The sequence below is a fragment of the Ochotona curzoniae genome, unplaced genomic scaffold (genome assembly GCF_017591425.1).
Source record: "Ochotona curzoniae isolate NIBS_2020 unplaced genomic scaffold, NIBS_Ocur_1.0 contig_2699, whole genome shotgun sequence".
In the NCBI taxonomy this organism is placed as follows: domain Eukaryota; kingdom Metazoa; phylum Chordata; class Mammalia; order Lagomorpha; family Ochotonidae; genus Ochotona; species Ochotona curzoniae.
The window spans coordinates 6574110-6852919 of NW_024465561.1; the positions used below are offsets into that span (position 1 = coordinate 6574110).

Here is a 278810-nt window from a genome sequence, read left to right on the forward strand (position 1 = left end):
AAAGGGTGGGGGATAAGGCGCTATTTTTTTCTTGGGACTAACAAGCAACTTTAGAAATGTTACGTGGCTGTTTGGGCAGTCACAGGATGTCAGCTTATATGCCAAAAAGTCCGGTTGAGGGTGTGGGGGACAAGAGACCCCCAGGGTCCAGCTATACCAGAAACAAAACACACCCCCGTCTCTTCACTCATCAACAGTGGATGACGTGCTATCTGACGGCTTCGTGAGATGCCTTGTGTTTCTTGCGTGCTATGAAAATGCCTTGAGTGATAACAGACACACTTGTGCATTTCAGCAGCTTGCAGCCTGCTCAGAAGAGCATTTCCCGCAGCCATGAATCTGCCAGGCTTTTGCCAACTCAGTCTTGGTGAGGACTCAGTTGAAGAACCCAGCAGATGGTGTCCGCGGCTGCCGGGTGAGGAGGAACGCAGACACAAACGACCTGTGCACATGGTGCCTGTCAATCCTCAGCAGAAACTGAAGGCACAGCTCTAAGAAGGGATTCGGTGAAAGCAGCTCTGCGGGACAGCGGCACGAGGCAACACTGCTGTAGAACTTCCTGGCAACTAGAATCGAAACAGATGAAGGAGGTTTGGAGAATACATGTGAATGGTTAGCTTGTCTCCTGCACAGCTTCTTGTGAATGACAATTTTCCAGGTTGCATTTTTTTTTTAAGATACATGTATTTAAAGAGAGGCAGGAAAGGGAGAGAGAAAGGGGGAGACAGAGACAGAAAGAGACCTTCCTTTCTCTGGTTCACTGTCTAAGTGGCTACAATGGTTGGGGCTGGACGCAGCTGAAGCCAGCAGCCCAGAACTACATCCAGATATTCAACATAGAAGATATATAAGCCTGGGCCATCTTCTGTTGCTTCCTCAGGTGCCTCAGTGGAGAGCTGGGCCAGAAGAGTAGCTGGGACTCAAACTGATGCTTTGATATGGGATGGCGGTTTTGCAAGCTCTGCTGAGCCACAGTGCTGTCTCCTCCTAACTGTATTTGTGACAAAAACAAATGGGAGATACTTTGTAGATTTTTTTTTTAACTGATGAAGAAGATAATATAAGCACATTAAGAAGCATTTGGAAATTGGAGGAGAAATGTGTTATAATCCCACAACCTCATTAAAAGCCTTGACAATAGTGATCACCCTGAGACCATAGTGTCAGTCCTTGCTGTGGTCCATGAGCCTATGGGGTGCGTCCAGTATCCCTTCCTTAGTGGGCCAAGAGCCTCAGCCTGGGCTCAGAGCTGAGGATGAGAGGGCAGAGAGGAACACTGAGGTCAGGCCAACTGAGTGGAGTCCTGTCATCTTCACTCTGAGCCTTAGCTTCTTGATCTGTAAAATGGGGGTGACAATGGTTTCCATCCCATGGGTGTGTTGTGAGGCTGAGAGAGAGTTAAACAAGTACTGGTCCTCTTCTCACCTTCCCGCCTTAGCCACTGCCTAAGCACAAGCCTCGGTCCTTTCTCCGGTCCTCACAACCCAAATCCTCCAGGGGTGGAATGGCCATCACTGGCACGAGGCAGCTTTTCCGTGTGAAGGGCACGTAGCCAACAGGGTTCTGTGTGGCACGTCCACCCTCTCTGTGCACTTTATGATGGGTTTGTGATCTCTTCCTATGTCTTGTGAACGTATCTTCATCTCCTCCTGATGTTACCCAGCAGCTGTCCAGGAAACATGAGAGAGGCTGGAGGAAGTGATTTGCATGCAACCATCGGGCGGGGGGTACAAGTCACCCACCACCCCAGGAAATGTCCCCAAGCACAACCTGTTGGGGACATCTATTCCCAGACACATCAGCCTCTGCGCAAGCACTTGGCTATTCAGCACCATGTGGGGTACCAAGCTCCCTGAGACAGACACGGCTCCTGCCGTGAGCTCCCACTTGGAGTCCCAGAGACAGATTTGCAAGAGGGGTTAAGGCACCATCCCTGCCCACCCCCATGGGGGATGCCTGCTTGCAGATCATATTGAGGGTTGGGGGAAGGGAGCCAGACAGAAACTAGGCCTCCTGATGCCGAGGGAGTCTTGCTCTTTGGGGAGGAGGAGTCTGCTAGGTGTCGTTGGAAGGGGAAAGTAGGACCACCTGCAGCCTCTGCGTGTGACTCCATTTGGAATTAGAGCCTTTGCTGACACAATGAATTGAATCAAATATCTCCAGATGACATCATCCTGGGCTAGGGTGGATGCTAAATCTAATGATGAGTGTCCTTAGAAAGGACAGCAAAGGGGCAGATGTCTGGGAGACTGTCACAGGGAGACGAAGGCAGGGATGCTCCTAAGACTGGGACAGATGGGGCATGGGCCCCTCCCACTCCAAAGGGAGTCAATGCTGCTGATCTTTGACTTCTAACCTCCAGGAACCATGAGAGGACAAGTGTCTGCTGTTGAAGCCACCAGCACGTGGCCCTCAGTCACTGGGAGGACCTTGAAAGTTAGCACACACCTGGGGCGTAGTCCCTGCTGGTGACCCTTGCACTGCTCCTGCCTGCTGGTCTTGGTCATGTGCAATGCTAGGGCAGTGGCTGGGACAGGGCAGGGGCAGGGCGGGGGCAGGGCAGGGGCAGGGCGGGGGCAGAGCGGGGGTGCTCAGCAGCTCCTATGAGAGGTAGCACAGAGACCACTCCCATCCTGCTTGTCTTCCAAGCTCTCATTCGCTAGCAGAGGATGGCAGAGACACAAAGCCAATGCTAGCTCAAGGCGGTGGAGACAGTGCGAATACTGCAGCAGGATAAGGAGAACTGGAGAGAGAACTGAGCTGGACTCGATTCCATGCAGAGGTGGTGGGGTCTTTTGAAGGGAAGATGGGGAGGGTGGAACCATGAGGACCTAAGCAAGGAAAGAGAAATGCCCTTCAAAGGGGAATCCACACTTGGTGAACATGGGCTCCTATTGTCCCAGAGGGACTGGGAGATCGCAAGGCTGCATTCTGGGGTGGGTTGGAACACAGTGTGTGCTTCTACATCTAACAGCCTTGAGCATCCCAGGCAGGTTGTTAGGATGCTAGACGGAAACTTGGGGGTGGGGGATGGGACTGAGTCGTCACAAGGCCACGGCCTTGAGCTGATGAAAGCTGTGTTTATTCAAGAGGCTGAGTGTGTTGGGAGAGGCAGGGTGCCACAGGTGGTGGAGGAGGCTTTGTGTTGAGGGTCTACTGGGGTCAAAGCCAAGGCTGAACGAAGCCTCAGTGGGAACTGGGCTCAGAGAGGCTGAGGGAGACCCAGGAATGAGTCTGGGGAGGATATGGATGTCGCCGCGTCTTGCCTTCCCCTTGAGGGGGCAGTTAGCTTGTGAGTTTGTGGACATGGCAAAACAGTACGTATTGAAAAGTGCACATACCCTACGTGTTCAGCTCCACGCATTTTCACTAATGTAAATGCCTAGGTGGCCACCCAGAGGGGTTAAGCCCCCAGCCCCCAGGAGTCCCTCCCTTGTCCGGCTTGCAGTCACTGTGCACAAACGGGAGTCATTGTTCTGAATGCTCCCATTTCTTTTTCCCCCTGTGTTCTTTACATCCCTTTCTCAGTTACTTGAGAGGCTGAGAAATGCAGTTGAAGAGAGAGGAAGCGCTCCGCTCTGCTGGCTCACCCTCCAATGTCCTATCCTACAGCTGGGGCTAGCAACCCAGGTGTCCCACCCCAGGGGCAGGGAGGGAGCCAACACCGCTGCCTTGCAGGGTCTGCCTTAGCAGGAAGCCGTGTCAAGAGGCAAAACTGGGAATGGAACCCCAGCACTGGGACAGGGGACTCAGGTGTCTTCATGCCCGTCCCTGAGGCCTGGGCTCTGGATTCTGAGAAATTCTTCACTCAGTGCTTCGCTGCTGAGACGCCTCCCTGTCGGGGTGCAGATTCCATTCTAGGACAACCCGGGTCCAGTGTGTCCAATCTACATCAATGGGCATTTCAGTGGCTTCCCGCTGGGGGATCCCAGCACCCAGGACCTCTGCAGCCTGCTCAGCCATCCTAGCCCCAGGCTCTAACTCTGCTTCTACCACAGCAACCATGATACCTGGCAGTGACCTGGACAGAATGGGCCTGTACACCAAGAGCCCTCCCCTTGATAAAGGGTATTGGGATGTTGGATGGCCATAGCACAAGCCAGGGACCCCAGTGGTGCCAGAGAAGGTGTGATATTCCTGTGTGTCCCCTGTTCTGGAAGGATCTGCTCACCCGGGCAGGATGGGTTCCTCTTGAATGGGACAGTCACCTGTCCCACCTTCTTTCCCATGTAGCCAGTGTTAACTTGATCCCCAGAAACAGGGGACCCATGTGGTGTCTCAGCAGGCTGGTGTCCCAACCCCATGACATCCTGAGCCACTTTGCCGAGCTGTGATTAGGGTTCACCAAGTGTAACAGCCTGGTCTGGTCTCAGGACCATGGATAGAAGAAGGCTTGAGAAGAGGGACCCAGCTGAGGGGGTGAGAACACCTGTTAAGGTTTTCAGGATGGAGCCCCCACCCCCAGGGCCATCCTGAAGGAGGGTGAGGTCCATGAGGCTCCATGGGATCCCCCAGCAAGCCCCTCTTGGAACCCCTCTGCTTCTGGAGTGTCTGGGAGGGATAGGTGGGCCTGTGGGGGCCTGTGCTGTGGCAGCTTCCCTTCCTGGTCCTCCCCCTGAAGCTGGTTGGGCCATTCCCTTAGCTTCCCTCCTCCTTACCCCAGCCCCGCCCCTTCTTTCAGGGCTCAGGTGCTGGGCTCAAATCTCTGAATCCATGGAAACCGCAAAGGAGGCTGGAAACCCGGCAGGAGGAGCGGGGCTATGTGGAGCCTGGGGAGGGGGAGGGGAACAGCCCCTTCCTGGTTGAGTAAAAGCCTGAAATATCTTCCTTTCTCTCTCTCTCTCTCGCTGGGCAGGCAGCCACCCCACCAAAGGATTAGTTCCCATTTGTCTCCAGGGCTGTGAAAATGAGTCAGGGAATGGAAGGGGGTCTGTTTGCCTAGGAGGAGCTGGCAGGCCCTAGGTGGGGGAAACAACGGTTAGGATAGCAGGGCAGGAGGGGGAACTGAAGGTCAGGGGCTTGGCTGCAGTGATGCGGGCGTCAGTCGTGAGAGAGGTCATGGTTGGGAGGTGAGGTCATGGTTGGGAGGTGAGGCCAAGTGGAGGGCAGATAAGGGTGCAGGTAGGGCCTGGGAGGGAGGAGAGGTAGGCTTGGGGACCCTGAGTCCGGAGTCCGTCAGCCAGACCTCCCTACCCACTATTCCAGTGGGAATGCCACTGACTTCTAGGTACTAGTGCTGGAGAGCGCCTTGGTCTTGCAAACAAGAGCCATACTTTCCCTTCCATGCACACCCGACCAGCCTTCCGTCCAGAGGCAGAGGTGGACACACAATTCTGAGGCCAGTAGCTGGATTCGAGCAAAGTCCACCGTGTGCGGCAAGGGAGTCCCTGCAGGCTCATAGGCATCTCTGGAACATTTCCTTGTTTGCAGTCTATTTATTTCTAATTATACAAAGGCATAAAGATACATTCCTTAAAACCCATCAGTCTGAGTCCCCTTCCTCGACCCCTGAAGACAGCTATTTTGGTTTCTTTTCTTCAGGGCCTTTCCAGGATTTTCACACACATCAACATGCATCCATGGAGACCCAGAGAACCGTCTCCTGCTTTTAAGAGTTTTGGCATCCTGAGTCATGGAACACAGCCTGCACCCTCATTAGCTTTTTGCTCGACAATAAGCTGCTGAGATGACACCTGTGGATCTAGAACATTCCTTTGAACCCGTTGCACAGCATTCGAGCATGTAAGGAGACAAGAATTCATTTAGTAATGAACACTCCCATGGCTTCCCATTTTTCACTTTCACCGACAAGGCTGCAGCGAGCGCCCTGGGACCCCTCGCCTAGGGTTTGCGTGGCAGAATTTCTTGAGGGTGGATAATGAGAATTGCAAATGCAATGACAAATTCAGAAGGTGTCGTTTTCATTTGTTTAAAAAAGATAGTATGATATGAAAGGCAGACACAGACACTGAGAGACCTTCTGTCCTCCTCTGTCTGCCACAGCTGGGGTTGGTTCAGGTCAAAGCCAGACGCCTGGAATGCCCGATGTGCAACAGCAACCCAAGTCATCCCCTGTTGCCTCCCAGAGTGCACCTCCTGGGGAAGCAGAGCTGGAACTCAAACCCAGGCCCTTCAACAGCAGGCACAGACATGCAATGGACATCAGAGTCTGCTGTGCCCAGTGCCCACCCCTTGTTGTTCTGTTTTGTTTGGTTTGAATGACTATTTCCAAGGTACCCTCCCAAGTAGCTGTTTGTTGACTTCCTCAAGGCCACACAGCATCTGATCTGAGCAAGATTTTACTGCCTCTCTGGGCAGTGGGGAGGATAGAAGGAGCAGAGTTCTCACGGTCTGGGGCAAAGGGAGGGAATAACACGGGTAACAGATGCAGCATTGATGCCCAGAGACCCTCTTTCATCTGGAACAGTCTGTCCACAGGGCCGGCATAGTAACATGTGTGTGGCTCAAGGCATGAGGCAAGCTGAGTTTCCTTAAGTGGCCGCCCAGGTAGTGAGCCCCAAACCTGGCCACAACCACAGGAAGTGGGAGTACTGGTTAGAAGTCTAGCTGTCTGGCCATGCAGAGGACCTGGATGGAGGTCCAGGCTTCTGGCTCTGTCTTGCATCAGCCCCTGTCGTTTTAGTCATTTGAGAAGGGAACCAGCAGATAAAATAACTCGTTCTCTTGTTTTCTCTCTGCCTTTCAAATAAGTAAAATTTCTTCAATATAAAGGAAAGAAATCCAAGTGAATGGATCTTAGCCATGTCCACCAAGTCAGGCTCATCCAGGCTGGGGGTGAGTGGCTGTACATGTATCCCCTCTCCAGTAACGCGCATGGGCTGGTCCCTCTGCTGCAAGGCCCTTCCTTGGGGGAACTTGGGCTCCCTGAAAACAAAGGAGGCCCTTCCCATAAGAATTGTCCCCAGTGCCGGAGGGAAGAGGAACAAAGCCTGTGGCCTTGGTGCCACCTCTACATCTAAAACTAAGTTTCTGGGCAGCCTGGTGGTTGGGGACCACCCACATCGTCTGTCTTCACCTTCAAGCAGAGGAGTTGCTCTGGAAAGGCAGGTCCCTTTTGCCACTGGACCCTGGTGACAAAAAACTGGACAGTCTACCTCGCCTGGAAAGGGAGGTTCAGAGAAGCCTCGTGCTGGGCAGTCAGCTGGCCCTGCGGGCGGATTTGCTGTCTGCCTGCCGGGATGAGACACCGCTCGGGAGGAGTTGCACATGTGCCCAAACACCTGCACCCAAACACTCTGGCGCTACCACTGTGAACTGATTTTCAGTCCATTTCCCCTCCAGCCCTAAATGCATGTGATATTGATCTCTGAGATCTGGAAACAAAATTGTGATTCTCTCAAGGGTAGTCTGACCAGCGTGTCCAGGAAGGATGTGGACGACAACAGAGACTCCTGTTGGCTCAAGCTCGGCTCATCGTGCTCCTTGCGTGTAGGAGTCCAGTTCAGAAGTGGAGCTTCTGTGGGCACCAGGCATGGCCATGGCAACTTACTGGGCACCTGTGACTCTTCTTACAAGATGTTAAGACTGGGCCTGGTACGATAGCATAGTGGTTAAAGTCCTCGCCTTGAACGTGCCAGGATCTCAAATGGTCGCCGGTTCTAATCCCAGCCGACCTGCTTCTGATCCAGCTCACTGCCTGTGGCCTGGGAAAGCAGTCCAGGATGGCCCAAAGCCTTGGGAACCTACACCCATGTGGGAGACCTGGAGGAGATTCCTGGCTCCTGGCTTTGGATTGTCTCAGTTCCAGCTGTTGTGGCCACTTGGGGAAGTGAACCATCAGACGGAAGATCTTCCTCTCTGTCTCTCCTCCTCTCTGTTTATCTGACTTTCCAAATAAAAATAAATAAGTCTTTAAAAAAAAAAACATGTTAAGACTGAGGGCTGGTACTATGGTTCAACAGCATTCCACATCAGTGCTGGTTTATGTCCCAGCTGCTCTGCTTCCCATCCAGCTCCCTGCTTGGAGCCTGGGAAAGTAGTTGAGGATGGCCCAAAGCCTTGGGACCCTGCATCCATGTGGGAGACCCAAAAGAATCTCCTGGCTTCAGATTGGCTCAGCTCCAGCCATGGTAGCCACTTGGGAATGAACCAGCAGATGAAAGAGCTTTCTCTAGTCTCTTCTCTCTATATGTAAAAATGTACCTTTCAAAAAGAAAGAAAGAGGGGCCCAGCAGCATGGCCCAGCGGCTAAAGTCCTCGCCTTGAACATGCTGGGATCCCATATGGTCGTCGGTTCTAATCCCAGCAGCTCCGCTTCCCATCCAGCTCCCTGCTTGTGGCCTGGGAAAGCAGTCAAGGACAGCCCAAAGCCTTGGGACCCTGCACCCACGTGGGAGACCAGGAAGAGGTTCCCGGTTCCCGGCTTCAGATCGGCGCAGTACCAGCTGTCGTGTTCACTTGGGGAGTGAACCATCGGACGGAATATCTTCCTCTATGTCTCTCCTCCTCTCTGTATATCTGACTTTGTAATAAAAATAAATAAATCTTTAAAAAAAAAAGAAAGAAAAATTATTTGAATAGCAGAGTGACAGAGAAAGAAAGAAAGCTCTTCCATCTGCTGATTTGTTCCTCAAATGACTCGCAATGGTTACAGCCTGTCCAAGCCAAGAGCTTGGAGCTCCATCAGGTGTTGCATACAGGTGAAGGGGCCCAAGTACTAGGGCCAGCCTCTGCTGCTTTTCCAGGCATGTTAGCTGGGAGCTGGATCAGAAGCAGAGCAGCCAGGACTCCTGAACCAGTGCTCTGACATAGGCGATCGGTGTTGCAGGTGGCACTTAGCCCATTGCTGGCCCCAGGTGATCCAGTCTTGATGGTGGCACCAACAGAAGGAGAGGAGGCTGCTGGGTACACAGTCTGTGGGTGCTCTCATGAAGGTCTGGAATTGTGCTTCTTAAATGCCACTCTGACAGGAGTCCCTGAAAGGGAACGCCAGAAGAGACCTAGTGTCCTAGCCAAGTCATTTCATGACTTGGGGCACAGGGACAGCTTCCTGGGGAGTTGCCCTCCAGAACACAAGCTACAGATCCTAACCCTTTCCTCCCTGCCCTGGCACTTGAAATGGAGTAGTGAAGCTACACTTATGAACGGTCTGGTTCAGTGCTGCTAATGCAATAGAGATGAGAGCAAGAAACAGGTGGTACTGCCAGCCATTGTGTACTGAGTGTGGCTTAGTAAGAAATACAAGTAATTATCACCTAGCCGACCCCGCCGGCCAGCTCCACGTGTGCGGAAGAAAGCCGTTTCGGGACTTTATATCCTATATTGAATGTCGATAATTGAATGCATTTGTAAGTCTCGCTGGAAGAAAACAGCTTGTGATTTCAAGATGAGAAAACAGCCTTCCAAACGGCGGAGAGACAATATATCCCCCATCTTCACACACCCAGAAGGAGCTGTTTCTCTTGACGCTTTGAAGAGGCTGTTGGAATGATTTGCCTTTCCAAAGCCACCATTGCATTTCTCCTCTTGAATTGCCACCTAGACTCTGGTGAAGGACTCATTAGGGACCACGTTGTCAATGGGGGGGGCGGGTGCCTTCCAGGGAAGGCCCCTGTGCTGCCTGCACACAGCCTCTTCCCCTGTAGGGGACAGACGTCCAGGTTGGCAGGGGTAGTGAGGGTCAGAGTAGACCACTAAGGGAGCAGGGTTGGGGCCCTGCTGCATGACAAGCAGTGACAGCCGAGGTGAGGCACTGCAGGAAGGCACAGGCTGCACCAGGCTCAGGACTGGAGGAGCTATGGCAGCTGCTGCTGCATTGCAGAGGTGGGGGGCTGGAGTCTGCCGGCAGCATGGAGGAAACACAGGCTCTGGGCTGGAACGTGTCACCCCGTCACACGTCGCCTTAGCCTTTCTTCCCAGTCCTTTTGCTGTTGGCTTTCTGAGATCAGCTTCAGCAGGCCATTACACTAAACCCAGAAGCCATCTTGTATGAGGACTGGCTGTTACGGATCCCGCTACTCCCATCCCATACCCTCTCCCTACAGTCCACTCATCAACGCACCCGAGCTCCTGTCTGTGATCTGGGTTCTGACCCCACTGTCTCCCAGCTCAGAATCCCAAAACCACACAGTGTGGGAAGCTGGCAGCTCTCAGACCTTCTCTGTAGCCTTCCAACATGGTCACACCTCAGGGGGTCCCTTTACCCAGGGCAGACTGGGCTGTGGCTTTCAGGGCATGGCCAGCTGCTGCATAGCTCAGCAGCTGGGGCACAGCCAGCACTCACTGTGGCCCAACAGTCTCTGCAAACCAGAGAGTAGAAGAGGAACAGGGCTCATGGCATGGCTCTCCCAGGGGACATGCAGGCGTAGCCTCTACATGACTCCTGGGTCAGAGTCTGGCTGGGTTGCCCCCGTAGACAGTCAGGCAGCTGGCAGCACTGTCCATGGGACAGTGGCAGCTGGGGTGCCAGGGAGGGCAGAGAGGGGATTTGTGGGGGGGGTCTCAATAGGATGCGGCTGCTCTTATAGGTGCTTGGCTGGGAGGAGCAGGGGAGCACTGGTGGGGGTTGAGGATGCTGGTGCCCCCACCCTCAGACACTCTCTGCATCTTGTAGGGGAGATGGTTCTGGCCAGGGGCCCATGACCTAGGAGGGGATGCCGTGGCAGACTGCCTGGCGCTCTCCCTCTGTTGATTTACACACTCCTATTCTAACTCTCTAAAATCAATCTTTCCTCAATTGCCTCCTGGCTCCAGCAGCGCGTCCAGGGTCTGCCCTGCATGAGCAACTACAGTCTTCTCCCAACTGATGGAGAGGAGAGGAAGAGCAAGAGGGAGAGGGTGGAAGTGGCCCTGCTGGACTCCCTGATGGGCCTGGGGCATGGTGGTGCCCCTCTGTGCCCAGCTTATGGAATCGCTGGCAGAGCAGGTGCTGCCTAGAGACCTCTGCCCAGACAGGCCTGGGTGGGCAATAGTCTAGGCAATACCCCTCCCACCTCACCCCCCCACCCCAACTCCTGCATCACCACCATTATGACTGCCCACAGACAAGGCTCTGCTCAGTTGGTGGGCGGTCCTTCCTATTGTTTTGTAAACATTTGGGATAATTAATATGGAAAAGATATGAATAAGTGCTGAGAGCTGGCAGCTGGCTTAGTTTGGAATTATCTGTTTTCAAAGGGAGGGGAGAAGGGCAGGGAATAGTTGGAGGCTGGGATACCCTGCTACAATCAGTGCTACCCCTATAGCCCCTTCCCTGCGGGGCTGAAGGGCAGGTGGTTTTTTGAGAGAGAGGGCAGAGCTGCTGCCAAGTTCTCTAGGACAGGGGTGGAGAGGGGAGGTGGAGTCTGCAGCAGGTACCTCTGGAAGCTGCTAAGAGGTGGGCATGGACAGACCCTGGAAGTCAGAGAACCACGGATAGGTCCACACCAGAGGGGAGAGGGGGCTGTGTGGAGGGACCACCCAGCCCAACAGCTCTGACGCTGTGCCACAGGCTAACTACGTTGGTGACAGCCTGGAGCAGGTGGCCCCAGGGACTCCCAGTTGCCTGATAGATGAGATCAGGTTGGCCCTGGGACTCCAAGAGCCACACGCCAGATGCCTTTCACCCCCACTGCCCCACCTGCCCTGCATAAAGGGACTGTTATTCTCTGGTCTAGAAGGGACAGAGCCCTTAGCTTGCACCAGCCTGGCCATGGTGACGCACATCCCAGTTTCAAACATACAGACACAAAGCAGGCACCACTCCCTTGTCCCCACCTCCAGCTGGGGCCAAGAGCAGGAGCCCTGGAGGTACCTGTGGAATCCTGTCTACACATATCTGTAACACACTTGGGTGGCCCAGGACCCCAGGTACACCCTCCCCCACCAGCCCTGGACCTGCCTCTTCTTTTCACTGAGCTGGCCTCCTGCATGCGAGATCAGCCATGTGACTGATTGCTGTGGGCCTCAGCCTTCTCGTCAGTGATATGGCACGAAGGACAGTGCCTACCCAGGGGTTGCTGCTGTAAGAGTTTTGTGAGCTAACATTGCAAAGTGCTGGCAGCTGGAGGGCAATTTCTGCGTCATGAATCACCCTCTTCCCTTGCCCCACTGGGCAGAGGAGCAAACCCCCCAACATAGCTTTTTCCTCCTGAAAAAAACAATGTGTTTTTGCCACGGACCCTGCCTACAGCAGCGGCCCCAACCAAGCCCCTCCAACACGCTTCAGCGTCTATAAGGTTCCGCCCCGCTCCTCCGCAGGTTGATGCTGGAGGGGGCGTGACGAACGACAGGCCCCGCCCACAGGAAAGCCACGCCCAACCATGGACCCGCCCCGGGACCCGCCCCCACAATGGAACTTGGCTGCGCTCAGCTGACGCCGCACTTCACGTGACGTTCGTGCGCAGTGAACATGGCGGCCACCAGCGGGTGAGTGCTACTTTGCTCCCGGCTCCTGCCCGCCGGCTCCGAGAGGGGACCACAGTGCTCCTGCTAGGACGGTGGACGAAGTGCCCCGGGCCCAGGCAGGTCGGGCTCGCGCTTCTTCCTGCGGGCCTGGCGTTCGAAAGCAGGGCGGCAAGCGGCGACGTGCCCGGGGTCGGGGTGGGTGCTGGAGCCCGCGGCTGCGCTTGAACCTTCCTGCTGCGTGGCCGCCCCACGCGCGTTGGCCGCCGGGTGCCAGGTGCCAGGTGCCCAGCCGGGGGCTTCTCGGAGGAGGCCGTGTTTGAGCCGAGTGCTTCCTCGCTTCATTCAGGGTTCACCTCCTTGGAGAAGCTTTCCCGGCCGCCCCTAGCGCTTGTGTTTGTAAGCTTTATCCTTCGTGGTCTCCTGCAGAGACTACGAACTTGAAGTTAATTGTCTCTTCCCAACTTCTGGGGAATTCTGGGACCTGAGCTTGCACCCAAGCTCCGGGTCAGTGCTTCAGGTGGGAGTCAGTGTGGACGGCTGTGGTGGCTGGAGAGTTGCAGGGAACTGTCCCAGAGGGAACGCACAGGCGATCAAAGGTGAATAGACAGAGGTTGACTGTGGAGAAGATTCCAGGGAAGAGGAGGGTGCATTCCTCGTATGCCCTCGTATGGTTGCCCTCCTCCCCTCTCCAGACTATTCTTCAAGGGTTGAAAGGGTTTTAATTCAGTTTCTGTCTGCTTTTTTTTTTCTTTTTTAAGATTTCTGTATTTTAATTGTAAAAGCAGATTTAAAGAGAAGGAGAGACAGAGAAAGATCTTCCATCTACTGGTTCACTCCCCAAATGACCATAACAGCCAGATCTGGAGCCTGGAGCTTCTTCTAAGTGTCCTGTGTGGGTACAGGTCCCGAGGCCATGGGTCATCTTCCACTGCTTTCCCAGACTACAAGCAGGGAGCTGAATGGGAGGTGGAGCAGCCAGGAAAGGAACTGGTGCCAATATGGGGTGCTGGCCTTTGCAGTTGTAGGATTAACCCGTTGAGCTATCGGGCTGGCCCCTTCAGTCGGCTTGCTCCCCTGGGATGGATGTGAGTTGGGTGGGAAGGTATATGGGCTCCATGGTGCATGGGGGCTAGATAGTAGGGTAAGAGGAGATAGGAGAGATTCCAGGAGGGGAGCTGAGATTGGAATGGGGGAGCTGGTAGACGGCATGTATCTTCCATTTGGGAAGGCAGGGAGAATTGCATCTGAGAAAGAAGATTCTCTGTTGGTCCCGATGCGAGCTGGGAACACACACATACTGCTCATTCAGTGGGCGCCTGCTGTATTCCAGGAGGAGCACTGGGCCTGCCTGCCCTGAGATGCTCACAGGCCCCTGGGGCAGCAAATCGACTTATGGGACTGCCTTCCACTTTGCCTGCCTCTCTACTTGCTGTGTGCCGAGGAAGGGTGAAGGCTCTGAGCTCAGAGGGGAGTATGAATAGGTGTTACTGTCTGGATGACCTTTGTGCTACTTAATAAACCATGAGACACACTTTCGGTGGAGAACTCTGTGTGGGAAGTCCAAAGTGGGTGTAAGGAACTCTGGGCCAGACTCTTGAACCCAGCCGATGCCCCTGTCTTGAAGAATACAAGGGATAGGTGCATGCTGGTGCTCAGCTCTGAGTCTGTTAGACCTCTGTCTTCTAGCCACAGCTCCAGGGACTGCATTTGGGGTCAGGATTCCAAGTTGGTCTGAGGCTTGCAGAGGGGCCACGTTGGTGGCTGAAGGGCAGGGAGCAAGGATCTGGCTGGATCCTGGGAGGATGGCTATTAAAGCACCTGACTCTTCAGGCCGTGGCACAGAATGGGTGTCTTGGAGGAGCGTGCTATAGGAGGGGATACATGACAGCTGCTATGGAAAGTGACACCTGTGGTGCTGTGGGGCTGCGCTGTCCCTGATTTGAGCCAAATTCCTTCAGGAGAGGAACTCCATGTGTTTCTGGCAGTGGTCTGCTCCCACCTGTAGCCCTGAGACCCATCATACTATTAGGCGTTGTGAGCCATCACACTCATCAGGTTATGGCTCCGGGCTCCCTGGGACTTGCACTAGGGTTGTCTGTGGAGTTGTTCCAGGGCCTGAAATAGGGCAGTCCCTTGGATTTCTGGGTGACTGGTATCTTCAAAACTCAACATGCTCTTCTTAGGGAGCCTTTTGGGTTGGTCTTGCTGGAAAGGGGCTTCCAATTTGAACAGAGGGGTCCCACAGCCTCCACAGGGTATGCTGTGAGGTCAACGTCTTCCCATTCCCTGCACCTAGTGAGATGTAGCTCACCTTTTCTGGAGCCTTGCTGTTCACAGACGGGGGTGAGACAGCTCCAGACAGACTTGCCTGCAGCTACTCTCATTGTGCCTTTTGTGTTCAACTTTCCTCTTCTCTTTGTCCACTCACCTGTTGGCTGTGGCATAGCCTTGCCCTCTAAAATGATTACATAAAATGCTCCCAAAGTGTTTAGGTCTTCTCTGCATCTTGCTCAGCACACCAGAAAATCGCTGTCTTCCCTTTGGGCAGACACTTAAAAAATTATTTTAATATTACAAAAGTGAGAGGGTTGTAGACCCACGTGGGTGTCTAATTAGGATGGAGAGGGTGGGCACCTGTGTTTACTTCAGAGATAGTCGGGGAGGGGAGAGGCAACATGTAGCTCCTGGCTATTGCCCCACATCAGCAGCAGGGGTGGAGATAGTGGGTATTTTATGTAATTTTTGAGGTCCTGATGTGGGGAAGAATGTTCCAAGGGTGTTACTTGGGTAGTCTTGATTGTTCTGAAGGGTTGTCGACTTTGTTACACCAGAATCTACCTCAGTGTGCCTGAGATCTAGGTGCCTGTTGTAGAGCCTGGCCTGGGCTGTTGTTCAACCTGCCCTTCCTTCCATCTTTTGAAGAGGTACTTGAAGTCTTCTGTTGGCTTAGATGAGCTGGCTGTCTTGTATTTTGTGTTCATCTGGGTAGTCATTCTCTCTTGCATGAGGGACAGCAACTTAGGTGGCCCAATTGGGTACCATATGCTTCAGGGTTAAACTACCTGTCTATGTGAGGTTGGGGATTGAACCACCTGTCTGTCTGAGGTTGGGGATTGAGCACAGTTGTGTAGTTGGGCAGCCCCTTAAGAAACCTCACCTGGAAGGTTCTGAGACCTTGTGCTCAAGTGTGCCAGCTGGTGTAGAGTTGGGCTCAGCCTGCCCCACTGTGCCAACCAGTGCGCATACCAGCGGGTACAGCTGCCTGGTCAGTCCTGCCTCTAACCCTGGCACTCACACAAACTGCTGGGTGCTACAGCCTAGCCCATCCCAGCCCATCTCTAGGCCCAAATCTGGTGCACACCATCAGTTGCTGCAGCCTGGTGGGAGTGATCCTGAAGAAGCCCAACCTGGCCTTCTCCCAGCCCCAGTTCTCGCATGTACTGGCGGGTGCTTGGGCAGAACACTTTTCCATTAAGTAGTGTGTTTTCCTCATAGCAGGGCAAGTTTGCTTCCTTTCTTGCCTCTTCTCTTGGAACCCAGGGCCAGTTCAGTTTGTATCTGCATGGCCAGCCTTTGGCTGCCTTGATGGGTGCTTGGTGCTGTGTGAGTGAAAGGGGATATTACTCCCTTTTCTGCCTGGAGGGTGCAGTGATGGAGGACAGGGGGACAGAATTCAGAGGAGTGGATGAAGAAGTAACTTCATTTCCTTCTCTGGTCGGCCCCCAGGGAGCTGTCGTCTGGACAGGGGCTCCCATGTGCTGTGAGGTCAGCCTGCTCCCATCCTCCTGTGGAGAGGGGCCCCATCAGCTGTGCCTGACAGAGGAGCTGTGGCAGAGCCAGTGAGCCGCAGCAGGTGGGGCACCCTGGGTGTGTACCTGTTGGTTCTAGAATCTGCTGTAGTCAGCACTTCTGGAGAAAGTATCTGGAGGAGTCAGCTTCAGGGTCAAAAGCCCGTCTCCACCCAGATGGGAACTTTGGGCTCCTAGGCAGAGTCCTCAGGCTGGGCCTGGGAACTGCCATTAGGGATAGATGTGTGATGGCCCTTGAGTGACCCCTTTGCCCACCCTGGCTCTTCCCCAGCCTTGTCCTAATTCCACCCGGTGTCCTCTTGGTCCCTATCCCCTGTGTGCTCTTGCCTTCCTGTCACCCCCTGGAGAATCCCCTACCCTCAACCCCCTCAGGAGAAAGGGAGCAGCCGGGTCTTGAACCGGCACCCACATAAGATGCTGGCACTGAAGGCAGAGGCTTAACCCACAGGCCACAGCACTGGCCCCAAAGAGCAATGTTTTAAAAACATTTTATTTATTTGTTTTCACTTTACTTGAAAGGCAGAGAGACACAGAGATGTTCTGTACTCTGGGTCCCTCACTCCCCAGGTCCCCACGACAATCAGGCCTGGGCCATGTCCAAGCCAGGAGCCTGGAACCCCATCATCGTCTCCTCCATGGGTGGCACAGACCCAGGGACTTGAGCCAACACCTGCTATCTCCTAAGAAGTCCATTGGCAGAAAACTGGTTCATAAGTAGAGCCAGGACTTCAGGCACTCTGACATGGGAGCAGGCATCCCAGATCTTAACCACTGAGCCAAACACCCAATGTTTAAGATGCATGAAATGCATATAGAGGATGACAAGGAGAACCAATTATATAGAAACACAGTTAATCAGCATATTAATTCAATTTGTGATGGAGTTGCCTGTGCCTCTTTATGAATGCATGAAGGAAGAAAAGTGAGCTGCACATCCAACAGCCACCTTCATTTTGAAGTAGATATGAGCATTTTGAGATACTCTGCCAGAACTGATGTGACACGGAGATGCCCGTGATTTCTGTGGATGACAGATTTCACGCATGTTGCCACTTCCGGCACCGCCTGGCTAGCTGCTTTGGTGAGTAATTGAAGGAAGCCTAAGTTGAATTAAACATTAGATAAAAAAGTAAATGAGGTTTTTTTTTTCCTCCATCCAGTGAGCCCAAGCCTCTCAATTCTTTGTATAGCTCTGGTGGGGGAAGGGGTGTTGGTGAGCCCTAGGTAAGGAGGCTGTGGAGAGTGAGCTCAGGGCTGATACAGAGGCACACACAGGCTGTGTGCGACAGGGACAGCCATGGGGGTGATGGCATGACACCCTCCTTGGTGGTGTGGCCTGGGCCTGGACCTTGTGGGTGTGCCTTCTTTTACGCTGGGACTTGGGCAGGATGTGGCCTTTGCCTTTTAAATTCCAGGTGCCAGTTAAGAAAAGCCCTGGTGAAGATGAGTTGGGAATATTTTATGGGAGCCATTTTTGCTGACTGTGGGGAAGTCACCTGTGTTGGCTCCGGGCCCAGCACTCTCTCTTGGGATGCTGTGTGTGCAGTGAGAAATCAAAGGGCAGGTCTCTACCCACCTTTATTTGGGGCTGTCTTGCGGTGAGTAATGACCGCAGCGTGCCGCGCTGCCTGCTGCTTGGACTGAGCTGCCCTTTGCGGACCTGCAACCTGTTGTTGTCACGGCAAGTGGGGGAGATGGAGTGGAGGAGATCTACATTGCCAGGGGTTCCGGGAAATTGTTCCGGAAACCCCACCCCACCCGCCCACCTGTGGATGCTGAAATCCCTGATATAAAATGGTGTAGTATTTCCATAGGACCCGTGCCCATCATTGTGTCTATCTTGTTTAACTTTATGTCAGAGACAGAGACACTCAGGCATACAGAAATGTCATCTGCCAGTTCCCTCCCTAAATGCTTCCAATGATCATTTGGCTGGCCCATGGCCGCGAACCCAGAACTCCAGCCAATGTCACAGGTGGCAGGGACCAAACCACTTCCAGCATCTACATTGGCAGGGAGCTGGAGCTGGGCAGAGCTGGAACTGGAAATCAAGCCCCAAGTACTAGGATATGGGACACAGTCATCTTGACTGGCATGTTCACAGCAAGGCCAAAGTGACCCGTCTCCTGTAAACTTGACTTATTTAAGTGAAAGAATTAGGGAGAGGGAGAGACAGATCTTTTATTTACCTGTCTGAATGGCTGTGACATCAGGGTAGGGTTGAGCCAAAGCCAGAAGCTTCCAGTGGGTCTCCCATGTGGTGGCAGGGGTACCTACATTTAGACCGTCTTCTTGGTTTTTCCAGGGAGCTGGATGAGAAATGAAGCAGATGGGACACGAACCAGCATGCATGCTGGTGTCACAGGTAGCAGTGTTACCTGCTATGCCACAGCATCAGTGTCCTTCCTGTATGCTTTGTCATCTGTAGATTGCTTACAGCATAGAATGCAGTGCACACCCTGTCAGTGGTTGTTCACACCCTACTGTGTAGGAAAGGGTGACAAAAAAGAAGCCTGTGCGTGTTTAGGACAGTGCAGTTCATTTCTCCAAATGTAGAGTCTGAGGGTAGGTGTTCGTTTACTCTTGTTGCCGACTGCCCAGTGAGAAGTGGCTCATCAGGTTTGCACTCCTGATGTGTTCCTTGGGATGGTTGGGCCCTAGAGTTTGTGTTCAGCTCTCTGGAAAGCCCTCTGTGCAGGGGCATGGCTTCAGGCTGGGTGGAGGCAGCCCCTGGTGTATGTAAGCATGGTAGAGTGGAGGGAGGTGAGGGGTGGGGCTGGGCTCTGCTGGGCTAAAAGGCCTGGGGTGGGGGTGGGGTGGAGTTGGGCATTCAGCCCGGGCTGTTGCTGGGGCATGAGCTGAGCGAGGCTGTCTATAGCAGTGCCCTAGGGTTGTGCCTGTGTGCTGTTGGGGAGCCTGGAGACAGGATTTCTTCCTCCCCCTGCTTGCACTCACCCCTCTGCTGAGCGAGGGGCTCCCCCAGTGAGAGGAAAGGGCCAGGGAGGCCACATGGGATCCCGGGCACAAGTGCTAGTGGCTGCACTTTCAGTTCCTGGTGGGGACAGCTGAAAGGCCATTGTGTTTCCTAGCTGTCACCATGTTCATCCTGGGGGCTGAGCATGGCAGATTGGCAACTCTGGATGAGGGGAGCCCTGGTATTCACCCCAATCCCCCATCCCCAAGAGGAGAAGACGAGCACATGCTGGGGAGGGTATTCAGCAGATGTGAAGGGTTCCTGACCATTCTCCCTTCCTGACCAGTCTCTGCAGTCAGCAGAGGTCTGCTACAGTCTCCCCTCCGCCTGGTGCTGTTGTGGCTGGGAAGTGTGTGGCTGTGTGGGTTAGTTGTAACATCGTCTACACAGCAGATATTTCTTGAGCACATGCTGTGTGGTAAGCAAGTTGCTGGGCACGGAGATGTGACAATGCTCAGGGTGGCCCCAGTTTTGCCTGAGTGGGTAGGGCACCCAAATATCACACCTGTCTTTCTGTTCCAAGGTGGATGGGTCCGTGGCCCTGGCTGAAGCCAGTAGTGCCCTCAAGGGGCTGACTGGAGAGGTGAATGCAGGCACACTTAGCACAACTGTGGGCAAGGGAAAGGGGAATCCGGGAAAGAAGAGGAGGGAAGTGGTCAGGAGCCCAGCGAGGAAGAACCAAGTCCTGAAGAATGGATGAAGAGAGAACCACCTGTACTGTGACCCAGGGCAGCTAGGCTGGAGCCGTGCCCATGGGTGGAGAGAGGTTGAGTGCCTGCTGGAATGTGCGTAATTTAAAGGGCCTTTCTGGGGTGGGTGCCGACTGAATTGTAGGGGAAAATGGGACCAAGAGGGCCATTGTCCACATGGACACTAGACTGAGCCTCTCTGGGCAGGTGGCCCTGGGCCCTGGGAGAAGGGATTTAGTTCTGAGCTTGTATTGGCGGTAGAACTGATGGCTTTGCTAAAGTATCAGGGGACAGGTGACAGCAGGGAGATAGCTTTGAGGTCTTGCTATGCACCTTAGTTGGGGTGAATGGTGTCTGATAGGTGGGGATGCCTGGTGGGGGGCTCCAGTGGCATGTGTGGATCTGGTGGAGGTGCCATTGGGATTTAGAACCCACAGGCAGGGTGAGCTCAGCTGGTGTAAGAGAGGCAGAGGACCAGGATTTGGTCAGGCCAGGAGGCAGGGTGATTGAGGATGGCACTGGGCAGAGCTGGTGTTGGGTAAAGAGCCCAGTCTCCAGTATTGTGGGCCCGAGAAGCCTGGCAAGGACTAGAGGTGTGGTGGGGTCATTGTGGCCTGATGGGGTGCATGACAACATGTGGAGGTATAGGGGGATGGCTAGGCAGAGCCTTGCAGGGGCAGAGACCAGGTGACTCTGGGGAGAGAGACATGTTTACTGCTGGGGGTGCAGTGTGTGTGTCTCAAGAGCAGCATTTTCCAGTGTTTCACCATGAAAGTAACATGGCTGGACTGGGTGGTGCTGTGGCTCACAGGCTAATCCTCCACCCTGTGGTGCCAGCATCCTATATGGGTGCTGGTTTATGTCCTGCCTGCTCCCATCCAGCTCTCTGCCTATGACCTGGGAAAGTAGTGGAGGATGGCTCGGGTCCTTGGGCCCTTGTACCCACATGGGAAACCTGGAAGAAGCTCCTGGCCTTTGGGTTAGCTCAATTCTGACCATTGTGGTCATTTGGGAGTGAACCAGCAGATGGAGGATCTCCCTCTGTCTCTCCTTCTCTCTGTAACTGTGCCTTTTCAATAAAAAAAAATCTTAAAAAGAGAGAGATGGTTGGACTGCCCACATGTGGGTGCTGAGGATGGTCCTGAGGCTGGAACAGTTCTGTCACTGGTGTGGGGGTGGCATGGGTGTGAGGTTGGAGAGAAGCCTCCAGTGGAGCAGTTACATGTGTGTGGAGGTTCCGGGGCAGATGGGGAAGCCTATGTGGGGTGGGTGGGGCATCTCCCTGCTCTGCTGGGCTGGCTGGGTGAGTCCATCTACAGCATCCACTGTTCCTGGTTGGCCCTCACTGTGTGCCAAGTCGGGAAGGGTGTGGCCAACAAGGTCCTGAGGTCTCCTGGCAGCCCAGGGAACACTGCATGTGGCTCACAGGCAGGCTTGCTGCATGCTGGTTGCGGGTAGGGTGGGCACACTTCTGTGCTGACAGTATCCTGTGTTTGTGTTTCTTTGCAGACCTAACTTCTGGCTGGGGAACGAGACCCTGAAGGTGCCGCTGGCACTCTTTGCCCTGAACCGGCAGCGCCTGTGCGAGCGGCTACGGAAGAATAAGGCTGTGCAGGCGGGCTCCCTGGTGGTGCTGCAGGGCGGCGAGGAGACCCAGCGCTACTGCACCGACACTGGGGTGCTCTTCCGCCAGGTAAGGCCCTTGCCCCACGCTCCCGCTTCTCCCAGGGCTTGCCTTCCGTGCCTGCTGGGCACTGGGCAGCTCTACTTTGTATGGACTCTGGAGACGGTACAGGACCAGAGAGCCCAGGCAGCCCGTTTCCATGGCTGAATACAGTTGGCACCAGGCAGGCCTGGCTCTGTGAGGTCAAGGTACAGAAAGAGGATAGTCTCAGGGGAGCAAACCGGCGAGGCTTTGCGGAGAAGGTGGCATTTGGGGTGGGCCCTGTAGGTCAGGCTGAGCTCAGACAGGTGGGAGGAGAGTGGGCACAAGTGGACAAGCCCAAGATGGGGTGGGAATGGGCAGCTTTCCACAAGCCAGGGAGCTATAGACGGGTAAGGTCCTGGAGGGGAGGGCTGAGTTCTGACCGCAGTTTAGGGATGGGGTGTGTGTGAGTGAGTGAGTGTGAGAGAGAGAGAGAGAGAGAGAGAGAGAGAGTGCGCTATGGGGTGGCTTGTCTGTGTGGGCAGGGTCCTGGTCTGTGTTGACCCAGTGACCCACACTGGATCTCACTGTCCTCTCCTGAGAAGTGGTCCAGGGGCTCCCTGAAGGTTCTGGAGGTGACATAGGGCTGCATGTGGTGGCCTCAGCTGTGAATCAGTCAGCAGGACCAGGAGTGAAGGCACCTGAGGAAGGAGGATGCCTGTCAGAGAGCAGGCAGGCTTTAGCCGGATGCCATTCCTGCGAAGCCTAGCATTGCACCTGTTAGGTTCAGGGGTGATTGAGAGAGAGAAGAAAAACTTCTAGTTTCAGGCAGAGTTTTATTAGTCAGGGGAGAAATCACTTCTCGGCCCTTTGGCTAAGATCAAATATAGTCAGAGGAGAGAATCTGACGGAGTGCTCCCTGGTGAGAGACGGTCCAGGACCGCTTACACATGGCGGGGGTGACTACATGAGCGAAATGGCCACCCAGGGTATGGAGCACTGGGCTTTTACACATCTTAAGCACAGGGGAATGGGAGAAGGCAGCAGTTCCTTGATTTTTACGTGCAAGTGACATGTAGTGAGTGATTTGTAAAACGGGGTACTAATGGTGGTAGGCTGAGAAGAGGCTGAGTGGTTCCTGTGGGGGCATTCCAGGCATTCCCGAGGAGATGAGGCCTGGATGATCCATCATGGATGCACTCTGCTCAACCCAACAGCACCCATTTTACAGATGGAGACATTAAGACTCAGGGGGGACTTGACTTGCTAAGAGGTAGAGCTGGGATCAGAACTCCATCTGCCGAGCCCAAGATGAGGTTCCTTTCCTCCTCATTGCCAGGCCTGGGGCTTGGGTGTCTGGGCCCAGTGGGCATGCCAGAACCGCCCTGGAGATGGTTGGAGCTCAGGGGGCGTGCCTGTCTTGTTTCTAGGCTCTGATGGTGGAGTAGGGGTGGGGGATGCAAAGCTGGGCCAGGGGACAAGGTGGCAGGCATGGCCTCCCCAGCCAGCCACAGGCTAGCTGACGATGGAGGCCAAGAGTGGGTGGCGAGGGGGATTTTCCGGAAAGCACTGCCAGCCCGAAGGTCCCCTCCCTCTGCGGCCGCACGCCTGCAGCACCACACAGGGCTAAATACGGCTTCTCTGACGCTTCTTGAGGTTCGCAGATTCTGCGATTTAAAAACCAATTTCCTAAATTCGGCTGTTGGCTCCCCTGCGGATGTTATGCGAGGTTAAATTTGGATGAGATCCTCCTCCACCTCGTACCTTTCTAACGTTGCCGGAGCTCAGTGTTTATCGCTCAACACTGCAGTCAGCTGCCCTGGGGATTGGGAGAGGGAATTGTGACCTCCTAAATGGAGGAGTGCAGCTTGGCTGAGTGTGGGCATCCAGGCCCGTAGGGTGGCAGGAAGCACGGGGCAGGTGTGTGCTGCTGGGTGGGTGTGTTCCAGCAGGTCTCAGGGGGTCTCAGGGGGTCTCGGGTGTAGCTGTCAAGGTGAGGCACGGGTGTGAATCTGCATCATCAGACGGGGTTAGAGGCAGGGTTGCAGGGCCCAGGGGGCTGCCCGCGCCAAAGCATGGCAGGATGACGCATTAGAGCCTGCAGCTGGAGCAGGGACCTGAGCAATGTGTGACAGGCCTGTGGGAGGCTGCGGGGCACTTTCCAAGGGAAGAGGGCGTCCCCCTTGCCCTGCTTGCTGAGTAACCCACCTCCTTGTTCCCATCACAGGAGTCCTTCTTCCACTGGGCTTTCGGTGTTACTGAGCCAGACTGCTATGGCACCATTGATGTTGATACTGGAAAGTCGACCCTGTTTGTGCCCAGGCTTCCTGCCAGCCATGCCACCTGGATGGGAAAGTAAGGAGCATGCTATGTCTCATCACCAGGAACTGACGGGGTTGGGAGTCCAGGGACGGGCCCGTGCGTGGTGACGAGGGGCTGAGTAGCAGGTGGCAGTCAGGCTCTTCAGCGGCAGCTGCTCTGAGCTGGAGGCCAGCACTGGGTGGGGGCAACAGAACTGGCATCACAGACCAGTAGGCGGTGTTGGCTTCGAGGTAGGCTGCTCAATCTGAGCGTTCTGGATTCCAAGCTGTGTGGAATGCCTGACACTTTGACCCCAGCGGGCACCCACTTGCTTGTGATCTATGTGGCTCTGCGGCTGGTGGTGAGGGTTTGTGTGGGGCAGCGGGAGGAGCACCCTCTGAGGCACCTGATGCCTGCGTCTGGCCTCCTGTGGTTCCTCTGTGAGGCCTTAGGGCCAGATCTGGGACCAGAAAGGTAACTGTGCCCCAGCCTCCATGGCAGCCAGCCACGCCAGGGCCCCTGCGGAACCACTCCTGCCTGCTCTCAGATACTGTGCTTAACCAGGGATGTGCAAGGTGATCGGAGGGTCCCGCGCAATGCCGCCTGCCTCCCAGCCTGTCATTTCTGCCTGGAGAGCGATTATCCTGGGCTAATGTATAAATTGCAGCTTTCATTGCCTAGTGCCCCAGAACTCTCATTACCAGGCGGACAGGCGCGGCTGTGGCTGGTCTGAGTGGCAAGGGCTTTGGCTGCTGCAGTGCTAGGCTGCTTGTGGGGGCAGGGGAGGAGAGTTCTCTAATTCCTCTGCTTCCTACCCTGCCCCACCCCTCACTGTCCCCTCTCCTGCACATACTCCTGTCCTCCCCCACCAGCAAGTACAAACCCAGCAGCCTCCCTTGTTGGCCCTGCCGTGTGGCTGTTGTGCTGCAGGCTCACATACTGGTGACAGTTCTGCATGGAGGTTACCTGGCAGGATCCCAGCCTGGCCCTGGGCCTGTGGAGACTCCGCTGTTGGCAGAACTGGCAGAAGAGGAGCCAGCTCTGTTTTTCCTGGAGGTGTTTTCCTGGCTAGGCCCTTGCAAGGGCAGGTAGCTAGTGGATCCGTCCTGTCCAGGCAGCTTCAGGGGTCCTCCCTAGCCACACTTACCCCCACTGATCATCGTTATCCCACACCTGGTTGAGTCCTCACTGCTGCCCTGCTACAGAGGACGTTGGGTGCAATATGTGGTGGGAGCCGTGCACGTCCTATGGCTTGGCCCAGCTCAGCTCAGCTGCGACCGGAAGCGACCCAGTGTTCTTGGTCCAGGTCTGGTTACCAACTGGGGGCTCCAGTTCCTTCCCTGTGAAGAAGCAGTGATGCTCTTCGTTGCCCCACCCATGTCAACTTCTGCTGTCATTTCAGTGGTTGATGGTCCTTCTGGGGATGGTTACACTTGTGACATGGTGGGAGGCTGTGATGATGTCAGGACACATTGATTGGCTTGTCCAGAAATGGCCCCAGGGAGCAACATTTCTAGGTGGGATCTCTTGTTCCTTCTGCTTGGCCCCAGTCATAACTGGTTCAGTGTGTGGAAGGCTGAGAGACCAGACTCCCAAGGTACATTGTGCCTGCCACCTGGACTCCCCCTTGGGATGTTCACCCTGCGGACTGGCACTGGGAAGCAGGGCAGACTCACCCACTTGGTGAGACCTGTCTGGCAGCCAGCTTCGTCCTGAAGCCTTCCCAGCCTGGGGTGGGGAATTGCCTGTTGGGGTCCTGGGAGACCCCAAGCTTCAGAGTTCATTAACATGATCCGTGGGTTTCCACACACTGTCTGGGTCGTCTGTTACCCAAACCCTGCCTCTGAGATCTGTCTCTGCAAGACAATTCTCCCAGAGTCCTCTCTGCGCCCCGAGGTAGAGCAGATGGAAGTGGAGCTGTGGCCTTAATGCTTCCCATGAGGGGCCCATCTCAGGAGCAGCTGGTCCCCTGTGCAGCTGGGGCTTTGGCTCTACTTTACCTGGCTTCTTCCTAACCCACCCTACACCATGGCCTTTCTTCCTGGCTCAGAGCCCATTGAGTTGTCCCACCGGTCCACCCGTGAGGGATAGGCGGTGATGGAGGAAGACAGGTCCAGCAAGGGCTTGATCTGGGCCCCTGTGGACTTGTCAGCTCAGGATGTTGGGGGCTCTGAGTATGTCTCCTTGTGTTTACTTTGGACCCTCACACAGGAGAGTCAGGAGGTGTCTGTCCATGGGCCGGGCATGCACATCCTCTGAGCTGTGATGGAGAGGCTGTTCCTGCCCCCAGAGACCCTGCCTTCCACTGGCTGACCCTGGGTGAATCTCACCGTGCCTCCCTGCAGCTTCTATCTGGCAGCCAAATGGCACTTGACTTGAGGGTTTTAAACCCCAGGATCTGATTGGTCAGGGAACAGCTGTTAGCAGTTGGCTTTTCAGGAGCGTAATCTCCCCTAATACAAGAATAATGTCCTGCATCTTGGCCACAGCTGGGCTTCTGAGTGGCTGTTAGCAGTTCGCCTGTGGTCCAGCCCTGCTTTGCTGAGCCAGCTCATTGTCTAGGGCTGACAGAGGGGATTGAGTGACCTTGAGGGTTGCAAATGGGTCTGCAGGGACAGAATCCCCTGTCGGAAAAGGCTCCGTGTGCACAGACTGGGCAGGCTTGGGGAATCCCAAGGGAGGATTCTTGCCCCACAACAGATGCTGCATTCTGCATTTTGGACTCCTGGCTACAGCCACCCCGTAACTGGCTTTTCCTTTCCTCTGCTCTGGGGTGACTGCCTCCCCCCGCCCCCATGTTCCAGCTCTAGGGAGTTGTAACGTGTAGTAGGGCTGGGAAATGGCGGGGTCCGCCTGTAATCAGCAAAGTGCTGGGAGCTGGGCTGGAGGGATTACCTGGCCTTTGAGATCAGAACCTGCCAGAGCGAGCATTTGACCTTCAGCTCCCTGGCTTCCTCTGCAGTCTCTATCTGATGGCTTTTGAAAATCCACCCGGCAGATCCTGCCATTCAGTGTCGCCTGGGGAAACCTTGTGTGAGATCTGTCGCTTGCTGTGCTGAGTGTCCAACTGTCATGGGCTTTCTGATGCTGGCCTGTGTCTCTCCCCACCCCCACGCTTTTGTGTGTGTGTTAGGGGATGGGCGAGCTTCTAGTTTATTATTATTTGGTGTCTTTGCTGATAGAGGTATGGTGCTATTTGGACAAGAGAGCGATTCCCATTGTTTTCCATCAGAATGAGGCTTAACCAATGGCAGCTTTGCCTATGGCATCTGGTAGCCTCTGAGCAGATGGAAAATTGCCTCTATGATTCATCACCCTGGGTAGCTTGGGATCCCAGAGAGAGCAAGCAGCTTTGGATCAGGTCGGGGACCTCCTGTGCTTTGCAGCTTGGCCTGGACTGTGGGAGGAAGTGCTCTGCATGCCAGGGGCCGTGGCCAGAGGGACTTTGTCTAGGGCTCTGGGAGGTGCTCCTTTTGCTCTAGGAGCTGCTATGGCATGTGTGCGTGGGAGGGGTAGTGATTTGGTATTTGTAATGCATTCACAGTGTGGGGCATGTGTGGTTATTGGATGTGGTTGTTGATGGCACTGCCACCTTCCCACACATACACCTTGTATCCCAGGGACCAAAGACTTACTCAGCCTCTGTGGTCTCCCTCTCGCTCCCACTTAGATCAGGATAGGGAGCTCTCTGAGGGGCACTGGCCTTCCTGGGAAACTGATCCTGGGCCGCTTGTAACAGACACCCCAACACCAAGGCATTGCAGTCCCCTGCCAAGCGCCAGCTTCTCCTGCAGTAGCTGCAGTCCCGCTGCTTGGCTGGGGATGCTCACCCCGACAGAGAGAGCTGTGCTTTTCTCTGTGACAACCTAACGAGATCTTGAGATGGTTGCTGACTTGCTGAAAGGAGCCAGGGCCACTGCCTGTGTGGTACTGTGCACGGGATGCAGGGCAGTGGTACTGTCTGGAGCTGAAGGTGGCCCCAGCCGTGGAAATGGATGGTGACTGCTGTAATTTGGCCCTATTACTTATTCATTAGCCTCAGGCAGGTGGTCAGCTAGCCGCTGGGACCTGCTCTTTGGAATTTCATTTTCCGGAGGGCTCCTCAGCGTCTGCACTGTGTGCCATTAATTTAATAGCTCTTTCCTGCCAAGGCCCAGTCGGGGATTGGCGCTCACTGCAGAGTGAGTAGGCATCAGTTCTGAACCGGGCACCCAGCCATTGGCAGAGCAGTACTGCATGGGCCTCGGGCCCTGGGGCGTGAGAGTCCCTTTGAGCAGGGGACGCCTTTCCTTCTTGTTTCCCTTGGCACTCGGAGGGAGAGTTATCTGGTGTCTGGCTACTTGTATTCGGAGCTCCTGGATGACGGGGCGAGGTATGAGCAATGGTGGCATCTGGGCTCCAGGTAGGGTGGAGTGCAGGCCTTCTTTGTGGCCGCCTCTGGCCCTGACCAGCCTGGCCTCTCAATGACCTCTCCATCCAGCTTCTCAGAGCGACTGGCCATTCTCTTTCCCATCAGTGCCACCAAAGCATGGCTGACGAGCCCTCCAAGGCTGGCATGATATGACATTCTGCCTTCTGTATCCCTTAAGATGGCATTTCAGTGATTTTCATTAATTTTTTAAACTGTAGTTAGTCCCAAAACTTGAAAAATAAGTACCACTTGACTTCTCTCTGCTCAACCTAAAAGAACAAACTGCACAGTGCCAGGAGAGATGCTCCCAGCTTTCCACATGTCACCTGTGGAATGGGTGCTCCTTCTGAGAGCCTGTCAGGAGCTGGGCAGGTGCGTCTCTGTCCTGGAGTCCCAGCTCACACTCCGGCCGGACTAGGGCAGCCTGCTGCCCCAATCAGGGCGAGTGGCATTTGTTGGTGCTGACACCTAACTCACTTCCTCCCAACACTAGGAGGCACAGCAGCAGGTGCTCCCAGGTCAGCAGCCATTAGAGTGGCTTGAGACTGTTGGGCAACGAATGGAGAGGTGAGCCATAGCCCAGGGCCACCCCCAGTCACCTCTGTGCTGCTCACCACTGCTGGTTCTGTGTTGTGGGGTCCTTGACCTCAGCTTACTGCATGAAACAGTTCCCAGGCCTCCAGTCTGCTGTCTCTGATAAGGCCTCATTGTGACAGAGAGGGGAGAACCATGATTCCTGGTGGTGTCCCCTGGCAAGGTGATGTGGGTCAGCTGGGAGGTTCCAGTCCTCCAGAGGAGTGGAGGCAAAAAGATCAGGTGCCCCCGCTGACGGCCAAGCTGCCCCTAGGGAGGCACTGAGGCTGGCCTCAAAGCAGGGCCTTCGTATTTCCCAAGATCCTTTGGGGAGTTTGCCATTCTATTCCTAGCACAGCTGGAGGTGGCAACCCTGAGGATGGACCAACTGAGGACTGTTGTGGTGTTGGAACTGAAGCTGGGTAGGACATGTCCAGTGGTGTGTCTGCGGGTGGCCCTGCTCTGACCCTTTTCTGGTTTGTGCATTTGTACCCAGCTGCAGGGTCCACTGGGTGCTGAGGCTGTGCCCACTGCCCTTGAACCAGCTGCACCTTAGCCAGTCCCGCCGCTGGGACCTCCAGGGTCCAGGCGAGCCACCTGCCATCCGTTCCCATCCTGGAGCAGCGTGAGGCTGTGCTCCTGGAGGGATTTCATCTTGGTTAGCTCAATTCTGGGCCCTGTCCAACATGGAAGCCAGCATGATTACATCAGGCACATTTCATTCATGGCAGGAGCTTAAGGCTTGGTGAGCATTTGGGAGAACCCAAAATGGAGAAGAAACCAGGGGTATTCTTGTGGCAGTAAGACCAGAGTCTCCTCACACTGCATTCTGCTCATTGCATGAGACCATGAGCCCCCTGGTTGGCCTTCAGGACCCTGATGGAGGTGCTCACCCTTCAAGGGGATGGTTGTCTTTGAGGCCCCAGGTGCCTTCCTGTCCCACTGCACCTGCATCTCTCTCCCTGGGCACCCCTGTCTCTTCTCACCGTGCAAGAGCCCAGGAACCACAAGCCCAGAACCATCTGCTGCCTTCTGACGGAGGCTTCCTGCGGATCCAGAGTTATGGGATCACAGCAGTGTGGGTGTGCCCTGACGGACGGGCTCCCCCTACCCATGACGCATTGGTGCCCAGGGGTGGGGGAAAGATGGCATGTACATGCGTCACTGGTCTTGGCTGGCCACAGCCCACAGTGCAGTCCCTCTTCCTCTGCATGTGGGCTCTGTTTCTAGGCGCTGACTCATCTGCCCACCAGAAGCCTGGGGTGGGGGCTGCTGGACCCAGGTTGGGGGTCAGCCTATTGCAGTCTCAACTAGGGGCCTATCCCCAGTGGGCAAGGGTTGATCAGCCGCGTCAGCCCTGGGTCTTCTCACCAGCTAATTCCTTCAGGGGTGGTGAGTAAGCAGGTGTTTTCTCATCACACTGAGTCAGGCTTGCACTAATATGTTAGCTTTGCTTTAACAATGTTCCATTCCAGCCTCATTTCCTGTGCCTAAGGGTGAGCTCTCACTGGCCAGTGGGGAATGAAAGACCTGAGTGGTGTTAGCAGCTGCTGACTGCAGGTGGGCAGCGTCATAGAGAACTGAGCTGGGGAGGCAGGTGCAGCTCAATGGTCACTGTGGCCTGGCACTCCGTGTTCTCCATGTTTGTGATGGGCAGACTCATCTCGCGCTGGCCAGGACTGGGAAGGGCTAGGCTGGGCCTTTCCAGCTGAATTTGGCAGTCGGAAAGGTGGATGAGCAGGGCCATTGCCAAGCCTTGACTATGGCACTCCCTGTGCTTGCCTTTGAGGATCCATTCCAAGGAGCACTTCAAGGAGAAATACGCCGTGGATGAAGTCCAGTACTCTGATGAGGTGAGTGGCTGATGCTTCTTCTCTCCTAGCTGCTTTGGATTTCCAGGAATCCTGCACCTGCTCTCCCTGCCACCAGCTTGGCTGAATGTCAGTGACACCGGAGACCCCAAAGGACACATGCACAGCCTTGGAGGAAGTGTTCTGGCATAGTGGAGGGAAATACGATGTGGCCGTGTTGTGGCTGCTCGGATGCACTGGGATGGAGACCTGGAGGCTGGCCAGCTTGCCTGCAGCAGGGAGCCTGGTCTGACCTACATCACCCCCTGACCTTGACTTGGGTCTTCCTGTGTCAGGAGCCCTCCCCACAGGTTTCCGTTGATTGAAGTTGCTGGTGTCAGCAGAAATCCAGGTCACAAAGGTCTGTGGCAGAGGGGAGTTGGTCACCACCCCTTGGCTGGAATCTGTTTCTTGCATGGCATTTTGTGGCCTGGAAGACATGTAAGACTCTCCTCCTGGGGTTTTGAATTTGTCCTGAGCCCTAGTAGGTGGAAAGGGCTGCTCTAACAGGGCAGGGGTTGGCAGAGGTGAAAGCAGAGTTAGGAACCCTGTGGTGTAAGTGATCAAGTGACAAGGCCCTTGCTGCTGCAGCTTTAGCCTGGCACACTCACTGCTGTGCCTCTGAGTCCCATCACAACCCCATGTTCTGCTCAGATCATGCTGTGTAGAAGGTGGACTATGCAGGGGCCAGGAGGTCTAGCCCAGGCCTGGAAGGATCAATGGATGGGGCATGCATGGCTGTGTGTTCCCAGAAGGTCAAGTGTGGGCATCCTTGATTCAGGGCAGTTGTAGAGAAGTGACCAGGCCCCTGTCCCCTTGGCAGTACTCATTGGTAGTGCTGGTGACAGGAAGGTTCCCAGGCATCCTGACCAGACACATGGCACTGTGAGCAATGGTCTGCCCCAGCATCAGGGACCTAGGCTAGCCTGCTCTGGGCAAGCAGCTCATTTTAATCCCCCAGGTGGGCACACAAGCAATCATAGTCCTGCCCCGAGCTGTGCTGTCTTGGGATGCTATTTCAATCCCTCCCCATCCTTCAAGGCCTAGCACCTGTCTAGACATCCCTTGCGCTACCCATCCTGTGAACACGGTAGAGGTTGAGTTCTCATCAAGGCCCTGCTGTAGTTGTTTTCTCCCTGCCCAGGCCTAGGGCAGAGGTGAGTGAGACCGAGGCTAACCTAAATAGCCCAGTCCAGGAGGGAGTGTGGGGGTGAGCAGTACTGCCCCAGGAGCCTCGTGCAGGGGCACAGCTCCCCATCATGGGCCGATTTCTTCAATGCCTCTTTCCTGTAAGGATGCTAGAGTAGGAGGGGCCTCTGCTGAGCCTCTCCATGTTGTGATTTCAATACCAAGGAGCCTGTCAGTGCCTGCCTCATGTTAGGCAGAGAGAACAGAGATATCTTCTATCCACTGGCCAGAACAGCCATGAGTCAGCCAGGCTGAAGCCAGGAACTCCATTCCAATCTCTCAAAGGCTGGAGCAGTCAAGTGGTCGTCTGCTGCTAGTTTCCCAGGTACATTATCAAGGAGCTGGATCAGAAAATGAGCAGCTGGGACTCAAACCAGTGATCCTACAGGGTGCCAGCAATGCAGGTGGCTGTGCCACAACACCGGCCCTCCTCTCCCCAAATGAACTTCGGGTGCCATCTTCCAAGAGCTGTCTGAAGTGCCTCTGTTTCTCCCGTTTGCTGAACCTGCTGCTTAACATTGTCATCCCCTGCACCTTGACCCTCCAGGGCTCAGGGGAGAGCAGCCAGCAGAGACCCTAGTGTTAAGAACCTAAGGACCTGCCTTAACCCAGAGCTGGGCTGGGCTAACCGCTGGGTTACCACCACTGAGCTGGGTTAACCCAGCTGGTGCCTGGTGTGATTTTTGGTCTTATATCTGGGTTGGGGGAGATGCAGCTGTGTCAAGACTGATTTCTGGGGAGAAGAACTGGGCTTGGTGTGGGAGATGGAGGAGTCCTCATTATCAGGGATGTCCTCCACGATGCCATGAAGTGACAGCCCCACAGACCTGCCCTTGTAAATCCTGAATGCAGCCTGCAAGGGACAGGAGCTGTCTAGGGCTCTGGGGCGTTCTTAGGCACTCCTTCGCCATCGTCCTCACCGTCATCCCGGTTGATGAGTTTTCCCGTCACAGTGGCTGCAGCTGTTCTTGCTGGCAGTGAGGCTGTGTTGACGTGGTGGGACAGGTGCTCCCTAGAAAGCACGTGCGGACTCTGGTGACACTGACGGCTCACACGAGTCCTCTCGTCGCCCTGTGCTGCATCTGCAGCTCCTACTTGCAGGCAGGAAGGCCAAGGCCACAGCCTTGCAGGGATCTGTTCATGCTCTCTTGCCCCTCACCTGGGGAGCAGAGGGAGCGGAGCCCCTGCCTTCCAGGCCCCACTTGCTCTGTCAGAAGTGGGGGGCGGGGCTGCTGCGGGACCCTTCTGTGAAGGTGAGCTGTGCTCCGACACATCTTTGAATTTCTGTAGCTCGAAATGGAGCTAGCCAAAATGTGCCCATAGTGGGCTGGAAGATGTCCCTGGCTCCTGAAGGTGTCCAGGGACTACTCCAGTATGAAGGTCAACAAGGAGCCCCTGATTTGGGGAAGGGCTTCCTAGGCCAGCTGTATTTATTTAAGATTTTATTTGTTAAGGCAGTTATTGAGGGTGGGGGTGCGGGGAGAAGGAGAGAGAGTGCCATCCTCTGGTTTACTCCCCAAATGGCCACAAAGGCTGGGGCTGGGCCAGGCTGAAATCAGGAGCCAGGAGCTTCATAGAGGTCTTGAATGTGGGTACAGGGACCCAAGACCTGGCCATCTTCTCTGCTTTCCCAGGTGCATTAGCTGGATCCGAAGTGGAGCTGTGGGGCACCAGCCAGCACCTGTTTGTGATGCCTGTGCTACAGGTGATGGCTTAACTTGCAATGTCACTGCACTGGGTCCTGTAGGCCAGTTGTATGATTCTCAACCTCATCTACTTTCAGGCAACCTTGAGCATCTCTGACAAGCCATGGAAAGCTTATGGTAGACACCTGTCTCCCCAGAAGGAGGACCAGGAGCCCCACAGGCTGTGTGGTCACTTGATAGCACACAAAGTGTAGGTGTTTGATGGCTTGGCCAGCCTAGCTAGGCAACTCCTCCCTTCCCCTAGAGGACCTTGAGGTTATTTACATAGAAGGGGGCCTCTCAGAAACCCTCCCTGAGAGGGGCATCCAGGTGTTGATGGCAGAGACCAATGCAGAGGGCCGGTGTCTGTACCACTGGGGACTGGTCAGCTGCATGTCGTTGCCTTGTTCTCACTCTACATTATGGCACCAGGGAGATAGTAGGAAGGCCTGGGGGGGAGCAGATGTGGGAGAAACCCCTAGGACCTGGCTTTCATGGTCTTGATGTGGAGAGAGGAATCAGGGAGTGGTGGGGTCTGTGTGGGAACAGGGAGGCCTCCTCTTCTCTGATAGGGCAGCTGCTGGGCAGGGCTGCTGACCCCAGGTGCTCCAAAAGTAGCTGCGCATCCAGATCGGGATGTTTCCCAACAATTCTATTTCCGGAACACGCTCAGAATTCCAAGGGCCCTGCCAAGCAGCTGCCTGCTTATGTGCGCTACAGTTTCAGGAGGCATCCCTGGAACATGGGCTGTTGGTGGGAGCTTTATTGCTTACGGGACTGGGGGAAGCCCAGAGGCCCCCTGCATGATGCGGACATGGCTCTGTCTTTGGACCAGTGCCCTGTGAAGAGTGGCCCTGTTATGAGGGCATGGCCAGGGTCTGTGGGAAGTCTTGGATGGGCCCCAGTAGTGACTCCACACCCCACCTTTCTGCTGGCTCCTGTCCACCCTTACCTGCCAGATGGTCTCGGCTGCCTGGGCAATTGATGCTGGCTGTGACCTGGAACAAGGCAGGGGCATTTAACAGCCCTAGTTTGTGAGAGCTGATGGGTCCCTCATGACCAGGCTCCAGGGAAGGCCCTAGCATGACAGCGCCATGCTTGTGTGTGTGTGTGTGTGTGTGTGTGTGTGTGTGTGTGTGTGTGTGTGTGTGTGTGTGTGTGTGTGTGTGTGTGTGCAGGGGGGATTGTGTTTCATGCCTGTGATACACAGCCACGTTCTGTACTCCTTGTTATTGAGACCCACAATCAGGGGTGCGCTGAGAGCCTAGTGCTAATGGGTCTCCATGGGGAAAGGGCGGGAGCAGCTGCCATCCTTGGAGGTGATGGGGACCACTCAGGCAGCCGCGATCCATCAAAGACGTTGCCCTGCCAGGACTCACCGGCGCACCCTCTGCCATCGGTCTGCACATCAGGCGGCGCGACGAGGGCTGCCTTCCCCTCCATTATTCCTAACCAGCACGTCGAGAGAGTCGTTGCGGGGAGAAAAACCATCAGCTCACACATTTGTTATCCTGCTCCTCTCTCCCAAGGACAATAGCAGATGCAATCCCCAAGTGCCTTCTCACTCTCTGATTCTGCTGCCGTAATTGACAGAATCGTTCCGTGCTGATGAATGCAGACCTTCACGTCTGTGTAACAACGCACCCAGGGCCCCCTCAGGTGTAGCTATGCTCCCCCTAATGAGCCTCCCCCTCCTGCAGGAGGGGTTGTGGGAGGGGAAGGGACTCAGCCTTGGCATGCGGGACGGAGGCTGAAGGACAGCAGCCACAGGAAACACTGTGACACATGCCTGCGGGGTGTTTCACTGTGGCCCCTGCAAGGCTTGACCAGCTGTGTGGCTTTTGAATTGGCAGTTCACCTGGGATGAATTGGAATTTTTATTTAAAAAAAAAAAATTAGCGAGAGGGTCATTCACACTTCATTTATTTCCTCTTTTTTTTTTTTTTAACAGACGGATTTATTATTGATTTTAGATGCACAGTTAGAGAGACCTTCCATCTGCTGGTTCACTCTCCAAATGACCACAGTGGCAGGAGCTGAGCCAATCCAAGGCCAGGAGCCAGGAGCTTCTTCCGAGTCTCCCACATGGGTGCAGGGCCCCAAGGCTTTGGACCATCCTCAAATGCTTTCCCAGGCCACAAGCAGGGAACTGGATGGGAACAGCCGGGAGGACTTGAACTGGTGTCAGTATGGGATACCTGTGCGGCAGATATAGGCTTAACCTACTACGGCAGTTTTGGCCCTTGGAATTTTTTTTTTTAAGGAATTTAAGGAAATCAGAGGGTACCTCAGAGTTTATGGGAGCATGGAATTAAGAGACAAGCTTATTTCAGTGCCCCCCAAGTTTTGAAATCCATGCTTAGTTTTTTTTTCCCACCATCTACATTTCTATAAATTTATTCATTTGAGAGGGAGAGCAAACATATGCTCCATTCACAGGTTCATCTCCCACAGACCTGTGATGGTCAGAATTGGGTCTAGAGCTGAGAACCCAATCCAGGTCTCCACGGATGGCGGAGACGCAACCAGGCTGCCTCCCAGCATCCACGTGAGCAGGACCCTGGAGTCAGGAGTTGGAGCTGGAACTTGAACCCTACCCAGCACTCCAACACAGGACACAGGCCTGGCAACCCCTCAGCCCAACACCCACCCTTTCCTGAACTTGTTAAAAACCTCTAGTCAAACCTGGATGTGCCACATGTTCCTCCAGCATCATGATACTTGCCAGTGATAGGAAACGTGTCCAGTAGAGGAATGACTAAATTGATTTCTATCCCCGAAGGTTCAAGTCCAGGCTTTAACCACGCTTTACACTGAAAACCTGGGCGCATTATGACCCTAAAGACTCCCTCCTCTGGGAGCATGGGTGTTGGTGACTGCATCTGCATGGGTGACCAAGGGGGTGACGCGTGTAAGGTGAGCGGCACTGGCCACAATCAGAGTCTCGGTGGACGGTTACTGTCCTTGCTGTTAGTGACTGCTAAAATGTGTGTTTGAAGAATATTTAATGACAGGAAATAAGTGAAGCATATAATTTCCTCTGATCCAAATGTCATTACAGATTTCAGTTTTTATGGGCAGAGATAAAAAGTCTCTGGGGACAGGACTGCAGGTGCATTTTATCTTTTTATAGTTTTCAGTGTATTCCAGCTTTTCTCTTGGAGTATCTTTGCGTTATAAGAAAAGGGCTTATATGCATATGTCAAAACTAATCAAAATGTTCACGTTAAGTATGTGTTGGGCAGAGCATGTCAGTGATTGCTCAGTCAAGCTGTGAAAACAATGCCACCTCCTTTCTCGCTCTGCCTGTGTGGTGTCCATAGTGTGAGAGTGTAGGGTTGGGGAATGAGGGATGGTGGAGGGGGGTGGAGGTTGGTCAGAGACCAAAGGGTCTGAGGAACCACAACAGGGCAGATTGATGGATCGTGGGCTTGCAAGGGGGTCAAGGCTCATGTGGTACTTTGCCAGTAGATTGATAACCACTGATGTGGCAGGCCAGGAGGAAGGGAACAAACCTGCTGGAGGAGTGGGCCTGGGACTTTCCACCCTGAGAATAAGTGGACAGAATGACCATGATGGTGGAGGCCGGGTTTGGAGTGGGAAGGCTGGAGCCTGTGGGAGGCATGGGTGGAGGGCGGGGAGTAAGGAGGGTGGTGTTAGCCCTGGGAATGGGAAGCAGACCTAAGGGGTTTGTGTGTTGGAGGGAGGGGGCTGTATCCCATCCTCCTGAAGTGTCTTCCTGGTGGCCTGGAGACAGGTAGAATGGTGGAAAGCATGCCAGGTTGAGGTGAGGATCCCTCCCCTATGTAAGCCCTGGTCTCCTATCTGTAGGGTGGGGACCCACAGTCAACAGGGCCCACTGGATTCAGTGGGCACTGTTGTTCTGAGGTAGTGGAGGGAGGTCACGGCCGTCCAAGTTCACAGTGGCTCTAAAGCAGATTTTCCCTTCTGACCTTCCAGATCGCCAGCATCCTGACATCACGGAACCCCTCCGTCCTCCTCACTTTGGTAAGTGGCTGCGGCCCAGAAGCTGGCCGCCAGGGTTTGCTCATGGGAAGAGTTCTGAGAAGCCGCCTCCCCTTGGCAAGGCTGTAGCCAGAAAGGAGAGGATGAAGGAGGTGAGAAGAATGGCCGTCTGTAGTCAGTGGCCACTCCCTGGGATGTGCCGTGTCGCCTGACAAGGTCAAGGTGGACAAGACCCTGCGTCCAGGCCAGGGTTCAGAAGCGTGTTTTGCACTGGGCTGAGCTCCTGAACATTGGTGTGCTCCCACCTGGTGTCTCCTGTTGTGGTAGTTTGAAAAACACACCCTTGGTGCCTGCCCCTGAGGTGGCCAGGCCGCAGGGGCTGTGCTCTGGGGCTGTGCTGGGCGCGTCTCGGTGAAGCAGCCTGTTGTCCTTGTGTGACCTTGGCAGTTTCATGTATGTTGGGTGTGCACACAGCATTGCTTCCTGCCAAAGCGATCCTTCTCGCCTCTTAATTGATTTTACGGAAATAGTTATTTTTTTTAAAGCTCCTTTTTTCCTGTCTGCACTTCAATGGCTGGGAGGGAAGGCCACATTAGGTGATCTGGGTTAGACAATAGATGACCCGGGTGCTTTATTTGGGTGTACGCTGGCCACTGGCCTGCAGTTCTGGGGACAGAAGCAGTGGTGATTTAAAACACCTGCCTCCCTGGGGTGCCAGAGCTCCCTGTCTCATCTCCATTCCTGTGTGTGTTCCCCGTGGCTCCTCCTCACAAAAAAAGGAGTGGGTGGAGGCCAGCTTTCTACAATCCTGCCAGTCCTGGATCCCCCCTCCCCATCCATTCTGAATTCCTAGAAGGGCTGGCTTTGACCACAGTCTCCCCTTGGAGAGAGGAGGCTGTTTCCAGGGACCCCCAAGGATTCCACAGTTCCTGTACAGTGGTGTATTGTCTGCCTGTGACTTGTGCACACCCTCCTGCATGCTGTAAATCACCTGCAGGTTGCTTATGATGCCCAGTGCGATGTAAATGCGATGTAAATGGTTGTCACGCTGTATTGTTTCGGGAATAATGACAAGGAACAAAGGTCTGTACGTGTTCGCTACTGATAAGATTTTTCTCTCGGAATGTTTTCCACTGTAGTTGGTTGTATCACAGAACCAATGGTCTGGAAGGCCAGCTCCGGCCTTTGGGGCCCTTGTGCTGCTCTCAGGGAACGTGGGTGTGGCAGAGAAGACTGGGAGGGCCAGCACAGCAGTGGCAGTGGCTCAGGGTCCAGGTACCAGCACCTGCGGGACCTGGCTGGTAGCAGCCAAGTGTCCCAGGAGGAGGCCTTACATGCCCGGAGTATTGTGCAGCACAAGGAGTGGGTGTGCCAGGTTGGGGTAGGGTGGTGATCCTGTTGGCTCCCACCCTGAGCCTGACTGCAGAAGACAGGCTGTCCTGCGCAGGTGGGGAGACCGCCCCCTCGCCCTCTCCGCCCCGTTCCACGGCCCCTGAGTGACACGGCCTCTGTGTTCTTGCATCTTTCCTCTCTCCCCAGCGTGGTGTCAACACGGACAGTGGCCACACCTGCAGGGAGGCCTCTTTCGAGGGCATTAGCAGGTGAGTCCTGGGAGCCCGGGGACCATCTTCCTCGCCTGCCTCACCACAAGATGTGAGACATGCTGACAGGATTCCACAGGGGAGTTTGATGGGGCGTTGGGAGGATGTGTTTAGAAAAATAATTCTCTCTCTTTTTTCCCCCAAAATCTATTATTTATTTATGTGAAAGGCGAAGTGACAGAGAGGGAGAAGAACAATAAAAAAGGACCTTCCACTTGCTGGTTCACTTCCCAAATGGCTGAATCAGACAGGATTGAGCCAGGCTGAAGCCAGGGGCTCTGGGATCTCCCATGGGACGGTAGGAGCCCAAGCGGCTGGGCCAGCTTCCTGGCCTTTCCAGGCATATAGGCAGGGAGCTCGATTGGGAACGGAGCAGCCAGGACTCGAACCAGCACTGTCAGGTGCCAGTGACATGAGCAGCTGTGTAGCTCACCGTGCCACAGTGCTGGTGCTCACAGAATACTAAAGAGCAGCATCTCTCCCTCCTCTTTACCTCACCCCACTGGCCCCCAGAGGTCTGCCTGTTTCTGTGGGCACATCCCTGGGGGTTGGCTGGACACTGTCTCTGGGTCACTGCCACTTGGGCCTGCGTGGCTGGGCTGATGCTGCAGAGGGGAGACCCTTGCTCCTTGAGTGTGCGCGGAAAGGGGGCAGGGGACACCCTCGGGCCCCGCCCCTCCCCCACCACGGCATCTCCGCAACCGCAGCGTCCTCTGTTGTCCTTTGATGGCCTGGGCGGTAATGGAGGAAGCACCTGATGATTATGTATGAGCTGAGCCGCAGGACTTGTGCGCACATGTGATGCGGTGGGTGATGAGGGAGGATTACGAGCTCATCAATATGTATCAGCCCCCCGCCCTGCCCCAGCAGGGAGAGCCTCAGTGGGGCCGGGGGTGGGGGACGCCACCAGCTTGGCGTCTTTTCATCGCTCAGATCCCCGTGTCCCCTCCAGAGATTTCCTCAAGCAGCCCTGCCTCCCGCTCCCCACAGCCATCAGTCCAGCTTGTTGAGATGCTGGTCGTGGAGCCGCCATCTCTTCCCAGGCCCTTAGAAGGGGGATGGAGGCACAGCAGCTGTTCCCTCGGTCAAGCCTTCCTATATGCCCCCAGCCCTGCAATGCTGGCATTCACCTGCCTCGACCACCACCACAGGACATCTCTGCCACAGCCTCTGGGTCTCTGCCTTGTGGGCCCCCTTGCTCTGTGAACTTGGCATTTGGCTTGCCCTCTGAGCATATGTCACATCTTGTCGTGAGGGTCTCAGGTCCCATTCAGCCAAAGCCTGGCACGGGGCTGGTGCTCCCAGTCGAGTCCCAAGGCCCTGCTGGCCTATGTGTCTACATCTGTGCGGTAGGCTGGGTGGACTTGAGGATTACTTATTTTTAAATACCAGTGGGCTGTGGGGGTAGGTGGGGTATGTTGTTGGGGCAGGGCACGTCCTTGCTTCCTGCCACCCTTTCCCCCTCACATAGGCCTGGGTCCTGTGGGTAGTGTGTTGATGGATGTGGTTCTGGGTGAGGGGTGCTGGCTATCCTGGCAGGGTAGGTATCCTTCAGGGTGCCCCAAGAGGGGCAGATGGGGACCCTGAAACTGTGTCAATGTCTGGTGGCCAGGAACAGACGGCTGGAGGGATTCCCTGCTGTGAAGGCCTCCCCTGCCCTGCCCTCCCACCAACCAACAGATCCCAGCCTGTTGTTTCCCTGAGTCCCTGCAGCACCCCGCCCAGAGCCCAGAGTAGATGCCTCTGCAGTCCCCACTTTCCTATCCCATCCTCTGCCATTACCGCCCATTTGGCCTTCCGGGACTTCAGAAGCAGAGGCTCTGCCACACAGTGCACTAACTCTCCAGGTGCCAGGTTGGTCCACCCTATGGTCTATGCCAGGGCCTCCATCTCAGGGCCTGGGACAAGGGCTCACTCTATGTCCTGTGCCTGTGGGCTGGGTGGCTGGCCAAGGCCTCTGACCGGGCTCATGTGCTGCAGATGAAAGCCTTGACCGTACGTCTCTGTTGTGGGGTCCCCTGGCCTAACGGCCCTCTCTCTCCTCATCCCCCCATGTCCTTCCTCTGGACCTCACCTCTCACTGTGTTCCTTCTCCTGTAACTCCTCCATTGGGGTTTGCTGCTCCAGGCACTGCCCTGGGCCCAGTCTCTGCCTCCATCTGCTCCTTGGAAAGGTTCGTAGCTGTATTTCTGGGTACTGTGTGCAGCTGAGATGCCTGCCTCCCAGCCACCTGCCCAGGCTGCCAGCACCTGTGCCCTGTCATCTCTTGGCATCCAGTCAGGACACTGGGAGGCCTTGTTCTCGAGGGCTACTGAGGCTCAGTCACCACTCTCCCCTGCCTACCAAGTGCGTCTCCAGCTGTTTGCTGGGGATAATAATAGCCTGTTTTCCAAGCAACATGATCCTTGCTGTTCTACTTTCCAATACTCAGCTGCTCTGTCCCCAGTCGCCTCTCACTTCCCTGACGAAGCTCCCGATTCTGGAAGGTGTCACTTTTGATCCTTTAATAAAACACCTCTGAAATAACTTCCTGCCAGATCTCTGACTGACCTCTCTCTCCCTGTGACAAAAGCTCTTCCTGGCTTGTCCTGGAGGGGCTGTCCCAGACCTGCTTAATCCCTTGGCTTGTGGGGAAGAGGAACTGTTATAGAATAGCAGCCTCACCTGGCCACCCATCCCAGACCTTCTGGGCCCTGGTCCAGCTGCTCTGTGATGTTCTCTGTCAATGTCATTTCTTGGGTTTGTCTCCTGCTCTGTCACATGTGGGTTTGGCCATGGCCTTCAACCTCCCTAGACCTCCCCAGATCAGAGCCAGGCCGGCAGGGAGCATCCTGGATCTTGCAGCTGTGAGACTGATGCAGGTTAGGGACAGAGGGAACAGAGGTGAGCTGCGCTGGTAGACACGCAGGAGGCATGGGGCTGCTGAAGTCAGCGAGGAGCAGGTTCAGTGTGATTGTGCTTGGAGTCTGGCTTGGGCCATGACTGCCAGTATGGCTGGTATGAGCACTAGGAAGGGGAGGGAAGGAGAGGCTGAGATGGACACCAGGGACCACAAGCACCCAGGCTGCCTGGAACACTAGGCCCCTGCAGGCCAGGCACAGAGTCAGACATGGTAGGTGTCTGTAGCATCTGCATTGCCGGATGGCTTTTCCTGAGGCAGGACAACTGACCATGGCTAAAGAAAGAGATGGCCGTGGGTGGCCACGTGGCCTGATGGGAGGCTGTCTCCATGTGTCAGGGGTGCAGAGGTGAATGGGGGTACCCTCCTAGTGTGAGATGGGCAGAATGTGTGGCTGGGAGCCTTGGGCGGGGACAAGGAGTGACAGAGGACTCTCTCGCCATTGTCTGGGAAAGAGGGTCGATATTTTACATCAGCCGGCTCTTCAGGAAAAGCATATTTCTTATCTTTTGGCATTGACTTAAATTGCCTTGCAGAGTCGAAGACAATTGGTTACAAATTAATTCCATTTAAATAAGCAGTTAAATATGAAATGCTGAATCTGGGGGTTGTTAATGCAGGAATATTAATATTCGAAGATGGGAGTTTTAAAGCCCGGGAAGTAGAGGGACATTATTAAAACTTGACAATCACAGCAGAATGCCAATTTGTGGTTTGGGGATAATTTCTGGTGACTGTTAACTTACATATCAAGTTAATATTTAGGACTGGCTCTCTCCTTTGGCCCATGGAAGTCTCCATGAGGTGAGGGACTAAGAGGAGCTGAGAGTTTGACCTGGCCCCCTTGCAGGGGCAGCTCTGGGAGTTGGAGACTGCCTCTCCTTATTCCATGGAGAAGGCAGAGGCCATGAGCAGGATTGTTGTTTTTTTTAAGATTGATTTATTGAAAAGGCGGAGCTTCAAAGACACATCCTTTCCAACTATTGGTTTATTCCCCAAGTGAGTATAACAGCCAGACCAAAACCAAGAGCCAGGAATGCTATCATGATCTCCCACGTGCATAACAGGGACCCAAGCACTTTGGCTATCCTGCCCTCCACTGCCTTCCCAGGTATCTTAACAGTGTGCTGAACGGGAAACAGAGCAGCCAGGGCTTGAACCAGTGTTCCAAAATGGAACACCAGCACCACCAATGGTGGCTTAATGTGCTGTGCCACAGCACCGGCCCTACACTGCTCACTCTTTCTTTGTCTGCCCCCAATTTAGAACCCCCCAGGAAATTTTCCTCTGCTTCCAGCACCGCCTCCCACCCTTATAGGTACTGGTGGGGTTTTGTAGTAATTTTTACACAATTAATATATGTTTGCTGTAATAAGCATCAGGCCACACACACACACACACACACACACACACACACACACACACACAACAAGATCCATACAACTTTCGCTTACCCAAATTTACCTAAATTTCTCAACGCCCAGAATCAAAGCTTTCTACTGCCTTGCACCTGGTACAAGGCAGGGGGTGAGTGGTAGGTCTTGTGTATATGTATTGGTCTGACATGTCTAGCTGTGTGTGGATCTTTGTGAATTTTGGCATACACCGATGCACGTGTGTGTGCCTCTGCGTGTGCACCGGGGTGTGTCTGCCTGTGTGGTGTGCGTACAGAAACCTCTTAGCTTCCGTTCCATCCTCTGCAGTTTGTCGTTACCCATAGTCGGTGCTGCGGTTTGAATGGGATCAGGCTCCTGAACTTTTGCAGGAAGTTAAATCCAACAGTGATGGCATGTAAGCAAGTGTGGAAACTTAACACAGTTATGGCGACAGATCAGGCAGGGCTGGGAGGAGGTCCTTAGATCACTGGTGTCCTTGGGCTGTATTTGGATAAGGTTGACTGTAAAAGTTAAACTGGGGGCCCGGCGTGCTGGCGCAAGTGGTTAAAGGTCCTCGCCTTGCACACCCGGGATCCCATATGGGCGCCTGTTCTAATCCCGGCAGCCCCGCTTCCCTTCCAGCTCCCTGCCTGTGGCCTGGGAAAGCAGTCGAGGACGGCCCAGAGCTTTGGGAACCTGCACCCGCGTGGGAGACCCGGGAGAGGCTCCTGGCTTCGGATCGGCATAGTATCGGCCCGTTGCGCTCACTTGGGGAGTGAATCATCGGACGAAAGATCTTCCTCTCTGTCTCTCCTCTCTGTATATCCGCCTTTCCAATGAAAAAGTGATGAAAATAAATCTTTAAAAAAAAAAAAAAAAGTTAAGCTGGGCCCAGCCGCTATCTGTGTTCTGGCATGCCAGGTCCTCTGCATACACTCCATCATTGCCCTGCTCTGCCCTCATCTGACCCACCTACCAGCCAGTGGGTCTTACCTAATCTTGGACTGTGAGCCTCCAAAAGCTGTGAGCCTGGATAACCTCCCTTCTTCCAGGATCACTTCTCAGGAGGTTATTTTAGTGAGGAAAAGTCATGGTTTGTAAAATAACAGGAATAATCAATTCATACATTTTGCATTGCAGGCCATTCTGAATAGTAAGATGAAATCTTTGTGGTCCCATTCCCTGTTGCTCTGGGTACGAATCATCTCTTTGTCTTGTACTGTGACCATGGCCTGCTTAGCCACCTCCACTGCTGTGGTAGTGCAGTCCTTGGGTGCCAGTGGCTCTTGGTCTGCTTGCTGGTCCTGAGGACAGTGTTGCAGGGAGAGCACCTGGGCACCTGTCAGGGGAAGCACAGGCGGATGCTGCGGCAGTGCTGCTGGCCAGGCAGAGGAAGAAGGGACTTGAGGGGAGCCTGGGCACCTGCATGGGCCTGTGTGTGTTTCTGAGCATCTGCTGCTTTGTGCCAGGACACTCCACAGCATGTGTGTGTACAATCTCATGTTGTGTAATGTTAAGCTGCACTCCTGTGTGTGTCTGGAAGATAGACTGTCACTCCTCCTAGCGTCAGTGTGACATTTGGCAAAAAAGGAGGTGGCACCTGTGTTGTCGTCTTGATTTATGTTGTCTGCTGCTCTGTACTTCATCCCAAACCACTTAGCTGTGTGGAGTCTCAGATACTTCACAAGCAGGGCTTTGATTCTGTGGCACCTTATTTGGCTTGGAATCAAGTAGTCCTGTTTTGCGTAGATCTGGAATCTTCTGTGTTGTCCATGCCCCTTGTCCAGGAGTCAGGAGCCTACTAGCCTCACACGATGGCATTAGGCGGGCATCTTCAGATGCAGAGATGAGGCAGCCCTGGAGTCCCCGTGCTTGTGTGTGGTGTCCTGGAATGCAGGGGCTGGGAAGCCTGTCAAGGCCTCTGCCGAGACCTATACCCTGTGCTCAGCCATGTCTCATTCCCAGCTTGGGCTCTGGGTCACACATAAATCTCTCATGCCAGAGACATACCCTGTGCCCTCAGACCTCACCCTTTTGTCTCCTGGGGCCACTTTTTCAATTACATCCATTGTATCAAAGAATTGCTGTACCTTTGTGGATTTTTCTTGATGTTTTTTGTTTCATTGCTTTCTGCTCGTTTTACATATCCTCCTAATTTTAGCAGGTTTTATTTATTCTTCCTCCAGCTTTTTGAGGAGGAATAAAGTGTTGATCTTGGGATGGCAGCTAGACTATTGATTTTCAGTGTTGATTGCTACTAGCTCATATGCATTTAGAACTACACATTTTCCTCTGAGCCCTGCTTTAGCTGGATTTTATAGGTAATGATATTTAAATTTTCTAATTTCACTGTGATTTTTATCTTTGATTAATGGGTTTGAATGGAAGTCTGTGACTTAATTTCTAAACAGTTTGTGATTTGTATGGCTTCCTTTTTGTTACTGATTTCTGGCCTAATTTGGGGGGATCAACGAATACTGTCTAGAATCTGTGGAAATATAAACATTGTTCTGTGTACTGCTGCCAAGGGCGTATACTCTGCACCTGTTAACTGTAGTGTTATGTTGAGTAAAGGGATTATATATAGTTCATATCTTCCACGTCTTCCCCAACTTCTCTGTTTGCTTGTTCTTATTATGGCAAGACAGAGATTTGTGGAAATCTCAAATTCTGCTGGAGGATTCATCCTTTTTTAAAATTTTTTAAACAAGATTTATTTTGATTTGAAAGACAGATTTAGAGGGAGAAAAAGAGAGCGAGATGGATCTTCCATCCACTGGCTCATTCCCCATATGGCCGCAGTGACCGAAGCTGAACTGACGTGAAGTAGGAAGCCTAGAACTTCCAACTATTTGGGCCATCTTCCCTGTTTTCCCAGGCACATTAGCAGGGAGCTGGACCAGAACTGGAAAAGCCAGGAGGTGAATTGATGTCCCTATGGAATGCCAGTACTGAAGGCAGGAGATGGGCTTATGGTACTGCCACACTGACCCTACAGTTTACCCACTTAAAACAGTTAGTTGAATGATTTCTATAAATGGACAGAGTTGTGCTATTTCATTGCAGTCAATTGTAAAATGTTTTCATCGTTCAGATATAACCCTTGTACTCATTTACACGCCGTCTCCATTCCCCTGGACCCTGAAACTAATAATCTACTTGCTGTCTCTATGGATTTGTGAGTAAACTCTGACAGTTTATATAAATGGAGCTTTTCAATCTGTGGTCTTGTAATCTGGCTTCTTTCACTTTGCATGTTTTCCTATTTTTTCAAAGATTATTTCATTTATTTGAAGGGCAGAGGGAGACACAAATCAAAAAGAGAGACAGGGAGATCTTCCAAACAATGGTTCGTTCCCCAAGTGGGTGCTGAAACTGTGAGCCTGGAACTCCATCTGGGTTTCCCACAGGGACAGAAGCACTGGGGTCAGCTTCCACTGCTTTGCCAGGTGCATTAGCAGGGAGCTGGATTGGGTTGGAGCAGTTGAGATACAAACTGGCACTCAGATGGGATGCCAAGGTTGCAGGTGGTGGTTTAACCTCCTGCACCCCAGTGTGGTCCCCTCACATGTTTGCTTTTTAAAGATCTGTTTATTTATTTGAAATGTAGGGTGACAGAGACAGAGCTTCCATTTACTGGTTCTCTCTGCAAATGGCCACAACAGCTGGGGCTGGACCAGGCCAGTGGCAGGAGTCAGGAACTCCATGTGGCTCTCCCACCTCCGTGGCAGAAATCCAGTACTTGGGCCATCGTCTGCTGCCCTCCAAGGCACGTTAACAGGAAGCTAGATTGGAAGCAGAGGAACTGGGACTCAAGCTGGCACTCAGATGGGATGCTGGCATCTCCAGGGGTGGTTTAACCGGCAGCATCATCTCATTAGCATGTTAACGGCATGAATCAGTGCTTGGTTCACTTTTCTGACTGAAAAATGTCCTTCCTGTGGATATGTATCACCTTTTAGTTGTCCCTGCACCAACCGATTGGCGCTTGAGTTGTGTCCTGCTTTTGGTTGATGTGAATGTTGCTGCTGTGGACATTAATCTACATGTTTTTGTGTGGGAATGTGCTTTTGGTTTATACCTAGGAGTGCAATCCCTGTGTCATGTGGTAGCTCTTTATCCTTTTTGAAGAACTACCAGAGTTATTCTCAAAGTGGTTGCATCCATTCACATTCTTCCCAACAGTCCTCCACATCCTTGCCAGTGCTTAGGTGATTATTTTATTACAGCTACTCAGGTGGCTGCGAGGTTTTTATCTGCAGTCTCCAGAAGTCCGATGTTGTTGAGCATCTGTTCTCTGGAGAAGTTTCTAGCCGGGTGAGCTGCCCATTTCGGAATTGAGTTATTTACCTTTTCATTGTTGTGTTGTCAGAGTTAGGTGTTTTGGATTCTAGACTTTCATGACTTGCAAATATTTTCTCCCATTGTGTGAGTTGTCTTTTCATCTTCTTGATATTGTCTCCCAAACAGGAATGTCTTAAGTTTTGGTGAAAGCCGGTTTACCTATTTTTCTTCTGTTGCTTATGCTTTAAGTGTCATAGCTAAGAAATGATTGCCTAGTCCAAGGCCATACAGATACAGACTGATTTATTTACTTGGAACAGCTATCCTCCTTCCACGGTTCACTCCCCAAATGTGCCCAACAGCCGGGGCTGAGCCAGGCTGACGTCAGGAGCCAGGAACTCAACCTTGGGTCTCTCACATGGGTGGTAAGACCCCAAGTACCTGAGCCATCGTCTCCTGCCTCCTGGGATGCTCGTTAACAGGAAGCTGAAGCAGAAGCAAAGCTGAGACCCAAACCCTTAATAAATGGTACAGGTGTTCAGTCAGCCTCCTGACTGCTGCATGAGACACTCACTTCTGTACAGTTAAGTCAGGGAGAAGGGCGGGAGTTACAAGCAAAAAGCATGCTTCCGCTGTCTTCATCGTTTCCTCTATGCCACCTTTACTCATGCCTTCTCCCTTCAGGTGGATTCCAGTCATTCCACAATGCTCTTCCTTTCAGTCTGAAGGATTCCCTTTAGTATATCCTAGTGTAGGTCCACCAACAGTGAATTGTCTGTTTTCACTTCTCTGAAATGTTTTAATTCTCTTTGAAGCATGGCTTTACTGCCTGCAGAATTTTTTTAAGCTTGATTTTACTGGAAACCAGATTTACAGAGAGAAGGACAGAGAGAAAGATCTTCCATCCACTGATTCACTTCCCAAACACTGCATTGGTTAGAGCTGATCCAATCCTGAAGCCAGGAACCAAGAACCTCTTCTGGGTCTCCTGTGTGGGTGCAAGGTTCCAAGGACTTGAACCATCCTCCACTGCTTTCCCAGGCTATAAGCAGGGAGTTGGATGGGAAATGATGCAACTGGGACATGAACTGGCACCATAAAGGAATCTGACACTTGTGGGTGGAGGTTTAGACAGTTGAGCCACTACGGCAATGGCCCCACCCACTCCTCTTCTCCACCTGTAAAATTCTTGAGCTGACTTTATTTCCAACACTCTGTGTCATTCCACTGCCTGGTGGTCTTCATGGTTTCTGATGAGGAATTAGCTGTTAATCTCATTAGACACTCCTTGGGGCCTGTGATGAGTCAGTTACCTTTCTGTTTCTGCTTTCAAGAGATTCTTTCAGCTGCTGATCCTGCTTGGGCTTGATTGATTTTTGTGGGTGTGCAAGCTAGTGCTTTTCATCAAGTTGTCCAAGTTCAGCCCCTTCTGCTTTGTCCTGTGTCTCTGGTACTCCTATTATGTTTACATTGGTATATCTGACGGTGGAGCTAATGCTGCAACCCAGCCACTTTGCTGTCCAACCAGCCACACCTGAAGACATGGCCCAGGCTGCCAAGCCTCCCAAAGGAAGTGAGCAGCAGACCTGCTGCAGACTGGGGGTTTAGGAAGGGACTGTTTGGGGCTCTGCCTGGGTTCTGATGTATATGTCTTGCAGGAAGCATTTCTTACTGGTATATGATCTGCTACTGAGCTGATGACTTATTTTCTGTCCACAGGTTCAATGTCAACAACACCATTCTTCACCCAGAGATTGTTGAGTGGTAAGTATGGTCTGCAGCTACCCAGGCTACTCAGGTGCTACATGGGGAAGGGATTTCCAGTTGTATCTGCACACCCCATCTAGCCTCCCTCCTCCCTGCCAGGAACCCAGTTCCCAGAACTTTCTCCCTCAACCTCTTCTGTTTGTTTGCTTTTTGTCATTGGCTGATTTCTTTCCCCCATAAAAGATGTGAGTCACTCAAATATCAATTACATTTCTCTTACCAATTCCTTTTTAAAATCTACTTAAAACCCCTCCTGCAAGTAAGCCAAGATTCCGCAGCTCAGATAGAAGATAGATAATGAAGATGGATAAAGAGAAGCACCATACCTGATCTCCTTACCAGAAAGGTGGTCATTCAGATGTGTGTCGACAGCTGTGGCATCCTGGTGTGCTTGTTTGTTTTGTTACCTCCCTTCCTCCCTTGTTGATACCAGCAGCCCTTAATGGTGACACAGCTGCAGGGCCAGCCTGACAGGTTGCCTATGGCTTCTGTGGGCCCTGGACATGGCCTCCAACTCTAATGTGCTACCATTTTCTTCCCAAGCCATGAGAGGCCCTTTGGGAACAGTAAAACTTGCTCCCTGTTTTCTGGCTATGCTTACTGCAGATGAAGAAGAGGAATACCACAGGGCATTTGTCACCTTGTCACTGTGCTGGGAGATGGACCCCAAGTCCACAGGGTCACATTTACCCGTCTGGGTGAGAGATCTGGCTCCCCCAGTATCAGAGCTTTGGAACTGTGTGAAGGATGAGCAGGAAGTGACCACGTTCAGGGGTGGGGCAAAGGCAGTGGTCATCCAGGCTGAGGGGCCATCGTCCATAGAATCAAGGGGAAGGGGAGTCTGAGGGCAGTCAGAGCGGTAGGCGGGGCCAGGCCAGCTTTGGTGTTTGTCTTGAGAGGAATGGGTCTCCTTTTAGCAGGAAACCCTTGAAGGGTTTAGACAGGAGAATGATAAAGAGCAAGGTTGCATTTGTACAAATCATTTTGGCCTCGGCTATAGGAGCAGAGTGGGAACAGGTTACCAGTGAGGCTGTGGCAGGGGTCCATGTGACTCTAAAGGGGATGGCGGTGTGACGGATTTGCCAGCTTTGGAGGAAAGCCAGGAGGAACCAGCAGTGAAAGTGACCCTGGGTCTTTGTCATGAGCAGTTGGGTGGTGTGACAACTGAGATGGGGATGACTGGTGGGGGTGGATGCCCTGGCAGACCTGGAATCTGTGAGGGGAGTCTGGAGTCTAAGGCAGGTGCTGTTGGGTGAGAGGGCTGGGCTGCAGAAATCTAAGGGTTGTTGGCAGTTGTGGGTCCCAAACTTGGGGGTCCTAACCCTACTGGCAGCCTTGGCCCAGAGCCCAGCTCCATTTTGATTTCAAGTTCATGATTGCCTCTTCTTGTTGGATAAAGTAGCAAATGCCAGTCCCTTTGCTGCCCTTCCCCACCTCCCGGTTGGCCAAAGAGTAAATCCCAGACGGGCAGAATGGCCCACATCCACCCAGACTGTCTCACGAATGACTTCCCATCAGGGTACTTCTCACTGTCTCGCTGCCTGGGAGACCATGGCTGGGTTATGGGCTCCAGTCCCTTGTAAGAGAAAAACCATTAGATCATCACTTCTGGAAAGCACACCTGAATCCCAGTGACATTTCCCAGGCGCCAAGGCAGATTCTGCGTTTATCAGGACACCTGCCGACTTTATTAAAGCAAGCAGCAGAAAGGACTTATGTGGCATTTGATGGCAGTAGGACTACTGTGGAAATGTCACATCGTCCTTACTGCCTCAGGGGTGTATTTTAATAGCCTAGGATCTTAGCAGTGCAGTCGCTCTCAGATCTGTTGTGACCGATGCCCTCCCTGAGTGATGAGTGACAGAAGGAAGGGCCCCGGCTGGATCAGTGACAGGTCCTCCATGGACAAGGTTTGGGGGGGAGGCTTTTCCAGGACATATTACAACCCAGAGTTGAGTCTTTGGGCCTCCACCCTCAACACTTTCATCACTCTCTTTTCCCCAGGCTTCGTGGAGAGCAGCTGCTGCCCCATGGGTCATGGGATACCATGAGTCAGGCCTCCACTCAGAAGTCACTGGCCTTTCCTTGTTGAGCCTCAGCCACTTCCTGTGTAAAATGGGGACATGGACATGGCCACCCAGTTTGTGTGGACTCGATAGGTCGCCCAGCCTTGGCACTGGTGTTTGGGTGCAACTTGAGTTTGCTCCATGAGGATTCTTATGTTAGAAGCTGAGGCCTCAGCCCCTGATGTGACTTGGTGGTTTGGTGAGGAGTAGTTAGGTTCCACGGGGCGCTGCCCTCAGCAGGACTGGGTGGAGTTCTCCTGGGAGCCTGCTTGGTTCTCGCAAGAGGGCTGCAAGGGCAGAGCGAGCTCCAGCACCCCTTCTCTGGCTTCCTGTGCTCCAGATGAATCAGGTGTGCCCGTGCTCCCACTGCTGTGATGTCATCTGTCAGGAGGTCCTCGCCAGAGCCAGGCTGTGACCGTGATGACCCAAAACTGGACGCTAAAGGAACCCCTTTTCGAGACATCACCCAGTGTTGGGTATGCTGCTTAGTAGAGGGCAGCAGACTGGCAGGGCGAGTGTATGCTCAAGGGTGGCATGAGGGCAGGAGCTGTGTGCTGACACATCCAGATGTACTGATGGTGACCTGCTGCTGAGCCCTCAACATGGGTCTCCTTATTTAAAGAAGCTTCTTATGTGTGTTTTGTCAGGTGCTGTAGGGTTGTTTTGTTTTTGTTGTTTCCTTTTAAGGTTCTTACATTTATTTGAAAGGCAGTTATAGACAAAGGGGAGGAGAGACAGAAAAAGAGATCTTGTGTTTGCTGGTTCCCTCCGCAAGTGGCCCCAACAGTCAGGGTTGTGGCAGGCTGAAGCAGGGAGCCTGCATCTTCTAGGTCTCCCATGTAGGGGTAGAGCCTCATACACTTTGGCCATCTTCTGCTGCTTTTCCAGGTGGATTAGCAGGAAGCTGGATTGAAAGTGGAGCAGCCTGCACTCAAACTAGTGCTCAAATGGGACACCGGTCTAGCAGAGATGTAACCCACTGCACCATAGTGTGGGCTCCAGCTAGGTGCTGTAGCTCTCCCCTGCTACAGATGAGGAAACTGAGGCACAGGGAGGCTAGTGACCTGCCCTAAGATGTTGGTTGAGTGCGGGGTTGTGCCCTGGAAGGTGGGGCCTGCTTGTCAATCTCAGCCTCAGTTCCCTGAGCCCCACCTGACTTAATCAGGAGCTCAGGGCTAGGCCAGATGTTGTGCCAAGGCCAAGTGCAGGGAGCTAGAGGTGTGCAGCTTCCTCAGCGTGCACACACACACACACCCAGTTCCCAGGTGGCGGCTCGGCTGGGGGCACCGGGTTCCAATCAGGAGGCAGCGAGCAGTGTCTGCCTGCACGGGCTGCTTGGCTTCTCATTTCTGACTAGGCGTCATTTGTTTCCTTTGTGTGACTGTTTTATTGTTTTCCATTCTCCCAAGCAGCGCCTTTTTGATTTTCTGTAAATTCCTCTATAATCATACTCTTCCCCACCACACATGAGATCATAACGGATCGTTGCTGTTCGGGCACCGGGTATCGCAGTTTGAATGTGAAGGTCAAAAGTTGAAATTTAATAAGAGCAGACGTCTGACTCCCTCCATTTAGGCTGCGGTTCTGCTTTCCCGTTTTGCCGATGATTAAATTGATCCGGAGGTAGAGTAGGGAATAAAAGGTGACGTTTTCATGCCGTCTAATAGCTTGGTGCCTTGGGTTCCGGCTAAGTACCTCTAGAAGCATCCCAGAAGAGCAAGCGTGTCAGCAATCGCCGAGCGCCTCCATGGGTTTCAAGTGAGACTGAGTCAAATTGAGTCACACGCCGGTTATAGAACTGTTAATAACATGGAGGGGAGGTGTCCCGCCTGCATTAAGCAGGCCATGAGTAACGTGTCTATTTCTGCTCCCCTGGCTTGCTGCATGCAGGGGACATGGTAAACTTGGGGGTGTCAGAGGCTTATGGGCCCCAGGGAACCTGCATCCTGGGCAGCATGTTCCAAACTGGAGCGGGCGTGTGAATGACGCCCTAGATTCTTGGTCACGTGCAGAGAACATTCCAGAGGGGTTGCACATCTTCATCTCTTAATGAGCAAGCATTGCAACTGGCGTTAACGAGAAAGCCACATGGGAGGTGGGGTTCCAAGGGCAGTGGCAGCTTCTGAACTTCTCTGCATCAGAAGGCAAGAGCTGGGATGCTCCAGCATCAGGGGCAGAGGGGAAGGCCCCGGGCAGTCCCTGGTGCAGGGCTGAGCCATTGGTGTCTCACGGCCTTGGGCCTAGGAGAGGGCTTGCCCGTGGAGCCTCCTGAGCATGTGTGGTCCCAACTGATAGTTCGTCCTGTCTATCTTGTTCTGGGATTTGATGGCTGGGTTCCAGGCTGTAGAAGGGATGATCATGAGGTCCCTGTGATATGGAACCCCCACCCCCACCCCCACCCCAGGGCCCTTCTGCCTGGCCCCATCTTCTCCTGAAGGGGAGGTCTCCCTGACCCTCACGGTGATTTTTTGCTGAATACATGGTGCTTTGGTGCCAAGAGGCTGGCTTTGGAAATGCTTCATTCTCTCTGGTTGCTGTGTTAACCATCAGAGCATTCAGACCTAAGTTAATTGATGTCTTAATCCTGGTTTTAATGCCCCAAGGCAGTTTTGTGACCCGTGAATATTTAAGGTGAAAACAAATTGCTGAAATCACTCTCTGCCCAGTCCGGCTTTGGTCATTTCTGGCTTCTGGCAGGGGACACTGGCTAGGGCCAGAAGTGGAGTAGCCACCTTGGCTGCCTCAACCTCCCCGCTTAGGTGCTGCCGCCTCTCTGTCAGCATGCCCCTAACTCTCCAGGTGTGGTGATGCCCACAGGCACAGCTGGAAGCCAGGGTCCCTGCAGGAGATCAGGCAATGCCTAGGGCTGCTGGCTCACGGCAGTGCCTAGGGCTGCTGGCCAGCACGTTTTGTCCTGGCCAAGGGGCCTTGGCTGCCCTCTCTCCCCTCCAGTCCTGAGCTGTGGTGGTCCCCTGTTGCTTCCTGGAGGAGAGGTGGCTTTGTCCTCTTGTGCCACTGTCCAGCCTTGTAGGTCACCCATCAAGCAACCTCCCCACATGGCTTGGACTGAGTGTGAGCTCCCCTTCCTCCAGGGCCTGGTGCCTGTAGAGGAGGCCTGAGAATCCTCTCTGCCCATGGGCAGCAGACACAGCCTCACCTGGTCCATCAGGCTGAGACCCTTGAGATGAGCAGAAACCATACAGGATGCTGGAGAGTCCTGTTCTCTGTATTGATCTTAGAACTAGCACCTCATCCTTGGGTCTTGGAGATAACCAGGCTAGATAAGGGCACGTCCTTCTCTACCAGGTGCCCAGGCAAGGTTTCAGGTCCAGAGCACTAGAGGGATCTTTGGTTAAATTAATGCTCAGTGGATGTCTCTTTAAGTCGGCATTAAAATGGGCCAGGCCAGAGCCAGCATGATTTGCCCTGGTTCACTTTTTTTATTGTTGTTTATTTTTAATGTGATAAAAAAAAAATTCAGTGGTGGGCTAATCAGCTAGAAGCCCAGGTCATCACTTTCCCAAGGTGAGATTAGACAGGGAGTCCAGGACCCTGGATTGCCTCTTCCTCCTTTTGTGGGAGCCACAAAGGTTGGTGCTACAGAGGCCCAGGGAAGCCACCGCCCCACCCTGCCCAGCACTGCAGGGTAAGCAGCATCTCGTGGCCACCTGCTGGATGGAGCTGGCCTGGAAGAGGCCGCTGTGGGCTCGGCTGCTGTTTCCAGTTCTGGAGCACTGCCTAAGGAGTACTCACCAGTACTCCTTAGTACCATCTTTCCTTTTTAAAAGGGGCTTGAATTGCAAGTTTGAGTGCTGGCCCAGGATTCCTGGAGACTGTCCTGGTGACACAGAGGCAGGGATCTAGCCTGCTTTAGGGACTGGGGGAGCTGAGGGAAGACCCTCCCTGACCTTGAGAAAGGTGGATTTCCTGTAGGAATTGGAAGCTGCATGGTGAGGTGAAGGGACTAGGGTGCTGGAGGGAGGAGGCAGCAGGGGCGGGGCCGGGAGTGTGAGGACAGTTCTCTCTTCCCTCTGAGGACACCTAGAGGCCTCTAAGAGGCCGTGGTGACGGGAGGCATGCAGCACCAGGGTGGCCTAGAGCCCTGAGTGACTGAGCTGCTGTCAGAGAGCAGGCGGGGCTTGAGACCCGGGACAGGCTGGAGAGGGATGAGTGTGCTCAGAGAGGTGGTGGAGTGGGCACTGTACCCCTGGGCCCCAGGCTGGACGTGGGGAGCGATGGCCGGAAGAGGAGGAAGTGTCTTGGGCAAAGCCCGGATCCTTGCCCTCAGAGAGCTGTGCAGAGGATGTCATGGCAGTTCTCACACCAGACTGCAGATGCCCAGGGACCCCCAGTGGCACCCCAAAGGCTGAGTGTGGGCCCGGCGAGCCTATGGTTGCAGGGAGGGGAGTGGAGGGCCGGGCATTGGCAGAGGCTGAGAGGAGTAGAGAGGAGGTGGAACAGAGGCTGAAGTCAAATGCAGAGACTGCTGCCCTCCGTCCATGAGGCTTCCTGTCTGTCTGATTGAGACGGGGAGGAGCTAAGTGAGGTCAGAGAAGGAGGAGGCAGCCAGGAAGGAGCTCTGGCCGTGTCAGTGTCAATGTTCCTGGGGCTGCAGGGATGAGGGCGTGGAAGGGAGGAAGATAAATGTGCATATGTGTGTGCATATGTGTATGTGTGCACATGCATGCCTGTGGAGGGGACATCTGTCACTTCCTGTGGAAGGGGAGGGAGGGGAAGGCTTGGACATCCCTGTGGTGGGGAGAGGCACAGCGAGGCCTCTCTGGCTGCTGTCCCCTGTGAAGGAGAGTTCACTTGTTTGTGGAGGGAAGACAAGACAGGCAGAGCAAGTGGGGAGGAGACCTCCCCATTCTCCTCTGGCACCGGGTGACCTGGAGCTCACAGGGCTGGCAGGCTTACCATGTAACATGCCCGGAGCAGGGAAGGGCTGAGTCCTGTGAGGGGGTGGGCAAGATGGTGGCTGAGGGATGGCAGAGGAAGAGAAGCAGAGAAGGGGTGCCTGTCCAGGAGCAGGTGGAGGTGGTAGGAATTGAGAAACCCAGGGCTGGGAATAGCTTGTGGTCCCTCAGGTTTCACAGCCTTTTGAGTCTCAAGAGACCAAGGGTGAGGTACAGGTGGCTGCTACTTGTGCCACAGGAGCCAGAGCTGCCCAACTGAGCCCTGCCATGTCTTGGGACCCCTCACCCTCCAGGGAACCAGCATGGGGCTGTGGCAGGGGAGGTACCCTGTGATAGAACAGCAGTGTCACCTGCAGGAAGAACAGCTCTCCCTGGGCTCCGGGCTGGGTTTTTTTTTTTTTTTTTCCTCACTGTGTCCAGAAGATCTCTCAGTCTGCCGAAGGCGCCGCACGTGGCAAGAACCTGTCCTCATTTTGTGGTGACAAATGACTGGTGGTCCCAGCTGGGTTGGCGTCATTAAGACGCTGTGAAGTCAGTGGCTGGCGGCAGCTGGGATGGTCCCCCAGGACTCAAGGGTTCACTGCTGCTGCTGCTGCTGCTGCTGCTGCTGCTGTTGCTGGGCTGGGAAGACCTGTGTCCTTGCCTGCCTGGCTGAGGTCAGACTGCGCCCCTGGGGCTGGGGCAGCTGATTTGCCCCCAGCAAGCACTGGGCTTTGCCATCTCCAGGGTGCTCACGGGCATTCCCTCTGCAAGGAGGAAGGTGGTTGGGCAGGAGCATGGTAGAGATGAGCCCCTCTGATTGAGGGGTACAGAGCTGGCCCTTCCTTGAAGCCCTGGGACCCTCCTTCTGCAGTAGCGGACCTTGTGCAGAGGGGTCAGCGGGGGCTGCTCTGCCTCAAGTTTCCAGATCTCGGCATTACAGGCTCCTACACAGCCTTGCCCTGCCCTCTTCCTGGAGCAGCCCCCCTGCCACCTTGTGTCTGGGTCTACCCTTCACCATTTGGTACTTGTCCCTTCTCGGTCTCCGAGACCCATGACAAAGGCTGCTTTGCATTGTTTTGTCATCTGTATCCAGGGCCCTTACCTAGCCGTAATGTGAAGTGAAAGAGGGGACATTGGCCATGTTGCACAGCACGTGGGGAAAGCTTTGGGAGTGTTGTCAAAGCACGCTGTGCACTTGAGTCAAACAATCCTCCGAGACAGAATGGTCCACGGAAAACAGATTCACATCAAAGCACCGACTCATGCCTTCTGGAGCTGTACGTGGTGTTTAGCCTGTTCCTTTGAAAGAGTGAGTAAGAGAGAGAGAGAGAGAGAGAGAGAGAGAGAGACCATCCATCTGTTGGCTCGCTCCCTACGGGATCCCAATAGCCAGGCCTGGCCTGGAACTCCTTTGTGACTTCCCATGAGAGTGCCAGGAGCTGAAATACTTGAGCTGTCTCCTGCTGCGTTAGCAAGAAGCTGGTTATAAGCAAAGCAGCTGGAACTCCAAATGGCTCTCTAGTGTGGGATGCAAGGGTGGCAGGCAGTGACTCAATCTGCTATACCACAAACCAATCCTTGACCTTTACTTTAAGGATACTTCTGGATCAACTCCACTTTTTAAAAGTATTCCATTATTTTATTTCATTCTGTCTTTGGTTTTCTCTCTCCTACCACCCCAGGGTACATCCCTAAAGATTTTCTCCATTTCTCAGTTTTTTAGTATCTGAAAAGAACTGTTTTTTTCCTTTTGTATTTGATTAATAGTTTGTCTCAGTGTGTATTTTTATATTTGCACAGGATGTAAGGAAAAGGAATCAAGGGTAGCTGAGTAGACCATGTATCCTTTGATATTATTTTAGCTAAGACTCAGTTTTTCCCCATCTGTAAAATGGGTACGATAATTCACTTTTCCAGATTGCTCAGAGATACATGGGCAGGATATGAACTAAAGCATTCTCTTGGGGGTGAGTGCATAGGATGGAGTGAGGGAACAGGCTAGCAGCCACAAGAGCAGTTCAGGTCATCCCCAGGGGAGCTCCAGAGCTGGACTCATCCGTCATGAACATTCCCAGCTGAAGCAAGGGGCTTGGACCTTGGTTGCATTCTTTGGAGGCCAGTATAGGGGTGTGGCCATAGGGAATATAGTTTTGCAGAGGACTGGTCGATTCCCTGTAGCACGTGTGACGAGGACTTTGGTCCTGCAGGTGGACAGGGCAGCCAGCATCCACAGCACCTACACGGAGCGGGCCCAAGTCAGTGATAATATAAAAAGAAGGGAGGCTCTGTTTGTTTTCTGAGAGTCATCTAGCTTTGTGGGCCTGAGGTAACTGTTTGGAAAATATAGTCAGTGCTACATTCCATAGGTCCCACCCACTGCAAGGCAAAAATGGTAACAACTCTAGAAAGTTCCAAAGAGCACCATTGGAATTTGCCACATGCCTAACGCTCCAGTGAATCCATGCGAAGGAAGTGCTGTCCATGTTGGGATGCGCTGTCGTCGCCCCTGCCAGTCACAGGACTCTGAGTGTCGTTTGCCTCAGGTCTCCTTCTTGACCAGTGTGATTTACGCCTAGGAGGACTGCCTCTGATCTGAATGCATAGCCACCATTCCCTGAGCCGCACAGTGTAACAGCTGTTTACATAGCATTTGCCGTCTGCCAGGTGTGGCAAATAATCCAGAGATATCTTAAAGTATACAGGAGGATCTACATAGGCTAAATGCAAATAGTATCCCATTTTATTTTATTTATTCTCCAATTGGCCACAGTATCCAGGTCTGGACTAGGCCAAAGCCAGAAGCCAGAAGCTTCTTCCAGGTCTCCAGCCTGCGTGGCAGGAGCCTAAGCACTTGGACCGTCGTCCACTGCCTCCCTGAGTGCGCTAGCAGGGAGCTGGATCGGAAGTAGAGCAGCCAGGGCTCGCACACAGGATGTCAACATCACAGGCACAGCTTAAGCCACAAGGCTGCTCCTGTACCATTTCACTTGAGGTACATGAGTGGCTGTGGATTTAGGTGTCCCTGTGAAGGCATGGAAATACAACAGTGAGAATCAGGGCGGTTTGTGAGGGGCGGCAGGGATCTGTGTGGCTTCAGCACAGGCAATGAGCCCGAGGCAGTTATCCATGGAGTCTGTGTAGCACTGACCCAATGCCAGGTCCTGCTCTCAGTGCTTTGAGACATCAAACCTTCATTCTCAGAGCAACCCAGCATGACATCATTTGTGACTGTCTCTCATTTTACTATTGAGGAAACTGAGGCGCCAAGTAAGGGTCCCATCCACACAGCTGGGAAGCGGAGTGGGGAGCAGTGACTGGGAGCCCAGAGTCCCTCTCCAAGGCCTCGCCTTGGGGTCTCTGCACTCTACCATTGAAATGCCCTGGCCTGGGCTCAGACGTTTGAGACGGGCAGAGGCAGACCCACATTTACTTAGCTCCGCTGTGTGAATCTTGCTCGGGAGGAGACTGAGTGCAAGATCAGAAACTGAATCACGCGTGCGCCCCTTGGCCAGAGCTTGTTGTGAGGACCCTGTCGTGCCGCGGGGGGTCAGGTGCAGGAAGTGGACAGTGATGACTCTTCCCCATTCCCTGAGGACATAGGGCACATGAGCCCTCACCCCAGTCTCACCTAACCTGTGAGTCTCATTGATCCCCACGCATGTCTGCACTCTCTTTCCTGACTGCTCTGCCCTGCTCATCTGTCCAGGTCTCCTGCTTCTCTGCCCGCAACCAGCTCCTACCACTCATTGGCCTGCACACCCCCCCGCCCTGGCCCGTCTCAGGCAGTGGCCTGTGTCACATGGTGTTCCATACTGCCCTGTGAGTCAGGCTGGGAGTAAGGGAGACCAAGTGGTACCATCCTATGGCAGGAAATAGCCAGTGTGCCCATGGCTGGTCTGCAAGTGGGATGGACAGCTGCTGTGTCCTCTACCGCAACCCACACATATCCAGGGGCTGTCTTCTGTACTACTTATTGCAGCTGATTCTCCCTGGGGTGGGGGGTGCTCCCCGCTCCCGGCCTGTACAGCTCCTGGCAGGCTTGGCACAGTGCTCTACCCAGGCCATACTGGGTGTGTTGGGCCCCAAGAGCTTTCTGGAGGGATCATCTGGTCAGCCGTGCTGGAAGTCACCAAATTGCCACCTTCTCTTCCCTCTCTGAAGTCGAGTGTTCAAGACCGACATGGAGCTAGAGGTCCTGCGCTACACCAATCGGATCTCCAGCGAGGCTCACCGGGAGGTGAGGTGGCTGCCTGCTTGGTTGGGTGGGCATCATTGCTTGTTCTGCATGTATGAGAGGTGTGGGGACCCCTAGTCCCCAAGGGCTGCTTGAAAGGGAGGACGTTTGCATGACGATCCCTCTTTACTATGTCCTGGTGGACTCGGGACAGAGATGGCGAAGCCCTGCTCTCGTCCCCACCCTACTGAGGCTCTGTGTGTGTGTGTGTGTGTGTGTGTGTGTGTGTGTGTGTGTGTGTGTGTGTGTGTGTGTGTGTCTTGAGGGACACCCAGCGTGGCTGGGATAGCCCAGTGTCTGTCATGAGACAGTCATGTTACAAGGCAGGGTGACTGATGGGCAACGTCATCTATACAGACCAGTTTTTCCTTTATGTAAAATGGTGCCTTTCAAAAGAGAGTGCTCCCATGACAGGACTGGTCCATAGCCATACCTGGGAGCTAGGAACTCCATCCAGGTCTCTCATGTGGATGATCAGAAATTGAATCATGGTTGAGCCCACCCTGCTGCCCCCCAGGGTCTGTGTTAGCAGGAAGCTGAGTCAGGAGCTGACATATCAAACCCAGGGAACTGTCGAGTGGTTTGCAGGCCTCTGTCTTAACTACCAAGCTAGATGCCTGCCGCAGCATTCTCTGTTTTATGAACAGTAAAGCAAAGCCAAGTGCTTAGTGGTAGTCAGTATGGCTATCCTCTGCCCTGTAGCTTGGCACTCAACATTTGCCTGCTTTCAAAAATGAAAATGCTCCACGGTGGTTTAAATAAACAGAATGGCTCTAGGAGCCTTAGAAAGTTCCAGTTTGTCGCCCATTCACGTGACCAGGCGCACCTGTTGTTCCTTCCCTTCTGTAGAGAAGGGGCTTGTTTGAAGCAGCCCTGCGTTATTCATAATACCATGTTACTTATCTGCTTAACACAAATGGCTTTGCTTACTGTCCTTCCTTTAGGTCATGAAGGCTGTCAAAGTGGGAATGAAAGAATATGAGATGGAAAGGTAAGCCGTGTCTCTCTTGGTAAAGATGGAAATAAAAATAATAATTTCAAAAAATGATTTATATTCTGCAAGCAAGTAACAGATGAGTTGCTGCGGCCGCCATGGGGACGGCGAGCAGCGCTCGGGATGGTGGGCTGGACTGGTTTTTCTCCCGCCAGCAGCCCTTGACCGAGTGTTGGGTGGTAATGGCCTCTGATTACTTTCCGAGGTGGTTTAGTGCCCAGCACTCCACTCTTGGACTTCTGTAGTTTGCAGTGAACTTGACCAAATAGCGGCTATTGTGTGTGTGAAGGCTGCCAGTGAAGCAGCTTGTTGTCTGTGTGTAAACACTGCTATTATGTCTGCTGTGTGTAGAGTGCTGGGTCGAAGAATGTTTAAATGACTCTTAAAGTGCTCTGGAGGGCTCCGGTTAGGCCTGTAGTGAGCAGTTCACCCAGGGTGTCTACTGGGGCTGCCCAGCCCTGCTCTAGGTCCCAGGGGCTGGCACACTGCTACCTGGGGGCCAGCAGGGAGCCACTGGGGTCAGGTCCAGACCACCTACGTCTTCCTTCCCACCCACAATCCAGGGTCTCCCACCAGCCACTGTCCTGTCAGCAAGCTCTAGAAAGGGGACACTGAAAATGCTGCCACTGTGTATACCCCACCCTGGCCTCCCCTAGGCCACCTGGCCTTGCAAGTTGTCTGCCATTGCACCTTGTAGGGCCCAAGTTCACCTGAGGCTGCCCAGGGCAAAACCCCAGCTGCATATTGCACCACCAACTCCTCTGGTCCACCTATGTTGTGTTAGCACAGGGTACAGGGCCAAGGGGCAGTTAGGGTCTGCAAGGGGCAGCGTGGACCCTTTCTTTCACCATTACCATGGCTTTGGGCCCCATGTGCTTTTCCAGGTGCAACCTGGACAGGGTAGACCCTGAAAGGGGAAGGTGAAAACTCTTGCCTAGTGTTCGGTTCTCCCAACAGAGGGTGGACAGCCAAGGTTCACCTCGGAGAGTACAACACGGCAGAGTGTTCAGGGCTCTGGACCCTCACGGCAGAGCAGTGTCTGTGGTCTCCCCCAGCCCTCTGCCCTCAGAGCCTCCAGCGCAGGAAAAGCACTGTGGGGGCTACCCCCAGGAGGCGGGCTAGGCAGTGGCTCCCTTAGGTGGCCACTGCCCTAAAAACTGTCTACGCATCGTTGGGCCAGAGTTAGGCCTGAAAATAAAAATAACCAAGAAACAAGAGCAGGATGAGCTCAGCGTGGCGCGGAGCCCTGCCATGCATCCACTGCAGGCTGGTGGCCTGTGCCTGGGAGGACGCTGAGCCATCCATCCCTGGCATCCCAGAGCACAACCCTGCTCCTGCTGGTGAGGCTTCATGGAGCTGCATGGGTCCCAGAATGCTTCCTCCCCAGCTCTCAGCCTCCAGCCCGGGTAATGGAAGACGTTTTGTTTTTAATTTAAAAGGGAAATTTCAAATGGAGTAGAATAGTACAATGAACCCCAAAGTCCCCATCAGCGTTTTGTTTAATTGCGCTCATTTGTCTTGCTGGAATACTTTAAAGTTGGATCTCAGAATCTCAGTCATTTCACTGGTAAACACTTTGTAGGTGTCTCAGAGTTTTTCTTCCCTTCCTATGGTCACCATGTGTATATTGCATCGCATTTACCAAGCTGATGGTGCCCTTGGGCCTCCATATCTGTGGCTCCCACTCCTGCACATCCAACCCATCGCAGATTAGAAATACTCCACTTAGAAAAGTCACGTTGTCACCACCCGAATGGACGTTTTTCCCTTGTCCTTATTCCCGCTGCAGTACAGTGTAGCACCTATTTGTACAGCATTCACGTTGTGTTGGGTATTACAAGCAATCTGGAGATGATTTAAAGTATACCGGAGATGGTGCGGAGGTTTTATGCAAACATTACAGAAAGCACTTGAGCGTCCTTGGATTCTGTTGTCCTCAGGGGTGTCCTGGAGCCGCGAGTCCCTCCCTGGTCCCCAAGGATTGACTGTGTTACTGTGATCCCTTCAGGTCACCCCTGCCTAGTCTGTACTGCTGGAAAGATATCTTATTGTAAAAGTTGCTGTGTTGGAGTTTGCATTCCTGCACTGTCTCCGTGCTGCATTTGGCCAAGGCTCAGCTCTGGGGAGAGCTCCCTTTTTGCCCTACAGACTGCTAAGCCTTCCACCTATACTACCATGCACAGGCTGGCCCCACTGCTGTCTGCCTTCCCTATGTACCAGGCAGCCTGAAGTTGGAGGCCTTGGCCAAGGGCTCCTGTCGAGCAGCAGCTCTGCAGAGGGTGCTGACTGCTGTCAATTCAGCGGGCTGGGCCAGGTGTTTGCATCATTGTACTCCTGCTGTGTTCCACGCCCACCCGTAGCTGCTCATGGGTGCTGCTGATAGAGGCAGCGTCTGCCATCAGACCCACGGACGCCATGTGCCATTTGGGTGTCTAAGAACATTGGGCTGGGCAGGTGGGGTTGGGACTGGGAAACTGCTCTGTAGAAAATGGACAGACGACAAAAGAGTTGGAGTCTGTCCCAGGGGTGTCACCACTGCCTGAAGAAGGTTGTCCAGGGTGTGTCATCCATCTGGAAGTGTCCCTAGCTGGACTCAAGAGCGTCCCCTGGCTCCTGGGGACATCTGACTCTTCTCAGCCTACCACTACTCGGGTTGTCTTGTGTCCTGTGTCCTAGAAGGCTGTGTCTCATTGTTGGGATAGCATCTGAGAGCCCAGAACTGCCTGGGGTCATTAGAAGGATGGACATGGACTGGAGGAGAAAGGTCCTAAGCTTTTCTGCTGTTCCCTACGCCACTGGGGATTTCTGAAATTTCCTTAAGTCACTACAGAAATACGAATCTGCCAGAGCACCTGTTAGTGGCTCAGGAGACCCTGTGAACCCCTGGATGACTGCCCAGGAAGGTCAGGGGCAGCCAGGCAGCCAGGTGGAGCAGAAAGTGAGCAAACACAGCAAGCCCAGCTGGGATCCCTGAAATCTGCCGAATCATGCATCGGGCACCTGGCCAGCCTAGCCTCCCATGGGGACCTTGCACATGAAGTGCCTGATGTCCCATGGCAGGGCTGCAGGCTGTCAGAAACTGGCCAGGAGGCCAAGCTTCATCTCACAGTGTAGCTTTGCTGTCAAGAACTTGTAAAATCTGGAAGGCAGTGTTTAAAAAAAAAAGAAGCAGCAAGCGGATAGTGTTTGCGCAGGCACCATTTCCCCCTCCCTGTGCTTGTGGGTGAGGTTGCTGAGGAAGTGAAAATCATTTTCCACCATTGAGGTGTAGTAAAATTGTGCTAAACCAACAGGCAGGTCACGTGTGAGTACATTGGGCTCGGACAGCATCCCGGTTCAGGCCCAAGCAAGCAGTCCATTTTATCGCCTCATATTATTTAACGCGAGGAGCATAACCAGCTTGTAGCAGGCTGGCACGGGTTGGCAGCCAAATCAATTACCTGCGAACACTAATTTAGAGCATGCCCAATTGGCTGTGTAAGCAGGGCCTGCTTCACATTTGCCACCAGGAGATTAATAACTTGATGTTTTTGACAGCCTGAGACCTTAATTGGCATTACTGTGTCTCTTCTGACTGAGTGGGGCATTTGGGCCCTTTGATGACTGCCCCCGTTGAGGTCATGGGATTCATTTTAAAAGACAGAGGGTCTGTGGGGCCCATGGGTTAAGTTGCTGCCTGTGATGCTGGCATCTCATATGAGCACCAGTTCAAGTCCCAGATGCCTCACTTCTAATCTGGTCCCTGCTAGTGCACCTGGGAAAGCAGCAGAAGATGGCCCAAGTGCTTGGGCCCCTGATACCAATGTCAGGGACTGGGATAGTGTCCTGGCTCCAATCTGGCCCAGCCCAACCTTGCAGCCATTTGGGGAGTGACTCAGTAAATGGAACATCTCACACTCTCTCTCTCCCCCACTCCCTCCCTCTCTTGATCCCTTTCTTTTACACTTCCTTTGAAATAAAGAAAAGAAATATTTAAAAATCATGTATTGGTATGGCAGGGATGGCTAATATTGTCCTCCCTCCCTGGCTGGGCTTCTTGGTGCCTATCTGAAGATCTCTCTCTAGACTCCTGGCCAAGGCTGGGTCATCCTGGAGCAGCGCACAGGAATAGCCTCTTGTTCACACCCTATCCCCTGCTGCTGAAGCACTTGGCGGCTGGGCTGCTTTCACCAAAGGTCTTGTTGCTTTGGACAAAGGGAGGGGGCATGGTCCTGTGCTCTGTGGGGCCAGCTTTGGGTGACAGTAGGGGGACTCAGTCTGAGAGTCTCTTTCTACCATTAAACACAGACACACATACACACCACCTGCACACACTTAGCACATGTCACCTCACACACACCCACACAGCATATACCACACATACACTTATGCCATGTAGCCACATATCCCTACATACCAGAGACACGCACACCACAGACCATATGTGCACACCTAGCACACCACATATTCCACATCATACATACACCTGCACACACACATACACCAAAGCACAATGCATAAAACCTGTCATACACACAAACACCACATGTCTACACACCAGAAACGTGGCACACATCACACACATACATCGCCACAGACCACTTTGCATGCATTCACATGTTCCTCATACTGCACATAGACACAACTGCACACTGCACGCATGCTCACACCACACACATGCTCCACCAGGTGTGGGGTACCGGGGCAGGGGGTTGCTCTGTGAACTTGTGCAGCCCAGGGAGCAGGTGGTGCAGCCCCAGCTGGTTCTTAGTAAGCAGGCAGCTGTGTTTTTCTGGACAGGGGACTTTAGCTGCAGTGAGGGTAGTTGGCAGGGTTGAGGAGGGGGGGAGTTGATGCCCCGTATTGCTACTGAGCCTAGCTGGAGTGTGGACCACACCAAGAGCATGGACAGACTCACACACCCCTTCATGTACCCACCTCTGCTGCCCCTGCTGTGCTCCCTGCCAAGGGACCCTGCTTCTCTACCAGCCCTGCGGGGAGCTGTGTTCCCGTCTCCAGGGCCAGGAACTGCTTCTGGTCAGTGCCCGAGGGCTGGCCATGCTGGCATGTGCTCAGCCACAACCTTGCCTGTCTCCTTCTAGGGTAAGGTGCCCCCTCAGGTTACACCCAGGTCTTGCCAGGAAATCCCTCTTCCCTTCCTTTTGGGAGCTTCTGGAGATGGTGGGTTTCCAGTTGTTCTGGGCCTGGTGTGACCTGATCCAGTCCCAGCCCTGGGCAAGCCTGGATACTGGGAAGCAGTCCTCGTTCACCTGTCGTCCTTGAAGAGTCCCTAGGTCTGGTTTGGGGTCCTTCGAGGCAGTTTGGGTCCAGGCAGCCTTACCTGAAACCCCAGGTAGGAATGTGTGAGGGGCCCCTCCCTGTGAGCTGGGGCCTTTTGGATGCAGACCCGGTGTGCAGACTCTTCCTCCTTGGCCACGGTAGCGGCCACGGTAGCTGCCACGGGTTCCTGCCAGCACTGCCCTGGCTGATGGCCTTGGGGCTCTGTCACATCCCCAGAGAGGCAGTCCCGCCTGCCCCTGGCCAGCCACACTGTCTCCATGGAGTTAACTTCATCCCAGGACACTCTGTACTGTACTAACAGGATTGGTCCTGGGTGCCCACCCACCCACCCGGCTCTCTGCACACCACCAGCTCTCTGCACACCACCCAACATCAGCAAAGGGGCACGCTGTAGGGAAATTTGCCCACATGGCTCGGCATTGCCAAGTGTCTGAGAATGTGCCTGGGTCCCTTCCTGTTCTCTTTGGGTTAAGCCGTGGAGCACTTGTGTCGCCTCTGAAAAGCCCTGAGAAATGGGCCATCCTGCCAGTCTGTAGGCTGGTAATACAGGCAGGCCTGCCCGAGCTTAGGAGGGCCAACGACAGCTGCAGTAGGCCCTGTCTGTCCAGGGTCATTGTCGGCAACTGCGGTACCCAGTACGCACCTTGACAGAGCTGTCTCTGGCCTCTCACCACAAAACCATGCTCACTGTTGATTTCAGATAATTAGTTATCACAGTGTAAAGGAGTAGTGTTTTCTTCCTGACTGACAAGGAGTTTCTTTTTTTTTTTTTTTTATCAGGAAAGAGTGCCTAGTTTTATCAGCTGCTCACTTGGCTTCTCCCTTGGCCTCATGCATGCATGAGTGCATGTGTTTTAACCTTTTTATTTTAAGACAGTTTCAGCTCACTGAAAAGTGATGGGAAAGCCAGAGACTTCCCGTGCACCCTGCACTCGTCTCTCCCTGCTGTAGACATTGTGTCTCATGAGTGATGTCACCACAGCATTGCCCGAGTCCCCCCACCCCGCCTCCCGGGCATTGCATGTAGTCGTCCGTCTCTCTGGATGCCTCTCAGCTGTGCTCTCACTCCTGGTCGTTTCGATGAGCCCTGCTCAGGTCATTGGAGGCCTGCCTTTCTGTCGTAACCTTCTCGTGGTTACACTGGGGTTGCCTAGAAGAAGCTCACAGAATGAAGTTCCAGCACATCAGACTGGGGTCAGGCTGTGGGTGTGTCCTGGCCCTGCTGGCATAGGCCTCACTCCCCTGGCTGGGGCAGCGTTCCCTGCCACACAGCCTGCATAGGCGGGCCACCTCCTGGAGGCTGGAGCGCCTGCATGCATTATTCATGACTCTCCTGTTTCCACGTTCGTTGTTTATCCAGCCATTTACTGCTATTTACTCCTGTCTGTATAGACTTGTGGATATTTATCTTATACTTTGGGTTGTAATCCAGTATTGCATTATTTATCTTGTTGCTCCAATCACTCCTGCTATGGGCATCAAAGTGCTCTCATTTGGCACTAGGTCCCTCTGAGATATACCCCCATCCTTCCACCAACCACCACCCCCCAACTTGCTTTTTGAGCTTTGCTGTGTTCCTGACCCAGCAAGCTGTTCCAAGCGTGTCCTCTGCGCTCCCCATGCTGACTCTAGGGGTGCCCTGGTACCTTTCATTGGAGAATGAATGGGCTCTGGGAATGCACTGGTGCATGCAGAGAACCTGCCATGATTATGCCCAGGTGTGCTCTGGCTGAGGCCCCCAGAGGTGCACCACGGAGCTGCACGCAGCGCTGGGGACAACTAGTTGGACCATCAGCCTGGCGGCTCTGCCTCAGGCCCAAAGCAGTGACTGCTCACACATGAGCAGGAACCTCCCACCCCCTGTGTTTCCTGTCTGTCACCCCATCCGCCTTTCCCCAGGGGCAGGTGCACCTGCTCCAGGTTATGTACTCAAGAGACCTGTGATGTCATATCACCCTGGACCAATTCTACTTTCCAGTTCCCTGCAGCTTCTTTCTCAGTTACAAACTGAAACATGATGGCTCACAGGGATCCAGGCCACACACACACATGCAGCTGGGGTTGTCCTGGTAAGCCTAGCACCTGCTTCTTGAGCCCAGCCGGCAAAGCCTGTCATCACATCAGGCCTCCCTCGGTGTTCCTGTCACCAGCTCTGAGCTGTCTTTTTCTCTCAGCATTCCCACGTCTGTGTCCCCTCAGAGAATTTTCAAGCTGGTTTGCCCTGTTGCTCCCTGCAACCCCCATGTCGCAGTTCATTGCATTTTTGTAGCGAGACCCCCTTCCCACTTGGGCTGGTCCCCTCATGGGTGGCTGTGACTGAACTCGGATGTACTGTCTTCATGGGTCCTGAAAAGTTGTGGGCTGGAGGCACTCTCTGAATATCCCATTTCCCATAGGAAGACTTGCCAGGCCCCCACCTGCCGCTCTGACCTGGAGGTCCCGGGTGGAGGGGGAGGGGAAGCTGTAGATGGCCAGAGGAGCTAGAAACACTGTGCCGGGCAGGGGAGGCTATCCAGGCAGTGCCGAGCCGCCGTGGAGATCAGAGCAGCATCCTGACCATGGGCTGGGAGCCTGTGCCCCAGAGAGTAGCCTGGAGTCCCCCCAAAGGGCCTCCTAGGTTCTCTGTCAAGTCAGGATTCTGGTATCCCCTTCCCCGACCCCCTCATCTCTCTCTCCCCAGGAGGAATTTCCAGCGCTTGCGAGCTGGTAGCCTCTAGGCTGGGCTCGGTGCTCAGGTGGTGTCAGTGGGATGTTTGGCTGGTTTGGGCTCATTTCAGTGACTCAGAGATTGGAGCTGGGATTGTGGTACGGTGGGTAAAGCTGCCACTCGTGATGACGGCATCCCATATCAGAGCTCTGGTTCAAGTCTCAGCTGCTCCACTCCCAGTCCAGCTCTCTGCCGATGCATTCTAGGTCCCAGCAGATGATGGCCCGAGTCCCTGGGTCCCTGCCACCTGCCTGGAAGAGCCGGCTGGAGTTCCAGGCTGCTGGCCTTGCCTTGCCCAGCCCTGAGTTGCTGTGGTCATTTGGGGAGTGAGTTGGTAGATGGAAGGGTGATTTCTTTGCTTATGCTCACTCTTGGTCTCCCTCCCTAACTTCCATTTTCTCTCTCTCTTTTTCTCTTTTCTTTTTTTCCCTGACTTGTGTTGGAAAATCAGACGAGCTGGCAACTTGGGCTGGAATCCCCCCGGCGCCGCAGCCTAGGGCATGCCCCACTGACCCAACTTCTTGTTGCCTCCCCCCACCACTCCTTCATCCCCCCTCCCGCCATGCCCAGCCCTTTTCATCTCTCTCACACTGTTGGTTCTCACAATTGAAAAGGATTTCTCCTATCGATGTCTCTATCACAAGAGGTGAAGATAAAAGAGTCAAAAGGATCATGTATTTCAAGAAAAATGGGAGTGCTGTTGGGGACAAGACTGCCTTGTGCGTTTTGCATAGAAAGACGGTGAGCTGCACTCCCACCAGGGGCCTTGGGTGCCTGAGCTGATCTTGGTCTTCAACCCCCCACCTCAGAGGCCCCTCTCTTGGTTTCTTTACACGGCTCTGGAGGAGACTCCGGAGGGCACGAGGATGGCTAAGGCCCCCTTGGTGGAGGTTGCCATGCTTGGCTGTGGTCACAGAATAGGTTTGCTCCTTGACCCAGAGCATCCAACGAGGAGTTCCTCTATAACCGCAGTTCCTCCGCCTCGGCTCCCGGGGCAGGCAGACAGCTGTGATGATGCTGCAAGGGGTTGGTGCTAGCTTTTAGAACTTTCTCAGCCAGATCCATTACGTGCCGGCGCGCACAGGCACTCCCTGTGGGAGCAATTATCTCAGGCCGTGAGTTTTTTGCCTCCTAGCTCTGGCTTCTGTGGCTGGCATGACAGGTTTAATCCAGGAACGCTGAACGGCGTTTCCATGTCTGCCAGTAGGAGCGTCTGCTCTTGAAGCCCGAAGGTAATGTATGATTGCTCTACCAAGGTGGGCGGGCTTGTGGAGTTGGGGAGGGGGCACTCACTGCTGGAAGGCCCCAACTGTAGGTTCCTGTCCCCTGGCAGGGCAGCTGTTTTGTGTAGGTGCAGACATCAGAGGCCAGGCTCTCCTGCCTGCTGTGCTGTGTGTCAGCCTCCACTTGGTGTGGGCCGTGGAGCGCCTTCCAGTGGTCGTCCCCGGGCAGTGCCAGTGCTGGCTGCAGCTTTCCTGCAGGCCTGCCTCTGAGCAGGGTGAGAAAGAACGCCCAGCCAGGGAGCCAGCACAGCTCTGCCCACTTAGCTGTCATCCTTACAGCCTTCATGCTGGACTTGGAGACTCAGAGGAGCCAGGCTGTGGCAGCTGGAGTGATCCTGGTGCTGGGGACGGCTAGCATGTTTCTTCCCTGCCTGCGGTGATAGTGTTGTCCTTGTCAGGTGGCCCGACGCCTGCAGCATCATGGCAGGGAGACTGCCGGGAGGGGCTGGGATCATTGCTCTCTGCTCGCAGACCCAGCCAACTGCCTGCATGTGCGTTTTCTCTTGTAAAAAAGCCCAATCTGGGGAGACAGAGTCCCAGGGATCCTGTGTTGGTGCTACCATGTGGTCCCCAGGGTGCACACACACACACACACACACACACACACACACACACACACATTTACACACGTGTGTGTCATGGCACCTCCTGGGGATGTACTTTTGTTTTTACTCCTAAAAAAATTTTTTTTGGGAGGGTTGATATTCATTTATTAGAAGGAGTTACAGAAAGAGATGAAGAGCCTCACCCTTCAAATGGCCAGAATCAAGAGCCTTGAGCTCCATCTGGGTGTCCCAGGTGCTTGAACCATGTTCCACAGCCGCCCCAGGTTCATTAGCGAGGAGCTGGATCGAAGGCTGAGCAGCCAGGATTGGAGCGGCGATGTGGGATGCCTGTATCCTCGTCTGTGGCTTCACCTGCCATGCCACAGTACCAACCCTGGTGAATACACTTGCGATGACTGGGCTGCCTCTCTGTCTGGGCTTATTCTCATGCCGTGGCTTTTAGAAGCGACACGGTGGCCTGCTCAGGTGTCTCATGAGAGTCCCAGCTGGGACCAAATACACTGTGGTTCCTGTAGCCAAGCTGGTGGGACTTGTTAGTGGAGAGCCCTGATGGTCCCGTGTCCAGCCCAACCCTCTGTCCCTCCCCACCCCATGGTAGATGGGGGCCTGGTTAGAGCTGAGCCTGACTGGCCTCTGTTCCTGCTGTTACTCATCAAGGAAGGACAGCCAGAACACTTCTGACACCTTCCTGGAGCTGGCAGGTGGCTGTTGGCGACACAACTGGAGGCCCAGCTGAAGACTGGTCCTAGACCTATGTATGCAAGGGTGGGGGAAAATTTTTTTAAATAAGCCTTTCTACCCAGTGCAGCAATAAGCACTGGATCCTCTACCCGACCCTTGTATAAGCACCCATGGCCATGTCAAGCTCTTGTAGGGGTAGGAGCTCAGGATGGTTTCAGCAGGAAGGCTAAGCAATCAGACCACCTTGCTCACTCCCCTCAGACACAGCCGGCTGGAGGGCCTTCGCCATGGCTGAGCACCTGGTGCTGGCCAAAGCTGGACAGCTGTCCTGCGGGTACAGAGGTTCTGGAGAGAGCATGCAGGTACCCAGATGAGCCTGGGGCCAGCAGCCAGCCAACCTGCCTGGCCCATGAGACACAGTGCTTGCCATCCTAGCTCAGTGCTGCAGAAGCTTCAGGCAGCCTGTGCACCTTCAGCCTGAGTTGGAGTCTTTGAATCATTTATCTTGGCAGCTCTTCTTAAAGCTGGGGAAAGGTGGAAATTCATCTAAGTGCTACGAAAGGAGCCTGGAAGAAGAAAAAAAATGAAAAGAAAAAAAAAAAGGTGTGTGGTGGCTGCCGTGATGGGTGGCGTGCCTGCAGATAGTGCTGGTGGCTCGGAGATCAAACAGCTGAGAAATGGTCTCCCAGGAAGAACCCAGGGAATTCTAAGTAGGTAATGAGTAGTGACTTTCTTTTGATTTACGGCAAGGCTTAGCAATCAATCTATAATGCTTTGAAGAGGAGAGAAATGAATCTTAACAGGCTGCCGAGTTGGGATGGGGGAGCCAGCACTCCTTTCCTTGGTGGTGGGGTGAGAGGAGGGGGGAAGGTGTGGGTTGGTGTTTCCCACGAGAACCCAGGATCCCCCCCGGCAGGCAGCAGGTTGGAGGGGACAGGCTGCTCACGTCTTTTCTCGCTGGTTCAGAGCTGAGATCACGGCAAGGGATGACGGGATGTCACCCCATCTCGGTTTGTCGCCCCCAGGCCTAGGGCTGCATAGCAAAGACCACAGAACCGGCAGCTGAGACAGCAGACACACTTGTTAAGTTCTGGGGGTGGAAGGTCAAGATCAAGGTGCCAGCAGGGTTGTTTTCTCCTAAGGCCACCTTCCCTGGCTTACGGACGGTCACCTGCTCCTCTCTGCACGACTCCCCTGCATCCTGCTCTCCTAGGGGCAGTCCTGGGAGCTGGGATTCCTTCCAGCAAGACTAAGGACCCGCGCCGACAGCCTCAGTGCATCTTTGTCACCGCTGCTTCAGGGGGGGCAGGAGCCAACCCAAAGCAAATTCTTTGCTGTCTGAGGGAGCCAGGCCTACTTCAGACCTTGTAGGCTCAGCTTTCTGAATGGCTGGGGCTGGGCGGAGGCCAACCTCTCAAGAGAAACACAGGCAGGTAGGGAAAGGGGGTGACCTGAGAGAGGAGGCGGAAGTAGGCACAGAACTCAGCATCCACCATGTGGTGCTGTCTTAGGAAGGAGGGTGCAGAGGTGGATCTGGTGGGTCAGAGCGGAATGGGCAGCTGGGCCAGGCCCTGGGGAGTCAGCAAGTGCCTGGAACAGCCTGAACTGTGGCTCTGAGTGACACGCGCATGGAGGAGCAACCCAGGGAGGCTGGTGCGGGGGCCAAGTACCGAGATCTGGAAGTGGGCCAGCGTGGGAGCTCCTTGCATCGGCCTGGGGGCTGGGGTCCTGCTGGGCTGTGGCTATCTCTGCCGGATACAGGAACGCTGCCGCCTCTGACTCACCAGCCATCAATGCCCCAGAAAGACACAGTTGACTTTTGAGGAACTTGTCATTTAAAAACACCTTTTTATATATAAGGACAAATGACTGAGACATTGTGAATCATGATGGCTTATGAGCTGGGATCAGGGTGGAATCTGACCAACTCACTAGGTAAGGAAGTAGAAAGAGACCGCCGAAGCAGGGGCAGGGTCTGGACTTCCCACCAAGCCCTGGGTTAAGGTTGGCGTTGGCCAGGAAACCCGGGGCCACCCCCTCTCTCAGTCCCTGGTGCTGGTCTCTCCCTTCACAGACAGCAGGGCCAGAGCAAAGGGCTGGGCTGCTCAGGGGGGAGGCCTGGGGAAGCGGAGAGTGCAGAGGGGTGGAGGGTGGACAGGGGTGCGCCAGGTCCCAGGAGGAGTACCGTCCCCTCTCACCCCAGGCTGCAGAGAGGAGAGTGAGAACAGCACCAGCAGGTGCTCGGTACATGTTCCGGAGTGAAGGATACAGGTGGACAGTGAGGACCTGGTAGGTTCAGTCAGTGTTTGGCCTGGCTAGGGCATGGGGGTCACACTGGTCAAAGCCAGGCAGTGGTCACGAGGGCTGTGCCCTCTCCCAGGCAGCCGTGCTTCCTGGGGATGTGGTCCCTGACCCTGGCGAGCCCGATGGCCCCCGTGGTTTTCAAGGAGTCAGGTCCACACCGCTGGGCCAGCAGATAAGGGGAGTATGTCAGTGTTGCAATGAGAACTGTGTGGCAATCACATCCAGGTGGCCACAGAGCCCGGCCAGGGGCTGGCCTCCCCCCAAGAGGATATCAGATGCCCAGTGGCTCTGCAGATACCATCTAAGGAGGTGGCAGGGAGCCAGGGCATTGCTCTAGGCTGGACGGCACAGCATGGCAAGACTCACCAGGATCACCTGGTGTCACAGGTGTGGCCACATCCATCTGGGAAGGAATGGCCATGCCTGGAGGTAGGGGTGGGGGGTCAGTGGAGGGGAAAAGGGTGTCTGTTGCAGAGAGCTCTGACGTCACCACCAGGCTTTCCCCTTGACTCTAGGCCTGAGTGCATCCAAGCTGGCTGATGGGTGGTGCCATCACGTACCACCTATCCTTGGCAGGTATATTATGTGTGGGCACACTGGGCCAGGGGATGGTGGCATGTTCATGGCCTGCCCATGCCAGGCCAAAACAGGCAGGTATTAGCAGCTCTTCTGGAAAACCTGTCCAGGAGCTGTTAGGGTGGGAATAAACATCATAAACTCCATGCACGTGGTTGGTCCAGCATATGCACGCGTTTCAGAATTCTGCAGCAAAATAAACTCTTGCATGCCCTCTTCCACAAACTTACAAAATTACTATTGCATGCCCTTGTGCCCAATGGTGACAAATATCACCAAAAAAGTGAGAGTGGGAAGGGTGGTGCAGGCAGTGTTGGTACAGGCAATGACATTCAGGTCACTCTGAGGAGGTGTGGTGTGCTGGGCATCAGAAAAGATCAGCAAGGGGACCCTAGGAGACCAGAAGTTAAGGGGGGATGCAGCCTGATGGTGAGCAGAGGAGCCTGCCATGTGCAGGACAAAGGCCGGGGGTCAAGGGCAGACTCAGGGAGCCAGTGATGGGCTCCTGCAGGGGCCACAGGTGCCAGGGCCCCGGGGCCAGAGAGGAGAATCAGGCAGGAGCCTGATGTTTCGAATGCACCAGAGTGGCTGTGGGGCAGAGTGTGTTGTTTGAGATCAGGGTGAGAACCCCTAGGTGCCCTGGAAGGAAGCAGGTGCTGTTGAGGAAGGGGAAGAGCCTGGGCCACCTGTGCGGGGGACACTGCAGCAGCAGCAGCAGCAGCAGGGGGGGAAGGGCTGCTCTGTCACTCGGGAGTTTTATAAATGATTCGTGCGTGTGCTTGAGGAACAGCTCTTGTGAGATCATTATTTAGGAGCGTTTCCTGCAGCCCCGACTCCTGGTTTGGCATTTGCTCCTGGGAGCTTAGGGGAGGCATTAATCAAGGCCTAAGGGTGGCAGTACCTTTGAGGTTGTGACATGATTTAATCCTGGGCTGCTCTGGTCTCGGGATGTGATGGGGGTGCAGTTGGCGGGGGCGGCGGGGTGCAGCCTGATCAGGATGCTGTGGCCGTTTGACCTGATATCCCAAGAGGCATCCCTCATGGCTATGCCTCAGCTGGATCCCAGGAAGTGGAAACAAATGACCTTGGCCCTCGCAGCCTGAGCTGCCATGAGGTGGCACAGCAGGACACCTGGCCCCTCCAGGAGAGTGTCTAGAGGGGCTGCTGCTCCTTCCAAGGTTCCCCTTGGTTTAGCTAAGTGTTCAGGCCAGAGTGAGGTAGGGTGCTGGGAGGCATGGGACCCAGGTCCAGCAGGTGCAAGGGAGATGTGCCCAGGTGATGAGAGCCCTGGCCATATCCTGTACTTCCCTCTTGGAGGAGAGAATGAGAAGGGAGCACTCCTCAGCCCCACAGCAGCCCCTGCTTGTCACTGAGTCAGTTCTGATCCAGGGACTTCCACCACCAGGGCTGAGGTGTTGTCCGCGGGCAGAACCCTGCTGTCCCCACCTCCTGTACACAGTGGCCACCGCGGTCCTGGCTAGCCGGAGGGAGCCTGGGAGCCCGGTGTTGGCCTTGGTCTTCAAACGACAGAGCTGGCATTGGTGAAAGCCTTTCACCCATTCTGTTCCTGACAATCCTGCAAGCTCCGCCTCCTGGCAGCGAGCATCAGCACAACCATGCTGTGGTGTGGGGGCCCGGAGCTGCTGGACCTGTAGACAGATGTGCATGCCAGAACCCCAGCACCTCACAGCCTGTCCTCACAGCTCCCTCCCTTAGCTCCCAGGTGGCCCTCCAGTCTTGCTGGTTGGTGACCTCTTTGGGGCTTGATTCTGGGCAGCGGGCCAGTCGGGCGCCTTTGGCAGCTCATTTCTGGGAAAATAAGGCACCAGTCTCATGTTGTGGTTGGATGCTGTGCCGTGTTACTCCTCCTGCACTGTGTATTTTTTTGTTTCTGATCTTGTCTTTGTGTAGCGACTTGGTGGTTGTGGGGACCACCTGCAGGTGAGACCCAGGGGTTGGGACTTGGATTCTGCACAATAAGACACAGCAGAAAATGTCAAAAGTCCACCAGAAAACAAAGCCTGAACCTGAGGGTCCTTGCATCTTCAGAAGTCTCTGTTCAAGTATACCGCCCCCATAGAGACCCCCCCACACCCCTCCCCAGTGTGGCCACCTGCTTCCCAATGATTTATCCTGATGGGCCATGTGCACTTAGCCATTGGGAAGGATATTTGTCATCCTGCTATACCACATCAAACACCGGGTGACCTAAACGAGTGTGACAGCCAAGAGTTCAGCCACGGTGTAAAATTTCAGCGTTATTTATGATGCTCAGCCGTCCGGAGCCTCCAGGATCTCCTTAATCCCGTCTGGATCTGGAGCGCTGTCTCCCGGGCCTGCCCCCGGGTCTCCCTCGGCTGTTAATAACCACTCCTCCGGGCGTCCTGTGTGCCGACAGAAAATCCATCGGAAGCTTTTGCATCTCCTGTGGCTGCTACAAATTGACGTCCCTTTATTGATGTAACTGGTGCCTGCCAGATACTTGGGGACAAATAAAAGTGGCTGGGCGCCAAGACAGCAGAGACTGCTGTTTGTTCATGAACGCTGATGGTCACGCATGGAATCCTTTAAAAGAACGTCAAGAGGAAGGAGTTGGCGGAAGATGATGGCATTGCGTGCCATGCCGGGACTGCCCCTCCCACCACCTTCTCTGCTGCTACTCTTCTCACCCACCCCTTTCTCTCCAGCTCTGGATGTCTTGCACTTTCCTCTGCCAAAGATGTCACCTCCTCCGGGAAGTCTTCCTGTGACCCTGCTCTGCCAGCCCCTGACTTCTACTTTGTCCAAGGCACCACAGTTAACCAGGAGATGCTTGTCTGTGATCTAGGGGCCGGGTCTACCTCGCTTCTCCTATGACTGTGCAGGAACGCCGTGGTGCAGCTGGGTGGCTTCCTCCAATGGACTCCCTTCCGGGTCCTCCTGGGATGCAGGTGGACACCGCTGGAGATGCCAGCCTGTACCTAGTCTGTGCCCCATGGAGTGATTACAGCAGCAGCAGGTGTGGGAAGATGGAGGCGGTGGTGGCATTGATTTTTCCATAAAGTTGTGATCTGTGGTGCAGGAGGCCTTCTGGCAGTCCTTCAGCCACCTTCTTGGAGGAGCCCTGGGCTGCCCCTGGGTACTCTCCAGGGAGGCCAGCCTCGTCGGTGTGTCTTTTTGACTGTGGCAGGACTGTGGCTACCTTAGTCCAGCAGGAGCTCCCAGCTGTGGGCATCAGGAGACAGAGGAAGGCTCAGGCTTGCCTTCCGGTGAGGTGCCAGGGCCTGTGGGGGAGGCTGCACACTGAGCCACGCTCCCTCTAGTGCTTCCCGCCAGGCTGCCCTCCCCGCATCCCATCCCCATCCAGCCTCCTCCCTCCCTGCTCTCTCCTCCCCTCTCTCTGTACTCCATACTTCCTCCCCGTTTCCCTGCCCTGCTCTTGTGGGCCAAGAGTAGCAGCGCACATACCAAGGTGAGGGACAGAGCAGGCAGAGGGAGCCCCAGGTCTGTTTAACCTTAACTCCACGTTCTCCCAGCCCACCTGCTTCCCCCTCAGTGCTCCCTGGAGCCTGGCCTTCCCCCCCTGCACTGCCCCGTCCCCTGCAACGTTGGCGGGGGCTGGGGGACTCCGTGTCTAGGGAGTCACAGACATCAGGTGGCACAGGGCGGAGGGATCACAGACACGCAAACCAACCTGGAATGGCAGGAGCTCCATGCAGAGTAATGCCAGTGAGCTAGCTGGGGACACTGAGACCTTGTGGCTGCTGCCTTTGGGGGCCACTTTCTCTCACCCCACCCCAAGACTGCCATGTGAGTGAGAGGTCAGGGTCACACTGGGCACAGCTGACAGCCACACAGCACTTGGGCAATGGTGTCCTCTAGGCTCATTGTCCCATTCTACAGGCAGGATCAGTGAGGCCACAGAGGCATGATGCACAGGTATAGGAACCCCACACCAGGGCTTCTAGGGGTCCGGGCTCTTGACTGTGTTTTATCCTCGGCTGACCGAGGCGAGGGCCACCTGTCCTCATGGTCTTCAGGGGCTGGGCAGCAGCAGTGTCAGGAGAGGTGACCGGAGCTGGCTGAGGGGCACACCCAACCCAGGCCTCTGATTGCTTGCCTGCCAGGATCTGTTTTCCATCCTGGTATTGACATTTATTATTCACAAGCGGCTAAAACGGGCATGTGGGGCCAGCCCCGCGGGCTGTCACAGCTGAGGTTCCACTGTGTTGGGACCTCACCGGGGGTCCCCTGTGGTTTGAATTGGAATCAGAGGCCGGCATGGCCCAGGGGTCTATGAGCTTGGATGCGAAAACAAAGGCATCCTGGCACTTGGTGGCTTCTGGCAGCCCCAGGCATGCATGGGCAGCCGCTGTTCCTAGACTGTGCCCTGCCTGGAAATTCTGCAGTGGTCGCATCGTCATCTCACGGCCTCCCTGGCCTCTCCAGTGCCCCAGGCTCCCCGCAGCAGCCTGGTGCCACCCGTCCCTTAGCTCCCCAATCCCGCAGGCGCCTTTGATCCCTGCTGGTCTTTGGACCTGGACCTACACCCTGTCCTCAAATGTGTGTGACAGCCCTGAGGGCTGCGCCTCCTGGTCCCCTGCTGGCCCTGCCCGAGGGCCAGAGACCACTCCAAAGGCCCAGCTCAATACAGTGGGGAGAGGAGGTGATTCTTTTACTCACTTCCCTACCCTCGTCTGTGATAAAGTTTCCACTTCTGCAAGGTCGAAGTTCTGATGTCACCGCGCCAGTGCCAGCTGTCCATCGTGCCCTGAAACCAGGGTGATCACAACACGGACACTGGTCACTGGCTTCCCCTGCGCAGGTGCCTCCCATGCCTCACGCTCAGGCTTGCACCTCCAGACCCTCACACGGATGGGTTTGAAGGTTTCTTCCCCGCCAAGGGAGACAAATTGAACAGAACACAGCCCCCTCCCAGCCCCACAGCCATCCCATGGAGCAAATGGAGCAGGGAAGCCACAGCATGTGTGTGGGATGCTGGAAACCAACAGCTGGCTGCTGTGTGTGGGAACATGGCAGCTCTCAGGAGGGTGACCCCAAGTGCCCTGTCACCTGCTCTGTGCAAGTTCCCCAAGAGGCAGGCTGCCTCTTACACTGGAAGAGTAGGCACCCCTCAGCCCGAGGAGGAAGAGGGTGGTTCTGGAGCCAGCTGGAAACTGGATATGTCCCAAAGCTCTGTCTCCGGGATGCTACTGCAACCGTGCAGCCACGTGGATACCCACAAGGCGTGCACCTCCCTGAATGTAGTAGATTACAGTTCAGTGAACCTGGTTATAGAAAAAGACAAAGCAGACTGCGTGCAGAGCAAGTTGGCGGGAACACTGCCGTGGTTGGCTGTGGTCCTGGCGAATCCCACCTCCACAGCCCCCTCTCCTCACACCAGAAACTGCAGCTGACACCCTGAAGTGGCCGGCTGTAGGCTATCGGAATTCTCCTGGTGGGCGATGACAAAAAGAAAATGCAATTTTCAGTGCAATTTAGGGACTTGCCACCTGTGCCATGCATCAAGGCCGGGACCTGAATAGTGAGTCTATTAGAAGCAATTATAAGAGGGACAGCGCACCTTAATGTTGGGCATTTGACAAGAAGGTTTTTAAATATGGGACATTAGTTAATAAAAAGTCCCCAGAAGCCCATTATAATATATTGCCTCTTTGCTAGCAGCGCACGGCCACTGCAATAGGTAAAAAGTGAATATAAAATTAATATATAGTTATTATTAAAATTGCCTCTTAAATGAGTTAAATGCCCTGGAGGTGCAGAGTGGGTGGTCTTATTCCGAGAGCGTCTCAAGGGCTTCAGGGTGCCCTGTGGGGGGGGCGGCGCCCAGCACTGCGGTTTAAGGGTGGGGACTCGCCCACCATCCCGTCCCAGCACAGTGCGAGACTGGACCCTGCGGCCCAGCCGGAAGACACAACTCCCTAAAGCAGCTTCGTCCTCAGCTGCTCAAGTTCCTAGGACACCAGAAGTTTCACACCAGTTCAAACCAGTTAGGGGCATCCTGCAAGGGTTTCTGGGAACCGCTGGCTGATTCCAGGAATGAAGTGTTTCCTCCCCACCAGGAGCTCCCAGCCCGGTGAAGGAGACCCCGCCAGGCCACTGTGCCTATTCTAAGGGGCTTTCGAGGCCGTGACCGGAAGTCCTCTGGGATCTGAACTGTTGGCTGAAGCGCAGCGTGATGGTTGCTATGCTGCAGCCCCTCTCCCCTCATACCTGCTGCATGTGCCCACAGTGGACGCTCGGTCCCCCAGGTGGCACGGTCCTGAGCAGGGTGGCTGCCTCCTTCCCCAAGAGAGGTTGGTAACCGTGCTTTCCCAGGCGACCACTCGGGGGCATGGAGCAAATCCCTTGCAGTGGAGGCAAGAGCTGGTGGTGATTTTGAGGGGTATGGCAAGTATCCATGCGAACGCCAGTAAGGATGTTTTCCAGCCCACCCGTCACTCCTCCCATGCCCAGGTGGGTGTAAAGGGAGTCCAGGAAGAGGTGAGGGGTCTCTGTGGATGTGGCCCCTCCTGGGAAGGACTTGTGGTAGAAGGGAGGCGGGGCCATCACAGCTAGAATCACAAATGCTTTGTGTGGTTCTCTCCCACTCCCTTCTCTGAGGCATTCTTGGAGTCTAGTAGCTTTCACATTGAGGGTGATCTCACCCCCTCGGGGAGTGTCCCGACCTGGAGGCAGGAAGGTTTTGGGCTGCTTCGCTTAACATTTCACCCACACTGGAGTATAGAAAATAGAGATGCAACTGCGGTGGGTCCCTAAAGCCAGGCTTGGGGCTTTTCAAGGAGGGTGGTGGATGGTGTGCGCTTGCGACCCCTTGTGGCGGCTTTGTAGAGTCGTCCTGGGCACTCAGCTGTAGTGGGTGTGGGGCGGTGGGGCAAGGCCAGGTTGAGGGAGATGACCTCTAACGGGTACCTTTTATCTCTTAGCCCCCAAACTATTTTCCCAACATAAATAGCTTGGCTGTGATAGGAAAATAATTCCTTTTGGCCAGTAGGAAGCTCACTCAGTACAGAACACTATAAAAAATGACAAGACCATGTGGTGTCCAAGCCCTCTCCACCGGCTGCTTCATACCTTTTCAGGGGCACGGGTGTGTGGACTTTGATCTGAGGCACACACCAGGGGTTCCCATCTGTGTTGTGGGAGCCTAGGCACCACTCAGCCAGTCCTACACCAGGAGCCATGCGTATGAGCCTCGAGTGTGGGCCAGGCCCCAGGCCAGCTCTTGGGGGCCAGTTCCTGCAGGTGGAATGGCCGGAGGGATTGTCCAGCCATCCTGCCGGGGAAGGTGCCTGCTCTTTCCCGCAGTGCTGGCGTCCGTGTCTGGTAAGCAGGTGGTGCGTGCTTCCCGGAATCCCACCAGCTGGGGCAGCGTACCCCCCACTTACAGGACACAGGCCAGGATTGGGCTTTGGGAGGATTGGAGGAAAACCAGTCAGTGACCCCTCCCCCACAGAGGGCTCCTGTGCCCCCTGAGGCCTTGGGGCAAATTGTGTCCTTCTTCATAGTCCCCCTGCCAGCCTGGTAAGGGAAGACCTTCTCTCCGTTGATTCACTTCCCAAGCATCCACAACAGCCAGAGCTGCGCCGATCCAAAGCCAGGAGCCTGGAGCCTCTTCTGGGTCTCCCACGCAGGTGCAGGGTCCCAAGGCTTTGGGCCATCCTTGACTGCTTTCCCAGACCACAAGCAGGTGCTGGATGGGAAGCGGGGCTGCTGGGATTAGAACTTGCACCCATATGGGATCCTGGTGCATGCGATGCGAGGACTTCAGGCACTAGGCTACCGTGCCAGGCCCATCGTTCATCTCCGTGACTGCACGCTCCCTGGGTGACTCAGTAAAGTTCAACGTCCGTCCCAGGCATTCTGGGGGCTTGCCTTTGCGGCTGCTGCTTGGGACCTGCTGGAACCGCGTTGCACGTTCCCGGAAGCATCTTGTCTTTGGGAATCTTCGTGTGGTATCCTGTTGTCAAAGACACGTTCTCCGTGTGACTGACAGGAGCCTGGAGCGTAAAGTGGAACTGATGCTTCCTGGTGTGCTGTATGTCTGCGTAGTCGCCTCAGTACGACTCCGCTGTTTGCACTCATTGACTTCCGTGTCTACGATTTTACCGTTTCCCTTGAAGACCACTGTGTTTGCACTTATGAGCCACTTTGATCACCAGCAGAGACGCACAGCCGTGTATCCGCACGGTTTTATCTGTTGTACTTAACTCCTCCTTGAAGATGGATTTCGCAGTCATGTGAAAGCAAGGATTCTGATTTTCCTACTCCCACAAAAAAAGGACTGCTCAGCCTGCTCTCTTTGGAATTCGGTGTCCCTGCCCCCTGATTTAAAATTCTGCCCCGACCTTGTTTGAAATCTCCACCTGTGTGCAGCAGCATACAGCAGCGTTTGCCGCTGTAACATCCGAACTCCCGATCTCCGTGGCTCAGCCCAGTGAGGGCTGTTTGTCACTCGCGCGTGTGGCTTCTGAGGCTGCCCCAGGTCTGCTTCCTCTGCCCGAGTCTTCCCGCTCTAAGAAGGAAAAAGAGTGGAGAGAACTGCTTTCCAAAGCAACATCCTGGGGGTAGGCATGCAGCACAGCGTGGGACTCGAGGCACCTGCACCCCGTGTCTCAGCTCTGCCCCTGATCCCGGCTTCCTGTGCATACAGCACCCAGAGAGGTGGCCCGTGATGGCTCAAGGCCGTGGCTCCCACACATGGACTCCCAGGCTCCTGCTTTGGGCTTGTTGCAACCCTCACTGTTGGGGGCATTTGAGGAGTGAGCCCGTGGATGGGAGATCTCTGTGTGTCTGTCCCTCTGCTTCTCAAATAACTGTGTTTGCCACAGCCTGGAAGCACAATGTCACGTGTCTTTATGTTCCTACTGGGGAACAGGGGCTTGGGTGGATCCAGCCGACAGGAGGCTGAGAGAAGAGGTGTGGAGGGAGCGTACCCAGGACCCGCGGACCACGGCCACCTCTGGGCAACTGCGGTTAGGTTGCGTGTGCACGCACGCGTGTGTGCTTTCATCCCCGCCAGGCATATTCCCACCAGCTATTCCTGCCCTCCATTCTCCCCACCTGCATTGCCCTGAGGACCTACCTACCGTGTGCTCATCGCTGCGGACTGGGTCACGAGAGCCTGTATTGAGGGCTTCCCTTAGGGAACTTAGGTGGGGAAGGGTGGTCAGGTGAAGGCCAGGCTCAAAGGGAGGCCTGTCCCCCAGGGCTCTCCTAGGTGAGAGCTGGGAACCCAGAGAGGATTCCTGGAGGGGGCAGCAGGCCCGGCGTGTGGTTGACACCGCATGAGGGAAGGTGGCCGGCACCAGCAGGAAGTGAAGCGTGTGCTGGGGGCCCCTGGCGCCACTTTCCCATTGGGTGGGGGGATACCTGGTTAGAGGTGCTCAGGTACGTGGGGAGAGGGGGAGGTGAGGAGAGGTGGCAGTTCTGGGAAGAGGGCAGATGTTGGCAGAGTGGGATGACTGTGTGTGCTCAGGCTCCCGGTGGGCACCCAGCAAAGCACCTGGAAAAACAGGATGCCATGGGGTGGCTGTCTCACCAGCACCCTGGATCCCCTAAGCTTTAATGGGTGATGGTGTGGCTCTTGGGGGCCCTGCTTTACAGGTTCAGTGAGCTGCTGTGGTGTGTGTGTGTGTGCGAGCAGGGAGTGGGGAGGCTTGGGGCCTCCTGCCTCCTATCGGGACAGACCCCCGTTCTGGACCAGCCACTCCCATAATGCAGCGGGACTCAGGCCAGAGGCCATAAGGACCCTTCCCAGAGTGGGTGGGAGTCCTCAGACCAGGGCATGTGGCTGAGGTGGGATTGGCCCCTGGGGGCACCTGCTGGGTGTCTGCTGGCCTCAGCGAGCAGTGTCCGTGGCTGCAAGAAAGGCTCCTTAACTTAGCATCATAGGCAGAGGATAATTAAAATATAATTAAAAGCATGCATTCTTCTAATTATTGGCTTTGTATAATGTGTGTTTAAAAACAAGACATCTGTTATGGCTTCCTCTTGAATATATCCAGAAACCAAGAGAAGGTGGCATTTTAATTAAAAATGGATTATTTCAAAAACAGTTTAATCATCCTGTCATCAGAGTATTCTGTCCCTATTAATTGGCCTTTGTCAAGTAAGTTACTCAATGTGGAAGTGGATGGGGCTTGTTTCTGGATCGCCTTAGGTGAGGTACGAAGAGGGGTACTTTGTGGAGCCCCCACCCCGTTTTCTCCCACTCACATCTTCGCAGTGTTGGCAGGAGAAGGGTTCAGGGCAGGTGGGTACTGGGTTAATCCCCTTCCCTGGCCTCTGAGTCGGGAACAGATGGGGCGGGCATGTGTCTTCTCCCTGCCCCCTCTCCCTCCTGGGCTCCTCCTCTAGGGCACACAGATGCAGAACACTCTGGAAGTGTCCCCCAGCAGCCATGCTAGGCCCTGGCCCCCCCCCCCCGTGGCTCTCTGCTCGGGGCACCCCCCACCCTTCAACAGCACCTCCTTTTCTTAGAGCAGTCTCTTTGTAGGGGTAGCCCCAGTGCAACCCCATTTATTATTTGCAGTGGATAAAGACTCTGTGTGATGAATGGCACTACTGGGGCTCCTACAAGAAGGGGTTCTGGGCTGCTCCCACTTTGCACCCTACCTGCAGCAGGTGGGAAAGGGCTGGGTGCACTCAGCACCCTCCCGGGCCAGGCCCAGCCCTGTGGTGTCTCGGCCTCTTACGTGTGCCTTTGGCTTGGTGTTGGACGTGGTGGTGCCTACATGCAGGAAAAACCTTTGGGAATAGGACACATCTTACCCTCGTCATCTGGAATCCCACCTTCTGGCTGGGCATCCAGGTTCTTGCTGCGTGCAGGTGGCCAAGGGTCCTTTCAGCCTCCTGCTGTGTATTGACCATATCCCTGAGCTGCCGCTCCCAGGCACGGCACCTGCTGCTTCTCCCACTGCCCGCCCCCTGCCAACACACACACACACACACACGCACACACACACTTCAGTGGGGTCAGCTTGTTGCAGTAGTGGGGGAGCTGGTGGAGTGTTGGCTCTGGAGCTCAAAGAGATCAGAGTGCCCCAGGGCCCAGCGGCAGGGGCTGCCGGGGCTGCTCAGAGCCAGGGCTTGGGCACTGACGCCCAGACAGCACCTCCCACTGCTGCTGGGAGAGAAACAGCGCTTTCCAAAGAAAGTTCTATCTGAAGTAGCATGTTTGCGAAATAACTTAGAACTGTAACCCTGAGAAAGAAATTTGACGTGTAGGGCCCGGGGACGTGGCCTAGCAGCTACAGTCCTTGCCTTGAACCCACTGGGATCCCATATGGGCGCCAGTTCTAATCCCGGCAGCTCCACTTCCCATCCAGCTCCCTGCTTGTGGCCTGGGAAAGCAGTCGAGGACAGCCCAGAGCCAAGAAATTTGACATATAGAGATAAATAAAGTAGGTCTGGGTGCTTCTGAAGTCCATCCATGTGCCTTCTAGAAGGAGGACCATGTCTGGGTGGGGGAGTGTGGCTCCTCTCCCCCGGAGTTGTTCCTGGAATGCAGAGGAGTCAAGGCCGGGGACACCATCAGGTGGAGAAGGAATGCTGGGCAGGAGTCGGGGCAATACCCTGAGGAGGCCTCAGCCCGTGACCAGACCCTGCAGTAGTGCTGACGTGGCCAACTGGGGGCCTGGGCCTTGCTTGCAGGTGGAGTGGGGCGTCTCCCGAGAGCTGGACACTGCTTGTTCAGAGCCCTCAGTGGCACACTTCCTGGAGATGGTTGCATCCCCCGAGACCTCTGGGTACCCCATATGGTTGTCAGGGAACATCATTAGCTTGGTGTGCCCAGAAAAATGCCAAGTATATGCCATCAGTGTGTCCAGTAAACGCCTTGTTCTGTCATTGCGGGGACTGTCACTGTTCCTGCCCCGAGCCCCTCCTCTGGGAATCTCCCTGTGTGATGCAGACTCTCTTCCTGGGGAGGGTGGTGACTGGGGGGGGGCAGCACGTGTCCCTGGGAGAAAAGATAGCCTCTGGGCTGTGTCGTGCAAGATGGATCAGCCCCTTTAGGCCTGGGGCTGTGGCTTGTTGGTCCCTGGCTGGCTCCCACATTGCCTGGCCCAAGTTGAGAGAGGAGAGTTTCTTTTCTGGACAGAGAATGGTGTTGCGGTGGAAGTCATGGCAGTCGGTGGGAGGAGTGAGTTGGGGTCAGATGTGCACAGACCGGCATCTCGGGGCAGGGCAGAGGGCAGGCCTGAGGGATCCATAAGGAAGAGTGGACCATTCGTTTCTTTACAGAAGGAACAAGCCACCCAAAAAGGAAGAGATAAGAGAATAGACACGGGAACCTGCACACACCTGTCCCTCATCAAGGAGGGAAACACACTGTGTGGTCCCGCCCCCAGATTCCCAGTCCTGCAGGCATGTGGGCCACAGGGTGCACTGCATGGGACCCTTGAAGACCTCTGCAAGCCTTGTGGGGTTCAGTCGGCGGAATGTGCTTGAGACTCAGTGCTCAATGTTGAGGTGGCTGGCATCCCATGGAGAGGCGGGGCAACATCTACACTCGGCCGTGCCAGCTTGGCCAGCCATAGGCTGCAGTCTCCCTGCACAGCTGTTTACCCATTCCACTCTGACACCAGGAACGGACTAGCGGGTGCTGCTGCATCCAGTAGAGCCCCGCCAGCCCAGCCAGGCGCTAGTGTGCCTGCATCCTGTGCAAGAGAACGTGGGGTGCGGCTCTGGCTGCTGACTGCAGCCTCTTGCCAAGGCGCACCCTGGTCTGCAGCAGGGATGGCTCAAGGGACTGGTCCCCGCTGTGTTCCTAGCCCCCGGTTTCAGTCTGGCCTCGTCCCAGCCACTGTGGGCATTTGGGGAGTGAACCAGCAGAGTTCTCTCTGTACACCTGCTTCTTGGACCTTGTCCATATCTACATTTATGAATATAAACACACATGGACAGCCTGATGGGAGGCAAGAGTTGGCATGGCTCAAGAGAAGAGCAGCAGGACCCGGCGTGATAGCGCAGTGGTTAAAGTCCTCGCCTTTCACATGCCGGAATCCCATATGGACGCCAGTTCTAATCCCAGCAGCTCCACTTCCCATCCAGCTCCCTGCCTGTGGCCTGGGAAAGCAGTCGAGGACAGCCCAAAGCCTTGGGACCCTGCACCTGTGTGGGAGACCTGGAAGAGCTCCTGGCTCCTGGCTTCAGATTGACTCGGCCCCAGCTCCAGCTGAGTGAATCCAAATCATCGGATGGAAGATCTTCCTCTCTGTCTCTCCTCCTCTCTGTATATCTGCCTTTCCAATAAAAATAAATAAATAGATCTTTAAAAAGAGAGAGAGAAGAGCAGCAGATGAGGTGGTGAGGGTTGGAGCAGGCGGGGTAGGGGGGCAGCCCACAGCAGGGACTCGGGTCGCTCTCTGAGTGGGAGACTTTTGGGAGAGAGACCTGGCTGTGAGATGAGAGGGTGAGAGGAGGTGAGGTGCGGACACAGGGGTGGGTTTCAGCAGTGTCTCTCTGGGTATACTCTGCTGGGGCCAGAGCAGGCAGGACCCTAGATCGCCTTGGCCATCAGGCTAGCGGGAGAAGTGGGCAGCAGAGAGGGAGCTGTGGCAGGGCCGAGCAGCCATAGTGACAGCTCCTGGAAACCAAGCGAGTGTGGACCTATAGATCGGGACCATGTCCTCGCTGCAGACACCGAGGGCCCCTCTCTCTGGGCCTGGGTGGGACTGCTATTCTTCTGAGCCCCATCTGGGTGGAGTGGGGGCGGGGGGTATGTCCTGGGGAGTCGGTGAGGGAGTTACCACGCAGTGAGAGCATGGATCTGTCTCCTGGGGAAAACTCCTGGCTCCTGGACTCTGGCTGCTAAAGCCGAAGCCGTACACAATCCCATGCCATGGTATTTCTGCTCCCGGCTGTTTGCTCAGTGAAGACGTGGGCGCCACACAGCAGCGCCACGTGCTATTCGCAGTAACTATGCCCTGGGATCGAGGTGCTCCCCAGCAGGAGGCAGAGGGGATGAAGGAGGCTGGTGTGTGTGTGTGTGTGTGTGTGTGTGTGTGTGTGTGTGTGTGTGTGTGTGTGTGTGTGTGTGTGTGTGTGTTTTTTTCCTGGGGCCTTTCTTGCCTGGGCAGCAGATTGCAACAGAAACGTGGCTCTGTAAGAAAAATGGACAGCAAATTGTTGTGTAAAGAAAAAGAAACACCTACATTTGCACAGTAAAACAAGCCCTGAAGACTGGCCAGCACCTCCTAGGGGGAGACTTTCCCTGGGCAGCAAGTTAAGGGCTTTTTATTTTTGTCCTCTGGGTCACTTCTAAGGACTTGCCAGGGTGGCGGAGTTCTCTGCACACGTGTGGCGGCCAGCACTGCGGGGCGTCAGTGGCTAGGGCGGAGGTCCATTTGTTCCGGTCCCCAGAACCCAGGAGCTCAGAAATTCAACTTAATCAGGCATGGCAAGAATAAAGGGGGAGATTTGTTAATTGAATGTCATGTTATGTCCTCAGTTATGCTTAATACAAGATAGGCAATTTAGAATTCCCAATTATCCAATTAAAATGCTAATTATCTCATACCTTGATAAGGGCGCTCTTAGGGGGAGAGAGAGGGTGAGCCACTTCCCTCCGGCTCCCTGCCTCCCCACCTCCCCGCCATGCACGCAGCAGTCTTTGCTGCTGCCCTTGTCCACAGTGGCTAGGGCCTCCGCTTCTGGGGTCTCCAGGTCCAGACCCCCTGTTCCTGCTTTCCACCAGCCGGCCACCTTCTCCTGGCCTGGGTGGAATTGTTAATTTTTTGCTGGCTTCTCTCAGCTCAGCTGGGCCTCCTGGGTTGGGGAGGGTTTAACCTTGGCCTTGTTCGTCCCCAGTATTGATGTAGCTCGCAGCCTCTCCCTGCCTGGGCCTCCTTGGTTCCCACAGCGACCCCTAAGCAGCTCAGCCTTCGCCTACATGAGCCTCCTTGGTTCCCGCAGCAACTCCCAAGCAGGTATACTTCCAGCCTCCTGGGACTCTCAGAGCTAAGGCTCAGGTGGTGTCCAATTCCAGATCCTAAGCTGGCAATCAAGAACCCCTCATGGACCCCCCCACCATGCCCCCACCATCGCCACAGGTCTCCCCGCTTCCCCGAATATCACACTTCTGCTCTGAGCTGCCATTCACTTGCTTGCCTCTGAAGCAGGACAGAAAGCTGCTGGTCTCTTGCAGCACTGTTATGTACAGGTGGCAGGCCAGGGGCCTCAGGAGGGGCTGGCCACATAAAGGCAGTGGGCTGCAGTGGCCTGGCCTGGCCTTCGGGAGGGGCTGCTGAGAAGTCTCACTGCCCCTGTTGAAGCAGTCTTGGGGTGAGGGTCAGGAACAAGGATGAGAATGGTGGAAGGAGGGAGGGAGGAAGCCATGAACGCTGCAGGCCGGGATGCCTCCCCTGCGGCTGCGGCCAAGCGCCTGTGTCCTCGGGGCTGCTGCACCTGGCAGGCTGTGCCATGCCGCTGAGCAGCCTGCCCCCTCACACCAGTCCTACCCAGCACATGTCTCTTTAGTTCGAGCCATTCAGTGTAGGTGACCACTGTGGGACTGCTCCTGCCCCATTGTCCTCGGTGGTGGTTTGGCCAGCTTTGTCTGGGGCTGTCTTCACCCTGATCTCTGGAGGCAGGGGGCACCCAGGGCACAGGTGAGCACCACAGCATGGGCCAGTAGGAGTTGGCTCCCTCTGGGAGTTGGCCAGACCCCTACACAGTTTGCTGGATTCACCTGGGCAGCTACTACAAGAGTGGATGGAAGGCCCAGTGCGATGGCCTAGCGACTAATGTCCTAGAGTTGAACCCACCGGGATCCCATATGGGCGCTGGTTTTAATCCCATCCGCTTCCCATCCAGTTCCCTGCTTGTGGCTTGGGAAAGCAGTTGAGGATGGCCCAAGGCTTTGGGACCCTGCACCCACATGGGAGACCTGGAAGAGGCTTCTGGCTTCAGATTGGCTCAGCTCCAGCCGTTGGGGCCGCTTGGGGAGTGAATCATCAGATGGAAGATCTTCCTCTTTGTCTCTCCTCCTCCTCTCTGTATATCTGACTTTCCAATGAGATTTATTTATTTAAAAGTCAGAGTTCACATACAGAAAGAGGGATATACATATATATATATATAGAGAGAGAGAGATCTTCCATCTGTTGGTTCACTCCCCAAATGGCCAAAGCTGCTGGAGCTAGGTGGGTATGAAGCCTGGAGCCAGAAGCTTCTTCCAGGCCTCCATGGGGGCACAAGGGCCCAAGCACCTGAGCCAGCCTCTACTGCTTTTCCAAGGACATCAGCAAGGATCTGGATGGAAAGTGGAGCAGCCAAGACCCAAATCTGCACCTATACTGGCACCACAGGTAGCGGCTTTACCCGCTATGCCATGGTGCCATCACCCCTGTCCCTTCTTCTGTTTCTACCCCCAGTACACCCCTGAGCAGGTGAGACCCCAGGACTGGCTTCTAAGAGGGCAGAGCAGCCACATGGAGGGATGGTGGGGGATGTACAAACAGGAAGTATGTGTGTCCCGGGAGCTGGAGTGGGGGCCCTGCGTGTGCACCCTCCCCACAAACCACCTGGAAATGCTGCTTGCACGCCAGCCTGTGTGGGTAAGGGAGGGTGTGGACTCCCACGGGGCACCCTGGCTGCTGGAATGGGCCCGGGAGCTCTGTGTCCTCTTTGGTTTTAAAGGAGTAGCCCAAAGCCCTCGACTTCCTGCCCTGCCTGAGGTCCCCATCCTGTGGTTCCCTACGGGACCTCTAATGATGACGTCTGTGGCAAGTACCCACTGACCACGGTGTCCCTGGGTGCCAGGCACTGCTGTGTGAGCTGCACACATTTCACTGGCACAGCAGTCCCAGGGCAGAGAAACCCTTAAAATCCCCACTTGACAGGTAGGGCAGACAAGGCCCAGGGAGGCTAGGGAACTGGTCAGCGAGCAGAGATTTGGCTTTAGAGTCTGTATCAAGTGGAGTCCCACAAGGCTAGACAGGTGGGGTCAGAGAGAACTACAGGACAGGGAGTGTACACGTACACACACACGCGCGCGCGCGTGCCACATGTCCCCCTACCCCAGCCCTCCAAGATGAGCTCACAGCCCAAAATGACAAGACCTAAGCCAGTGGTCCACGGGAGCTGGCAGACAATGCCAGCAGGGCCTGCCCTAGCTAAGGGTGTGGCTGCCCAGCTTGGCTTTTTGTTGGCTCCTGCCGAGAGCTGCAGGCATCGTCACATCTATGGACAAATGTTTTGTTCTCTTCCTGGCCTGAGGGTTGCCGTTCACACAGGTCGTGCGCATTTGAACCCGAGATGTGATGGACAGACCTGTGTGCTATGGACGCCAAGGGACTATACTTGGCCTTCACCTGGAGCCTGTGTATGCTTCCCTCCTGCCTGCCTGCTCTGTTACCCGCCACCCAAGTCCACCCTCTCACTGCAGGTGCCTTGCCTCCCGGGTTCCTGGTTTACGTGGGGATGGGATCTCACTTCCAGGTCCCTAAGACCACGTGGCCCCTTGTCCTTTCTGACCCCTTACTCCCCATCTGTGTTCAGCTCTGCTTCCCATGTGCTGTGCACGCCCCGTGAGTGTCAGAGGCGAGATGGCTTCCGGCTGACCGCTCAGCCTTATGGCTCACAAGGTGCTGACTGTTGGCCTGCAGCCACAATTGGCTGGATACTTGGCTCGCCCCTCAGTTGCTGTGTCTTCCATACAGAGGCATCTGTGTGCATTGTCCTGCCATGATCATGTGGTGTTTGAACCATCAGTGGAAAGGCCAGCTGGGCCTACCCTGTCTCCGCTCTCCCTAGCCGCACCTGCTAAGCTCAGAGCCAACTGTGCGTGGCCTGCAGCTCAGACATGTGGCCCCAGGTGGGGACACCCACAGCTGAATCCTCTAACCCTTCAGGATCAGACACATGTCAGACTCCCAGAATCACCACCTCGCCCCCATAACGTACACATTTTTTGTGCAGTCACAGACCAGGCACGAAGTCTACAGAAAAGTGAGGGCCTGTTGTGTCCAGGTGCTGTTGCCACCATGTCCCCAGGGACCAGCCACAGACAGGCGCTGACATTCAGGGCAAGGACCGTTGGAGATTGTGTTTCTGCTTCTGGCGTTTCTCCTCCTCTTTCCAGTTCCTGTCTTGCATGCCCACGACTGTCCAGGGTGGGAGCCAAAGCAGCCAGCGTGGGCTGGGTGAAAACTGGGGCCACCTTCCCTTCCTGAGCGTCTCCCCTAAGCTGTGCCTTTTGCTTAAAAGGATTGCTTTCTCTACCTCTTGGGACTGATGCAGAAACTGACTCCAGCTCCTGGATGCTGAGCTTGGGAATAGCTGAGGAGGGGCCTGTCCCATCCTCTCTCCTTGGTGAGGTTCCCAAAGCCCTCGCCCCTTCTCCCCCAGAGATCTGCAGAGCCACCCATGCATCACAGTCACTTAATGCCCCAGTTGGGACAATCCTGTGGCATTTGTGTTTAAGCTCCTTTATGCTGCATTCTCTGCCAAAAGGCCTATACCCCGGCTGCACCTGTGCCAGGTGGGCAGGGTGGGGGCCTCCTCAGCCTGCCTCTCACCATTTCTCCACGCCCAAAGGTCAGGCAGCTACAGCTCAGACTTTGCAAAGGAAGTGGGGCCAGCTCCCCACAGTGCCCCTTCTACTGCTGGTTTCTGCTGATGCCAGGTGCTTGCTATGCCTGAAAGACCAGGTGGTACTGGGGCAGCCCAGAGGCTCAAGGCAGATGGGAGGAAGAGGACTCTGAAGTCCTGGGGCATATGGAAGGGGAGCAGGGTGAAGACAAGATCCGACTCAATGCAGTGTCCACACGTCCATCTCCAGGATCTGCTCCAGGTTGACCTATTGCTGCCCCTGGGAACAGCCAGGGCACCTGTTCCCACTGCCAGTCCTTGCAGTGGCTGAGTCAAGGGCAGGGCTGGCAGGCTTCTGCAGAAGTCTGCTCTCCTGGAGGCCTCTCTGGCCTCAGTCCATGAGCTCCGCCTCTGTCCTTCCCCTCCAGGCAGGGCTGCTAGTCACACTGCTCAGGGTGGGAGTGTGTCAGAGGACCTACACAGTTTGCTGCTTGTCCCAGTGGAGACTATCCCGCTCTGCCAAGGGACCCTGCATCTGTAGTGGCCCACCCCTTGCCCCTGTACACCCAGCATTCTCACTGTCCCTTCCCTGGGGCCCTCACAGGACAGTGCTGGGGCCAGAGAGACCCTGTGGCTGTGCGGCCAGCCCCTCCTGGAAGGGTGGACAATACCCCTGGACACAGAGTCATGGAGAGACTCCCAGGCTGGGGCTCCTGCAGGCATCATGCGAAGTAGGGGGCCTCCTCCCCTCCTGCCTCCATCAGCAGGTGCTCTGCAGTCCTGTGGCCGGCCTGGACTCCAGGGCAGCTTGGGCCTTAGACTGAGAGTTTGCACAGAGTGGTCAGGGCTAGGTGGGTGGGCCTCCGCTCCCTGCAGTGACTCTGTCCCCTGACCAATACTTTCTCTGCAGCCTCTTCGAGCACTACTGCTATTCCCGAGGTGGCATGCGTCACAGCTCCTACACCTGCATCTGTGGCAGGTAAGTGCATCCTGGCCGTCCTCAGGCCGGTACAGGAGGCTCCACCTTCCTCCCCAGCCAGGACATGTCCACAATGGTGCCCAGCAGCCCAAGCTCCCATGTCACGCTGCCCCCCTATCACCAGCACCACCAAGGCTCTGGCTCCAGGCCTGTCTCGCCCTCTACAAAGACACACACACAGTGCATGAGGCCTAAGCTGTGTCTTCAGGGAAGGACATGGAGAGGGCTGTGTGGGTGCTGGGGATGGGGCCAGTGGTCCGTGGGTCTGTGTGGGTGGGCATGTGTGTGCATGAGTGCGTGTGGAGCTGGGCTGTGCAGGAGATCTGCAGATGACCCACTGTGGCTGGGGAGGGGGCTGCTGCAGGTGAGCTGAGTGTGGCTAGGAATTCTCGGAGGACACACATGGCAGAAGCTTCCACACTGATGTGGGCTGTGGGGTGCACCCAGCCACAGGGCCATGTGTGTCACTGCCGGTGTCCATGGCAGGGCACTTCCTGCTGCAGGCGGACCCCTTCATCTCTGGGCTCCCCCCATGTACTGCCTGGGCCCTAGGCCGGCCAGGACAGAGCTAGACGGCTCTGCTAGCGCACGCTGCCTCCACATGAATAATACATGTGAGCATCGCGGTCCTTGGAAATGTTCTTCTCTGGTGGGTAGAGAGAAAAATCATTATTTCTACTTTTATGATTCCTGAGACTCCCGAACATGGCCATAAATATTACACCCAGGTGGGATTTTTTTTTTCCCTTTTCTGCGGACAGACTTAAAAGTTTGGTTGGGTTTTTTTTTTCCCCCTCTTAAAGGCATCACTCATACACAGAGTTCATTCACTCTCTCTCTCTCTCAGCGCTGCCTTCCTGGCCCTCCAGCGGTGGCCTGGACCCCCTGGGAGGCCCTTCCCATTGAGCAGCTCCCTTGGGTCCCTTCTTCTGGCCCACAGCTGCTCCCTGCTGCACTTCTGGTCCTTTCTGGGCCCTGCCCACAGCCTGAGCCCACGTGGCAGGTGCCCAGGTGGCACGCACAACTGGGAAGATCATAGGCAGTGCCACTCTCACCAGTGCCAGCCATGTGGCCCTAGCGGAGGGGGCAGGTGACCCTGTTCCCACCCCCACTGCAGGCCTCTGCCAGGAGATGGCCCTGCTTCCAGGCGGGGGACATGGTGCCAGCCCCATGCCTGCCAGGCAAGGCTGGCTGCCCGACTCCCCTTCTTGCTCTTTGCAGCGGGGAGAACTCTGCCGTGCTGCACTATGGACACGCTGGAGCCCCCAATGACCGCACAATCCAGGATGGAGACATGTGGTGAGTAAGGCCGGCCTGGAGCCCTGCTACCTGCCCTTATGCGGGAGCTGCTGGGCCAAGGTCGGACTCGGTGTCAAGATCAACCAGGAGCCTCCTGGTCCTAGGAGGGCCAGCCACAGCAAGATCCCCAGACCTGCGCTTAGCTCAGACCCTCTGCTGGGGTGCCATCCTGCACAGTGTCCTCTGAAAGACGAGAGCTGGCAACCTTCCCGGAGGCACTAAGGGAAGGGGCCCCTGTAGCTCCCTGAGGGTGCTGGCATGGGCTCCAAAGAGGGCCTGAGGCACACCACCCACACCTGCCGTCCAGCCCATCCGGCCTCCTCCGCCCTCAGAGCTTGGGGCCTGGATGGCCCTTGGGATGGTGGGGCCCTCCATTTGCGGTAGCAAAGCCCAGGACAGGACCAGGGGCAAAGCTGCCTCAGCTCCACCCCCAGGGACAGGGGTGAGGCCACCATAGGTGTTCCCACATCCTCTACCCTTCTGGGAGCAGTTGTGGTCCTGTTCCTGGACCCCTGCCACATGGGAAGCCAGTGCGATCTGGGAGGGGACGGCACTGGCCGCTTCAGACTGGACTCAGCTGCCGATGGCCAAAAGCGGGTATGAGCTCCACCGCTGCAACTGCGAGTGAGCTGTGCAGCTGGTATCTGCAGGGACCCCCTGGAGTCTTTCCTGATGCCCTTTGACCCTGGAGCCCAGCCCAGTTTGGTCGGGGTGGGGTGGGGCAGATTCTGGGATCCCAGTCCCAGGCAGAAAGCAGAAAGCTCCAGCAACACCAGCAGTTCCCAGGGTCCTGGGGCAGCTCTGGCCTGGGGGAGGGTCCCAAACCCAAGCCTGTATGCCCATGAGTCTGCTGGGAACGGAGCAGCTGTGGCTGCTTCTCCCAGGGCCCAGCTGGAGATCCGTGCACTGTGCCCAGGCCCCCAGCCTTACTGGGCTGCAAGTGGCACCTGTGTCCTCCGTCGCAGCTGCAGAGATGGGAAGCTCCAAGGAAGCCCACGGACAGGAATGCCAAGTGCAGATGGGTGATGTTGTTCTCCTAGTGCCAACTTTGAAACGTAGCCAGTAGAATAATTATGAGTTTATTACAGTCAATTTATTATGCGGCATTTAGAACAACATGTTTTGTTGATTACTGCTACTGCCAGATTGCCGGCGGCATTTATAATCCATTGTTTTATTGAAATTGATCTGCCGCGCACCCACTGCGTTCGGTAAATAATAAATCACTCTGTTATCCTCCACATAAAAGCCACGCCACTCCACCAGAAGGTGTGAAGCCAAAACAGGGGCAAACAACAGGGCTCCCCCGAAGCTGAGGGCCTCCCCAAGTAGCTGACGCACTGGGAGCACTGGACAAGACTCCCCAGAGCTATTCCATGTGGGGCCAGAAGGGGATGCCTGTTGCACCCATCTCTTCTCACTCCTCAGGACGGATGTCCCCAACTCCAGGCCACGCACCCTCAGGGAGCTCAGCGGGTCCCCAGATCAAGCCCTGGCCTCTCTTGTCCTGGTTGAGCTGGACAGCCCTGGGGAGAGGTGGGGTCAGAAGCGCGGAGCGTGGAGCACGGAGTGAGAGCACGCAGGCTGCAGGGGGCATCGACACACATCCTTTCTGTTCTCTGTGTGCAGCCCCGCCGTCATCCCACGGGGCACAGGTGCCACGAAGGACTTGCCCTTGACCGGGGCCTGGGAGGGTTGCTGCTCCAGGACAGGGTCAAGAGTCAAGACTCAACATCAGGCACCCGTGTCTCTAGCTCCACCCTGCCCTGCCAGCCCTGTAGGGGTCCTGCGCTTAGGGATTCTGGAGTGAGGGGGACCAGGCTGTGATGTAGTGGGACTCCCTGAGACTTGATGTTGGTTGCCAAGAGGCTTCCTGTAGCTACCTGAACCCTTTGCCACTGGCCTTGGGGTGCCCTGTGAATCCTACCCTTGGCAGCTTGCTGTTCTGGGAGCAGCCAGTAGCTACCTTCGTTTTTCTTTCTAAAACCAACAAGCTCACCTCTAAAATAAATTTTTATAAGATTTATTTATTTGAAAGTCAGATAAAGAAAACAAGGTGAAGGCAGAAAGAGAGAAACTGCATCATTGGTTCACTCCCCCAAATGGCCACAACAGCTGAGGGTGGGCCAGCTGAAGTCACGAGCCTGAGCCAGGTCTCCTGCCAGGGTGCCAGGGGTCCAAGCACTTGGGCCATCTTCTGCTGCTTTCCAAAGCACAGGGAGCTGCATCAGAACTGGAAAAGCCTGGACTTGAACTGGTACTCATATGGAATGTCCAAGATGGTGGTGGTGACTTAACCCGCTGTGCCACTCCACTGGTCCCCAAGGCACGCCCCCTGAAACAGGGCTGCAGAAGTGGGCACAGTTGGCCAACCCTTATCCAGGTCACTGGGTACCCTTTCTAATTGGGCAGCCCAAAAGGACCCTCACTGATTCTAGCCCCAGTTGTGGGCACAGCTGTGGATGGGACTTGCCACTCTTCCCTGGTCGAACTCTGCCCCACCTGAGCTCTGTATGGAGTTACCAGAACCCATTGAAGGCAAGAACATGGCTGGGGCCCTGAGTGGGGCACCGGGTTGGGGAGGAGCCCAGCATATGCCCACTGTGGGCTCTGATTTGGAAAGCAGCCGAGATATCCTTCCTCTCCTGACAAATTAGCTAACAAGAGGGTCACACACTGGCCCCTTTGAGTACCTTCTGGGGCAAAATCCAAAGATGCTGCACTGGTGTGTTAACACAGCTCTGTGGAAAGCATGATTGGCGCGCCTTCCAGCACTTGCCAGAAGAGGGCAGTGTTGTCTCAGGACGTGTGGGCCCAGCCTCACCCCTGCTGGGTGGTGGTCTTGCACTAAGACTCCTGTGCATGGGAGCCTAGGGCTGGCTCAGCTAAGGAGGAGGGAGGCCTGTCCCAGTGCCAACTCAGCAGCTTGCCCCTGTCTGTCTTCCCTGTCCCAGTCTGACTAGCCCCCCACCCTGGCTACCAGTTCCACCCAAAGAGGGGCTTAGAGATGCCCTGGACTATGGCTGCCACGTGTCCTTGCTCCCACTGCCTGAGCCACAGCCCCGACCTATGGGCCTCCCCTTGCCACAGGTGTTTCTACTGCAGTCCCTCACCCTATAGGCTAGGGTGCCCACCACCCAGGGTTTCAGGGCCCCCTTGGCATCACTGGCCCCTCAAGCAGGGATGGGATGATTCAGGTCACAGATTGTCTTGAGTCTGCACAGTGGGCCCCATTAGGGTGTGGCTCTGGGCCCCAAGTCCCTTCCCCAGCTGCAAGGAGTGCAAGAACCTCCCAGCCCCACTTCCCCACTGTAGCCCGATGCCTGGGGATGCGGTGGAGCACATATGTTCCCCCAGGGCCCGCACCCCGCCCAGAACCTCCTGACCTTGACCTTGCAGCCTCTCTAAACCCTCCTGATGGCCCCCAGGCAGCTCCCTTCTGAGAACATGCCCAGTTCTTGCAGCCCATCCCCACCAGCTGGGCATGGCCTTCAGCTGGTCCTTAAACGTGTGGACACACCGTTACTCTGGCCAGACACCCTTGCCATGTGCTTCTGTGTGTCTGTGGAGGCCTGCAGTTGCACCCACTCAGCTGACGTCACAGCCCAGGCAGCCGAATGCACAGGCCTCATGAGACCCCGGTGGCCAGAGTGGCAGAACGAGGCATGTGCTGTGTGCATGACTCTGCTCTCTCCCCTCCCCTGCCCACTTCCCAGGGAGCTGCCCTTCACCTTGGCCTTGGCCATCATTGCTATACATGCAGCAGGTCCCACTACCAACCCAAGGCAAGGGGCCTTGTGACTTCTGGGGGTCTTGGCCCCCCTGTCGGTTCCCCATCCCCTGTGAAGTGTCAGCAGGTGAGTGGGAGGGCTCCAGCCCCACATGGCTGCCTAGTCATCATGTGCAGCAAGGATGGCTGGCTACTGTGGTGCCTGGAGACCCAATACTGTTGCCAGTGTGGACCATTCACTTGGGCAACCCCTGGCTGCCAGGCCCCCAGAAGCCACTGTCTTTTGGCAGGGTCAAGGTGGGCAGAAGTGCCCAAGAACATGTTGGGAGAGGGCCCCACGAGTCATGGCTTTTGCCCCCTGCCCACCACACCTGCAGACTGGTACTTCAGGAAGACCCGGCCAGGAGCTGGGCCTGGCAGTGTGCAGGGGCTGCCCGCTGCAGCCACTGAGAGGAAAAGCGAGCCGGGGCGCCTTCCTCTGTAACTCATGCTGAGGTCTGGAGGGAAGCGAGAGTTCCCACTGCTCAGAAATCCCCTGGCGTGGCCTGGTTGGCTTGGCCTGGGACACAGACTGGGGCAGTCGCACGTTGGGGTCTGCAGAGTCCCAACCACGGGTGTTGGGAGAAACAAGGGGCCATGCCACCACCCAGACACAGGTCACAATCAGAGGACAGAGTGGCCCCCTGGTAGACACTGCAGCATGTGCCCTGGAGCATGCCCCACAGGGAGCCTGTGTAAGGGGGGGTCCCATGGTGGCAGGTAGCCCAGGCCTTGGAGCCGCCCAGGAAGCAGGCAGCAGGAGGCCTCCCCCCTCTACCACGGCAACGCCAGCGTATTGCTTGGAGATGTGTCCTGTGTCCCCAGATGTCTTTGATTATCACACAGAGCCACTGGGCCAAAGATGGTAGTGTCCCCGGTGGGTGTCCCCAGGCAGCCAGGAGTCGGGGAGCCAAGTATGAGCAAATTGTCCACCGTGAGCCTGCACGGAGCGGCGGCAAGGAGGGGCCACGGTTGATTTATACGAGCCATGGCTCCGCTCCCTGGATTCCGGAGTGGCTTCAATCTGCAGCACTTGGGCATGTAGAAGCTCGAGGGAGGGGGAGGAGGAAAAAAAAAGACAGAAAAAGATAGGGAACTGAGAACACGAAAATACACGAAAATAGACCTCAGCCCCGTGCCTGGGCCTGGCTGGGCAGCGTGGAGCTGGCCGGCTGGGTGTACACTTCCTTCCCCGCAAAGCGGCTGATCATAAGACATGAAGAAATACAGTTGAAGGCTTCTCGAATTGGGAAGATAAGGCCAGGCTCGCTGCAGAAATGCAGGCAGCTGCTGCCCTACCCTGTTGTAGGTGATCCTGCTGTTTGCTGTGTCTGAGAGTTTCCTAGTTTTTTCATGCAGTTTAGTTTCTTTTTCTTTTAGATCAGTATCATGCATAGCAGCTTTCTGCCAGGGCTGGGGGGACAGAGGGCGGGGGCTCCCCAGGAATCTGTGTCTCTCTCCGCTCTCCCGTCCACTATGCCACTCCTGGCCCTGTCCCATCTGCCCGAGCCATTCTTGGATGTCTTCAACCAGCAAACCACAAATCATTTTCCTGCATCAGCTCTAGGGAGCCCAAAAGAATATGCTTTCCCAGGGTAGATCTGGGGTCCCTACCCCCCCACCCTGGCTCCACTCGGGTCGGCCCCATGGGGACCTGGTGCGTTAAGGCCCCCGCTGTGTTTGTCATGCTCTGTTTTTCTCACCACGTCTGAGAGATGGAGTACCCATCCTTTTGGCCTGCGGCAGCCAAGGCTGAGCAGAGAGAAGCCAGAGGCAGGAGCCCGGAACCCCAGCTGGGTCTCCCGTGGGGGAGGGGGACACAAGGCCAGCCCATTACTTTTTGAACCGTCACTGCTGCCTCACAGGGCCTACATTTGGGGGAGGCTGGAGCCCAGTGGCCAAGAACTGGAGTCAGGTCCTCCGAGAGCTACAGCCACTGAAGCTGACTGCATTGCCCATCCCCATTTTAGAGATGAGGAATACTGAGACCCTGAAGGCAGAGTCAGAGCAGGGGAGCTGCAGGGCTCTGAGGGAGTTACTGCTCCCCAGACTCTGGGCTTTGCTGCTCGCAGCACTCAGCGCCCCCATTTCCCTGTGGGTGTCAAGCTCAGAGCTGCCCCACCCTCCTGGCCAACCACAGCAGCTGCTGGCCTCAACACCCAGCCCTGCAGTCAGGGCCTCCCGGGGAGCTGACGCCGGGTGGGGCCGTGCGCAGGACCGCCCTGTGTCATTGTCTGCACACAGTGGGGCTGGGCTGCACCACCCCTTCCCTGCCCCACCCCAGCCTCCGACTGGCTGCCTGGCTGATGGGCACTCCTCCCCCTGCTGGGGGGGGGGGAGTCACTTGAGGTGTCATCAGGTGCACTGTTGACATTGTTTATGGTGTCTGGCTGGCAGAAGTACGCAGCCAGGGACTTAGGATTCCTAACGAAGCATCAGGTACCCTGCATCTGCCAGTGCTGCCCGGCAGACCACGTGGCTGGACTGCTAGTCCCAACACATGGCCAGGGTCCCACGCCCTGCTCTGTCCTTTGGATTAGGTCTCCTTCCCCCTGCCAACCACCCCCCCACACACACACACACCCCAGCCAGCACACAAACAGCTTCTGGAATGTTCAGCGGCTGCGGTTAGCGCGCAAGTTGGATTGGGGTGAGAGGCCCTTGTAAAGGGAGCCGCGGCTGTGCCCCTGGGCCCAGCTTTGGCAGGACCCATGCAACTGCACATGCCCCTTCCCCCGCCACCCCCTGCCCAGGAAGCCCAGCACGGAGCCAGACCCTTAGCAAAGCTGGGCTCATAGCCAGGCCCAGAGGAGGAGGGCAGCCCTGTTACCTAAGGCCCTGCTGGCTCTGCCGTTACCTGGTCCTGGGGATCTCAGACCTGGGGCTAGTAGGGCTTGGTCCCCCAGGCTCACTGCCACACCCCTGGTCTGTTATCACAACCACATGGGAGACCCTTTCACATAAGGGCTGCCTCCTCCATGCAGTCCTGGGAGTGAGCAGGGCAGACTCTTATGTGCCCTGGAACAGACAGGTAGGTGCCCATCACCAGAAGTCCAGGAGGCGGACCCAGTCACTGTCCTGACTCAGCACGCCTGGCCCGCTGTCCCCCCAGTGCCCCGCCTGCACTGGCTCACTGTTCCTGGAACCCTGGCCTTTCCTGCCCTCCCCTTCATGCTACACCCTGTGTATGTCACCCAAGGATACAGGATGGCAGCTCCAGCAGACAAGGCCCCAGGAAAGCCCTGGTGGCCCCGGGGCTGTCCTCAGGCACTCCCTCCTGCTCCTTGCCTGCCTCAGGCCCAGCCAGGACAAGCCCATCCTACCCCCGTGCAGAGGAGGATGGTGTCAGACAAGCTTTTATGGCCAAAGGACCCCAGAGCAGAGAAGGAGGTGGCAGCTGCTGGCTGGTTCCCACGCCGACACCACCGGGGCCAGGTGCCCTTCCGGATCCATCCAGCACGTCTATCCGCAGGCCCCTGCCGCCTCTCCTTCGCATGCGCCTCAGCCTGTGCGGGATGCAGGGCACACCTGGGATAGATGTTAGGATGCTTATGTGGTAGCCATGGCCCTGGGACGTGTCTGTCTCCCCCTTTGCCAATCACTCCAGAACAGGGCTGGTGGGTAGCCCCATCCCTCTCTGGCTGAGCTCCGTGTCCCAGGCTTGTTTGGGGGACTGAGGTCCTCAGGCCCTTAAGGTGGAGTGGCCCCCCAGCAGTCACTCCAAGAGACGGGGTGCTGACTTGAGCCCCCTGATCCACCCAGGGCTGAGGAAGAGAGTGGTGTCCCCCACATGGCTGCAGCCTCACACTGGCCTCTCTCTGCAGCCTGTTTGACATGGGTGGTGAATATTACTGCTTTGCTTCCGACATCACCTGCTCCTTTCCTGCCAACGGCAAGTTCACCACAGACCAGAGGGCCATCTATGAGGCTGTACTGCGCAGCTGCCGCGCCGTCATGAACGCCATGAAGCCAGGTAAGCTGGGGGCTGGTGGGGGGACACAGCGGGGAGCAGGTACCTGCAGGTGTACTCTGTGACTTGAACCTGCCGCCCCAGCCCACCCCAGCTGTCAGTTCCCCAAGGTTGCTCCCAGGAAGGGGACTGACCACCATGTGGGGGCAGCCACGAGTTGGGGGGCACAAGACTGCAGGTCAGGCTGACCTCTGCCCACGCCAGCTGCTGCATCATCAACTTGAGCCCTGCCCCAAAGCAGAAGCCACTCCCTGCAGCCAGTCTTGGTTCATATATCTTGCTGCTGCCCCCACTCCTGTGGCCCATGCAGGCCCTGCCAGTCTAACCCTCAGCATCCTATACACAGTGGTCTTTTTTTGTTGTTGTTGTTAAAGATTTATTTTTATTATTTTCTTATTGGAAAGACGGATATACAGAGAGGAGAGACAGAGAGGAAGATCCTCTGTCCAATGATTCACTCCCCAAGTGAGCGCAACGGCCGATACTATGCCGATCCGAAGCCAGGAGCCTCTTCCGGGTCTCCCACGCGGGTGCAGGGTCCCAAGGCTCTGGGCCGTCCTCGACTGCTTTCCCAGGCCACAGGCAGGGAACTGGAAGGGAAGCGGGGCTGCCGGGATTAGAACCGGCGCCCATATGGGATCCCGGGAATGCAAGGCGAGGACCTTTAACCACTTGCGCCACCACACCAGGCCCACACAGTGGTCTTGAGCTGTGGAAGTCTTATGAACCCCTGGCCAGGCCAGCTAGCATTAGGACACTTTCTATCCACTGCCCCATTGCCAAGCTCCCTACCCTCCCCCAGTCCCATGCTGGCCCAACACAATGAGTCTGGTAAACAAATACAAGCCCAGGCAGAGGCCAGGCAGGTCCCAGTCCCAAGAGGAAGAGGGGTGATGGAGCCCTATTTGCAGCTGTGGAGGAAAAGCATGTCATGGACTGATGTGTCTGTTACACGGCGGCACAGCTGGGTGGGGTTCGTGGGTCCACAGAGGAGGTATAGGAGGATGACGGGGTGGGGGAGAGCGCCGAGTCCCTTCTGGCCTGCAAATCCTGCGCTGCCTCGCTGTTAGCTGCTGCATGTCTACCTTCCCTTCTTCACACCAGGGAGGAAAAGTGTGGCTTCAGTTTGCAATCCTGCCAATCACTTAAACGATTGCAGATCATTTCAACGTAGCTTGAGCTGGGGTGGCCCCTGCAGCCTCTGCAGTGGCCCGTGGTTTCCATGCCAACCCAGTGTGTACAAAGCTGTCCTCGTTATGCTCCCAGCTATTGGCCACTCCGCAGCTCTGCCCTGGTGGGCCGTGTCACTGTGACACCTATGTTGACCATGAGTGAGGCCTGCAAGCATCCCCCAGCAACTCCTACCCACCCAGGCAGAGCTCTGCTGCCCCCCAGGGCCTGGGGACCCTCACGCACCTGTGCGCCGTACCCAGGGCCACATCCAGGGGTCCGGACAGGAGCAATGGAAGAGAGCTGCGCTGCAGCAGACTGCACATTAGGCAGGGAGAGAAACTAAGAAAGAAAGCTTCAGCCATCAGCACCTTCCCCAAAGCCAGAGCCAGAACTCAGTCTTGGTTTCTCACGTTTCCAGCAGACACAAGTGCTGGATCCGGGAATCAAACCCCAGGTCATCCGATGTGAGGACATGGACATCAGTAACCATGAGGTTCCATGCCCACCCAAGGGCTGGGGATCATCTGAAGAAGGGACAGCAAGGCTGTACCTCTCAGGGGGACCACTGGCAGGATGGGCAGGAGGTTGGGGGAGGTGTGAAAAAATGTCATCACCCCCGGAGCTCCAGGCCACCTGCACGGTGTGGCTGAGCCCTGGCTGCAGGAACTCCTGCTGGTGGCACCTCCAGTTGATGTTCTGGCCACTTAGGGCCAGGCAGGTGTCCCTCTCATTCTGTCTAGAGAGTGACAAGGTCCACAGGCTGCAGAAGACCTCTGGCTTGCCCGGGGATGACTAGAGCCACTAGGCCAAGCTCAGCTGACCTGCAGACCCTAAGGGAGGGCCTCACTCAGGCCCACACACTTGCCTTCTGCTGGAGATGAGGGAACCCATGCAAGGGTCTGGAGGACCCTTTTGAGGAGGAGGTGAAGCCAAGTCCTGGCAGTACTGCCCACCCCACCCCACTAAGTTGGACTCTATCTGGGTCATGCTCAGTCTGGGAGAGGGGCAGGAGGCCATGCCCACAGAGGTGCTCTGCTGATTAGGGTGGAAGGCGGGTCACCTCCCCCACAGCACCACAGAGGCCACGGCCAGGCCAGCCCCCCTGGGATGCATCCCAGAGGAGGAAAGCCCCTGGTTTGTGGATCCAGCTCCTGTGCCAAGACAAATACCCCAGTGAGACTGCTGGGCTGCTTCCTGAAACCTTCCAGGGAAGAGTCAATAAAGACAAGCAGGAAATCCCACAACGATGCCCAGAGGAGAGGCAGAAATTAATGATCAGAACACAGGACGGCTCCCGGCTGATGCCGCCCCAGAGAATTGAAGAACGCTGGCCTGGCACCTCATCCCGGGGCCCAAGGAGCTGTTTCCTCTGCCGCTCAGAGGCTGCAAGGCAAGGAGGGTAGCAGTGGGGGCGCAGCAGGCCCACTGAAATCCAGGTTCGCTGTGGCCTCCTGTTACTGGGAGCCAGGTGTCTGAGCTGGCCACCGGCACAAGTTCTTTCGGTCTCACCCACTCACTGCCAGGCCTTGCTTCCTGTAAATACCCAGCGCCCCACCTCCCAGCACCCCAGGCCTCTGTGCCCATGAGAGCCTCATTGCTGCCCATGCCACATGAGTGACATTCCTGTGCATGGCTCCTGTAGCTGTCTGCACTGTACCTGACTCCTGGCTCTGGGTCCTGGCCACTTTTGAGGGGCAGGGAGGACTACCCAGGGGAATCCAGAGGAGTGGGTCCCAGTGTGCCCTCAGCATGAGCAAGGAGGAGCACCTAGCTGTGGGTTGTACACATGTGTGAGTGCAAGTGGACGCCCACAGATGTGCCCTGAGGGCCCTGGGCCAGCGCTGCCACCCTCCCAGATGGACAGTGCCGGAGTAGCTGGACTCCCCCCTTCAGGGCCTTCTCTTTAAAGATGGCACAGACAGTGCTACAGGGAGCACATGGCATTCCAGCCCTGAACCCTCTCTGCATCAGGGGCTGGGACAAACAGGCTCCGTTTGCATCCCCACAGCTGGCTGGGGGCTGGTTGGCAGGTTCCGCCCACCACCACCTTTGTGTGCTCCCCAGGCGCCCTGCTGCACTGTGGACTTCCAATGGGAACAGGAAAATGCACTCCATCTGCATCTGGGCACCTCGGGCATGGTGCAGAGCCAGTGGACCTCTAAGGTCCCGGAGTTGGATGGGGTCCTCTTCCCACAGCTTCTGCCAGGCAATTATTGGCCACCCCCAGGGCCTGCCCTGGGACCCCAGCCCTGAGCCCTATCTCCTGTACCCCCTCAGAGTGTGGCTCACCCAGCCCATATCACACCCCCTCCATGCTCCCCCACCTATGGGTCACTGCAGATGAAGAGGACTGCACATGGGGGGCCCTCTGCGGCCCTCCCAGCTTGGCTCAGCCCTGGGATCACCCTGGGCTGGGAGGCTGAGCTGCAGACCCAGCAGGAGAAGGTGCTGACGATCCCCCAGAGCTGCCCTGTACTCATCCTGGGGCATTGTGTCCCTGAACTGAGGGTCTCCTGAGGTAGGACAGACAGACAGACCCAGAGGCTCCACTGGGCACCCTGGGAGGGGGCAGGGCACCCCTGGATCCTGGGCCCTCATGATGTGCCATGCCCAGAACAGGTCTCGGGGTCTTAGGGTCCCAGGGCCATCACCAGATCCCAGCTGTCCTCATGTGCCTTGCTAGTGTAGAAGACCTCTGGCTGCATCAGAGAAGGCTTTCTGGAAGAAAAGCCCCAATCAGAGGCCCACAGGAGGAAATGGGGCCTGAGGGGCAGTCCCATCTAAGGGACCATGTGGGCAGAGCACACAGAGTGCCCGCTCTCAGGCCCACTGGTCTGGGTCTAGCTGCCCCGGTCAGCAGTGGCTGAGGGACATGGGTCGGGTGGCTGGGGTGTCCAGATAGGGTGTGGGTGACAGCAGATGAAGGGGATAGTGAGGCCCGGGCAGAAATGAGGGGCCAGGTTAGAGAAACCCTTCAGGTAGCCAGAACAAGCTGTCATGCTCTGTGACATCCCTGGTACAAGCGGGCTTGGGGCCAGGGGCTCCGGTGTAGGAGCCCTTGGGAGGCTGGCCTTGCCCCAGGGCTGGCAGGGAGGCCCCCACTGCTTGTGCCCGGCCCAAGGACAGTAACCTTCACACACTTGAGGGGCCCCGCCTCAGCCCTGAGTGTCGTAACCACCATCCGGGCCAGACACTGGGGCCAAGTTGCTGGGGGTTTAATCACTGTCACAGCCCTAACCACACACAGGCAGAAACTCCATGGCCCGGCCAAGAGAGCTGTGTGCAAGGCCTTCCCTGAGGGCCCTGGCGAAGCCGACCAGAGGCGCCGCGGGGCCGCCTGGGCCTACACGTCCAGGCAGGCGCCGGGCCGTCCCCAGGAGGGGCCCCCACGAAGCATGATTTATACCTGCTTCCCACCCTTGCTGAGGCCAGGCCAAGACCACAGCCTGTGGTGGAGGCTGGCCGGGTTTGAAGGCTGCGCTTCTCAGAGCCCCCCACGGCCGTGGCCAACAGCCCAGGGAAGCGAGTTGGGGGTAGGGTGGGAGTGCCAGCAGAGCTGGAGCTTGCTCTGCCCAGCGCGGGGGCTGGCTGGCTCCACCCCTGGAGCAGCTCTTCCTGCGGGCAGCAAGCTGGCAGGTGTGAGTAGGGGACAGCTGCTCATCTGAGGTGCAAGAACCCTTGGCAGGATCCCCACAAGGGTTCTCAGGGAGGGGCCAGCTTTTATGCTGTGACACCTCTCCCACAACAGAAGGATTCAGGAACAAGGCCAGCACAGAGAGCATGGGCAGGTGTTAAGACACTTCTGGATTGCAGGGGGGGTGGGGCTGCATGTGGGACAGGTCGGGCCTATGCCCCCAAGACTCCAAGTGTGAAGCTGGCACATGGCAGGATGTCACGATGTACACCTAGAAGCAAATACCACTATCTGGGGTGTGGTGTGCTGCCCTCCGCCCAAGCAGACACCAGAGACTGCATGCCAGCTTTCTAGGGTCCACGGCCTTCAGTGGTGGTGACCTCTGAGGTTTAGGGAGGTCACACAGGAAGGCTGGCCATCAGGGACATTTCCAGCCCGCAGGAGTGCTGCTCAGGCCAGCCAAGGTGTCATTCACACACATGCCTGCCTGGGACCCCAGAGTGGCTGTCCCCAACCCTGTTCCTCCTGTGCAAGGGGCCCTGGTATCTCTTACCTCCAGCACAGCCAAGAATATCGCCACGGGGCATCCAGCAGTGGCAGGGAAAGGGCCCCACGGTGTCTGGGGGGCCTCCTTTGCCGCCCCGCCCACTGAACCTTGGGGACCTTGGAGTTGCATCCATCCCAGCCCCCAGCAGCAGCCATCACCCACACCAGGGCAAAGTGAAGGGCGAGGCTGCCTCCGAGCCAAACTTGTATGGCCCTAGAGAGGGCCTTTGCCAGGCGTCTGCTGTAGCAGCCACACTGGCTGCCCCCTCTGGCCAGTGCCCCCAGACAGGGATCTGGGCCCTCACTCTGCCCACCTGGACTCTGTCTCACCCAGCACTTGGCTGGCTGAGGGTCAGGGCAGGAGGCTGGCTCAGGTTCCTTGCCAGAGTCCAGAAGTGGGGCTGGAGCCCCTCTGGGTGGGGGGTGGAGGATGGCTGAGCACTGTAGAAGGGAACTCTCCTTGGGTGCCCTATGGCACTAGGGCCTCCTTCCCAGAGGGCTGGGCAGAGCTGAGGACTCTGCTGCTGAGATTCAGTGACCTTGGCCCCAGAAACTCCAGGGCAAAGATTCATTTGATTGGTAGCCTGGGCTACAGGACCCTCTTCCACTCACCCACCCACACAGCCTCTGCTAGTAAACAGTGAGGCTGGGGCAGCAGCACCTGCAAGTATGAATCAGTCCCACTCTTAGGATGTGTGCAGGGTGCCCCCTCCTGTAGCCCAAGCCACAGACCTGGGCGCACGGCCCATGGAGGCTGCCCTGCGGCTGCTGTGGCTGCTGGGGGAGAAGCTCGTGCCCCTCCTCCTGCTGCCCAGCCATCTGGCTGTGCTGCCCAGGCCCCCAGGCGTTGGTGTGACACAGGCTAGGGAATAAGCCTGGATAAGCCTGGGCTGGCTGGCTCCTGGGGTCAGAAGGGTCTTGATGTGCAGAACTCAGAGGGCCTCCCCAGCTCACTGCTTCTCCTCCTGAGCCACAGGTGTATGGTGGCCCGACATGCACCGCCTGGCCGACCGCATCCACCTGGAGGAGCTGAGCCGCATCGGCGTGCTGAGCGGCAACGTGGATGCCATGGTCCAGGCCCACCTGGGGGCTGTGTTCATGCCTCATGGGCTAGGCCACTTCCTGGGCATTGATGTGCACGACGTGGGAGGCTACCCCGAGGTCAGTAGGAAGCTGTCTACTGAGCATGGCTCTGGGACACAGCTGGTGGGATGGGGGTTGGCCCCAGGAAAGGCCCTGGTCCAGACAAGGCAGATGCGTGGGTGTTCCTCCTCTGGCTGCCTGCAGGGGCACTGGAATGGGTTCCCCTGGGCACTGGGTGTGCAGAGTCCTGTCCAGTGTACGAGGCTTTGGTGATAGCGCCACCCTGAATCCCTGAAAACTTCCTGTATGTAGCTGTGTGAAGACGCATGCCCCGGGCCCACTCACTCTTCCTGCCCAGGTACCTTTGGGATGCTTGTGGCCCCACCCACCCCTCCTAGGACCACCCAAAGAGGAGGCCCTCTCAGGCAGGTGGCTGTGGCTTCTCTAGGCCCGGCAGGATGGGGGAAGCCTGGCTCCGTGCCCACAGCGCAGGGACTGATTAGGCAATGGGAGCACGCCCTGGGTTCCGCCAGCCAGTGGGCCAAGACCAGGCTTGGCCTGGTGGCTGTGGGGTATTTTGAAAGCACCAAGAATGATTTTTTTTGGGGGGGGGGGGTATAGTATTGCTCAAGAGAAGCATTATTATTCAATTATTTTTTTCCTCAAGTGTAAACAGTTAAATTTAGAGAAACAAAATCAGTTTTAATTTCCTAATTTCTCCCATCCCATTGTGTGCAGCGAGCCAAGAGCAGGGCCTTCCAGACATTGTTAGCCGAGCTTCGTTATTCATTCGTTGCCAGGGCACTTTTTTTTTTCCACCAGAGAAAATTGGCAGCAACCAGTTTTCATCTTTTCCAGTAAGCAGCCCTTTGTGCTCACAGAGTCTATTCTTCTGACAGATAAACACTGTGGAAAAATATGGCTTTTCCTATAAAAGTCATTTGTTTTAGTTCAGGCCTATACACACATCTGGGGCTCCTTTGCTCAGAGCCCTCGTCCCTGGGCAGAGGCAGGCATGGGCCCCGTGGGTGCAGGCCCCTGCACGCCCCCAACAGGGTAGGTGGCCAGGGTCACGGGGATTGGCCCCTTCACAGGAGGCCAGCTCTTGGTCCAGTGCTACCTCCCCTTTGGCCTCCCTGGCATGCTCAGGCCTGTGCCCTATCCCTGGTAGACCCCCAGCCACCCTCTGAAGAGGCAGCCTCAAACCAGTCAGCTGGGGAGGCACAACCTTTGCCCTCACCCCTGGAGGGGATTCTTTCCATTCAGTTTGGCAATCCTAAAACCTTCTGGCCAGAGGGAAGTGTACCCCCACTGCACCCCATGGGGCAGCTTTGCATGGGTCCCCAGGGATGGTGGGGCAAGGCCTGGCTTCCAGCTACAGGGAAGAGAGGACACGCACTTGAGGTGTGCATGAAGGGTCTGGTGGCTGAAGCTGGAGAGTCATGCCAGTGGGCAGGGAGGAGGGGGACCAGGCACTGGCTTCAGGTGGCAGGAGCAGGACAATTCTGGAATAGAGACCCTGGGACCTTCAGCTCTGACAAGCCCCAGCCCTGCCCCCTAGCGCCTCTCAGCTGAGCATGGGGACCTTGTTCCAATGGGAACTGCTAGCTGAGCAGGACCCTGCCTCCCAGCATCCCCCTCTCCTCCAGGTCAGTGGCCAGAGGAAGGTACTGTGGGGCTCGGACCTCAGCAGTGGGCACATGTGCTTAGAGCATGGTCACGGTGGCTGTTCCCAGTCTCATGCAGTCTCGGGGCCGGCCTTCCCTGCTGTGCCTTGCCCCGGAGGCTGGGCCAGCCTGGTGCTGGTTACCTTACGTGAACCACTAATTGAAGTCTGATGTTCTTGGTCCCCAAACAGTCAGAATTGACAGCTCCATCTCCAGCAGCTGGGTTTCCTGAGGGGAACCACAAGCAGGACCGGCTCGGATCCTGACCAGAAAGCAAGCTGGCCATCCGCTCACTCAAGAGGCCCTGGCCACAGGCCACATGTGCACCCCAGGACCTAGACAAGACTTCTACCAGTACCCTGGGTGCCATCTGCCCCAGGCTAAGGTCTTGTCTGCACAAGGAGGTGCACATGCTAGGGGACCCATCCTGATGCCAGCACTTGTCCCTCTTCCTGAGTGGGCATGTGGTAGACCTGGCCTGGCAGGGAGGCCGCACAGGTACTTTGGGGGCTAATTTGCACTCGAGCCACCTGGAAGCAGAGATGCAGCCCCCGGGAGGCCTCACAACCTTCCTTAAGAGCTTTTTTGGCTTCCCTGGTCTGACTGCTATCTTCCCCCCTGGCCAGAAGAGGGGCTCCGATGACGGCAGCCAGATACCCGGCCAGCCCCATGGGCCCACCCAGGCAGCCTGCCCTGGCTGTGTGCACACTGCTCTCCCTGGGGCTCTGGAAGTCAGTTCTGACGGTGTCCAGCGCCAGGGATGTTCAAAACACAGAGTCAGAGAGAGCTACCCGTGGCCAGCGTGCAGCAGTGGCGAGTCTGGGCTGGAGGCCCCCAGGTCAGAAAGCCCCAAGGACAGTGACCAGCCCTGGAGCTGCCGGCTGGGTCCTCCAGTCCCTCCCATTTCCACAGGGTGTGGAGCGCATTGACGAGCCGGGCCTACGCAGCCTGCGTACCGCACGGCATCTGGAACCTCGCATGGTGCTCACAGTGGAACCAGGTATCTACTTCATCGACCACCTCCTGGACGAGGCTCTGGCTGACCCAGCCCGTGCCTGCTTCTTCAACCGCGAGGTCCTGCAGCGATTCCGTGGCTTTGGTGGGGTGAGTGCCCATGGGTCCCACACTCCTGCCCCCAACCCCTCCCAGCCCCCTGACCCCCTGCCCATGCCGGGGGCTCCAGCACCCTGGCAGGGACAGGATGAGGAGGTGCTATGAGCAGCCAGTTGACCTGCAGAGCCCTGGAGGCCAGCCCCTCCCACCCGGGGTCCTCAGAAAGCTCCTCGGTCCACTGATGGCGCGCACCTGTCCCTCTGGCCCAGGTCCGCATTGAGGAGGACGTCGCGGTGACCGACACTGGCGTGGAGCTGCTGACCTGCGTGCCCCGCACTGTGGAGGAGATCGAAGCATGCATGTCAGGCTCTGACAAGGCCTTCACCCCTTTCTCTGGTCCAAAGTAGGGTCCACCAGGCATGCCCAGCAGGACTGGGGCCTGCCCCTCTCTGTGGTGGGGAGCCTGCTGATTGACCCCCACCACACACACTTCTGATCAGATAGTGCTTCCAGGCCACAAAACCCATTTGTATTAACCTGCTTAAATGACAGTGACTTAAAATGTTGCCTGATAAACCAGTGCCTCAGTAGCAACTAAAATCCCAGCTCACTGCCGCCGATTTATATTCTGTTTCTCAGGAGAGGCCTTCCCAGGGTTTCTTCTCAGACAATCACTGTGCAGAATGGAATTTGCAATAAAAGGTTTCCAAAAATGGTCTGCTGCATGCCACCCTCTTTACATTCAGCCCTTTCCAGTCAGGCACTCGGGACCCATGGCCTCTGGGAACAAGTGCTAGTGCTGAGTTGAAGCTCAGGAAACTCAGGGCTGGGTACACAGGCCTTCTGGCCTCTGCTGCTGCCTCAGCCTGGCCACACAAGGGCAGTGACCTGGCCCCAGGAGCCTGCTTTGAGTACTGGAGTCCCTGCCAGGCTTCGCTGTTGCTCTGTCACTTGTTACAAACTTCCCAAGACTAACAGGAGTCAGAACCACAGGGCTCTGAGTCAGAGATCCCCAGGACCCACATGAAAGCAGGACTTCTGCATCTCAGTTGCTAGGGGTGATGCAGGGAGGCTCTTTAACAAGCACTCACGAGGGCTCTTCTACCAAGCTTCAACCTTTTCAGTACCCAGTGGGGGGCTGTGTACAGCAAGCCCTAGACCCTCGGGTCAGTCCATCTGGTGGACCCAGCCTACACATCCCATCTCTGCACAGGCTCAAAGGCAGGATGGTTGTGATACGGGCACTGCCACAAAGTGAGTTACAAACAAAGCAGAATTACAAAAGAACCTGAGGTGCAGGGATTTTCTCATTTTCACATTGGACACTCATGAGGGTCTCTGTCCCTGATGCCTGTGCACGTGGTATACACCTGCCAGACACTGCCACTTACCACAGCATTGTGACAAGGCAGAGCTTGCTTGTTTCCTGTACCCAGCCCCCGCCCCACCCCTAGGAGCCAGCTTCTAGAATTCTGTACCCCTCCTAGGTTTGTCTCCACAGTGCTCTCACCTGGGCATTTCTGAGCCAAGGGAAAGTGCCAGTGAGAACAAGATGAAACCACAATTGGAGTAGGGGAGTCGGTAAGCAGGGCTAGACTCCCAGTCATCAAGGGAAGGATTTTCTCCTGTGGCAACATCAATGTATCTTGTGGCTACATTAGAAGGTCTAGGGTCCAATGCAATGGCTCAAATGGCTAATCTTCACCTTCCTTGCAAGCACTAGGATCCTATAAGGGTGCCAGCACATGTCCCAGCTGCTCCACTCCCCATCTAGCTCTCTGCTTGTGACCTAGGAAAGGAGTGGCTTCAGATCAGCTCAGCTCCAGCCATTGTGGCCATTTGGGGAATGAACCAGCAGACAGAAGAGCTCTCTCCTTTTCTCTGTAAATCTGCCAATCCAACAGATAACTCTTAAAAAAGAAAAAAAAAAAGTCTGTCTGATTTCCTCGCCCTTGATCTTACCTGCTCCTTAGGTGTGAAAGCTTTCTCTCCGAGTCATCTGCCTGTGATACTGAGCAGCGTGAGGAGCGTCAGGAAGCTCAGGGCTGCCCAAGTCCTCTCCATGCCACTGCCCTGTGACACTGTGTCCCCATGGGGTTGGAGTTCCTCTTGGTTAGGCTGAGAAAACCAGGTGAATGCCTCACACATCTTTCGCCTTCTTCTCCTACCCAAAGCACCCACCCCACATAGACCAAACAGAGCAAGCGGACCTCTCAGAGCCACCTTGTCCGAAGGACACTGGGGACAGAGACACAGCTTCTGCAGTCCAGTTCAACAGGTCAAAGGGTTTCTAGGTGGCTGGCACTCGCCACCTTCTCTGTGCTATGTTCCTGAGGCTGTAACCAGGGTGTCAGTCTCCTACCTTTGCAGAAACTGGTACATCTTCAAAACTAGAGACCCTTCCAGAAAGCTGTGTGGAGCAGCCTCCTCTGGCATTCCAGAAGTCTCTAAGTGCTGCCAACCTCTGCTCTCAGAGCAGCCAACACAGCTTCAGCTCCAACATACATGCCTAAAACACTGTGAGAAGCCCCATGAGAGTTCCAGTGGGCCAACAGGGGACCTCTCAGGAAGGGTCTGAGTGAAAGGCAAGAGAGGCACATTCCAAAGAACTGGCTCAGGAAGGAGGCGGTGCTATTCCTCAAAGCTCAGGAAAGCAGTGAGGCAGACACAATGGAGGATGCCGGGACTGCTGTGCAAGGAGTCAGCCAGGCTCAAGACAAGAGGTGAGGGGAGGTGACGCGGACTCAAAGGTGGTGATGACATGGAGAGACACCCGATCATGGTGAGAACTTGCACAGGGGCCACGGAGAAGCGTAAGGTGTGACAGCTAAGGCCAGGGCCAACACTGCAGCACCTGTCACTTGGTGGCTGCAGGAGCCAGGATGCTGCTGTGAGCAACAGCCCCTGGGGACTGGTGGTCCCCTCCGAGAAGCTGGTGAGGGTCGCAGATATGCCAGGGCCCAGAGAGGGCAGGCCAAAAGACCTTGCACCTTCACACTGCAAAGCATCTCTCAAACTCCCTGTGACAAGTTACCGGAGTCTAAATTACAACAAATCTATGAAAGTGAAATGGGAACACTATCCACAGAAATAATTACTGTCATTTTCATTGAGATACTTACAATTAGAAATGCATTTCCCAAGACATGAAAGACAGGAAAGATCCTGAAAGAAAAGTCTCCAAATGGCATCATCGTCGGGACATGCAAGTCAGTCTCTTGGAATCATGAGCAAGTTCCCCTCTAAAGACGCTCTTCCGCATCACACACGTCAAGGTGACAGGTAACATGTCCTATGAAGCTGTGCCCTTCCTGCTCTGTAAATGGAAACTATGCAAGATATGAAGTGATTAAACAGGAAATCATTTTATTGCCTTCAGTTTGAGAACAGACCAATTGTCTAAATGTACAACTTAAAGATTCATTCCAGGTCCAAATAAAGCTACCACCCTACCCATGCAGAGAAACTGAGCAGAAGTGGTGCCTGCCGCCGGCTCCCCACTGCCGGCCCTCCACCGCCGGCCCCTCACCGCCCCCTCCACCAGGCTGGACACAGGGGAGCCCACAGCAGAACCACTTAGCTGGCCTGACTGCTGGGATCCGATATAAAGAAACCCACAAGGAAATACAGTCGTCCTTTCAAAGTTTTTTTTTTATTTTAAATTCATTGAAAGAAATAAAATTATGTTTTAAAAAAATAGAGCAATCTCACAAACTGAGGAAAGCCAGGAACAAAAAGAACTAGTATTTTTTTTTTCCTGAGAGGCAGATCTAATTGCTGTAGATGGACTTTCTCCTTCCTAGCTTTTGTCAAACAAGAAATGTTTTTCTCCTATATCTAAGGCATCAAAAAGCACTGAGTGCTAAATGGGTTTTTCCCGATACCAGGTTTCAAGCCCTCTAATAGGGATTAAGAAACATCAAAAGCTGCTACAACCTCCTTCTGTTCAATAGTAACTTAAATTACACACACTGCTACTGTTTAAATGTAAGCTTCAGAATTTTCACACTCAAGACCTGCATTTCAAAAATCTGGTCCTATTTTATGAAAACCTCAGTACTGCTCAGTAAGAATGTCCACGTCTGAGCTGGCGTCCCAGTCCATGAAAGCAGCCAGACAGCAGCGGGGCTGGGCGGCTCAGACCTCGCCCTCTGCAGCCAGAACCAGAGGACAAGCACCCACCCCAGGAGATGCGCAGGCAGCCAGCAGTTCACACTAAAGCCTGCTTTCTAAATCACAAGATGTGTCCACGAAGGCGGATCCGATCTTTATCAGTTCAGAGGGAACACAAGGAAGTTACGAAAGTCACTGTGCAATCTCAAGTTCTAAACCCCATTCCTACAGTTGCTTGCCCTCCACCTAAACCATCAAAGGAAAACAGTGTGATAAGATAGTGAGGGGACTGGGTCGGGTTTCTGTCCTATCTATCCGCTCCTGTTACAGTTCAGATTTGCACAGGTAACAGGATTTTCCAGAAGTGGCCAACTTCTGTTCTGATTGGAAATGCAGAGTACACACTCCACTACCCTTAAAGCTTCTTTGCTCAGAACAGCTAATCCATGTAACTGGTAACCAAATTCCATGGGGGAGATGTCAATTTCCAAGAGATACTTCTTTTTCTTTTTTTTTAGTAAACGGGATTAAAATGCCTGTTACAGGTGTTTAAAGATTCAAGTGCCCCAACTGCATCTCCAATTAATTATAAAACATAAGTCAGCTTAAGATTCACAAGATTCCCTAAATCTTAGCTTTTCGAAACAACAGCCTCTAGGTAGACTGAAATTCCAAGGTAAACCAGGGCTGGGTCCTAACAGAACCCCACACCCTGTTTTCCGGCTCTGGAAGGCAGGAACTCCCATCCTGGTCAGCATTTCACAGAGGGACAGCGGGACCCCTGCCTGTGCATAGAACAGCTGCAAGCGTGGCTGAGCTGCTGGACACGGTGACGGTCAGCACCCTTCACCAATCCAGAGGCGTAGACGTGGTCTACAATGTGGTCACATTATTCCAAATCCTACCAGGAAGGAACAAGGTGGCCAAAAACTGTCATGTTCAAATGAGACACCAGACAGCACAAACTTAAGAAAGACATATCCCTCATCACCAGCCCAGGCACAAAGAACTACAAAAATGTCAGCAATTCCAAGCCAGAATTATGCTACCAAAAAAAAAAAAAAAAAAAAAAACCACCCAGTAATAATAATAAAAAGAACATTAACAAAGACCACCTAGACTGGCGACATTGACCATTGACCCACACCAGACTCAGATTTCCTACTTCAGTGATTGCCATTTCTTAGTCAACAAAAATGTTAGTAAACCTGAGTTCTACGGGCATTTCCTTCCTAAAATAACTTACGAGACATAAAAGTATGCAAATGAATAGACTGAAGCAGTGATACACCAAGTCTGAAAAAACAGCCCACTAATGAGAAAAAGAAATGTCACAAAAACAATATAAAAAGTTGTATATATGTGAAATAAATTAAAGGTTAGAACCTTACACATTTTCAAGTTTCCTTGGACTACAATTTTGGGAAATGGCATGGAGTTGATGTATTTTTTTCTCATCATCACTTGGATGAGATACCAAAACAATCCTTCACGAGGAATTTCTGCCTTTAGAAGTCATGGCTGTGACAGCTGCTTTGCACAAAGGGGCAAACGACCTGCAGAATTAGTATCCCAACTTGTCGGCAGCTTGTGGCGTCTGTTGACGACATCTTGCTTACTAACTTGGCTGTCAAAATCCTCCCTCCCCCACCCCAAAATGCTAACTTCTACTAGCATCTGCAGAAACTGAAATTTGATACACAAATATCTTTAAGCCACCTAGTTTCTTTTTAAAGGACATAAAATAATGCAAATAAGCCAAAACTATTCCCAAAGCATAATTCTAACATGCTTTACTTTTGGCTAAAATCGATTTGCTTCCTAAATGCTACCTGTATTTGAAGATCAGTTAGTTGCCTATGGCCTTTAAGGTAAGATGGGGGTTTCTTTACTTAACACGTCATCACTATTCAAAAACTTGTCCTTACTAGGGAAAATAATGCTAATTATACTAAAATAAGATTTATGTTACTCCAAATTACAAAGTGATTGGTTCCTGTAATTAGGGATTTCTAACACATAATTCAAAATAAAATCACAAATAGACTAACATACGGATGGTGTTCAATTTTTCTTCATCCAATTCACCATATCCGCTCGCTAAAACGGAGAACCTTCTATGTGACTTGGCCAGTTTCCCATTCCTTTGATCAACTTAAAAAAGAAGCATTTCCTAGGAAGTCAGGAGTTAACAACATCAAGGTCCATCCAGGATATATATGTATATATATATATTTTTTTTTAACCAGATACTTTTAAAATGTTTGGCTTTTTAATCCCCACAAAGATCTGCATCATTTAAAACCAGATTCTTTAATCACATGGCTACTATTTTGTGCTAATCAACTCTTCAGTGCCGATTAAATAAGCTCCAATGGATCTTTGACAATGGAACAAGACAATGTCCAGCCATTGCCACAGGTGGTACAGGTGGTCACACCTGTGACATTCAAGCCACAGTCGTACAGTCTGGGAAAGGAAGGGTCTACGGTCCTGAATTCTCAGAATTTGTCGTCGTTGTACTTTCAGTGCTAATGGGCTGCACGTTGTCTGCAAGGTTGTGTGCGTGCTCAAGAAATAAATCTTTGAGTACACTCAACTCCTTAGTCAGCAATTTAATTTTCGCCTCCAACCGTTCATTCTCTTCTTTGAGCTGATTCACTCTTTGCAGTGTGTCTTGTGCCTTCTGCTTGCTTTTCAATCGGCTCTTCTTCACAGCCATGTTATTCCTCTCTCGGCGCTGCCGGTACTCGTCACTATTCCGATCCATGGGTGAACTCTTCTTGCTTTGCTTGCTGGGAGGCACAGCTTTGCCTCCTCCCCCAGGGCCAGCAGGCACCAGCTGAGGAACCTGCTGCACGCCGCTGGCATGCGCCTGCGTGTGGATAACACTTATTCCGTTCACTCCAGGAGTACTGTTTTGCGGCGATATCGTGCTCATTTGGGCACGCTCCCTGGCCAACACGGAACAAGCAGAAATGAAGGCAAGGTGATCAGTGGTTTTCACAATAAACTGCCGAAAAATCTTCTCACGTACCTAGTTAAAAAATAAACTAGTTAAAAAATAGACTTTCAACAACAGCATCAAATGAGATTAAATCTGCATGTTCCCAATACAGCTGGGTAACATTAATTGATCATGGTGAAAAAAGTTTACAGCAACTGTCCCAGGATTTCAATCTCACTCATTTACCTTAGAAACAGGCACCAGGAGGCTAAACCCCGCCTCCCTGAATAAAGGCTCCCATCTCAAGCCAACAGAGAATGCAGGAGGCAGGTGCCAGATCCACAGTGTCCCTGAGGGGCATGCTGCTACAGCCTCTGCTATTCCTCCTCCTAACAGGCCATCACCAAAGACCTTCCTTCTCCCACAACCACCTTTGTGTGTGTGTGTGTGTGTGTGTGTGTGTGTGTTTTAATTTTTCAGTGACTTCAAATAAGAGATTTCCAGAATTAACTGAGCTAATTTCTTGGATTCAGGAGCAAAAACTATGTTTCTAGTAGTGATAGCCTGTCCTTAATATAATTAAACCGCCCTACTCAGGGGCCAGCATGAGAGCTCAACAGGCTAATCCTCACCCTGCAAGTGCTGGCATCCCATATGGGAGCCAGTTCATGTCCTGGCTACTTCACTTTGCTTATGATCTGGGAAAACAGCAGAGTACAGCCCCAAGTCCTTGGGCCCCTGTGTAGGAGGACTCTGTGACCCTAGAAGGTCAGCAAGCACAGTATTATAACAACCAAATGGATACCTTTTGTACAACTGATTGGATATCATTTGTATGAGAACAGTTGAGTGGACAGCATGTGAATGAGAACACTTTGTAGAATATACAAAACAAAAGGAGTTCCAAACAAAAGTATAGAAACAGTGGATGGGTTTGTTGATGAGCGCAACACTTCCTCCCTTACCCCATATGACCCTCAGTGTATAGTCTGATGCCACTAATAAACTTCGGCTTTTGACCATCAGTCAGAGTCCACACGTGTTATTATCCGCTCCGTGCACCAAGTCCATCGCTGTGGACAGCGACACCCCTGCACCCATGTGGGAGACCCAGAAGCTCCCGGCTTCAGACTGGCTCAGCTCCAGCTATTGCTGCCATGTGGGGAGAGAGGCAGCAGATGAAGATCTTTCTGTCTCTCCTCTGTAAATCTGCCTTTTCTTTTCTTTCTTTTTTTTTAATTTTTTTTTTTATTACAAAGTCAGATATACAGAGAGGAGGAGAGACAGAGAGGAAGATCTTTCATCTGATGATTCACTTCCCAAGTGACCGCAACGGCCGATGCTATGCCGATCTAAAGCCGGGTACCAGGAACTTCTTTCCAGGTCTCCCATGTGGGTGCAGGGTCCCAAGGTTTTGGGCCGTCCTCGACTGCTTTCCCAGACCACAAGCAGGGAGCTGGATGGGAAGTGGAGCTGCTGGGATTAGAACCGGCGCCCATATGTGATCCTGGCGCACTCAAGGCAAGGACTTTAGCCGTTAGGCCACGCCACCAGGCCCAAATCTGCCTTTTCAACAAAAAATACAAAGAAACAAGTCCTAAAGATGCAACCAGGACAGCACACATACTAGAGCTCAGGCTGGACAGAAGGGCTGAGCAGCTCCAGGCCCGCACCCATGTCCACACTGCTGGATGCAGCACACACACGCCAATTCTGAGGCACTGTTAAGGTGTGACCCAGAGAAATGAGGCCAGCTTCAAACACGACACCTGTCTGCACTACTGCACTACAAGGAACCCAACAGAGTCTCTCCAGCTGCTGAGCTGGAGCACTCTTGGGAAGCCAGCAGTGTGAGGAACCACAAAAGTGCCACAACTGCATCAGTGGAAAGACTGTAGTGTCAGAATTATGAAACACTACAGATAAGCAGAGCCCAAGTGATTAAGGAGAAGGCAGTAAGCACCAGCGGCTCCCCCCAGACTTTTAACAGCCATTTCTCTAAAACACTGTGTTGTTTTCTCCCCACTCTTTGCTTTTCAAAGTCACTAATTATTTTAAAAGGCACACTGCCAGCCCTGAGCTCGTGGTTACCTGTTCTCACTCTAGTACCAAAGCAAGACAGAAAGTTCCCTGCTAAACCACAATGACTATCTACTCCAAGTCAACTGCAGTGATGAATACTGCATAATTTCCCGTTACAAAGGGTCTGCTCACCATCAGTATGAGCCCTCTCACTGCCTTTTGACACACTTTTTCCCCAGTTTTTAAGAACCTGCTCAACACCTTTCCAGTGACCATTTACCATTCACAACCAAGTTCATCTCATTTACCTACTTTTTAACTCTTATCTACCAATCCCACCTCTCATCTTTAAGGCCAAACTCTGCAGCACACCAGGCCCAGCTCAGGGACAGCAGTGAGAGGGAACCGGCTCAGCTCGTGTCTGGGCTCTGGCTTAGTTTCCATCTGCAAACGAGGGATGTGGAATGCCAAGAGGCCTCCTGACTATGTGTCATGAACCTGAGCCACTCAAAACTGACCCATTCAGGGCTCCAACTTTACGGGTGCTCGCTGCTGCTTCTGGACCCAAAGACCCACAAATGGGAATTCTGACTGGCACTAGCCAGGGTGCCAGGACAAGCACAGTAATGAAGGGTGGGAAGATCTAAGTGTTCACGGACCCTACAAACGGCAGAAATACGAGAAAAGGAAAATTACACATGCTTGAAAAGTTCTTCAGCTTCACAAGTCACATTTCGAAAAAGTCATTTTAACAGTGAACAAAAAACACAAAAATTCATTTGTGCTTCTGTTCCCATCACAAAAAGTGAGCATCTACAACAGGCAAAAAAAAAAAAAAAAAAAAAAAAAAACACCTTAAATGACAGTGTGGCTGCTGTACTGCCAAGCCCAATTCCAAAGTCCGGCGTGGAGGAAGCAGGCTTCCCTAATGAATCAGCGCCAGGTCTCTGGACCAGCACTCACCCCTGCGGCACCTCAGGGGGCCTGAGGACCACACTGACCTGGGAGCGGGTAGATTAGCAATGACCTAAATAAGTAACAGGGGTTTTAAAAGGTCCCAATCTCTTGAGTATTGTTTATTCAAATCAGTAATACATGGAAACCTAGGAATGCTAGAATAAGTAACATAAAACTTTCTCATGTCTCACTTGCGAAAACAAACCTGCCCAGAGTTTTCCTAACCCTTTGTCAGCACTCCTCCTGCCGCGTGGCTGGAATGTATTTCTCCCTGGCTTATTAAAATATAGTTTTCAGTGCTTTTCCTCAGTGGAAGCCGATACTTCAAAGTCTTCATAGATGTTTCTCCCTTTCCAGGTCAGTTTCACTACTAAACAGGACAATTCTACAGAACACACACAGCAACGATGACCTCATGTCCCCTCTTCCTCCTGCCCCAGCAATTACGTCAGAATGGCATCAAGTCTCAGGGCTGGAAGGCTCAGGCTTAGCAGTGTCCCCCACAGCAATGTCACCAGAGCCCTCTCAGCCACCTGTGGCCCCATCGACAGGACACAGGGTCCCAGCCTCCCTTCAGCCCTTGCCCCTTTTAGGTTTCACAGCTCTCATGGAACCTCCTGGCTGCCCAATGTGCTCCCCCAGCTCCACAGTGGGCACCCCTGCAGGCTAAGCTGAGCTCACCCTCACAGGCCCAGCAGCAGCTGCAGGGCCCGGGAGGGCAGGGGGCGGCCCCTTTCTCCAGAGGACACTAGCAGCTCCCTAGAGGAAGAGGAGAGGAAAGCAGGTTTGTTTAGTCTTTTCAGAGGTTCTTTTTTTCATCTGTTTTTGGTGTCATTCACAACATACATAGCAGTTTATAAATACATACCTACTGGGAGCTTGTGTTCAATTTATTTACTTATTTATTTTACTGATAGGGGCTGGGGAGCCAAAAAGGCAAGACCCCACTGTGTTAAGAACCACCACCTTTCCAGAGCACTCACACACAGCAAGCCTGGAGCTGTGGCTACCTCTTCTTACCACTACTGTGACCACAGGAGACCTAGCTGTCCTTCCCCAAGGCTTACCCCGTGCCAGCTAAGTCCCCAGAAACCACCTCCACCAAGACGGCGGGGCTCCCAGCCTCAACGCGTTCCTGACATTCTGAAACTCAACTGTGCTCTCCCTGCGTTTTAAGCAGCAGCATTCGAGAAACCAAAACATTCACGTGTAATCTAGAATTGCCTCGGCTTTGTTGGCCAGCTTTTCCAGAAACCATCAGACACATGGCCTACCCCAAAAAACACTGACCGGATCCTCCCCACCCATCAAGAAGCTGGAGAGAACAGAAAGTCTGAGTAAAAGGGGGGTGGGGGAGGGAGACAAGTCCTCACAAGATCTGATTTCAAAATTGCCTTTGGGAGAGTCAAGTCTCCAGGAGACACATTCCACGGAGAAGATACATCGGTGCCTGTGCGAACTACCGGGCGTCACGCCCTTTCCAAAGGGGCAGCCCAAAGATGCCTGAGGACAGCTCAACGCTGCAACCTCTCGGCCTCGCACCCAGCCTCCCACCCTCCCCAGCCCACACACGCCTCGGCCGGCTCCTGTCCCTGGGGCTCGCCCCTCTCCCTCCATCCGCTCTATTTCTATTCCATTCGCGGCTGCGCCAGGTCCACCCAACGTCTTGTCCAACCTAGAGCTGCAGGACACTCCGGCATCTCCATAAACCAACGACACATCCTTTCCATCCAACTGTCCTCCTCTCCTCTTTCGCCTGTCCGCTCCTTCTGCCCCGGTAACTTGTGAACTCTCCACCGCCCCATAGCCGGAGCAGGAAACACCCCCTGTGGCACTGGGGAGAGCCCCGGTCCAGGCCCCCGGCTGCTCCGGGAACACCCCGCATCCCCAAAGGCCAATGCGCGCCGGGCTTGTTGCTACCCCCGCGCGGCTCAGAAACCCGGGCCCAAGTTTGGGAGCGGGGCCGCACGCACGCACACACACCCCTCGCCCTCGCCCGCCCCATCTCTCCCGGGCCGCGCGGGGAGCGCAGGGGGTCGGCGGGGCGGCGCCGCGGCGCTGGGCCGCCGCCAGGGGATGAGCTCAGCGGCCCCGCCGGGTGTTGCCGGCAGGTTGCATCAGACGCCGCGCGGGGCCTTCCCGACCAGCCCAGCCCCGCCGGCCGCCTCGGGTGTCCTCAGGCCGGGTTCGCGCACACGCGAGCGGCCGGCGCCACCGCGGCCTCCTCCTCCTCCTCTCGGAGCGCCCAGCCCGGCCCAGCCCGCGCGGCCTCCTTACCTGCGCCTCCAGCCCGCCCGCCCCCAGGCGGCCTCCTCTCCCCCGCGGCCCCGCAACGGCGCGGCCCGACCCGACCCAGGCCTCGCAGCCCGCGAGTCAACGAGGAGGAGCGACGGTTACGAAACCGGGAGCCTCCGCCCGTTCCGCCGCCGCGGCCACCGGCTTCCCCTCCTCGCCGGCACCGCGCGCGTGGCCGCCGCCGCCGCCACCACCAATGGGAGCGCCGGCCCGGCCCTGACGCAACCGCCTCTGGAGACGGACAGCGGCGCTAGCCAACCGCGAGCCGGAGAGCCTCGGGAGGCGGGCCCGCGGCGGAGGCGTTGGCCACGGCATGGCGGGGCCGGCGGGTGTGGCGGGTGTGGCGGGTCCTTGTCGTGGTGGGTCGTGCCACCTGCGGTCCCCGGGCGGCCCGCGGGGGTCGGTGCCGATGGCGGGCCCCTCACTCACGGTCGGCTAGCTGCAGAAAGAAAAGTTCTGTCCTTAAGTCGGAGACCAGAGGAAGTCTCCTCACCTAGTGAAGGCCACACCTGCCTTTGCAAAACAACATTCCTGAGCTGTTTTGTTTTTTTTTTCTCTGTTGGTGACCCTGTGCGTCCTGGGCGTCGCTCCGTTTTCCCGGAACGCCCTCACTCACAGACGCGCCTCCCGGCCCACTGGCCTGACCCGCCGGGCTGACTCAGTCCTAAAGTGCGGGGTCCTCAAGGCGATTACAACCTCTGTGTGTTTGGGGTGGGGAGAGGGAGGAAGGGTAATTTTCCCAGTGTAGGATTAGTGTTGGAGCGACATTCGTGGGTACTACAGGTTGTCGTTTTTGGTGAGGGTTGAAATAAATCGGATTTCCAACAAAGCCGCCTGTGGTGTCTCCCAGGTGAATGGCTGAGGCTGAGAGGGTGCGCTCCGTGGGAAGGTGGAGTTTGACTCCCAGGGAGGACGACGCGAAAGCAGCGTGCTGGGCCGCTTCCTCTTGAGCCTTGCAAAGAGGAAACGCTTCGGAATGGCCCGGGGTTTCAGGACCACGCTACGCTGTCCATGTGAGGCTGTTTCTAGGAATCGGCAAAAGAGATGCCGAATCGCCTGCAGAGGAAACGGTGGTTGCAGCAAACAGCGTAGGATAAATACTGCACGTTGGTGTGTGTTCCAAGCCGCTTTGTTTCTTTGATCCTGGCTCTCCGGGGTCCTGAACCGAAATTTGAGACAATTTGATTTTAGCATCAATAAAATTGGATTTTTTTTTGTAACTCATGGAAATCGTAATTTTTACCAGACATTTCCTTAGCCTTAAAAAAAAAAAACTGTATAGAAAAAAAAAAAAAGACACACGCAGTGTGTATAGGTCTATTCAGTTAACGCCCTAACTTGCTCACACCTTGCCCAGCTCCTGCAGCTCTCTCTGTCTGAGCAAGCCTTCCACACCCAGCAGGTCTGGTCCTGGCCCTCTGCAGCTGGTAGCTAACAATGCACTCACTCCCTTCGCAAATGTTTACCTAGTGTCCACCGTGAGCTGAGGATTCAGCAAGGAACACGCCACGCTGGGAGACTGAGGGCCCGGGAATGACAACCTTTTTTCATTGCTGTGTTCACAGAAATACAAGATGCCTCAAGGCATTTCAACAAGGGAACCAGACGTGCCCGGATGGGCCAGTGGAAAGCCCGAAGGGAAAGTCAGGACTTGGCTGGGTGGCTCAGATGGATCGGGATGATTGTGTCCGAAGGCCCTGCAGTGGGAGAACTGTCAGGCCAAAGTGGCTGAAGCTCTGAGCCTCTGTGGAGACCAGGCCAGGCAGGTTCCAGTTCTTCTCAGAAGAGACACCTGACAAGGATCTGTTATCTTCAGGAAATGAGGTCTGCTGAGGCTCAGATATTAGTCGCCTTCCTATGACTCCCAGGAACCCAGACCAGCACAAGCAAAGTACTCCTGTATATACGAGTGTATCTGCCTCATAACATTCCATAGATACTCCACACATCCAGAAAATGTGTAAACAAGTAGTATATCCAAGACCCCTCCAAAAGACAGGGACCTGAAGGCTACTACAATTAACTGCGTTCATAGTTTGAGAAGTCTGTTTTGTTTATTTGAGAGGCAAAGAAAAAAGGGTTCACTCTCAACTTCTTTTTGTCATAGCCTGAGCCCAGCCAAGGACAAAGCTGGCAGCCAGGGGCTCCAGGCAGGCCTGCACTTGAGAAGCGGGAAGCCGAAGCCCAGTGACTGCACTGGCGGGGAACTCTGGACACAGAGCCCGAGGCGGGTGACAAACACAAGCATCTGAATCCCAGGCCAAACACCTGCCCCCAGTATGGACTGTAGCGTCAGACTGTCCTGTCTGCAGCCTCCGGGCTTGTGGGATGTGTGGCCTGGGGTGAATTGCTAAACTCCTCCGTCACTGTAGACAGGGTGGCCGGGAGCACTAAAGGAATCATGTGTGTCAGGTCCTCCTCCCTAGATGATCAAATGGCCAACCTAACCTGATGGCTCAGCGGGGAAGGGAGGGTCTCAGAGGGAATGCTAAGCAGACAGGTCCAGCCAACATCCCTTCAGACAGCAGAGCCCTCTGCAGTTCCTCCAGGGAAGGCCCTAGTCATTCTGGCTGGCTCTTCCCCATGTGGTGTGATCCACATCCTTAAGGGCAAAGTTTAGACCTCCCGTTTGAGCTTGGGCATACATTTGGTGACCATCACAGCCAAGCTGCTGAATGACTGAACTTAGAACAGCCTCAGGTTTCCTGATGGAAAAATCTCTTAACGTAACCTGCACTTGAACCCCTGGCAAATAGTGTGAATGTGCATGATAAGGCTTTTTCCCCTGTGTCAGATGTTATCATCCTGTGAGTTAAGATGTGTCATCTTGTGCCCACAGAGGACAGGTGAGCAGAGGGAGGTAGAGGCATGTCACCTGTACACAGGAGTGGAGGTGCACAGAACGAGGGGTGCCTGCTGGCTTTGCACGTAAGGATAGGTGTGTGGTATCTGTGCCGCTTCCAGATGAGAACCTATGCTTCTTGTGGTTCCAGGAAGATCTTACATCTTCAGTCCCTTCAATAAATGCAATTACCTGATACATACCTCTAGTACAAGCTATTCCTACAGGAGTTTTCCTTTGAGGTGTATGAAGCTAGTTTCCATCATGGCAGTGACATGGGCAGACAAGAGTTGACTCTTTACCAGATTTACCCTAGAGAGACCTCCATTCGTTATCTCTGGAGAGGGTTAATGCACTGTTAGGAGCATTAAGTAAACTTGGAAGCTAGTTAAATAAATGCAAGTAAAGGAGTTAGTGTGGGCCAACATCATGGCACGGTGCATTAAGTCACTGCCTACATTCTGGTTTGAGCTGCTGTGCTTTCCACCCAGTTCCCTGGTACTGTGCCTGGGAAGGCAGCAGAAGATGGTCCAAGTGCTTGGACCCCTGTCACCCATGTGGAAAACCTGGATGGAGTTCCTGGGTTGTTGCTTTGGCTTGGCCAAACCCCAGCTATTGCAGCCATACAGGGAATGAACCAGCTGTCAGAAAATCTCTCGTTCCACTCTTTGAAACAAAAGGAGCATAAAGAATACACAAAATAAGTGTTTATTTGCCCATCGAAAAATATTTTGAGACCAAGGAGCCAGTTGTTGCTTTTTAATACCATTTTCTGATCAAAGGAATCAGGTTTGCTGGATGAATAACTAAGTCTAGGAGGAAGCAGGAAATATACAAGATGAGTCTTGAGCTTCTTGTAGTGCCAGCAGGTAAGGAAGTCCCCAAATGGCAAAACCAGAAAGGCCATGTGTTTTGATTGGCTCAGGCTTCTGTGATAAGATCTCCTCGATGAGGTGGCATAACACAAATTTCTCACCAACCAGAAGCTGGGAAATCTAAGCTCGATGTGCTGACAAAGGGATTTTATTCTGAGACCTCTTCTCTTGGATTTGTAGATTACTCAATCTCCAGGTGTCCACACCACTTCTTCTTGTGCACTGAGAGGGTACCCCTAAAGGGAGCGTTGGAGGGGGCAGACAAAGAAAGTGTTCTGTTGTCTTATCAGAACATTCAAGTGGGCCAGGCTAGGCTGCAGCAAAGGCTGGCACATGCAAAAACTGGAGCTGGGAACAGGCGTGGTGGAGGTTATTGGGTTGCCCCGACAAGGCAGCAGCACCTGCTGGTACGCATGAGGACCCGATCTGTGGCCACAGCATCTAATAATGCACGTGAGGTATGGGGCTGGGGCAGAACCGACCAGGCAGCTGCGTCCACCAGGATGTGCTTTGCTGCTACGCATGACATAGCACACCTGATCCTTCACTGGCTGGTGCACACAAAAGTCTGAGGTCACCCCAAGCGAGGTGTCTTGGACTGCCCGACTAAACCATTGGACTCAGACCCTGGTCACGGGGAAAATCACAGGATGTATGGTCCAATCTTGGAGTAACTGTATCGGGACTGGGCCTCCTTAGTTGCTGATGCCTGTGCAGAAGACAGCATGCTTAGAAGCAAGTGGAGGACACGACAGCTCATCTAGCCTAGCAGGGTTTGTTGACTGGCTTGTCAGAGGATGGAAAACAGAGCAGGACCACTCTCCCGGCCAAGCTTTGCAATAATCTCCTGGATGTGTTGGATGCACTAAGGTGGACTTTGTCAACCAATCAACCTTGGAAAGATTTTCTCAACCCTGGGACAATCCACTCAAGTAACACCCTCGGACCACTCTTCACTGTATCAGGGTCTTTAAGGAGTCATCAAATGCTCCTGCCCCATCCCAGGGTGCTGGTGTATTTTTGACAGCAAGGAGGAGCCCCTGCCCTTCCTAACCCAGCAGATACAAGGGGCGGGGGGGGGGGGGGGGGGGAGGGGAGGGAACCTGAAACATTTGTCTCACCCACTTTCATCCATACCTGACCCTCTCTATCCTAATTGGGGACCACCCCATGCACATGCATCCCTCACAACCATGTAAACAATATTACATTTTTTTTTAATTAAAATCACATTATGAAGGTTTTACTCTCACAGTCTCAGCATCTAAATCTCAATGACTTGTCTACATATAGAGTCAAAGTACAAAATAAACACCTACGGATCCAGACAGCTGCTAAGCAGCAATTACATACATAGAGAAGAGAGAAATGTACCATGCAGAATTTCAACCAGTTTGTACTCTACCTTCAAACCGGGGAGCATCACTGCCCGCTTCCTGAGGGATGCTTCCACCAAGACTAGCTTCTTAGAGTGTGGTGTGGGAGGCAGAGGAAGGCTAACTTGGCTGTAGAGAAACCTGACAAGGACAACTTCAGCCAGGTGGCCAGCATGTCACAGCCAGGGTAAGATGAAAATGGCCGTTCCTCTCTGTGATCCTGCTCCCAAGAGCTCAGCACTCCCCCTTAACCTTAAGGGAGCAAAAAAGCCTGGATGAATGGCAATAGGGATATATTGAACAGAATATCTGCTCCTCAAACCAATGGCCAAGATCATCCACAGAGGAACTGTCATAGTCTGAGAGAGACAACTCGTGGCATGTGGCATCACGGTGAGAAAAGAATGACAATATTAGGTAAAAACGAAGGAAAATCCAAAAGTAAGCATACCTCAAGAAAAGGTGGTGCAAAACAGAATTTAAAATTTAGGCAAAAAAAGTGGAAATCCTTATGTTGTTTTCTCATACATGTCCCATTAACTCTGAAATATAAATGATGGAAGTTATTTCGTAATGGACGTTAGTGAATGATAATGTATCAATATATGTCTGTTAATTATAACAATATGCTTTTGTAAGATGTTAACCATATGAGAAAGCTGTGCTGTCTTCTCGATTTACAGAAAAAAAGTAAATCTGACATCACCCTAAAATTTTTCTAGTTTTTAAATATTTTTCATTGATATAAAAGATGGAGTAACAGAGAGAGAAGACAGAGTAACAGATGGAGTAACAGAGACAGAGGAAAAACAAGTTGAGAGATCTTCCATCTTCTGGTTCATTTCCCTAAAATGGCCTCAACAGCCAGGACTGAGCCAGGCTCAAACCTGGAACCTATGACTTCCCATGGATCTCCCATGCACGTGATAGGGTAACAGGTTATCTTCTGCTTTCCCAGACACTTTAGCAGGAATCTGAACAAGAACAGCTGGGACTTGAAGTGGCACTCAAATGGGATACCAGCTTTGCAAAGGTGGCGGCTTCACCCGCCTCAGTAAACTGCTGCTTGAATTAGTTGAAGTATATTGTGATGTTAACCTAAAACCAAACACTTTTAAAGCACCAGCAAATCAGGTAAAATCCAGCCTTTAGCTAAACAGATAAAGAAGAGCCTTGAACTCCAGGCAAACCCAAGACACATAGGGAAGCAGGCACAGAAGGAGGGAGGAGCTAAGGGGTTGCGCTAGCGGGGGAGAACGGTGGGAAGGAAGCACAGAATATGGAGGGAGACCCCTCTGGGGCTGCAGGATAATGGAGCAGCCCAGAGAGCCAAACTGGAGCTCAGTGGGTACCCTACCCTACCACCTGAAGGCCCAGATACTGGGTCAACCAAGGAAAGCTTTGGGCCTGAAAGAAGGAAGTTTCCTGGCCAGAGGGATACAGCTGTCCCATTTGCTTGTCCCTTCCAGTCGGTGTTGCTGAAATCCTACTCTGCATCACACACTGTCCCAAATGCTGGGAGTCCTGCAAGAGAGCGAACTGGGACCCAATACCCCACAAACCACAAGGCTTCGGGAACACAGCCAGGCGGATCGGCTTGTGGGCCCCAATTCCCTGGCTCCGCAGGAGGAATCTGCTGCTAGTCCTTTGCCACCATGTCTTCCTTTTTCGCTTTATTTTTCTTTCAGATTCCTACAGTATTAATCCCTGTGGGAACCTAAACTGGGATTTAGATTTGCTTGCATTTCACCAGCAGAGCCACCAGGGTTTATTTGCATAAACTTTGGGGTTTCTGGGCTGGAAGAGGAAGGTGGAGTTTGGTGTTTGCTTTTTTCTTTGCAGGGGCTGGGGAACTGAGATAGGGAAGCTTGGGATTCGGGAAGAGACTCATGCTGACCTTTCCCCCACCTCAGACAGTGACCCCCTGTGGCTGCAGCCCCTGGGGAACTGGGCTGAAGGCAGAACTGCTCTCACGCCCGCAGCATAACGGGGCTGGGGGAAAAGGGGGCAGGAGGATTTCCGGCCATCCAGCCTCCTGCTGGGCACACGGGCATCGGCTATGTGCAGAAGCCAGACTGGAGGCTGGGCCCGGGGCTTGTGTCCAGGGGACACTGAGAACAGTGGGGATAGATGTTGCAAACACATCATGGCAGGATTCCATCCAGGGATTAGGGTCAGGTGTCCTCCAGAATGCCCAGCAATACACAATGCTGGAAGGAAGGTCAGCTGTGGGCCCCAAAGGTAGGAAGACCTCAAGGAGACTTGAAAGCTAAAAATGGCAAATTTCATTGCCAGGGTGATATTGTGGTGCGGTGAGTTAACTGCTGTTGGCAGATAACAGTTTGACTCCTGGCTACTCTGACTCCAGTCTAATGCACCTGCTACTCTGACTCCTGCTGATGCACCTGGAAAAGAAACAGAAGATGGCCCACATGTGTGGGCCCCTGCCAACCATGGGCAAGTCCTGGCCTGTCCTGGACCAGGCAGACCCAGATCTGACCATTACAACCACTGAGGGAATGAGACAAATGGATGGAAAATTGATCTATCTCCTGTCTTACTCTATCTTCCCAACCCTCTGTCATTCTGCCTTTCAAATAAATGAATCCAACCTTAAAAAAAAAAAAAAAAAGATTTACTTATTTTTATTGGAAAGGCAGATGTACAGAGAGGAGGAGAGACAGCGAAAGATCTTCTGTCCAATGATTCACTCTCCAAGCCAGTGCTGTACCGATCCGGAGCCAGGAGCCAGGAGCTTCCTCTTGGGTTTCCCACGCGGGTGCACGGTACCAATGCTCTCGGCCATCCTTGACTGTTTCCCCAGGCCACAAACAGGGAGCTGGATGGGAAGTGGAGCAGCCAGGATAAGAACCAGTACCCATATGGGATTCTAGCAATTTCAAGGCGAGGCCCCACTTTTTAAATTTTATTATAAATTTTGGCTAAATTGTGGATAAAACCAAGAGTTGTAGCAGCCAGAACAGCTTGTGAGATTAGCAGGTGTCAGGAGAGGAGAGAAATGAGTGAAGGAGTTTGGGAACAGCTGAGAATGGCTAAAACGTTGACCTAACTCCACCGTCATGACTTTTGCTCTTATTTTATTGTTTATTCTCTGCTCTTCTCCAAGAGAAGCAGAAGGCTCTGAGACTGGGGCTGTCACACAGAGGTGGGCATCACCTATGACACCAGCAGCCATTTCAGAGCACAAGTCTGAGTTCTAGCCACTCCGCCTCTGATCCAGCTCTGTCGCCAGTGTGGGAGACCCGGATGGAATTTCAAGTTCTGGCTTCAGCCTGGACCAGCCCCAGCTGTTGTGGCCATTTGGGCAGTGACCCAGCACATGGAAAATTCTCTTTTTCTCCTTCTACTCCTTTATTCTTTTTAAAGATTTATTTTTATTACAAAGTCAGATATAGAGAGAGGAGGAGAGACAGAGAGGAAGATCTTCCGTCCGATGATTCACTCCCCAAGTAAGCGCAATGGCTGGTACTATGCCGATCCAGAGCCAGGAGCCAGGAACGTCCTCCAGGTCTCCCACATGGGTGCAGGGTCTAGGGGCTTTGGGCCGTCTTTCACTGCTCCCCCGGGCCACAAGCAGGGAGCTGGATGCAAAGTAGAGCAGTCGGTGCCCCTAAGGGATCCTGGTGTTTGCAAGGTGAAGATTTAGCCACTGAATCGTTGCACCAGACCCACCTGGTCACTATTTTTGAGATTTATTTTTTTGTATTTGAAAGGCAGAGTGAAAGAGAGGGAGGGGTTGAGAAAGAGAGCTCTTCCATTCACTGGTTCACTCCCAAATGGCTCACCAGCCAGGGCTGCACCATGCCAAAGCCAGGAGCAGGAACTTCAGTGGAGTCCCTCTTGTGGCAGAGGCCCAAATGCTTGGCCCCTCCTCTGCTGCCCTCCCTAGCACAGGGACCTGGAGCAGAAGTGGAGGAACTGACTCAAATTGGTGCTCCAATACGGGATGCTGGCTGACGCAGGCAGCAGCTTGGTACCCCCACCCACCCCGCATCACAGCACTGTAGCCCCTCAGGTCATATGTGGCATATGTGTTTCCAGAACATGTGATCAGTACAGTACGGTCAAGCATCTGTTGTTTTCCTTCATGCTTACCGCAGCATCACAAGAAAAGATCGTGCGAAAAAAAAAAAAAAAAGGCAAAATTCAAAATACAGGAGCCAGCATTGTGGCACAGTGTATTTAAGCCTGTGCCTGTAATGCCAGCATCCCATCGGGGCTCCAATCCAAGACCCAGCTGCTCCTCTGAAACGGTGTGGAATACTCAGAAGAAACTCCAGGCTCCTGGCTTCGGCCTCACATAATGCTGGCCATTGCCACCATTTGGGGTGAATCAGCAGATGGCAGATCTCTCTCTCTCTTTCCTTACCTCCCCTCTGTCATTCTACCTTTCAAATAAACAAGTAAGTAAATTCAGATTACAGTTTCTATTGAATGCCTATTAGTTTTGCACTATCACAGAGCTGAAAATCGTAAATCAAGCAATCATGAAATTGAGTACTGTCTGTAATGGATTATAACCCACAGAATGAAATAAATATCTGCACCAAAATAAATGAATAAATAAATAGGGAAGCGAGATCAGCTCTTTCTTATATAGAAAGAATAATTGAGATGGTAAGTCGCCATGAGACATACATCATGATCAATAACTTGCCAGTGTGAATCATCAATGAATGTTACAATCAATAGATACAAATCTAATGAGAGATAAGATTTCTAAATATTCACAGCAATTTCTCTATAAAATACTAATTCAAATAAAGAAAAAAATAACTTGAGAGTACAGATACCTGGGCCGTAGAACCTTAACCAAACTGCCAAAATCAACATCCAGAATAAACACGCAGGCACCATGGCTCTCTTGGTAAGGGAACACCTTGCCAAAACACCCATCACCACGGACTCACGAGGAAACAGCAGAGTCACTCGGGTGGAGAGGTGTTCCATGAAAAAGCCAGTTCTCCTAAAAAAATGTTAAAGTCATGGAAGATGAAAGAAAGCTGAGAATCTTCTAGACGGGGATGCCGAAGAGACCTGACAGCAAAAGGCAATAGGGATCCTCACTTGGATTCTGGATCAGGAAAAAGGCATTGTGAGAAATGGGAGGAGATTGAGTTGGGCCTGTAGGTGTGTCCGCAGCACTCTGTCACTATTCCTTTCCTCATTTTGGACACTGCTGCATGGTCAGAGCAGCTTTTGCTGTGGAAGTGGAGGAGGCAAGCATAGCCACGGTGTCAAGAGACAGGGCTGTCCCTCATCTCCTGTTCCACCTACTGTATTCCTAGGTGAGGTTACCCAGACCGCTGGTTACCATGGCCAGAGAGGAGCGATGATCAGCATTAAGAAATATGTTTGACATTCTCACAAAGTGATAGGAACCTGCAGCACACAGGCTACTAAAGCTTGAGTTCAAGCTAAAAAAAAAAAAAAAAAAAAAAAAAGGCAAATGAAACAATCAATAGAGCTGATCACATAAGCCTTTGGATATAAGAATACATCATAAATGAAATTAGTAACCAGTGAGAAACTGGAGAAACACGTAACAAAATATAAACAGCAGCACTGTATCGTAAGCTCGCCAAAATCAGCCATCAAAAGACAAAGGACAGGAGCCAGCATTTCATAAGGAAATGTGAATGGCCTGAGACGTGAAAAAAATCTGATCTCATTAACACATGCAAGTTCAATCAACGCGATACCATATTTTATCCATCTGATCATAAGTCATCAAGCACACGGGGTTGGTGAGAAGGTAAGGAAACTGGCACTCTCACCTACGAGCAGTGGGAAAGCAGTTTGGTAAAGTCAGCCCAGAGGCCATTTGGCAATGTGAAAAAGAAAACTCTAGATATGTCACGTGGCAGTACAACAGGGTTAGTCCTCTGCCAAGTGGGACCAGCAACTCATATGGGGGCTACTGCTACAGGCTAATCCCCGAGGGGTGCCAATTCGTGTTCTGGCTTCTCCACTTTCAACCCGGCTTTCTGCAGCAGAGAATGGCCCAAGATCTTAGGACTTCACACACCTATGTGGAAAACCTGGCTCCCAGCTCAGTTCTGAGTAGTACAGCCACTTGAGGAGTGAATCAGAAAAATGGAAGACCTTCTATCTCTCCTCCCTTCTCTGTAAAATCTTCCTTTCAAATAAAAATAAATAAATCTTTCTAAAAAATATATCTATATGTGTACATATCCCTTGATCCAACCATCCCCGTTGAGTCATTTATTCCAAAAAATCCTTCCATGCACACACAAGTGTAAGGAAACACGCAAGCGGAGATGTCACTCCACACAACGGCAGAAAAAGCAAACCTTCCACATGTCCATTTCAAAAATCCCAAAACAAGCATGAGGGAATGAGATGCTGCCTGTAAGAAAAACTTGGCCATGAGTCATGGCCTTAAAACACAGGGATTATGACGAAGTCTATTATTGGATTTTTGTCACCTTTCTTTTGTCGTCTTCTCCCTAGAGGGAATTGTGGCTGCAGATCCACCTGACAGATTGCACTGTAATTGGTCCATCAGGGTTGGGAACTCACTTCACCGCCACCAGGCCTCAGGTGTTGGTGAAAAACGGCCTCCTCTGGGTCCTCTATTGTTTGAACAAAATCAAGATTAATTACCTGCAGTCCTTCTTTCAAAGAGAGAGGCACACTTAGCTTTGAAAGTCACATAAGTATATTTTTAGTTATAGACTTTTTTTCTTAAAGATGTTTATTATTTTTATTGCAAAGTCAAATTTACAGAAAGGAGGTGAGACAGAGAAAGATCTTCAGTTCACTGGTTTACTCCCCAACTGGCCGCAAAAGCCGGACTTGAGCTGATCCTAAGCCAGGAGCATCTTCTGGGTCTCACACACATGTGCAGGGTCCTAAGGCTTTGGGCCATCCTTGAATGCTTTCCCAGGACACAAGCAGGGAGCTGGATGGGAAGTGAGGCCGCAGGGATTAGAACCAGTGCCTATGTGAGATTCTGGCGTATGCAAGGTAAGGACTTCAGTCGCTAGGCTAGCGTGCCAGGCCCAGTTGCAGACTCTTAAATAAGTAAGGATCAAAAAGAAAGATTAGGAGCAGGTGGTTAGTCTAGGGGTTAAGAGACCTATGTCCCATACCAGTGTGCCTGCTTCAACAACTGATCCCATCTTCCTGTCAATGCCCAGCCTGGGCATTTGCGGAGAGGACCAGCAGATGGAAGATCTTTCTCTGTAAAATCTGCTTTTCAGATAAAAACTTTAAAAAATAATTTTTGAAGTCACAAGTGCGTGTAAATAACACAATGTTCATGGACATCTGCAGAGAAATGGATAAACAAAATGTAGTATAAACCCCTGCATATAGGAATATTACACAGGCTTACAAATGAGGGCTGTAACACAGATGAACTATGAGGTGTTACGCTTAGTCACATATGCCAGGCACAAGAGATCAAATAGCAGATGATACCATCCTACAAAGGCTCAACTAAGGTATAGAAAGTACATGGGGGATTCCAGGGGAGATGGAGGATCCTTGCTTAACAAGCATGGCATTTCAGTCCTGCAAGATACAGAGGTCTCCCAACAAGGTGTACACCAACAAGGTGTACATATGCTACTGCTGAATCAGGTGTTTACACATGATGAAGACAGCCAATTGTATGAGATGTGCTTTTAAACACGGGCTTTTTAACTTGAGAGAGAGAAATAAAGGAGAATGCTCCCAATTGTTGATTCACTTTCCAAATGACCAAAGTCAGGAGATAAGACCTCAATCTAGGTCTGTGGGGAGCAGGGAGCCAGGCACTTGGGCCACCATCTGTTGCCACTCAGGGTCTGCATTATAAGGAAGCAGTAATTGGGAGACAGAGCCAGGACTTGGTGTGGGACATGGACATCTCCACTGGTGTCCTAACTGCTAGGCTGAATGCCCACCTTATATGTGCTTTTCCACCAGAATAAAACAATGAATGCCTGATTTGTTCCTTCTAGATGTGTGGGGTCAACCTGCTCTGCCTTAGGCATATTAGGAAACACTGGGGTTAGGTAGTGATTACTGATGACTCTTAAAGTGGTTTTAATTTACTTGGGGGACAGGGAGACAAAAAGAACGAGCTGAGTGATAAAGGCTCCACAAAGCAAGGAGAAGTACTTGGTGTTGGGGAACCATGAAGTGGGGGCATTTCCTCCAGTCTTGCAGAGGTCAGGAAAGGCCCCTCGCCTTCTTCCCAGGGCAGTGAAGGTCAGCAGAGTCAGCATAGCAAAGATGGAGGGCAGGGATGAAAGTCTGGTGAAGGTGTGGTGAGAGTCATGTGTGGGACGATCCGGTTCAAGGTGGAGTCGGATGAGGAGACCAAGAGAGATCAACGAGGGAGGCTTTGTCAAGGAGCTTGGATTCTTATTCACTTCCCAAAATGGCCAGAAAGGCCAGGCTGGACCAAGTCAAAGCTGGGAGTCCAGAACTCCATCCAGGTCTCCTACAGCATTAAGCACTTGGGTCATCCTTTCCTGCCTTCCCAGCACATTAAAAGAGAGCTGGACCAGAAACAAAGCAGTCAGGATTCAAACCAGGGCTCCCAAATGAGAAGTGGACATCTTAGGTGGAAGTTTAACCCACGGTGCCACAAAGCCTGCGTCTGGATCTTAGAACTTTTCTCTAGGTCCATAAGAAGTTATGAAAAGTTAAGAGCCAGCAGGATCATGTGTATCTTCAAAAGATTACCCTGGCTGTGATAGTGAGAAACAGATTGGAGGAGCTCGAGACAAGAGGCAGGAATATCAGCCAAGATTTCACAATAAAGAAGTGGCAAGTGGCCTTGAGAGTGAACAGAAGAAATAAATTGGAGAAGAGGAAACAATGGATTTGGACAAACTCTTTCTGGAAGCCTGACTTTGAACAAGAAGAGGCAGCAAGATTGCTGCAAGGGCTGTTAGAGCCAAAGACTGTGTGTGTGTGTGTGTGTGTGTGTGTGTGTGTGTGTGTGTGTGTGTGTGTGTTACAGGGGCAGGGATAGGCAGATTCAAACACAAAGCGAATGGAAAGGAGCTATTCCCTAAGGGGGTGGGTGGGGATGGAGGCAGATCTAACAGAATGGATTTGAGCTGGGGAAGCAAGGGGACAGCAGGGCTCTGCTTCCATTGAACAGAAAAGAAAGAAGAAAAGGGTGGGTTTAGATGTAAGTTTGTAGAAAAGCCTCAAGGGAAAGCAGGGGTTGTGGCACAAGGAGCTAAGCCACAGCTTTGCGACACCCACGTCGTATAACTGAGTGCTGGTTCAAGTCCTGCCTAGCTCTACCTGTGTTCCAACTCCCCACCAATGCGCTGGGGTAGCAGCAGGAGATGATCTCAGTGCCTGGACCCCTGTGCCTCAGGTGGGAAACCTGAATGAGGTTCCTGAGCCCTGGTTTTGGTCTGGCTTTTGGGGCATGAAACCAGCAGCAAGAAAATGTCTTTCACCCTCTCTCTATTGCTCTTCCTTTCAAATGGATAAACAGGTCTACTTAAAAAGAAAAAAAAATTCTGGGAAAACGGAATTATAAGTGCATTTTGGTATAAAAAAGTTGAAATCCATGCAGAGTTTTTATAATAGATATTTCTACAATCTTCTTGAAGACAGCCTGTGTGCATGGGTTCCCAGATACTTCTGCACCAAAATAAACGTGTCGTTCCATTTCCCATGACCTTTTTTGAAGCATCCACGTGGAGTTATCATTAGAATACTGAGGGTTGGTTTCCTGGCAATGATTTTCTCTGCGTGATAGAAGAAGCGGTCATCTAGAAGAGGAATTGGAGAGATGGAGATCCATGAAGAGCTCCACGTGAAGTTGGAGCTAAGAAAAACAGGAGAAAGAACCAGTTCCAGATACGTGAGACTTCAGGGGCAGACAGAACCCCACGGAAGCTGAAGCCAGTGCTCTGTCAAGGGCATTTGTGTGCTTGTTTGAGTGAATCCTAGCACCACAGATGCTTGTTTCTTAGCACCTGAGCTCCGCCTGCACATCCCAGACCAACGCCTTCGCAAGGCCTCTCTGAGTTCACCATAGGCTTGGAGAAAAAAAATCATGAAACAATGTTTTCTCCTACTAGACATCAAAAATACACTGTAAGTTGGAACTATTAAAGAAATGTGTTATTGGCTATGGACCAGTGGAACAAAATAGACCCAAAGCAGAGACAATTGTAGGCAGGCATGTAGGAGATGAAAAATGTAGCCTTTTAAACATCGGGAATAAAGATTATCAATAAGGAAGAAAGTTAACACTTGGCTGTTTGTTAGATGCCTACGGCGCATTGCAAGTATCCACCAGGGAATTCCAAGTGAATTGTTACATAATAATATTATCTGTTTACTTACTTATTTGAAAGGTAGACTGACAGAAATGGAAGAGAGAGAAAATCTTCCAACCATGGATTCAATCCCCAAATGGCTGTTAATGGATGAAGCTCGTTTAGGCCCAAGTCATGAACCTGGATCTGCAACTGGGTCTCCTGCTTGGGTAGCAGGAGCCCAAGCACTTGGACCATCATCCACTTCCTGCCAGGTGCTTTAGCAGGAAGCTACATCAGAAGCAGAGCAGTCAGAATTTGAACTGTCACTAAGATACAGGATGCTGATGGCTGGTGCAGGTGAAGGACCAAATCTAACCTTGCACTGGTTGGTGTACACAAGAGTCAAGTCTGAGGTTACTCCAGGTGAGGTTTCTTGGGAGACTCACCAACTCGATGGTTAGACTCAAACCTTGGCCACAGGGAAAATCACAATATATGTGATCTGACCTTGGAGTGCATGTATTGGGACTGGGCCTCTTCAGTTGCTGATACCTGTGCAGTGGACAGCATGGCCAGATGCATGCAGGGAACATGAAAACCCGGTCATCTAGACCATCAGAGGATGTTGAGTGCCTCATCAGAGAATGCACAGCAAAACAGGTTGGACCACTCCCTTGGCCAAGTTATGCAATATGTTCCTAGGCCTGTGGATTCACTAAGGTGGACTTGATCAATCAATAGACCTTAGAAAGATTTTCTCAACCCTTGTGCAATGGAGCTGACAATGCCTTAGAACACTCAGAACCATTCAAGTAACACCTTCAGAACACTCGACCTCACACTGGGGTCTCTGAGGCCTCATCAAATGACTGTCCTCCATCTGGGTACTGATATAGTTTGACAGCAAGAAGTGGCTCCCTCTCCTGTCCTCTCCGCGGACAAAAAAAATGAAAACATTTGTTCCAACCACCTTCCTCCAAACCTTGATTCTTCTCTGCCTAATCAAAAACCCACAGGGCATGCTTTTCTTTGATTTGAATTTTTAAAATTGATTCAGTATTGCTGCAGGAAAAAAACTAGGTATCATAAAAAGGATATGGGATGCTGCTGCTGCTGCAGGTAGCAACTTACCTTTGCATCACACCCTTAGCCTTTGAAAATATGTCTATACACTTGGGCTGGAAAAGATTCTGCTAAGTAACTCATGAGACCTAGAATTCAGATAGAAAATATCAACATATTTGGCTATATATAAATTTTTAAAATAAAGCAAAGAGAGACATTTTATATTAGGCAATGCAGGAACTGTAAACCCAAAAAGTAGAATTTTTGTTATCCCCAGTGCAACAAAATTAGGTGCTAAATATTAAAATATCAATAAAATAATCAAGTAACTTAATCATTTTTAAAAGTTTCAGCTTTAATAAATATTTTGGATATAATAAAACAAGAATTTCAGTTTTACTTACGAGTAACGATAAGGACAGGATATATATTAAATTGAAGGGACAGCACTAAAGTTTTATTTACTTAGCCCAACAGGGGAATCATTTGTTTATGTTGTGACCAATTTGAGGGGTAAGGATCTTCCTGGTAAGCGAGCAGGATCTGACCTAGGTACAACAGATCTACCACAAGTGACACTACAAATCAAGCTAGAGGCTGTGAGGCTCCTATCAATTGCTTCTGTCACAAGCAAAATCATCAAGAGGTGAATGAGAGAGATTCAGACAGGTTCACCACTGCGGAGGGGAAACAGAAGGATATAAGACACAGACTTGAAAGAGAATGAGTTAAATAGCAAAGGATTAGCAAGGCACTTGGGAAAATTAATCTAGTGATCCTCTTGGTGCCCACGTGGGCACAGCCAAAGGAAAGCCATGGAGTCTCATCACGCAACTTAAACGGAGTCTCTGACATGTGGTCCAGGCTTTGCTCAGTATAAGAAACCGTGCAATAATTTCACTCAGAGTTTACATTTTCTGGGCTGGGTCAGACAGAAGCCAGGAGCCTCATTCAAGCTCTCCTACAATGGTGTAGGCAGAGCAAGAGTTCAGGCCATCTTCCATTGTTTCCCCAGGTACATTAGCAAGGAGCTAGGTTGGGAATGGAGCAGCCGGCATTCAAACTGGCACCCATATGGGAATGCGAGTGCACAGACAATGGCTTAATCAGCTATGCCACATCAGTCCTGGAGCTCCTGTTTTACGTAGATCCTGCCAATTCTTTTCCAGTACTATTCTTCCTAGCATAATGAAGATCTCTTGCAAATTAACTTTTCTCCAACAATAGGTTCCTTAACACGAATTACTCTTTCTGATTGCTAAAAAGGTGAGAGGAAAACACGGGGGTGGTGGGGGGGAGTCTTTTGGAACTTGTGGAGTCAATCAGCACCAGAGGGAGAGGCTGTCCTGTCCTGCCCTGCCACACCCTGGTACCCTGGTACCCCGCCCTCAGCTTCTGAGTCAGCAACTGTCCCTCCAGTGTTGCACCAGTGGACCACAGGGCATCCTCCTCCCCAGGAAACTAGATTCTATCCATCACTTATCTATTTACTTGAAAGACAGAGAAAAGGGTGAGAAAGAGAAAGGAGAAAGGTGTTCTACCATCGGTTCGTTACCTCAAATATCCACACCAGTCAGAACTGGACTGGGCTGAAATCTGTGCTAAGGAATCCGACCCAAGCCTCCCACGTGCATAGTAGACACTGAGGCACTGCCTGCTGCCTCTCAGCACACACATGAGGAGGTCGCTGCGATTGGGACCAGAGCCAGAAGTTTGATATAGAATGCAAGCATGCCCACAGTGTCCTCACTGCTGTGCCAAATGCCCCCCAACCACTAACCTCTCTTTGTGTCAGAGGTTTCGATGGTCAAGCTGTTATTTCCTTGGAGCTGCGAAATCCAAAGACACGTTGTCTGGACAGTGTGTGTGGCGTGTCATTGTATTTGTGCTTCAGACTTACATAACATGACTCGGCTGGGGCTCTGATAAGGCAACAGCGTTTTGTTCAGATCTGATGTTAATGTGTCTTAACCAGGAGAATAGAAAAGGACTGGACTCTCAACCATAATGGATAGGTGGCTACTACATTCTACTCCTTGCCTCGCTACAGATGACCTAAAGAGCATTTCTAAACAGGGGTTTCATTGCCAAGTATTTCCCCCCTATTTTTCCAGTTTACCAATACATAGAAAAGCCAACTTTTAAAAAAGCTTAATTGATGTTTGTTGTTGAAATTTGAATCAAATTCCATGCTTATTTAAAAATTGTTTTAATTGGCTTATTTTTATGTATTTGAAAGTCTGAGAGAGGGAGAGAGACAGACATATCCCATCCACTGGCTAACTCCATAAATACAACAGCCAGGTAAGGCTGGGCCAGGCCAAAGTCAGGAGCCAAGAGCTCCATCTGGGCATCCCACCTAGGTGGCAGGGACCCAAGTCCTTGGGCTGTTGCCTGCTATCTTCTATGGTGTGCATGACCAGGAAAGCCAGGTCAGAATCAGAATAACCAGACCCTGAACTCCAAAAAAATCTAGCCACGCAAGAAGCAATTCAACTGTTAAGTCCACATCTGCTCCCCTGTACTCAACTTTCTGAGGCACATTCTCATGCAGTAGTCAATCAACTCCAAGCGAACGCCATTGGTCTGGGTCCATCCTCCAGTGGCCGAAGGTGACTGGCCTTCAGCTCTCCGTTGGTCACCAACCGGAATAAATCCACCCTCCCACATCGCTGAGTTTGCTAACGCATGGATTTCAGAGCCCTGCCATTTCCTGGGCTCTTCCTACCACCGCTTTTCCGAGCGGTAAGGTTTCTAATCTAATGTATGGCACAAAACTATTAATGCAATTGGTTCATCCAGCTGGTATGTTTTTCTTACTGGGTACCATCTCAGAATTTTAAATATTTTACATCAGATATTGACTATCTAATGCATGACTACATTGATGAGTCACTAACAAACAAACACAACTAGATTTCCTTGTGGGGTTGTGCCTTTGGCTCTTCTAACTCATTCTGTTCATGTATCTGTCGTGGCCCCAAAGGGTGTGTACAATTATTTCAGTGTGGGAGAATCTCAGATGATTAGCTATAACCTCAATGTTTTTGAAGGTATGATTGTTGTGGGCGCAGTCAGATAATTAATTAGATTTAAACAGCCTGTGTGCTCCATGTCTGTCCTTGAAATGAATTGAAGCCCTTCCAAAGAGAGAGGATTACTTATGTGCTTTAGAACATCAATCAAAAAAACTTTAAAATGTTTCAGTAATTCTTAAAATGTCAGTAATTGCCCTAGTTCCCTGTGCTTAAAAGGATTTATTGAGGGTTATTTTCCCATGACAATGTAACATGAAAAACTCCGAGTTGGGGAAAAAAAAAAGAACTGAAATAATTGGCTTTGATGAATTCTAGTTATTGTGCCACATTGGAGCTTTGGGGTGCTGAAGGCTTAAAGGGACAGATGTGCTCTGGAGGTACAATCAAGGAGTTAGCACAGACACCGTGGAAGGTAACCCACAAAGCTGAAGCTACATGGTGTTCTCTCAGTAACTGGGTCATCCCAAGCTTAGCTCTCTCCTGGTTTCAGGGACAAGCCCAGTGCTATGGTTATGCAGATAAGATCTTGCGCACTGGGCCCTGGCACCAACCCTCCCCGATACCTCTGCCAGAGCAACAGCCCCATGCAGCCTCTGGAGTCTCCCATATGGCTGAGCCTGCGCTCTTAACCAGATGGTGGCTCCTTGTTGGATTTCTAAGCTTTGAGGAGTTGAAGCCAACATTGAAATTTCCCAGTGTGGTTCAGTAAGAATGGGCACCGTCTTCAGCTTTAGGGGAGAAAGTGGCAAAGTTAGAGAAACAACAGTTTCTTAACGGGAGATTTCACCATGACCACCCGCAAAAACATTTGTTCATAAACCATATCTGACAGAGTCAAGTTCAGGATAAAGTGTGAAGGTTCAGATACTCTTTTCCAGGGAAGCTTGGATCATAGATTGTATCCATGACGAAAGGGTTGACAGGAAGCAAGCAAGGGCTCACAGGGAGCTGGAGGAGGAACACGCACACCAGCGAGTTGGCCGCAGTCATCCCAGAAACAGCCCAGTCAAGATGTGGTCGTTTCAGTTTTGACCTCTGCCCACCCTGGTCATGGCTACCCGGCAGATGTCACAACACCCTGTAGATCCAAAGTGGGCAGTGGGTCTGCGCTAGAGGGTCAGTCCCTCCAGACCCCTGGGTTGTAGACCAGCCCCCAAGGTACCCCATTGAGAGGCCATGGGATGTCTTGGGAGTCAGCCCCTTGTGTGAACAGGGATTCAGACAGAAGGGGCTGTAAAGGGACCCTGGACCTCACTTGGCTCTCTTCCATAGCTCCCTGCTTCCCGCTCTAACAAACACTGTCAACGTGCCACGCCATCTGCCGTGTGGGCATGCAGCATGAGGCCCTTCCCAGATGCACTGAACTTGAACTTTTCTGTCTGCAGAACCTCCCTATGCCTCCCTCTCTCTTTCTCTTTCTTTCTTTCTTTCTTTCTTTCTTTCTTTCTTTCTTTCTTTCTTTCTTTCTTTCTTTCTTTCTTTCTTTCTTTCCTTCCTTCCTTCCTTCTCTCTCTCTCTCTCTTTCTTTCTTTCTTTCTTTTTTTAGATTTTTTTTGGGCGTGTCATATTCAGAGAGAAGAGACAGAGAGGAAGATCTTCCATCCATTGATTTATACCCCAAGCGGCTGTAAAAGCCAGAGTTGTGGGGCCCAGCGCGGTGGCGCAGTGGTGCAGTGGTTAAGGTCCTCGCCTTGCCCGCGCGGGATCCTATATGGGTGCCGGTTCTAGTTCCGGCGGCCCCGCTTCCGGAAGAGGCTCCTGGCTTAGGATCGGCCGTTGCGCTCACTAGGGGAGTGAATCATCCTCTACTGAGGCCTTACCCTAAAGTTACTGCACAACTAAGGCCACACAGTAGGGCAAAGGCCACTTCACAGTGCATGGAGGCAGAAGCCAAACTCACCCAGTGGCTCCTGAGTGCCTGAGAAAGCAAAGGGGTACCTAGGAGCCCCCGATGACGTCCCCATCTTCAGTGCTGCCACAGCATCAACAGAAGACTCCACCCACTGCCCAGGGGTCGCCAGTACCTCCCAGGGAGACATGCAGCTTCCTACAGGGATCTCCAAGGAAGCCTGCACAGTGTGAAGAACATAACAATTACTCAAAACATATGTGCTGACTGAGAATATGAAACCAACGACACATGTGAAATCGTGTTGCACTACATTCTGGAATACCAGCGTGGTGTCTGGGGAAAAGACCTGGGCTAGAGCCCATCTCGTCTCTCATCTGAAATCTGGGCCACCTCGGGCCGGTTTTAACTCCTCTCTGAGCCTCAGCTGCTTTGTCTATATAGGAGGATGATCACATCCACCTTGGAGAGTGGCTGGCAACTTCAGAGATCGGCACGTGGCAGGCATCCAACACACAGTTAAATGATGGGATGTGTGCACTTCTGCGACGACACTCCTCAGATACTTCACGCCGTGATTGAAGACAAATGTGTGAGATCTTGAAGTTTGTCTTAAAGAATCTGGAGTTAACCCCAAATTTGCTTCACATTCATAAATTTTTGGGGATGTCCAGGACTTTTGTCCTTTGGTGTTAGACGAACATTTGTGGATAGATGGTTTTAAATGGGTGTATTAGAAGCGACTTTCTGGCCTCTGGAAAAATCTATCCCAGTATTTTCTAGATAACAGCCAAGGCTTTTTACTCTTTAAGTTTGATTGGAAGCCAAAATATGAAAAGCCGGAGTTAGGAAGGTATTGATTCGTGGAGGCATTGAACGCTTTAATTGATCATAAGCATTTATTAAGGGTTCACATATAATGAGCGAGATAGCAAGGTCTGGTTCTAATCGTTCAGGGTACTCCAGTCAGGCCAAAAGGCAAATCCGACAGAGGTGGACTGGTTCACTGTGATAAAGGGTGGTGAGCATTCAACAGCAGAAGGGGAGGAGTCCCAGAGGGCTGGTGTGGGAGACGGCACGTGGTGGGTGATAGCTGAGGCAGGGCAGGACCCAGAGAGCAGCAGGATGGGAGTACAGACTTGTAGAAACCAACACAGGGAAGCAAAGTCCCCAGCTACGCCATGAGGTCAGAGTGTGAAGAATGGGTTTCCACATCGCTCTAAAAATTGTCCAATCATTCCTTTGGGGAGATGCCTGTTTCCCTTTCCCCGCAGCCTGCCCTGCCTACTCTTTAAGGATTGTATGCAGTTGATGTGCCTGGAGAGGCAGCCAGACTCCTGCTGAGGCAAAGAGTAAGGTCTTTTCTCTTAATCAGCAGTTTGTGCAGGGAGATGTCTTTTAATTTGAAATTTACAAAAAAAAAAAAAAAAAAAATCACCCAAGCAACACACTTAGTGAATTCTTTTTCTGAAGGGGCCTATTGATCCAAAACACATCAAAACAAGAGCACATGGGATACACCCGGGACTAGAGCGGGTTCTCTTGTACGTGGGTTCCAATCCCACCCGCCCCCGTGGGAGAGGATTTCACTCTCCTTAGAGGCAAGAGGAAGAGTCCCAGCCTTGGGCCAAGGAACCTGCGATTCCTGGCCTCTTCGTGAAGCTGAGATGAGAGATGAGAGACCAACCAGCCCAGCCTGGCGAGCGTGCAGAATTCTCCCAGAATCGCATGAGGTGTACAGATGCCAAGCCTTGCGAAGAGTTCCAAGGGTAAGTCTCCAGCTTGCGAAGTTTTGTGTTCCTCCCCGCCCCTTCCCCTCCTGTCTCATGCAAAGCTGCAGCTCTTGACTGCTCAGCTCTGCCCCATGGGATCAAGAAGAGAAGGGAAAGGGTTGTTTTTGATTACTGGTTTCCACAGCAACCGGAATGAGCAAGGGTGGGTGGGGGGAGGGGGTTGGTGGTTGGCAAATGCAAGCTCAGTTAGCTTGGGGACACCTCATGCCCAGATTCAGTGAAATAGTCAGCTGGGAATCGGGATGCTGCATCCTTGGGGTGTGCGTGTTGGAGGGGCGGGGGGAGGCCAGAGAATCCAGGCTGGAAATTAGTTTTGGATTCCTGAGGGATCAAGACCACATCTGGGGCCGCTTGCCAGGCCTATTCTTATCCTGTATACCCAAGCTGTTTTCTCTCCTGAATCGTTTCTTCTGAACGCCTTCATCAGAAGTGAAGTTATCTCTTACCTGAGCTGCTCTTTCTGAGAGTCGACTTCCTATGCCTTTGATCCAGCCCAGCAGGAAGGGTCCGTGACTGGGGGGGGGGGGGGGTTCCGAACGCCAGCCCCAGCCTGGGAGACAAGGAATCTGACTTGCCCTCTTGGCCTTCCAGCCTGGCATGGACCTTTAAGATGGCCTGACAAAGGTAGTTTTTATTTTGGTCTTTTTTTTTAAATTTGAGAGAAAGAGACACAGAGCTTCCACCCATTGCTTCACTTCCCAGCAAAATGTCCACAAGGGTCAAGATGGGCCAGGCTGGGAGTTAGCAACTCAATCAGGTCTCCCGGATGAATGACAAGAACGTGGGCTGCCGCCACTGTTTCCCAGGGTGTAGAACCCAAGAACTCCCATAGGGATGAGAGAATCTTCACTGTTACTCCGTTTCCAATCAGTTGCAAATCACTCTCAGAGTGGTCTGATGCATTACTTTTATTTATTTTTTTCAAATAAATAGCCACACTGAGCACGTGGTACAAAATTTAAAGTACTCTGTGGTACTTGCACAAGGACCAAGAGCAAAGAGCAAAAGGCCTCCTGCAGCTTTTCCCAGGCACTCCCCTGCTTCCTCCTCACATGCCATGAGGTGGCTTTGTCCACTTTTGCCCCTGCGCTCTCCCCCATCATGATGTGGGTGACATTCATCTGCACTGGAGTGACAAAAGGTAGATCTTCTGATTCCATAGGATTTTGTTGTGTCAACATGCATCCATCTATGCAGCTTGTGTGCTGCTCAGGGTTATTCTAAGTCTGTCCGTGAGTGTTCTTGGACCTGGCTTTGGATGGGCACACGTCTGCATGTCCGTGGCAGGGACCCCTAGGAATGGAAGCTCTGGATTGTAGGATGTGGCATGTTGCCTAACCATTTCCCTAAATTACTTTACCATATGTAAATTCGGAATAAACGAGAGGTCCCGTTGCTTCAAGCACTGGGTTGAATTGTGTCCCCCAAGTACGCAGAAGAGTGACCGCCCTCGGAGATCGGCCCATTCAGAGGATGAATTAGGATACATGAGTCATCCTGTGAACTTTTGAGACTGTCAGGAAGCAGACGCACAGATGAGGGCTATCCAGAGACACGGGAAGCAGACAGACCCCTGGGAGAGACCACCAAGCTGTGGGATTTGCCTTTGGTACTTGCATCACGGCCCAGCAACCAATACCCTCCACGTACAGTCATTTTGACTTCAGCCACTCCGGTAGCGGCTGGGCGAGGAGAGCTCATTGTTCTTGTTCTCATAGCCACAATAAATGATGAAGCAGGGCAAATTTTCTGCTTTTTATTTTTAATCATTCCAACATCCTCTTTGATGAACTGCCTGTTTCAGTCTTTTTCTCTTGGGACTTTTCTTCATTGATCTGTGGGAGGCTTTGTAGCTTCCATCAGCAGTATCTCTGCCTCTCTGTGCTTGCCTATGATTCTTTTCATGATTTTTGGTGAGCAAGGTACCGTTTATTTAGTAGATGCAAGATCATTTAGATTTTTCTGTTTCCTCTTCTATCACTTTTGGCAGAGCATTTTTTTTCTCTAGATCCCGTCTGAATTTCCAACTTCATTGGCACAAAAAGACGTTGTTTATCATCTCCTCCTGTCCACTAATTAGTTAACTGATTTAAAAAAAAAAAACAAAACGTATTCGAAGGCACAGATGCAGAGAGGATGACTCCATCCACTGATTGGTTCCTGCCCACAGCAGACGGGGGCAAAGCCAGGAGCCAGGAACTCAACTCAGGCCCCCCACCTGCTGCCCCCAGGGTGTGCCCTGGCTGGACCCTGGCGTTGGAAGCAGAGCTGCAACTCTAACCTAGGCCCTCAGGGGACCCGGTGTCCCCCACCACAGCCTGGCCTGTGCGCTGAATGCCCACTGCTGATGCTGTTAGTACCTGTGGCACGCGGTGCTGTCCTCTTTGTCGGTCACAGGCTGGGTATTTGTTACTTTTCCTCTGTATCGGTCTTAACCAGGATTTCATTGGTTTTAACATTCTTTTCAAAAAACAAGTTTTGTCTTTACTTCTTTGCTATGTCATTGTTTTGCACTTCATTGATTTCTACTCTAATCTTTACTAAGCCCTTTCCTCTACTTTCTTTTCTCACTTTATCAATGGGTAGCTATACCACTGATTGCCTCTTGTAGTACAAGCATATATGTCCATAGCCTATCATTTCATTATGCCATCTTTTGAACAACAAATTAGTTCATCATATTTTCTCATTTTCATTGTGATTTTTCTCTCACTTACTAGGTTCTTGTAAACAATTTATTAGTTTTCCACATCTGGAGACTTTGAATCTCTTTTATTACTGATTGTTAACTTCAGTATAGTAAGAAAACATGTTCTGTGTGAACTTAGTCTTTTAAAATGTGCTCCAACTTGCTTTATAGCTCTCTGCCTCTTGTAACCAGTATGTAGTTGGATTGTTTTATTTTGTCAATCTTTAGACTTTCATCTTTTAAAAATTGGAACATTTGATGTGAGGCAATTATTGATACATCAAGATTAAACATTAGGGGCAGGTTTGTTGCACAATGGGTTAGAATGCCAGTTAAAACACCTGCCATATCAGGGTGCTGCATTGAGTCCCGCAGCTCTGCTTCCAATCCAGCTGCTTGATAATGTTCCTGGGAAGGCAGCAGATAATGTTCCCAGGTTGCTGCCACCCGCAGGGGAGACTCAGATGGAATTCCTGGTTCCTGGCCTCAGGAGATTTGTCTTCAATTTAGGAAATATGTTTTTGGGAAATTTGTCTTCTATTTAGGATACATGTTTTCTATTTTTTTCTACTCTTCTATGTTTTTCTTTTTAAAAATATTGATTTATTTTTATTGGAAAGGCGGATATACAGAGAGAAGGAGAGACAGAGCAGGTCTTCCCTCCACCGATTCTCTTGGTTCACTTGGCAAATGGCCACAATGGCCAGAACTGAGCTGCTTCCAAGCCGGGATCCAAGAGTCTCTTCTGGGTTTCCCTTGTGGGTGCAAGATCCCAAAGACTTGGTCCATCCTCCACTGCTTTCCCAGGCCATAAGCAGGGAGCTGCATGGGAAGTAAAGCAGCTGGGACCAGAATTGGTACCCATATGGGATGCTGGCACCTCATGGTGGAGGATTAGCCCCCTAGGTTTATTTTTCTAGCTTTCTTCTTTTTGATTAACTCAGTCTTTTTTTTTTTTTTTAAGTTTATTTTTGACTTGAAAGGCAGGGTTACAGAGCAAAAAAGGAAGAAACCGAGAGAGAGAAGTCTTCCATTCACTGGTTTACTCCCCAGATGGCCACAATGACCAGGATCGGACCGGGCCAAAGCCAGCAGCCAGGAGCTTCTTCCAGGTCTCCCAGGTGGGTGCAGGGGTCCAAGGACTTGGGCCATCCTCTGCTGTTTCCCCAGGCCTTTAGCAGGGAGCTGGATGGGAAGCAAAGCAGCAGAGACATAAATTCATGCCTGTGTGGGATGCTGATGCCACAGGGAGGGGCTTTCCCCGGGTCACAGCCCAGACCCCCAGCTGAATCCTTCTTATCAAGCTGCTGCCTCCTACTGACTTGTCAAATGCCTATTACTTCACTTTTGAAAATCCAGGAATTATAGTATACATCCGCGATTTATTGGGATCAGCCTAAACTGGAACATCTGTTTCTTCCTGGATGGTGAGAAAGAAGTCCAGAGTATTTAATTTCCTGTAGTAGGTGCCTTGTGTGCCCTGCCTAACTCCCCTGGGCACTTACCAGCCCCCGTGCATGTTGGCTTAATTTACACCTCCCAGCATCGTGACTCAGTGCTGCTGGAGGGCTCTGTGGCTGGGAGTGCAGAGCGCGCTAGCAAGGGGAAGCAAGGACGCCCCCAGAGCGGTCTTGAACCAATTACTGACCACAGTTTCTGGGTAAATATCCCAGCTTCTGTTCCCCTCAGGTGGGACTGACTGTGGCGGAGGCTCCACTCTGGCTCCCAACACTTGTCGCCAGATGACAGCATGAGGCTGCAAGGGAAGCCAATGAATCCCCAGTGCTGGCTGCTGCCCCCCTGGCTAGTTTCCCTTCCCCCCCCACCCCCTATCCCAGTCTCTTACCCAAAGGAAATGGATTAGCTGTGGAAACACATGGGCGCGTTCCAGACCTCTGTTTAGGGAGCTGCTCCTGTTTTGTAGACTCTTGATTCCATGTTTTAGAACCATCATTATTTGTGTTTTATGTAGTCAGATTCAGCTGTATGTACTCACACGTTTCACCCTTCCTGTTTGTTTGTTGGATCCCTTCCTGAATTTCCACCTTCAGTTCTGGAATTCCTTTGCACGTGCCTAGAGAACACCTTTTGGCACGTCTTCCAAAGTGGATGGGGTTCCAGGCTACTGACTGTGGCCTGGCTCATTTCTAACCTTCGTGGCCGTTTCGGAAGGGGGAGGTGGTGAACTAGTTAATGGATGACCTCTCTCTGTGAACGTGTCATCTGTTTCCAAAGGACATGTCGGCTACATGTGGAGCTCTAACTTGGCAATGATTTTCTATCAGCATGTTAAAAAGATATTCAGGGTTTTGGGGGCTTGTGTGCAGAGTAAGCCACCGCCTGCCTGCAACACTGGCATCCCATATGGGCATTGGTTCGAGTCCTGGATGATCCATTTCTGATTTAGCTCCCTGCTGATGTTCTTGGGAAAACAATGAAAAATGGCCCGAATCTGTGGACCCCTGCACCCACATGGGAGACCTGGATGGAATTTTAAGCTCCTGGCTTTTGCCTGGCCCAGCCCAAGCCATGTGGCCATGAGAAGAATTCTTTCTTTCTGTAATTCTGCCTTCCAAATACTTGTTTTGAATATTGCTATTTCTCTTGATTTCTATCCTTGCTATTAAAAATTCAGCTGTCACTTTATTGCCCCTTAAAAGACAATATTTCTGGGCCTGGTGCAAAAGCCTAGCAGCTAAAGTCCTTACCTTGCACGCACCAGGATCCCATATGGGTGCAAGTTCTAATCCCAGCAGCCTTGCTTCCCATCCAGCTCCCTGCTTGTGGCCTGGAAAAGCAGCCAAGGAGGGCCCAAAAGCTTGGGACCCTGCACCCGCGTGGGAGATCAGGAAGAGGCTCTAGGCTCCTGGCTTCAGATAGGCTCAGCTCTGGCCGTTGCGGCCACTTGGGGATTGAATCAATGCACAGAAGATCTTCTCTTCTGTCTTTTCTCCTCTCTGTATATCTGCCTTTCCAACAGAAATAAGCAAGTCTTTTTTAAGACCATGTTTCTATAGGTACTTTAAGCTTTCTCTATCTCTCCTATAGCATCTTTCCAATTATGTGCCTTTTAAAAATGCAGCCAGTTTGAGTTCATTCCCTCCTTCCTCTAGTTCAGAGACAATAGTTACTCCACATTGCATACTTTCACTTCCCTCTGCCTCTCCTTCCCCCATCTTGGGCTGGACCTTGCTCCAGTGCATTGTTCCCCTGGTCCAGTCTACTTTTTTAAAAGATGTATTTATTTTACTTGAAAGTCATAATTACAGAGAAAAAATACAGACAGAGAGAGATCCTCTGTGTGTGGGTTCACTCCTCAAATGGCCGGGATGGCCAGTGGGGAGTCAAGCTGAAGCCAGGAGGCTAGAGCGTCTTTCTGGGTCCCCCACATGGATGTAAGGTCCCAAGGCTTTCCCAGGCCACAAGCAGGGAGTTGGATGGGCAGTGGAGCAGGTGGGACACGAACTGGCGCCAATATGGGATTCTAGTGCTTGCAAAAAGAGAATTTAACCAGTGAGCCATTGTGCCGGGCATGGGAACACTGTATTAATTGTCACAGATTTATGGTAGGTCTTCATATTCGACATAGGGATTCCTTTGGGAATTATTTTAACTATTCCTGTCCCTTTTCAATTTGATACATTTTTTTGTACCAGCATATCCATTTCAGTTTAGAAAAGGAGCCCACACAAAGCTTGAGTTATTTTAATTTACACAGTACTGAATTTATGGTTTAACTCAGAAGAGCACTAGCATATTGTCTATGTTACATCTTGCAGCTCATGAATGTCCAAGATCTTTCCATGTATTTACATATTCTTTCATTTTTTTCATAACAATGTTTTTATTGTAGAATTCTAGCAATAAGAACTGTTGATGAGACTTCCAAGTATTTTAATATTCTTACACTATTATATTTGATGTTAAATATATTGTGCTGCTAGTATACAGAAACACAACTGAATTTTTTTTTATATTGTTTTTAACCGAGTAACTTGCTTTAAACTCGCATTTCAGTTGCCCATGGATTCTTTTGGATTTTCTGGTGTATGGAATCATATTGATTATGAATAATAGTTTTTATGTTTTACTGTCTGTACTATAGCTTTCACTTATTTCCTTGTGCTTTTAGATAGAACCTGGACCAGTCATTTTGAAGCCTATTTCTGAAACTTCGGTGTGTTTTTCTATTGTCTACTTTTTCTCTTGACTTTTCCCATTTCTTTCTGTCTCCTGATGTATCAGGTAACTTTGGAATGAAGACAAGTTAGCATGTTTGACACAGTAGATAGATAATTAGACAACCTGTTTGGTGTTAACTTCCTCCAAAGAGGACTCAGTTTTGCTTCCTGGTCAGACAAGTAGAATAAGAAATAAAGTGCAAGATACAAGAAATAAAGAGCAAGATACACACACACACACACACACACACACACACACACACACACAGATCTTTAATTAACTAGCTTACCGTCACCCACCCACTTACCAAAATGGCCACAAAGGCTAGAAATGAGCCAGGCCGGTCAATAGCCTGGAACCCCATCCAGGTCTCCATGTACATAGCAGGAGCCTAACCACCTGGTCCATTTTCTCCTTTTTTCCCCAGGGACATCAGCAGGAAACTGGATCAGAAACGGAGCAACCAAGACTTGTACCAAATGCCGATATTGTGGGTGGCTGCTAAATTTGTTACACCGCGCTACCAGCTCAGAACCAAACACTTCAACCAAGTTTGGAATTCAAAGGGATCTCACCTTGCGTTTCATTAAGGATGGGTATGCATTTCTAGCTCACCCTATGTTGAGTGTAGCTCCCCATGAAAGCTTGACTTTCTTTATACTTTGGTATAACAGCTTCCTAGATGCTGTTTTCTGCTGGGCATCTCGACATGCCACACGATAACCAGGAGCTACCTCTAGGAGCAAAACGCTGCAGAACACAAGACATCACAACCCACTTCCCTCCTCTCTGAGATGCCACCTCTCCCCCTGCCCTCTCTCTCTGTGTCTCTTAAGTGCAAAAGTGAAAGCAAGTGACAAAGTTCTCCGCACAGAGGAGGGACCCTGGAGCTGGGAGTCGTGGTCTCAGAAGGGCTGGTCCCTCCTGGAATACTTCCTTCTCCCTTTTGGCTGGACAACCCCTTCCCCTTGATCCATACTTTGACCTGGCAATACGCCGCTGTTCAATGCTGGCTTAAAGAATCTCGCCTGGAAGCCTTCTGGCTGGAGATAAACTAAAGTTCCTTTTTGTTATTTTTTCCTTATTTCAGCCAGCTGTGGCCGTATGGCCAACACACACTCAAGCTCTTGACACACGCCTGCTGGATAGCCCTTTATCTGAAATGTGGCACAGGGGTGGAGGCCCCCGGTGGGTACATGGTGCTGCCCAGAGAAGCAGGGATCCCATCCTTAGTGACAGGACACTCAAGTGCCTGAAAGACATGAAGAGAGCTGTGAGTAAGGATGGGAGTGCAGTGGCATAGTGGGTAAAGCTGCCACCACATTGCCATCCCATCCTGTCTCTAGTTCAAGTCCTGGCTGCTCCACTGCAGATCCAGCTCCCTGCTACTGGACCTAGGAAAGCAGCAGAGGATGGCTCAACTGCTTGGATGCCTGAATCTACAGGGAAGATCCAGAAGAAGCTCCTGGCTCCTGGCTCCTGGCTTGTGGTCATTTTGGCAGCCAGGAAATGGAAGATTCTCTCTGTCTCTCTCTGTCTTTCTCCTTTTCTCCTTTGTGTAGCTCTTTCAAATAAATGAATAAATCTTTTAAAACATGAAATCACAACTACTTTTAGAAAATTACAACTGGGTGACAAAAATACAGTGGAAGGCAGTGTTGAGGAGAGAGACCTGGGTTTAACCAGCTTAGCAAGGCCTATGTTGGCTCCAGTGGTAGAACAGAAGGATCTTAAACAGGCACACAGATAAGCTGCCATAATTTAGCAAGCAAGGACATGGAAGCCCTTTGGATAAGGAGGGTCAGGATGCCATGTCTTAGCTGATCTAGAACAACCTAGGAAGAATTTGGCGTCTGGTGGTGGTTACCAAGAGCAGCTTGAAATGAACTTGTCATCAAGATGGCCACCAAGGAGATGAGGGAGAGGAAGCCTAGGGCACCGGCAGGAGGGGAGGCTGGCTGAGGCCAGGTGCTGGACCTTGGCTGCACAGCAGACTTGGCAGGATGTTGGAGACTGCCCCTGGATCGCCACCTGCCTAGCCTATATGGAAGGCCACAGACACATGGCACGCTATGCCCTTAGCTAACAGAACCCAATATGGCCTGTTCACTGGGCATGCTACAAGAGCAATGGGCTGCACCTCAGTCTCCCTTCCCTACTCTGCTAGGCCTTCCTTTGTAAACAACTCTAGGAAGTCAAATGTTACATTCACCCTGCTTTTCAACAGGTAAGGAGTCTGCCCTGAGATACAATTTCCTGTGCTTCTTGACCTTTAAATTCATTGGAGGGTCCAGAGATATAGACATATCTGTTAGCCAGTCACAATGTTGTTGGTTGAAACTACTGTCAGGACCAACCTTCTGCCTGCACCCCCTCTCCTATATAAGCTTGTGACTTCTCTCAAATAAACAGACATTCTTCACCACCAGTTTGTTCCCAGTGTTTCTGCTAAAGAGCACTGTCGCTTCACTCTTTAGTGGTCTCGGGGCCTGATGGACTGAAGACCTCCGAGAGCAGGTCCCCTGCTTCACAATGTTAAAGAAGGGGGCCACGCAGACTGTGGACTGGCCAGTCAGGGCCCAGGGGACCCAGAGAGTGTGACAGACAATGCATGTGTCACCCTCATGGAAGCTACTCCTCCTGCAGGAGCATGACCGGCTGGAAAAACTGGAGAAGGTGGCTAGATTACAAAACACTAAGCCAGAACCTGTGTTCATGAAACGTGGGCGAATAGAGTCTGGTTGCTACCAAACCCTGCAAGAGAAAGGCTGGCTGGAGCAATCTTCAGGACCCACTCTGAGCCTCCTCTGTGCCTCATACTGGGTACCCCGTGTGTTACCCGGCTCCTGTGCCAGATTCTTCATGCAAGAAAGCATCAAATGGGAGATGGAGTAGCAGTAAGCACACCAGCAAAGATGGACGAGAAGGCAGGGACCACTGACACCGACACGGAAGATGCAGATGGAGTCCCTGGCTCCTGGCGCTGGCCTGGCCCAGCACTGGCCATGGTGGCCATTGGGGGGCTAAACCAGCAGAAGATCTCTCTCGCGTTCTCTCTTTCACTTTGCCTTTCAAATAAAATAAATAATTTTTAAATGGATGCAAGAGTTCATGATGGCAAGACCCTGTGCACTTATGCCTTGTAATAATTGTTCCAAGAAATCTCGGATCTCCAATCTTCCAAATGAGGTTGCTTGCATAAGGACACTTAACTCACGGTTGTCTGTCTCCACCACTGTCTCCATTCCTTACAACCAACGGGATTTGTTTCCATTTAGTTTATATGGACTTCTCCTTTTACCCTCTAAAAGCTTTCCTTGACTCACTCTCTCAGTATGCACCCTGGTTCACCCCAGCACACGTGTCCCCAGTGACCCTCCTCCACTGTTTCTGAATAAACTCTTTGTTTTGGAGAACTGGTCTCTCCGTTGCTCAATTTAAGTTGACAGTGGACAGAGGGGCAATAGCACAAGGGGTGACAGTATTTCAGGGATTAGTGAAAAATTACTTCACATTTTGAAAATTAAAGCCATATCAGAGGCCACACATAAGCCAGATGAAACTCAAGAGGCACAAAGTTGGAAAGGGCTGGCAAAGAAAAGCAAGGATGGGACGTGGGGGTGGACACTGCTCCTCCTTGCTCTCTCTCCCTCTCTTCTTTGCTCTCCTGATAAGAGCACATAGCTCCTCTTGGGAACCAGCCTGGCCTGGCCAAATCAGAGTCCCAGTGATGGTGCAGGAGCCACCCGGGCATGTGAGCAGGCTACAGCCCTCAGAGGAGCCTCTTGGGAGCCTGCCTGATGACAGCCATGAGGAAGACTGAGAGGAGCTGGAGCTGATTGTCCCCACGGCAGCAGCCCTGGGCCAGACCAGCCGCTCCTGGCTGCAGCAGCCCTCCCTGCTGTCCTAGGCAAGGCCGCGCTGCTGCTTCTTAGATCCCCTGAGCTTCTCTGATTTCTGCAGTCCCCCATCCCACAAATTAGTTGTCTTACATCAACCAGACTGGGTTTCTTCTGCTTGTGAGTCGGTGAGTTCCATAAGGACGATGCGTTTGGAACATCACCAGTGAACAGCACAGGAAGAGGTCATCCGGCCCCTCGCGGATGGCCTTGAGTGGTCTCCAAAGGACATGATTTGCCTGGCTGTGCAGAAGTCCTGTGTCCCACAGCATCACCTACTAAGAAACTCTACCAAGAAGCTCTTCCTCAGGACAAATTTAAAGTGTTTGTTACTTGAACTGTATCCATCTGACCTTATTATCTCATGGATTGTCAAATATTTATTAAATGCCAACTAGGGTTTACAAGGATGGCAAAATGTTGATGCAGAGTGATGGGTCCATGGCCATCCGTTATCCTAGCGTCTTAGTTTGATGACTTTTAGATATTTCCGCAATTAGTAATTGTTTAAAAACACCTATCCTGGGACCAATGTCATAGCTCAACAAACTAATCCTCTGTGTGTCAGCACTGGCATCCCATATGGGCGCTGGTTCATATCCCAGCTGCTCCACTTCCCATCCAGCTCCTTGCTCATAGCCTGAGAAAACAACAGAGGATGGCTCAAGTCATGGGGCTCCTGCACCTGTGTGGGAGACCTGGAAGAAGCTCCTGGCTCCTGGTTTCAGTTCAGGCCAGTTCTGGCAATTGTGGCCATTTGGGAAGTGAACCGAGGATCTTTCTGTCTCTTTTTCTCTGTAAATCTGCCTTTCCGATAAAAATAAATAAATAAATAAATAAAAACCACTTATTCTGTGTATGATATAGTGCCAATAATGTAAGAAGTACAAGAGAAGGCCCTTCTTTCAGCTCTTCTGGTCCATGTAGGAGAGCCCCTTGATTACAGATCTTAGAAGAACTTGCTCTCAACATGAGTGTGAGCGTGGTGGGCTAGACCCTGGAGCTGCAGGTGAAACACCTGCTGGATGCCAAGCTGAATACTCGTTAGAAGGCGTGTGACGTCTATGGAACCTGGTTGAGACAGCCCAGCCCGGTGACCACTGAGGCTCCAGGCAAAAGGCCACAAGGACACAGAGATATAGGGTTTTCCACGGAACCTTCTTGATAGGGGTGGGACAGGGGTCGCCCCTGAAAAAAAAAAAAAACAGAGGAGGAACCCTTTTCACTGCTCGGGCTGGAGAGTGGGTGCTCCCTGGGGGTGTGCTTTGCCCAGACTGGGTGACACACACATAACTTTCTGAGGTAGGGATCCTGTTACCTGCACAAGTAGCAAAGTCAAGTGTTAAGAATAGGCACTGGTGGGCCCAGTGCAATAGCCTAGTGGCTAAATCCTCATCTTGCGAGTTGCGGGACCCTTGTAGGCACCTATTATGTCCCAGCTGCTTCCCTTCCCATCCAGCTCCCTGTTTGTGGCCTGGGAAAGCAGCAGAGGATGGCCCAAAGCCTTGGGACCCTGCACCTGTGTGGGAGACCCAGAAGAAGCTTCTGGCTTCGAATTGGTTCAGCTCCAGCTATTACGGCCTTTTGGGGAGTGAACCAGAGGATGGAAGATCTTTCTCTCCGTATCTCCTTCTCTCGGCATATCTGTGTTTCCAATTAAAAAATGAAAATAAAATTCATTTTTTAAAAAAGAGTAGGCACTGATATCTGATGCTGTGGGTTTAGAGTAAATTTTTTAAAAATTATGATAAAAACATATAGAACATAGAATTTACCATCTTCACAGTGCTAAGCACATGCACATTGTTGTTGAAGCAAACTCCAGAATCCTTTTCAGCTTGTAAACCTGAGCCTGTACCCGCGGAACGACTGTCCATCCCTCCCCCAGCCACTTCCGTCTCCAACAGTCGGCCTCCTTTGGGGGTCTCACTGAAGTAGAATGACAGAGGGTTTGTCCTTTTATGAATGGCTTATTTCACTTAGCCTGTGTCCGCAGGGTTCATCCACGTTGTGGCATGTATCCCAGTGTCCTTCCGAAGGCGGGCAGTGTGGGCTGTGACTCAGGGGCAACATCCCACGTGAACACCAGCTGGAGTCCCGAATGCCGAAATTTCAATCCAAGTGGAGAAGGATGACCCACGTGCTTGGCCCCTGCTACCCACGTGGGGCCCCCAGGAGGGGTGTCAGGCTCCTGGCTTCAGCCTGTCTCAGCGCTGGCCGTTGCAGACATTTGGGGAGCGGCTCAGCGGATGGAAGATCTCCCTCTCTCCGTGTCTCTCCCTCTCTCCGTGTCTCTCCCTCTCTACCACTCTGCCTTTCAAACAAATAAGCAAATCTGTAAAAAGTTTCATTCCTTCTTCAAGCTGGATAACATTTCAATGTATAGTCATTGGTCTCTCAGTAGGCATTTCGGTTGCTTCCAATTTTTGGCTAATTGTGGATCATCTTTGGCTATCATGAATGAGAGTGTACACATACCTTTAAAACTGTCCCTTTTTTTCCTTTTTTGCTTATTTATTTGAAAGGCAAAAGAGAAGGAGAAAGAGAGAGAGAGAATTTTTAATCTGCTGGTTCACTCCCCAAATGACTACAGCAGCACGGAGTTGGGACAGACCCAAGTCAAGAGCCAGAATCAGGAACTCTAACCACACAGCAGGAAGCTGGATGAGAAGTGGAGATGGGATTTAATTTTGTGTTCTCCAATATGTGATTCAGGCATTCTGAGTGGAGGCTCAAACCACTGCACAAGACCAAACCCCTGCAGTCACACTTTTGAAAGGCTGATTCTCTTTCAGGTGTACACACAGAGTGAAATTATCAGACCAGATGGGAACCACCATGCCATTCTACACAGGTGTGTTTTCCCCACATGATGCATTGTTATCCTGTCTATTCTGTTTGTAATATTTATTTATTTATTTATTTATTTTTATTGGAAGGCAGATCTACAGGGAGAGGGAGATACAGAGAGAAAGATCTTCCATCCAATGATTCACTCCCCAAGTCGGCACAGCAGCTGGAGCTGAGCTGAACCAAAGCCAGGAGCCAGGAGCTTCTTCCAGGTCTCCCACACAGGTGCAGGGTCCCAAGGCTTTGGGCCATTCTCGACTGCTTTCCCAGGCCACAAGCAGGGAGCTGGATGGGAAGTGGAGCAGCTGGGATTAGAACCGGCACGAACATGGGAACCCGGTAGTTGCAAGGAGAGGACTTTAGCCAGTAGGGCACTCCTGATTATTCTTATTATGGTTGTTATCATCATCATCAGAGAAGAAGAGGTACCAAAAGCAAGAACAACTACCTTCTGGCTCATTTCCCAAATGCCTGCAATTATAAGGACTGGACCAGCACTGGGAGCCCGGAACCCAATCTAGCTCCCCGGTGGGACCCAATCACTTGAGCCATCACTGTTGTCTCCCAAGCAGGAAGCTGGAGTCAGGAGCCAGAAATGAGCATCTAGCTCCGGTGCTCCAATATGAAACAGAGGCATCTAGACAGCCAAGCCAGGTGCTGGGCAGGCTACTCTGTTCTCAATTCCACCTCTTGCCATGTGCCGTGTTCCCATTGCTCCACGTTCTTGCCATACCTGTTTTAAGTTACCGTAGCCATCCTTGGCAGTGAGGTTAGTTGTGTCAACCCACATGGGATCTGGAGAGTGTCAATCTGTACCCAGCTGTCTTGGCGGCAGAGAGCCTTGATGGGAGCCATTGTTGGGGGTGATACAGCCACACAGAGGCATGGGGCAGACTTCTGCAGGGCAAGGTCACGGGCCAGCTGGTGCCAGAGGACTCCACAGAGGGAAGTGGCATTGGGCCACACCCAGAAAGCTGTGCAAGGCCGAGGCCGCTGCGAGGGGAAAGGCTGGCAGAGTACAAAGAGGAAGCCAGGCTATTAAAAGAAGGGAGGAATTGGTCCATAGCAAAAAAAAAAGTGTCGCCTGTCGCCTGTATCCATTACTGTGGCTAAATAAGCAGGGGAATTATGATTTAAAGAAAGCAGGTTTGGATTTGCCATTTGGATTTGCCACATGGGATGGAAGAAGCCCAAATTCCGCCTTGCAGGATCCAAGGTCATCAGAATGACAACCAGGAGCACTGAGCGGTCCGCAGAAACAGAAGAAGAGTAAACTTCCTTCCAGACTAGGGAGAGGAGCTTTCTCTGGTCCTTGCCTGGTTCCGACTTTGGGTCCCCACCCTCTCTCGTAATGACCATAAGGATCGTTCCAGAAACCCCTCAAAACAAACAAACAAACAAACAAACAAACAAAAACTAGAATAGATAGACAACAACAAGGAAAGCTTAGAAACTGACAGGAAATGGTCAGCGGGAATGCACGTATAACTCATTGGGTGGGACACAAAGATTAGTTACTCCTCACTAGGGTATTTAAGATTTCACCCCTCCTAAAACTGTTCACCTAAACTGTTGACATATGTCTTGTTAGAGTTATAGAGGTAGACTACCCAGAAAACAGCCAGGTTCTGCAAAACCATACTTCAATGCTATAAACTGCTAAATACTAAAATTAAAATAGACATGAGACAGCTGAATAGAAATCTATAGCCATTTTAAGGTGTATAGAACCCAGTTGTATATAAACTAATAATTGTAATGTCAATGTGGAAGTCATAGGATGTGGTTCAGAACTTGCACTCTTTTTTTCTCTCTCTCTCTCTCTTTTAACATGCTGGTTACACAATACCATGTCAACTAATTCCATTACGTTGTAAATTGTTACTGATGTAATGTCGGGGCTATAATTGATTGGGATAATACTCTGCTGGCTCTACCTTCAGACCAGAGATGGTCTCCCCAAGAAACCATTGAACTTATCTGGACAATAAGATGCTGGACTCTATGTTTTTTAGATGCTTGCAACGAAAGAATCTCAACTGAATTTGAACTGTGGTAATGCAACAAGATGGAAGAATCCACCATGGGGGGATGGGTACTGGGGAGGGGAGGGGAGAATCCCAGTGCCTATAAAACTGTGTCACATAATGCAAGGTAATCAATAAACAAACAAACAAACAAACAAACAAAAAACCCCGGGAACCTAAAAAAAAAAAAGAATTCATCCCTCACCTACATTCTCACTAGCCTTATTCATGGGTGTCCCTAAGCAACAATTTTATACCCTAAAAACCCTAGAGCTCACCGCTGGGCAGCCTGGCAGCCAGCAGCCAGGACTTGATCACTGTGTGGCACTGTGCTCATGGTTGAGTCCCGAGGATTGGGTCCAACCTGGCCCGGGTACTCTCTGCAAGCGGGTCGTCACCACTGTGGAGGGCTGCTGTCACCTGAGCTGCCAAAGTCGAACTCCTTATTTCCCAAGGAAAACAGCAAGCTGGATTGAAAGTAAGGAAGTCCCAGTGCCTGTAAAACTGTGTCACATAATGCAATGTAATCAATTAAAAAAGAAAGAAAGAAAGAAAGAAAGAAAGAAAGAAAGAAAGAAAGAAAGAAAGAAAGAAAGAAAGAAAGAAAGAAAGAAAGAAAGCAGTTGTTTAAAGTCAAGAAAATGTACCAGTCGTGGGGCAATGTTGTTTAGAAAGCAAGATTCTGGACTTGAAAATATTGATATCAAAGAACGCAAGACCAGAGCCTGGCGGCTAAAGTCTCCATCTTGCATGCACCGGGATCCCATATGGGCACTGGTTCTAATCCTGGCAGCTCCACTTCCCACCCAGCTCCCTGCTTGTGGCCTGGAAAGCAGTCGAGGACGGCCCAAAGCTTTGGGACCCTGCACCCGCGTGGGAGATCCGGAAGAAGTTCCTGGATCCTGGCTCAGATCAGCATAGCATCGGCCATTGTGCTCACTTGGGGAGTGAATCATTGGATGGAAGATCTTCCTCTCTGTCTCTCCTCCTCTCCGTATATCTGACTTTGCAATAAAAAAAAATAAAATCTTTAAAAAAAAAAAAGAGAACCACCTTGAAAACAATTTTTAAATCAAATAATCATACTAAGAGATGAATAACATCGTACAGAAGTTGCATAACGATAACAATATAGTCTGATTTAAAAAAATTTTTAAAGATTTACAAATTGTTTCTGAAAGTTTCCATTTCATATTTTGGAATCATGGTTGACCATAAGTAACTGAAGTTACAACAATTCAAATGATCTATTAAAGAGAACAATTGTGCCTCAACCTCCCCACCCTGCTCCTCAGCAGGTCAGGGCTTGCATCCAGGCACACTTCTCAGATTTATCAAGTGCAGCCTGAAAAACTGCAAAATTAGTACTTTTGCTCACTCCCCTGTGTGTAAGCCTGCTCCTAGGATGTAAGTTTTTTAAAAATAACACAGTTAGCAAAATAAATAAGTAAGTAAAATAGCAACAAAAACTGGAGGCAAAAATTGATCACAATTGGAAACAGTAAACCCACATGGGAGCCGCTGGTGCTGGAGCTGCTGGCGCTGGAGCTGCTGGCACTGGAGCCCCTGGCGCTGGAGCCGCTGGCACTGGTTGCTGTGCTTTGTCTGTGTCTGCAGATTTGCACCAAGAGGCCTAGAGCTTCCTGCCATCCCGTGGGACTTCACATGGTATCAGAAGTAATTTGCCATTTTACAACCCTTGCCTTCTGATCTCCGCTCGGACTTTGGCCAGTGCCATCGGGGCTCACATACCTGGCCTCTCACGTGTCTGTGATTCGGAGCTGCTGCTGTGTCATAGCTGCTCACAGGAAAGGTACATGTCTGATCTGAATAGATAGTCCAGATTATTCCCCTAGAGTATCGTCACAGTTCATGTGTCTACCAGCAACGAATCAGAAGGGCTGATCGCCTGTGTTAACTGGCACACTATTTTTTGCCAATCTGATGAGATGTTTTCCCTTTATATATATATATAAATATATATAATCACACATATATAATCATATGTGTGTGTGTGTGTGTGTTTTAAATGAGCCTCAGGCTGCTGCATAGCCAGGTAAAACCTCTGCCTGCCACACTGCTGGCATACCATATGGGCTCCAGCTTGAGTCCCAGCTGCCTGCTAATGCACCTGGCAAAGCAGTGGAAGATGGTGGTCCCAGTCCCGCAGCCCATGTGGGAGACCCCGAGGAAGCTCCTGGCTCCTGACCCCTTGCGTCCACCCAGCTCAGCGCCAGCTGGTGCTGCCCTTGGGGAAGTGAAGCAGCGGATGAATCGAAGAACTCTGATTTCCAAATAAGATTTTAACAATGTGTCTCAATTCCTTTAATTTTCATATTCCTTATGACCAGTGAGACCTTTTCATCAGTTTATTGGCTCCTTCAGCCCCTTCCCTATTTCTCTGTTCTAGCATTTCTGCTTTCAAGTCCAGGCTCTCTGTGTAGGGAGGACATTAGCCTGCCGTGATTGCCAGTGTTTTGCCCTTTGGTTCCAAATCAGAAAACAAAACCTACTTCCTCGTGGCAAACGCATCGGATGCACCGCCTCCCATTGGCCATCTCCTTCTCAGCTGGCTAATATCCTTGAGAACAGAGTGAGGCTCTGGCCATTGCAGCCACTTGGGGAGTGAACCAGCAAAAGCAAGATCTTTGTCTCTGTCTTTCCTCCTCTCTGTATACCTGACTTTCCAATAGAAATAAATTTTAATTTTTTTAAAAAAAAAGCTAACTGTGTAACAAAACATGAGCAAATAAATATACAGCTATGCAGATTCACCTACAAACAATAGTATTCTAGGTGATATTAACAAACTTGGTTGAGTTTTACAAGTTCCCTTTTTTCCCCAGCTCTTCGATAAAAGAAATCTAAAATAACATCAATGGGGCCCGGCATGATGGCTCACTTAGCTAATCCTCTACCCGCAAGAGCCAGCGTCCTATCTGAACACCCGTTTGTGTCCTGGAAGCTCCACTTCTCATCCAGCTCCCTGCTGGTGGCCTGGGAAAGCAGTCAGGACCAACCCAAGGCCTTGGGACCCGGTACCCACATGGGAGACCCAGAAGAAACTCCTGGCTTCGGATCGGCTCAGCTCTGGCTGTTGTGGCTGAGGAATGAATCAGCAGATGGAAAATCTTCCTCTCTGTCTCTCCTCCTCTCTGTATATCTGACTTTGCAATAAAAATTTTTAAAAATCTTTTTTTTAAAAAAGTTCATGAAAAAAAATGAAATTGAAAGTATGCATTTATTTGGGGGCAAGACTTTCAAAGTGGACACTGTTTTTTAATAGTATGTATTATTTTCCATTCACTTTTCAATCCATTCCCTATATTACAGAAAAATGCTTTCCGCACCAAAAGATTTTTGTACGTGACAAAACAAACTCATACTTTGAATTGGTTTTCCACAAACTTTTGGAAGCACCCTCGTATTTTCATTCTTAGTGGGCATGTGAAATTGTGTGGCCTTTTTGGAGGATAATTTTCAGTATCAGTTGAATTTTAAATCCCATACCCTGTGACCCCAAAATTCCACTTCTAAGCATTTAGACCTGGTGTGGTTTTGCTGTAGAAAACTAGGCAGCATTTTAAAAACAGAGGAAATACAGTGATGCTCTGGTTCAAGTCCCAACTGTTTGGCTTCCAGTCCACCTCCCCGCTAAGGCTGCTGGGAAAGCAGGGGAAGATGACCGAGTGCGAGGGTCCCCCGCCACCCATGTGCGGGACAGCCATGGTGTTCTTGGCTCCTGGCTTCAGGCTGCCTCAGCCCCAGCCATTGCAGCATCTGGGGAGTGAACTAGAGCATGGAAGATCTCGCTCTCTTTCTCTCTGTAACTCTGCGTTTTAAATACATAAAGTAGATCTTAAAAAAAAAAATTAGAAGAAAACATGTTAGGGGCAACACTGGAGGCTTACAGGCTAATTCTCCACCTTCAAGCACCAGCATCCCACGCAGACATGGATTCAGGTCCCAGCTGCTCTGCTTCTCAGTCAGCTCTCAGCTTGTGGCCTGGGAAAGCGCAGAGGATGGTCCAAGTCCTACATACCCACGTAGGAGACCCAGAAGTGGCTCCTGGCTTCAGATGGGCTCAGCTCTGGCCATTTGGGGAGTGATCTTTCCACAGGATAGAAAATCTTTCTCTCTGGCTCTTCTTCCCCCTGTTAACCTTTCTAATAAAAATAAATACATCTTAAAAAAAAAAAAACCTGTTAAATCAGAAAAAGTAAACAGAACCACGCATACAGCATACTGCCTTAGCTTTTTAAGTTAGCAAACTAAATAATGCAGCTTCATCTTGTGTAACTGTTTTGTACATGGACATTATAACACATAAAGACTCCTGGGGAGATGACAGTGGCCTCCTGCCATGGTCACAGTGGGGTTGGAAGTTTAGGAGCAAAGGGCAATTTTTAAATACTTTTCTTCTGCACCCTGTCATTGAATTTCCTAAAAATAGAACACACATATTAATTGTATCATTTAAAAATAGCATTAACTTTCTTTTCTCATTGTATCATCTTTGAGTAACTTCTTTACTGAAAGCTCATTTACCTAGCTTGCAAAATTCAGCGATGTTTAGTATGTATCCGCAGAGCTGTGCCATCATCATCACGAGCCGTAAATTTCTGCACCCTAGCCCCTGTCCTCTCATCTGCCCATCCTCCTCGCCCTAGGCAACCACTAATCTACTTCCGGTCCCGCAGACGCACCTTCTCAGGCGTGTAAGTGGAAACATAGGTCACCTTTTTGTAACCATCTTCTTTCACTTTGGGTAACATTTTCCAGGTTCATCTTTGTTTATTCAGCAATAGCTGGTTCCATCTTTCCGCGAGGCTTAGCAGAGCTACTATCAACCTGCGTCCGTATATTTTCATACCTAGGCGCAGAACTGCTCTGCTTCAGCTTTTGAGACCTGTGGGCAGTTGTACCAAGTAACTTTCCTACCAGTGGCGTGTGAGGTTCCGTCGTCTCCACGGCCTCACCAACGCGCATGCGTCACCTTTTTTATTACACCCCTTCCAGAAGGTGTGCAGTGAGGACCTAAGGCTACATTCCCCTGATGATTAATGATACCAAACATATTCTCATTTGCTTCATTGAGCAAATGTTTATTCAGATCATTGTCATTTTAATTGCATTCATTGTGATAGGTACAAATCCTTTGTACACAATTTGCGAAGATTTCCTCCTATCGTGTAAGGTTTATTTTTTTTTTTTTTCACTTTCTTGATGAAGTCCAGTTTGTTTTTTATTTTGTTGCTTGCACATTAAGTGCCATACCAAAAAAAAAAAAAATTGCCTAACTCAAAGCCATGGGGATTTACACTTCACTTTGCCTCTCATGTTTTATACCGCTGTCTGCTAGAATGGGGTCTCTGATTTGTTTGGGGTTATTTTTTGTTTTCAGTGCAAGCTGGAGCTCCAACCTCATTCAACTGCCCTGGCACCATCTGTTGAAGAGCCTATTCCTGGCCCCTCTGAATGGCCTTGGCACCCTTGTTGAAAAGTCAATTTATCATAAAAAGATAGGTTCCTTTCTGGACTCTGAATTTCATTCCATTGATCGACAGGTCTAACCTCACGCCAGTAACACACTGCCTTGATTATTTTTGCTTTGCAGTCAGTTTTGAAATCAGGAAGTTGTAAGTCCTCCAAACATTGTTCTTCTTTTCAAGATTGTTTTGGCTACTCTAAGTCCCTTGAGTTTTGTGTGAATTTTTGGATCAGAAGTGTGTCAATTGCTACAAAGAAGCCAGCTGAGATTTTAATAAGAATTGCACTACATAAAATGGACTTTAAAATGCTATTAACGTTATTCAAATTTAATGTTACATTGTTATTGCTTTATGGGAAATGAGGCTAAAAAAGGGTTTTATCTAGTGGCTTTACGAGAGTCAATTTGTAGGCCTCAGTGTCTGTTGTCATCCAGACCCAGAATCTAGAATTCTCTTTAGTTGGCTTCCTTTATAACTTTCTCCATGTATTTGAGAGTGACGGCAAATGGTTCACGCACATGGGTCTCCCATGTTGGTTGCAGGGACCCAGGTATTTGGGACACTTCCCGCTGCCTTCACAGGCACATTAGCAGGACACTGGACGGAGACCAGCCTGGACCTAGTGAACACTCAGATGGAATATTAGCATTGCGGGTGATGGCTTAGCCCACTGCACCACATCAGCCCCACCCTGGGCACTGTCACGCCTCCCTACACCGGCACGCATGTGCCCAGGTGCTGACTTCTGCCACCTCTACGAAAAACCCTTTGTGATCTGTCTTCTAGATTTGTCTGAAACATCATTTCTACTTTTGATGATGATGGTGACGAGAGAATGGGTCTTTGTTATGAAAATGTAAACCATCAGAACTATAAAATTGAAATAGAAAAAAAAAAACTCATCTCCTCAACCTCTGGCCACCTCTTTATTGCTGTGTCTGGTTTTTAGGTGTTACACATTTGATGTCATCTGCGTAATGAATTGACCTTTTGGCATTTTGAGTGTCCCTTTTTGCGATCACATTCTTTGTCTTGAAGAATGGTTTACTCTTATTGTCACTTTAGCTTCCTTATGGTTGAGGTTTTCTCAATGTCTTTCCCCACTTCAGTTTCACTCTATTTGCATTTTAATACTTCAAGTAGGTTGCCACAAGCAGCGTATGCTCGGACCGTGATGTTTGACTCATTCTCACAGCCTCTGCTTTCCTTTTAGAATGCTAGTCTCTTTATTCGTATGATTATCAACCTAGTTGGTTTCAGCTTACAATCGCACTCTGTTTTCTACTAGTCTCTTCCATTTTTTAAAATAATTTTTCTTTTTTAAAGAAAAGATATATTTATTTAATTAGAAAGAGATTTACAGAGAGAAGGAGATACAGAGGAAAAGATCTTCCATCTGCTACTTCACTCCCCCAAGTGGCCACAAGGTCCAGAGTGAGCCTATCCAAAGCCAGGAGCCAGAAGCTTCTTCTGAATCTCCCATGTGGGTGCAGGGTCCCAAGGCATTGAGCCATCCTTTATTGCTTTCCTAGGCCACAAGTAGGGAGCTGGATGGGCACCGGAGTAGCCTGGACATAATCTGGTGCCCATGTAGGATCCCAGGCGTGCAAGGACTTCCGCTAGGCCAGTGTGCCGGGCCCTCTTCCCTTTTTTTTTTTTAACCTTCCTTCCTTTTGATTAACTGAATAGTTTTCATAATTTTCTTTCAACTTTTCCAAGATGTCTGCAACTCTACCTCTTGGATTTATCAATCCAATGATTGATTTGCTATGCATGATTCTCCTTGTCTTGCCTTGACTTGCTACGAGTAGATACGCATCTCTTCACATAAAATGCACGATGCACCCGACCGTGGACGTCCACTCGTGTCCCTCGCTTTCTTTGCTGTGGTTTTTCTGTTAAATTAGTGTGCATCACACGCCTCTCAATCAATAGCAACACAATCCTTTAACTGAAATGTTAATTTTTAGAATTTCCAATTGACTTTCTTACAGTGTGTTATTCTGAAATCTTCCATTTTTAAAATTGACAGTGAAAATATTTTCCTGGACCATCTTATGCAGCGTTCCCAAGCACATTAGCCAGGAGCTGAGTGGGAGGCATAGCAGCCGGGACTCAAGCCTGCGCCCATATGGGATGCCAGTGCCCTAAGCTGTGGCAACTTTACTGGGTATGCCAGAGCACTGCCCCCCGCCCCTCCTTCGTTTGAGAGTAGCTGCAACAGGCTCCTTAAAATGCCGTGTAGCACTCCGCATCTGAATCACCATAGAGTTGGTCTCTATGGGCTGCTCTTTACCTTAGAGTGCCTCGTGTTTTCTTGTTTCCTATGCCAGGAGACTGGGTTTCCACTGTGGCAGTTCTGGCTGATGCACCACTGTAGAGGCACTGGATCCTGTTACATTCCTCTAAAGAACACTAATTCGATTTTGAGCTTGCAGTTAACTGGTTCAACTCACACTATAAACTGTCTCTGTGGTGAGTGAGTTCAAGTTGAAGATCCAGTCGTTCAGCCTCCGGTCACTGCTTAGTGTCTGGCTTCATGCTTAGAAGGTATATGGGTCAACCAGAGACTTGGGCAGACTTTGTGCACAAAATGGGGATCCCTTACCCCTCTTTCTTGACTCCCTCTCCAGTAACTGTACTTGCCTAGACCTCTGCCCTCTGCAGGGTTTTCTGTTGGACTGTTAGATGCCCTACTTGGTGAATACTGGGGGGCCTGCCCTTGTGCTAATTGTATCTTCTACATATATGCATATTTATTTATTTATTTATTAGAAAGTCAGATCTACAGAGAGAGGGGGAGACAGAAAGATCTTCCACTTGATGGTTCATTCCCCAAGTGGCTGCAACAGCCAGAGATGGGTTGATTCAAAACTGGAAGCCAGGAGCTTTTTCCAGGTTTCCCATGTGGGTACCGGGCCCTGCACCCATCCTCTACTGCATTTCCAGGCCACAATCAGGGAGCTGGATGGGAAATGGAACAGACAGGATGTGAACTGATACCCATATAGGATGCATGCAGGTGCATGCAAGGTGAGGGCTTTAGCCACTAGGCTGCTGTGCCAGGCCCATACTTACATTTTGTAATCAACAAATTGATTTATTTGATAGGCAGGGTGGCAGAGGAGCTTTCCAGCTCCGCTCATGAGTCCTCCTTTGTCTCCTTAGTAGGAGAGCAGATCCCCAACATCTAACCAAGCACAGTTTGTGGGTGACTTGATTTTCCCCACTGCATGAAGAAGGTGCTTGCGTCATCCCCATTTCACAGGTTAGGACACCGAGTTAGAGAGGCCACGCCCCTTGTCAGTGTCACCATGCCGAAGCACTGCTCCAACTGGCCTTTGATTCCATGGCCCCTGCTCCTTCCTAAGATGGCCGTGAGAGATGGCTTGAAAGGAGGACAAGGTCCTAGGCCACAGCTGAGCTTGGCCAAGTCCTTGTAAGTTATCTGAGTCAGAGGTTGATGCCAGCTGGGCATAACCACACAGAAGCCGCTCCAGAGGAAAGTGTAGGCGAGAGTTCTGACAACAGGCAGCATCCTTGGGGAGAGTGGAGACTGTGTGGTCGGTGGTAAGAGCAGACATCCACCTGCCCTCGGCAGAGTCAAGCCAGGGGATGCTGGGCTCTCATGCCTCTTCCCTCACCCTGATGGCTGGCTCTGCCTGGTGCACATGTGGGTGCATGGAGGGTGTGACAGATCCTTCCCGGCACACCTTACCTTGGCTGTAACAGAGGGCCTCACTGTCTTCTGCGTGGGGAGGAGGAAGGACCCCTACATACTAGGCTGGGCAGATGGTGCTGGGAAAGCAAAGAATTCAACCAAAGTGCCATGCACTTTGCACGCCACTCACTGAGCCATTGAGCAGATTCCTAAGGCTGTCAGGATGGCCAAGAGGTCTAAGGCATCCGACTCAAGCTCCACTTTCCCATTGAGCAGACTCTTTGTGACATGCTAGCTGGAAGCTTCCCCCAGGAAGGGCAGAGACCGGGGCAAGCCTTTCCTAGGCTCTCCCTGGCTGCAGTACCCCACTTTGGAGAAGGGCCAAGCTGTAGCCAGTTTTACAGGAGCATGACTCATGCTGGTTTTCGTTTAACTGTTATTGCACCTTGATTAAGATAAAAAACACATTTGAAAGGTAAGCTAGACTCTCTAATTGAAATAAAATCTGGTTCTAAAGACACACATGAGGAAGACAGCGGGTTCAGTGTCTAGTCCACTTGCTGTTGGCCAAGATGGCAAGATTTGCAAAGCCTATCCCCCTCGATCCCAGACTCCATACACAATCCGGGCCACAGGAGGTACAGGAGGCGTTAACCGACGGGGAGTGGCTGGACAGTTTAGTAGGTGAAATGCTTTCCAAGCGACCTTTGGGATTTTGACAGAAAATGGGGCAGATGGGACCAATCAGAGAAGCGGGATGGGACCATCTTGCCCCGCCTACAGTCTCTGAACTGCTAAACCAACAGAGACGACAGGACACTGAGTCCCAGATTTGGGTAGAGTGGACTTCAGTTGTCTGAACAAACCTCACTGTAACCAACAGTTGGATAGGTGACCTTGGGGCTGCCAGTAAAACTCAAGTATCGTTTGTGTCTTTAACGTCACGTTTGGTTCCGTTCAAGGCAGCAAAAGCTAAGCTATAGCCTCTTCTCATCCCAAGGCGACGGTGCGCAGGTCCACACAGCAATCTCATGTGATGGAGCCTCTGGCGCAACTCCAATTCATTATACTTTAATTTTGGTTTACTCCTGAGACATACTTCAGTGCTCAAAAAGTCTCACCCATTTACAAGTCGCTCGTCTTGTAGTTCCCCTGTCCATTGTCCCTCCTGAGACAGTTCAGACACAGAGAGGCAGCTTGAAAATTTGCTCCCTTCTCTTTTTCTCTTTTTAAAGACTTATTTTATTTTTATTAGAACGTCAGATATACAGAGAGAAGGAGAAACAGAGGAAGATCTTTTGTCCGTTGATTCGCTCCCCAAGTGGCCGCAATGGCAAGAGCTGCGTCGATCTGCAGCCAGGAGCCCAGAGCCTCTTCCAGGTCTTCCATGCGGGTGCATGGTCCCAAGGCTTTGGGTCATCCTCCACTGCTTTCCCAGGCCACAGGCAGGGCTCCCTTCTCTTTATCCAAGTGGAGGCATCTTGCACACATTTTTTGCACTATTCATGTGTTTGAATGTATATATATATATATATATACACACAAATGATATACATGAATATATGATATATGACATATGAATATATATGGAAGTATGAATATACAATATATATGAATATATGAATATGTACCTATTCATGTGTTTGTATATATATTTGTATATATATTTGTGTATAGATATATATGTATGTATAGATATATATATACACACATACCATTCCAGTATTTTTTCTGGGTTATGGTCACTTTCCATACTGATCTGTATACATTTATAAATATGTAAATAAGTGGAATTTATTCTTTGGAAAGCAATATGTCTATCAAAAGTGAAACATATTGCAACTCAGTGTCTCTCTTATTTTAAGATCTATTTTTATTGGAAAGTCAGATTTACAAGGAGGAGGAGGAGAGACAGAAAGAAAGATTTTCCATCTGCTGGCTCATTCTCCAAGTGAGCACAATGGCCAGAGCTGAGCCAATCTGAAGCCAAGAGCCAGGAGCCTCTTCTGGGTCTCCCACACAGGTGCAGGGTCCCAAGGTTTTGGGTCATCCTCGACTGCTTTCCCAGGCCACAGGCAGAGAACTGGATGGGAAGTGGAGCAGCCAGGATATGACCGGCACCCATATGGGATCCTGGGCGTGCAAGGTGAGGACTTAGCCATTGGGCTACTGTGCCGGGCCTCAATTCAGTGTCTTACTGAGGATGATTCATCACATGAGGAAACTCCCAAATGAATCAATAGTTAGTTCTTAGAGGACACTTCCAGAGCCACACTATGAAGGCATTTCAAAAAGTTCTTGAAAATGTATATTATGGGTCCCGGTACAATGGTTTAATGGCTAAAGCCTCTCCTTGGAAGCACTGGAGTACCATATGGACTCTGACTCAAGTCCCAGCTGCCCTACTTCCCATCCAGCTCCATGCTTGTGGCCCAGGAAAAGCAGCAGAGGATGGCCCAAAGCCTTGGGACCCTGCACCCACATGGAAGACCTAGAAGAAGATCCGGGCTCCTGGTTTCGAATCAACTCAGCTTTGGCTGTTGTGACCACTTGCGGAGTGAACTAGCAGATGGAAGATTTTTCTCTCTCTCTTTCTCTTTATAAATCTGATCTGTCTTTGCAAAAAAAAAATATACATATATGCATATATATATATATATAAAGAAGGAAAATGCAGATTATGAAAAACTATGTGTGGATTTCAACATTTTTACACCAAAATACACATCTTTTCATTCCATTTTTCTATGGACTTTTTGAAGGGCCCTCACACATATGCATGAGTATGGACATACATACATATACATGAGTGATGAATGAAGCTACCTGATATGTTTCTGTATTCCTTCCCCCTGTTTGTATTTTATTTATTTACTTGAGAGGCAAGGAGACAAAAAGAGACAAAAAAAAAAAAAAGGCGCTCCTACCCACTGGTTCACTTCCCAAATACTGCCAACAGCTGGGCAGCGGAAGCCAGAAGCTCAGTCCGTCTTCCACCTGGGTAGGAGAGCCAATCGCCCTGTCATTGCTGCCTGGCAGAGTCCACGTGAGCAGGAAGCTGGAGTCAGAAACCAAACTCAGGCACTCTCAGGTGGCACAGGCGCTCTCAGGTGGCGCAGGCACCCCAGACAGCATCTAGCCTCCAGACAATTTAGCCCATCCTTCTCCTAACCCCTCTTTTTATTTTTTAAAAAAATTTTAATTTTATTTTTATTAGAAAATCAGATAGACAAAGAGGAGGAAAGACAGAGAAGAAGATCTTCCGTCGGTTGGTTCACTCCCCGAATGGCTACAATGACCAGAGCAGTGCCGATCCAAAGCCAGGATCCTCTTCCGGGTGCAGGGTCCCAAGGCTTTGGGCCGTTCTCCACAGCTTTCCCAGGCCACAAGCAGGGAGCTGGATGGGAAGTGGGACCCCTCTTATAAGAGACACAGAAGACCCTCCAGCGGTTCCATAGTTGTTTCATCAGTCTTCTCTCAATAGGAATTCAGTTGTTTCTGTTTGTTTTGGGTGTTTTGTTGTTGTTTTGGTTGGGTTTTGTTTCCCCATTAGAAACAAGCCAGCATCGGGACCCAGGGACTCCATCCTGCGTGTTAGCGGTTTGAGCACTTGGGCCGTCATCAACTGCCTTCCCAGGTGCCTTAGCAGGAAGATGGGTCAGAAGTAGAACAGCCAGAACTCAAATCCACACTTCCATATGGAATGCCGGCAGAGCAGGTGGCAGCTTGACTTCCTATACCGCAATGCAAACTCCTACGCAGGTTTAAAAACCCAGTTAAGTTTGCTGGCTTTCTGGTAAGCTCTCAGATTTCCCAATTTTCCTGTGGATATTGGTTTTCTTTCATGCTGATTTGTAGTAGTTCCTTATGTAAAAGTTTATTTTTATTTTTATTTAAAAGTTAAGTTTTATTTTCTTTTAAAATAATGATGACCTGTTAAACAGTTAAATAGAATTGAGTATCAATGACTGTGTATAATTATTTATAGGCAAAAACTCACAAATCAGTAAAGAATCCACCCTTAAAGCAGGCTTCCAGGTTTTTTCTTTGGAAAACACATTCACTGAGAAAGCATTTATAATTTATATCAAAACTATGCAATCCATTTTGGAATTATATAGAGGGCAAGTGAATCAAGATGACTTAAAACATTGTATAGTTTTTTATTTTACTTTTTTATTATTTTATTGTCATTTTATGATACAGTTCCATAGGTCCTGGGATTTCCCTTACCCCTCTGCACGTTCCCTCCCCACCACTACTGAGTTCCCCTATGTCATTATACGGTATAGTTCTTCATAAACAGTCATATGTCCATCATTGTGGGCATGGACAATGGCAGAAAGTCCAACATCCTATTGTCAAGATATAGTTAGCAATTTCACTCAGAGTCCCATCTTTGATCTGAAAGTAGAGATGCATACTGCATTGTATCCTCACATCTGGATATGATAGTCTCCGTTACACAGTTATTATGCATCCTCTTAAATGAAAAGCCACAATGCAAAATCAGCAACAGGAAGAAAAGAAGAAATTGAAAACACCCTGAAGTTAAATAACATGCTACTGAATGACTAATGTGTCACTAAAGAAATGAAAAAGAAAATCAAGAATCTTCCTGAAGAAAATGATGCTACTGTAAGTCAGGGGTGAATTTAATGAGGAAGAAAGTGTTTTGAAGAGGTGAAACTAGATTTTTAAAAAAGTCAAAATCCATGAGATATAGTTTTTGCTTACCTTTGTTGATGAGATATGTCTTATGTAGGCAAAAATGGATGGGTTTTGTTTTTTAATCCAGTCTACTAATCTATGTTTGATGAGTTTAAACCATTTGCATTCAGGGTTAACATGAATGGGTGGTAATTTGGTCCTGTAATTTTAGCAATGGGATGTTCATTGATTTAGTCTTCTGTTGTTATTTTACTGAGGTGTTCTTCACATTTGCCTTTGGTTTTTGTGGGTGCTATTCCTCTTCTGTCAAGAGAACATCCTTTGTAGGGCAGGTTTGGAAGAGGCATATTCTTTGAACTTTTTTTTAAAGATTTATTTGTTTATTGGAAAGTCAGATATACAGAGAGGAGGAGAGACAGAGAGGAAGGTCTTCCATCCGATGATTCACTCCCCAAGTGAGTGCAATGGTCAATGCTATGCTGATCCAAAGCCAGGAGCCAGGAACTTCTGGGTATCCCACATGGATGCAGGGTCCCAAAGCCTTGGGCTGTCCTCCACTGCTTTCCCAGACCACAAGCAGGGAGCTGGATGGGAAGTGGAGCTGCCGGGATTAGAACCAGTGACCATATGGGATCCCGAGACACTCAAGGCGAGGACTTTAGCGGCAAGGTCACGCCGCTGGGCCCTTGAATTTTTCTTTATTGTGGAAGAATTTTCTTTCATTTTTCAAAGACAAAGGAAAACTTTCCTGGGTATGTTGTCTTGGGCCGACAAATTTTTTTACCTTTAGAATCTGGAATATGTTGCTCCATTCTCTTCTGACCTGTGGAGTTTCCTGTGTGAAGTGTCCTGTGAGTCTCACTGGCATTCCTTTATATGTCAATTGATGTTTTTCATGTGCACATTTAAGGATATTTTCCTTATGTTTGATTGAAGAGAGCTTGATTATTATGTGTCGTGGTGAAGATCGCTTTTGGGCAAGGTTGTTGGGAGTTCTGTGCCTCTCCTGGATATTGTTTCCTAATTCTTTCTCTAGATTAGGGAAATTTTCCCTTATTACTTCATTGAATACACCTTTAATCCAAGCTTCTGTTTCTGCACCTTCTGGGACTCCCATAACTCTTATATTTGGCCTTTTAATAGTGTCTCTCAATTGTTGAATACTTTTTTTTAGCTTGATCCAGCTCTGCTTCCAGCTTTTTGTTTGCTTCCCCCAGTAGCAGAAAATATCTTCTAATTTTGAGATTCTTTTTTCTGTCTCTTCATTCATTCCCAGCTCAGTAGATGCACAGTTCTATCCATAGCCTTTGCCTCCCTGTAGAAAATGGCACCCAATTCAGCTCTAGAGGGCACACTGGGCTGTGAAATCTACCCTGTTCCCACACCGCCCATCTGGGACCTGCTGCTCTGTCTCTACTCCTGGTCAAATCAAACAGACCGGCAGGATGGGCAGTTCTTTGAGTTCACCTCCTGAGTTCCCAGTGAACACCTCTTCTCATCTTGTTGCTGGTGGAGTTCCGGCTGCCAGTACAGTTCAGATCACTGTTTGCTGAATGCCGCTGGAGTATCAGTCACTGCAACACCGCACGTTGTTTGCGCTGCTGTCTGTCTCCAGGTACCCCTCTGCCGTCGTCTGTCCTCTCCTATATCCTGGAATGTGTCCTCTCTGCTTCACACTGGCTAATGTTTCTCTGTCTGTTTAGATGTGTCCTTACCTTATTCCACCATCTTGACTCTCTCAATATTGTACTGTTTTAAAACCATAAAAATTATAAAACTATAACTAAGAGAAGCTAAGATGTTTTACAGTTTATAAAAACATAAAAGTAGAAGCTGGTGTGCTAACACAGTGGGTAAAGCTGCTGCCTGCGATGCCAGTATGTGGTCACCAGTTTGGATCCAGGCAACAGCTCCCCATTAATGCACATGGGAAGGCAGAAGAGGACGGATCAAGTGCTTTGTCCCCTGCACCCACATGGGAGACCCAGAAGAAGCTCCTGGCTTTGACCTGGCCCAGTGCTGGCACTTACAGCCACCTAGAGAATGAACCAACAGATCGAAGACCTCTCTCTGTGCAACTCTTTCTTATAAATAAATAAATCATAATACATACATATTTGTAATAAATATACTCATTTGATTTAAAAGTCTCATATATGTAAGCATATAGATTTAGAAGCTCAAGTTATTGGGGCCGGCTGTGAAACAGTCAATTCAACCGTAGCCTGTAGAGCCGGCATCACACTTGGGCACAGGTTCAAGTCCCAGCTGCTCCACTTCCATTCCAACTCCCTGCTAACATGCCTGGGAAATCAGTGGAAGATGGCCCACATGGTCCTTGCACTCATACTGGAAACCCAATGAGGCTCCTGGCTCCCAACTTTAGCCTGGCCCAGCCCTGCCCATTACAGTCATCTGGGGAATGAATCAGGAAGTAGAGGATTCACTCTTGTCTTTTCTTCTCTCTTTCTCTCTAATGCAACCTTTCAAATAATTTTTTTAAAATCTTCAACCAAAAAAGCATAGGTTCTGCGCCTTCCTCCATGGACAGAACCACAGTTTTGTGTGTGTGTGTGTCTTCCCGTATATAGCTACAAATATGTATTTAAATAGGCTTTTTTGTTTGGTTGCTTTTTTTGTTTTTCCAGAAAAATGGAAGAAGTGCTCCACAGCTTTCTTTGATTGAGATTAGCATTCATCCTGGAGGTCCAGAACAGAAAGCTCTGTCACTCGTTTGTCCTGTAAACTGACAGGCCATGGCGGGCTCTGACCTAGCCTCCTTAGGGAAAATTTCAAGCCTCCGCAAAGGCCTGGGCACGGGTGTGGCCCTGGGAGAGGCCTAGAGTCCTTCGCCAGCACACAGTGTGGCTGATGGGAAAACGTGAACTTCAAAATCTTTTGCATCAAAATCAACTTTTTATCCAATGTTTCCCAGAACCATTGGTAGTGGCCTCATCCATGACTGGCCCACTGAGAGCAGCTCATCTCTCCCAGTTCCCAAGCCTGTCGCCGGGGGCCCCGCACTGCGACCCAGCGGGCTGAGTCTCGGCTCAATACCAGCACCCTGACTCGGAGCTCCAGTTTCAGTCCATGCTGCTCTGCTTCTGCTCCAGCTCCCTGCTGATGCTCCTGGGAAGGCACAACAGATGATGATCTGGGAACCTGGGCTCCCAGCCACTTGCGAGCTCTGGATAAAGTTCCATGCTCCTGTCTGACCTGGCCCGGCACCAAATCTTATGGCCAATTGTGGAGTGAACTAGGGGATAGAATATCTTTCTTTAATTCTGCCTTTCAAAGAAATAAGATTTTTTAAAGTCTCTCCTTAGGGACATTATTAAAGATTTATGTATTTGGAAGGTAGACTGATATTTATAGACAGACAGACACAGGGAGATCTTTCATCCATAATCATTCCTAAATGGCTGTCAGGGTCAGGATGAGACTGAAGCCAAAAGCCTGGAACTCCACCCAGGTTTCCCAAGAAAGTGGCAGGGGCTGAAGCTGCTTTCTCAGGCACACGAGAAGGGAGCTGGACTGGAACTGGAGCAGCAGGAACTGCAATGGGTGCCCATATGAGATACTGGCACTATATGTGGTGGTTTAGCCCACTGCACCACCATGCTGGCCTGGGGTCATCTCTGCCCAGGGTTGAGGGGCTCTGACCTAGGAGAGATAAATATAACCACAAGATCTGAGGGCTAGAATGGGGGCCCTCTTGTAGCCAGTACCTAAAGTTTCTTATTTTGATTTTTCGTAAGATGTGTTTTATTATTTCATCTAGGATTTCTTTCATAAGAGGTACTATTTTCTTTAAAAGATTTATTTATTTATTATTTTTACTGGAAAGGCAAATTTACAGAGAAGCAGAGACAGAGAGAAAAATCTTCCATCTACTGGTTCACTCCCCAAGTGGCCGGAGTTGAGCCGGAGTTGAGCCAGGAGCTTCTTCTGAGTCTCCCCTGTGAGTGCAGAGTTCCAAGGCTTTGGATCATCTTCTGCTGCTTTTTAGGACACAAACAGGGAGCTGGATGGTAAGTGGAGTAGCTGGGATACAAACAGGTGCCCATACGGGATCTTGGCTTATGCAAGGAAAGGATTTAGCCACTGAGCCATTGTGTGTGCTAGGCCCAAAATAAATCAAGTTGGGGCTCAGGAGTGGGTTCCTGGCAGTGGGGCTTCCAGGTGGGCCCCCAGAGCAGCCCCTGCCTCCCACACGAGAGCCTGCTGGGAGACCCTCCAGCTTTCCCAGGTGGGCTTGATGCCAGGCTCTCCAGATCTCCCTCCAGCAGTGCCCTACAGATGGGAGCCAAGATGGGGCTGGAGGTCAGGAGGGGACTTCAGGGCCCAGTCCAGAAGGCCTCCACTCCCCAAACTATGTGTCCCCATCTGGATTACACTTTCTGGGAGAAAGGGGGGCCCCTTTTCCTTCCTCCCAAGGCACATTTTGTTCCATTAAACCCCTGGAAACTGCATGTGCCTAGGGGTGAGGATGGTGGATCCCCTTTTAGGTCAGCCCAAAGGCATTGTGTCCTCTCCTGGCCCTGCTAGCCTTGCCTAGGACAACTGCAGGAGGCCCAGGGAGGGCCAAGGAGGGCCAAGGGGGCCATGGGGCCGGTTCAACTCATCTCTGGCATGCTACAGGGCACCCCTTGGGTTGCCATCCTGGGAGGGGTTTCAAGTGGTTGGGCAACAATGTTCATCAACAGAATCCATTCTGTGTTCATTCAACAAATATTTGAGGCTCTCTCCTATGCCAAAGCCTGTTCTAGTTCTGGAAATATGCAGAACAGGACAGGCAAGGTCCCTGCCTCTACGGATCTGGCATTCTAATGGGGGAAGCCAGATAAGGAACAAGTAAAGTAAGCAAACAAGACCATTTTTCATTGGGAGGGAGCTGGCAGGAAAAGCACACACGTGCATGTGTGCACGCACACACACACACACACACACACACAGCAGCCTGAGGAGTAATGAGGGAGGGGCACCAGTCACGCAGCCTACCCCCAAGAGCAAACCTCTTAGAACAGGTGACAGGAAGGAAGGAGCTGTGCCAAGTGGGAAGGAACATTCCAGAGAGAAAGAAGAGCAAAGTGCAGGGTCCCAAGGCCCTAGGACATGCAAGGCATCAGCAGAGGGCAGGCATCAGCAGAGGGCAGGGCCAACCCGGGCAGCGCCTGTGGCCAAGTGGATGCCTTTGAGCTTTCTTCCACACAGTGGGTAGATGTGGGAGGGATGAGGGAGTGAGTGGTGGAGATTGGACAGGAGAAGGCGGGCTGCTTGGCGGGAAGAACTGTGAGGCCAGGAGGCAGCAGGCGGCAGGCAGAGCAGGTGGCTCAAGCCAGCGGCAGTAATGCAAGGAAGAGAATGGCTGCAAGCAGGATGTAGATGGTGAGATGCGGAAGAGGGCACATTTGGGATTTTAAACTCAGAGAGAGAGATGCTCCATCCAGTGGGGGAAGCCAAATGGCCAGGGCTGGGCAAGGCTGAAGTTGAGAGTACTCTGAGTCCAGAGTTCCCATGAGGGCAGCTAGAACTCAACTCCTTTGGGTCATTGTCACTGCTGCCTCCCAGAGGCACACTAAGAGGAAGCCAAACTTGGGAGCTAGAGGCCAGTGCCAAGTCCAGGCACTGTGATGGACTGCAGGGATCCTAGCCAATGGCTGTAGCACTGGACTAGATGCTGTCCCTCATCCCAGGTCTAGTGTCATGCCATCCTGCAGCATCCTCCAAACTAAGTAGGGCACAGAAGGCTGAGAGCAGTGAGAGACCAGTGAGACCACCACTCCCTGGCTTGCACTGAGTCGGGGAAGGCCTCTCAGGGTTCTGGGATTCTGCCTGGTACACCCCAGGCATGAGGGCATCCAAAGTCCCATTCACAGCCCCCTCTGACCACTCCCTTGCTGTGGGCCCAGGGAGTTTCAGAGCCACTGCTTGGGTCTGTGTGGGCCTCTTCAGAAGGCTGGTGGGCCCACCCCAAGGCCCAAGAAGTGCTACAGGGAGGGGGTGGTGATTTTTCAGGAGGTTGGGCAGCACTGGAGACCTGTGTCAAAAAGCTACATCTGTCCAACAGAAGACCTAAGGACCCTGTGGCAGGAGATGGGAAGAAAAATGGGGTAGCCACCCCTACACCCCCATCAGATTCTAAAGTTAAACCTGGTCTTCTAGGACTTCCCAGAGCTACTTGTGTTACGTGTGCAGGTAAAATTTATTTTACCCAACAGTCTGTGAGTTACTATTTGAACATAGGGCAGGGGGCTACCATGTATATTCTTGGCTGGATCCCATAGAAGTGGGGTGTCGGGGAAGGCCTGCTGCGGCCACTACCTGTTTTCTGTAGGTCTTCCAAGCAGGTGCTATGCCACAAAGCTGGCCCCTTTATTTTCTTGTTCTCGAATCTTTGTTTGCTGCTGCGTTTCTGCTCGCTGTTGCAAGCAATAAGCAAAACAACAAAGGAAATCACGCATGTATTATGATAGATGAACAAAAAACTGGAAACAGCTGATTCCCGTGACTTGGACAATGCAGATTTTTAAAACTAGATTTTATTCATGGTTGTGCTTTTACTTTCAAAAGGCAAGTAAACAGATCTCCCATCCACTGGTTCACTCCTCTAAAGACCCAAAACAACTGGAGTTGAGGCAGGCGGAGGTTAGGAACTCAATGGAGCCGGGTCTCCTATGTGGGAGACCCACACAGCTGCCTCCCAGGGTGCACATGAACTGAAAACTTGCATTGGAATGCAGGCATTCTGAGCAAACAGCCGTTCCTGTGGCTGTGACTTTAGGCAGTATTGATAGAATACAGTAGTATTTCCTAACAATTTAGTGCATGATGACAGAACTGATTCTCGCTCACCACGTTCCGCAGAGTACCGACATCTAGGTGCCTTGCCCTGAAGTATGATGCGACTCCTGGCTTCGGGCCCTGCCAGACATCTGGCAATTAGATGTTGAAATAACTCACTTAATATTCCAAGTTTCTGGGAGAAAATAGAAGAAAACAGTGTTTGTAAAGTCACGGAGGATGGTGGATGCCACAAGTGAGCACCTGCTAGCATGCCAGGAACTGGCTGTGGCACATATGTGCTCCCCAATCCTCCCACCAGCACAGCTTACAGATACAAAAACAGATGCTCAAAGAAACCCCAGAGCTGATCCCAGCTCCCCAGGCAAGGAAGAGGTAGGTGTCTCTAGGTGTGGGGAGGCTCCACTCCACTGGACTCCTCTAGGGAAGACGGGATGTGCTCTCCAATGAGTAACAGGCCAGCCGGCTTCTCCAAGAGAATCTACCGATCAGAAGCCATTAATGCTGGTTGACCAGCCACTGGGTTCAGACACTTTTATCTAAAGCTTAAAACAGATTAACATCAGACTCATTTGCCAACAGGCATTTGCAATAGTAAGTCACTCATGCTTTTGGTTTATTTTTAAGTTTTAGGAAGGTCTTTTTTGAGTCATGGAAACATTATTATATACGCTATATCAGATACTTAGCCAGAGCTTAGCTGTGCCTGACAAACTGTTAATTATGGTTTTTATCTTCGCTTAACTGAGCGAGCAATCTTACATTCATACTTCAGTTGGCTTAGGTAAAGTCAGAGAGTCGAATCCACAGGGTCAGTTCCATTTCTGCTCATTGGCAGACTTCCCCATGTAGGCATGTCTTGTGTGCGCCGCTTTAGCAGGAGGACTCAACCGAAACAAAAACGCAGAGTTCTTGGAGGCATTACAAGTCTGTCTTCTCGAGCTGGATGCTGTGTTACAGTGCATTAAGGTGCTGTTTGCATTTCACCTCTGCTTCCAATTCAGCTTACACACACACACCCACCCCGAGGGGAGCAAGTGAAAGCTCAGGTACTTGGATTCTTGCCACCCACGTGGGAGACCCATCTGGGGTCTGTTTTAATAGCGCCTGTTTTAATGGCTTAGTCTGGCTATTGCAGGCATCTGGATAGTGAACCAGCAGGTGAAAAGATCTCTGTTTCTCACTCGCTCTTACTCTCTTTCATCTATCACCCTGCCTTTCAAATTAAAAAAAAAAAAGTTTTAAACATAGTAGAGCCCATGTCAGAACATGGTCTCAGGTCTCCGAGGGGCCAGCAGCCAGCTCTCTGCCCCATGACATTGGGACAGCATGGACCTAAGGCGCTTCCTCCAAGGAGCCATCCAGTAAGCCGGAAGACCTTACAGGGTCCAGAGAGAGGATTGCCAAGCTCCTCTTATTACTGCCTTGTCTCCATTAAGCCTGAGTGCAGAGCTGGCTCCTAGGTGATTTTCCCCTGACGCTCCTCTTTCCCTGTCTTATCAGGCCTTCCCTCCCTGGAGACACTCCTGTGGAAAGTGGCTTCACCAACCCAGAGGGGCTCAGCCAGGTTCTCTAGTCTCTTCCTGCTTCAGGGTTCTGACTGTCCCGGTCACCTCCTTGCTGCTAAGCATCCAGCCAGCCCACCTGGGGGCTCCTACACCACTTGTGCCATATCCTCTTAGAGCTCAACAGAGAAGCTACAATGTAGCAGGTGAATCTTGCTAGCTGCCCCAAGGTCTGCTCCTCTAGAGGAGGTGGTGTTGCGCAGATGAATTCCATGGCCTCCCAAGAGCTTGGAGGGGGGCAGGATACATGGAGGAGGGATGGCAACCCCAGCCAAAAGCCAGGCATCCAGACCCCAAGTCTAAGTATTTTGGTCAATCCCTTCTGCCTGCTGTTTCCGCCCTGGGGCCACTGCTCCTCTTGCAGTGCATGACCATCCACACCTGTTACGAGTGGCTTCTGCTTAGTGCTGGCAGGACAAAAGCCCTGTAAGGGGCTCCCGGTTGCTTGCTGTGGCCTTGGCCATCACCCCAACACCCCCCAGCCACTGTCTGAGAATCCAGCTTTATCTGGGCCCCTCCGCAGCTGGCCTACACAGCTTCTCCTTTGTTACCAGCCTCTTCACCTTTGCACCTGCTGTGCCCTCGGCAGGGCAAGACCCTCCTTCCTTATCCTTCTGGCAAATTCCTGCTCACAGCTCAAAGGTCCTGCTGCTGCTCAAAGCCCTCTCTCACCTCCCCCCTTCCCCACCCCTGCAGGCTCAGGCTGCTGCAAGAGGCGGGTGTTGAACCAACAGGCATTTGTTTCCTCACGGGTCTGAGGCTGGGACCCTGAGAGCAGGAGCCCAGGGCGACTGGTGCGGGGTCTCCTCCTGGCATGGGGGGGTCTTCTCCTGGCAGGGGGTCTCACAGGGTCTCCCTCTGCATCACAGGCCACCAGCCTTATCGGGTGATAACTCCACCCTATGACCTCATGTAACCTTCATATCTTCCCAACAGCCTCCCTCAATTCAAGGGTATTTCAGAAGGGTCATGGAAAATGCAATTCATAACTAAGCTTTTTTTTTTTGGTTCCAAAACAATTTTTTAATACGTGCATATGAAGAATCTGTAAAAAAATTTTTTCTGAAAAAAGTTCTCTATTAAAAAATGTATCATTTCAAATATTCTGCAGCAAAATAATTTATCTTGCAGTTTTGTTTTCCATGAACTTCTTGAAGTAAGCTTCTATACTGATTCGGCAGGAGGAAGATACAGACTCATGGAGTTGGTGGGGAGAGGTGACCAGAATTCAGCTGGTGACAGCTTCCAAGACAAAACATGTGGCTTGCTTGTCTGGAGCCTGTACCCAAGCTGACATGAGGTGGCCCAGCCAGGCCGATCCCCAGCTGTGTCACCTACCCCATTGGACAAATCAGTGAGTCCCAGGGACAGCGGCTCCCCCACCAACCCCCACCCCAGCTAATGGGCCAGGCCCCTTCTGCTCACAGACCCTATGACGACCCTGTCTGTGCGCCCAGCTCTCCTCTCTGGGGTCTGGGCTTCCTGCATGGGGCAGGTGGATTAGTCAGGAGAGCACCCCCTCCTTGCTTCTCTCCAATCCACACCACCCTACCTGGGTCTCCTCCAACCCAAAGTGGAGAAGCCCTCGGTCCCTGTCCAGGGGACAGAGACGATGTGTGTGTGGGGAGGGGGGTCCCCTCTGCACCTGCACCTGCACCGCAGGGAACCGCAGCTCCCTGTTTGCTTCTGCACCGGGGAACTCGGCTACATTGAGCAAAGCAGAGCTTTCTGTGCCGATCCCCGGCCTCAAGGCCCAGCAAGGGACTCCGCAACCCCGGCAGGTGATTAAGGTGTCTGATAGTCTATGAGTCCAAAAGCGTGAAGTTCAAGCTATCAAGCTACAAGCTCTGGGGAAAAAGAAAAAAAAAAAAAAAAAAAACGGCGCAGCCGGGCCATCTAGCATCCTTGGCAATCCTTTAAATAGGAACTTGATTAAAGCACAGTGTTCGCCCACAGGAATGGCTCCTCTACAGTGCCCGCCACTGGAAGCCTGGGCCTGCCTGGCCGGCGTTTCCCGTGGAGCCTCCTTGTCTGGGAGCTCCCGGGCGCACCGGGGCGCTTGGCCAGGCCTGAGGAACCCAGGTGGTGGTGGTGATGCGGGCAGGGGGCTGTCCTCGACTTGCGCGGCCGGTCGACCTCCCGCGGGAGCACCCGGAGGTGGAGCGGATGCCCGGCCAGCCTGAGCGCCGAGAAGTCACGAGGGACCGCGCCGGTTAGAGGCCCCCTGGGCAGCCGCTATCAGAAGGCGCAGGACACCACGTGGCGGGGGTGCCTCCGCTTCAAACTCCCTTCACCCGCAGCTGTGAGTGCAGAGGCGGCGCTGCGCTCCGGGTTGGGGGGAGCATCTCAGGATGCCACCCGGCAGAGCTTAACTCTCCCAGGCCGCGGCTAGTACGGCAACCCTGCCCCCGCCTGGACGCTCACCTGAATGAATCAGGATGCGGGGTCGGGGGCGAGGAAGCAGGGGCTCCGGGTCTGCTCCTCCCTCTGCGACCACCCCCCGGCCCCGCGCTCGCCCCGCGGCTAGCCCAGCTCGTCCTAGGAGCCCGCTCGCTCCGCCCGCAGGCCAACACTTGGCAGCCGCTCGCGCCTAGCAACCCTCGCGCTCCGGCCTGGAGAAGTTATTAAACAAAGTTTTCCAGCCCGGGCGGAGCGACCGGCCCAGGTCCTCCCGAGCTGCCTGGGTCGCGGCGCCTGCGCTCCCCCGCGGGGTCCTAGCGCCCCGCTCACCGAGCCCGCAGGAGCCCACGGAGTTCAATCGGGGAGACAAGCTTGCGGGGAGAGGGAAAGAGGCTGCTACGCGGAATCTGCCGTGCCTCCGGGAGAGACAGGACAGAGAGGACGCCGCGCCACGGGACTTGGGGCACAGGGCTCAGACCCGCTCCGCAGCCGCCCCCCGTCCCGCGCCCCCTCTGCGCCACAGGCGTCCAGAGACCCGGGTCCCGGGACAGGCCAGGCTCTAGTTTGGCGCAAGAGCAACAATTGCGCTTCACCAAACCCCGCCGCACAGCCTCTGTGGGATGCTCCCGGGCCCCTCGACATCCCCTGGGCGGAAGCCGCCCCAGTGTGTTGAGGGAGACCAGACGAGGAGGTCCCGATAGCCGACCACGTGTGCACGGGGACGCCAACCTGTCCGCGCCCGGGGCGCCGCGCCACCTCCCCTCTCTGCGGGCGTCTGGCCGGGGCTCCACTCGCCGGCCCCCCCTTTTTTCCGGGCGCTAAGACCCGGAGGCGCCGCGCGCCGCGTCGGCCGGCCGTGGCCAGCTCGGACAGTAGGGGGCGACGGGCGACCCGGTATAAACGCGCGGCGCGCGCGGGCCTGGCCATTCGCGACCCGGAGCAGCGCGGGCGCGGTTGAGCAGGGGGCTCCGGGCGGGCGGCGGTGGCGGCGGCGTCCCCGCGCAGGCTGGAGGCCGCCGAGGCTCGCCATGCCGGCAGAACTCTAGCTCCCCCATGGAGTCGGCCGACTTCTACGAGGCGGAGCCGCGGCCCCCGATGAGCAGCCACCTCCAGAGCCCCCCGCACGCGCCCAGCAGCGCCGCCTTCGGCTTCCCCCGGGGCGCGGGCCCCGCGCAGCCCCCCGTCCCACCTGCCGCCCCGGAGCCCCTGGGCGGCATCTGTGAGCACGAAACGTCTATCGACATCAGCGCCTACATCGACCCGGCCGCCTTCAACGACGAGTTCCTGGCCGACCTGTTCCAGCACAGCCGGCAGCAGGAGAAGGCCAAGGCGGCCGCGGCCCCGGCGACCGGCGGAGGCGGCAGCGGCGACTTTGACTACCCGGGAGCCCCCGTGGGTCCCGGCGGCGCCGTCATGCCCGGGGGTGCGCACGGCCCGCCTGCTGGTTATGGCTGTGCGGCGGCCGGCTACCTGGACGGCAGGCTGGAGCCATTGTACGAGCGCGTCGGGGCTCCGGCCCTTCGGCCGCTGGTGATCAAGCAGGAACCCCGCGAGGAGGACGAGGCGAAGCAGCTGGCGCTGGCCGGCCTCTTCCCCTACCAACCGCCTCCTCCGCCGCCGCCGCCGCACCCACACCCGCCCCCCGCGCACCTGGCCGCCCCGCACCTACAGTTCCAGATCGCGCACTGCGGCCAGACCACCATGCACCTGCAGCCCGGCCACCCCACGCCGCCTCCCACGCCCGTGCCCAGCCCGCACCCCGCGCCCGCGCTCGGTGCTGCGGGCCTGCCGGCTCCAGGAGGCGCGCTCAAGGGTTTGGCGGCCGGGCACCCCGACCTCCGCGCGGGAGTTGGCGGCGGCAGTAGCGGCGGTGGTGGCGGTGCGGGCAAGGCCAAGAAGTCTGTGGACAAGAACAGCAACGAGTACCGGGTGCGGCGCGAGCGCAACAACATCGCCGTGCGCAAGAGCCGCGACAAGGCCAAGCAGCGCAACGTGGAGACGCAGCAGAAGGTGCTGGAGCTGACCAGTGACAATGACCGCCTGCGCAAGCGGGTGGAACAGCTGAGCCGCGAGCTGGACACTCTGCGGGGCATCTTCCGCCAGCTGCCGGAGAGCTCTTTGGTCAAGGCCATGGGCAACTGCGCGTGAGGCGGGCGGCAACGGGACTGCCTTTGGGCCGGGCTCCCGGCTGGGATCCCGGGGAGTGAGTGAGTGTTTTCCCATCACCAGGTCTCTACACCGCTCACCCTTGCAGGCCAGGACTAGGAGATTCTGGCGACGTTGACCGAAAGCCTGGCTTGCCTTGCCCCCCTCCGCCCTCTCGCGCCCTGCGTCGGACTCCCCTTGGGTTCAGATGAGGGGATCGGCAGGGTGGTGGCTTCTTCTTGCCAGGACTCATCTTGGGAGCCCGACTACTCTAGTATTCAGAAGTAACCTTGAGCCTTGGACATGCAAACTCACCGCTCCAGTTCCTACTGAGTAGGGGGGAGCAAACATGTGCCTTGTGTTTTTTATTTGGGAGGGGGGTTCCTGCCTATTCCCAGGCTTTGGCAGGCCCCCGTGAAAGAAGGCGGGAGCTGAGATGTGGCCAGCCTTCAGTGCCTGGTGGCCACAGAGGGGGACAGAGCTCAGGGGAACAAGCTGCACATGAAGCCAGAGGGACCCTAGTCCCCTGACACCCTCTCCCACCTCCCCCTGCACTAGCCTGCCCCAGGCTAAGCTGCCCTGAGCAGCACTTGCTGAGCTGGAAGTCACCAGGCAGGTCCTGGAGGGGAGAGGGAGGGCAGATCTCCCAGCCCCTTCCAGACCAAACAGCTCAGTAGTTGTGGGTTAGCTCTTATAAAGACCCACGTTCCAAGGAGTGGTAGCCTCCTAGAAGAGGGGATCCTGGAGATCTGGGCTTGGGGTGTGGTGTGGAAGTAGGGGCGCGCGGAGCTCAGCCCTGTCTACCCTGGCATGGCCATTCAGCCAGGAAGCGCCGTCAGCCTGTCCCCGGTAGGGGACGGGGGACGGCAGCTCCGACCAGCTTTCCCAATAGTCTGCTTTATCCGCCGAGGTCAGCACTTGTATCTGGCCTCTCTCGGCCCAGTGGTGCCTTGTGCCATGTGAGTGTACCTGGTTATGCTAAGCCACCGTTTTATTTGGGATTTGTTTTGGTTTGGTTTGCTCCCATTACTTGCCAAAATGAGACCGTCCGTTCGCTGCTGGGGGAAGGCTCTGAGGTTCTTTTCCTCTTCAGCTTTGGGGTTACTTTGGCTCCCGGGGTGGGAGGGGGGAAGGACCGATGAGGAGAGGGGGTGCTTTTCCACCCTCTCCCCGCCCATCTTGCTCCTGGCTTTCCTCAGGCCTCAGCTCCCTCCCGTGGGATCTGTTCTGAGCCAGAGCCTGGAGCTGCTCCTGGACGGTCCTGGCCCCCCGGAGGCCCTGGCTCCCTGGCCTGGAAGGGAAGCGGCTTCCAGCCGAGGGGCTGGGGGCCAGGAAGGACGGCTTGGTTCTTCGGGGATAAAACACACAGAGTCTCGTGTGAGGATTTTTACATATTGTATCTATAATATAAATATATCAAAGTCATTCTTGGTTGTCTTTTTCTAAGCAGAGGGAGGCTGCTTCCAGGGCAATTTGCTTCACCTGGGTCACATTTGCAAAAGCTCACGGAGCTCTCCCTGGCTGGCCTTCTGGCTTCCCCTAGCGTGCTGCCGTCCACCCTACACCCTCTTTACCTTGGGCAGGGGGTAGTGACAGACTTCTCCCTTAACCTGCACACACGCACACACAGCAGAGGAGAGACCGAGGCCCTGAGCTGAGAGCACCTACAGCCATAGAGAGGTGGGTCCTGGGATGGTAGTGAGGGGCCTGGGGAAGGTCGGAGGGCTGAGGTTTGGCCGAGGGAGGAGAGAGGGGACTCCAGACAGGGAGTCCTCTGTCAGGGGTCAAGCCAGGCCCAGCTGCTTCAGCTGCTTTCTAAATCACGGAGTGGAAGCCAGCTCCTGGGCAGCCCTGCTGTCACCTTTGCCCCAGGCTTTCCAACAGAACCCAGGGCTGACTGGAAAAAGCCCCAGGTATTGGGACCCTCCTCCACCGTGTCCTGGGCCCTGTGGGTGGGACCTCCACCTGTCTCTGAAGGGCTACCTGCCTCTCCCTGCACGAAAGGCTGAGTCCAGCATACCTTCTGGGCCCCAGGCCCCCTAGATAGGTGAGTGGCATACAGGGATCGGGGAGGAAGATACAGCGTGGCTGCAATGGTGCCTGGCCCTTCGCCATGCAGCAGCCACCCTCCGCGTCATGCCCCAAGTAAGAGGCTCAGTTCCAGTGAGCCTCTCACTCCTGAGCACAGGCATTTAGCACTCCCTGGTACCCATGGTAACCAGCCAAGAGTTGGGGGCGGGCTACCTGCTACCTACATTTACACAGCCCAGGAGGAGGTGGCACAGGAGGCCGATCCCTGGGTTTCAGGTGCTGACGTCTTGGAGAGAAGGATAAACACAATTTAGCTCCTTTCCCCACACCTTGTGAGGATGTTCACATGAGTGGACTACAATATAGTACTACTGGGCCCTTCAGAAAGTCTGTGGGAAAATAGAAGGAAAAAGGTAAATGTGTTTTGGTACAAAAACCATCTTGAAATCCACACCGTTCTCTTTCCCATAATGTGCCTTTTCCAATTATTTATTTTTGAATTCAAGAGTAAGAAAGGAAGACACAGTGACCCTGACAGACAGGCAGGGGGCTCCCATCACTGTCTCATTCCCTCCAAATGCCCACTGCAGCTGGGACTGGGCCCAGCCAGAGCCAGGGACCAGGGGCCGGGCCAAAGCTGGGGAGTTGGCCGAAGCCAGAAGTCTGGAGCTCGGTCGGTGTCTCCCACATGGATGGCAGGGACCCAGCTCCTTGAACCACTGCCACCTGCTGCTTCCCAGGGTCTACTGGAATTGAGAGCAGAGCCAGGGCTCCAACCCAGGCACTCGGATGTAGGATGTTAGCATCTTCCTCTCCAACTCCAATGCCCACTCTTCCACAAGCTTTTGCAAGACCTTCCCTGTGTGTCGACGTGGCCTGGGCTGTCAGCTGCCTACAAGGCTGGCCTGGCCTCTGCTTCTAACTCACGCCACCCTCTCCGTCCCCTGCTTTGCCACCTCCTCACCCATGGCAGTCCTTGGCAGGCCGCAAACCAAGTGAGGAGGCGGCCTGCGCCACCCTGGGAACCGAGGAGGCAGAGCCTCACTGCATGCCCAGAGGCCCAGGGCAGGCCGCGGCTTGCTGGCTCGGCAAACCCTCACTGAGTTCAGTGCTAATTCCAGTTTTACTTGTTTGAGGGGGTTGAGCCTTGGCTCCCTTCTTTGCCCCCAGTACAGCTCTTAGGATGAGGGGGAGATGGGGGAAGGGCTGCCCTCCTGCCCTCCCTCCCTTCCTGCTATGCTGGGCCATCCCTGAGGAGGGAGGTGGGGTGGGTGTGAAGAGCAACCATCCCAGTGTAGATGAAGTTCAGGGTGAGCAGTGCTGGGAGCACATCCAAGCCTAGGACAGGGCTGAGGGATCAGGCTCCCCACCGTGGCCCACAGTTAGCTGGGGCATCCTGCTGGGCAGTGTAGCAAGAACCTGCCCAGCCAGAGGCAGGTTCGCAGGGCGGGGAGCAGCGCCCTAAGGAGGACCCATACCCAAACTTCTGGAAGGGGGACCCCTCAGCTCCCCCCATCCTGACTGCAGCTTCCTTAAGGAACCACTGCCCAGAGCTTGGCCCCCAATGCACCCCCCCAAGTACTTCCTGGAGGCCTGCTGCCTGCCAGGGCCTGGACCACAGCTGGGGCCCTCCGATGGGAACCAGCAAGTGCAGCTCTTGTCCTTGCGGGGCTCACAACCTTGGCTGAGGGGGTGACTAGTGCAATGAAGGGGGAGATCCAGGGGTGTCTGTCCTGGAGCCAACAGTTCTACTGGTGAGGGCAGACCCACTGGGCTGGGCCTAAGGTGCCTTGGCTGTTCCTGCCTTCCATTGCTGTTCCTGCAAATAGAACCTGAAGGCAGGGCCTCCCCCTCCTGGCTGGGACCACCTGAACCACGGGTCCTCTGCAGGCACCATCCAGCTTTCATGGATGTCACGCAGGTACTAGGAGGGAGGGAGGGAGGGAAAGAGGGAGTTTTTTGGCCACCAGATATGTGCTGGTGGTTTAGGCTGTCCCGGTTGTATGTCAGTCTTATCTCCCCATCTCCAGGGAGTATGCTAACTGGGGCTTGGCCCTGACACCTGTGGATGAGCCGCAGGGACCGGGAGGCGTGTCAGCCCCTCCTAGGTCTTCCACCCCCTCCTTCCCAGGCAGGAACCTGCCAAGCATCTTTTATCCAAGGGGAGGGGGCCACTGCCCTTCCCTAGCCAGAGCTGGCACCTCCTGGCCTTCTGTGGAGTCCTTGTCCGCCACGTGGCTCAGCTCTTGCTTCCCGATTCTACCCCGTGCTGGGGGGAAGCCACTTCTCTCCTGTTCACCAAGAAAATCTAGACTGGCAACACCTTCAAAGGCTGCTTCTCGATTCTGTGAAAAACTGCCCTTTCCTCTCAACACCCCTTCCCGGCTCCGCCCCAGCCCCTCTCTCTGTGGATGGAACCTTTGACGTAAGCCCAAGACACAGGAAAAGATACCAATTCACTATCAAAGCATCCTAGCACCATCCCAGAGCAATTAAAAAGCCAGATGGAATCTCTGGGAAAACGGCATTAATAACACGAACAATCTGTGAGGCCGGCAGGAACCCAGCAGCCTTGGGCGGGGGCGGGGCTGGAGGGAGCAGAGCCGGGCACTGGAGCTGGACTCAGGGTGACATCTCAGCCACGTGGTGGTCCTCCAGGGATGGCGTGTGGGGTGGGGTGGGGTGGAGGATGCCAGGCATCACCAAGGTATGCTGAGTCTGAGCACACACCACACAGCTGGGCTGTCCTCTCCCACCCTTTTGAGATCCACTGTGCAGCCTGGACCCTGGCGGCTTCCAGAGCCACACAAATGTGGGAACCGTTACTCGGGCAGCCATGGCCATGGCCAGCCAAGAGCTTCGCTTGCCTTCATTTTTGTTGTTATTGATTGTTTTTCTAGGCTCTGGCCCCACCCACTAGGAAGGGGGATGTATAGCTGCCGGAGTGCAGCTCCAGCTGAGTTCGGAACTCGAGAAGGGTGCGTGGATGAGGCGTAAAGAGGAAAGAAAGAGATGGACCACTAGGACTTCATGATCATAATGGACGATGCACAAAAGCTGTCCACTTTATTTATACAAAATCAGTCAAACTCTGGCTCAGACTTTTTATATCATGGTCAAGTGGGTATTTCTAAGGATAATTCTGCCATTTGAATTTTTATCCTACAACTTAATTTTGTATTTGTGATTGAAAAGATCAAGGAAAGAATGAAAGCCTAAATACAGGTCCCTTGATTAGCATAGGTTCAATGGGGACAGCCAAGACAGCAGGAATGATAAAGGGCCCTTTTTGCAAGATATTGACCTCCAAGCTCAGGCTGAGCAAAAGGTTAACCTCGCAGTAGGGAATGCCAGAATGGATTCGAATTCTTCCACAGGGTGGTCCCGTGTCCATGCAAAAGAAGGTGGAGCTGCATTCAGGTGGTTGTAGAGACATCTGCTGGGTGGGCCCTGCCAAACAGCGGGAAATTCCTTGCGGCCCTGCCTGCAATGGAACACTCTTCACCCCCTCATGTCCCCCACATCTACTGCATGGACCCCAACATATAGCTTTCAAACACACTCTCCATTTGCTGTGCCCCAGTCCACTGCTGTGCCTCGATCTCTGGCAGTAGCAGGAGGCTGTGCTGGAGAACTCCCAATGGGTGGGGCCTGAGCCCCAGGAGCGCCCCCCTGAGAATACAGAGCAGCAGGCACTGCAGACAAGTTCAGCTGAGCTCTTGGAAGCTGGCTGGGCTACTGCAGGGGTGGGAGCAGGCTGTTTGGGTGGGGTTGGGGGTATCCCATAGTGCCTGACTGCCTGGAGGGTCCAGATGGGGCCCTCCAGGACAAGGCACCACTGCTGTTCCAGGCAGGACAAGGGAGCCAGATGCTTGCCTGGAGTAGCCCTGCTTCCCAGACTAGATCCTGGAGGTCCACCTGAGGCTGACTGGCTCACTGCCGGGGACTTGCTGGAGAACTTTCCTCTGTGCAAGCCATTTTCTGGCCTTCCTCTTCCCTGTCTTCTCCTTGCCTTCTCCTTGGAAACCATCTTCCCCAAGGTCACCGGCAGCTCTGAGAGAGCCAAGGCAAATGAACTCTCCAGGGGGTCCTTCCTGCTTGTCTCGGCCTCCTGCTGGATTTGGCTGCGGCAGGTCCTCCACACATGTGTCGAAACATAAGCATCTCATTCCAGCACATCAAACCACCCCCTCCCCTCGCGTTTGCAAAGCATCCTCGCCCTCGCCTCCCTCTGTGCAAGGGCTGTCAGCTTGGCCCCAAATCCCCCAAGCTGGGGGTGGGAGATCCCGGCAGGAGAGAGGCCCCTCTAGGTGAGTGGTGGCTTCAGGATTCTCACCCATTCGGTCCTAGATAATCCTGCTGCATGACAGCTTTAGTGCCACAGTCCGAGTTCTAGCCAGACAGGGGCGATAAGATGGTACTGGGAGGAGCTGGGATTCCTGGAACAAGGGCACAGGGTAGGGGGCAGGCAGCACACCCCAAGGCGGCGGGCGCCATGCAGAGAAGGGCTCGGCTTGGAGTCACAGGTTTGCTGCTTGCATTAGATATTTCAGGCCCTCAGGTTTCCCTTCTCTCTACTCCAGGGTGAATGGCAAGAGGTTTAACAAAGGACCATGGGTAGGCTTGGCGCCATGGCCTAGTGGCTAAAGTCTTCACCTTGCATGGGCCTGCATCCCATATGGGCACTGGCTTGTATCCCAGTGGCCCTGCTTCCCAGCCAACTCCCTGCTTGTGGCCTGGGAAAACAGTCACGGACATTCCAAAGCCTTGGGACTCTGCACCCACATGGCAGACCTGGAAGAAGCTCCTGGCTCCTGGCTCTGGATTGGCTCAGCTCTGGCCAGTGCAGCCACTTGGAGAGTGAACCAGTGTATGGAAGATCCTTCCCTCTGCCTCCTCTTCTCTCTGTTTATCTGCCTTTCCAATAAAAATAGAATAAATCTTTAAAAGAAGAAAAAAAAGGACCATGTTCCTGAGGTGGAAGGGGGCACCAGATGACCAAATATGGAGACCTAGAGGCTCAGAGGGGGCCAGGTGGGAACTATCATGGCCCAAGCCCTCTTGGGTTCAAAAATCTGTCTGCACCCTGGCAGGTGGCAGCTAAACAGGCTTCTCACCAAAAATCCAGCTCCTCTCCTCTGAGCAACCTCTGCCTCCTCCCTTGCCCCAGCCGTGGCGACCCCAGCGCACCTCTCCCTGCACTCCCCTCCCCTCCAAGCCAACCAGAGCTCTTGTCCTGGCACCCCCTGGCACACTGTGCCCTCTCGCCGATGAGGAAATGCAGCTGATTTATGGCGCCCTGTCCCGTGTGCATGTTGGGCAATGGTCTCAGCTGGAAGTGGCAGCACGATGGTGGGACGGGGTCAGGGGCTCCCGAGGAGGTACCTGCTCCGGACGGAGATGCCATGACCTTCAGCATCAGGTTAGGACCCGTCTCAAGAAGCTTCCTCGGTGATTTACAATTTGCAAACACGTTTTATTTGATTCTTGAATTTCGCTCGCGCAATTGCAGTGACTAAGCATGACCAACCACTCCCAGCACAGTTGTCTCTCCTCGCTGTTAGGAAATGTGTTTGCTTCACTACCTCGCCTGCTGCGGCAACGTTTTAAAAATAGACTCATTCACTGTACTGGAAGGCAATTTGCTCCAAATTCTCCCACTAATTTGATTTTAATCTGATATTTAAAATCCCTGTGACCGCATTCCCACTGATTTATTAGGGGAGTCAGCCTCACCTGGCAGGAGTTTCATTGCCTTAGCCCAGGCAGCTATAGGACAAAGGGTTTATGCCAGAATTACGTGAAGGCCTTGATGTGAAAGGTGCTGTATATGACCCATTCAAGCCTGGTCAGGGCTACTTGCCCCTGGGGAGGGGGGGCGACAAGCAATTAGCGTGGGGCAGTGCTGCTCACGAGTGTGCAGGCCACACATGCTGGAATCCTCGCTACCCCTTGCTGCACCAGCAGCCGCTGCAGCTGCCCTGCAGAGATCTGGCACATAAGTAGGTCCGGTACAGAGTAGAAGGCTGGAGCCCGGACAGCGACCGTAACATGGTGCACACCCGTGAGTGCTTCCAGGTTCTGCAGGAAAGCAGTTTGTTGATGGGCGACAAGTCCCAGTTTCATGTTCCTGCTCATCCCACCAAGGCATATGGAAGTTTTGTCTGGGCCTCTGGCCGAGTCGGTCTTCCTCTCCCAGTCTTTACATTTCTCTGTTCTCCATTTCCTTTTATGCAAAATGTGTTCAAATCGGGTGTCACAGCATGGAGCTGTGAAAGGTAAGTCAGCTCGCTTGTGAGACACTTGGCTTGAGCCACCGTGCCCATGGGTTGGAGCAGAAGGCAGAGTGGGAGGCGTAGGGCACACTTTGGTCCCCAGAAAGCTCCAGTGGAAGGACGTGGTTCAGTTATTTAGGGCAGACTCCTTGTACCCACACAGACAAGCATCTGATGTTTAAAAAAAAAAAAAAACAACTCTAGACTTCCCTACTCCTACACACACACACACACACACACACACACACACACATACACATGCACAGGCACACACATGCTAGAAAACACTCCAAGAGCTCTTCCTGGGTACAGAGCCCTCTGGCCAGTGACCTTGAAGGCCCAGTGTGGAGGTCAAACCTGTTACTCCCTTCTGAGGAGCAGACACATGCGCCCCATACACTTTTCGCCATACAAGGGCACAATTCCAGGCATGGATTCCTGGTAGCCAACCTAGCTTGCTCCCTGCAGGGATAGCAACAGCCCCCCACTTCCCTACAAATGCTGAGAAGGCTCCCCACTCACTTCTTCCTGTTTGGAAAGTGGCATGGCCAGAAGCGCCTGCTGATGGACACTGGGTGTGGGCAGGGGCACTTGCCACTCTCTTGCCTCCTGGGCTCCCTGTAGAATCAGCTCAGCGAGGGGCTGTTAGCCATGACCCAGTCCAGCCAGGAGGTAGGGGAGGAAGCTGCCCTGTTTCTTGTGAAAAGACCTGTGGTCACTAAAAAGCCAGGAGGCTCTGGGTTCCTAGGTTCCTGCAACAGGGGTCCTGGAAGGCGTCAGTACTGCTTCCAGAACTGGAGTCACCCCCGCCCAGGAAGGTACTCTGGGAATTGACTCCTTTCCTCTTGTCCCTTCAATGCCAAGAATGCCACCAAGAGAGTCATTTGAGTTAATGAGCAAACTGGCCAGGCAAGGAAGGAAGGCGGCTCCAGGCTCCTGCCCCTCGGTGCCCAGGCAGCCTTAAACCCTGGGTCTCAGCCGGGGTCCATGTAGAACTTCAGGTCAGCCAGGGAGAGTGGTGCTTTGCGTGGGTTCTGGCACAGGTGCAGCAGGGTGCCGTGGGACTCTGAGACAGTCCTCCGAGAGGAGTGGTTGAGCCCAGAGGGGTAAGGAGCACCCCCCAGCCGCTCTCCAAGCTCCCCAAGGCCCGACCTCTGTGGACTGATCTTGTCTGGGAGAGGTGGAGGCCTGTGAGTCACGGAGGGGAGGTGGGGACAATGGCTCTGAGCCCACAATGTGTCACGGACGAGATGTGCATCTTGAGTGATGCAGAGTTTTTGTAATTCTGTGGGGTGTGTGTGAGCCACACAGCAGAGGACAGCCACCCGTCCTGGGGTCCTCACCCTCCCTAGCCTGTACCAGTTGCTCACCCAGGGGCCAAGTACATTTCCCCTTGTCCCCTATCTCCAAAGTGCCCCAGCCAAATGCCCGAATTCAGAAGCCCTGGGCCTGTGGACTTGGCATCCCAGGGTTGCTAGGATGGGAGGTAGCTTAGCCCTTTCTGTCCCCAGATCCACCCAAGGAGGAGAAAGCTTACATTTCACTAACATTCTCATGTCTGGCTGGATTCCATGCCATTCCTCAACATAGCACGCACTTTGGTTTTTAATTCTTACAGAGTACATCAGCTATGGGTTGCTTTGCAGATTTGAAAACGGAAGTGGCACATCTGGCAGGCTGCAAAGCCAGGTGGAGGGGGCCATGTACTACCCCTGTCTGCGGTCATCTGGGTCCAGAGACCAGCTACCCCAGTTGGCCCCTTTCTCCGCTTTCCCCGTGAGAAAAATTGTTGGGACTGTTACCCCCCCGCCACACAGGGGCCCAGGGGTGGGGGAATCTGGCACAGGCCCGAGGGCCTGGGCGGGACCAGGGCCTCCACTAGGGAGAAGCTCACACAACCCAGGCCCTGACGCTGGTTACACAAGGGCTGGGTCTGCCCTCCCACCCACTGGGGGCGTGAGACCGCATGTGCCCTTGGCCTCAACACACACCTGCTGTGTGACCCGCGCAGGTTTGGCAGCCTCTCTGTTTGAGCATGTCAGAGAGGTGTGCCGGCTTCCCAGAGGCAAGGTGATGAGTGGTGTCCTTCCAGACAGAGCAGGGCAACCACAAGAACCTGATCCCAAGACGAGTCACTGTGTGGAGGACCAGGACCTGGCCACCTGGCCACCGGGAGGGCAGTGTGAGTCAGAGACAAGCTACCCACCTGCCAGCTGGATCCCTAGCTACACAGCGGACCTCAGGGCTTGGCAGCTGGAAGGCGGCAGGATCCAAGGTTAGAGAATGGGCCCACCTGTCCTCCGCAGCTGCTCCATCCTTGCCAGCCAGGTCCTAGGTGATGCTAGTGGGTCAGGTGGGGAGGGACTCCAGCGATCCTTGGCCCATGCTGGAGAGGACCTGGCAGTCACAAGATCCTCCCACCGCAGCAGGACCAGTCCTTAAGCCTCCACTAACCACCCCTATGGCCAGGCCCAGACAGAGTCTGAGAGGAAGACAGAGACTGGAAGACAGGAGGGGAGCCTTGTTCAGGAGGACAGTGTCACCATGAGCACCAAATTGGGGCAGCAGAGGAGCCTCCTTCACCTCTGTCACCCACGCCTCTGGACCCCCACCTACTACGCAGGTTCACAAGGCTGTGCCGTGGTCATGTCAGGGCGACCAGGTAGTCCCTGGAGGGGAGTCAAGCGCAGAGCCAGCAGATGGCACAAGCTGATTTTTTTTTTTTTTTTTTTTTGCTCCCTGACCTTGTTTTCACATATCCTTTATTATATTTTACTTGGTGTTGTACAACATTATGGCCCTTGGCCAGGAGCAGACTGGTTCTAGCATTTCCCATGAGTAATTTTTGAGCTGTTGGTTGTCTGACACATGGAACTGGATGGATCGTCCCCAGAACCTAACCACTGCATGAATTACATTACATGAATCAGGGCTTTCCTTCACACATTCATTTCTCAGTCCCAGCAAAGTTTTACCTTAATACACTGGTCTGTTCCATTTACTTTTTCTTCTCCAAAGACAATATTAAATAGTTGCTAGATTTTCTCCTCTGTATCTCTCTTAGCTTCTGTATTTTTCTTCCTTGCTTTGATGTACCGTGTGGGATGATTTCTTCTGGCCTTTTTCATACTTGTCCAATTTTCTTCTTGGCTCTGTGTGACTAAATCCATCCATTGAGTTCTTGACTTTGACTATTTGCATTTGAGGAAGTTCTGTTACATTCTTCAGAGCAGCCATTTCACTTTTCATAGATTCCTACTCTGCAAGTGACGTTTCAAAGTATGTGTTTCTCCTTTGATGTCTGTGAACATGGTCATTTGATAACGGATGATGTTATTGCATTATGTTGATTGTCCCAGCTTCCATTCACCTTGTCCCTTTTCTGGTCTGCCTGAGCATCTTTGTCTACGTGCTAGACATTGTTTTTGGAGACTTTTTATGAATAATTTGGGGTTTAGGATAAAACACTTTCATTTGCTCCTGGGAAAGGAGAGCCTGCCTGGTAAGACCACGGGAGAACCCACCTGTTTATACTTATCCTGCATTTCTGATTGTTTTCATTGATGGGATGGTCCAAAACAGTCTAGCCTGCCAATGCCAGAAACTGGAAATTCTCCTTTCACTCATTCAACAAGCAGTAGTAGGATGCCTACAAAAGCATTTCCAAAAGTTCATTGAGTTCATTTTGGTACAAAGTAATTTTTGGAGTCCATGCATAGTTTTCTGATGATAGATGTTTCCATGAATTGTTGAAGATTTCTTTTCATACATGGCATTTAGAGGTTTGGGATGCTAAAATATACTTACCTTGGAATCCCATTTTCCAGAAACTTTTTGAAGCAATCACGTATGTGCCAGGCATTGTGTTGAGGGCATAGCAAGTAAATAGAGAGGGAGGGAGAAAGAGAGAGAGAGAATGAGTTCTTGTAAGTCTCCCTGAGGAGACAGTAAACAGATCGTTACATAATTGCTTAACTAATGACAGTTGTGACGCAGATGGTGCAGTAAGGGCATTCGGGGTTGGTGAGCGTATCAGACTAGCCATCATGGCTGGGTCTGTGGACTCAGAGAAACCATTTCTGGGTTTGCTTTGTTCAAGTCAACATCAGGAGCATCAGTGAGATTTCTAAGTAATCCAGAGAAATCAAGAGAAAGAAATCTAAGCAGAGGGATCAGCATCTGCAAAATCCAGAAGTGGGAAGGGTCATGTTCATGAAAAGTAACCATTGTGGCCATAGTGCCCAGTGATGTTTGGACCATCAAAGACAGAGGTTCTGACAACAGCCAGCACCCTGACAGCATCGGAAGTGCTGGGGACCAGCTTGCTCAGGAGGTGGTTGTGCAGGTGTATGTAGTGGGGAGGGTCGGGGGCAGCGGGAGCATCCATCAGGCCAGGACACAGAGCTGGACAGACTAAAGAGGCTCCAGGGGGTGGGATGAGCATGCCCACCTCGGCTGACCCTGCACGCTGCCGGAATACTGTGGCAGACCATGTTCTCCACCAGATGCCCTTTTCCGCCTTGCTCTTGGCTTCTTGTTGGATTTGGCCGATGGAGGGGTGGCTCAAGAGGCAATCAGAGGAAGGAAAGAGGATAGAGGCCAGACTGAGTCTCCTCGTCTTTGCCTCATGACCACAGCCTCTCTCTTAGCAACCTTTCCTCCGACGCCCCCTCATCTCTTCAACCTCTCCACATCCCTCCTTGATTCCTGTTCTCTGGTCCCATGCCTACAGATGCTCCTTATGAGATCGCTGCTCTATTGGAACCCTCAGGGTGAGTCTGGTTTCCTGCCAGGATCTTAAGTGAGCACCAGTACTCAGGGAGCTTGCCATTTATTTATTATTTATCTTAAAGCATCCAGAAAAGCAGAGCAGTGTGGGACTCATGGAGGGAGCCAGTCCCTCATGCAGCCCAAGGGGCAATGTTGGAACCCGCATGAAGGCTCTGTTGCCATTTGTGTGCAGTGAACAAACACCATATGCACACATGTGTACATGTGTATGCATGCCTGTGTACATATGTGCACTGTTCAGGCACTCGTGAGTATACATGTATACATGAGGTACACCTGGTGCATGTAGCCGTTGGTATTCAGTGACAGGCACAGCCGTGACGACTTCACAGAGCCCCATGTCAATAAGGACAAGGAATTAGGAGCGTCTTACGCATTTTTTACGCGCTCCATTAGTGTGTGTGTGTGTGTGTGTCTGCTGGATGCTCAAGCCTGGGGACAAGGGTAGCTTTACAACCTGTAGGACAGTCAGTTTCCAGACACTTCTTCCGGGGGATTGGGGTCAAAGTGCATCTGGTCTGCGGGGTGACCTCCTGGGGCCAGGCAGAGTTCCAGGAAGGACACTGACTTGTAGGTCTCGCACTCCGTTTCTCCTTCCCTTTTCTCTGTATTTCCTGTTTCTTTGCACCTGCTGGGCTGAAGTTCACTTCACCTTCCCTTTGGGGACGCTGCTGGGAACGCAAGCACCTGCGCACAGGGTGACAGGTGCTTCCAGAAGTCAGTGCTGGGACAGGCATTTAGTCTGGTGGTTGGGGCGGCTGTGCCATGTGACACAGTGCCCAGGGGCTCCCACGCAGCTGCTCGTGCAGACCCTCAGGAGTCCTGGTGATGGCTGCAGTCACTGGGCACCTGCCATCCACAGGAGAGTCCTGGGCAGTGACAGCTCTGAGCGGCTCTTCTGTCATTCCCCAGGGACCTGATGACCACCAGGGGCTGGCCCTCTTGAGCCACAAGGGCACACGGTCAAATGTGTGACGTCACGGAGGTTGTGTTCTGCTGCTAGAAAGCTGATACCTGGTAACTGTAATCAAGACCACCTGACTCTTGGTCAGCTGGGTGTGTCTAGGTGCCCAGTGAAGAAATAAGGAAAAGGAAGGAAAAAGAATGACCTGCTGGCTCTGTTTCTAAATTTAATAACTGGAGGGCCAGCATGGTGGCGGGGGCCTTTACAATCTGTAGCTACAACCAGCCTTCAGACACTTCTTCCAAGAAGCTTCCAGGGGTTTGGGGTCAAAGTGCAACTGGTTTCTGGGGTGGCCTCCTGAGGCTGGCACCGGATAGAGTTCCGGAAAGCACTTCTGTCCTGCCTTGCAGCACCATCATCCTGCAGCTGGTTCGTGTCCCAGCTGCCCTCTGCTTGCAACCTGGGAAGCTAGCAGAGGATGACCCGAGTTCTTGAGTCTCTGCACTCATGTGGCAGACCCAGTAGAAGCTTCTGGCTCCGGAACAGCTCAGCTCCAAGCTACTGCGGCCATCTGGGGACTGAACCAGTGGATGAAAGATCTGTTTCTATTCCTCCTCCTCTCTATAAATCTAACTTTCCAATAATAAATATATAAATCTTTTTAAAAATTTTAATAACTGGAAAAATCATAAAGGAGTTCTCAGCAAGCCGCTCACACCCGCCCCTGGCAAGGCTACCTTTTGGGGGAGCTACCTGCCACATGGATTGTCCCCAACACCCATTCTCACCCACACATCCAGGCATCTGTGGTCAGGGTGCCCAGCTGTAGGCCAGTTGGCCTGCCTGGGCCCACACCGCACGCTGGTCCCAGCTCCAGGCAAATGATTAACATGTGCCCACAGAGTCCCATCTGGAGGAGCCAAAGCCACCAGTAGGGGGTTATGACACTGGAACAACCCACCAAAAGTCCTCCCTCTGTGCTGGGAACCCAGATATAGAGCAAAACAGAACATAGTAGGATGTGCCTTCAGGTATGGCTGGATCCAGTAGTCCAGGCACTCATCGAAAGCTTTCTATGGTTCTGTCTTCCTGGTTTGCACTGGATTCAGTTTCTCTTCCTCAGGGTTTCTCAAGAACTCAAGGCCTCCAGTTACTCAGGGCTCCAGTTGTTCAATAGTTCTATCCCAAATCCTGGAGCTAGCACAAGAAGCTGGCAGGGCAGTCCTGAATCCTGGTCTGAGAACCTTCCCTCTGCCCACCACCACACAGTACAGGGCAGGGGATGAGCCCCACCCGAACCGCATGGAAAGAGCACAGGGTAGGAAGTGTCCTCCACAGAAAACCCATGTGTGAATTAGAAAGAACAGAGCCAGAGGCTGAGGCAAGAACAGCTGGCGTGTTTATGGCCCTTGCCCAGTGAGCCAGGAGAAGACACAGCATGTGAGAAGTATGGTGGTCCAGGGACTGGAAGGTTGGGGGAGGTGGTAGGTCCAGGGCTCAGCCAGTGAGGCCCACATCCTAGATTTGTCCCTGCCTTTGGAGCTGTCTCAGGCTCCCGGGGTCTCCCTCTCCCCAGCGACAGACCCTGTTGGATCCCAGCTTGCTCACAGAAGACCTGTGGGTGCAGCACCCAGAAGCAGGACTGTGGTGGGTGAGGGGCAGCTCCAGGAGACGGGGGGGTCAAGAGCGCCTGAGAAAGCAGGTCTCCCCACCGCCCACAGCTTTATGCTCACCCAGCAGAACAGGCAGTGAGGTCGGCAGGGGAAGGGGCCAACCGCAGTGCAAAGGAATGGAGACACACCAACCCTGGTTGGGGAGTAGGCAGCAAAACAGGGAGCCAACCCCACTGGAGAGCAGGAGTGGGCACCTTCTTTGGGTGCCTTCGTGCTCCGGGGTGCAGAAAAACACAGCTACTGGTTGTCTGACTCATTTCCCACAAAGCTAAGCTCCCAACCTGTCCCCCTACCCCACCCCCCACCACACACACACACACACACTACGTTTAGAGCTTTTGTTTTGAAAATTAAAAAATACGTTAACAATTTCAAGATGACTTTTGGACATGCATTGCTCCCTTCCTCACCCTCGTCCCAGGCCCCCCTCACCTAATTTCCCAAACTTTGGCTTGCCCGAGCCACACCAGGAGCCGGTCCAAGTGGGTGTGGGAGGGATGAGCCAGGCCCTGGGCAAAGCAGCCACCGCCCCCACCCCACAACCACCCCCAGGGGTGCAAAGTCCTGGGCTTTGAGATGGCCGAGGGGCCCCTCAAGAATGTGGCTCCTACGTAGTGTTCCTGAGCTGTCTGGGTTGAAGCCCCATGGCGACACAGGTTTTGCTCACCATGCTCCAGCCATGCCCCCCCTGCCACTCAGGGGAGCCCACGGGGAAGCGGCTCTGCCTTCTGCCCCACCACACATGCCCCGAGGCTCTTCCAGTCCTCTAACCCCCACCTAGCCCTGGGTCCGTGGGTACCTGCCTTCCCATGTCTCAGGCAGGAGGCAGCACCGGGCAGCCCACAGCTGCTGAGAGAGCCCAAGCTCAGAGTGGGAGGCACCTGTGGCTCCTGCTGACCTGCCACCCCCACCCCAAAGGAGGATCCCAGGCCCAGATGTGCAGGGCTCAGATGGAGAGGTGAGTGTGGTGGGGGACTCCACTGCTCAGAGAGTTGGCTTCCTCTCCCTGCTGCATGGTCTGGCCCTTCACACATGCTCGGGTGGCCTCCTGTCTTCCCAGGGGACAGCCCCTGCAGTTTCACATAGGTTTTCAGACATGGGTACTTACCAGCTCTAGCCTCCATCACACTGGGAGCCCTCACTGGACTGGAGCCTGCCACTCACCTGCCTGGCTGGGAGCCCTGACCGGGGTCAGCAGCAGCCTGACGGGGGCACAGGCTGCTGGATGTAGGATGAGACTGAGGTCCCGTGTGGCTGCCATGAGCCCCGCTAGAGTTCAAACGCCGAGCAGGACCAGGTGGCCGTCTGCCCCCTCTGCTGCCCCATTTTCCCAAGTTCACCCCGACCTGCCGAGCCCTGATGGCATCCCTGATGGCCAGGTGCTGAGTGTCTGAAAACTTGGTACCTTCCACATGCAAAGAGCTGCAGGCACAGAGTGCAGTGTTAATCCCAAGGAGCAGGGGTCCTGTCCTCCTGTCGGGGGTGGGGGGTGGGATGGTAGGAAATCGCCCTAATAGCTAATTTTTCAGCACTGGACCACCCACCTGGGAGAAGCTGGAGGGTGGCTCGTCTTAGCACAGAGGGCTCCCCTGCAGGAGGCAGGAGTGATCAGGGCAGGCACAGTCCTGCTCCCATCCCAACCAGGGTCCCTCAGCATGCCGGGCTATCAGGGAAAGGGTCAGAGGTGACCTGGACTTCCTTAGCCACAAGAAAATGACTCAGCTCAATTGAGGAAAACTTCTGTTTCGGCAGAATATTTTTTCCACTGGGGTAAGAGCTTTCCGCCCACAGGCTCCAGAGGAGCGGAGTACCCCAGAGAGGGCTTCGGGAGTTTCGGTTTGAATCGTCGGTGCTGATTCTTAATCACTATTTTGAAAAGGCACCTCTTGGTTTTCCAGCAGGTGGCTGGGTGGTGGGCAGTCGAGCTAGATGTGTGCATGTGTTGTGTGTGGTGCACAAGCATTTGTGTATGTGTGTGTATGTGTGTGTGCATGTGTGCAAGCACACACTTGTGCCTGGAAGACTCTGGGGCCAGGATGGGGGAGATTTTTTCATGGTCATTGCCTGTAGCCAGCAGCGGGCGTGGCCTGGCTCTGTAGGAATGACCTGGACTCTGCAGCCCTCAGCCCTTCCCGACCTGAACAAGGCCAACAGTGGCAACGATCGAGGGTGAAGTGTGACCAGGCTGCTGGCTGGACACTGGCCCATGTCACCCCACTCGAAGGTTCCTGGCTCTGAGAAATGTCAGCAGAGACTAGGACCACAGAAAACCACAGACATCCAGCACACTCTGGAGGACCCCCCTCAGACCTCTTCTCCCCTGCCACAGCTGCCGGTTCCCCAGCTCCTGGCACCTGCCAGCAGCCCTGGCCTTAGTGAGGTTAAAGGGCTTCTTTGAAAGGGACCTTGAATCAGAAGGGTGGCGGGGCACCTCCATTACAGCCCAGGTGACAGGTGGGGTGTTCAGGAGTAGAGGACCCATCTCCAGCCTAACCAGGATGGTAAGCACAGGCCCTGGTCCAGGTAATTAATGGGGCAGAAGGTGGCTGCTTCCAGCCCATCCCTCTTCCAGTGCAGTTCATGGGGCTCCCCGGAGGTGGGCATCAGCTTGCTGTGAGGGTCTGAGAACTGCTGCCTGAGCAGGAAGGTGCCTGTTCCCCCCCCGCCCCCCCGCCCCCCAGTGATATGCACACAGAACAGCAATAGCTCACAGTTCTGGCTCCCCCTCTGCCTGAGGCCCCAGGGTGCAGGGTCCTTCCCACCTCCTTGCTGGCTGAACCCTGGCCTGCTGGTCCACATGCTGCTACCCTCTGCCTGCTGCTCTGAGCAGGACGGCTGAAGACTCCCAGGAAAGGAAGCCTCCCTCAGGTCTCCAAGGAGTTCAGAGGGCAGACTGGATCTGGCAGGGTCGCATTGCCTGGGGCCAGGCCTTGGGCCCCAGCCCTGTGCCTCCCCAAGGCCCAAAGCTTTGGCCAGGCTCCCCAGGACAGGGGATGAGGGATACCAGTCCAGTAGTACCCACAATCCCTCTGCTCTGCTGGGCTACTTGCAGCTCCGGGGCTAAGGGCAGTTGGCTCTGACCAAAGTGAAGAAGCAGGGCAGGGGCCAGGGTGTAGACAGAAGTTGAACCCAGAGGGCAGTTCTCTTAGGCAGAGCACAGGACCCCCTGAGGGAGGAGGGGCAGGAGTCAGAAACCTCAGCCTCAGGTGTGCGACATGGGGGAACATCAGAGACATCACAGGAAAATGAAATGAAGAGTTTGTTTCGGTGCACAATGTTTTGAAACTCACATGTGCATGGGATCTTCAAAAAGTTCGCAGCACATACAGATTATGGGGGACAAAAAAAAAAAAAAAACAACTCTGCCTGGATTTCACAATGTTTTGCTCTGAAAGCAACTTGTCTCTCATTCCATTTTCAACAGACCTTGCAGTTCCCCCCTGGGTCTGAAGCCTGGGTCTGCATGTGGGGGTTCTCCCTACATGCCCAGAGTTCTCCAGGGCAGCTTGGACCCTGGAACCAATCTCTCTCTGAGGCCAGCCCCATGAGGGGACCTGGGTGGTCCTTTCATGGCTGGGACTCTGCTCCTGCTTCAGAGGCCCCAGCTGAGCCCCCTAATAGAGCACAGGAGCCTGCCAGGTGGCCCTCGGGCTGCCAGGGACCACGGTGCCCTCACTGCAGGGAAGGAGGTAGAGAGAGCCCAAGACACAGGGCCAAGGACTCAAAGGGCTCCCGGGGCAGGCTGCAAGACACTTTCTTGTGTATAAATCTCAGTGTGGGTGTGCATGCGTGGATGCTGACACATTTGCAAACAACACTTTCAGTGTGACCCCTTGTCCCTGAGTCTGTTGGTCTCCCCCACTGTCTTTCCATTATCTCTCCCTTTCTCCAGAACACTCTGCTCCCTGAGGGCCCAGGGTACCAACCCACCTGTCACTCCCAGCCCTGCCTCCGACCCCAAAGATCTTCGTCTCCTCCCTCCACCCTCTCTCTGCACCTGGCAGCTCCCTTGCTGGCCCTGTTTGTGCACCTCCTCCAGGTGGGTGCACCTGCAACTGCAGTTACTGTGAATTCAAAGCTTCTGGCTGGGTGTGAGAACACCTTGAGTGGGAGACGTTGATTTAAGCAGAAAAGGAATTTATGGCATCTCAGAATGGAACAGTCCAGATCATTTGTCAATTGTCAAATTGGGTGTCAAATGTCAAAATTGGGGCCTCTCTTAGCTCTTCCTCCAGGCCACATAAGCACTGTGCCCACCTTCTTCTGCCAGGCCACCAAGAAACAAAGAAGGGATTTTTCTCAGTGTGTCCAGCACAAGTCTCAGGATGGACACCCATGGGCCAGGCCCTGGTCCCCTGATCACCGCCCCACCCCTGAACCATGGGGACCATGCAGAGTGGGGACTGGTTCTCCCAAGCAATACCAGGAGCAGTCCCAGAAGCAGGGGGGCAGTGGTGGGCAGCTAGGACCTTGGGCTTCCTGGGTGGTTCCTGTCCCTGAGAGTCTCTGACTCATCAGCCTGGGGGTGGCCCTGATGCCACAGCAGGTCCCCTGAGTCAGCCCCAACAAGAATCACATCAAGAGGCCAGCACCACAGTGTAGTACGGTAAGCTTGTGCCTATGGTGCTGGCATCCCATGTGTGTACCAACTGAGTTCAAGCTGCTCCACTTCTGATTCAGCTCTCTGTTAATGGCCTGAGAATGCAGCAAAAGGGCTTGGGCCCCTGCACCCCCATGGATGACCCTGAAGAAGTTCCTGATCCTACGCTTTGGAACTGCCTAAGCTTTGGCCATTTTTGTCATGCAGAGAAAGAACTGGCAGATGGGTAATTTCTCTCTCTCTCTCTCTCTCTCTCTCTCTCTCTCTCTCTCTCTTTCCTCTTTTGAGTAAAATAAATAAATCTTGCTAAAGAAATAATCACATCAAGCTACAACAGCACAAAGGACCCCTGGCTCAACTGGCCCCAACAGGACTTGGTGCAGTCAGGGCATGAGCTGTCCCTGTTGGTCAACCCTGGTCCACAGGGGAGCTTACCTCCATGGTCAGAAGGGTGCACGGAAAGGCACAAAGAGAACAGGTTGATTGGGGAAAGGGGGGAGTGTCAGAGAGGCCCAGGCATCCAGGCCACCGTTGGCCACTGCTTCCACTTGGCAGCCAGGGAGGGGGAAGGGAAGAGTACTGGCCACTAGAGCAGCAGAGGTCAAGGGGTGGAGAGGCCAGGAGGGACTCAACAGGCTCCAGCAAGCTGTGGACACTGGGCCAGAAAGGTCTGTTTACTCAGAGGCCCACGAGGTCAAGGCCCAGGCCCAGGGTTAATTATTAACAGCCCGCCTGGCTCGTGGCTGCCCAGTGTGGTGTGCGCCAGAGCCTGGGCACCGCCCCCTGTGTCGGCACCAGGAGACCAGCGCTGAGCAGCCTCTAAAGTCACCCAGGCCAAGGGGCCCTGAGGCTCTTCAGAGCAGCTGTGTTTGTCTCACACTGCACAGCTCCTAGGCGTCCTACCCCAAAGGCCAGGGCTGGAGGAACTCGTTAGGTCCAAAGGGGGTGGGTCCTAGCAGGTGCACGGGATCAGAACGAGGTCATAGGGCTGGGGGGAACAGCCACAGGGTGGGAGTGGGGCGGGCACCCAAGGTCCAGGCTCACAAGCATCTAAGCCAAAGCTTCCCTCGGGGAACCCTCATGGTGGCCACTGCCTGGCCGACCAGCTCGGGGACCACTGAGCTCTATGCGAGTGTGTGCACCGTCCGCACCGCCTCCGGGAACCAGCTACACTGGGGCAGGCAGGCGGGCATTTGCTGTGCCCTGCGGACAGCTCCTTCCTCCCGCTCTCCCAGGAGTGGTGCTGACAGAGGAGCTGCCGCCCCGCATTAGCAGCTTTTGGGTTGCAAATCCCGGCTTTGTCCTACAGATTAGCAGCCTGGAGGAGGAGTGAGGAGCTGGGAGCTGCAGCTAGGCCAGAAGGGACAGCATAGCCACCCATCCTGGACTCGGCTCCAGTGCAGTCGGCCCCTCCACCAGACCCAAGGCCACCAAGGGGCCTTAGCGGGTGGATGCCCTGCACATGCCCAGTCCCTGGGCTTACCCAGCGTGTGGCAGAGGGTGACAGTGGCACCTTCTCAGGTTCTGGGGGCCCTCACCCCCAACCCTGCCTCTCCCTGCCTGGCTCTCAGAGGGGGTCCAGCCGTACAGTCTGCAGGCTGTACAGCTGAGGCAGACAGGTCCCAAGGACCCACTCAGGGGCCAAAGCTTTCTGTGACCTCTTGTTGGGCCCCACGGGGCACTGCCCAGGCCAGACCCTCATGGTCCACTTAGGGCATAATTGTTCCCTTTTCAAGTCACCACTTCCCCACCAGGAAATCCTCAACAAGGCAGCTCGGCCCTCCCTGGGTCAACACTTAACAGCAAGAGGAGGACGGACCAGGAGCAGAAGGACCGGCCCCAGGAGTGCAGAGCAGGGGGAGCTGGTCTGTGTGTGTGTGCACACACGGTCACACACGAAATCTAGTATACATTCACACACACACTCATGCACTCACACTCATTCACAAACACACTCATGCATATTCATACACACTGCATCACACTCGCATTCATTCATACACACTCATTCCTGCATACTGTGTCACATGTGGACACACACACTGTTACATATGAACAGACAGACATATATGCAATAACACACACATGTGCAGACACATAGAAACTGCCAGGGCACACACAGGTTCACACAGACACATGCAGATCCTATTTGCAGCAGCCATCATGGTGTCCCCTACAGATATGTGTGCACATGAGTGTGGATTTGGCTTTCCCAGCCACCTGCACGTCAGGCCCTCTGCAGCAGACAGCAGCCACACGGCGCCTGCTCTACTGGCGCCCCCTGCACGTCTGAGGCCAGCACTGAGCCCTTGAACCCAGCACAACAGCAGGTTCTGTCTTGAAGGCTTTGGCCTGCCTAGGAGGTCCTGGTGCCACAGAGACCTCCAGTGGGAGAACCTGCAGCCGACAGCCCTAGGGAAGCCTACGACCCCACAAGATTGAGAGTGCTGGCTCTAGGGCCAGACACTGGTTCTGGGGCCAAGTGCACATGCTGGTTGCTTGCTGGTCGGCTTGGCACGGAGGCCATATCTGGCACCTGGCAGTTAGATAATGAAGACAGGCTGGCCAGGGAGTCTTCTTTCCTCTGGCTGGCCCCAATGCCCATCCTCTGCTCCACCCTGCTCCGGGTCCCTACCACCTCATGACCCACTTCACCTTCCTGGCTCACATCCATCCTGTGAAAGCCAACTCTAGTGAGCCAGCCTGCTTCTGCCATGCTGGGCGGGCTGCCCCAGGACATGCCCACACACGGCTCCCCTGCAGCTGCACGCTGTGCCAATGCCAGAGCCAGGAGCTGGAGCTACAGTCTCGCTCAGGGCCTGCCTACCACCCACATCCAACAGGCCTGGCACACCTGCTCCTGTGGGAGACCAGACCCTCAGCTGTCCCCACCCCTCCCCTGGCGCATACTACCCCTCTCAGGCACCAATAGCCCCCATAGGGGACACCTGGAAGAACCTCCTGGCCCAGTGCTGGCTATTGCAGCCATCTGGGGAGTTGAGCCTCTTTAACTCTGACTTTCAAAGTAATTTTTTAAGAAAAATTAAAAATTGGGGGTAGGACCCAGCCATATGTTGGCAGTGAAAAACTGGGCAAACGGAGACTCTAAGATGGACTATGTCAACCAATGGATTCCACAGCGATTTCTTTGTGCTTGGAATGGTGAGGTTGGCAACAATTCATAACTGTCGAACTATCAAAACCACTTGAGCAAGACCCTTGGAGCATGCCCTACATCGGGGAGCTGGGATGGTAGGAGACTGGATGGGGCTTTTCCCTTAGCTCCTCCTTTCCCCAGATATAGAAAAAAGGAAACGTGTGGAAATGATAGTCTTTCTCACTTTCCTGTAGCCCTTGGACCTTTGTGCCCTAATTAACTATGTAAAGATTGATATAAAAAAAAATGGGGGTAGGAGGCTTGACACCGTGGCTCAGTAGGTTAAGCCACTGCCTGCGATGCCAGTATCCCAGTTGGGTGCTGGTACAAGTGCCAGCTGCTCCACTTCTGATCCATCTCTTTACTTAAGACCTGAGAAAGCAGTGGGGGATGAACCAAGTCCTTGGGACCCTGCATCCACATGGAAGACCTGGAAGAGGCTCCTGGCTCCCAGGTCCAGATCGGAGTTCAGCTCCAGCCATTGTGGCCATGTGGGGAATGAGTCTGCAAATGGAAGAATTTTCTGTCTCTCTCTCTGTAAATTCATCTTTTGATGAAAATAAACAAATCTTAAAAAAAAAAAGTGTCAGTAATCAGTGAGTGGTCAGGAGGAGAGGAGCCGATGGGCAGAGGAAAGAGCTGGAGCAAAAGGGCAGAGGCTCTGTGGGCCGCAGACCCAGACCTCAGGGACCAGTGTGGAGCCAGGGGATGGGAGGCCCTGGGCCATCACAGCCCCCTTCATCCCCAGCCCCTCTCCCACCTGGCTTTGGCTCTGTGCTGGCAATGGCAGCTGCCAAGGGTGAGTGTTAAGATGTGGCAGCTGGTGCTGGGGGTGGGAGGCATGCAGGCCAGGAAAGGAGGCTCCCCCTCACTTCAGGACCCACCCACCACTGGCCACACCCTGAGGAAATGGAAGCTCTTGTTGGTGATGGTGAGTGGGGCCTAGGGGGGCCTGCCTACCCTCCAGCCTTGGGGGCACTGCCACAGCACTGCTGGTGAAATGGGCAATGAAGCCTTCTCCTTCAGGGTTCACAAAATAAAAACTTGAAATCCTGCCCCGCATCCCCCCGCTGGGAGTCGCAGATGCTTCTCCATAGAGATGCTCCAATGAGAGCCAGCTTCAAGCACACAGGCCACTCATGACGGCCTGAGCCCTTGGTGCAGTCACAGGCCCATGCTCATCTCATACCACCTCTCATGCCAGTGGGCAGTACCTGCCAGATGGCAGTGCCAGAAGGCGGGACCGATGGACTCCAGGCAATGTGGGTGGACACACAGGTCTGGGATGTAGGTCCTGGTGGCTCGCACAGTCTCCTGGCCCTTTGGTCTCGAGCTTATCTGTAAGTGTAGAGGATGGCCACTGGCTTCTTCTGTTAGCGGCGCTGGGGTGGGAGGTGGGGCGTTGCAGCTGGGAGCTTTTCGGGAGCTATTCTGACCTGGACCCAGGCCACAGCCCCTGGGCTCCATCCCTGATCAACTGGTAAGAGCAGAGAGGTGGCTGAGGATCCTGACTCTGAGGTGAACAGCCTCTCGGAAATGCACCTGCCTTCCAGGTCACCAGCGCAGGCATGGGATGGCCATGGGAGCAGGACACCCCTCCCTCACTGTATGTACCCCTAGGCACAACAGGGAAGATGCTCTGCTTAGGATGGGAAGCGACAGATGCACCCTTACCCTGAGACACCCTGAATCGTGTGTGTGTGTGTGTGTGTGTGTGTGTGTGTGTGTGTGTGTGGTGTACCCAAATACCTGGGCCAGTGTGGTGCTGGGAAGGAGACACAAACCCTGGGAGTCCCGAATGGGCTCAGAGATGGCTCAAGGTTCCTCCCATAGCTGGCTATGGGCAGGTGTTCGCTCTGTCTGAATACCTGGGGTCATCGCCTTGGGAGGCGTGGATGTGCCTAGAGCTGGGGTTGCCAGCACCCTCCACCACCCTGCTGGGCCTGCAGCCGAGACTCGGAAGCCATTTTGATCCGTGATGAGAAGAGGAAGTCCCTGGGGCCCCAAAACAGAAACAGGAAGCTAGGAGGGGGTACATGGATAGGGAACGGGAAGGGGTCCCTGGCAGCCGGCAGATGTGCCCAGGACACCCAACCCTCCTGGGCCCCCATGGCTACTGGAGCTAGGACGAGGGTGGTATCTGCTGGGGGCCTGGTCCATGCTCAGCTGCAAGGCCCCAAGGGCAGAACCCCCAAAGACTCTTGGGACATTGGCTAATAGTCTAGCAGGGTGGGGGAGTCTCATTAGCAGGCTGCCAGGCTCTGGTGGTAAGGGTCCTATTGGTCTGCTCTGGTCTTCTTGTTCCCCAATGGGCACCTCATTGCAGCCTGCTACCTCTCCTTGCCCCCCACAAGAGAAGCCAAGTGGAATTCCCTGAGCGCTAACCCAATCTTCCTCTCTCCACAGTGTCTGCGTGGCCATCTGAGTCCTACACTCAGAGCCCTAAGCCTGCAGTGGCCTGGTCATCTGCCAGCTGGTGTCCTGCCCAAGCCTTGGCTTTCCACCCCCAGTTGTCCTGTGGCCTAGGGCTCATTCCTCACTGCTCCTGTCACTTGGTAAGTGACACTAAGGGCCATCCCAACTCGGGTAACAGAGGCCAGCACTGTGGCCATGTCATACAGGCACTATGCAGTGCCAGGAATGTCCAGGTGCCCCTCTGCCATGTGGGACGAGAGGTGGGGTGTCAGAAACAGAGCTCGCTAGGCCCCGTGAGTGAAGGGACAGTGTGGGCAGGTTCCGAACTGCAGATTCCCTGGCCCCTCCGGCTCCCCCAGGGCCTGGCGTGCAGGAAGCCAGAGAGCAGGTGTCCCTAGGGTGAGTGTCTGTCCGCTGTTCCTCCCTGGGCCTCGAGGTTCCTACAGGAAGACTCTGGGGGTGCGTGGGTGGGGGTTGGGGGGACAGACAGGCGCATGTCACCAATTTCAGTTCTGCCGTGGCTGGCCTGAGGCAGCCTGGGACTTCCCAGAGTGGAAGGACAGGCCCACGGTGGGAGGGGGGCAGCTAATTGGGGGCAGGACTGGATCTTGAGGACCCCCTCCCCAACCCAGCTGTCTGCAGGGAACATGTGGAGTGGGCTGCGTGCAGAAGATACACATGTCCTTGATGTCACTCTGGGTCCCAAGAGAATGTCCCCTCCTTAACATGTCCTACTGGTCAGCCCCAACTCAAAAGACTTCCTTGCAGTTCCTCTCCCCTAATCCACCTGAATGATAGCATCAAGGCTCAGCTGCCTCAGAGGTTTCTGGGAAGACCTTCCTGTTGGCAGTGAAGGGTACTAGGTGGAGTGACTGTCCCCCAAGCTAAAAAATGAGCCAGAAACCACAGGAACCCCCAAAATGACGCTTTCATCTCAGCTCCTTGAAGCTGCCTTGCAGTGACGGGAAGCAGGGAGCAGGGTGGGGCTGGTGAGGAAGCCCCCTGCCCTGAGCCGAGCAGGTGGTCAGCGCCCAGTCGGCGGGGAAGCGGGCCGGCCGGTGGGAGCTGGCGCATCTGACCGGACCCTGTTCTTGGGAGATCAGTTGTGAAACTCGCTTCAAACCCCCAAACCACAAAAACGGCCGATTTTCCCAGCTCGGTTCTCACGTCTCGTAGATCAGCCGAGGCGGCAGCTTCAGCATTTCAATCCAAGAGCTGCCGGGTCGGCCATGGACACCGGTGACCCTCAGGGAGGGTGTGGAGCCTCTGTGGCCATTGAGTCCCCTCCTGCTTGCACTGGCCTAAGCCACAGGGCACCCTGCTGCCTGTTGGGAAATGCGGCACCAGTCTGCAGAAGACACGAGGCCTGGGCCTTATAAAGAAGGTGGGAAGTCGGCACAGAAATGCTGTCTGGGGCAGGGGGCATCTGACTGATGGAGGGTCAGGAGGCAAGGGATAAAGGAGTGTCCCACTGGCTGGAGCACAGGCCTCTCCCTGTGTCTCCCCACCATGTTGGTACCCAGCTCATGTGGTTCCGATCCGTTAAGGGTCAGGTGAGGGCAGGAAGGTCAGGTGAGGGCAGGAAGTCCCTAGCCCAGCAGGGACGGCCATAGCGACACTGACAAAGGGACCTAGGGATCTTGAGGGACAGAGGGCGATATTGCTCAGCTGCCCTGTGTGGGAAGGTTAAAGCCATCTTGCAAAGAGAGGAGGTGCCCGCAGGTGCCCTGGGCCTCACAGACACTGCCAAGGTTGTTCCTTTGTCCTCTGTCCCTCCTATAGCCAGGGATCTCCCATCAGATGGCTGGGCCAGCTGAAGTCAAGAGCCAGGAACTCCATCCAGGACCCCAGCATTTGCACCACCATCAGCTGCTATCCCAGTGGCGTTACAAGGGATCTGGCTCAGACACAGGGCAGCCAGGACTTAGACAGGGCACCCATAGGGAATGTAGATGCTACACGTGCTAGCTTAAACCACTGCACCATGCCCCTGATCCCGGGCACTTTTTCTGGTAGTGCCCTGCAGGAGGCAGCTATTATTTTATTCCCTGTGTAAGCACAGCTCAGGTAAAGATTGGCCATGATGTCATGCACCTCTCAGTAACAACACTCCCAAGGGCCCAGAGAATCCTGTACAGGGGTAGGGGTGGTAAGGGAGAGGGGGCGGCCTCAGACCTGGGGGAGTTCCCTGACACCAACGCCTAAGCATCAGAAACCAGGAGGTCCCTGTGAGAGGCGGGGAGGCACCTTCTGCAGGGGTGGGGGCACCTGTTGGAATATAGAGCAGCAGAGGTGAGCGTGTGCATGGGACTGGGCTGATGTGTTCCTTTCTGGCTGCTTTGGTTCGCGTGCCTGTGTCTGTGAGTCGGCCTGGTTGTCTGTCTACGTGGGAAGTGGTGTGAGGAAGCGTCTGTGTCAGAGCCTGGCTGTTTCCACCCCTGTCTGGTGTGGCCAGGCCCTGGGGAGCCTGGTACCGGATGATGGCAGATGTCTGGTGGGAGGTGGGAAGGAAACAAGAATTCCAGCCGTAGCAGCGTGTTCATAATGAGGGCAGGGGAGCCCAGGCTGCCAGGACACAGTACAGGAGGCCAGAGGCCCTGAGGTGCGCTGGGGACCCCAGCAGCTCTGAGGAAGGGACCTCCTAGTTCTGGGACCTGGGGTGCATGAAAGTGGGTCAAATGGTGGCAGGAGGGGAGGATGTTCCAGGCAGAGGGAGCAGTGTGTACCAAAGCCAGGGGGAGTTGTCCTTACAAAGACAAGGGTAGGGGGCAGAGGCTGGACACGCCTGGGCTCGGGCCCGGCCCTCTGCCTTCTCCCTCTCTCCTTTCCAACTCCGTGGCCCCATCTCTTCATAGTCTCACCGCGGCCGTGACAGTGACGGTAAGACGGGCTTGGTGTTGCAACTTCATTTCCTCTCGAACCCAGGGCCACCAGAGATTAGCCGAGAGCCTGTGTGCACCGGGTGATAACACCCCCACTGCCCCCTACTTCCTAATCTCTGATTCATTTCCAACTGATAACAGGAGGAGAGCCCTGGGCAACCAGGAAGTAGCCAACAGGTCCTTCCTGGGCTGCTGCATTTTGGCTTGCAGAGACAGGAGGTGGGGTCGGGGAGACAGGCGGCCACCAAAAAGGAGAAGGGGTGCAGGAAAGTGAGATGGGCTGGGAGAGAAAACTGGAGACAGGGAGAACTGCAAAGCTCAAGGTCAGGGTCAGGGAAAGCAAGGTCAGGAGAGGCAGGTGTCTGCCTGGAGGGGCAGAGGGAGAAAAAGACAAGGAACAGCCAGGAAAGGCAACCCAAGGCTGGAGAGATGAGGAGCAAACCAAGAGGGGACTGGTGGAGAGGGGTGGGGCAGAGGGGCTGGCTGGACAGGCCCGGCCATCCCTGGCCACTGCTCCTGCAGCCTGGATGTGACAGGCCCGAGCTGGGGTCATGTCCCCAGGCCCCTCCTCTCACACATCTTCCCCAGCCCAGGGAGTCCCCATCCTCCAGATGGGGTCACCAGAGCAGCAGCTGAGGGCTAGTGGCCGCACACAGCTGGGGGTGCTGATGGAACCCGTGGTCCTGGCCTTGAGGCTGTTGGCCAGGATGGGACCTCAGCCAGGACCGAGGGCTCAGCAAGACCTGTTAGGGTGGACTGGAGCAGACTCCACCCAAGGGGGCCAACAGCTGTGCCCACACCCACCAGGCCCCCTCATTAATACCCTCCAACAATCTACACAGGAGCTCCTGAGCTCAGGCCTGCCTGGGTGAGGCAGGGGCTTCACAGAGCAGCGGAGCCAATGGCTCCAAGCTCCTTGAGGGAGGACGGGGGAAGGGGAGGGGAAGAGGGGACGGAGGTTAGACAGACTTGCACTTAGCGCCCAGAGCTGGGCAACAGGAGTGGCCTTTTGCTGGGGGCGCTTGGAAAACAGGTGCTGGGAGGCACAAATCACAGATCCACAAAGCCCCTGGCAGGAGCACCTCATTCTGGGGGTGCAAGAGAATGCCAGAGGAGGAGACCCCAAGCACTCACGAGAAAGTCGGCAGCCGGTGGGGCCTGACCCCGGGGAGCCCTGCCCGAAGCTTGCAGGCCAGGATGGCTTGCAGCCACCCCTCTGATTTGCCATGCCCGCCCCGATGCCCGGCTGCCGGCAACCACAGGAAGCACGGCCCCGGCCCAGCACTTCCCTTTTCTGAAATCTGCCCCCACCAGCCCCATGGCCAGGGAAGGCAGACTTCCCGCTGCCCCCGCCCCAGGCTAGTCCCACCGGTCACAAGTGGTTTGTTCCTGAGCTTCCCTGAGCAGAGGTGACCTTCTTGCCTTAACCACAGATCGGTTATTTATCAGAACAGGAAAGATGGCACCCGAGATATGTCCTTACCCCGCCCGGCGGGTCCTGGCCTGCTCCAACGACCACATGCCGGCTGCCCACATTATACGGGGCCTGCTCACCACATCACACAGTGGCGTGTGGCTGGCGCGTGCATGCCTGGAGGGCGAGGGCCAGATGGGAGGGCAGGCTGCAGGGCCTCAGGCTGGAATCGGGCGTCCTCTACGCCCGGTGAGCGTTCTCCTTCTTCTAGGTCCACTTGCCACCTATAGCAGTGCCAGGGCTCCTGTGTTCCCTGCCATACTACCTGTCACAGTAACTCCAGGTCCAGCCTCAGATTACCTGTCCACCTCTGGCCCTCCAAACAGGTGTAGGCATTTCAGGACCCCATCATGAGGAAAGGAGTCAGCAGCTCGGAGGGCTCCCCGATGCTGTGTTTTGGGCTGCTCTGCGCACTGTAGGTCACAGAGCTGTATTCTTGTTCTGCTTCTCCTCCCTGCCAGTGGCACTTCCCTCCACGGCCATCCAGCACAGAATTGCCCAGTGACCCTCAGGAGGACAGCATTGTCCAGTCCAGAATCACCAATCTGGGTGACACAGGAAAGGGCGATGCCCTGGATGGGGCTGGGGAAGCTGGGGGGCTGCACTGTGGGGGTAACAAGGTTCAAGTCCAAGACCAAAAGGCTGAGAACTGCTCTGGCATCGGGACCAAGTGCAAGAACAGGACACATGTCAGGAGCTGCCCATGGGATGAGGTGGTAGAATGGAACCCTTGCACCCAACCAGGGCTGCAGGGGCTGCAGCAGCCAGACACTTGCAAGGCTGGCCCTAGAACTGTCGTGGCAGCATCTCCTAGACTCCAGGGGCAAAGGTGGATTTAAGGTCACTTTGAGAAGCCAGAGCCCTGGCCTGAACCACAAGCAGGTGTGGGGTTCACATTTGCACAGCCCGAGGGCTGTAGACACACACACACACAAGTAACCTCTGCAACCCAGAGAATCACCAAGCACACAGAAGCAACAATCACAGTACAGAATGAAGACCAGTGTCCAGGACCAGACGTCATGGTATAGTAGGCAAAGCCTCGTTCATGGTTCCAACATCCCATGTGGGTGCCGGTTCGAGTTCTGCCTATTCCACTTTTGATTCAACTCCCTGTTAACATGTCTGAGAAAGCAGGAGAGGATGGCTCATGTGGGAGAGCCAAAGAAAGTTCCTGGCTTTGGAAAAGACCAGATCTACCTTTTGTGGCCATTTGGGAAGTAAACCGATGGATGAAAAATATCTCTCTCTGGCTCTCTCTCTAACTCTTTCAAGTAAAAACAAATAAATAAATCTTTTTTAAAAGGTGAATTCAATGACCCCCCCCCAAATAAAAAAGCAATATGTCATCAAACTTTTTTTAAAGGACTTATTTTGATTGGGAAGGTAGATTTTATAAAGAGGAGAGACAGAGAGAAAGATCTTCCACCTGCTGGTTCACTACCCAAGTAGCCATAATGACCAGAACTGAGCCAACCCAAAACCAGGAGCCAGGAGGGTCTTCCTGGTCTTCCATGAGGGTTCAGGGTCCCAAAGTTTTGGGCCATTCTCTGCCACTTTCCAAGGCAATGAGCCCGGGCTGGATGGGAAGTGGAGCAGCCACGACACCAACTGGCACCTGTATGGTATCCCATCACTTGCAAGTTAGGAGTTTAGCCAATTGAGCCATTAAGCCAGGCCCCAGCAGAAAATCTGGAAATGCTAGGACAATTTGGAGAAGACTACACAATAAAAGGACTTAATATGATTAAGAATCTAGAAGAGATAATGCAAAAGTTGACTTAAAAATGTTATTTTCAACTGTTTCATTGGAAGTCCATCTTTGGTCTGGATGCAGAGAGACATACTGCATATGTCTCTACACCTGCATATGTCAGTCTCCGCTACACTTCTATTGTACATCCCCTTAAATACAGAGCCAGAAAGCACAGCCCACAACAGGGAGAAAAACAGAATATTTTCATCCCCATGAAGTTACACAACATGCTACAGAATGACCAACGTGTCAGAAACATAATGAAGAAGAAAATCATAAACCTTGTAGAAATTGATGCTACGGCATGACCCGTGTAGCGCTGAAGACATGATGATAAAAACAAGAGCACCATTATCCAAAATAGTGTTGGAAGGGACATTTACACCCTCAGGTGCTTACAAGCAGTGAAAAGGTCTCTTATGGATGATCAATTAATGAATCACAAGGACTTATTGAAAAAGAGACAAAAGACTAGGAAGTGTGAAAAGGTAAAATTCACAGCAAGAATAATTAGATTTGACACCAAAAAAAAAAAAAAAAAAAAAAAAAAAAACGCCCCAGCAAATCGAAACAGGCAAGAGCCATTCCTTAAGAAGATAAACAGAACAAGTCCTCAGCCATGTTAGCAACGAGCATTACGAAGGGACAATTCCCTAAAATTAGAGATGAAAGAGAAATGGTTCCAACTGTTCGCTCTTTATGTCATGACACTGTTGGCATGGGCAATAGCAGGGATTGTCATTTTTTTGTTATCTAGCTGTAGTTGGAAGTTTCATTGGGAGTTTACCTTCATTGCTTAGTAGAGATGCATTGATTTTCCTTGATTCCTGGTAGTCTGGTCTCCGTTACATCCTTCGTTTCTGGGGTTACATGTGTGTTTGTCCTCCTCTATTTTAACTGTTTAGTATTTTTAATGGAAGTTGTCTTATATTAGAGAGAACATATGATACTTGTCTGTTTGGAATTGGCTCATTTCACTTAGCATATTGGTCTCCAGTTGGGCCTATTTGTATGCAAATGATAGAATTTCATTCTTTTTAATAGCTAAGTAATATTCCATGGAGTAGATATACCACGTTTCTTTATCCAGTCCTCTTTCAATGGGCATTTAGATTGTTTCCATGTTTTTGGGATTGTTGATTGTGCTTCAATGAATACAAGGGTACACGTTGCTTTCTCTTGTGTCAGATGCTTTGTATATATTCCCAGAAATGGGATTGCCGGGTCATATGTTGTACTCTTTGACATTGTCCATGCGTACAATGTCAGGAAACAGTTCAAGAGTGGAATGATATGACTGTTCATGCAGGGTTACCCACTGTGATATTAGAGGAGAAACCAATGGGGAGGGATGAGCTTGGGAGGGGGGATGGGAAATCCCAGAGCCTATGGAACTATATCATGAAACAATTAAAAAATATTAGGGCCTAGCACATAGCTTAGTGGTTTAAGTCTTTGCCTTGCACTCACCGGAATCCTGTATGGACACCGGTTCTAATCCCAGCAGCCCTGCTTCCCATCCAGCTCATTGTTTATGGCCTAGGAAAGCAGTAGAGGACAGCCCAAAGCCTTGGGACCCTGCACCCATGTGGGAGACCTAGAAGAGACTCCTGGCTCCTGGCTTCAGATCAGCTCAGCTCTGGCTGTTGTGCCTACTTAGGCAGTGAATCAGCAGACAGATCTTCCTCTCTGTCTCTGCTCCTCTCTGTGTATCTGACTTTCCAATAAAAATAAATAAATCTTTTAAAAATAAAATATATAAAAATTTTAAATCAACTAAAAATGTTATTTTACAATGATAAGTTTCAAGTAGTGCTTCTTAAATGCCTCAGTTGAAACATTCAGTGGGTGCTCGGTGGATGGGTTATACAGCAAATTAGATGTGGCTGAAAGGATAGCTAGGAAACTGAAAAGTATGTCTGAGAAAATGTCATGAAAGGCTACACAAACAAGGGGCATGTGGAAGCTGGAGACTCTTGCAGATTAGAATGGGAAGGACCAACATGTTCATAAGAGAATTCCAGAAAGGGGAAACTGATTCAAGACTGATGATTGAGAAATTTCCAAAATAAGTTGGCCACATGATAAATGCACAACACACAACTGATAAAACATGAGGCTGAAAGCAAAAGAAATGGGTACCACCAAAGAAGGACAGCAAGTTGAACAACAATAGCCTTGGATGAAGCCAAAGCAGCGATAGCATCTCCCAGGTGCTGGGGAAAGCAGTTTTTCAGAGTCCTTTACTTTGCAGCCAATGGGAAGAGGGGCGATACCCATGTGCCCTTGGTAAGAGGGCAGCACTGACCATCCGTCAGACAAGCCATGGCAAGCAGGTGAGTCGGTCTCGTCTTCCCAAGGTGATTTTACTGGTGATGGGCACTTTTCAACCGCCTAAGGTGTCCTGAACATGCTAGGCAAGTGTGTTACGCTGCCAGGAGAATGACAACCAATAGCTGGTAAGCATTTATCAGTTGTTTTCTTTTTATTCTCCTGGTCTGGTGTGATAGTGAGATGGGGAGACCACTCTTTGCTATCAATCTACATCAGCACCTGGAGATGAGGGACCGTCATTTGATGATGCCTAAGGAGCTCTGATGTGGTGATGAATGTTCTAAGGGTGTTACTTGACTGCTTTGGATAGTTCTGAAACATTACCGACTTCATTGCACCAGGATTGAAACAAATTTTTCCAAGGTCTGCTAACTGACCAAGTCCAGTGCGCATCCATAGACCCAGACACTTGCTGCAAAATTTGTCCAGGAGAATTGTCCAACCTACTTGACATCCTTTGCTGGTTTATGAGCTGCCTGTCATGTGCCCCCTGTCCATCTGGGCATGCTGTCCACTGCATGGGCACCAGCAACCGAAGAAACCCAGTCCTTCTCTCTATAAAATCTGCCTTGCTATGATTTGAATGGGTTCCTCATGTGCTCATGGCCTTTGGAGGTCACGAGGTGGAGTCCCCAAGATGGCACAGAAGGCTTTGGCCAAAGAGTGACCAGAGTTGGCTCATTTGCCCTGTCCCACCATGCGGTGCCGCCTGCCTTGTGCTGGCAGTGCAAGAAGCCCTTCACTCGGGGATTCTAGGCTTTCTGGCCACCAAACTGTGAGCCGAGCTCTGGTTCTCCATGAATGACCCAGAGGAAGAATGAAGGAAGACATCAGAAACTGAACGTGTATTTAATCCGTTTGACTTATCTTATGTGCTAGCCTAGTGATGCAGAAGACCATAACATGTAAGCTCTGCAGCTGTGTGTGTGTGTGTGTGTGTGTGTGTGTGTGAGAGAGAGAGAGAGAGAGAGAGAGAGAGAGAGAGAGAGAGAGTCAGTCCAGGCACCAGGGCACAGCAGGACCTGCACCTTCCAGCACCACCTCGTGCCTCCAGAGAACACCCTGCTGCACACCACCAGCCCAGGAAAGCAGCAACCTTCAAGAACAGGATGTACGTTCCCATTGCATGCCGATCATACTCGCACCCTCGCAAAGTCAAAAAACGCTAAATCAAAGCACTGTTAGCTGGGGACCGTCTGCTCTTACTGAGCACCTGCTGTGTACTGGACAGTGTCCGGGCACTCTGTGTATACATGCATGCTCTGTGGTTCAGGCACTGTTGCCATCTCCCTGTGCCTCGAAGGATGAAGGAAGTATAGGATTTAGCAGGCTGAGAATCCAAGCCAGGCTGGCACCTTCACCAGTCCTGCCCAGGGAGGGGATGTGGCTCTCAGGGTAGCTGAAGAGGGGTGGCAAGCCTTAAATCTGCAGGGAGGACTCCCTCCAGCCTGTGCTTCAGGGCACCCCACCACCTGCCTCTAAGCTCCCAGGAAGCACTCTTACCTGTAGTAAGAAAGCAGCGACTCCCCCACCCCCAGGACTGGGAACCCTTGGGAGAGGCAGGGCGACCACAAGTCCTGCAGGGCAGGGAAAGTGTCTACTGCCTGATCTCCTGTGGCTCTCAGGTGCCGAACAGAGGGGGCATGTCCAGGGTCAGGTCACCTGGCGTGAGTGTCAGGAAGTGGGGTGGGGACCCCAGAGGCTAACAACATGCAACGTGAAGCAGTGTGAGTCCAGAGGGTGGCAGCACCCTTGTTGGGGGCTCTCTGAGGAAACCAAAGGCAGGCAGAGGCGCTGTGCACCTTCACAGGCAGTGTGAGATGCCAGGGAGGGTAGCGGGGACACTGGCCTGGGCAGGAGGAGGCAGGGAAACTGGCCTGTCCTCAGCAGCTCGCTCAAACCTTTGGGACAGCCTGTAGCATGTTCCAGACACAGGGCCCATGGTGGTGGGTGGCCAAAGCCCTCCCTAGGAGCAGCCACCCCCACACCCGGGAGGAATGGCAGGCGGCACCCGCCTGGCACCACAATCTACTTCCTGTTTTCACACTCTCTTAGCAGGGAGCATGACTGCCCAGACAGTTGCCCACCATACTGTGGGAGGGCCAGAGCCAGGGCTAGGGGTAGGGGTGCTCTGGCCAAGAGGGAGACCCAGCAACCAACTGAAGGCACCACACCCCCAGCCGACCAAGCACACAGAGCCTCAGGAGAGAAGGTGGCCCCATTCAGGCCCACCCAAGCTTGCATCCTTCCCTGGGCTCAGCACTGGGCAGGGAGTCCCCTCAGGAGCCCAAGATCCACTGTTCTCTTTCTCCCCAGGTCATTTCTAGAAGATCCACAGCCCCTGCCCATTGAGCCTCTTGTGGCCAGGAAGCCAGCTGTGCAGTGGCACTCGTGGCTCTCAGCCAGCAATGATGCCCATTCACAAGCAATGGTCACTGATGGTGGTGACCTTGCTGGGCTATGGGGTCAGTCATCATGGACTGCTCTTGCCCTGCCCAGAATGGGGAGGGGACCGCTCCCAAGAAGAGCCCAGCTCCTGTGCCAACTTTGCAGCAGTTACTGTCATCACCATCCTGGGACACCCACTTGACCTTCAAAATCCCGCTGCCCACCATCCCTGACTTCTGGGAAAGAGCCCCCAATTTCCCTTACTCTGTGCACAAAATGTGGGGACCTCTCTACCCTGACTCCTGAGTACCAAGCCAGCAGACCCACCCCGCCTGGCCGGTTGGGAAAGGTGAAAGCAGGGGGGTTTGAAGCCAGGGATTCTATGTGTCCACTAAGGAACCAGAGGTAGCCCAGGGGACTTGGCCTTGGAGGAAGTGATGGCGAAAAGGAACAATGTTCTTATTCCCACAGGGAATGCAGGAGCTGTAGCAATGTCCCCCAGCACTCCCCTCCCTGCCAGGACACCCATGAAGACCCCCCACCCCAACAATTCCCTGAATTCTTCCCCTCTGCTGTCAGTCTCATGCCCCGAGCTCCACGAATGGAGGCCAAGGCCTGTCTGGGGTGGAGGGAAGGGGCTGTAGGGGAGCTGTGTGTACAGAGCTTGATGACGTCATCTCTGGCCACGGCCAGTGCCCAGGGGGTCATGTGTCACGGTGTGTTTCCGCGTGTGTGCAGTGTCTACATGTGTGTATATGTGTGGTTGTACTGTGTGGGTGTGCACACATGTTATGCATGTATGTGTGTATCCACGCGTGTGTGTACATGTGTCGGTGGGAGCAGGGTCTGAGCTGAGTCCCCCAGCACCCAGAAAGCCTGGGACTCCTGTCCCCTCTGCAGCAGGGCCCTGGAAGGGTGTGGAGGAGGAGTGTAGCCCAGTCTCCACTGCGGCCCTGGCCTGCCTCACTCCACGCTATCGGCTCTGAGAGCTGGACTGCCCATGCAGCCTCGGCCCCAAGTCCAGCTGCAACTCCCATCTCTGCTGCTGCTCAGTGTCCTGTCACTGCTGCCCGCAGCTCCGCTGGGCCAGGTTCCGACCTGACCCGCCTGGATCCCAGTTGGAGAACACAGCCCCAAGCACTGCCCAGAGGGGACAGAGGGTGGCCAGGGGAGGAGCCAAGGCCAGACATGAGATGCAGGGTTCAGCAAGTTGAGTCATTTTGCAGGGTGGCATGAGGGCCAGGGCTGTTGAGCTGGTGGGTCACACAGGAACCAGGGCACTTGCTACAGGCTAGGGGCACCCAGCCCCATGAGGGCCCACATAGGACGGCTGGCCCCTGGAGACTGGCGGTCTCCCACACTGCCTTCCCCTCACCCACCCCAGCCACCAGGACAAGGCCTGGTGGAAAAGCCCCCAGGTTCAGAGGTCCTGGTGTGCGGCCAGGCCCGGGGTCAAACATTTGCTGATAGCAGCTTTGGACATATTGATTCAGCGGGGGCAATGACAGAACCTTGCCTCCTGCCAAGGCCTGTGGGCAGGGGCAGGTGGCCGGCAACTGGGCGTCTGCAGAGCCCTGCCCCCATCTCCCCCCGGCGCCCCCCCCACACACACACAGCTGCTCCCATGGGCCTGGTGCCTGAGCCTGTGCAGCTCACCGTGAGCTCCAGCCTCTGCAGCTCCCGCAGGCATCAAACAGCAGACAGAAATGAGTGATCCAGAGTCTCCACTCTGTAGCAGAGGCCACAGCCAGGACGAGGCTGTGAGAGGCTGTGTGAGCAGGCAGAGAGCAGGGCTGGCCTCCAGGAGGAGGAGGTACACACGGTGGCAGTGAAGCCCTCCCTGCCAGACTCATGTGCTCCATGGACCTCGGTGACCAGGGTATCAGCCCAGTTCTCTTCACAGAACACAGAAGCAACTCCAGCTTCCCTCGCCACTCCACCCCAGAAATAGGCACGGGGTCCCCATGCCTGCTTCTGTCCAGAGCTGATCCCAGAGGTGGCCCAGGCACCCCTCAGCTTGCTCCTTGATCGTTCCATGCACAAACTGGCCCAGGGCTGAGACAGGCTGGGAAGGGATGCATCCCCATTTGAACTGGTGTGCACAGCAGGTGTCTGTGCATGTAGGTATGTGTGAACATCCGAGTATTTAACATCTGTTTTTTTGGACACACATGTATTTCTGTTGCAGCACAGAGCACACATGTGAGCATGTGTGTGTACGTGTTTGTATGTACTCATTTTGCCTGGATCCATGCTGGCCTGGTCCCTTCCAGGCACAGACTGGAGAGACTGCAGCTGTCCTTTGCAAAGGCTTTGGCCTCCAAGTAGTCAGAAACCCAGTCCTGTGGCCATGACCCTGGCAGCTGTCCTGGAGCTGAGAGCTTCTGACCCTCAGCTGGTGGCTAGCTGGTGGTTTGGCCAGAGGGCAGCTCCATCCGCTGGGCAGGCCTGGGGTGACCTCTAGCTCACAGCGGACCAGGATCCCAGGCAGTGAGGATTCAGCCAGGGCTGGTCAGACTTCCTCCCGACAGTGGCCCCTGCTGGCAGCTTTGAGTACTTCAGGCTAGCTGGATTGACCCTGGAACGGTGGGTCCCCTCCCCAGGCTGATTCAGAGCAAAGTGTGATCCAGGGAACACGTAGGGCTCCTCAAATCAAACCTCACTTCTCCCCACCAAAAAAGATCCTTGATTGTGCATAAGAAGCTCTTGGAAGACATTTCTCTGGAAGTGTTTGTATTAAATGTCCAGGCTAGATCTGGGTCTTTCAGCCCTGGGGTCTCATTTGCAAACACCTCCCAGTAGAATCAGCTTTAGAACCATCAAGTGGACTTTAAGAAGTTACTAACCCCAACTTCTCCTAAAAGGAGCACAAGATGGCTTTAAAGGGAAGCTGGGTAAACCAAAAAGCCTGTGAGTTCTGATTTAAAGCCCTAAGTCCCACCTGCGTCCACGGAGGAGGTGGGCAGCCGAGTCAGCGAGGAGAGGGTCTGGAATTCCCAGCGAGGGCCAGGCAGACCAGCAGGACAAGGATGTGTCAGGCAGGAGTATGCTTCTGAGAAATACTTACTATTGGGCTTGGTGTGATGGCTCAGGAGGCGAATTCTCCCCTTACGAGCACCAAGATCCCATATGAGCACGAATTTGTGACCCTGTGGCTCCATTTCCCCCTCTATCACCCTGCCTGTGGCCTGGGAAAGCAGTGGAAGATGGCCCAAAGCCTTGGGACCATGCACCTACATGGGAGACCTGGAAGAGGCTCCTGGCTCCTGGCTTTGGATTGGATCAGCTCAGCTCTGGCCGTTACGGCCGCTTGGGGGGGAATGAACCAGCAGATGGAAGATCTTTCTTTCTCTTTCTCCTTCTCTCTGTAAAGATCTGCCTTTCCAATAAAAATAAATAAATCTTTTAAAATATTATTTATTTGGAAGTTTGTTATTGGGAGTTCCAAAACGAGAGGGGCAGAGAGGGGCAGTCCCCAAACGGCTGCCATGGCCGTGGCTGGGCCAGGGCAAGGCCAGGAGCCTAGGATTCCCACGTGGGTGGCAAGGGCCCTGTTGCTTCCCTAGGTGTTCCCACGGGGAGCTGGATTGGAAGTGGAACAGCTGGGACTAGAATCAGTGCTCCCAGGGCCACAGCCCTGGGTCCAGGGGTAGAGGTGTGCTTTGCATGAGAACAAGGCTTCTGGAGAAGGTGTTTTGAGCCAAGTGTACAGAGCTATAAGGACACAAGCCCTGGAGACCTCTAGGAGAGGAGGGTCCTCAGACAGGAGCCGGGCGAGTGGCAGAGGCATGGGCAAGGTCCCGGGAGCGCTGCAAACTCCAGCTCATGGACACGGTGGCGTGCTGATGGTCCATCACGGGGGGAGCCCTGTGGGGCAGAGTGATCAGCGCCTGCCGAGCGTGGGATGTGTGAATGCGTGCCTGGAGGGCAGAGACCATGTCCGAAAAAGGGACCAGGCAAGGGCTGCAGGTGGCTGGGTGGGGCTGGGGAACTCCGGCTGCAGAGCCGGATCTGGGCAGGGACAGGGTGGGTGGGAGGTGGAGCCAGGGTGGCAGCGGTGGAGCCACGGAGCGCGCAGGAGGGACAGCCAGGGGTGCCATAGCCGCACCCCTTTAGCTCTGTCCTCAGCCTGGTATGCGTGGGCAGTCGGGTGGCCTTAACAAAGCAGAGAGCTGGATTGTCCACCCCACCTACTCAAGCCTACCAGTGGTGCCTTGACAGACCAGGGAGCGGGCACGTCTACCCCGAGGGCTCACCGAGATCTGACCCCTTAGCTGAGGGCTCTGCTCTTGTCCCATGGGTTCCTGGTGCCACCTAGTGGTCCCGGCTTCCTGTTGCACCCTCTCTGCCCATTCCCTAAGCGGGGAGTCCTTGGGGACATCCCCAAACAGGCCTCCTCTGCCCCAGGCCTCTTCCCACAGACTTGTTCTCACGGTCCCTGGCCCACGTGGGCTCTGGCCCGCACCCACGCGCTCACTCTTACAACCTCTCTAGGCTGGTCCCTCCCACGCAAAGGAGGTAACAGGGTTACAGGCGGACCCATTGGAGTTGTCCTCCGCACACTGGAGGCAGCGGGACTGCTCAAGCACCCACCAAGCCAACCACCCTCCCAGCCACGCACCTCATCCCTATATGTGGCTCCAGGGGATGACCCAGTGCAGGACCACCCTGAGGAAGCAGGCCCTGTCACCTTGCATAGGAGCCCAAGGTCAAGGTCAGGAGGAGGCCCCCAACCTGAGCAGAACCTGGGAGCATCTGGCACAAGGCCAAGACCCTCACACACAAGCCCTCCTCTCCCCCAGACTCCCAGGGGCCCAGCCCAGGAACAGGTATGGTCACGTTGGCCAACAACAGCCTCTGGCTGAGCTGTGTGTGGCACAGTAGGGATTACAGGAAACTAGGAGAAAGGCTTGGTAGGTGGCACAGTCCAGGGCCATGCCAACTGCGGCACAGGGCGTGCACAACCTGCAGCACCCAGAGCTAGAGCAGGGATGGAGAACTCCAGCGTGGCTGGCTGGGGAAGGGGTGCTGACCGCAGTGTACTTATGGTTTTCCTTCGACCCCCGCCGGGGGAGAGGGGGTAAAGGTCAATTGCCCATCTGATTGCCCATCTGTGGCCGCTGAGGTCCAGCAGGAGCAGCCAGAGACATGTGAGCTGGGTCCTTCGTCAGCTGTGCCCTCCGTAGACCTCACCACAGCTTGCTTGGAGATGGCCTGCTCCATCAGGCTCCCCTCCCAAGCACCCCGCCTGACTTGGGTGCCTGCATGGTGCAGAGGGGGTGTGCCAGGAGCTGGGCAGTACAGGATGAGCCAGCCTGGGGTTTCTGCCAAGGTGGGGCCCAGGCCACGTAGGCTGGGGAGCAGCATTGCCCCTAACTATGGCCCTAGCCTGCTTGCCTGGTGCACTGAACAGGCAGGTGGAGGCAGCCCAGGGTGTCTGCACCCCAGTGCTCAACACCCCAGGATGCCTTGGGAGCTGCAAGTGCCAGTTGCTGAACTGGAGGTCTGGACCCAAAGGGTCTCACACAGATGGGGTCCCCTCCCCATCTTACCAGGATCGGAGCAGCTCTGCCTGGGTGGGCACCTGCAGATGAGCCATGTAGCTATAGCTCCTCCCCATCGTGCTTCGAGAGGGCTGGGGGCTGAGATTACAGAGACGTCCCCCAGTGCTCTGAGAGAGCCAGGAAGAGGCTGGGACAACAAAAGAGTGTTGCTGTCCCCAGCCGCCCACCTGGAGCAAGGATCAGCTTGACTGGAGGCCCCCAGCTGTGGCTGTGTCTGCCAGCTGTGGCTGTGTCTGATCATGACAGTGTCGGTGCTAGGGACGTACTTTCATCTAGTTTCTGTTAGCATCCCTGAACGCCCGAGACTGGCTAATTTCTAAAGAGGGGAGGCTGAGTTAGCGCTCCTTCTGATCCGTGATTAGATTGGTCCACCTGGGAGACACAAGTCTGGCTGAAGCCAGAAGCCTGGAACTTGGACTGTCTTCCCAAGTGCATTAGCAGGGAGCTGGAATTAGCAGAGCAGCCAAAAGTTGGACTGATAGTACAACACAGGGAATGCCAGGGTCACAAGCAGCTGCTTAACCTACTGTGCTATGAGGCTGCCCCCTCTGCTTGTTTTCAAGTGATGACATTGGGCTGATTTTTTTAAATTATGGTTCTAGATTAGACAAGATCTGATCCGGAAGTTAAGGCACTGCCTCCTGCATCAGAACAGCCAGGCCCAGATCCTGGCCTGGCCAAGCCCAGCTGTTGCAGGTATCCAGGAATGAACCATGGAATGGAAACTGTTCATCCATCATCTATCTAGGACAAAAAGACAAGGTTCTTTTAGTGCAAAAGGATGAACTGTTGAAGACCCGCTGGTCTGACGTATGAATTTCATGTGGGATGGCAAGATGTGGGAAGATTCTTTTACAAAGGGGCAATGATCGGATCAACATCATTTGGGTGCTCGCACAAGGGGTGGGGGTGACAAGCAGGGAGGACCCTTCCCACAGGTTTCCTGCCTGCTGAGCCAGGGGCTCCAGATGGAGGGTGGGAGGGCAGGCAGGGAGGGGAGGGGAAGCTATCCATGTGCTACCCTGGGTCACCTCTGAATACCAGCTCATCAGACTGACTGGGTGTGGTGAATGCTGGTGGGGAAGGAGGAGGGTGCCTGGGCACCATGATGCTGAGAAGCTGGGGGACCCCTTGGCCCTGCCTCCCAGCTCCCCACTTATTAACCATGTAACCCCGGGTTGTTCTTTTTGTGACAGAATTTCTGTCTCGGAAATGGGGAGCTAGTAAAGTGTGCGCCCCATTCCCCTTCTCTCTCCTCCCCTTCCTAGCGTAGGTTCTGAGCCCATCTTAGGCCTGACCAGGCTGGCACCATCCTCTCGCCCGGGCTCAGCTTGGCCTGACGCCTTCCCCCTAACCACTCCCCTACAAATGTCGGATGCAGGCACCCACTGGGAGCGTTCGCACAGAACTTGCAGCTCCCTGCAAAACAGTTTGCAAGGAACCACCAACAGATGCATGTCCTGAGGGTTTAGCCACAATGCTGGCCTAGCCCACCATGGCTCATGTCAGCACGGGGGACAGCCGGAACTCACGCTCATCCAGGGGGACGTCCAGCCCACCCACAGCCACTGTGCTTGTACCTAGAGTAACTGAGACTTCACAAGATATGGCCAGGGTCTGGAAGGGTAGGCTGGGCTGCCTTCCAACCCGCCTTAGTCCCTAGTGGATCCACTGCCCTCCTTCTCCCTCCAACAGCAGGCCTCATAGACAGAGTCCCCCCCCAAAAGGACCCCTGCTGGACCTTGCTTCCCAGAGTGGCTCACTTCCACATCCAGGGCAGCTGGGTGTGGGTTGTTGGTGGGAGGGACCCTGGAAGGCCCCAGGTCTAGTGTGTCTCTAGGGCCCTTTGTGACAGCCTTGAACCCGTACCTGAGCCAGGCTTCCTCCAGCGAGGACCCACAGATTCCGGGTGGCCTACAACCCAGCTCTGCGTGGCTGTCTTGCAAAGTTTTGCTTCCGGCAGCCCCAAGCTTCTGCAACGGGAGCCTGCCCCCCCCCCCCCCCCGCCCCCAGGCCCACAGTAGCCCTCCACAGCAGCTGCAGCCTGCCCGCCCGCGCCTTTCCCATGTTCATGACCGGGAAGCTGAGCCCACAAAGCCTGTGAAGCCCCTGCCCACCAGCCCAGGCTAGCCTGGCAGGGCAGCGCCCCTGGGCTGCGAGACAGGCTAGGGCCCATCAGATAAAGCTCTGAGCCCTCCCCGCAGCCACCACCACTAGAGGAGGCGAGCCCTCCCTGCCGGGCCCTGGGCAGGTGTGCTGTGCAAAATGAATTTCACTGTGAGATTGCTCTGGTTTCACTATGAGTGTCCTGACCCAGGCCAGCACCCACGCCGCCCCTACCCTTACCGGGGCCTCCCCAGCACCTCTGGGCCCAGGAGGCAAGAGCCCTCATCACACAGCTGCAGTAGGGAAGCCTGTGAAGCCCTCAGAAAGGATTTCCCTGGCTCCCAGCTGAGTCTGGTGATCCATCGAAGCTTGGCAGGCTGTGCCCTGTGGGAAGAGTCAGTGTTCATTGACTGAGGCCTCTAGAGTCCAGCAGAAGCGTCCCTGGGCCTGGACTCAAGGATATTGCAGATACTGCCCTCTGGTGGCAGCTTGTGCAATGGCAGGTGTCTTGAGTGCAGGCATGGGAGTGACAGAGCCTTATCCAGCAGGATGACCCTGTGGGGATGAAGGGCTGGAACCATCCAGAAGGAAAGGACAGGAGACTGCAGGCTCAGAGCAGAGGTCCCTCCAATACTGGTCCCTGTTATCCATAACCCTCCGTCCCCCGCCGCCAGAAGCAGATAGGTATACCAAGCTGTGAGGGTAGGGGCTCCAGGGGAGCATCTGGGGTGGCCTGGGAATTGTGAGTTCTATCTGTCTCCCTGGTTACAACCAGCAGGTACAGGAACCTGAGGACGGGTGGACCAGGGGAGATGCAGCCAGGTAAATCACCTCCTCCCCAAACTGCTACATGCACCAAGGAATCACTGCTGCCGAACCCCACAGAAAAACAAGGGCTCTAGATGTCTAGTGGCTCATGCAGCTTCTCCATGAGTAGCAGAGCTCATGTCAGGTGCCTCAGGTCAGCCCCCCAACTCTTTGGAGCCCACCCCCTCCACCTCCTGTTACCTGGGGAGGGAGTGTGGGGGAGGACATGACAATGGCCTGGAATCCAGGGCTGGAAAAGCCAGGAAGGGTGTCTAGACCAACCCAATCACAGCCATGTGCTCTCACCCAGCAGCCCCGGACCCAGTCCTGGCTTCCACCCCACCTGGCCCCATGACCTAGCAGCTGTCACCAGCCTGGGGGGACCACATCCCAGGATATGACTTTGAGCCAGAGCACAGAGGGGGGCTGTGTCATGGGAATAGTTTCATTCACAATTTCCAAATGCCTAGGTGATTGATGCGTGGCATCTCGGTATGTGCTCCTGGCCCTAGGCCTGCCCAAGTTAGGGCTGGACACAGAGGGGCAGAAGAAGGAGAGAGATCAGGGCAGAGAACAAAGAGGGGAGGGAAAGGCAGACGTGGGTAGGGTGTAACGGCCACATCTGGGGCTGAGAGGTCTGACAGAGAGGGGTGGTCCCCAAGAACCATCCCCAGGAGCCGCTTGATGTGCCAAGGGAGAGAGAGACGGTAGGATCAAGGAGTGACTTGGGCTGCTCAGGTGCAGGGATGGGCTGGGCTGGGATTGGAAGCACTGGGTGGGGTATTCAGTGGGCTCACAGAAAACCACCCTTCACCCTGACCCCCTGAGCAAGTTCCACCCAGGGACCCAGCACTGGACACATTGCACATTCTATGCTGATGGAAGTATAATCTATACACACAGCAATGCACAGTCACCCTGGGGGCCAGCACCGTGGCGCAGTGGGACACCAGCATCCTACAGGGCGCCGGTTCAAGTCCCAGCTGCCCTCTTTCAGATCCAGCTCCCTGCCAATGCTCCTGGGAAGGCAGAGGGAGCTGGCTCAAGTGCTACCAGTATGGGAGAGTTAGTTGGCATTCTAGGCTCCTGCCTTCAGGCTGACCAAGATCTGGCTGTTGCAGGCATTTTAGGAGCAAACCAAGAGGTGGAAGATTTCTCTCTCTCTCTCTCTCTCTTGCATTTTAAAAAGTATGTCCTTGATAGATTCTGATACACTGAACATACCTAACCAGAAATAAGATGCAAGCATACATGGTTTCTGGTCCCCCAGACCCTGCTCCACTGGCCCCTCCCCAGATCCTACTGCCCAGGGTGACCTTTCCCTTGATGTTTTCTAGCCTCATGCGTTCATTTTGTCTCTTCTAGAACTTCATACAAGGGGAATCATCCCTGAATGGGCTCTTGTGTCCAGCACCTGCCACCTTGCACAGTGCCTGTGAGAGGGGTGTGGGGTGTGTGTGTGTGTGTGTGTGTGTGTGTGTGTGTAGGCAGTGAGCTCTGCAGAGCAGGGATAAGTGAGCCCAGACTGCCAGTAATGCCAGCTGACACTGCTTCGGGGCAACTCTTGAGTGTTGCTGTAAGCAAGACATAGATGTGTCTTTCCTTCCCATTGGATCCTTCCTTGCAAAGTTCATACAGAAAAGGGCGGGCCCGGTGTTCAGCAAACTAACCAGCAGCCCATAGGTGTGCCGGTTCTAGTCCTGGTTGCTCCGTTTCTGATCTTGCTCCCTGCTTAGGGCCTGGGAGGGCAGCAGTGAGCATGGCTCGGGTCCCTGGGTCTCTGAACCCACTGGAGAGTCCTGGAAGAAGCTCCTGGCTTTGAATCAGCTCAGCTCCAATTGTTGTGGCCGTTTCCGGGAACAAACTAATAGATGGAAGATCTTTCTGCCTCTCTTTCTTTGTTCTATAACTTAGCCTTTCAAAAATAAATATAATATGTATATGTATATATGTATATTTAACAGTTCACGAAAATGAAATCAAAAAAGAAAATCTATGTGGATGCGAAAAAAAAAGGAGGAGGGGGTGCTTCCAAAAGTTCAGGTCAAGGGCATCTTAGCAAAAAGCATCGGAAGTGGCTTTTTTCCCTGTGGCTGTCTACAGCATGACTCACTCACATAAAAGAAACCATAGGAGCTCTTGTGCAGGACACAGCAGAAGGAGGAAAGCCCAGGAGGGCAGAAAGACCACTGCCATCATCACCGTTTCCCCGCTCAGCCACCTCAGGTGCAGACGGCAGCTGGGGAAGTTTCCTACGAACAGCAGAATAACACAAACAGGAACGGCTGGTGCTGGGTAGGGTAGACGTGGGCACTGCCACCCAGCCACGGACAGCCAAGCGGGCCACGTGGGTGCAGGCCACCTGGTTTCACAAAATAAGCTTATCTTTTCTTCCATCCCACTTTCTTACCCATTCTTTGAAGCAGCCAGGTATCTGGAAGGTTCTAGACTCTCCAGAAAGAGCCTAATGCAAAATCTAAAGTGTTCCTTCTGCCTCCTCCTCTTATCTCCTTCCTCTCCCCTTTCTCCTCCCCTCTTCCTCTGTCTCCTTCTCAGTTGATTTGAAAAGCAGAGAGAGAGAGAGACCGACTCATCTTCCAACCAGGAGTTGAGTGGGTCACTCTACAGGAGCAGGACGCGCCATCTGAGTCTCCTGTGAGAGCGTCAGGGCCCCACGCCCTTGAGCCATTACTCCTGTCTCCAAGGTCACCTGTGAGCAAGGAGCTGGTCCAAGCGAAGGTAGGACTCAATCCCAGCAGGGGCCAATGGCCTGCTTTGGGGGCACCTCTCCATGAGGAGAGAGAGGGGAAGGGTTTGGGGGTGATGGCTTTCCCAGCTGGAATTTGATGTACGCGATGATGGTGCTGGGAGGGGGTGGGGGGAGGGGGAGCTTTCCGAGGTGATGAGGTTATAAGGAGAGATTGATGCAGCCTGGAGGCTGGGGTGGGTCCCACACCACAGGGCAGGTGGCTCCTAGTGCCCTCTCTCTGCAGTACTGTCTGCTTGACACCCCGAGTTTCATGTCCTTGGGCTTTCCAGTCTCCAAAATCAATCTCCTTTCTTAATAATCACCCAATAACAGGTTCTTTGCTATAGCGATAGAAAATTAATAGCAATTCCAGACCACTGAATGCAAAGAAATGGGGCTGGCAATGTGGTCCAATGGGCTAAGCTGCTGCCTTTGAGGCAGGCTTCCCGTATGAGCAGCGATCCTAGGCCCAAGCTTTCCAGCTCCCTGCTAATGCTCCTGAGAAAGTCGCAGATGCCAGCCCAAGGGCTTGGGTCCCTGTCCCTCATGTGGGAGATCCAAATGGAGTTTGGGGCTCTTGGCTTCCAGTCTGCCTCAGCTCCAGCTACTTCAGCCATTTTGGGGAATGAACCAGCAGATAGAAGATCTCTGTGCTCTCCCACTGCCTGTATAACTGTGCCTTTTTAATACATTTTTAAAAAATCTTTGTAAAAGTGTATTTAAGAGTTTAAACGAGAGAGAGAGACAGAGATGGGGCCTGGCGCCATGGCCTAGTGGTTTAAGTCCTCACCTTGAATGTGCCAGGATCCCATATGAGCACCAGTTCTAATCTAGCTCCCTGCTTGTGGCCTGGGAAAGCAGTTGAGGACGACTCAAAGCCTTGCATCCACGTGGGAGACCAGAAAGAGCTCCAGGTTCCTGGCTTCGGATTGACACAGCACCAGCCATTGCGGTCACTTGGGGAGTGAATCATCAGACGGATCTTCCTCCCTGTCTCTCCTCCTCTCTGTATATCTGACTTTGTAATATAAAATAAATAAACCTTTAAGAGAGAGAGAGAGAGAGAGATGGCAGGAGAGCTGGCGTGGGGAGATCTTCTGAGATGATGGCCTCTTAGCACGCAAGGCCTCTGAATTCTGGATCTTGTGCGAGAGGTTCCTGCTTTCCCCACCCAGGCCTTAACGTGAGTGCGACAGGCAGGAAGGGGGAGGAACTAGCTCCCATTTGCCACAGCCAAAACCCAGTGTGCTTACACCTGCCCAGGAACTCTGGCTACAAGGTCTTGGTGGGGTGGAAGTCAGTTTGGTGTCTCATCATTGCATGCCCCACGGGTAGCCGAGGAGCTCTGGGTGATGAGAAGTGGTGTTGGTGGGAGAGGACAGCCAAGGCTTCTACGGCAAGGGAAGACTAGAGACCCCAAAGTGGTACCCAGCAGGTGTCTAACACCCAGGGGTGATGCTGAGCCAAGAGGGAGCCGAGGGGCTCAGCGCAGGAAGCCTAGTGGCTAAGGTCCTCGCCTTGCAGGAGGCAGGATTCCCATATGGGCTTCAGTTCATGTCCTGGCTGCTCCACTTCTCTTCCAGCACTCTGTTTACGGCCTGGGAAAGTGGAAGGGAACAGCCCAGGGCCTTGGGACCCCGCACCCACATCAGAGACCTGGAAGAGGTTGCTGTCTCCTGGCTTTCATTCAGCTCAGTTCAGGCTGTTGTGGCTGCTTGGGGAGTGAACCAGTGGATGGAATATCTTTCTGCCTCTCCTTTTCTCTGTAAATCTGACTTTCCATTAAAAAAAAATAAATATATTAGAAAAAAAAGAGAGAGAGGGAGTAGAGACAAGGTTTCTATGCCAAAGGAAGGTTGGAGACCCCCAAGGTAGTACCCAGCAGGTAACGGTACCCAGCAGGTAACGGTACCCAGCAGGTAACACGAGGGGCGGCGCTGGGCCAAGAGGGAGAGCAGACACTGGCAGTTTTCCATTCTGGTGGTTCCCACACTCACTCCCCACAGCCAGGCGTGAGGGCCCAGGGCTGCCCCACATCCCCACCAGCACTGAGTACGCTGAGTCCTCTCATTCTGCCTTTAATACACATTGTTAAGGCTTCATGAGATGGAGCACCTTTTCAGGAGTTTATCCTTCACAGAGCATCCTTTGATGTCCTTCTGACATTGGTGAGCTGATCTGATGTGGAATTTTTAGAGCCCACTCACACTTTCGGATTCACATCCTTCATCGAATGAACACACTGGTGTGACCTCTGCCCCTTGTGGCTTGCCCCTCTTCATCATGTCTTCTGATGCTTCTCATTGTGGTCAAGTCCAGGGTGTCACTTTTTAAATAGATTTATTTATTTTTTATTGGGAAGTCAGATAGAGAGAAGGAGAGACAGAGAGGAAAGTTCTTCTGTAAACCGATTCACTCCCCAAGTGATTGCAATGCCCAGAGTTGAACTAATTTGAAGCCAGGAGCCAACTTCGGGTGTCACGTGGGTGCAGATTCCCATGGCTCTGGGCCATCTTTGATTGCCTTCCCATGCCACAAGCAGGGAGCTGGATGAGAAGCAGGGCTGCCAGGACACGAACTGGTGCCCTTAAGGAATCCCGGCAAGTGCAAGGCAAGGACTTTAGCCACTAGGTTACCGCGCTGGGCCCCTGTGTGTCATCTTTGCATGGCTGGTGCTTCAGTGGCCTTCTCCTGAGTCTTCTGGTAGCCTTGCCCAGGCACATTGTACACACACATTCACCCGAGTGACCTCAGTGTGGACGCTTCGGCACTGCACCACTTCGGTTGGAAAGTCAGCCCCTTCTCCGCTGTCGTACAATGTCAGCTTTGCCTACAGCAGCCAGGGGCGGGTGGTGCTGCTTGGTCCACAGTGAACCTGCGTATCCTTACACACCCATATCATGCCTCCAACCTTGCTCTTTTTCATACGCATGTTAGAACAGCTTGTCCAAGCTTCACATTCACCCCGATTCCCCACCGCCCCCCCTGCCAAATGCAAGTAAACAGCAAAACCCTACAGCATCCATTCATTCTATCAATCAATTTGGAGGAAGTTAGTATCTTCCATTCTAACCCATGAGCACTGTCTGTCCTTCCAACAACACCCTTAACAATTTCTCCCAAGGATATTTTGCATCTTTCAGCATATAAATCGTATACATCATTTGCTCAATTTGACTTTTATACTAGTATAAATTTCATGTCCTAATTACTTCTGGCACATAGATACACAAAACCAGCTTCTGCATATTGAACCTTTATCCTGTGCTCAGTGAACTCGACTTCATCTGTACCTGTATACCCCGCGTGAATGACAGTTGCACATCTTCCAACCTTTTCACTTCTTTTTCTTGCCTTCTTACACTGGCAGGGCCTCCAGTACAGTGTGGTACAGAACCGGTGAGGGGCCAACCTGCTTTGTTGTTTCCGATCTCGGTGGAAATGCATACAGTATTTCGCCTTGTGGTCCGATGTTAGGACTAAGGGTTTATATTTTAGTTGTTTCTTTGCTCACTGGGGTTTCACTTCTAGGCAGCTCCCTCCAGCAGCTCTCTCGCTTCTGATGGGAGAGTACTTGCTTGCTTAAATGAGGGATGGGTTTCTCCTGTCTGTTGAAGAAGGGACCTACTTTTCCTCATTCCACTTGGGGGCAGGGGGCATCTATTGATTGGCTTGGGAATGGGAAATTAATCTTGTCAACCTTTGCTTCCCATTGGAGTTTGCTGGTTCTAGTTGGATTCCATTAAGACAGCGTCCTGGGCCACCAGCCTGGATACGCGCAGGCGGGACACAGTCCTTCCATCACACGCAGATTCCGTGGTCCGCGGCTTGTGCCTGAAATCCACGGGCTTCTGATCTGGAAGGCTTACGGCCAGCCCTTGCCCTCGGCCATCGACCCTGGAGCCCACAGCGACGATCCGGACCCTTGGGTCCCCTGCCGCCTTGTGCCCCTTCCGCCCTCCTAGAGGCCCCTTTAAGAGTGTCCGCGGTCGAACGCGTCTCTGGGACCGGCTGCAGAAGACGCCAAGAATGCGGGATTCTTACCTCGGAGGGATTCTGTCTGGCCAAGTCCCCCTGCATGTCCACCCAGCCTCCCCCCAGCTGCCGTTCTCACCCTGGGGAGTCCACCCTCAACTTCGAAGTTCCCTCCTGCCAGCTAAACCTCCTGAGATGTCCCCTGGCCCCAACCCATCGCTCCCGCCCCGCAATCCTTCGTCCTCCCTGCGACTGTCGGACCCCTGGCCAGGCCTCAGCGGACCCAGAGAGGCCGCGACTGGGGGATGGCCAGGGCGCCCGGCGCAGCCTCATCCATATGCAGTGGACGGCGCGGCGTGGCGGCCGCCAGGAACAGACAAAGGCTGTTCCGCCGCCGGCCCTGCACCGTGCCAGCTTCATTTCGCCCGCCGCCCCGGTGGCCTCGACGCAGCCGCTTGGTGTCTGTTCCACCAGGCTGAGCCCTCTGCACGATTTTCCGGGAGGAGCTGTGCTCCCCGGATCCTGCGCGCCTCCCACCTCCCTCTTATCTCAGACCCCCTCTACCAGCTTCCCGCGCGCTTGCAGGTGGCGGCCAGGCGGCCAGGGAAGCCCGGGAGCCCGAGACCCTAAGTTCTAACGCGCAGAGCCTCCCTGACTCCGGCCTAAAGCCTGCAGGGTACAGACGGAACCTGCAGCTGGATGCAGTCCAGCAAGGGCTCCCTGGTTAAGAGTTGGAGGCTCGGGGCCCTCTCCCCCGCCACGTGTCTCCAAGCCTTCGGTCACGGGTGCATAGTGGGGACTGTGGGCTCGGGATGCAGTCCGTAGCCTTCCTTGTAGCTGCGCCTAGCCAATAGGTGAGGGAAAGCACCTGTATCTGGAACCCTTGCTTATCTGCGGGCCTCGGCCAACACTTGCATACCTCCCTTCACCCCCCACCGCGTGCACGTTGGGATCCCAGCAGGTATTTACACAGTACTGAGGAGCCGCACGCAGTGGATATCCCGCACGTGGTTGCCTGTTGACACCCCCCTCCCCGAGGGACAGGACAGCCCCAGCCTTGAGCCCTACTCCCCGACCCCATGCCACCCTCAGGAGCCCGGGAAACTTCTACATCAGGGGCTCCTCTTTGCTCCCAACCAGAAAGTTCATCCTCCCGCTACCCCGGGATCTGTGCTTCCCTTCCAGGCCCGGACTGGGGCGAGGGGGGAGGGGACGTTCCCTTTAAGGGCCGTGGGGGAGGGGGCTGCGGGCCGGCCCTCCTTCCGCCCCTCGCCCGCCCCGCCGCTCGGGGGCCGGGGACCCGGGCCCGGGGCCAGCGCATGCGCCCGCCTGTGGGCGCTGTCCGGTCTGCGAGGGCTGCGAGCGCACCGTCCTTCGGACAGGACCGACCGACGGACACACGGGGCAGCGCAGGCAGCAGGGACTCGGCGGGACAGCGACATGGCCGGTTACATCCAGCAGCCCAGCGGGCGCGGGAGCCCCGGCCCCGCGCCCTCGCCTTCCCCCGGCCCGGGCCCCGGACCCGGCGCCTCGGAGCGGGTGGCGCTTAAGAAGGAGATTGGGCTACTGAGCGCCTGCACCATCATCATTGGTAAGTCCCGCTCCGGACAGGATCAGCCGCCTCGCCATGCGCCCCTGCGGATCTGCTACTGTGGGATCTGGCCGGAGTGCGCACGGAAGGACGCGCAGAGCAGGAGCTGGCACCACCCCAGCCTCGCTTTCCATAGGGCTCCTTCCCCAATCCCTATGCCTGTTGACACCTGAGGGCTTTGCAGGTCCCATGCCCACTTCCTGCTACTGCGTCCCCGTATGGCTGTGGCTCAGCGGTGACCCTCCTTCCTCGTCTATGCAATGAGGAAGATGATAACCGTGGACCTGCCTGGCGCTCTAGACTCACTGGTGGGTTGGAGAGTGCGAGGGGGTAAAGTGGGGCGGGGGTGGGGGTGGGGGCGAGGGCAGGCTAAACGTGCGCAGGCGCCACACAGGGCAGTAACTAAACAGGAACTCTCACAGATAAGTGGCCAGGTAGAGCCTGTGGAGAGATAGATTCAAGGGCATGCTGCATTGCAGCTTGGGCAATGGCAGGGACAGGGGCCTGCTGACCAGGCCTGCAGGAAGGCCCTTGGCTCCCTGGTCTGCCCTTCCCATGGTCCCGGCTTCTAGCTCTGCTTCCCCATCTGGAAATGGGTCCATGCATCCTGCCCCACACAGGGACAATGAGGGTTAAGATGGGTTTTTTTTTTTCCCTCCCACTGTCCAATGCTGAATCCTGGCTCCTGGGGCATAGGTTAACTCAGACTCGGCGCCTCTTCCTGGGAGGGACCCATCCTGTCCCAGAAGATGCTGGCTGGGGTGAGAAACGACTGTTCTCTCTCAACACCTGCCAGTCTTTCCATGGCCCAGCCAGGGGGAGCGGCTTGTGCATGCTGCGCTGCCCTCCCAGCCCTAGAGATGAAGGAAGTTTAGAGGCTCAATGGGGCAGACTCAGGATGGTCCCCCTGCCGCTCACTGCTTCTGCATCCCCACGTTAGGAACTCCTGAGCCCAAGCTGCCCCCTTTGCTTTTGTCCATGGCTCATACTCACATCCACAGTTGTCCTTGAGCTTGGCCCCTGGGCAGGTGGCTCCACTACCCCAGACTACTGTCTCCTAGGAGCTAGTCCCAACTGTGCCTGGGTGCTTCCTGGCCCCGGGTGCCCCCTGCATGAATGTCTGCTGGAAGGAAGAGCTGGCCCTGGGGCTTTGGCCAAGGACAGCAACAGTGCCCAGGCCCCCGGGAGGGGGGTGGCACGATATCAGGCAGGTGCAAGGAGAGTCACCACCACCCCCAGATTACTGCAGCTAAACCAAGGTCCTCCGTGGTGTTCGTCCTCAAGCGCCCTCCCCATACTCAGGTGGAGGCTGCCAGGCCCCTGGCCCCTCAGCAGAGGGCCCTGGACGTGGTGGTGGGGCTTGCTCCAGCACAGGCCCTGGAAATCTCCCCTGCGATCTGGCTCTGATGACACCCACACCCTTCAATCCCTCCTCGCTGTAATCTGTCCACAGCCCTTTTCCATAGCCCTACTTGTAGATGTCCATGCCATGCTCTGGATACTGCTGGGTATGAGGGAAGCTCTAACCACAGGGATGAGGACACTCACCTACCAATGGTGCCAGGCCCTGCCCAGGGTGCTAGACACACAAAGGGGGGGCAAGGCAGATGGCATCGCTCCCCTCCCACACCTATAGACTGAGCGGAAGTGAAGGGCAACTTGGCCAACCCTGGGGCGGAAGATTCAGGAACCAACTCAGTGACCTGCCCCTTGAGGCCTCTGGTGGTCCTGGGGTGGAGAGTGTTGAAGCATGACAGCATGCAGAAGGAGACACAAGGCAGAAGCCACCTAGGCTGGCTCAGGTGACCTGAGACTAGGGCTGTGATGTGCACTGGGCTGACCCCCTGTCCTGGTGGGGTGGGGAGAACCTGGCCAATGTCAAAAATATGTATAAGAATCTCTTGTTTCAACTAGAAAATCCTTGAGAACTTCCCATCCGGCTCCGTAGATTTACCCTTATTAATTACTAGTTGCTGAACTAGTTAGTTAACTAAAACTTGTGACTTGGTTTCCCTACAACTTGCAGAGAGATGCTGTCCTCATCTCCCCTTGGTATTCTTTGCCCTGTGCTGGGAAGTGGGGTGATTGGAGAGGACTGGCTACAGGCCCAGGTGAAACTCATGTCAAATGAATGCATTTAGAACAGCAGCCCCTGACCATGACAGGTGCATCTGGAAAGGAACAGGGCGGACTGCAGGAGGTAGGGTCAGCCCGAGCAGGAGCTGGGCTGTACGTGATCACATCACACGTCTGCTTAGCAAAGCTCCTGTTATGACAGTTTGCACCCGTGGCCTTTCATCTTGTACGAGCCTCGTGCACACGTGCAAGACGGGGCTTTCCATTCCCGTCTTACAGAGGCTGCGTATTCAGTGGCACCACCGCACATGGTGAGCTCAGGAGTGGGAACCAGATGTGGACACCACTCCCAGTCCAGTGCCCTCTTGATGCCCTGGAGCTGGGAAGAACCCTTGGTGGAAGGAGATCAGGGCTTGAGATGGGGGTCATCTCACCAGGGCCACCTGAACTTGTACCCCACTACGGATGGCCAAATCAGCAGACAGACATGGCAGGCCCATGTCCTGACCCGGGGACCTCAGCCCACCGAGGAGCCTGTGTCCAGCACAGTGGAGGCTGCTCCTGGAGCTGTTAATCAGGCTCTTCCCCCACTTAACTCCTGGTGACAGGTGTCAGCTCAGGCAGGTGTTTGGGGCTGGGGTCAAGTCTGTTTGGGACTCAGGGGTCTGCTTCATGACGCTTTTCTCCTTAGGAGCCAGTCCCCACCCCACCAGCCTTGTCCAGGTCCTATGGCCTCCAGGGCTGCAAGTGGCTGGACTGTTCAGAGAATGAAACTTCTCCCACCCCCGAGGAACCCGCCATGCCTCATAACCCCCACCCCACAGCTCCACTTATAGGAGTCCATGGACACTGTTGGGGTTCTAGTCACAGGGATGAGGGCACTCATCCACCCACAGTGCCAGGCCCTGCTCTAGGTGCTGGACACAATGGGGACAAGGCCAACGGGATCACTGTCCTCCTGCACCTGCTAGGCCAGTGCAGGAGTCACACAGTCCCAGCACAGCCAGCAGGCAGTGGTCAGTGCCAAAACCAGATGGTTGTACCAGGAATGAGGATGATGGGCTGGAACACTTTAGATAGGAGAGGACTTGGAAGGAGGAGTGGGGTTCCCTAGGGTGGGTGGGACTTAGACTTTTTCTCTCTGTGAGGTGGGGTCCAGTAGGATTTTGGCGTAGGAGGGTGAAGCTGATGGGGAAGAGGGTTTTGGAGCAGAGTGAGAGTGCGAAGGCCCATCTGGGGTCTGCTCAAGTGTCCCAGACCAGGGACACTCGGGGTGGGAGGTGGGGGTGGCGGCAGAGGTTGGGAGGAAGATAGCTCTGGAAGCAGAGCTGGGCTGTTGACCATGACCAGGATGTGGGTATGGAAGAAATGGCTAGGGCAGAATGAGTTTGAGAGAGAGGGGTTTGCCAATGACTGATGGAGGATAATGGGGGCAGCAGCAGATTCGGGGGAGGAGAGTCAGGCATTCCACCTGCACGCAATGAGTTATTGGAGCAACCAGTTGTTGGGTGAGTAGCTGGGCATGTACAGGTTTGGTTCACTGCAACTGCCCATGGTCAGGACAGGAGGAGGTTGGGAGCTACCAACAGAAGTCAGGGAGAACAAGTGTCCAAAGATGGGGTAGGGTGTGAGATGCCAAGACTGGGCACTGCAAGCACTCAATGCTCGTAAGGGGCCAACAAAGAAACCCACAGAGGGGCTGTCAAGGGGTGGGAGGAAGAGGAGGCTGAATGGCAAGGCTTCTGCCCAGAGGACCCACCCATGCTGGGGGGCAGGCAGGACTCAGGGCTCGGCAGGGCTCTGGCTGCTGACCCCAGGGAATTGGGGTCCCATGGTGCCCATGTCTCCAGAAGAAAGATAGGTGTCCTTGAGCAGGGGAATCCATGGTGAATGGTCATGGTAAGATCCATCTGCACTCCTATGGCCTCTGATGTGCCAGCGGGGGGACAAGGAAGTCAAATATAGGAGGCTCTTGCCAGTTGTCCACCAAGTAGTGCTGTGGGAGCAGAGCAGGGGAGAGCATGCTGGCTTTGGAAAGCCAGGGAAGCAGGGGACACACCAGCCGCGGGGTGTGGGGGATGCCGCAGTCCATGCTGCAGATCTGTGGGTTGCGGTTTCCACATCCAAGTCAGGATTGAACCGAACCCTCTGCTGCCTGCTCACCCGTCTGCTAGCAGATGGGGAAGCCACCCTGAGGTGATACCCCCAGCCCTTGAGTGTATTTCTGGGTGAGGGCAATGTTAGCAGCCTGACCTGGCCTAATGCGAGCCCCCTCCCCAGAGTGGGCTGTGCAATCCCACCCTCCCCCTATGCACACCACAGGCAGGCGGCTCCTTCTGCCAACTCGACCTCCGTGGTCCACCCTGCGACCTCTGCCTGTCAGAAATAGGTCAGCACGCACGGCAGCGACCCGCAAGGAACAATGGCCCTTTCTTGCCTCCTCTGAGGAGCTGGGTAAGCCCCATCAGGCCAAACATCTTAATGTGATCAAAAAGCACCCAGTAAAGGCTCAGGCAAGTGGGGTAGAGGAGGAGAAGAAGCTGGGGGGGAGGCCAGCCTGGTACAGGGCCTGTGGGGAGGAGATGGGAAGAGGACTCACTCCTCACCTACCTGCCAAGGACCTGCCTGACACCTGCAGGGACCACAAAGCAGCTGTCCCCAGGGGTAGAATGGAATGCGGGAGCTTCAAGATGTGTACTCAGGACCAGGGTGTTGGTTCAAATCGCAGCTGGGTGCTCCACAGTCCCTCCTGAGCCCTTCAAGCCTTGGAGACACTCATCATTGTCCTCAGCCCTCTCCCTCCCCCAGGCCCACTGACAGCAGCTTGTGCATCCCCAAGCACAAACCTGGAGCAGATGCTGGCGGTGGGGATGAAAGTGGCATCCAGGCTCAGAGGAAGGACCTCAGAGACAGGCAGGCACAGTGAGCACATCATGCCTGGAGCCACGTGAAGAGACGTCTTGAACCCAAGCAGCATGTGGCCCCAGCAGCAGCATCACCCTCACCCCCTAGAGCCCAGCACACAGGCCTTTGACAGGCACCAGGAGCACATCCCTTCCGGATCCCAGCCTCTGAAGGGGTAACGGCTGTGGCTCCTCAGGGGCTGGCTGTGCCGTGCAGCTCCTCTAGTCTACACTGCGACGGGGTCTCTGCAGGTGGCCCAGGGCACTGGGTGCACTCAGCTCCAATATACCCGGTCCTTCCAAGGCCTACCAGGCCCCTGCTGGCTTCCAACCTCACTGGCTTGTGGCCAATCCCTCTCCGCCAGGTCCTGAGAACAGGGGCACTGCTGCTGGATGGCACAGCTCCAAGGTCCTTTTGGAAGTCCCCCACCTCCAAGAGGGCTCCTGGCTGTCACTCAGATAGGTACAGGAATGCCCTCCACCAGCCCCACCCCAGAGATGGGCAGGGGACATGGCTGGCTTCTGCAGCTTGGATCCCAAGAATTGTATCATCCTTATCTGGAGGTATTTAGGGCTCCTGGGATGTGACCAGAAAAACAAGTGGGGCATCGTAGCTGTCCAGACTGGAAATCTGTGTCGGCCGGGGTAGGGGCGGGGGGAGTACGGTGGACAAGAAGTGAATGCAGATTGGTGGCCATGTCCTCGCCCAGCCCCGCCTGTGGGCCTGGCAGGTGGAGTAGACAGGCTCTGTCCTGAGGAGTGTGTGGCCCCCAGAACCCAGCACCTTATTGTGGGGAGTGGCGAGAGGAGAGGCATTCCCACTAAGGGGCCAAGCCCCAAGTGTCATGGAATTAGCTCATTTGCCTGTGTGGCCTGAAGTGCAGAGCCCCCTGTATGACCCTCACACCGATACGTGTGCCTCAATACTGAGAGCTGCGACACCCAGGATGCAGTTCTTGTATCCCCCACTGATAGAGAGCTCAGAGTCCCCCACAGCCTGCAGCTCATCTCGGGACATGCTCCCTGTTGTCCCAGAAAATAGCTGGGAGGGTGCGGGGCTCTGCTGCCTTGCATCCCCAACAAGGAGGTCACATCGTCCCTCCCTGTGCTGCACCCCCCAGGAGTACCATCTGCACAAGCAGAGGTGCCCTCTCTGTGAGGACACAGAAAGACACAAAAGCATACATCGGGGGCAGCTGAGAGTACGTGAGAGTTTCTCCCTGCTCTGGCCAAGCCCTTGCGACAAGCTCATGAGGCAGACCGGATGAGCTGAGCAGGAAGCCCCAGCTAGGGTGCCCCCAGGGCCTCTGCCCACCTGCCTCTGCCTGTCCCAGGACTGGAAGCTTTGCTTTCCTTTAAAATGTATTTATTTGGAAGACAATGTGAGATAGTGAGAGACAGAGATCCACGGGTCCACTCCCTTAGCTAGACCAGACTGAAGCCAGAAGCCCAGGAACTCCATCCAAGTGGTGACAAGAGCCCAAGTTCTTCGGGCTGTCTTCTGCTACCTCCCAGGAGCATTTACAGGAAGCCAAATCAGAAGTGGAGCAGCCAGGACTGCAACCAGTGCTTTGATATGAAATGGAGGTGCTCAACCTGCTGGGCCAGAACACCTGCTCCTGAGACATTTTAGTGGGACTGGGAAACAGGCATCTTGTCTGTCCACAGCTTGGGTTTTAGATTATGAGCTGGAGACTTCTCTGAGCCACTCAAATAGCTTGCACTCAGGCCAAGGGGACAGTGATGAAGACCTGACTTAAGGAGGTCCACTCGAGCCAGCAGGCTGGAGATGGGGCGGGGTCTTGAGCAGGGGCCAGGTGGAGCCATGTGGGGTCTGCCCAGGTGGCTGAGCCACCTACTGGACTGGCGCTGCCTCTCTGGGCCAAAAGGAGACAGTTTCCATCTGTGGCACAGGAGCCTGACTAAGCAAGATGCCAGCCTCATGCCTGGAGCTGGGGAAAGGGCATGTGCCAGTGGGGTCTGAGGGGCCCAATTGTCTCCATGCCCACCTCTTCCAGGAAGCCCCCCCAAAAGGCTGTGCTGTGTGTGGTTCCCAGCCCAACACGCGTGTCTCCCTCCTCTCCCTCCAGGCAACATCATCGGCTCGGGCATCTTCATCTCACCCAAGGGTGTCCTGGAGCACTCGGGCTCTGTGGGCCTGGCCCTCTTTGTCTGGGTCCTGGGCGGAGGCGTGACTGCTCTTGGCTCTCTGTGCTATGCCGAGCTGGGAGTGGCCATCCCCAAGTCTGGCGGGGACTATGCTTATGTCACGGAGATCTTCGGGGGCCTGGCTGGGTGAGTATGGATCTCCCAGAGTGGAGGAACAGGAGATACCGCTCTAAGATAGACTTGGTCCTTAAGGTCCCAAGCTTTAGTTTCCCATCCTTTGAAGTCAATGACAGAGGTGGACACAGAGAAGGGAGTGGGTATTGTCATTTTTCAAGACCAGTGTGAATGACACCAGAGTTCCTTGTGCCCACCAGTGTGTCAGCTGCTGGATGCTCTGGCTGGTCCGTGACTCATTGTGCCTCCCTTTAAGATGAGCTCTGTCTACACCTGCTTCCCACCCCATGCCGACGTACTGTTGCCGGCTAGGGCTAATATCCAGACTAGGAGGGGGCTTGATTGTTCTTATCTCCATAAAGAGCCCATTCAGTGAGCTTTGCAGGGCATCTCCTGCAAGTTCAGAGTTTAGAATCTGTCCCCGGCCTCTTGCTGCTCCCTGAGCCATGAGGGAATAGCCCGTCCCGTGGGATCAGACTTGGGGGACCCTCACAGTGAGAGTGGCGTGTAAGAGGCAGTGGTGGTGCCCATCACCTAGGGAAAGGTCCCCCAGAAACCCTGTGTTCCCCACCCCCACCCCCATCCCGTTGGCTGATGAAGGGAGGCATCCAAGGCTGGGGGTGAGGGCACGTGCAGAGGGCAGAATGGTCAAGTGTATTCTGGGTCCAGAAATAAGCTCCGGTTCATGTCTGGGAGGGTTTATGCCTCAGGAGGACGGCAGCTGTTGTAGCCGTCCTGTCCTGCAAGTGCCTCAGAGGTGCAGGCAGATCCATGGTTCCAGAGGATGTGATAGCCAGTGTGACACGAGAGGGGCTTCTTTGGAGGTGGTCGCTGGGCACAGAGCAGGGAACTGCCCAGTTGGGTCTTGGATGGAAGGTCTGCAACCCAGAGGAAACGCTGAGTTTTCAGGGACATAGGCCAGGAGTCTCGGAAAGGCATGCCTACTATGAGTTTGTCCATGGTGTGTGTCCTCCTCCAAGGAGAAAAGTTCTATCCAAGGGGCAGAGGAACTGTGCTGTGGACCAAGAGAGAACACACCGGGAAGAAAGTGGGTGGGAGAGGAGGGTCTAGGATCCTACCCTCCAGGCACCCACACCTGGCACAGAGGGCTGGACAGGGGGCCAGCGAAGTAGAGAGTCCCAGCAGGCAGTGGGGAGGGCATCCAAAGAAGGGGCAGGCTGTGGACAAAGGTGAGGACCAGTGATTGGCTGCTGTCCTTGATGAGGCAGCCCGTGCAGCCCCGCCCATAGGCAGCCCTTCCCCACAGTGCCATCAGAGCTCCTGGGAACTCCCAGCCAGAAACACAGAAGGGGCAGAAGTCACTCCCCATCTCAGCCCACGCCCTTCCCTGCAGGCCAGAGGACCACTGCTCAGAGTCTACCTCAAGCTCTTTGGCTAAGAGCCATGACTGAGCTGGGCAGTGGGGTCCAGCCCACCCTGGGCTGAGGTGCAAGGTCTTGGGTTTCCACATCTTTCCCAGCATCTGGCCAAGGTCAGCCTAGACCTTTCTGGGCCAGTGCCGGACTCTGGCGGGCTTGCCAGCAGCACCTGGGTGCTGGATTGAGGATGCCTCCTGCTACTCAGGCGCTTGCTCGTTCTAGCTTCCTATTGCTCTGGAGTGCCGTGCTCATCATGTACCCCACCAGCCTGGCGGTCATCTCCATGACCTTCTCGAACTATGTGCTCCAGCCCGTGTTCCCCAACTGCATTCCTCCCGCTGCTGCCTCCCGCGTGCTCTCCATGGCCTGCCTGAGTGAGCACCCCCGGCTCCACGTGGGTGGAGGGTGGAGAGGGAGAGAGGATGGCAGCCCCCAGCAGTTGGCTCCAAGCCATGCTAGTGGCCTCAGGGGCTGGGGGCTCTTGCACTGGGGCAGACTTGGCCGTGACCTTGCCCCGCCCCCAAGAGGGCTTCCGCCTCAGGTACTGCCCACCCTGCCTTTCCTCACCAGTGCTCCTGACGTGGGTCAACAGTTCCAGTGTGCGCTGGGCCACACGCATCCAGGACGTGTTCACAGGAGGGAAGCTGCTGGCCCTGTCCCTCATCATCGGCGTGGGCTTCATCCAGATCTCCCAAGGCAGGGCCAGAGGGGATGTGAGCAGGGTTGGCGGGAGACAGGGAGCACCGTGCTGACCCCAGGCTTCTGAACTTTTCATCCTCCACCCCCCACCAGGACACTTTGAGGAGCTGACGCCCAGCAACGCCTTTGCTTTCTGGATGACGCCCTCCGTGGGCCACCTGGCCCTGGCCTTCCTCCAGGGCTCCTTCGCCTTCAGTGGCTGGAACTTCCTCAACTATGTCACAGAGGAGCTGGTGGACCCTCGGAAGTGCGTGGGGCAGCCAGGCTGGGCGCAGGGCAGGAGAGGTGGCCTGTCCACACATCCGTCCATCTGTGCGTGTGGTTGTGCATACCTATGCACACCGCTAGGGCACGCCTGTGTTGTCCTAGCCAGACCCATGCTGCAGGAACAGTGGCCACATCGTGGCACCCTCACTGGACTTGTGGCAGCCCTGTTGTCATCCTGCTGAACACAGGGCCAGAGCTGCTATGGGGCCCAAGTCGTACATGTGTGCAATGAAGCCAGTGTGTCTGCCTGGACAGGGGGAGGTTTGGCCAAGCGAGTGGGAATTACTGGGGAAGTTTCAGGGAGAGACGGGAAACCTGCAGATGGGCTCCTGGCAGGGAGGGGACACATGTCACTTCAGACATATGCAGCTCTTTCCATGCTGGGCACCACCTCAGGATCACACTTCCTGCAGCCCAGGACCCAGGCAGAGGCTGGGGAGGGTGGCAATGCTGTCCCTGTGTGCTGCCCCCCTTCCAGCCCCAGTGCTCCCAGACTCAAAGCTGCCTTTGCCGCATCCCTCCCAGGAACCTACCTCGTGCCATCTTCATCTCCATCCCACTGGTGACCTTCGTCTACACATTTACCAACGTGGCCTACTTCACCGCCATGTCCCCCCAGGAGCTGCTGGCCTCCAACGCGGTGGCCGTGGTGAGTGGAAGGGATGGGGGGAGGGGAAGGCCTGCTCTAGCCTGGCCCCTGGCCCACCTGGAGACTCCCCCAGCCTTACACCAGACTTCTCTTCCACGCCTACACAGACCTTTGGAGAGAAGCTGCTTGGCTACTTTTCATGGGTCATGCCTGTCTCCGTGGCTCTTTCCACTTTTGGAGGAATCAATGGCTACCTGTTCACTTCTTCCAGGTGACCGGGCTGGGGTGTGGGTGGCCAGGGTGAAGGAGCCATGCCAGGGACCCCAATGCTGCTAATGAATACCTGGCCCTAGTACAAAGAACAAAGCAACAGGGACATGGGCTAGACGATGGGAGGGACTGCCCAATGCAGCAACTGGGACTGGAAACAGCTCCAAGGGGACAACTTAAGGGACATCAGGTCCAAAGCTGAGGCCCAGGATTTTGGTGGGACGCGCCAAGACTGGACTCACAGCCACTGCCCACCTGTGCCCCCAAACCCCAGGCTGTGTTTCTCCGGAGCCCGGGAAGGGCACCTGCCCAGCCTGCTGGCCATGATCCACGTCAGAAACTGTACTCCCATCCCCGCCCTCCTGGTCTGTGTAAGTTGATGGGGCAGGAGCCAGGGACCCCCAGTCACGTGGGACTCCCGGGGCGGGGAGAGGGGCCAGTGCCCATGTCGCCCCTTGCTTGGAGCTCTCAGCACTGACCCCTCCCTCTCAGTGCGGGGCCACAGCAGTCATCATGCTTGTGGGAGACACGTACACACTCATCAACTACGTGTCCTTCATCAACTACCTCTGCTACGGTGTCACCATCCTGGGGCTGCTGGTGCTGCGCTGGAGGCGGCCGGCCCTCCACAGGCCCATCAAGGTGAGGGCACAGGGGACAGGTGATGGCGGCCGCAGTGGCTCTGGCTAAGCACTGGGCCCTGCATGGGGCTCTTTGTGCCGTACCCAGGTATATCCACCTGGGGTCCGAGAGCCTCCCCAAGGCCATCTGTAGGTGGAGCTGTGGGTAGCACTCATGGTTTCCTCTTGCTGCCAAGTGCTAGTCACAGCTGTGGTCATCTGGCCAACTGGTCAACCTGTACATCGGCTTCCAGCACTGAGAAGGCAGGGAACTGGTCCTGCCCCATCCCTGTTCCTGTTTGCTCCCCGCCAGGTGAACCTGCTGGTCCCTGTGGCCTACTTGGTCTTCTGGGCATTCCTGCTGGTTTTCAGCTTCATCTCGGAACCCATGGTGTGTGGGGTTGGCGTCATCATCATCCTCACGGGGGTGCCCATTTTCTTCCTGGGGGTGCTCTGGAGAAGCAAACCAAAGTGTGTACACAGACTCACCGGTAAGCCAGGTGGCCTGGGGACCAGGGAGGGGGCACAATAGCCACTGAGGGGTAACATGGGGCCCAGGTCTCCCCCAGGAAGTGGTACAAAGTGTCTAAAAGCCACTTGCTCCCTGGAGACCCCAGCTTAGTGAAGGAGTCTGTAGGTGGCAGTGGGGGGTGGGAAGGTTCACCCCCATCCTGCAGGATAAGAGCCTAAGGCCCAGCCACCTGTCTGTATGTCCCTCTGTCCTCAGAGTCCATGACACGCTGGGGCCAGGAGCTGTGTTTCGTGGTTTACCCCCAGGATTCCCCTGAGGAGGAGAATGGGCCCTGGCCAGCCTGCCCCTCGCCCGCCACGGACAAGTCCTTCAAGACACAATAAGACAAGGTGTAGGGACTGAAGCAGCCCTTCTGTTTACATGTTGTTTATTGAGGAGGTTTTTTTTGTTTTTTTTTTTTTTTGCAAAAACTTTTTTTTTTTTCTGGAAAAAACAAACAACCGATCCGACTCTTAGAGGCCTGTGGCAAGGAGGTCCTGGCACTGCAGGGCAGGGCCTCCTGCTTAGTACTGCCCTGCTAGCTTCTCCTGCAAGGACCGGTCAATAAACAGGACTGGCGGTTTGCTTGTGCTTGGCAGAGTCCCTAAAGGCGTGCCACCTGCCCCTTCCCCAGGGACTCCCGGCTGGGCTCCTCTTCCTCCCCATCTACCCCTACCCACCTCCAAGTGACTGTTGGGGGAACTTCAGAGCCCACTGCCTTCCTGGGAAAGGATGGGCGCTGCCATGGCCTCTGTCTCCTGAGAAGGCATACAGCTGGACATCCAGCCTGCAGGCGGCTCCTGAGCTTCCTACCCATGCGCCCAGCCGACACCAAGGGGCATGAGGACAGGGACAAAGCCTCCTACTCTAGCTCCTCCGGGGTCCCCTGTTGCCCAGGCTCGGGTGGAAAGGGGACTTCCGTGCAGAGCACGCCCCATGGACAAGGTCCAGTGACCCCATGGCTACATCCAGTGCTCACTCTGGCTCCCGGCCCAGTCCAGGGATGGGGATGGGGGCAGCTGGTGCCACCGCAGAGACAATGAAGTGAGAAGCCACCACAACAGAGTCTGCAGGGAGTGGGCCCTGCCCCGCCTGTCTGGATGTGGGTTTGCAGAATGGAGCTTGCAGAAGGTGGACTTGGTACACAATACCTCTGGGTGCTCACACCTGCCTCTTTCCCCTGTGCACGGGGCTACACTGTAGCCCCAGCTGCTGTGCCCACCCAGGGACTTGGCAACCTGCTGATGCTGCAGGAGCTGAGGGCCCAGCCCCTCCCTGGGGCTGCTGGGTGGGCCTCTCTGCATGAGAAAGTACGCAGAAGCTGGGTAGAAACAACTGTGTATTTCCTGGTTACAAAGCAGAGCTGTGGCTGTCCCCAGTTTATGCTAAAGGTCAGCACACCAGGAGGGCCTCGTCATCACTGACCTCCAACGTTGGGGAGCAGGGTGCTGGAGGGCTCCTGCAAACCCCCAGCGGCTCCGGCGGCTGGGAGCCCAGGGTGCTGCTGGCAGTGGAAGCTTGTATGTGGGAATCCTGGGCTGAGCAGGGCTCCCGGGGTGTGTCCGCAGGGACCTGGCTGTCCACAGGTGGCTCCCTGCTGGCCTTTCTGTCCTTGTCCACGGGCTGCCTGCCCTCTGGGTCTCGGAGGCCCAAGGATGGGGGTGGCCCTGAAGGTCCCCCCTCTGGTGCATGGCCAGGGGCCCCAGGGGGTGCGTCACCGGCTGCTTGGGGGCTGCCTGTGTCAGTTCTGGGCCCTGAGGTGGCCCCTGGGGCGGGCTGCAGGACCCCATCACCCAGCACTGTCTGCGAGGTGCGGGCAGCGGTCAGCAAGGGGATCTGGCCTCGAGGTGCCCGCGGCCGGTGGAAGAGCCGGTTCCAAAGGCGGCCAAGGCGGCGGTGGGAGGGCCCCCGGCGGGAGGCGTGGCGTCGCATCTGTCGCCGCATGGCCGAGCGAAGATTCTGAAGCACAGAGACCTGCAAAGTGGGACGGTGGCTGAGACGGCTGGGGTCTGCACACCTCCCCTCACCCCTGAGGAAACCGACACGCCACTCCCCCCACCCCTTACCACTGGCCAATAACCTCCCCCATCCAACCCCGGCCTCCCCTCCCCACCTGGACCAGCTCAGCCCGCACCTGTCCCACCTGGCCCCTCGGCCTCCAGGTCTCGGGTGTTCTCTGCAGTCCAGCAGGAAGCCTGGGCCCTGTGGGGTCTCAGGCCCAATGAGGCTCACCTGGGACGCACTGTAGACAGGAAAGTCCTCCACGGGCGGGATGAGGCCCTGGGCGATGAGCTGACCGTAGGACGGGGGCGCCTCCCGCCGCACAAACTCGGCCTCCAGGCGCGTCATCTGGGTCTCAAAGGCCCTGCAAGCAAGCAAGGACCTCATGGTGGAGCTGGCCAGCACCTGCCACAGCAACAGGTCACAGAGACCGCCCCCACCACTCCCACCTCCCCCTGGCTCATGGAGAATTCAAACCCACGTCCCCCACCTGACTCTGTAAAGTCAGGGTTGTACAGAGAGGGTGCCCAGAGCCTCCCTGCCTCTCCTGGAGGGAGAGTCTGAAGAAAGCCAGGCTGGCAGCCCCGGAGTGCCCACCTGTACTCCTGTGTGCGCAGGGAGTAGAGCTTGAAGGCGCAGCCCAGGGCAATGACAAGCAGCAGGCCGCACACCAGGCTGCCGATGAGGGCGGCCGTGATGACCTTGCGGGGCACAGCGGCCAGGCAGCCGTGCTCATCGCTGCCATCCTGGCAATCCTCCTGACCATCGCAACGCCATGTCTCGAAGATGCACAGGTTGGTGGCACAGTGAAAGGTGCCCGGCTGGCAAGAGAAGCAGTTCTTCTCGTCGGCACCATCCGGGCAGCTTTTCTGGTTGTTGCAGCGGTCAGCAGAAGCATAGCACAGCCCACTGCCGCCCTCACAGGGGTACTGGTCAGGAGGGCAGGCGGGGCAGCCCTGCTCATCCCGGCCACTGGCACAGTGCCACCAGCCATCACAGCGTTGGGGCTCCGAGAAGCAGCCCTGGTCGCCAGCGTCACTTCCGTCCCCCTCAGCGCCGCTGGTGGTGCCCCCGCAAGGCTGCTCCCATGGGAGGCAGTAGCCCTTCACCTGGTAGGTGGCGTTGAAGCCGTGGCCGGCGCTGCGGGCACGGGCATGGTAGGCCACGGTGAGACGGCCCTGCGCGGCCTCCAGGCTCACAGGCCGGTGGTTGCTTCGGTAGGACAGCGTCTGCAGCAGGCGGTCCCCGCGCTCGCCCAGGCCCTCGTACACCTGCACGTAGTCATCATACCCGAGACGCAGCTCCAGCTGCAGCAGCACACGCCGCGGGTCCTGCGTGTCCACCAGCCACGTGCAGTGAAGGTCCGAGGGCCCGCGGGCCGCGCCAAACAGGTCTGGGGAGGCGAAGGAACCGTAGAAGCTGCCCAGCCGCCTACCGCACGCCAGGTCGGGGCAGCCAGCCTCGTCGGAGCCGTCGCCGCAGTCCTGGGTGCCATCGCAGCGCCGCTCGGCAGGTAGGCAGCGGGTGGAGCGCGCCCCGCTGCACGGGAAGGTCCCCCCGGGGCACAGGCTGCCCGGTGGCTCCGAAGCAGGCGCTGAGCAGTTGCCCTCATCTGAGCCGTCTCCGCACTCGTCCACCGCGTTGCACTGCCACGGGCCCGGTAGGCACTTGCCGTTGTCACAGCGGAACTCATCTGCCTGGCAGGATGCCTGGCCCAGCTTCCCTGTAGGAGAGATGGGTCGCAGGAGGCAGTCAGGGAACCAGCAGAGCCTGGAGCCTGAGCCAAGAGCAGGTGGCTGGGTGCGGCACCCCTCCCCCTTGTCAACTGGGTCCCTGCTGGGCCTTGAGACGAGGTAGGACCAAGGAGAAGGGACTCTACAAGTGGCAGAGCTTTGAGTACCGGGGTATGGAGGGCCCTGAAGCATCCCAGGGCTGCAGCAAGAGCTGCCGTACCAGCAGACCTACCTCCAGACATCGACCATGGGACAGAGAACCTGCAGGGAGCCCCGGCTCAGGCCAGGGGGCCCCCGCGACCCCCTGCCCAGGAGCCTCCTACTAGGCGAGAGTCTCCAGGCTGCCCTCACCTCGGATGTAGGAGAGACGGAAGCCCTGGGCCTGGCCGGAGCTGGAGGCGTCTGAGTGGAAGAAGATCCAGACGTGGTCGCGGGCAGAGATGAAGGCGGGAGGAATGGCCGAGCCGCAGAGCCGGAAGGCGTCCTGGCGGGGTGGAGCTGCAGGGCCCAGCAGCAGCCAGTCCAGGGAACACTGGTGGGACTCTTCCACGTCAAAGTTACGGAAACTGTGGGGGTGGGCGGGACCTCAGACATGGGTGGGCACGTCTGGCTGAGCGCCAGCAGGGCAGTCGGGGAAGAGCATAAGGCAGGAATGGCCAGCCCCATGCCCACCGTACCAGCTGCAGTTGGTGCCTCTGCGATTCTCCACTGCTGGCCGCTCCTCCCTACTGCTCTTCCCGTCCCCAGCTGCATGGGCCCTGCTTTGCTCCTTTGCCAGCTCCCCCTCCCCGTCTGCCCACCCCCAGCACCCCTAGCTCAGAGCCAGAGTGGAGCTGCCCCCAGTACCCTACGCACACGCTTTTGCCCCACCACCACCACACAGGGTCTGCTGGGGGGAACCCCGGCATACTCTAAAGCAACAAAGAGGATAAGGGAAAAACACTGGCCTGGGCTCAGACCAGGGCAACCCCTGCAGGGGACCCCCACAGCCCAGGTCCGTGGAGCTACCAGGTTACCAGGGTGGAAGGAACCTGGGCTCGGTATTCAGGAGAACGTTGGCAGGTGGGAGCCGATCAGTCATTCTCATGGCCAGTCCGGGGCCAACTCTCTCCTACCCAGTTCCCTCCCTTGCCAAGGCCACCCCAAGAAACCCTTAGGGAAGCCCTGCTCCAGGTACAGCACCACCCGAGCCACCCCTACAGGTCAGAGGGTACCTCTCGGACCTCAGAGACAGACAGGCAGACCATGTCCAGCAGAGTCCAGGGTCCCCTTCCTGACTGTCCCCGAGACCCATGAAAAGGAGCAGGAAGAAGTCAGCTCTGTGTGTCCAAACATGGACAGCTCCTCTGCCACCCCACCCACAAGTCCTTACGCGTGTGCCCTTCACACCTGTCCAGAAATCAGTTTGTGCATACATGTGCTCACAAGGCACTCTTCATGCCTGCCCAGCACACCTGACACATGCTGCCCGCCCAGCACATCCCCACCCCAGGCCCCTCACCTGATGGTGATCATGTCCCCACGGTCGCCCTGGATGTACCAGCTGCAGTTGGTGCCCGCGGGGTAGTTGAGGGGCCAGGCTGGGCTGTAGATGACACCACGCCGCTCCGTGTGCTGCTCCAGCTTCCCGCTGCAGGCGGCTGTCGGGACAAGGGACTGAGAAGTGGCAACCCTGACTTTGCATGGGAGACCAGGAGAAGGGAGGATCCGCACTCCATTCCCCAGGGCTCAAACACAGCCAAGGCTAAGGGCAAGGTAACAACAGAAGGCTTCATGGATGTGACATAATTGAGAGGCTTATGAGGACCCACGTGGACTTGTCCTTCGCCAAGGCAGCAATTCCCACCCCACCCCCCTCACTGCTGTGACAGCTTACTGACCAGCCACCGCCAGAAGGCAGGGCAAGGACAGCGTGGGCCAACAATTGTGACCCTGGGCCCCACACAGGGCCTGCCACACAACAAGTGCCCAGGCCATGTAAAATTGGCAGCTCAGGTGCTTGCTGACCTGCAGCTATGGGCTGCACGACTGGACACCAGAACTCACAGACCCAGCGACCCCTGCCACTGGCTGCCAAGGGCATCAGAGGACGGGAATGGAAATACTACCTCCACCGGCCACCATCAATCCTAATCAATGAGGCCGAGCCAACGGCTCTCCACATGGCCCTGGGGAGCTGCTGGAGCCTAGATCCTCACCCACAAAACCAGAGCCATGTGCTGCGCCCCAGCCCAGGCAGGCAAAGACCACACAGGACGGGCTCCCAGGTGCGGCACCCCTGAGTGAGCACCCATGACCCGCTTCCCCGAGTGGGTGAGGCAATCAGCCAGCCACGTGGCCTTCACAGAGACCCCAGGGGCTGACCTGGGACACCTCAGGAGGCGTGAGCTCAGAAACTGGAGGAGGTGTCTGGAAAGGAAGTTCAAGGAAGAGGAGGCGGGATGCGGCTTCCCCACCTTGCACATCAGGGGCGTGGGAAGTATCAGCCTTGAAGCCTTGGGTTTACACCTACCCCTCATTTACCTGTGCCCCCATCCCAACCAGGACAGAGCCTGGGGCAAACTAGGACCCCTTCCACCCCAACCTCAGCCCCAAAGGCCTTCTCCAAGAGACAGAAAGGGGGGCTTGCCCTGTTGGGACCCTCATCAGTGACCAGAGGTCTCCCTCCCCCAAACCAGCAAAGGCCAGGCTCTCTTGCCAACTGTTCCCTGCTCCCTGGCACCTGCCATAAGACCTGTCCCTCTGCTCAGTCCCCAGAGAGGTGCCTGGACCACCACCAGCTCCACCCCTCAGCAAGGTCCCCTAGCTGGCTCCCTGCCCTGCCCGCATCAGGAGTGCACCAAGGGCACTGGCACTCATTGAACTGCTCGTCTGTAGAGAAGGCCACAAAGCCGTGGGGAGATGCTACAGGCATGGGGCAGGAGGAAGCTCAGCTCTGGGCTCGAAGCTGTTGCTGCCAGCTCTCCTGGAAACAGGAGCTTCACTCCCACCCTCAAAAGTTCAGCCTGCCAGAACCCAAGCCCGGGCTAGGAAACAGTTTCAGGAAACTACAGACATAGAATTCTACCCCAGACTTAACTACCCACTCTGTGTGGCCAGCAGCCATTGCTTGTGTGGGAGGGACAGTCAGCACAGTGGCAACATCAAGGCAGCAGTTCTGGTGCCCAGAGGGTTGGGGATAGGCAGTACCAATGAGACAGGGGCTTCCTAGGCCTGCCCCATGGGAGGGAAGGGTCCTGGCAGGGTGTGCCATGGTGGGCAGGCAGTGAGAAGGAAAGGAAGGACACTGGCAAGGAGGGGGAAGTTGGGTTTTGGGGGTGGTCAGAGAGACCTGATCTTTAGCCTTGGGAAGATGGCCTCGGCCCTTAGGGTCAAGGTGGCCTGGCGCCCTTCTTTCCTGGTCCAAGAGTCACCCAAAACCCCAGCGAGAAGACAGGAGCAAGTGTAATGAGGCTAATGCTACACATCCCAGGTCCAGAGGCGTTCATGTCCCTGGACAACACGCCTGACTTACTCAAGAGACAAAGAACTAGGAGCCCACCAGGCACCCAGGGCCATCGTCAGGGGCATGGAGAACAGGCCAAGGAACCCACCAGACTTCCTGCCCCGCTGGGCCGCTGTGGCCACACAACAAGGCCAGAGGCAGGGGGCTGCAAAGCATGGGCTTCAGCCCAGGTGGGTGCACAGCACAGCTGAATCCCAGGATGGGAGACAGCAGACAGCCCTCAAGAGCATCTGAGCACCCTGAACACCACTCCCTGCCCAAGGATGGCCGCACAAGCTGGCATACAGGGGTGCCATCCACAGATACCCTTATAAATGGCAGCTCCATCTTCCTCCCCACCACGTTCTAACAGTGAGCCTTAAGACATCGTTTTACTCGACCTGGGCACCTACCCACGTACCATGTGGCTGGGTCCTCCCCACAACCCAGCAGGAAGACAGGCCAGGGACCTGCTATATTCAAGAAGGCCTGGAAGCGTGGCCCTTCCCCACTCTCTACCAGACACCTGATTCAGGTGAGGCCAGCAAATCTGCTCCTCCTGGAAGTTGGAATGGGGGGAGGGAAGAGACTGAGCTGTCCATGATGGTTCTGGCATGTCAGGCAGGGCTGTGGCCTCTGGGTGCCAAGCAAGGCAGGTCCCTGAGCCAGCCCCGGGCAGCAGAGAGCATGGTGCTCAGGTACAGAGAAGACCAAGAAGGGACTGAAGGCCGAGTGTGAGACAGATGGAGGGGAAGCAGCTTTGCCAGGTGGCAGCCCTGAGCCAGCTTCAGGGGCATGTTCAGTGAGCAGAGTCCTGAACAGACCTAGGGATCCCAGGGACCTGCCAGGCAGAGCGGACAAGCCATGGTCCCCTGGGGTGAGCACCGCCTAGTCTCCCTGACCACACCCTGAAATACACTTTTACCAAAAGCTTCATGCAAATACTTGGGCTTACATTCTTTGCAGAAGACATAGGTGCACAAGCTGGCTTAGTGAGGCATGACAGGGGTAACTGACCCAGGCTCCCTGCCTCTCCCTTCTCAGAATCTTCCTGGCAGAGCTGAGAGCCTGGCCCTCCATAGCCCCTCAGCAATGGAAGGTGGTGGTAGACTCGGATGTCCCTCCTGCTCCTGACAGACCAGAGCTCAAAGCTGGCCATCGGACAGGCAAACAAGTGCCAACAGGCTGCAGGCAGAGTCCTGTATCATCTAAGACCCAGGACATACTATCAGCCAAAAGACTAACCCCTCTGCTGCAAATCCACTGCTCCTGAACTGCCAAGTCAGATTCTCATGTCAGCCACACTGCCCCTGCTCCAGCTGGAGCCCACCGACAGCCCCTGCGTCCTATTTACTGTGGCCTGTGCCTTTCCCTCACTCCTGCCTTGTCGCACCCAGCAGCTCTCCTGTAGCCCTGAGGGGTGTGGAAGAATGGTGTGCCACCATTCTGCCCACAAGACCATCCTATCTCCTTTCCAGCAGCATTGCCCGCAGTGCCATCACTCAATCGTGCCTCTGCCAATTAAATCCTGGATGTTATTTCCAGACAAGTGGGTATCTCCTGGCTCACAGAGCCTACAGGAGGCACCATGTTGCTGGCCCAGGGCCCGGGCAGTGTACACTGGTACTGGACCACCAAGTGCCAGACTGCCTCTGGCCTCCGCGGGGTCCTGAACACTAAACAGCAGCTGTTGCTCACTGCACAGAAAGAGAGATGGAGGGCCAGAGCAGTGCAAGCGTGCCCAGCTCCAAACACCAGGACATGGGGCCTGGGTCACCTCAGCGTGGGGCCAGGACCCTCAGAGGTCACTAACCCACAAGGGCTTGGAGGACGGAGGAAGGAGAGAAGTGAGTCACTCACCCAAGGCGGGAACTGCGCTGCTGAGTCTCCCGGTGAGAAAGATGTTCACTGCAGGAGATACAGAAGGGTCAGCAGAGGGACCGAGGCCACAGGCCGGCCCCAGGCACTGCCGGGCACAAAGGGGATGACCTCAGAGAGAATCAGAGCCGGGTCCCCCATCTTGGGGAGGGTGGGACAGTAATTCTGGCTGTTTCTCTTGCCTCCCTCTGAGGAACTATGCCAACCCCTGGCTGGCCCACCTAGTGGGAGGAGGAAGGGCTTTCTAGGCACACACAGCAGGGGGGTGACACTCATATTCAGAGGAGGGGCTCCTGACCCCTACCACCCTCTCTGGCACCCCTTCCATGGGGCATGCCCTGTGCTTTCCCCCTATTGCCCTCCTGGGGCTCAGGATGCCCCAATCCTCCCACCCTGTGCCAATCAAGAGTTCCAAAGGGTTGGGGGACATCTCTAAAAGGTTCAACTCCCCTCCCCGGCTCTGCCAGGACCCACACACCCCGGTCTCTTGGGCAGGGGCACATATGTGCCCTGTCTTGCTCCCAGCAACCCAGCAACTCAGCAACCAGAGCATTGGGCTGCCGGCTCAGGTGGGCACTCTGAGGAGTTGAGCTCCCTTAACTTCTGGGGAGAGCCTGGTTTAAAGCCGCCTCAGCAAACCTGTCTGGCCGCAGAGCCTCATCGGTGACATCACTGGTCGTCCCCTCATGACCCCCAGCTCCCATCATGGCCTCCCTCCCCCACCATGGTAAATAAAGGAGCCATGTGGGTTGACGGTTTAACTCCTTCCTTCCCCTTTCCCTCACACGGGGCCTGGAATCTCCTGGCCAAGGCAGAAGCCGCTCCTGCCTCAGTGTGAGTCTGGATAGGTCCCCACCCACCCTCCCCAAGCGACGCCCAGGGCTGAGCAGGGGACCCCTCCACCCCGGCTGAGCAAACACAAAGAGAGAAGGAGTCGCTCTCACAGCCGCCTCCGTCCCCAGCAGCGCGCATCTCGCCCCTGCCTCGAACTCCACCCGGAGGTAGCTCCTTCTCGGGACTGCAGGCCTGGTCCCAGCGCTCGGGGCCGCTCCCTGCCAAGCCCAGGTGCGCCGGACCCCGGGCGCCAGCCAGCACCGGCGCCTGCGTGCAGCTCACCCCGGGTTCCGGCGCGCCATCCCCGGCTGCGCGGCCACAGTCACCCTAGCAGGCCAAAGACCCTCGTGGGCGGCAGTGCCAGGGAGACCGCCCAGTCCGCGGCCCCCGTGCGGGAGCGATCGCGGGGTGGTCTCCGAAAGGCCCTAGCCTCGGGGGGAAGGGGGCGTCTGGCCAGGAGGCGGCGCGGAGAGAAGGGGAGGCCCGGACCCCGCCCGGCCCGCGCGGCCCACTCACCCAGGCAGACCACGGCGAGCTGCGCCCGGGGGCCCGGCGCCCCCTCCGGCCCAGCGACCACCCGCTTCTCCATGCCGGGGCCGCCGGCGTGCGGGCGCCGCCTCCTGCGCCGCTGGCCCGGGCTCGGGCTCCCGTTGGGACCCGCTAGGCGCAGGCAGCCCCGTGTGCAGGCTCTAGCGGCGTCTTTGTGCGGTGGTAGCGGCGGCGGTGGCGATGGTGCAGGCCCGCAGCGCGCGCTGGGCCGCATCGGCCGCGGCGTCACGGGCCCCGCGGGGACTCGGCGGCGGCCACCAGGGAGGACCCCTGCCCGCCGCTGACCCCGAGTCCCGGCCGCCGCGCCGCGGCAGGCCTGCGCCCGGGAACTCCCGGCGCGTCCATGCCCCGCGGCGAGCCGCCAGCCAGGCCCCGGCAACCCGGGGCCGCCCCGCGCTATGCCCGGCCGGGTGCTCGCCGGCGGTGCGTCCGTGGGTTTGTCTGTCCTCCCTCCCCGAGGCCCCGAGCTCGAGCCCGGAGCCTGGAGGCCGTGCCGCGCCGGCCACGTGACGCGCCCGCCGAACCGCAGTGGCGCTGGCAGGGCGGGTGGAGGCTGCTGGGGCGGGCCGGGGGGCGCACGCCCCGCCTCGGGGTGCTGGACAGCTCCGTGTAGGGGGCCCTGCCCGGTTTGGCGCCCAGGATCCCGATCAGTGCTTGCCCAGACTCTCCGGGGGCCCACACACGAGTGGGTCCCCTCCAGAGTCACAACAGTTGCGATGGGGAGGGAGGATGGGAAGAAAGTGGGCTGTCCAGCCCAAGAGTGGTTGCTTAGGGGTCCGGGGCGGGGGAGAGTGCGTGGTGGTGCAAACCGAAGCATCTTCCTTGTAAGGGGCCAGAGGCTCCCTCGGAGGGAGCCCTGGATACAGGTATCAGGGAACCGGGAGGCGGCCTGCTTTCCGCATCTGGAGAACTATCCATAAGGCACTGAGTGCAGAAGACGGAGGAACCGGAAGAGACAGGGAGAAGGCTGAAGAGGCCATTCAGGGTCAAACTGAGTCAACTCTCCTTTGCTGGGGTGAAATTAAGGTCCCCAAGGGTTCCCCGGCCTGGAGGTTTCCAGCAGGTTGAGCTCAGGTTGACCAGACACACACACAGGTGAGGCACACACACACGCACATACCTGCTCACACGTGCACACATACATTCATCCGTGTGCGTGCATACATCATTGAATGCGCACACACAGATTCATGCACAGGCTTGACTTCCACCAGGGAAGGCAGAGAGGAACCGCTAGTCTGCCAGTGAAAGTTGTACACAGAGCAACTCACCTTGTGCACGCCAAGCGCATCTCGATTTTGGGGGGGGGGGAGGGGAGGTCTCCACTTAAGGATGCTGCCTAGTTCAGTGTATGTTTTGCAAGTTACGGAAAACAAACACACAAGGTTTCAGACCAATGCCCGGGGAGTCATGTTAGAGTCCAAGGCCAAGGGCCAATATGAGCCCCTATATGCAGTTCTCAAAATTTCCTGCCTTCGTCTGACCCAAATAGAAAAGCCTAATAAACGCTCAATAATCACAATACGTAACTACAAAGTCCGGTTTCCTCATCCGTTCACACCTCCGTCAGCCCTCCTAAAGTCATACAACAAGACCCGGTTGGATCCTGGGGGGCGGCGGAGGGTGGGGGAGGGAGTCTCAGGTCTGATGGGGAAACAGCTGTCCCCCAGGGGATCAAGTGCGCAGGCGGTGCGCCAACCCCTCCTCGTGTTTAATTCATCAGGAAGTTTGCTTTCTGCACTTCTTCGTATTTTAAAATGTTGCATTAAAATCCTGCTTACATCGAGTAGTGAGTTTCCTGGCGCTCTCTGGAATCTTGCTCCCAACTGGAATGTCTCACCCGCCCACCTTAATCGCTGCCCACGTTGAGCTCTTGGCTGGCACCCCAGTTCCGGCTTGGTTCCGTGGTAGTCTAGTGCCCCCTAGAGCCTGCTGTCCCAGGTGGGCGCAGAGCCGGGCTTCCCGGAGGTGGCATCGGTCCGGTTTCCCCCCAGAGCACCTTCTCCAGGCTCCTGGAGCAGCTCCGGGAAGCCCGGTAGCCTCTGCTATGCCCCTCCACCCTAGCCACCCCTGCAGCTTTTTACAGATGTTTATCTTAGAAAATCTGTACATATTTATTTGGTGCAATAGTTCAGCAATACACACAACAGGGACCAGCCATATTAGGCAACTGCACATTCCTTTTCTCTTCTTTTTTTTTCTCTGTGTTTGGAGCCTACCTGCTCCTTGCTTCCAGCTCATGATGATACATGGTATATGTTACTGTGAAAAGCAAAAATTTGTATATCTGTGTTTAAATACTTATTACCCAAAACTCTTTCTAGCCCCCCCCCCCTTCTTCCTAGCCTCTACCAGGCACTAGGCTTTTCTGTTTTAAGATTTATTTATTTTTATTTTTATTGCAAAGTCAGATATACAGAGAGGAGCAGGGGCAGAGGAGCAAGATCTTCCGTCCGATGATTCACTCCCCAAGTGAGCGCAACGGCTGGAGCTGCGCTGAGCCAAACCCAGGAGCCGGGAGCCTCTCCAGGTCTCCCACGAACTTCTTCCAGGTCTCTTCCCCGTGGGTGCAGGGTCCCAAGGTTTTAGGCCGTCCTCCACTGCTTTCCCAGGCCGCAAGCAGGAAGCTGAGTGGGAAGCACGGCTGCCAGGATTAGAACTGGCATCCATATGGGATCCTGGTGCATGCAAGGTGAGGACTTTATCCACTAGGCTGTCGCACCGGGCCCCTAGTCACTATTCTAAGTTCAGATCAACTGTTTTTTAAAACTTCCACACATGAGAGAGTGTGGGCAGTATTTGTCTTTTCTGTGGTCTCTTTCCTTCAACATCACAAGTTTCAGTTCCATCCATTCTTCTACCCCTGAGTAACATCCCTTGGTGTGTTTTTTCTCCACTGATCATCCAGCAGGCACTTGGCTGACTCCATGTCTTGGCCCCTGCGGCTAGTGCTAAGTGAACAGGGAGTGCAAGTGTGTCTTTCATGTGCTGATTCAATTTCCTCCTGGTGAATTCCCAGAAATGGATCTGCAACTTTTCAGGGATGACCTTACCTTGGCTTGAGTTGTATCCAAGGGGCTTCTAGACAACACAACCCCAAAACCTTCAACTAGGGAAAAATTTATTAGTAGGAAGTAGATGGCGTGAGTCATACACCCAAGACTTCAGGCTGTCAGGCAGGCGAGGAAACTGCAGGGGTAGGGGAGCCCAGAGGTGGGGGAGCTCAGAGGTGGGGGAGCTGCAAGGGTGGGGGAGCTGTAGTGGTGGGGCAGCTGCAGGGGTGGGGGAGCTCACAGGTGGGGGAGCTGCAGGGGTAGGGGAGCCCAGAGGTGGCAGAGCTGCAGGGGTGGAGGAGCTGCAGGGATGGGGGAGCCCAGAGGTGGGGGAGCTCCAGAGGTGGGGGAGCTGCAGGGGTGTGGGAGCCCAGAGAAGGTGGAGCTGCAGGGGTGCAGGAGCTGCAGGGGTGGGGGAGCCCAGAGGTGGGGCCTTCCCGGCAGGAAGCTGGCCCTCCTAGTTAGGAGGAAGCAGAGCAGCTGTCACACCTCCCTAAGTCTCACCACCTTTGGACTTGGACTGTGAAAGCTTCAGCAATCTGCTCCAGAAGCAAGGAGCAAGAAAGCGTGCAGAGAGGAGAGGGACAGAGCCCTAAGGTGTCCCTTGGCCATCCCTGTCCCAAACGACGAGGCTACCACTGCTGTACAAGCAATAACCACACACCCTGAGCCCCCACTATGTGCCAGGGAAGCTCCACCCCCAGGAGAATCAGCCAGACCCTCCTCCTCCGCACTTGACCCACAGGAACATGCAAGCTGAAACCTTCACCCTTCCCAGCTGCTTGAGAGGCTCCCGTCACCAAAATCCATCTCAGAGTCCAAGATCCTAAGTGTCATGCAGAAACAAAACATCTTACGACCACCTGGTCCAGGTTTATCACAGGTTCCTTCTAGGACAGCAAACCCTTTATCGTCCACAACTATAGACCAGACCCCTCCACCATCGGCACCTGCCCTGCTGTGGCCAACTTTGTTCATGGCTACAACTGGCTGAACTGGGTGAACAACTTGGTAAAAAATTATTTGAAAGGAGAGAGAGAGAGAGATTTCGCTCCCCAAATGGCTGCAGTAGCCAGAGCTGGACCAGGTGAAAAACCAGGAGCCTGGAACTCCAACCGGGCCTCCCACATGGGTGGTAGGTTCTTGAGCCATCATCTGTGGCCTTCCAGGCTGCGTGAACGGGAACTGGATCAGAAGTGAAGCATATAAAACTTGAACTGGTGCTTCCATAGGGTGCCGGTGTCACGGACGGTAGCTTAACTCCCTGTGTTACAATGCTGACCCCAACTCAGTAACTGGCTCCTGTGTCCCTGTATCTAAATCCAAGACCGCCAATCCTCACAGTGCGTGTCAAATGTGCCCCACCTCTGTCCATGACCACAGCCGCCTCCCCAGTCCCAGCCTCCCTCTGTTTGCTCTCTCCAGGGCCTTCCCAGGAGCCTCCCACGTGGTCTCTGCCCCCACATCTGTCACTCACATCTTGTTCACACCAATCAGACCATTCCCACCCCTGCCCACGTGGGTTCAGGGTCCCAAGGTTTTGGGCCATTCTTCACTGCTTTCCCAGGCCACAAGCAGGGAGCTGGATGGGAAGTGGAGCAGCCAGGACATGAATCAATCCCCATATGGGATCTGGTGCTTGCAAGCAAAGGATTAGCCAATTGAGCTATATCATGGGGCTTGCAATGCCTTCTAAATGACTGTTTTCTCTGCTAAACATTGCGACCCATGTTTCTCCATGGCCATTTTAAAATTTCAGTCATGGGACTAGCATGGTGGCTCAACAGGCTAATCCTACGTGGCACCAGCATCCCAGATGGGCGCCAGTTTGTATCCTGGCTGCTCTTTTCCCAATTCAGCTCCTGCTTATGGTCATGGAAAGCAGTGGAGGATGGCCCAAAGGCCACGGACCCTGCACTCACATGGGAGACCCAGAAGAAGCTCCTGGCTTCAGCTCAGCTCAGCTCAGCTCCAGCTGTTGCAGCCATTTGTGGAGTGAACCAGTGAATGGAAGATCTCTTTCTCTCTATCTCTCCTCTGTTTGTAAATATATCTTTTCAAATAAATATGGGAATAAGAAGGAAGGAAGGAAGGAAAGAAAGAAAGAAAGAAAGAAAGAAAGAAAGAAAGAAAGAAAGAAAGAAAGAAAGAAAGGAAGGAAGAAAGAAAGAAAGGAAGAAAGAAAGAAAGAAAGGAAGAAAGAAAGAAAGAAAGAAAGAGAAGGAAGAGGAAGGAAGGAGAGAAGAAAAGGGGTTAGTGTTTAGCACGCTAATCCACCATGGCGCTGTTATTCCATACAGGCATCGGTTCACGCCCCACCTGCTCCACTTCCCAGCTCTCTGCCTACGGCCTAGAAAGGCAGTTGAGGATGTCCCGGGTCCTTGGGCCCCTGTACCCCCCGTGGGGGCTCCCAGCTCCTGGCTTCAGATGGGCTTTGCTCCAGCTGTTGCAGCCACTTGGAGAGTGAGCTAGAAGATGGAAGGTCTCTCTGTGTGCTTTGTCTATAAATTTGCCCTTCCAATAAAAATAGATAAATCTTTCAAAAAAAAAAAAGAAAGAAAGAAAGAGAAAAGGAAGAAGGAGAAAATAACAAGCAAGCTCAAGGATGTGGACAATCAGAACCCATGTTCTGTGAAGAAAAGCATGAGGTTCCTTAAAAGAGGAAAACTCGACTGACTGCAGGAGCCCGCGATCCCAGCCCTAGCTACATGCCCAAAAGGACTGAGCAAGGGACTATAGCAGAGCATCATACTCCCACGTTCACAGCCAAGAGCCAAAAGCAGTCCAAGATGCCGCTGACAGGTGGATTAGGATAGCCAAGGGTAGCGTCATCCACGCAACGGGATGTTACTTAGGCGTCAAAGGAAGGCCACCATGGGCCAGCACAGTGGATTAGCGGCTATAGCCCTCAACTTGCATGAGCCAGAATTCCATATGGGCCCCAGTTCTAATCCCGACATCCCCACTTCCCATCCAGTTCCCTGCTTGTGGCCTGGGGAAAGCGGTCAAGGATGGCCCAGGGCCTTGGGACCCTACACCCAAGTGGGAGACCTAGAGGCAGCTCTTGGCTCCTGGCTTAGGATCGGTTCAGCTCTGGCCGTACCATGCAGTCACAAGGGCAATTCCTGTAGCCATCCACCTCGGGTGGACATCTAGAGAAAACCCCTGCACACAGGAATGAAGATGTAGTTGCCAGGGACCGCTGGGCTGCGTGCGGGGACAAACTGGAAGTTGTTTCATGGATTCAGTTTCAGTTTGGCAAAAGGAAAAGAATTCAAGGGGTCGGGGGTGATGGTGGTGATGCTTGCCTGGAGGCGTCAGTGTCTTTAAGGCTGCTGACCCCCACACTTTGACACGGCTAACCGTGAGAGGAGAACAGGCATGTGGGTTTTAAGATGCTGGTTAAGATTCCTGCACCTCATATTGGCATACTTAGGTTCAATAACTGATTCTGCCTCCTGGCTCCTGGCTCTAGGTTCCTGCTCATTGCAGATCCTGGAAACGCAGCAGATAACGATGCAAATAACTTGGTCCCTGCCATCCCTGTGGAAGATCTAGACTGAGTTTTTGGGTCCCTGACTTCAGCCTGGTCCAGGCTCTAGGGAGTTAACCATTAAATACAAGATCTCTGTCTCCATCTCTCTTTCAAACGAAGAATTCTGTCATTGTATGCCTTTGTCACAATTAAGGAGTTATCATACATTTAAAGTGATGAGGCCAGCGCAACTGGCTAATCCTCAGCCTGCAAGCAACAGCATTCCATGTGGGTGCCAGTTTGGGTCCTGGCTGTTTATGGTCCAGGACCATGGGCCCCTGCACCCCTGTGGCTCCTGGTTTAGATGCACTCAGCTCCAGCTGTTGCAGTCATTTGGGGAGTAAACTAGTGGATGGAAGATTTTTTTCCCCCCGTCTCTGCTTCTCTGTGTAAATCTACCTTTCCAATAAAAAAAATTTAAGTAAACCTTTCAAAAAAATAAAACTATAATCATTAAGCTAAGAAAAACACAATTGTAGCAGCACTTGCTCTGAGCCCAGAAGGATGGGGCGGCCAACCTTTGGGCTGCTGATTAGGTTTAAAGATTTATTTATTTTTGTGGCAAGTCAGATTTACAGAAAGAAGGAGTGACAGAAAGAAAGATCTTCTATTTGTTGGTTTATTCCGCAAGTGGCCGCAATGGCCAGAGCTGAGCTGATCCAAAGCCAGGAGCCAGGAGCCTCTTCCAGGTCTCCCACATGGATGCAAGGTCCCAAGGTTTTGGGCTGTCCTCGACTACTTTCCCAGGCCACAAACAAGGAGTTGGAAAGGAAGTGGAGCTGCCAGGACATGAAATGGCATCCATATGGGATCCTGGCCCAGCACATGCAAGACAAGGACTTTAGCCACTAGGCTACCGTGCTAGATCCTGCTGCTTAGATTTAATGACTGCCTCACTGAGAAGCTCAGAGCTGAGTGTTCGCTCGCCTGGGAGAGGCCCCACTACACGCCCCCATCCAGCTTTGCCACACCTGCACGCACCTCCACAGTAATGGGCTCAGCGTGGTCAAGTGCGTCTGGCCACAGACGGGTTCCCAGCAGTTGCTAGCTCTTACAACTTTAATAGCCCAATGACGGTGCAGTCATTTCACCTTCAATATTGAGCAGTAATTTTAAAATTATAGGCCTGGAACGGTGATGGTAAGTATGTCATAAAAGTACCCTTCTAAAAAAAAAGGCTTTTATTGCAATCAAAACGCTGGCGGCAGGTCACCGCTCTGCAATCTCTGAGTGCTGAGCTCCAACTCTCCGTCAGCAAGCACACCTCGGCCTCGCTGGAGCACTCAGAGATACCCTGAAACACGGTCATTTGGGCATTGTTTTGGGGAAGAATCAATCCAGTTCAGTCCACCTCACTAAGTAATTAACGGAACCACAGCTCAGCAGAACCCCACCCTCACCCGTGTGGGTGAACAGATTAGGGTTGTTTAGTTGGTTGGTTTTTGTTTATTTGGGTTTTTTTTTTTTTTTAAGTCACGGTTCTGGAGAGAGGTGGGAGAGAGAGATTTTCCAATCGCTGGTTCTCTCTGTAGGTGGTTGCAACAATCTGGGCTGGGTCAGCCGAAGCCAGGAGCTTCACCCAGGTCTCCCACACGAGTACAGGGGCCCAAGCACATGAGCCATCTTCTGTGGCGTTCCCAAGCACATATTAGCAGGGAGCTGATTCCCAAATGGAGCAGCCCACAGGTTCCCACATAGGATTCTGATGCTGCAGGTGGCAGCCTAATCCATGGTGCCCCAGAGTTTGTCCTTTAACCTTACTGTCACCCCAGGAAAGATGAGGCAGGTGGAAAACTGAGCCCAAGGGCCCAGCGCGATGGCGCAGTGGTTAAGGTCCTCGCCTTGCATGCGCAGGATCCTATATGGGCGCAGGTTCTAATCCTGGCCGCCCCGCTTCCCATCCAGCTCCCTGCCTGTGGCCTGGGAAAGCAGTCGAGCACGGCCCAAAGCTTTGGGACCCTGCACCCCTGGATCCAGACTTCGGATCGGCATAGCATCCGGCCATTGCGCTCACTTGGGGAGTGAATCATCGGACAGAAGATCTTCCTCTCTGTCTCTCCTCTCTGTATATCCGCCTTTCCAATAAAAATAAAATAAAATCTTAAAAAAAAAACCTCTGTAAGCACCTGCTAATCACCCCTGTGCCATGGGTAAGGCTGACCTGGTGACTACGCATGTAATATACACCTTGGCACCTATAGAAAAGAGCCTTGTAGGGGCAGGGGCCAAGGGAAGGCAAGAGCTAGATGACTGGGCTTTGCAGCAGTGTTCCAGGGCGGGAGGCGGGGCCGGTGAGTCTGCATGAAAAGGTGAAGATTGCCACTCCACACCCAGCAGACAACCAGCAAGTCAGTGTACCTCCATCCCTACCACGGGCCACTGGCGGCCTCCCTTCCACCGTCCCTCTCTGAATCTGACCACCACAGGGACCTTGTGTGACGGGAGTGGCAAGCTACCTCCCTCTGGCAACAGCCAAGATCTCTTGGGAACACAGAGACATCTGTGCATGAAGGGACTCACCATTAGCACCTGTTGGCAACTTTTTGCACTTGGTAAGACATTCAGGACTTGGTTCCACCTGCTCCTGGGAAGGGCTGGCCCCTCTCTCCAGGGCCAGCTGCACTGCACAGCCTCTCACCCATCTCTGAAGGTAGACGGTAGTTATGCCTTGTCTCTCTCGTGAGCCCCTGTGGTAAGTGCAGGGACAGGTGTGTGCATGGGCAGGTTCAGGTCATGGCTGCAGATCTGAAAGCTGCCACACAGCCCGGCTGACCCTAGAAGATGAACCTGATCCAAAGCCAGGAGCCAGGAGACTTCCTAGTTTCCCACATGGGTGCAGGATTCCAAGTCCTTGGGCCATCTTCCGCTACCCTTTTAGGCCACAAGCAGGGAGCTGGATGGGAAGTGGAGCAGCAAGGACAGGAACCAGTGCCTATACGGGATACTGGCACTTGCAGGTGTAAGATTGGCCTGTTGAGCCATTGCACTGGCCTGAAAGACTTTTTCTTTTCCACTTAAATTTTATTTAAAAGCACAGGAGATCTTCCATCTGTTTATTATTCATTCCCAAATGTCCACCACAGCCAGGGTGGAGCAGACCAAAGCTCAGGATACTAGAACTCCATGTGGGTCTCTGCTGTGGGTATCAGGGGACCTGCTGCCTCCCAGGGCGCACATCAGCAAGAAGTTCAGGAAGGAGCAGAGCAGCCAGGACCAGAATCAGGCACCCCCACAACGGGATGTGGGTGTCCCGTGCAGCATCGTAACCATGGCACCAGAATTCAAGTCACTCAGCAACGGCCTCTTATAGGTACAAGGGCCATGTGCAGGCTGCTGGCTCTGCCTGTGGGTCTCCCCTTGTTGCAAGTGCTGGGCAATTTCACCTTGCTTGACTCTGGGTCTTGGTTGTTGAACACAGTCTGGTCCCTTCAAGTCTCTCTCTTTTGCTTTGTTAACCTAGGGCTCACTTCCCTTCCCCGTCATTTCCACATTTCCTCTGGAGGCCACAGCAGTGATGAGGGGCTCGCGGGCCAACCAGCTGAAGAGAACAGATACATCATGGGGACATCTTTTCTCCCATTCTGCCGAGTTCTCCCTTCACCCTCTTGATCGCGGAGTCTGAAGTGCAAACGTTTTAAGGATTGATGATCTACCGCACCTATTATTGTTGTGGTTGTGTCTTAACATCCCGAATGTCACACCTGATTCCACTGCCAACGTGTGAATGTTCTAAGGGAGAGACGAAGCTTTGGTGGGTCCCGGCAGTGACTCAACGGAGCCACTCCGCAGGCTGAGTCCCAACAGAGGCACTGCCTTATACATCTTGGTCAGTTTCCTGTTTTGGCTCTGGTGTCTTTGTCCCCCTTTCTTGGTAACCTAGGCTTTGATCTGATACTCCAAGGCTACCAGCTTGTTACTGGGTTTCATGCGTAAATACTGATAATGCCTCTGTTTGCTTTGTGTTGTTCTGGGCAGGTGGTCAAAACTCCCCTTTGATCCTCCACCATAAAATCCCAGGTCACACAGATGGACCCTGTTGTTCTTCCTGAGGAGTTGACAGGCTTTGCTCCTCTGACATGGAGATTTTAGACCCATGTTGGGTCTCTCTTTCATAGAAATAAAGTGGGGCATCTTTGGCATCTGAGTAGCCACTTGTCCCTGTGCCATCTGTTGAGAGGGGGCCAATCTCTCTCCAAGAATCTTGACACCACAGGGAGAACCAACCAACTGCCCCTAACTCTGAGGCTTCTCTGTGGATTCCAACCCTCTCCCATCACACTGTGCCCATGCTTGTGCCACCCTGCCTTCACTGCACTTACACTTGGGGAGCGTGGGTCTATTCTGTCCACGGTTTCTTTGGTATTTCTGCTCCACGTAAGTGTTCAAGAGTTTTAGAATCAGTCTGTCGGTTTCTGCAAGGAAGCAGGTCAGGATTATGGTGGCAATTGAGCTGAATCCAGAAATCATCTTGGGGATGTTTTTATCTTCCTAATATTAAGTTACCAGGCCATGGAACAGGCAATGTCTTTCCATTTACTGAATTTTTTTTTCTTTTAAAAATGCTTTTATAGTTTCCAAGATACACGTTCAGAAATTCGTTTAAGTGTCTGTGTTCTCTCCTTTCTGACTGTGAGTGGAATTGTTACTGTGATGACGTTGTCAGCCAGCTTGTTGGAAGTGGACACTGAGTTGATGTGGCTTCATCTTGTATGCTGCCATCTTGCTGAGCCTGTTTGCTACAGTAGTTTTATTTTCTTATTCTTAAGTGTGCATGTGCTTATTTTATTTGAGAACTAGAGAGACATCTTATCCATGGATCAATCTTGAAATGCCTGAGAGCTGGAAGCACATTTCAGGTCCCCCACATGATGGCAGAGCCCTCACCACTGCAGCCGTCACCCACTGCCCTGGAGCACAGATGAGCAGGAAGTTGGAACTGGCAGTGAAGCTGAGGTTCCAACACAGGAGGCAGGTGCTCCACTCAGCAGCTCACCCATTGCATCAAATGGCAGCCCGAGTTTTGTTTTAAAGTGAATTCCTAGATAGTTTCATGTAATTTGTGTCATTCACAATTAGGGATAGTTTTGCTTCTTTCTTTACGGCCTATGTATAATTCTCTTGCCTGATTGTTCTGGCTCGAACCTGCAGTGCAGTGTTGAAATCCAGATGTTTTTTTGTTTTGTTCTTCAGCTCATGAACAAAGCATCAAGAAGGATATGGGCTGTGGGTCGTTCAGAGTTATGTCAGGGTAAAAAGCCCCCTTCTACTCTGAGTTTATTGAGTGTGTTTCTCACTCTGTCAAACGCTGCTGGCATGGTGCAATACAGCAACTCAGTGTCAGAGGCTGAGCCAACTTTGCACTCCTAGAAATAAAACCTACCTGTGGATGATCAATGTACTACTGAGAAGTGTCTCAAAGAAGTTAAATACATCAAGAAACAAAGGTATAGAAACGTGAGAGTCTTGCAAGCTGGAAAGCTTAAGGAATTGGAGAATATGGCCCTCATAATGAAAAATAAATAAATAAATAAATAAATAAATAAATAAATAAATAGAATTATTTATATATATATATATAAATGTAAAAAGAACCATCTAAAGGCCGGCTCTTCAGGCTGGCACTATGGCAGAACGGACTAAGTCTTTGTTTGCAATGGCACCAGTTCCGTTTCTGTCTAATCTGTTTCCTATCCAGCTTCCTGCCAATGAGCCTGGAAAGACAGTGGAAAGGGAGTGGAGCTCAGGTCTACAAGGGGCAGAGCTCAGGTCCACAGGGGGCGGTGCTCAGGCCCATGGCAGGGGTGGGGTAGGGATTGGGGATTCAGTGCTCAGACTTACTGCCTTCTGGATCTCTCCTGGCTGGCTTGCTGCAAATGTATTAGCAGAGTCAACCCAACAGAGCTTCTTATCTTCCATAATAAAAGGATCTCAGACACAAGACAGAGATAAACAAACAGTATGCCTGGCATGCCAGGTAGACATCTCAGCAAAGAACAGAGTCCAGCCAGCAGTCACACTGGAGTTTTTGTGGGTATGTGTCCCTCCCCACACACACACACACACTTACCCACATCCTGGTGACTTTATAGCTACCCCCCATCCCCCATGGAAGTCGTGCGAGACCACTCCTCTCTGTCCCATGCCAAGTGGCAATAAAACCCTGGGGAGAATTCTTACTTATATTGCA

General features: G+C 53.7%; 5 protein-coding genes across 7 annotated transcripts; 3 read left to right on the plus strand and 2 right to left on the minus strand.

The window, feature by feature from the left end:
- Positions 1–12318: 12318 nt before the first annotated feature.
- PEPD (peptidase D) lies at positions 12319–113724 on the plus strand. 3 transcript variants are annotated; one of them, XM_040976478.1, is made up of 15 exons: positions 12319–12366; positions 21327–21510; positions 23690–23817; positions 30537–30600; positions 37431–37478; positions 38976–39037; positions 49316–49360; positions 60489–60564; positions 61506–61552; positions 94400–94468; positions 95690–95767; positions 103361–103509; positions 109836–110020; positions 112522–112713; positions 112932–113724. In XM_040976478.1, exons 1-15 carry the CDS (start codon positions 12350–12352, stop codon positions 113067–113069), a joined length of 1482 nt encoding a protein of 493 aa, XP_040832412.1. In that variant the 5' UTR covers positions 12319–12349; the 3' UTR covers positions 113070–113724. The 3 variants fall into 3 exon arrangements, with proteins under 3 accessions (XP_040832412.1, XP_040832413.1, XP_040832416.1); XM_040976479.1 differs by lacking the exons at positions 60489–60564; positions 61506–61552; XM_040976482.1 differs by lacking the exons at positions 23690–23817; positions 30537–30600.
- Positions 113725–116640: 2916 nt separating this feature from the next.
- CEBPG (CCAAT enhancer binding protein gamma) lies at positions 116641–120408 on the minus strand. The gene has a single exon (XM_040976483.1). It carries the CDS (start codon positions 119714–119716, stop codon positions 119261–119263), a length of 456 nt encoding a protein of 151 aa, XP_040832417.1. The 5' UTR covers positions 119717–120408; the 3' UTR covers positions 116641–119260.
- Positions 120409–189283: 68875 nt separating this feature from the next.
- On the plus strand, positions 189284–190987 carry CEBPA (CCAAT enhancer binding protein alpha). The gene has a single exon (XM_040976484.1). It carries the CDS (start codon positions 189396–189398, stop codon positions 190488–190490), a length of 1095 nt encoding a protein of 364 aa, XP_040832418.1. The 5' UTR covers positions 189284–189395; the 3' UTR covers positions 190491–190987.
- Positions 190988–243667: 52680 nt separating this feature from the next.
- On the plus strand, positions 243668–256003 carry SLC7A10 (solute carrier family 7 member 10). Its single transcript, XM_040976670.1, has 11 exons — positions 243668–243959; positions 251029–251233; positions 252823–252974; positions 253171–253296; positions 253393–253546; positions 254092–254215; positions 254323–254426; positions 254700–254796; positions 254918–255067; positions 255359–255536; positions 255773–256003. The coding sequence occupies exons 1-11, from the start codon at positions 243809–243811 to the stop codon at positions 255898–255900; spliced, it is 1569 nt and encodes a 522-aa protein (XP_040832604.1). The 5' UTR covers positions 243668–243808; the 3' UTR covers positions 255901–256003.
- An 879-nt stretch (positions 256004–256882) lies between these two features.
- LRP3 (LDL receptor related protein 3) lies at positions 256883–266091 on the minus strand. Its single transcript, XM_040976671.1, has 7 exons — positions 266003–266091; positions 264635–264682; positions 260792–260930; positions 259642–259856; positions 258155–259280; positions 257789–257921; positions 256883–257530 (listed from the first exon to the last, which is right to left on the minus strand). The coding sequence occupies exons 1-7, from the start codon at positions 266073–266075 to the stop codon at positions 256949–256951; spliced, it is 2316 nt and encodes a 771-aa protein (XP_040832605.1). The 5' UTR covers positions 266076–266091; the 3' UTR covers positions 256883–256948.
- Positions 266092–278810: the final 12719 nt, after the last annotated feature.

Coding starts and splice junctions, on each gene's coding strand:
- PEPD (XM_040976478.1), top strand. Junction 61,553..94,399: donor AAAGAATATGAGATGGAAAG/GTAAGCCGTGTC, acceptor CTTTCTCTGCAG/CCTCTTCGAGCACTACTGCT. Junction 103,510..109,835: donor CATGAACGCCATGAAGCCAG/GTAAGCTGGGGG, acceptor CCTGAGCCACAG/GTGTATGGTGGCCCGACATG.
- CEBPG (XM_040976483.1), bottom strand. CDS start 119,716: ATGAGCACGATATCGCCGCAAAACAGTACTCCTGGAGTGAACGGAATA.
- CEBPA (XM_040976484.1), top strand. CDS start 189,396: ATGGAGTCGGCCGACTTCTACGAGGCGGAGCCGCGGCCCCCGATGAGC.
- SLC7A10 (XM_040976670.1), top strand. CDS start 243,809: ATGGCCGGTTACATCCAGCAGCCCAGCGGGCGCGGGAGCCCCGGCCCC. Junction 252,975..253,170: donor GCTCTCCATGGCCTGCCTGA/GTGAGCACCCCC, acceptor TTTCCTCACCAG/TGCTCCTGACGTGGGTCAAC. Junction 253,547..254,091: donor GAGCTGGTGGACCCTCGGAA/GTGCGTGGGGCA, acceptor CATCCCTCCCAG/GAACCTACCTCGTGCCATCT.
- LRP3 (XM_040976671.1), bottom strand. CDS start 266,075: ATGGAGAAGCGGGTGGTCGCTGGGCCGGAGGGGGCGCCGGGCCCCCGG. Junction 264,683..266,002: donor GCTCGCCGTGGTCTGCCTGG/GTGAGTGGGCCG, acceptor TATCTCCTGCAG/TGAACATCTTTCTCACCGGG. Junction 259,281..259,641: donor CCGTCTCTCCTACATCCGAG/GTGAGGGCAGCC, acceptor TCTCTCCTACAG/GGAAGCTGGGCCAGGCATCC.